Source organism: Pantherophis guttatus, chromosome 5 (assembly GCF_059756535.1).
Source record: "Pantherophis guttatus breed Tessera chromosome 5, ASM5975653v1, whole genome shotgun sequence".
NCBI classification, from domain to species: Eukaryota; Metazoa; Chordata; class Lepidosauria; order Squamata; family Colubridae; genus Pantherophis; species Pantherophis guttatus.
Window position 1 is genome coordinate 36,201,721 of NC_142067.1, and position 265,263 is coordinate 36,466,983.

At 36.9% G+C, this 265,263-nt stretch overlaps 7 protein-coding genes and 2 long non-coding RNA genes across 11 annotated transcripts; 4 read left to right on the forward strand and 5 right to left on the reverse strand.

The window, feature by feature from the left end:
- Window positions 1-222: 222 nt before the first annotated feature.
- On the forward strand, window positions 223-2,079 carry LOC117663185 (uncharacterized). Its single transcript, XR_004590642.3, has 3 exons — window positions 223-892; window positions 1,531-1,720; window positions 1,947-2,079. It is a non-coding gene; the product is annotated as an uncharacterized LOC117663185 (long non-coding RNA).
- Window positions 2,080-3,832: 1,753 nt separating this feature from the next.
- On the forward strand, window positions 3,833-12,894 carry LOC148113324 (uncharacterized). The gene is made up of 3 exons (XR_015734421.1): window positions 3,833-3,914; window positions 8,819-8,839; window positions 12,716-12,894. It is a non-coding gene; the product is annotated as an uncharacterized LOC148113324 (long non-coding RNA).
- Window positions 4,190-36,053, reverse strand: CIP2A (cellular inhibitor of PP2A). Its single transcript, XM_034413090.3, has 21 exons — window positions 35,712-36,053; window positions 32,761-32,908; window positions 30,631-30,743; window positions 27,340-27,434; window positions 25,969-26,065; window positions 24,867-24,989; window positions 24,121-24,266; window positions 22,137-22,212; window positions 19,476-19,700; window positions 18,184-18,343; window positions 15,784-15,925; window positions 14,185-14,284; window positions 13,811-13,929; window positions 13,454-13,649; window positions 12,900-12,974; window positions 12,711-12,821; window positions 12,199-12,395; window positions 9,378-9,491; window positions 8,749-8,831; window positions 6,496-6,635; window positions 4,190-5,467 (listed from the first exon to the last, which is right to left on the reverse strand). Exons 1-21 carry the CDS (start codon window positions 35,823-35,825, stop codon window positions 5,297-5,299), a joined length of 2,745 nt encoding a protein of 914 aa, XP_034268981.2. The 5' UTR covers window positions 35,826-36,053; the 3' UTR covers window positions 4,190-5,296.
- On the forward strand, window positions 35,977-110,080 carry TRAT1 (T cell receptor associated transmembrane adaptor 1). 3 transcript variants are annotated; one of them, XM_034413104.3, is made up of 6 exons: window positions 35,977-36,280; window positions 96,355-96,471; window positions 102,286-102,322; window positions 105,547-105,617; window positions 108,155-108,213; window positions 109,009-110,080. In XM_034413104.3, exons 1-6 carry the CDS (start codon window positions 36,271-36,273, stop codon window positions 109,264-109,266), a joined length of 552 nt encoding a protein of 183 aa, XP_034268995.2. In that variant the 5' UTR covers window positions 35,977-36,270; the 3' UTR covers window positions 109,267-110,080. The 3 variants fall into 3 exon arrangements, with proteins under 3 accessions (XP_034268995.2, XP_087751033.1, XP_060542291.1); XM_087894907.1 differs by having other exon boundaries at window positions 35,981-36,280; window positions 109,012-109,410; XM_060686308.2 differs by lacking the exon at window positions 96,355-96,471 and having other exon boundaries at window positions 36,158-36,280.
- Window positions 41,961-48,595, reverse strand: LOC117663176 (SH2 domain-containing protein 1B-like). Its single transcript, XM_034413117.3, has 4 exons — window positions 48,420-48,595; window positions 47,423-47,486; window positions 46,877-47,051; window positions 41,961-42,930 (listed from the first exon to the last, which is right to left on the reverse strand). Exons 1-4 carry the CDS (start codon window positions 48,551-48,553, stop codon window positions 42,893-42,895), a joined length of 411 nt encoding a protein of 136 aa, XP_034269008.1. The 5' UTR covers window positions 48,554-48,595; the 3' UTR covers window positions 41,961-42,892.
- Window positions 110,081-111,185: 1,105 nt separating the features above from the next.
- On the reverse strand, window positions 111,186-132,039 carry HJURP (Holliday junction recognition protein). The gene is made up of 13 exons (XM_034413154.2): window positions 130,740-132,039; window positions 129,920-129,986; window positions 127,952-128,007; window positions 126,994-127,021; window positions 125,899-125,945; window positions 124,141-124,195; window positions 123,292-123,353; window positions 121,505-121,615; window positions 120,319-120,394; window positions 115,948-117,419; window positions 115,379-115,442; window positions 114,582-114,669; window positions 111,186-111,838 (listed from the first exon to the last, which is right to left on the reverse strand). Exons 1-13 carry the CDS (start codon window positions 130,803-130,805, stop codon window positions 111,730-111,732), a joined length of 2,301 nt encoding a protein of 766 aa, XP_034269045.2. The 5' UTR covers window positions 130,806-132,039; the 3' UTR covers window positions 111,186-111,729.
- Window positions 132,040-138,987: 6,948 nt separating this feature from the next.
- Window positions 138,988-155,909, reverse strand: GUCA1C (guanylate cyclase activator 1C). The gene is made up of 4 exons (XM_034415287.2): window positions 155,659-155,909; window positions 145,492-145,641; window positions 142,383-142,470; window positions 138,988-139,362 (listed from the first exon to the last, which is right to left on the reverse strand). Exons 1-4 carry the CDS (start codon window positions 155,848-155,850, stop codon window positions 139,232-139,234), a joined length of 561 nt encoding a protein of 186 aa, XP_034271178.1. The 5' UTR covers window positions 155,851-155,909; the 3' UTR covers window positions 138,988-139,231.
- A 9,292-nt stretch (window positions 155,910-165,201) lies between these two features.
- MORC1 (MORC family CW-type zinc finger 1) lies at window positions 165,202-229,124 on the reverse strand. Its single transcript, XM_087871537.1, has 29 exons — window positions 228,987-229,124; window positions 227,684-227,737; window positions 226,137-226,171; window positions 224,110-224,178; window positions 217,495-217,582; window positions 216,367-216,475; window positions 209,859-210,018; window positions 208,332-208,437; window positions 207,707-207,832; window positions 204,665-204,744; window positions 203,898-203,962; window positions 197,852-197,925; window positions 196,793-196,936; window positions 196,364-196,518; window positions 192,302-192,427; window positions 188,088-188,193; window positions 187,114-187,240; window positions 184,817-184,885; window positions 182,965-183,174; window positions 181,111-181,197; window positions 176,780-176,855; window positions 175,855-175,954; window positions 172,896-173,036; window positions 171,751-171,841; window positions 169,095-169,227; window positions 168,102-168,112; window positions 167,794-167,844; window positions 167,070-167,333; window positions 165,202-165,646 (listed from the first exon to the last, which is right to left on the reverse strand). The coding sequence occupies exons 1-29, from the start codon at window positions 229,055-229,057 to the stop codon at window positions 165,536-165,538; spliced, it is 3,039 nt and encodes a 1,012-aa protein (XP_087727663.1). The 5' UTR covers window positions 229,058-229,124; the 3' UTR covers window positions 165,202-165,535.
- A 3,040-nt stretch (window positions 229,125-232,164) lies between these two features.
- Window positions 232,165-243,029, forward strand: LOC117663219 (uncharacterized). The gene is made up of 4 exons (XM_087894908.1): window positions 232,165-232,249; window positions 233,241-233,347; window positions 235,326-235,384; window positions 236,246-243,029. Exons 1-4 carry the CDS (start codon window positions 232,201-232,203, stop codon window positions 236,301-236,303), a joined length of 273 nt encoding a protein of 90 aa, XP_087751034.1. The 5' UTR covers window positions 232,165-232,200; the 3' UTR covers window positions 236,304-243,029.
- The last annotated feature ends 22,234 nt before the right edge of the window (window positions 243,030-265,263 follow it).

Consider the following 265,263-nt stretch of genomic DNA (forward strand, 5'->3'; position numbering starts at 1 on the left):
GCATTGTTCAGTTAACCTTCACAGACAAACAACAACCTTCTTCCCAAGTTTTCATTCCAAACTGCCCTGACCTCAATTTTTTCAAGAAAATATGGGAGACTAATCTTTTTCCAGTTTATATCTAGGACATTTGTGATACTCTAGAACTACTGTGATTACATGTCCAGCCAGAATTCTGGAATTTTGGTAGCTCTCAAGATATGATCATAATGGAGCGTGCCCATTATGGTTGCAAGTGATGATGGCTGTTAAGTGAGATGGTGCCACTTAATAATCCCCAGCCCCTGCTCTTCTTGAGGCAGCCGTTAAATGAAAATGTGGGTTGTTAAGTGGAGTTCACAGGCAGTCTCACTGGCGGGTGAGGTCTTTAGAAATCTAACACAGGCATAGGCCTGCCTCCCCCAGACCTCCCAAATTATCCTCTACCCATAAGATATCCCATGTTTTTTTTCCAGCCCTTCGGTCCCCACAGGTTTTTCCTTCTTCCACTGAATCTCCACAGGCCTTAGGCTTGATTCCCACCCCACTAGGCTCTACCCATTCCTTCTTATTTACCTGACCTCATGTTGGAGTACAGGACAGATGGCACTGGGCTACATGGCTGCTTCCTGGAAGTGGCATCATTATTAGCACACCTGCAATTCTGCAGTCCTATGCAGAATTGCATGCAAGCAGCAAAACAAAGCAATTCATTCCTAGCTAATGCAGTATCCTTGTGAAAGCGGTCATTTTGATATGCTTATCGTGGCTTTGCAGAAGCAACTGACATTTGGAAATGCCTGCAAGGAATTGTGGGTGCACTGAAAATGATGGCCACTTCTGGGAGGCAGTCACGTGGTCCAGCAACGTGTGCCCTGACCTTCCCAATATGAGGTCGAGAGATCTTCAAGAAGTAAGTATGCAATGGATGCCAGGAGTGTGGGGAATAGGCCCAAGGCCCGCAGGGTCTTGGTGAGCAGGATATGAGGTAGAGGGAGAGAGGCAGGGAGTGCTGTGACACACCTGCAAAAAGTCATAGGGGTGAATGATTGTGAGGGCACTGCAGCAGCTGTAACTTTGAAACAGAATCATAAGTAATTGCTACTGGTTTTAAAGGAAGTGTCATGAATTTGCTTTATATTTCTGTTATATTACCATTAGTGAAAAAAATGGGTCTTAAATAAGGAAGCCTTGTCTGGTTATATCCTGTGCCTATTGATTCTCATAAATAATGTCCATCTCATTAATTAGTATTAATTAGTCAGGAAGAAACAATAGTTTAATTATCTAGTTACTGGCTTTCAGACTGAGAAAACAGCTTTGAAAACTTCAGTCAGGAGCTCTTTATAAGTTTTTGAACAAATCAGTAACATTTATTACATGATTTTGAGGAAATCAGGTTAAAAACTTGCCATTTCCTTATGTGTTTATTCTTATTCTTGCCATTTCCTTGTTGTTTTTATTATTAAACATTTCCAAAGACATTTTCCTTAAGCCTTTATTATTTAGATAGCTAGTTTCTATCAATTACTGTTTTTTGTGATCAACCAGGCACAAGTGAAGATTCCAAGAGTTTCATATTAAACTTGTTCAGAGATCCAGATTCAAAGGGCATAATGTGATTCAGAGCGTTCAGGAAAACCTTCAAACAGTTGCTTCTTCTCAGTTCTCACAGCTGCCTCCACAGCTAATACAATCTCCTGCAAGAGATGCATTTGGTTTAAGGTGTTCCCAACAGATGGTATGTGAAACTGTATGTATATGCTGAATCATTTGCTCTCTGAATGCAGATGGCAGCACCACACAATTAAATATCTGTTCTCAAAATATGAAAAAGGGCTCATTGAAAACTAATATTTTCATAGAGAACATTGGAAACTTTGACATTTAAATTGCCATATGCAAGATCTGCCAGAGCCATTTATAAAGTTTTATTGTGGAAACAATTATGCTTATTCCTTTTACAGGCCACACCAAACAGAACTACTATCTTGTTGGCTATTAGTGAAACTAATTCTTGATGACGTTTGGGAAGAGCAGTTTTTGTCATTCTTTAATGGAAACTTATGTTACCATCTCCACTTGACAAATGGAGCTTAGGTGTGTAAATTTTTTTCATCATCCTAGCATGCACTGTTGTACGGTATTTATACATTATATATACAATAGATTGTCTCCTAAGGAGGTCCATCTAGTGGGGCCAAGGCTTTTGTCTGTAGTGGCTCCCTGTGGAACATCCTTCCTAGAGATAAATTTGGTCCTCACTTTGACAATCTTTCACAAGGCCTGGATATCTGGTTTTGCCAACAGGCCTGGGGACACAAAGTGGGATGGAGTCTATCAAATGGCTTTTTTGATTGTTGTAGTTGGAGTGGTGGTGTTATTGCTTTTATTGTTTTTATATTGGGTTTTTATCCTTGCAAGCCATCTGGAGTCACTGAGAGTGAGTTGGGTGGCCATATAAATGTTCTTAAATAAATTTGCTGAACATGCTTGACATACTACTGAAGAAAAGCTGAGGATTTATCAGAGTACTAAAGGTGTTTATGACACGGTGAGATTAACGCAGGGGTGAAATCCAGCAGGTTCTGACAGGTTCTGAGAACTGGTAGGAGAAATTTTGAGCAGTTCGGAGAACCGGCAGCGGAAATTTTGAGTAGTTCGGAGAATCAGCAAATACCACCTCTGGCTGGCCCCAGAGTGGGGTGGGAATGGAGACTTTGCAATATCTTTCCCCCAGGAGTGGGTTGGGAATGGAGATTTTGCAGTATCCTTCCCCTGCCACGCCCACCAAGCCACACACCACACCACGCCTACCAAGCCACACCCACAGAACCGGTAGTAAAAGAATTTAAATTTCACCACTGGATTAAAGCCTCTGGAACATCTAGTTGCCCATATTGCAGTATAATAAAATCTGAAACTGCACAGGCAGAAATACAGTAGAAACATGGAATGTAAAAATCAGGAACATGAGAAAAATCAGCACAGAAATGTATAAATTGGGCATACATTAACATCTTAGGCATTAGCTAATTAGATAGGCTGGAACTGGACACTTTCAGCCAAAAGATCATACTTCTTACTATATAAGACACACAGGAATGGCATTGCTTTCATAATCAGGAATGATATTGTAAGGGCAATGATATTGTAGGTAAAATGAGGACCCGGTTTGTGAGGGCAATAAGCTGACTTTGTATAAAATATACAAAAGTATGAAGGCTATTGCTTAACTCATTATAAGCCGCCCTGAGTCTCTGGAGAAGGGCGGCATATAAATCAAAAAATTTTTAAAAGGGCAATATATCTTCGCACTTTCCGACGTGCCCTGAAGACCTTTCTGTTTCAACAAGCAGGGCTAGCATAAACATCTAAATTCTATGCCAAGATCTTAGCAGATACACCAAGTTGACTCAATTTATTATTTACTGTTTTTTTTTTTAAAAAAAATTAAATGTATATGAAATCTTAATCTGTTCACCGCCCCGAGTCCTTCGGGAGAAGGGCGGTATAGAAATTCAATAAATAAATAAATAAATAAATAAATAAATAAATAAATAAATAAATAAATAAATAAATAAATAAATAAATAAATAAATAAATAAATAAATAAATAAATAAATAAATAAATAAATAAATAAATAAATAAATAAATAAATATGGGTACAAAGCAAACAGTGAATAAATAATATCAATTAGACTTTGCAGACAAATCTTAGTTAATGATGATTAACTAATTTTATGCCTCAACCATTGTTACAGAGGAGAGGATTGACAGGTTATCTGCTCAAGTTGAATCTGAAATTGACAATATATGCAAGCACTCTGTGCTGCTTGTGGTTGCAGTTTGGAATGCCAAAGTTGGAAATATTCAGGAGAACAACCTAGCTGGAAAAGCATGATGTAACAAATCGAAATGGAGTAAGAGAATGGTATACCAATTTTCCCCAATCCAGTGTTTTTCATTACTAACAGGCTTCCAACAAACAAAATGAACAATACAGTACATCATACATGGCATCATTAGATTGAATACACAAACAGTTTTTTTGATGGAAAAGAAAAATATGGAAGACCTCAGTTATTATAGGAAAGAATGGCAAGGGGCTGACTGTGGAACTAATTATGAACTGCTCATGCAAGTTCCAAGTCAAGATAAATTGGAAGAAAAAAGTAAACCAGTTTTCATCAATCAAAGATCCATGCATAACTTCAATGTTATTTATTTCATTTTCCAGAGACAAATTATGGCAATTACAACAAAAATATAAAAAGACCACTAGAGTCCGTAATAAATACTTCATTTAAATGTCAAATACCACTTCCAAGTTGGAGAGAATAGCTTTCAAAAATATAATTGACAGCATCAATTGCACATAGTTAAAGAGGAAGACTGACACATAGAATTTAAAATGTAAAGGTATTTGTTGAAATGTTGGCATATGATCACTACCCTCTTAAGTGGAATTAATACTAATTGTTTTGGAGTTTCAGTGTCTCCAAACATAATCAGGTTTCATTATATCATTAAAGAGGACAGATATATAAAGTACAATAGGAAAATATGTCCTTGCCCTATATGTTGTAAGTTGATTTTTAAACTACACATAGTTGTTGAAAGTTCATTATTTTAAAACATATTCATGCAATAGTTTAAAAATATACACTATCTTTGTCTACCTTCAGCAAAAAATAGGTTTGTAATAAATACTAGAAAACTTGTAGATTTTTAAAAGGAACAAAAACAACCTGTGACTATTAACTTCAGAAATCTCTAAATCTGAAAAACTATGAATAGAATTATTTGATATTTACACCAGATATGAAAACTGAGCTTCTATTCTGTTTTTTTGGGGAAATTCAGACCTCTTTTAAATGTACAATTCATTAACGTATATCTGTATTGCAATATAAGACTTAAAATGTTTTTCTACATAAAAGATATATATATATTTGCATACTTTCATTTTGAATATATAGATTAACCAGCAAGATTTCAGCTACAACATTTTGTATACAAGGAAATGAAAGCTTTTGTAAAATCAGTTTAAGAGTAGAATTACTAACTTAAGTAAACCTATCAGTTGATAGTTTGGGCATCAAATGTTTTTTTACTTATCTTTTCTAAAATTATATCTAGTCCTTGTTAAATTCATAAACAAGGCAACCAATAGTGATATAGATATTAGTGTCAAAATGAATAGAATGTAGCCTACTATTTATAAAAGCCACAATATCTTCAAGGAAAGTTACCTAAAATGTTTTTCATAACAAAACATAAAATAACATTAATTGCATATTTGGAAAATCTGCTCTACAAACTGAGATTCACTGTTTCTGCATTTAGTTTACCACCACTTAAGCTATGAATCATTGCAATCATATGAGAATGTTTGTTTAATTCTTCTTGCTGAAGCTTGATTAAAGCCTCCTTTTCTTCTAATCGTCCTTCCAACTGTGACTTCTGAACTTCCAAAGAAGATGCCTGAAAATACATATTATACACTATTTAATATAGCTAACAAACATGCAAATATGCATTCTCTGTTCACATTGGGTGAAATCAAATTCCAATAAGTTCCACACTATAGGTAACAGCAATTACTTAGAACATCTAAACTGACAAACCAGTTGGCAATTAGACAATAACCCATAAAGCATATTTTGAAGTGGTTGGGTTATTAATTATTGATTGTGCTAAGTATATTTTGGATGACATTTCAATTAATAAATTATAATCATCCGAATTTCAGAAAATCAATTTAATATACATAAAGAGACAGAAGAAGAAAAAAAGCTTTGACCCAGGTTGTGCTTTCTGTAAATTCAAATAACAGTGAAGTCATACTACAGATTACTTTATCACCAGTGCACACTATTACCATACCAAAGTTGTTTAAACAGTGATGTATCTGGTGTAGTTTGGATCAGAATAAAATCAAACCAGTTGTAATTTAAAATCAGAAAAAGCTTAACTGATTCCCTACCTTATATACAAAGGTTTGAAATGAAAGTCTAAATGTTATTTATTTATTTAAAAAAATTATATGGCTACCTACCTTAAGCAACTCTGGGCAACGTACAACCACAAAACCAATAAATCATAAATCAACAATCACAAATAAAACCTTTAGTCTTTTAAATATAAACATTTAAGAAAATTCATGTTTCCCTGATTATTAGAAATAATCAACTTAAAAAGAAATATACCCACATACATATATATCTCAGATTAGGTTTCTAAGGCACTATATATGGATGTAAATTGTTTAATGTCTATTATTTTTATGACTCTTAAAATGACTCGAAATTGTATCTCGAAATTGTATCCTAATTTACTCAAGTGTATCTCATTTAATTCAATATATCTCTAGATATATTTGCAACCTCTATTCATTTTTAATTTTATACATATTTGCTCAATATGTATACATACCAACAATGAATTTTTTCTATGTTCCCTAGAATCACAAGAAATGGCAGCACACAAATAATCCTAAATAAATAACTTACCTTAATACTCAGTTCTTTTCTTGCCTGTTCAGTTTTACTTAGCTCTTTTCTAAGAATGTCCATTTTGTCCTCCATATCTATTTTTTCCTTCTGTTTGGCTTTTAGTTTTTCTTCTTGAACTTTTATCTTCTGTTGTAAATCTTTTGAAAAATATGTAAGAAAAAAGTGTTTTTTCCCCAAAGTGGTTTACTCCAAAACTTTTGGACTCTAATACTTTCCCACAACCATCATTGCATGAATTGTGCAGCACTGCCATCTGCTGAACATTGACCACTCACATTTTACAGTCCTCAGCATTTGTCTTAATAAAGATGCATTTTTCAGCTTACTGCATACTTGAAATGGGGATTTTAAGAAACAAAGTGTAATACCTAAATTTAATATTGCATTTAGCCACAACTCACTTAACCATGGCTTCTTTAATAAACCAAAATGACAGGTGACACTAAACCAAATCCAAAGAAATCACATTCCAGCTCAGTGGAACATATGAACTCACATATTTTTTTTTTGCCTAATTTGCCTTACATATAAATAATTTATTCTGAACAACAGAAACTGCTTGTATTAGTTAATTCAGCAACTTACTTTAATTAGCACAGCCATGTTTTCTCAATATATCTGGCTATAACAATTACTGTTTCTAACGCATGATGAGAGATCTGTTATTTGGCCAAATGAAGAAAGTATTGTCATGTATTGTTAAAAATCTGTGCTGTGATTTGTGTACTGATATTTCTGTTTATATTCATCACCAATGAAAATATCTTGCACTTTCGGCATTACAGTTACTGTTTGACAAAGGTTTTTCTTAGCCTTTAATTGTGAGTCCACGTACAGGTAGTCCTCGACTTACGATCACAATTTAGCTCAAAATTTCTGTTGCTAAGGGAGTTTTGCCCCATTTTATGACTTTTCTTTCCACAGTTGTTAAGTGAATTACTGCACTTGTTAAATTAGTAACACAGTTGTTAAGTGAATCTGGCTTCCCTGTTGACTTTGCTTGTCAGAAGGTCATATATGACTCAGTTGCCAAGAGTCTGAATTTGGATCACATGACAATGTGACCAAACACTATTATAGTCGTAAGTGTGAAAAACTGTCATAAATCACTTTGTTCAGTGCTGTTGAATAGTCACTAAATGAATTGTTGTAACTCAAGGACTAGCTGTCATGGAATATGTTGTTTGTCAAACATAAGCAGGTGGCCTATAAACAGTTTAAATTAAATTAGGCAAAACCCAGATCCTAAACATCTCAGGGGTGGTGAAATCTAGTAGTAGGAGGTAGGAATGGCAGGATCCTGCCCTGGTGGTGGGCACTCAGGTATGGAGGGCAGAATGCCCTATCTTATGTGGCGGTGGCATTAGCAGTTTCCTTTGGCAGGCCTCTGCTCTACCTTGAGTCATTTTAAGTGTACCAGCTGCCACATCTAACTAAAAGGTCAACAGAGAGAAGCTCCATATACAGAGAGATTAATCTGAATATTAGCAACCCTTTTCATGGGTTATGGAAGTTAAAGATCATTCACTCCTCTACTTAGTTCTTAGCCAAATTGGCAAGATAGCCCAGGCAACCAGGAATCTTGGATTTGATCCAGAGTATAGGTACAATTTCAAAAGCAAAACAATTCAAGGGTCCCATTAATTAAGTTAGCATTTAAATATATCCTGAACCAGGGTGCAACGTGTGTAATACTGACCATTGACAAATACAGTAAAGAAAAGGAGCAGAACGGAGCAAATTAAAAGTAGAAGAATTTTCTTCTCCTAGGCTCTAAGGGATTATGGTCTTCTGTTGTCAGGGCAGAAGATAAGGAATAGCATTTTATTTTTAAAAACATTTGCTTTTCTAGGTTTTTTCACTAGCATTAATAATGCTTGAAATAAAATAGTTTCCTGCCTGTTTGGGGAGCAGACTAGGATTCAGCTTGTCTAATTTTTTTGCTTGGCTTTTTAAAATGAAGGAGCAGGACTTGTATGCTTTATACCAGAGGCATTAGAGGCAGATTCTTCTGCACAACTTAGAAAACAGGGTTTTGAAATACTGCTTGTCTTTGGGATGTCTTAAAAGGGAACATAGAATTGCAGCTTTACAGCTTTGTAATGATATAAACAGCCAGGCAATGAAATGCCTCCAAAAAAATAGCCAAGCTAAGGGAGCATGAAGAACCCAACAAATATGCAATATTTTTTTTACCCTTTCTTTATGAACAGTATATATGAAAAAGCCGATACATTTATAAGTACTAACTTGATATTTGTCCATCTTTTTCTTGGATCTGTTTGTTCAATTCTTTTCTATGTTCTTCTGTTTCAAGAAGCTGAACAACGGTTCTGAAATTGTAAGCATAAATATTAGATTTCACATATTAATTTTTCATAAATATGAAAAATAGTGATATGCTGTATCATATTGTATCATACTGTAGCTATGTATACCAACAACATCCTTACGGGTTATCAAAGTTTATTTTCATATGATGTACCTTCAACAGGGAGAAGCACCCCAGGCCCAAATGAAACTTTTCATGTCATTTAACAATGTTGAAAACAGGAGTTAAGAAAAAAAAATGAATAAGATAAAAAGTTGAAGTTGGGTGGGTGACAAGTGAGAAAAAAAGTAGATAGTACAATTGGAATAGACATATAATGTCAAAGTCATACAACAATATAAACGGGAATCTTAGCAACAGGAAATAAATTCAAAAATATTTTTATTTAAAAATAATTTTAATTTGACTAATAATCATTTTCCCCCAATTATTGAATAATCTTTATCATGGCTGTTTGATAAAAAAAATACTACACAACTTTTCTTTCAACAAAACCATTTAATTTAAATGTAGCTTTCTTTAAACTTTACAAAAAAACTTAACTTACTTTTCATTCTGTTGCTTCAACGATTCATTCAGTCTTTTAAGGGTCTCAAGTTGTTTATTCAGTGAATTACACATTCCCTGCAGATTGTTATACTGCTTTTCAATAGTTTCATGCCTAAAATGTTCAAATTATTACTATTAAAAGGAATGAATGCTATGCAATTTTCATAATGTAATATTTGATAACATATATTAGAGTGTGCGGTCCTTGTGCTCTCTGAGTTTGGTTGTTTTCTTGCAAATGTTTCATCACCCAACTAGGTAATATCATCAGTGCAACAAAATCTTAGTTTAACCCTGAGCTACAAATAGTTTTATATTGGTATATATTAGAACCTCCTATCAAATTCAAAACATTTATCCTCTTTCTCTGTGTTTGGAATTGTGTGTTTACCACTTTCAATTCAATTTTCCGCACTGAAACATATTCCATAAGGAATTCTGATTAGAGAATACACATTTTTTTTAAAAAAATCTTGTCACCAATTAATTGCATGACAAATCTTTAAGATCTATGCAGCTTGCATGAAATATAAATATGATTTTTGAATAAGCAATAGACTTATTTTCTAGTAATAAGAGACAACAGAATCTGATCTATCAAAAAGAAACATGTAACATCTGCAGTTAATTTTTACTTATACTTATACAAATTGTATTTTGAGATCTACAGATAAACAAGCTATTCATCAAGATACTTCTCAATTTCCAACAACCTTGTAAACTCTTAAGATGTTCTTTACATTGCTTCAATCAGGCATTTTCTGTCTTAGAGTTTTGTTCATTCTTCGTTTTGTTTTTTTTATTTTGGGGAAAAGATTTTTGCAAAATTTGTGGTTTCAATTGCTTCTATTTCTATCACTTTGCTTTACCTATTTGAGGGTATGATAAAAAAGTTCCCACAACTAAGAAACATTAAGACCTAACTTTGCAGTTTGCTAGCCAAAAGTTATTGTTGTTTTCACAAATGAGTAATATGATCTTATGAAATAACTTTCTTTCTCATACCTATGTAGAAAAAGATTAGCAAAGGGTTCAATTTAGCTGTTGGCTTCTAAAAACTTCAAATTTGTCCAAATTTTGTATTAATGCTTTATTTAAAAGCTCAGCAACAGCTAGGTATTGCATTTACATTTAAAATATTTGAGAAAATCTATATGCCTTTACTATCTAACTTTTGCAATATCTGATAAATTTCAACCAACACTGTTTGAAGAGTAGAAACCTCTTTCCTAGACAGCCTTTTTTCAGCCCATGCAGTGAGCTGAATTTATCCCACTGAGGAATTGTTGGCATTTACAGGTAGTCCTAGATGTATTAGGGCAATTGGAATCAGGATTGCCATCACTAAGAAGAGTGCAAACTACTTTGCACAGCAATGACAATAAAGGTAATCCTGGCTGCCATCATTAAGTGAATGTCCCAGTTCTTAGGTGAGGCAACTTCCTGCCAGCTTCACACAATCAATGTAGGGGGGAGAGCCAGAAGGAAGCTGCAAGCCCCAGGCCTTGCTGCAAGAGACTGCATGGAAGTGTTAGGGAGTCTTCAAGGGCTTCAGAACCACTTGGATGTTTAGTCCCAGAATCAAGAGGCTTCTGAAGCATTTACATTCTGTGGCTGAAAATTCTGCTCAGGTTTTAGCATGAAGCTTTTTGAGGCAGCCTGAAGAGACAAGATCTGGATCTGGATCTGGATCTAGAGGCTGGTTGAAAATGCCCCATGCCATAATCCTGCTTGGATTTTGGAATGGAGCTTTTCCAGTCAGCCCCCAAGAGATCAGTGTCCAAACTGCAAACATGTAAGGTGGAGGCTCTCCACAGGTACAACTTCAGGGATCAGTTGTAATGCCTTCATTTAACACCATGGTAATTTTGAATAGTCACTGAACGAATGATTGTAAGCCAAGGGCTACCTATAAGTATCAAATTAAGTTCACATGGGTTCCATGGCAAAATACTTTTTCAATCCTATGTGGGGGTCTTATGTGGATGCTTCTGAAATTTATATATATATATATATATATATATATATATATATATATATATATATATATATATATATATATATATATATATATATATATATATATATATATATATATATAAAATTTATATTTTGCTGATAAAGAAAAAAGGGAGACTAGTATAGATCTATTTCAACCTTTTTAGCTTTCATCAGCTAGCCATACCCTTACTCGGATTCGAACTTGGGCTTCCTGCATGTTAGGCAGTTGAATTAACCTTCTGAGCCACAAGTTCTCCTCCCTTCATCAGCTTGAGCCAGGGGAAATATTAAGTGTTTTTCTATCGAGACACCTGGTCTACCCCAACACGTGGGAGGGGGCATTCTGCTCCCTTTCGCCTTTCATCTCCAATCCAGGAGCCCTCAAGCAGTCAAGCAGGGTATGGCTAGCTGATGAAAGCTAAAACGCTTGAAATAGATCTATACTAGTCTCCCTTTATTTTTTTATCAGCAAAATATAAATTTGGTATAAAATGGTTTGTCGTGAATGCGACAGTTTTATATATATATAACTACACTAGTTACTTTATCTAAGATAAAATAATTTTATTGAAATTGGTCATATACCAGAAGGATCCAATATTGTTCTTTAAGCAAAATATTTATAATGCTAGATATAACTGGATTGGTTGGACACATAGCAATGTTCCTTTAATTATAGAGCCTACAAATTCTATTTGTCAATAAAAATAAAATCTCTATATTTATCCTTTTTGATGATATAAACAATTATATATATAGTCTGAGTGCAATCTCTCTTTTTTTCCTATGGAAAAATGCTTAGCAGGCTTATATCTTACTTTTGAAGCAGATCAATGGAAGATCTTTTCAGTATCTCATATTCTTCTGCTATTGTTTGCAGTTTCCGATTATGCTGAAATAGTTGTTCAATATCACTTTGTGCACGTTCAGATTCTGTCTGCTGGGCTTTCAATAGTGACTCCAGATCTTCATTTTTTCTTTCTGTATCCTTCAGTATTGAAGCAAGCGTCCTAGCCTTTTGGAATTTGTGCAAAATGACAGTTCCATTGTGTGAATGAAATGTTAGGACACTAGACCAATGAACCATGCTAATACTAAACCAGCACTTAAGGCTTTTAAATTTCAAGAACCCAGACAGCAAATTACCCTTTAAAGCATAATTTGCAGATGTACAAACATCTACAATCATAAAAGGATAGTGCCAAGTAAGTGAAATATATAATCTATGGTTTATTTTCAAATACAAAGCAAGGCAGATTACATGAGCAATTTTGTATTGACAGATGTAAGTAATAAATGAATCCTTATATGATAATTCTGCTTTACCCACCTCAGATTCAGCTTGAGCTCTCTGGCAACGATACTGGGCAATAAGTCTATCAGCTTGAGAAAGAGCTAATGCCTTTGCTTCCAAAAGGTCCTGCAACCTAGTTTCCTTGGACTAAAAAGAAAATTATTGCAAAATGAACTGCACATTCAGAGCATACACATGAATAAAAGTCTTACTAAATATACTCACTGCCAATGCAGACAGTTTCTGTTCATATACTTCTATTATTTCAGATACCCTGATGTCTGTGACTGATTCCTTCATCTGTTGGAAATGTTCATAATATAAGCTAAAGCAATATGCAAATCTTAATTCAAAATTGTACCTATATGGACAAATAAAAAACTTGATATGAGGAATGACTACACAAGTTCTGTTCACAAAGTGACATTATACATGACCTAGGTATTAATGGTATTAATATAATTATTTAAATATTACAAAAATTTTTCTGTGCTCCTATAACTAATGTGTATCAAAACAGAACAAATGAAAATCCACTTATTTCCATATTAATTGATTCTATAGTATACCGATTTTAAGGCACCATAATTATGAACAAGGCTTCATATTTATTGTCTTACAAAATCAATTTACTTCATTTCCTTTGCTCAGATATTTAGTGGAATTTGTCCAAATTTCTGAGTACTGTAGATTCAAGTTCCACACTGAATTACACTGTATTGCAGTTTAATTTTATATCAAGACAAAAATGTTTTCATGTTTGTGTTAAAAGCACTAACCTCCAAGCCAGTTTGGAGTTTGTGAATCAGGTCCTGAATGTTGAAAGTTGCAGCATCACCATCATTGGGATGGCAAACATTAGAGGACTTTACTGAATTTACAGAAGTCATGGATGCCTGCAGGTGACCTCTTTTAGAGACATGCTCAGATTCCTGTTGTCTGTAAGCATTATTGGCTGCAATACTTTCACCAAGCCTAAAAAAAGCATCACACACAAAAGGCGATATCAGTGGGAAACTGTGTGTCTTATAAAATAAGATCAGAATGTGAAATAATGGCAGGGTCTCAAGGTAGATTTTCAAAAACATTTTTATGAAAGACAGAATTTTTTTTAAAAGAAACAATAGGAAACTTACACTATGGCAGGAAAATCTGGCAATGGGGCTGCTTCAAATAATATTCTAAGTCCTGCTTGAACTTGTTCCCTGTGGTCTGATGTTAAAGCAAAAGCCAAAGGGGTAACCAAGCGTTGGTCCTAGATATAGAGCACTTGTTAGTTTAAAAAAACCTTTCTTTTTCAAAACAGCCAGCAGTGGTTTGCACAGGGTTTTGCACAAACAGTACAAGTGATAAATTTTTGGCATCACCTTCCTTCCAGCCCTTTTTCATCTCCCCAGGTGATACTTATGTTTTTAAAGGCTATGGAGGTTTGTTTGATAAGTCTAATAGTCACTGAAAATGATCAGTATCATTTTTAGAGTGATTAATATAAATATTTAAAACTTTGTACCTGAAGAACTTTGTAAAAACTGACTTCCATGTTAGGAACCAGCTGCTTAAGCTTACTCATCAGATCCAGTGTTTTTAAGATTAGATCAGCAGCAAGTTTGCTAAAAATGTTAAGAGAACATTTTATAATGAATAAGCATTCAAAATTAAAATAATTACTTTTACAAGGCAGCAAGTAATGGCATAAGGATATATGCTTTCCATCTGTAGTTATCAGGAAGGTTAAAAAAAATAAAGACATGGTTTGGGGCAAAATAAGGTAGAATTTGAACTGCTGGCCCGGGCGGGCGGGTTGGGGCTTTCCTCCCTCCCTGCCCAAGCGGGCTTCTTGCGCAGCCCCAGCCCTACAGCCTATGTCACTGATCCACGTCCGCAGTCCAGAGCACCTGGCTGGCTCAGGTCCAAGGGGCAGCGTTTGTTGGCTGGGTAGCCGGCCACCCCGCCTGCTGCTCCTGCGAGGGGGTGGCAGCGGTTCTCGCACTGCCACTTCCAGCCAGGATGCTGGAGCAGCCAGGAGGAAAAGGAGGAGCGCCTGTCGGGGAGGCGAGCTGCCCCAGGAGGGCCAGAGGAGAAAGCAAAATGGAGATACTGCCAAGAGGTAAGAGCTGGGCCTGCCAGGAAGTGGGAAGACGCTGCTGAGGGATAAGGGGGGGCTGCATTGGCTCTCCAATCCTGCTGGCCCCCCAAGCCGAGCCCCGGGAATGCCAATGCCCCTTACCTCTGAGGCCAGGAAGGGGCTCCGGCTTTCTAGCGGAGGAAGGCAGTATTCCCTGCCTAACTTTCCCTGTCCGGGGCTGTGGAACCCGGTCATCAGTGGGGATGTCCTGCCACCCTAATGGGGACCAGGGTGTGGGCAGGGAGACGTGAAGACCCCTGAAAGACAGGGCGGAGCTGGCGCATGCACACTTGATAGCTGGTCTCCGTGCGCGCGTGCGCGCCAGAAACCAGAAGACCAGGTCATTTGCTTTTCTGGTTTCTGGTGCGTGCACACTCCCATTTTGGCACTTGGTGCCGGAAAGGTTTGTCAACACTGTTCTAAAATCTGGAGTGTAAAATGTTATGCTTATAATAAGAGCCATTTATGATTCAATAGTACTCTGAAAAACTTTGTTTTTAACTTAATGAAAAAAGAATGGCAAAGTTAAAAAACAGTAATTGTTGAATTATTGCAATCACATATTTATACATTAAAGTCCAGCTAAAATAGAACCACAGGCTATGCATTTTAGGGAAAGTTTGTTAGCTGTAAATGCTTCACAAAAATATAATAGCAATAGCACTTATATATCGCTTCACAGCCCTATCTAAGCGATTGACAGAATCAGCATATTGCCCCCAACAATCTGGGTCCTCATTTTACCGACCTCAGAAGGATGGAAGGCTGAGTCAATCTTGAGTCTGGTGAGATTCAAACTGCCAAATTGCAGTCAGCCAGCAGTCAGCATAAGAGGACTGCAGTACTGCATTCTAACTACTGAGCCACCACGGCTCATAATAATAGGGATTAGTCCCCACAAAATTTCAATTTATTCTTTTGAAATAAAAAGTTATGGGTTGGAAAAAATAAAAAAGAATGATAAAAACAATAGGTTGTGCTTACCTCAATTCACAGTCCATAAATTTTGTCCCAAAACTAAAATCAATTCCACTAGAAGTAAATTGGTGTTCTATTAAAGTAGCACACTTGCTAGCTGTTAAAACTTTAATGACATGCATTTTCAGCATATCATCTGCACAAAGAGGTACATTCTGTTAAGGATTTTGTTTTTCTGAAATATTCAGTTTATGGTCAAATTCACTAACGAATAGTGTTAATATTCCTCACTTACTGATTGCTTTGTTTAACAACCTCTCAAAGTTTTGATGGTTGGAGAAAAAGAAAGGAGGAATTAACATCAGACAAACCATCCAAAGAAAATACCCAAGAAACTACAAAGGAGAAAAATCACATATCCACTAATACTGGAAGGCAATACTAGAAGCTTTTATATTAACAGGGAAAAAATAGGAAGCAAACTCCATACATCATCTGCAAGCAAACAACCAAACTCAGAAACATCAATGGCTTCACAGTTCAACATTGAGCTACATATATTCTCTTCTGGTTAGGGGAAAAAATAGTTTTGCAATCAACCTTTACATTGTAGCATCTACAGTCACATGAGTGTTATTTACATGCTTCACAACCCGCTTCTAACAAGCAGAATTCATGGAGAACATGGAAGGGAAATTGCAAGTTGCTATTCCACGATATCTTGCTTGATGACTGCAGAAATTTGCTTAATGTCAAAAGCAGATGCAAAGTTGTAAGTCCCCTGATTTTTTTAGTTAGCCATCATGGCATTTAGTGACAGAACTGCTGGTCTCAGTTGTGATCAGTAAGCGAGGATGCCTGTAAGTAAAACTCTCTAGTGATGCAAAATGAAAGTCTAAACAGGAAAATAAAGCTAATTCAAAGTAACTTGTTAAAAACTTGTGGAATCTTCAAGTAATGCCCACAATAACTGGCAAATGAAGAATGCTCTTCTGTATTTTACCACAATTTCCCAAATAAGTCAAATAATAACTTTTTTTTTTTATATTGGATTTCTATACCGCCCTTCTCCCTGAGGACTCAGGGCGGTGTACAGCCAGATTAAAAAACATGCAGAACAAATATTAAAAACAATTAAAAGATATATAAATTTGGCCCAATTAAAACTCATTTACCAATTAAAAACGTTTAAAACATTTAAAAACAGTTAAAAATTTCATCTTAAGCCAGCCCAGCTTGTTTAAATAAATGGGTTTTAAGGGCGCGACGGAAGGCACTGAGGTCTTGGATTCTCCTTATCTCTAGGGGGAGCTGATTCCAGAGGGTGGGAGCCGCCACAGAGAAGGCTCTCCCCCTGGGGGTCACCAGCCTACATTGTCTGGCTGATGGCACCCCGAGGAGGCCCTCTCTGTGGGAGCGCACGGGTCGATGGGAGGTCGTTGGTAGCAGCAGGCGGTCTCGAAGATAGCTAGGCCCTATGCCATGGAGCGCTTTAAAGGTGATAACCAACACCTTGAAGCGCACCCGGAAGACAACTGGGAGCCAGTGCAGCTCGCGCAGGAGCGGTGTTACATGGGAGCGCCATGCTGCTCCCGTCACTACCCGCGCTGCTGCGTTCTGGACCAGCTGGAGCCTCCGGGTGCTCCTCAAGGGGAGCCCCATGTAGAGAGCGTTGCAGTAGTCAAGGCGAGAGGTGACGAGGGCGTGAGTGACTGTGCACAGGGAATCCCGATCAAGAAAGGGCCGCAACTGGCGAATCAGGCGAACCTGACAAAAGGTCCCCCTGGTTACAGCCGTCAGATGTTCCTCCAAGGACAGCTGCATATCCAGGAGGACTCCCAGATTGCGAGCCCTCTCTGTGGGGGCCAATGACTCGCCCCCAATAGTCAGTGATGGAGTCAACTGACTATATCGGGATGCCGGGAGCCACAGCCACTCAGTCTTGGAAGGGTTGAGCTTGAGCCTGTTCCTCCCCATCCAGATCCGTACAGCCTCCAGGCACTGGGACATCACTTCAAGGGCATCGTTGGGGTGGCCAACGATATAATAATTTTATTATAGTCTAATTTTTCTTAATTTCTGTTGAATATTATAAATTTATAGTGGCAAATATTTCTGCTGATATATAAGGTGTCATGCAACAAAAATCCACACTAAAAGGAAAGTAAGTATCAAGAAATCTGCTGTTAGTTATTGTCAATTATTGATGCATTATTATATATGCATCTCCTATATAAAACACTAAGAAAAATGTTTAAACATTTTTTTAAAAGGTTTAACTGTCCTAATCTGTTTTAAAATTATCTAGGTGAGTGTCTCTATTTTGTCTTAATTTTTTTTCTTTTTTGCATTGTTATCCAATAGAGAATTTGTTTTTAAGCTTTATGTAATTAAAATGAATGTATCTTATTTCAAATGCATGATTTTCTCACAATCTTCAATAACAAAAATTTGCAAGAAGGATATTTATCAAGATATCAATAGTCTTGATCATTCGTTCACATTTTTTCTTTGCCAACAGATCTTCTAGTATGTGGTCAGGAAAATGAAGATGGTCGAGAAGAATGGGCAAAAGAAGCTCCACAAAGCGTTCAGCAGTTGCACTATTGCCTGCATCAATAACATCCTATAACAGAAATATTATCAATTTAATGACATTAAAACAATTAAAAAATACACCAAACTTTGTGGAGTCCAATTTATTTTTAAAAATGCAATCCAACCACAAAATTTTATATCAATTTGATTTGACCTTAATTTTATTCTTGTTTGTAGTTTTAAAAGGGTTATAGTTTAGACATATTAGCTTAAATAGCCTAATTTTTAACCAGTTTTACAAAAATATCACTGTTAATTGTTGATCTGATTTCCATAAACACAAACTTGAGAATCTTTCCCTTTTTAAAATATGAAATAATAATTAATGAGTTATTTTATTACAAGAACTTACAAAATTGTAGGAGGTAGGCACTTCCTCAGGGGTAAAAAATAAAAGATTTTTTAAAATAAGAAAATTTGTAAGAACTTTAGTTTTTGCCTAAATATTTTTAAATGTTCATTTATATAAATGTTTTATTACTTTGTAGGCCTAACAAGTACACACACGGGTTAAAAAGTGCCCTTCATATATTCTTCCTCTTATGTGATCAAATGCCAACAATGTCCTTCTGATTCTATGTAGAATAAACAAGACAAACTTCATACAAATAAACATAATTTGGACATCAGAACTCAAAATCAGGACAAAATAATAGAGTGTTTTAATCTCCCAGGACACTCTGTTACAGTGACTATCTTAAAAAAATGATACTAAGAGAGATTGGTGAACTCATATTTCAAAAGGTGTCAGGCAATCTTAAAAAGGTTTTAATAAATACATTTTTAATACATTATAATTGCTACTCGCAATGATCATCATTATTATCTAGGTAGCTCCTGCACCACTCAAGAAGACTCTGGGAAGCTATAATCTGTAATCTGTCTCACATGCATCTATATAACAAAATTGTCTTCCCCATCCTTCCCTGCCATTTTAATTTAAATCTGGTATCAGACTAGCTTCTCCTTGCATCTGATGAAGTGAGTTGAAGTTCACAAAAGCTTTTGCTTTTAAAGCTTAAAAGCTTTACTAAAAATTTATTAGTAAAAATAACTATTACCAGATTCCTTGATAATTTTTTTTTGCTACCATAAACATTCCTCCTACAAAAAACTAGAAGTAACCCAACACGACAGCCAAAACACATTGAATCCATTACCTCAAATAGCTCCCTGAATAGCTCCAAAGCAAGATTTGAACACTTTTCAGATACTTCCAGTGGCTGGTTTGACCAATGTACTAAAACAATAGATGAGTCAGAATTCTTAGCACGAGTTGCAAGTCTTGTACTTGCAGAGACTGCTACATTTGGTTCCAGTACTGCTTGTCGTACAATATGACGGAGTTGTGTCACTGAACAAAATGCAAGTAGCAATTCTAATATCTAAGAGAAACACAAGAATTATTAGAATAACGTTTACACTAATATTTACAATTTCAGATTTATGACACAAAGCTTTATTGCTGAAGCACACTATTGCTTTAAGATACTACTTTAAAAAATAAAAAAATAATCAAATTGTTCATTTCATTCAGTATTTTAAGCAGTTTTACAGCATTGAAAATGTACGTTTAATATTTTTTTTTTAAAAAAAATAGCAAACAATCTCTTCAAGAAGGTGTAGTTTATCTCAAGACATAACATAGCATTAATCATTTTGGATTGCATCTGACTATTCCAGGAGTTCATGTTTGGGGATTTATCGAGAAGATGCTGTGTGAGCAAATGAATCTGTGAAAGTGTGACAAATAACCAACAGGCTCTTAGGGTATTGTGGCCTGTAAGAAAAAGTTGATAGTTTTTTTACTATCTACATTTTCAGTTGCTTTTTTAAAATCAGAAAGAAGAGCAAAGTGATAGACATGAACAGTCTAGAACAGTTACACAGAACACAAAACGGCTGTTATAGATCACGGGCACAGAAAATGAAACAGATAGGAAAGGGCACAAAAAGACACACAGACACATACTGATTCACACAGAGGGGGGTCAGACACAAATAAAAAGCAATCAGAAGGATGGAAAGTCTACACAAGCATACAAAGGGGAAGAATTACAAAGGGACATAGAAAAATAAACCACTCTTCTGATATTCAATTACTGAAAATAATTCCTTTCCCTTATCAATACAAGGATGCTATTATTCGAAGAATCATTGATGCCTGACCCTTCCATAATTTCCATCCAACCAATTTTGTCAAGCAGAGGAGATTTTGGTTGATGCTGTCAGTTTCTGTGAAATGGAACTGCTACTTGTATTGTAAAGGAACAATATGACCGAAGCAGTTGAAGAAGAAAAGGGGGAATTACTAGAGGAAGAAGAAATATGCAATGAAGGATTCACCTGGAACAAGTAAAACCAGAAAGGAAAATCTGCAGAGAGGATAACCGACGATAGCACTGATGACATAGAAAAGGAGCTAATTTAGAGGGACAGTGAGTAGAAAAATGTGACTTAGGCATCCAAAAGACAGCTATCTAGAAAAGCTATCATATTAAATTTAATAACTGGGTGGACAAAGAACTGAAATAGTTAAGGAACTGAAAGGCAGCTATGTAAATAAATGTATACCCAAATCTTGGAAAATCAGTGGTTTCAAGTTTTAAGAAATATAAAATATGATTGATGAATGAAGTTAATTCATCAGAAAATATTGTTTGATTAAAGAATATTTTTTTAAAAATTGAATGTTAATTCTTTCTTTGTGTGTGTGTGTGTCTAAACAACAGAGCTCTTTTTATGCAGTTCTTTTTTTATTTCACGTTAGCATAGGCAGGGAGATAGTAAAATTATACTATAGTTGAACTTGGGGGGCGGGGGGTAGACACTCCTGGCAACCGTCTGGACAGGTCCCAGCATGTTGTTGCCTGTTTCCTAGGGCTGAGACCATGAATGGTCCAAGGCCACCCCAGCTTGGCTTCATACCTAAAGCAGGACTAAAACTCATGATCATCTTGTTTTTAGTTTAATGTCTTAACCACCACACTAAGCTGGCTCTTTCATTGTTTTGTTTTGTTTTGTTTATTTTATTTAATTATTTTAGTCTGTCTATCTGTCTGTCTGTCTATCAAAATTAGGAACTGCCCATCTCCATCACAGAGCAACTCTGGGCAATGTACAATTAAAATATAAAAGTGTAAAGTTTGTATACATTTATATTAGGAGAAAAAACAGGATTAAAATAATTAAAATTAAAAAGATGAAGGGAGGCCTAACTAGTTCCATGGCTGCATGCTTGTCTGTGAGCTCCAAGAAAGTCAGCAGAGCCAGGTCTTCAGATATTTCTGAAAAGCCAGGAGAGTAAGGTCCAAGAGAACGTTCCAAAAAGTGGAGAAATAGTTTGAACTATTTTCTAAAATATGAAATTGGGAACTTTAAGGAGAGATTTAATTTTATCAAGGCTTTATAAATGTATGTAAATGGAAAACTTGTTTTCCTGATGTTAAGGAATGGATGCAAGTTATATTGTATATTTGTTATTAACTTTTGAAACATTTTGTATTCTAAAAATGAGAAATGGCGTAATATGTTTCTACATGGTCTAGGCGTTAAGATTAATAATTTAAGATTAATCTTAATAGAGTTAAGATTATTGATTTAAGATTAATCATAAATTGATATTACATGTTTGTTTTTATTAGTTTATTTTTCTTCATTAATATTAAACTTACTTTAAACATTTGAATTATGTAGATTTTGTAGATGTTATATAGATTCACTGATGTAACTTTTATTATTGTGGTTTACTGCATTTCGCCAATATAAAAAATTACTTCTCTTCACACACACTAACATATTATTGTGCATCTAGAAAGTACCTTTGCTGAAGAATCAGAATCTCTTCCATGAAGGAGGCCTATCACCTGATTAAGACAAGATGTAAAATGTTCATACCTATAGTTTTGAAGGAAAAAAGGAGTTTAAAAAATGTTGAAATTATGAAAATTTTGATAAGCAAAAATAAAAATTATTTGGTAAGGGATTTATCAAACACACACTTTACTATGTCTGTTTCTTGAACTTCTGCCCATGATACCAGCAGTTTTCTGATCCTGATCTGGATGCTTGACAACTGACTCACACTTATAACAGTTGCAGAATCCTGTGGTCACATAATCACCATTTGCAACTTCATTGCTATTTTCCACGAAGTTAATGGGGAAGCTGGAAGGCAAGGTTGGGTGTTGCTCTTGCTCTTCCCCCCCCCGAAGACACCCACTATGAAATACAAGATTGCATTGAATAGCGTGCTTGCGCCAAAGTGGCCTCTTTCCAGCTTACATGCACTTATGCAGTGCAACAGCCTCTCTCCCAGCATGTACACAGTAGCATGCTGGATACATGCTTGTGGCTGTGTGGCATGATCCCTGAAGCAGCTGTTCCAGAACTGATAGCCCCTTAGGGGACTGCAGTGTGATCCCAGTAATAGAGTGCCTTGCTTTGCTTCGTTCACATTAGCAAAGCAAAAGAAAGATTTTCGTTCCTGACTGTGCTTGCTGCAATCCCACAAGTGGCTGTCATTTTCAGAGTGGCTGCATTCAGGATTAGCTTGTGCGGTTATATGGTTAGATCCCAGAAGAGTCCACTTGGAAAATGACAGCCGCTTGTGGGATTGCCCTGTGGAGCCCAACAATCGAGAGGCTTGCTTTGCTTTGCTAACGTGAGCTCTGAAACATTCTGTAGCACTAGAACATTAGTAAAATAAATCAAACTGCTTTGTTGCTGCCATTTTCCAGCCAATCATAAATTGAAAACTATCGTGTTTGCCCCCCAAAAAGACCTAGACCAAAAATAAGCCCTAAATTGATTTTTACATATGCATCCTATGTAAGCCCTACACCAAAAATAAGCCCTAATTAAGACCATCCCACTCCGGGATGCATGGGGCGGGGTGAGGCGGGTAAAAATTAAGCTAGGGTGGGGATGGGGGATGAAGCTGACCTACTTACCTTCGGACAATTGCAGCCAGGCCTCGCACACCCCGACACCTGCCTTGCCAGCCCACTTCTTCTGCGACTGCAGAAGTAGTTCCTGAAGGGCTGATAGCGAAAATGAGGCCGGGGGCGACACACGCAAGTGAGGTGAATCAGTGAATGACACCCCCCCCTCCCCCAAAAAAAGACCTGGTGCCTTTTTTGGTAGCAAAAAAAATTATAAGATCGGGTCTTATTTTCGGGGAAACACAGGTATGTATACATATAGCCAGAGACTTCCTCTTATTCTGTTAATTCCACAATTCTCAGAATAGTAGAATTAGGCTGGCTGTTCATTAGTGCCTTGAGCAAAAATCAAGCATGTTCACATTTGGTAAATGAAAACCAAAGCTGTACATTAATCTGTTAATGGAGTAGAATAAAAAATATTTGAGACACTTATCAGCAAGATAAAAAGTCTGAAAGGAGGATGACCGTAACAGCTCATTCTGTTACAGCTTTTTCTTTAATTAAAACAAAGGACCCACATCTAAAATGGTGTATTTCACAATACACAATATTTTTTTATTAAAATTTTAGAAGAGACTAGCTGGATCTAACCCGATCTAGCCCGATTATTGACAAATCCTGACGGAGAATGATTCCTTATTACCTTACATTAAATAGAAATTAAAGCTATAGGACAGTATTATAGAATTCAAATCATATCTTAAGATCCAAAGAATCAAAGAAAAGATTGGAAAAATATAACAAATGAAATCATTCAGTAAGAATCAACTAGGAAAAATATTCACAGGAAATATAAAATGTATTTATATATAATTAGAGGGATGTAAAAAAAAAATATTATTTATTATGTAAAGCCTACTTGGTAAGATAATCTGCAATCTTGGGATTCTTCAGGAGATCCATAAGCAGATCCACAGAATATTTTCTTGTTAGTGTTCCATCACCATTCACAAGGATATTAAATATTAACTGGAAAGTCTGGTGAATATTTCTGGAATGAAACAGCTAAACAAACAAAACTGATTTACAATCATATGAATTTTACACTATAGCTTAAGTCAGTTGCATTCAATGGAAGGAAGGGGCTATCAGACTTTTGGTCTTGTGGAACTTCAAGTTGTCTTATTTAGGAGTCTATTTATCAAGCCTAATTTAGGACTCCAAATACTACACCTGTTTTTTTTTCTTACAATATATGAGATATGTACTGTTTGTGGGTATTTGTATCAATACTTTGTCACAGGCAAATCCTTATCTTGTATCTTTAGAACTTCCCACATCAAGACTCTCTTTAGGGAAGAAGGACTTATTTAGTCAACCAACCAGAACACACAATTTAGATCTCCAAGATTTCCAAAGGGTATTCCAAAGAATTTTCCAAAGCTCTGCCAGGCAATGCTCTGGGTTGTCCGATCAACGGCATCACTTAATAGGATTGTTGTTAAGGGATATTGTTATTATATTGTAACTTTTTTTAAAAAAAATGTTTCTTAAGGTAAGCTACTTAGAGCCATTGGAAATTAAGTGATGTAGAAACTATAGCAAATAAAGGGATAGATATATAAATACTATGCATAAGTTTCTTTTAAACTGAGTCAGGCTTACCTTTTCTCCAACTTCTTCATTTAATGTAAGACTTGATAATATTGAAAGTGCAAAAACAACCATTGTTAGACTACTGTGGGCCAAGAAACTGATCAGAGTGCGATAAAAACCTTTCACATTCGTCTAGTACAAAGAGAAAAAAAATCCTTTAAAAATGCAAAGAGATTAAAGGTGCAGCCTAATTCAATGCATTATATGCATTACAATAATTTTCCGTTAGTTGAAAAATGTACTCCTTAAAATCTTACAATTGAAATATCTAGTCAAAATGATTAAACATGCAACTATTTTAATTGCCCATCAAAGCACAAAAGTTGCACATAATCAGAGTGACAAATAATACTATACAATCCTAAATATATATATACCTAAATAATGTATAGGATATGACTGCCATATTTGTAAAACACTATGCTACCTACAATATACTGCACTGCTACATACATATCAGTATTACAGTTATATTTACAGTATAATTATAAAAAAATAACTTAATTAAGCAAATTATGTGGATAATCTTATTTAGGAACAAAACCTACAGACTTTGTAGTCATAAGATATAACATTCAACATTCATAACAATAAACATGCTCATTCTTTTAGCATTAATACTGGTCAACATTCTGAGATCTCTTAACTATGAAAAACTCAGTTTAAACTTTGATCAATTTCAATCACAGATCTTCACAGACTTCAAAGAGGTATTTTAGTTTACACAATCATTTAAGTAAGTAAGTAAACACAATTGGAAATGTATTAGGAAACGTTAACTGTATGTAAATATGTGGTCACAGATGTCTACATTCCATTTAATTATAATGAAGATGGATCTGATCCTTTCATAGTGGAACTACAGAATAGTAGAATAAAAGTTGATTGAACAAAGGAGAATCACTTTAGATAAAATATCTCTATTTTTGCACAATGAAATTGAATGAGAAAAAACAAAAAAAATTACACAAAAATAAAAGTTCACAAATTGAGCAAGCAATTGTTATGACCAATTCTTGTTTTACTGGACCAAAAGTACTTTGATTTCCAATTATTAAATTATGGAAGTAATATATTTTTAAAAAAGACTTCAATAAAGCAAAGTTCTTACCAATGACTTGATATATGTTTGAACAGTGAGATTATGTCGACAAAGATTTGCCAAAAGTCCTAGGCATGGTATAGTTAACTCATCTTCTGTAGACTGACTGAAGATTTTTTAAAAAGTCATTAAATATTTTCACATAATTCAATATTTGCTAATAAACTGATTTTACAAGTTAATCTTTATTCACTTTGCTATACAATATAGAAGACATTAATTTTAGTGTATACATAGATTTGTATCTATTAAGGCTTATATAGCTGAATGTAAATGTTAGTGATTTAAGGTAACATTAAAGAAAAATACCAAATTCAGCATTTAAACTATTCAAATTACTTTATTAATCAATAAAAAGAGAAAAATAAGGCGACTGACAGCTGGTTGAGAAGAGATTGCCTATAATTATGTGGTCAACAGTAAAGTGCTAAAACTACTTGTGAATGCTGGCTACATTCTCATAAATACCACTTCACTATGAAAGATACTTGGATGCATTGAATACTAGCAGATCTATTCTACTAAATGTTCAGGACAAACCACTTCTACAATAACTATAGGTTGCTTATATACTACCATCAAGGACAACTGTCTCCTATTGTATATTCTACAGGATAACTGTTTGGGTTATCCTATTATGTTATGCAGTAACAGCTGACCAAACAAAAATGCATTTCTGTGGCACAGTCTCATAACCTGTAGAGATTCAAAACCTTCTTGGAATTTGTCTATGGAGAATCTCAATCATCCAAGTCATGGTTGTCACAAAGGTGTTTTTTCAGGAGACCACTGGACTTTCTTGTTTTTCTTTGAAGATGTTTCGCTTCTCATCCAAGAAGCTTCTTCAACTTCTGCTTCTTCAGGAAATTTTAAATCCAGTAACATGTTTCCAATAGGCAATCCCTACAATCAAATATCTAGGGGACATATGGTGAAGTTCCTAGTTTAAGATTACCCACCAAGGTGAGCATAAAATAATGCTTGAAACTCTCATGGCAGGAATGGCAAGAATTTTAGCAATCAAGTATTATTCTAAAGCTTTAGGTAAGCTTTGTATGTTCAAAATCTTCATATGTGATAGACCACACTGATAGTAACCGTGAGAATGCTCAAAGGAAAGCAGGGATTAATATACAAGGATAAAGTATCTTCTCTTTTTTGCACTAGTGTGGCAGGAACATTTCCAACTAGAAAGCCTAGTTTAAACTTCTAGAAAACAGTCCAATATGTCTCCAAATTTAAACTCAGTTGTCACATATTTCCATGCATCTCAAGACTGCATAGGGTTAAAGTACACAGAATAACTGAATTGAAACATTCAGGGATATAAATATACCTACAACTGCCGATTTAATTAACTATTGCATTTAAGAAACTTACATGCGAAGCATTAAGAAAGAAATTAAGTCTTCAATATTAGCACTGGCTTGCAATATTCTTGCATTGTACGTCAATTTCTGTAGCAGTTGAATACTCTGTTAAAAAAAAGAAAATCAATGAAAGTATAACTGTTTGCATTAATTTATCTGCGTTTATTTTTCAGATCCATAATCAGATAATATATTATACTATTTTGGTTTTAAATTTTAAATATTTTGTTTTTACCATGGATATTTTATTTAAATGTTTGTAATTGTTGTAAATGGCCAAGTTTCTTAAAATTGTGGTGGATATAATAAAATAATTCAATTGAAGTGGTATTAAAATTGTAACTACTGATTGCTTTTTTTAAAAAAAAATCAGTTTATTTAAACAAAACCAAAATAACTATGAAATTCAATTCTCAGAGGGCAATGTCAAGCAAATATTCTTGCTTGATAAATCCATCTGTTTTCTCTCAACAGGTTTGGTCAATAGAATGTTGATCTGAGTAATGTTTAAGGAGAGATTTATTATTATTACTGTTGTCCATTATTTCACATATCAGTTAATGTAAAACTTTATGATATAGCTGATGGAGCATACATTTCTTTTATTGGACAAGTGTAGCCCAACATCTGACGGCTGTAGCCAGGGGGACCTTTTATCAGGTTCGCCCGATTCGCCAGTTGCGGCCCTTCCTAGATCGGGATTCCTTGTGCATAGTCACTCATGCCCTCATCACCTCTCGCCTGGACTACGACAATGCTCTCTACATGGGGCTCCCCTTGAAGAGCACCCGGAGACTCCAGCTGGTCCAGAATGCAGCCGCGCAGGTAGTTACAGGAGCTGCATGGCGCTCCCACATAACACCTCTCCTGCGTGAGCTGCACTGGCTCCCAGTGGTTTTCCGGGTGCGCTTCAAGGTGTTGGTTATCACCTTTAAAGCACTCCATGGCATTGGACCTGTATATCTTCGAGACCGCCTGCTGCCACCAATGGCCTCCCACCGACCTGTGCACTCCCACAGAGAGGGCCTCCTCAGGGTGCCATCGGCCAAACAATGTAGACTGGTGGCCCCCAGGGGGAGGGCCTTCTCTGTGGGGGCACCTACCCTCTGGAATCAACTGCCCCCAGAGATACGAAGAATTCAAGACCTCGGTGCCTTCCACCGTGCCCTGAAGACCTTTCTTTTTCAGCAAGCCAGGCTGGCTTAACACTTTTTTAAAAATGTTTTTAATAGCTTTGTTATTGTTCTTTTAATTTTGGGGCCAAACATATATATATCTTTTTAAAATAGTTTTAATGTTTGTATTTATGTTTTTACTTTGGCTGTACACCGCCCTGAGTCCTTCGGGAGAAGGACGGTATATAAATTTGAAAAATAAATAAATAAATAAATAAATAAATAAAACATAGGTCCAGAGTTGTCATAAAATTCTTCTATTTAAATAGGAGAACATTTTATTCTTCCAGCTTTCAATGTTTTTCTTGGTTCAGGTCATCTCTAGGCTTCTTTATTAAGTTTATATTTTTACAATGTAATATTTTATAAACTGTCTAGCCAAATTTATAAGAGGAATACTTGCAGTTCCAACTATAAGCAGATATGGTTATTGTGATGCCAGAAACTGTCTATTTCCTTAATTGCTGATTAAAATTGATTTCTTTTCTTCTATGGGTCTGGCTTGATTAGTTCTCAGAGTTTGTTTTAAATCAACCTGGCTAACAAAAGCTATTAGCAAACTCCAGTCCTTTTTTGACTCTTTTAAAAGCCTATGTCCATTAGGGTTGAAAATGTCCGGAGTTATCTTAAACAATGTATCTGAGATAGTGATTTTTCATCCCAGTTTAAGCCTAGCATCTAATCCTACAGTTAAACCCTCAATTCTTCTCAAATGGGCATGTGCCATCATCTTATCTCTCTTCAACCTGGTCTGAATTCTGAAATTCTATCGCGCTTACATCTTGACCAGGTTGAGGTCAGTTCTGCAGTTCTGTATATAAACATGCCTTTTTAGCAACATTATGCCTGTGTGAATATGACTCTATGAAAAGCCTAAGCCATTTGCTCCTTTGCTATACTGGTAATCTCAAAAGATATATATTTATCCCTTTTTTTAAAAAAATGAGTCTGGTAGACAGTATGTTTATCTGTCATTGCTTCTATCTGATCAGAACTCTGTCATATTTTCCAGGTTGGCCAATTTTGTGCTATTATTTGTTGTCCTAATTATATACTGTCCTATTTATAGTTAAAGTTTAGCAGATTTTTTTGTGATTGCCACTGCTAAATGTACCACAGTTCTATAATAATGTATTTTATATCATTTCATTTCATTTATATCTTTTTAAAGTTTTGTTAATAATAATTACAAATCATCTGTGAGAAATAGAATTATTCCTGTAAAGAACATAGCCTAAGTAACTCCATATTTACGCTTCTCATGACCTAAATTAACCCTAAGATAATTAGCTGTGTAAGGAATTAAGAAAGGGAAAGTATGTATGACACCTTTTCTGAGAAAACAAAAGCCATAAATGTGGTTAGTACATTCTGAGTTGGGTCAGGCTGACCGAAGCTTATTTTAATAGTAAGAAGGAAGCTACCACGTTTCAATTAATTGTTTTGTTAAGGACATGTGGGAAGGGTATTTCCATTGGTGATTACTAATCTGGGAATATGATGCTGAAGCCAAAACTTTATGTAACGTCCTATAAACAATGATAGGAGGGGGCTTTGGGGGCATTTTAATTGTTTTGCTGATTGTTCGAAAATGCATTTAAACCATGTATTCGGACCTGTAAGATGTTCTCTCTCTTTCATGGGAGAACCCTTTTGCAAAAGCTTATGATATAGATATAGATAGATAGATAGATAGATAGATAGATAGATAGATAGATAGATAGATAGATAACTCTAATAAATCTGCTTTTTAATTGTTCATGGTCTCCTCATTACTTTCTACGAGGTTTGTTTTTTTTAAATCTCACAAGGCCATAAGGGTTTGATTGGATTGGATGTAGTAGTTTTTAGATAAAAATATAAGAAGCAATCAAATTGTGCTTCTAAACTATATAAATTAAAATTTATATTTCTGATAGAAATTGTGTAAATACTAATATACATTGTTCTGAGCTTTCTAGTATTTGTATTTCAGCATAGTTTGACTGCTAAGCAGACAGGTTCTGGCAACAACTTACATAAAAGACCATTGGCTGCCAATAATTTAAATGCCACTAAAATAATAATAATAACAATAAATAAATGTTATAATAATTTCTTACATATAAAGCATTACATTCTCTTACTTGCAATATTACTGGCTCAATAGGATTTGTAGAACTTCGAAGAATTACACTTGCAAGGGCACCACACAGACTGTAAGCATTCTGAAGGGCTTCTCTAGTCTCATTATCTAGAACTATAAGTAACATATATGCAATAAATGTATCATTAACACTGTAAGAAATATATTCAGAAAAACTGAAAAAATTGGAACATCTTTCAGAAATGATAAACCTCCACAAAACCATTTTTTTTAAACTTTTCCATACCCAGTTCCATCTTAATCCTAACTATTGTACATATAAATATAGGTAGTCCTTGACATATGACCATTTGTTCAATCACCATTTAAAATTATGGTAGTATAGAAAAGGTGTCTACAATCAGTACTCGCACTTACAACTGACACAGTATCTCCATGATTATATGATCAAAATTCAAGCACTTAGCAACTGGCATGTATTTATATGATAATTGCACCTTCCCAGGGCACTTCCAACAAGCAAAGTCAATGGGGGAAACTGGATTAGCTGAACAACTGAGCAAAAAAGTTAATAAAATCAGACACAACTCACTTAATCGCATCACTTAGTAACAGAACTTCCAGTACCAATTGTGGTTGTATGCAGGGATAAAATGCTCCCGGTTCGGACCGGATCACCCAATCCGGTAGCGATGGAGGCGGGTGGTTCGGAGAACTGGTAGCAAAAATCCCTGCCCCTCCATACCCAGCTGAGCCGCACAATCATCAGAGGCTTTTTTTTTTACTTTTAAAAGCATTTTTTCTACAACCTCTTTGGCCGAAAAAATGCTTTTAAAAGTAAAAAAAAAAGCTTCTGATGATCGCGTGGCTCAGCTGGGATCCTCAAAGGCTTTTAAATGCATTTTTTCTACAACTTCTGAAGAGGTTGTAGAAAAAATACTTTTAAAAGCCTCTGAGGATCCCAGCTGAGTTGCCTGATCGGCAGAGGCTTTTTTCCTTTTAAAGGCCTCTGAGGATCCAAGCTCAGTTGCCTGATCGGCAGAGGCTTTTTTCCTTTTAAATGCCTCTGAGGATCCAAGCTCAGTTGCCTGATCGGCAGAGGCTTTTTTCCTTTTAAATGCCTCTGAGGATCCAAGCTCAGTTGCCTGATCGGCAGAGGCTTTTTTCCTTTTAAAAGCCTCTGAGGATCCCAGCTGAGTTGCCTGATCGGCAGAGGCTTTTTTCCTTTTAAATGCCTCTGAGGATCCAAGCTCAGTTGCCTGATCGGCAGAGGCTTTTTTCCTTTTAAATGCCTCTGAGGATCCAAGCTCAGTTGCCTGATCGGCAGAGGCTTTTTTCCTTTTAAATGCCTCTGAGGATCCAAGCTCAGTTGCCTGATCGGCAGAGGCTTTTTTCCTTTTAAATGCCTCTGACGATCCAAGCTGAGTTGCCTGATCATCAGAGGCATTTAAAAGAAAAAAAGCCTCTGCCGATCAGGCAACTCAGCTGGGATCGTCAGAGCCTTTTGAAAGCATTTTTTATAACCTCTGCACCGAAGAGGTTGTAGAAAAAATGGTTTTAAAAGTAAAAAAAATTAAAAAAAAATGGCCAGCCACCCAGTCACATTACACCCCCGCCCCCAACCAAGCCATGCCTACAGAACCGGTAGTAACAAATTTTAGATTTCACCACTGGTTGTATGTCAAAGACAACCTGTATACATATATTCAAAATACAAACTAACTAAATTTAGCAAACTGAAAACATTTCAACTGTTTTTCTATCTCAGATTTTATATTTTGGAGATAATTCATTTCTGATGGAAGTATCATAATCACTTGTTTACATATTCCACAATTTGTCATATCTGCAAAGAAATAAATGAGGTTGTACAGAATATGATACAAATAGTATAGTATATTTCATGCTAATTATCACTTTTTACTTTGTTATTATTTTACAAATATTAAACTGTTCTGCTCCAGACCCTTGCAATAAATTATTTTTTAAAAATCCTCAGTCAAGGAAGTATGATTCTAATAACAAGTGAACTCCTCTTTAATTAAAAATTTAATAGGACATCAGCCTATTTAAAAAAGAAAGAAATCAGAGCTATCAATAAGATTATATCACATATATTCCCAGCTATAAAATAACTTGTATGTGCAACTCAAATACATTTAAAACTTACCTAACTTAGAAAGCAAGCCTACAACATTCAAGGTTAATGGAGGGCTTAGATTTGGGTCCTCAATAAGTTCTACTAAGCAATTGAGGCATTCACTTGGTAAAATATGGTTTGATGCAAAAAATTTTGTCAATTTCAATCCTGAGATAACCTGAAAAGAAAAATTGTAAGGGTATGTCTATGAAGTCTCCACAAGTCAAGTTAACTTGAGACAGTCTACTTTTTCTTTGATTTTCCAATTACTGGTATATTAACTTGTTGAAATTTTTTTCTTCTGTAGCAACATCGTTGAAGCAACGTGTGCTTTAAAACTACAATAGGAGGTTTATTGGATGCAAATCACAATATGCAGAAATAAATCAATTAATCCCTATATCACAGATTTTTTTTTGTCCTTGTCACCTTGAAAATAGGGGCCCAATTGCCTTAAATGCTGCCCATTTATCTTGAGGTAGGATGGGCAGTCTATACATTTTATAAATAAATAAAGACAATATTATCCTCATCATTACATATTTTAAGAAATTTTCAAACAACTATAGAAGACAGAACTTGCAAAACATCTCTGTAATAAACATACCTGTATTTCCTGTATACCTGTATTTCACTGGACTAGTATCAGTTTATTAACAAGTCAGGTTATGTATAACTGTGACCTTGTAGCTCTTCTGCACAGAGCATTAAAGTACAAATATGCAGTTTGGAAACCAGCATAAAAATAACTCAACTCAACTCAAAGACTGATCAAACTTTAGACTCATATTTTGCATTGACAGTGAAGTGCTAGAAGCCTGGGGTAGAAGAAAGCTACGTGGGAAAACAACTCCCTTGATGCCAGCTGCTGGAAGTAACATAGTTGTGATTCAACAAGTGGTACCAAGACACTATTCTCTCCTTCTTGTTTTCCCCCCCTTTCTCACCCAACTCATAGTATGAGAATCAAAACAGAAAGGTTCTTATTTCTTTTGCCATGGTAGAAAGCATAAGCAAAGTGGATAAGAGAAGGACGGGAAGTGGGTCTTGTCACCTTCCCCGCAGAAGTACAGACCAGTTTCAGCAGGGTTATTTCTTATTAGAGGGAGAGAAGAAAGTAACACTCCCTCCACCCCACCTCTACCACAGGTGCAGATTGCAGAGTCCGAGCACTACTGCAGCCAGTTAGTGGTTGATCTGTTTCTCCTCCCCCACTTGCGGTATGACTTATACCCCAACAAAAACATCTATCAAGAGACATTTGTTTAAACACTTATGTGCTTTGATATAATTTATCCCCATCCATTTTTGTTCTTTCAGGCAGAATAGGGAAATTCTAAGGGAATTTTCACTCAAAGGTTTACAAGCAGTGGTGGGTTGTCCCCGGTTCGTACTGGTTCTATAGAACCGGTAGTAAAACTGGCGGGAGGCTCCGCCCACTGACCCTGATGTCATTAAAACGCTTCTGCGCATGCCCCATTGCAAACTGGTAGTAAAGGTAAGTAGAACCCACCCGTTTACAGATGGACTTATCAGTCTTATCTCATAGGTGAGACAACAAACCTTCGGCTTGGAATCTTTGAGAAAGAATATTAAACAGATTATAAAGAACTGTTTCCTGTATTCTATAATAAGTATTGTAAGGACTAAATATCTAGTTTCAGAGATTTCATAACCCATCTTCATTTCTTTGGCTTAAATCCAAGCATTATTACCTTGCCTTTGTATTTATTTTTATAAATAAATCAAGGTCAGTCAAGGTGGAAAACATACCTAATATTCCTAACTCTCCTATTTTCAATCCTGTGAGTTGGGTTGGTCTGTTACTGATCTGAATTATGTAAGGGGCTTGAGAAAGCCTGCACTTGGTGTGCGTGTAGCTGGCATATCTGCAGGGAGGATCCCATAACATAATAGTAGAGATACAGAGATGAAAGAGCCACTTCTATTCCATTCATCTTCAGCAGGGAAAAGAAACTGATCAGCCACTAGGTCGACTGGCGGCCCCTAGGGGGAGAGCCTTCTCTGTGGGGGCACCTACTATCTGGAATGAGCTCCCCCCAGAGATACGGAGGATCCCGGATCTGCGCACCTTCCGCCGCGCTGTGAAGACCTTTTTATTCCATCAGGCGGGCTTGGCCTAATCTCTTCCCTTTTTAAATATCTAAATTTTAATCTATTTTTAAATTATTGGGGTGTTTTAATTTGTCTGGGCCAAAATGATTTAATTTGATTTTATCTGGTTTTTAAATTTTGTGTATCTATGTATTTTATTGTTGGCTGTTCACCGCCCTGAGTCCTTCGGGAGTAGGGTGGTATACAAATCAAATAAACTAAACTAGGGAGGGAGGGGTCTTTTTTAATGGCAGAACACTAGTCCTAGCTCCCACTTTCTCTCCATGGGTTGGCAAGAAAAGCGAGAGCAATGGCTTTCTGGCACAAGGGGAAATACCACCACCTATGGTCCAAAGATAAATATCAGTGGCTGTGGCCCCGGATGCATGAACCACAGTAGCTCTCACCGACCAACAGCCGCAAGATCAGGGCCATGTCCCCAAACGGATTTGGGGGTGGCTTCTTTGCCTGTTCCGATAGGGGCTGACATGTGCCACTGCCAAAACAAAATAATGGCAGGGGCTGCCTACATAAAGAGCCAGTTAAGGATCAGTTGAGGACGGCGTCCTACATTCAGTTCTTCAACGATTACTGGAGGTTTTTTGCGCTAGGAGCGATCAGGACCCAACATATTCGCCCTTAACCACTTCGTTTATATATGGATCTTCTGCATATCTTTCGCAAAAACGGGGCAGTAGTGGGGGAATTGTGACTGAAAAGCTTCGATAGCGCTGAGGCAGCAGCGGGCCAGTTATTTGAACGCGCCTTCTTTCTCTACCTATTTCTACTACAAAATATCTGAAAGGGAAAGTGGGGGGAGGGGGGGGAAGCTTTGAACCTGGTGGTCTACCGAGACTGTCTCTCACCTCTAAACTCCGCTGAAGCAGCGCTGCGTTGGGCTGGGTGCGGGCAGCTCGGTATTGAGAAGCCGCCAAGAGCAGAGACTTCATACAGGCCGAGGCGTCCATGGCCTCAACCATCCGTAAAGTCGGCCAGAGACAGTGTCAGCCCTCACCTCGCGAAATTCAAAAGTTTGTATTTGGCGCCTTGGCCGCCATTTTGCCCCTGTTGCTCCAGTGAAGGAAAGCCTCCGGAGTTGGGCGGAAGCCTCCGCCGCTCTAGGAAGCTCGCTTGCATGCTGGGAACCAGCGACAAGGATCTCAGCGGGGAGGTTCTGTTCGCTCCGGGCTCGGAGCTCGACCGCTTTCATCCACTCCAGCCCGTGTGAAATGTGGCCAGGCGTAGTTGAGGCCAGTGTGTGGGATGGCTATTTTTTGCTTTCAACCAACGGCTTTCGTAAAGTTCCGGCCGCGAAAAACCCACAGAAGTCAGAGGGAAACCGCGTCCGTTTCTCAAAGCGTGTTCGAGAGAAGGAGCTTTGGGCAAAGCTCTGCAGGGAGGGGTGATTAGACAAGGCGTTGTAGAATGCAAGCAGGTAAGAATAGGAGGAGGGGAAAGCCAGGCTGAATTGTCATTCAATTCAAACCTTTATTGTCAGAGTGCAACATGTGTACAATGAGATGGGCTGAGCCTCGCTTCGTGCACCCCCCCCCATACAACTTACAGTGAAAGACAGTCAAAAAAAAAAATCCCTAACCCAGTGAATCCTACTAACAAGCACACAATCCTACTGCACCATGTGAACTTATTGCACATCGCGCCCGCCCCGCAAGTCAATGGTACTATGTTGTTGTAAAGTTATTTTCCATTCAGAAGCCTGACAGCTCATGGATAAAAACTGTTCTTCAGCCTATTTGTGCGGCTGCCTATGCTTCTATATCTCCTTTCCGACAGCAGGAGAATAAAGAAGTGCTGACCAGGATGTGAGTCGTCCCTGAGTCCCTTGGAAGTTGGGCGGCATAGAAATGCGACTAAATAAATAAATTTTCCTTGCTCTTCTAAGGCAGCGAGCCTTAGCGATGTCATCTATGGATATCGGGACAGCCCACAATGTTTTGTGCTGTGCACCCTTTGTAATGTCTTTCAATCCACAGCTGTCAGGCCGGCATACCACACTAATGGAATGAGTGAGGATGCTTTTTATTGTGGATGGGTAAAAGGGAGGTCGTCAGTTGTTGTTCCACTTTGTTTTTTTGCAAGACCCTGAGGAAGTGGAGTCTCTGTTGGGCCTTTTTGGTCATCTGGGTCGTGTTGATCTTCCAGGTAAGATCTTCGTCAAGGTAGACTCCCAGGAATTTAAAGGAAGAAACTCTCTCCACACAGCCCGTTACCTCAAACCCGTGATGGTGAACCTATGGCACGCATGGCAGAGGTGGCATGCAGAGCCCTCTCTGCTAACACATGTGCTGTTTGCCCCGGTCAGATCTCCATGGCGTTTCTTTCATGAGCTTTTGTTTCCCTGCAAACGACGAAACAGAAGCTCACGAAAGAAAAAGATCTTACCTATTGCTGCGCTGCCGGTGTTGGGATGCCTTGCTTCCCGCTGTCCAGCTGGTCTTCGGGTCTCTGCTGCACATGTGCGCATGTCTGCACATTTGCGCATGCATGTCCGTGTGTTTGCATGCACGCACGCACCTTTCAGTTCGGGCATGCATGCGCAGTTTGGGCACTTGGTGTCTTAAAGGATTGCTATCACTGCTCCAAACAGTAATGAGTTTACTCTCGTTTTCAGAAGGAAAGGGTTGCGGTGACTTTGATCTCATTTTGTTCTGAGTTCCCCTCAAGTTTAATCTTCCCTAAGGCAAAGTGATCTGAGTTTTCATCGAGGATTGAATAGGGAGAGGGAGGGATTTAGTCCTCAATTCTATTCTCATCCAGAAGTCCAGCTATGCTTGTGTCTAAAAATGCTTTGACAATCCATAAAAAATGCAAGGCATCAAACATCAATCCACCAAAAGATCCATGACCTATAAACAGCAGAAATTCGGCATTTCTAAGCTGCACTGGTTGCCTGGTTTTGCTGATGCACTTTTCTGTGACCACCAGAAACAGTACTGTATGATAATTTACCAGATTATAATGGTAATTTGTCAAAGAGAGATTTAAAATTAAGAGAATAACAGTGTTGCAAGGAACCTTGGATGTCTTCTAGTCCAATCCCTTGCTCAGGCAGCTAACATTATTATTCTAATTGGCTCTTGTGTTTGTATTTTCCACACAAATGATATATGGATGCTGAGTCCATGGTATTCAATAGTTTATTAGTTGACAGATGGTCATTTCTGCATGGTGTTGATATGTTATTGTTTCTGAAGTTTCTTAATTTAGAACACTTAAGCTCCTTAGGATCCATACTCTGGAACTATCCATCCAATTTTTTTTTTTTATTTTGCCAGGGTTTAGAATCAGTTTACATCATCCACTATAGAAGGGCTGTCAAAGTCAGGTCACTGTGGTGTCACATGGCGCATTGGAATTTTTTACCCTTCACTAAACCGGCCGTGGGCGTGGCCAGTGTGTGACGCATCTGGCCCGTGGGCTGGGAGTTTGATAGCCCTGCACTATAGAATTGCTATTGTTCATTTAAGATCACACCATCTTGTAAAAATGTATCCACAATTTTCTGATTCCATCCAGTTGCACCACAGGCTAGTTAGAATAAGACAACATGGGCAGGGATTATTTGTTTGTTTGTTTGTTTGTTTGTTTGTTTGTTTTTAAATTTGTATACTGCCCTTCTCCCTGAGGACTCAGGGTGGTGAACAGCCAAGTAAAAACATAAACTACAAACATTAAAATACAATTAAAAAGATATATATAAATTTGGCCCCATGATTAAAACCAATAACAGACAATTAAAAACATTTTAAAAAGTGTTAGGCCAACCTGGCTTGCTGGATAAAGAAGGTTTTAAGGGCACGGCGGAAGGCACCGAGGTCTTGGATTCTCCTTATCTCTGGGAGATAAGGAGAATCCAATGACTAACCCTAACTCTTAAACTGAAAGTGATCCCTTATTTTTAGCAAAATTATGTACCAGATATGCTCAGTGCCTCTGTATGTAATGTGTCAAAATCAGTGTTCCAGTTGAATGAACACAGGTGATTCATCTTCAAAAAATCTCACAAATCTGTTGTGACACATAATTTTTCAGTTCTATAAATGTTTCCAGACAACTTAATAAGACAGGCTATTGAGGATAGGGAAAAGAACAATTACTGTACCGCGTGTGTCTTAATATCATAAAATAAGTCAACAAAAATTTTTGTGTGTTTGTGTGTACATGTCTTTATAATGATGAAATAATACTCATAGTTGGGAAATGGAACACACTGGCTAACAACTCTTTAGCAGTTGTCACATGCTGAACTAAGTTTCAGACAGCTATTGTTTACTGACGACATTGGAAACCACTCCAGCAGTCTTGCTGTCCCCTCACTTTTTCCTTTCCATTCTTTTCTAGTTGCTTGTCAGATCTGTAGTATAAGGAGGTACTTTTGGTCCCACTTTGAGCAGTCTCTTTCAGCCTAGCAATTTTTGAATGCTGAGATTTTTCATTTTGCCATTCAGACTGTTTGCAGAGTTTGAAAGATCTAACTATCCCCTCACTGCATCAATTGACACAACTTTTTGTTCTAGCAAGATAATGAAAAAATGGCTGGATCTGTCATGTGGTTGTAATTTATTTTTTATCCTCTCAGACTTCAACTCCATGTCTGCCTTTTTCATTTTTTTCTCTAGATGAAAGGGAAATATTAGAAATCCATGATAACAGGATCATTGTTACCATTATTTAGACAGATTTGGAAGTGGGGCTTGCTATTTCTAATCCACTTTATATCCCTTCTTCCCATTTGTGCCATGAATTAACAGTGGTCACTTTTTCATATGAATTCACTGCCTCATCTAAGAGAGTTAGTAATTCCTGGACAGATTACATGATGAGTTAATTGAAGCCCACCTCACAATTTAATTAAATAAGTGGTAAATTGAAGATGATATCTGCTCACGGCAGTTGTAGATGTGTGGCATATCTTACTGATGGTTACAAAATATTTGTTATTTTAGAAGAACCTTAGGTTTACTTGCATAGTAAACCTAGTATGCACATAGTAACTATTTGACAAATTCCATGTATATATTTTATTATATGCATTAGGACCATTTTCTTCATATATTAATGACAACTTTTTATAGAATAAAGCAAATAACAGCAAATGTTTCTGCTGTTATTTCCTGTGACACAGATGATTTACGAAAACCTTACATACCGGCTGATACTATCAACCAATGTGAAAGTGTTAAATCCTGTGTAATGGAAATAATTAATTTTCGAAAAGCTTCTGTCTTTTTATATACATAAAACTTAAATTGAAAAACAATCAAAATAAATTAAAAACAATCAAAAATATACCCAGCTAAATGTTATCATCAACATAGATCACTAGCTATTTGAAATGGAAGTGATATAACAATAGCATAGTATGTTCTATTACATATTAGGTGAAGGAGGGTAAAGAGGCTTAGGGATCAAGTCCCATGAGAAAAGATTCAAACATTTATTGCACACAAGAAAACAAGATAGGATTTTATGAGATATGCTAAAATGCATTATTTTGTTTTATATTGTTCCAAAGTTTAAGATTTGAAGCAATGGATTGTACTTCTAAGAAAAATAATTCAAAATTAACAGTTGGAAGAATTTCTCGATAGTATAAACTGATAAGAGAGTTCTTAAAGCCAAAGTAGTATGACTACAGTACCTGTTAAACATAATGCAGTACTGGATATTCTGGAATTGGACTTAGTGACTTTTGAGGTCCTTTCCAGATTCTTGATCCTTGAAATGGCTTCACCCCCAATCCCCAAAACTGTAAAATGATTAGCATTTCTTCATGAAAGAATTTGGAAACCGACATTCTCATTGATTTTCTGTCATTCATGTTAATGTTCCTGAATATACAGCACTATTTAATTTCTCTAAAGAAAAATCATTGCGCAAACAAAAGTGTTATCTGGAAAAATACTTCATTTATTTTTTTATAGAGATGTATTCTTCACAGTTCATCAAGACATTTCAATTAACAGCATGGATTATAGCACATTAACATTATGGTTAAAATGAATTGAAAAGAACACTTGAGTACATTATAATTTAAAAATGTAAAAGCCATTAGCAGAAAAAAAGAAGATGGTAACTAAAAAAACCTTGCACTGAAATTATATTAAAAATGTAGACATCTATAAGGCTCAGCTAGAGGTGATTTTACTTCAATTTTTTAAAATGTAAGGATACACTTAGTTATTTTATTTATGCTTCGGTAACTTTTTTTAAAAATGTGTCTAGTTTAACAATGTAATTTAAGTTAAACGAATGTATATATATTTTTTACAATTTAAACTCATTTCTCTGGCATACTGTCCCTTTTTTGCCTTCTAGTACATTTTTAAAATATTAGTAACATGCCAATGTTTTTACTAAAGAATTACAGACCAAATTCTGTAATAGCGTTACTTTAACAAGAAAATGAATTGGTGGAACTAATCAAACATTTTAATGATGTTTTTCTTTTCTAAACTGCAGCTCATTTAAAGTGGTAGATGTTATGCATTTTATTTTTATATATAAACTAAAAAGAAAACATAAGAGTTCCTTAAATTCATCCTGCATGCTACCTGCAACAATTGATCAAAATGTAAAATTCCATTGTAAAATACCATCAAGAAAAACTATATGTACTAGTATCTTTTCTTGTATAGTGACCAACACACTTCACCCAAATAAAATTATGTAATTCAGATAATTGTTGGCTTCTTGGTGTCCTCTGAGCTTCCCTTTTTTCTTGCAGACATTTCATTTACAGGCTAGGTGACATCATCATCGCATTGAGGAACAGAGTTTGCAGGTTTCTTTTATGCAGAAATATATATGCAGAAAGAGAAAATCAAAGAAGAATAAAAACCAGTGGTGAAATGTAAAATTTGTTACTACTGGTTCTGTGGGCGTGGCTTGGTTGTGGTGGGGTTAATATGACTGAGTGGGCGTGGCCAACTTTTTTTTTTTTTTACTTTTAAAACCATTTTTTCTACAACCTCTTTGGCGGAAGAGGTTGTAGAAAAAATGCTTTTAAAAGCCTCTGATCCAGTTGAGCCGCGTGATCATCAGAGGCTTTTTTTTTTTACTTTTAAAAGCATTTTTTGGCCAAAGAGGTTGTAGAAAAAATGCTTTTAAAAATTGAAAAAAAGCCTCTGATGATTGCGCGGCTCAGCTGGGCAATGAGGGGGCAGGGATTTTTGTTACCGGTTCTCCGAACCACACGTCTCCATCGCTACCGGATCGGGCAATCCGGTCTGAACCGGGAGCATTTCACCCCTGATAAAGACCCAATAATTTAATCAGAAATTACATATCGTCTTCTTTAAAAATACAATTTTAGTAAATACAAAGTCTTCTGAGAGGGCATAAACTATTAAGGTGATTGATCTTTCCAAACTTTGCCTCTTGAATGGACATGATGTAGCATGATGATGAGTTAAGCATTTGGCTTGCTTAACATATTAAATAATAATTGGTGGTTACTAGAGGTGCTTATGCTACTTCTTAACCAAATCTTGCATAGCTACTTGATCAGCTATATAAACATTCTTAGGTTTCTTATATTCATTACTGTGATCTTAAAACATGAGATTTAAATATATCTGTGTTTTTGTAAGTGTTACTTATAGCAATGATATTGAATAATACTAAAATAAACAATTTAGAATATTATAAAGATCAAAGATCCTTGCATTTATGACTCTCAGATATAGTAAGTTAAATAGTGCAAATAAAGGAAAACTGTTAAAGTGAAAATATAATGAGGTATTGCAAAATGGAAAAAGCTATCACCTTTTTGTGGTATAAGCTTTTCATATGTCCACTTCATCAGGGCGTGTATGTACTCAGTACATGGAAAGAAGATTATACAAGTATGTATGCATTTTACAAAATGTGCCTTTTTACACAGGCAAGCAAACCAGCAAGTAAAAATTGGTATTTGTCACCTAATTATCGAAAGTACAAATGAACACAGAATCCAGTGAAGTGAATAGAAGAGTTTGCATGGGTGTGATCCATAGAACACCCCTGCTGAAATGGAGTGAACAGATTAATCGGGCAAGACGTTAATGTAATCTTCACCAACATCTGGAGAGAGGATGAGAAAAAGATTATCATATTTCTCTAAATTTCAGTGCAAAAAGTTATTCACATTCACAATGTGCTGCTTAAGTAATCAATGTTGATTTAAACACACAGTAGTAAGAGATAATTTACTATATAAGACTCAATAGAATGAGGATTCTATCTATTACATAACTATCTTACAATATACAATTCAAGGGGCCAGAAACCTGAATGAAGAACAGAAATCTGTAGCAAAGACATAAAATGATTTCTTTTTTAACCTCACATCCATTCCTACTTTTGCTCCTTTAAATTCTGGTTGAATTGTGTTTTCAGTGTTAAATGTAACTTAGAAGGCTTGTATTTATGGTATGTTTTACCACCCTTCCACAGCAAATAACTTATATCCCAATATCTCCATAGCTCCTTTCATTCCCCCCCCCCAGTCCTATAGAGATATGTTTAACTATTTCACTTTGTAGGATGGTGTCTCCTTCAGTTGTAGTGCCTCAATATAGAAAAGCAATCCACTTCCAATCAAAAGTGTCAGAGGGTCAGTTCACTTTGGCAGGAATATACTTTACTTTGTTCAGCAGTAAATACCAACGTATCACTCCAATGTGACACTTAGATGTAGACTCCTTTTCACACTCTCATACTCTCACACTATCAAAAGCATTGATGTTTTAGTAAAAAGCCAAAGCAAAGCTGTTTTTTAAAGAATTTGCATACGCCCACATGCATATTGTATTTTGCTTCTCTTTTTTTTTATTTCGAGACAGACATAAAAGGAACTTTTTTTTCCACTGTAAAGATGAATGAGATTATTTATAACAATGTGAATTTAAATTTAACCTGTTTAGGTACTGCCTAACTCCAGAATTACCCTGATGGCTCGCAATATGGCAGAGAATAAGATACAAATACAACTCGAAAACACAAAACCACCACCAATAAAATAGAATAAGTACAATATAAATAAAAAGATGGTTAATCTAGTTAATATAATGTATCAACAAACTTGTAATCACTCTAGTCTAAGGTCTGGCAGTGGTTGTGTCTAAGGCCCTCCAGAACACTAACGGGGGAACCATCCAGTTTTCAGGGGGATGATTTTTCCAGGGGCAGACAGATAAGGCCATGCATATCAGTTTACAATACTATATTATATTCTGCTAACTGCCTTTTAGTTGTTTGCTGCTAATACTTCCATTTTTGACATAAATAAAGTTTTAAAGGACTTGGCTTCTTTCAGATGTTCAGTGCCTTAAAAAATACAGAGTAGACTTCTGTCAGACTGTTACATTATCTAGCCTAATGTTCTCTTCCTGATGTATGTTATAACATCTCAGTCTACCAGCAGTTTGATCTTGCCTGGCTCAAGGGTGACTCAGCCTTCCAAGGTTGGTAAAATGAGGGCCTAGTTTATGGGAAATATGCTGGCTCTCTAAATCACTTAAAGAGGGTTGTAAAGCACTGTGAAGCAGTAAATAAGTCAAAGTGCTATTGCTGCTATGCTTTTATGCAGGTGGACCCTGACTTACCAGATTAGGTCAGCTAGGTGAGCCACTGCAGAAAATGCATATGCTTGATTTTATGACAATTTTGCCTTGATTGTTAAGTGAAATCATTGCAGTCATTAAGTGAATCATATGGTCGGTTAGCAAATCTGACTTAACCCATTGACTTTGCTTGTTGGCTGGAAAAGTTAGCAAGACCAATTTATTTATTTATTAAATGTATTTGCTACCATCTCGTTTCAAGCCTATGGAAGTGTCATAAATAATGCCAGTTGCATTTGATCATGTGACTGGAGGGTGCTGCAACTGTCATAAGTCACTTTTTTCACTGCCATTGTACCTTGATGCTTGCTTAATGGTTTTAAGTCTCAAAGACCACCCGTATATTTTATCTAGGGTTTGACCTTGAGAATGCAAAGTATGTATATGACCACTGACCAACAGGGCACAGCCAGATGTTAAAGTACTTTCCATCAGTCCTTCAGCAGGGAAAAAAGTATGCGGGCCAAAATCTGCTGCCTTAATTGCCAAGCAATTAGTAATGAGGCTAACAGCTGGTCCTGTCCTTATTGTTTTAATGTGGAGCAAGTTAAGAAGAGGGATTGATGAATGTCCATAATTTTATTGCCTCCCCACTCCACTAAGCATGTCCAACTAGCTGGATAACAATAATCACAACTATTCAAGAACCTAACATAGGGTGGCCTTGGGTGGTACTTGAAATGGTGTGTTTAACAATTTAGCATGTTGCCCATTTAATAGGAGACAGGAGACAGTTGTATACATGCTTGAAATGTTGCCATTGTTACTTCCTGCAAACTGAAGAATTTTTCCATCCACACAAGATATGGTAGCTGTGGCTAGGAGAGCTTTTGCACACCTTTGGGTAGTGTGTCAGTTGCGCCCATTCCTGGATGAAGAGTCGTGCTCACCGTCACCCATCTCTTTGTAACCTCTTGCTTAGATTACTGTAACATGTTTTACATGGGGCTATCTTTGAAGAGCATTCGGAAAGTTCAACAGGTGCAAAATGTAGCTGCATGGATAATAAATGGTGCCGGCTATGTGGCACATGTAAAATCTCTTCTCTGTGAACTGCACAGGCTGCTGGTGTGTTTCTAGGTGCAATTCAAGTTTCTGGTTGTCATTTTAAAAGCCCTGCATGGCTTGTATAGGTTACCTGAAGGAATGTCCTTTTCCAAGAGTTTCTACCCATCCAATTCAATTAAATATATTGAGAATGCTGCAGATCCTATCAGTCAAGGAGTGTTAACTGGCAGGAACTATAAGACAGGGCTTTTTCTGCTGTAGCTCCTGTGTTTACAGAATATTCTCCTCTCAGAGAAGAGAATAGAGATTAGAACAGGCTCAGCCCTTTTGGCCTTTGCAAAGCTTTAAAACCTTGGCTATGTATCTGGAGTGTGTTAAGGGTCCTGGTTATTTGGCTTTACTATTAGTAGATTAATTATCTCATACGGTTGTACTTATCTTGTGGGTGTTCTTATTGTTTTGATGGTTTTTTTTATTATTTTAATTGTTTTGTACTTTTAGAATTCAGAGTCACTTAATTGAATTGAGTGATTATAGAAATTGAAAAATTAAATAAGTATCCAGCTTATGAATTGATTTTACTGGCAAATCTGAAAGCAGTTAATATTTACTAATTTGCCAATTTGCCTAAATTTCATAGGCTCCCTCTAAACAAATTCCATTTTGTCGTGGGAACAGTATGCAGGCTTTTGCACTGCAGGGGGAACGAAGTATTGATAGTTATTCAATGAGGGTTATTCAGTGAGAGACTATTCCATTCAGGGAATGCTGTTGTTACAAGAAGAAGCAAGCTCTGGATCCACTATTGGTTTTGGCCAATACTGCTAATTTAAATGCTGAAATTCTATTGATAACAGAATAGGCATTTCTGCTGTGGCTGTGAGGAGACTCTGATCTGCTCTGAAAGCTAGATCTGGGCAAAAAGTAACATATCTCATTGGTTCATGCAAAGGAAGAGCCATGCATTCTATCACACCAGATCTGGTATGTAACTGATATGACAGTAATCTGAACACCAAATCCACAGCCAATGCTTTCCTAAAACTATGTTAGTTTTGGACAATAATAGTTACAGCCACTTCCAATCCCACAATGCTATAAAAATACTGTATATGCCTGACCACTTCAGCTAAGAAAATAATTGCCCATATTTTTATAACAATCCTCTAAATAATTCCTCTAGGCAGATTAGAATTCCTTCCTTCCTTCCTTCCTTCCTTCCTTCCTTCCTTCCTTCCTTCCTTCCTTCCTTCCTTCCTTCCTTCTCCTTCCCTCCCTCCCTTCCTCTCCCTCTCCCTCATTCATAAAAGCAAACTTTAGTAGTCTATGCTGATATATCATTTTTTAATTTGAAATATATAAATATTTTACCACCTTTATAATTATTTGTCTCTTACCTGGATCCTCATATGCTTCTTCTTTAGTGACATACACAGTTTGAGTTTCTTGATAGTAAGGACAACGATTTACAGGGTAGCACAAATTGATTACTAGGCCTTGATTTGGCTTTTTGTAGTTTTCAATTAAACTGTTAAATGTTCTGAAGACATGTCTTGGAGTACCTTCAGATGTCTAAAATATAAGCACATTAAAGCTAAATTTACACTTAATATTTTATTAATAATTTATTTCATATCTAAAAGATAAGTAATGAAATAGATTCATTTCAGATATGATTATAGCTAATGTAGCATGTCTTTAAAACATCCCCAAACTATAACCTTCAGCATCTTTTTATATTAATACAGAATCAGAATTAAACAACATAATTTATTACAATTTAAAATTCATGAAGTTGGAAAAAAGATAATCTAAGCACATTCTAGTTTAACATGCGTCTCCCCCTTCCAACTAGTAAAATTGCATGCAAGTTTTGTAGGAGTCTATTAAAATTATATTTCTTTACATTTAAGGAATAAGGAATAGATTATACATTTTCTTACCTGCATCATAAAATGTCCATCACTTTTCCTGAAGATTCGGTAAGTGTAGATAAGATGTTCATAACTAATTTTTAGAATAGAAAGTGTATTAGGGAAGGGTATGTTCGGGAACTGGGAAAGTAAAATACACTGAAGAATCATACGCCTAAAACTGATAACCATAAAGAGAAATATGCACAAAATGTATAAATTTGTCACTGGTAAACAAAACTGTAACTAATTAAGTTTTAGTTTTCTAGAAATAGATATCAGCTAAATAAATAGGAACTTTGTTGTGATGTGAAAATTCTGAACAAATATATGAATTAACATCTCCAGAGCAACAGAAAAATCTGTTCTACCATTCTGGAGGAGAAAAAAAATTAAAAGAAGTATTTATATTGACAAAGAGTATTTTATATTAAAAGAGTAGACATCCCAAGTCAGTATGGAATAATTACATATACTTGCCTCTAAATAATTTTTATAAATACGAATTGCCTTTAAGCTCAGTAGCAATGACAATTGCCATCATACAACTGGTTGAATTCGTATATGAGAACTGGCTTCCATATATGCTACGTATATTATCCTACATATCTCTTTCTACACCATACATCATTTGAAGAAGAAATGGAGAGAGCTGGTGGATAAAAAATATCCTTGAAATGTATCACCTCCAAAAACAGCATATAATTTTATTGTATATTTATTTCTATATTTAAATTTGGGCTAGATATACACTGCAGTTTATAATAAAGCAGAATCAGTATTATGTATACTCCCACTAAGTATATGTGCCTGGAACAATTTCCTTACTTTCTGAAAACAGATGGTAGTTGGTTCCCAAAAATGCAAGCATCTAAAAATAAAACTATGTCCATAAAACATCAGTCATGTTTAAGCTGTCCTTATACAATACCAGATTCAACTGAACATTTGCATTTCTTCTAATTGAATCCTTTTCTTTAACAATAAAAAGAAGTTATTTTAGTTACATAAAAGTGGAAGTACTTACAAAACGCACAGGCAAAGAGCGCCAGGTATGCTCTCACTATCTCGTACTAAGAAACTTCCATTTATTCCTACTTTGCTCAGTATTTCTTCACACTTTTCTTTAGTTATATTTCCATGAAAAAATTGAAATTCCATTTATGTATAAAACTGTTTGCAGAATAATTCTTAAGAGTCAGCTAAAAATATGACCTGTTCTCTACTGAACTGTGGAACAAAGAATATTTAAACTGTTAAGTGTGCAGTCTTTATTGTATGATTTGTTGTTTCCCTTATGCAAAAACTAGGAGGTAACACAGGAAGTACTAACTGATAAATAGGTTAGTCATCACCATAGCTGTTAAAACAAAGATCTTCATTTCTTTGGATTTCAGTTGGTTAGAACAGGAAGATATGCAAAGCCTAATCAATTTAATATAATCCATCTAATATCTGTTTGAACTTGTAAGGAAATATGACACAATCATGTTGAGTATAATAACTTAGTCATAAAAACTATAAAATAGTCTGCTGAAATCTGTTTCCAAGAAATATTTGTTCCATCGTCATAAAGAAGCAAGGCTATCTGGTCTTAAAGCAGCAGGCCAATAGAACTGAGATATTTTGCAAAGAATTCAAAAAGAAAGAAGAAAAGATATAAAGAAGGAAAACATGAAATCCATAATTTCAAATTGCTATAAAAAATTAATGATATAGTTTGGAAATATCTAAAAAAGAGAACAATGGATAAATCCTATGACACAAGAATCAAAAAAATTATAGTTGAAGAATTATAGAATTTTTGGTTCCATATAAAAATAGAATGAGCTTTTTTTATTTAGAATAAATCAATCAATCCTTAGAAAATGCATTATGTGTTCAATAAGAATAAAATAATTTATGTATTTAATAAACTGAGTTAGAAAGTTTGATTTTGAACAAATAGCTGTTAGACTTAGCTAACAGAAGAATAACTATTAATAAGGTACACTGTGTGGGTAACACTACTCTAATAGATGAAGATGCAAATGATCTGCATGCTCCAATAGAATAGCCTATCACTCTAATAGCTGAAGAGGCAAATGATCTCCATGTTCCAGTCCTGAAGCACAATTACAAAAATGAGATTACAACTAAATATAAAGAAGGTAAAGTAACCAGCCTTAGAATCAACAAGGAGATTCTGAAATAGTGAACAGCTTCTGCCTTTTACAATTAACTATCAATCAACAATCAAGATTTTCTGAGCTCAGTTAGTAATGCGCTAGTCATCTTTCACTTGGATTATTGCAACATAAAGAGAAAAAAAACAGAAAAGAAAAATATTGCAAAGAAAAAATAACAATATAGGGAAAAAACTCAAATATATAGAGAAATGCCCTCCTTCATCACAAGTATTAAAAAAAATTAGTAACTTATGACCTCTTAAAATACAACAAATGCTGTCTTCCCAAATTTCAATGTCTTACTTATAAACAAAACTTCAGCATTTCAGGCCCAGTCAGCAAAAACCCATTAAAAATTATTGCAGACAACAGCAAAACTATTTTAACTTTGATCAAATAAACCAACTTTATATCCCTTCCTTTTTACTTTTACTTTAGACCCTTGAAATAATGTGGAACTTGAGTTCTTTTCATTTTTTTCCCTTGTCACAAACTTTTTTCAAAGCTCTAACAAGCCCCTTTTATAAATCCAGAAAAAAATAATCCAGGTCATTTTCTTGGCTTGTTATTTGTATATCCCTTTTAATTATTAAGACATAAGTCAGTTTCTTTTGTGTAGCATCTTTTTCTATATCATTCTTGTAGCATGTCGTTTTTAAATCCAGTTTCAAATCAGTGTCGGTGTTTGTCTGGTAAAAGTTGTTCTTACATAACATCTTTAAACATTCTTTTTTGTTGTTTTAACATTTTATTGAGGTTTCTTACAGCATGAAGATAACAAAAGGAAGGGACATACTTTTTTTCTTTTCTACCTTTTTTTCTTTTCCATCCTGCATTCCCCTCCCCCCTTTTCTAGAGGCAGACATTTTTAAAATTAATTTCTGAGTTCATTGTTCAAAAATATCTTGAATTAAGTCCAATGTTAAAATATTTTGTTCCACTCTGTCAGATTTAAGTTTTCTTCTCCTTTAATCATAATCTTTAGTTCCTTCTAGTTCCCTCTAGCGTCCAAAGTTCAAAGTCCCATCCTATCATTTTTTAAAAAAGAATTCAAACGAAAAATATTTTCCTGAGGTTCCTAATAACTGAAAAGCAGTTTACAATTAGTTTCTGAAATAGATTAGAAAAGAAAGAATGCAAACCCAGTGTCTTTTTGAAGATGGCAATCGTGATTTCAGCAAAATAACTAATCCCTCATCTCCCAGAGCTCTAAACCCTCTGGAGACTGGAAAATTGCAGGCAAGAGGAATTATGAAGAGCCAGACTACCTGCTTTTATCCAAGCCATATTCAGTTTACTGGAATTCCAGCATTGGAGTTAGGTCTTCACATAATATATCCAATGGAGGATAATATTGTCATTTGAGCCTTGAGAGAGGACTGGGCTGATTTGTTCAATGATCTATCAGTTTGTTTCCTTGGCTGTCTGAGGTATACTTGGGAGTCTTCTCCAACACCATAGTTCAAAACTGTCAATATCCTGTTCCTTCAGAGGTGCAACTTTTACTTTCTTAGATAATCACAGAGAACACCAATGTTTGCACTATTTTGATCTTTGTATTACAAAAATTTGAATATCTTTTCCAAGGCCTTCATTGCTGCTCCATCAAGTAGTAACCTGTGGCATATATCTTGACTGCTTGTTCCTTACTGTTGATGGTTGCTCCTAAACAACTTTGATAGGCTGAAAGTTTAATAAGGCATTCTACTTATTCATGTCAATCTTGTAGATATTGTCATCTTCCCATATATGGAACAGATGCTGCAATATTATATAGTAACAACTCCAGAAGCAGTAGAAAATCAATCAAAACTGAGACGGATTTTGAAAAGCTAGAAAGTGCTTTCAAACTACCTGATTCAATTTGCTATTTTAAAATAGGCCCCCACACTGGTTCACACATCTACTTCAGTGCACTGATTTTATCAAAGCATGACATCAAAGCCTTGCACTGCATTGCACAAATAGTTCTGTTAATATGTATGTGGTTGTCAGTCTTGTGAAGCAAACCAAATAGGAAATACAACCTGATGAGCTAATTTATTTTATTGTAAAGCTATATTGACAGAATCTATCATATCTGAATGTACATTCCTCCCCGCATTTTCTTTTCTTCTCAAGAAACTAGGGAGGGATTCTTCTGAACCATTGCACTGCCCATTATCTAGCTTTGGGCTATGTTGCCTGTTACCTGATGGTTCTCTTGGAACCAACCATTTGCTCAGTCTTCCAAGTTCATTCCCACTTACCTTTACATGGTTGATTAATAAAATCAATAGAAGTTTGGGGGCATTTTAAAGGTTTAACAAATTTATCATGGATTAAGCTTTTTGATTTGCTTCCTAAAAGATAATAGATACTGTTTATGCACATGATGATGGTATGTGGGTTTTTTGTATGTGGGGAAATATCTGTAAGCAGTAAAATCAAAGGAAGTGAAATACAAAATGTACCAACAGATATTCAATATTTGTTAAATTATTCATCACAATCTACAAAGAATTTCTAATCAGAACAAAAATAATGAATCTGTAAATTAATTAAGATTAGTCTGATAAAACTCCTATTTTGATTCATTACAAATCCATCAGTTGTTCAGTTGCTTCATACTAACATTTACTTTTGAAATTCTTCATTTATTGTATGTATGATTGTTTAATAAACATATTGAATATTGAAATATTGAATATAAACATATTGAATATTGAAATTCTCTCCTGCTAGTTTCTAAATATTATTTCAGAGCTCTCATTTATGTCCTTTTTCAAGCTGGTCATTGTATCCTATTCAAAATTCATATTGCTTCTTAATCATAGCCGATAATATAGTGAAAGTTGTGCACATGAAGTATTCATTTGGTGGCTGATTTTATTAGGAAATATAGTCATTTTGCTTGAGAAAACTAGGAAAACATCATTCATATCTGATTTTATTTCTATGTCTAATCCTTTATTGTTTGATATGCAGCCTGTTGCAAGTAATTAGCTCCTTTATTTCAGATGGGACCTGTGACCCGTAGGTATTATTGTGAAAAAAAGGACTATAGATCTCTAAGAGATCTTTATAGGATTTGTGGGCTTTTTCTATAAAATAATACTCTTTGTCATTGGTGCACTTCACAGCTGAGCCCAAGAAGAAGCCCTAACTGAATCTTAGGTAATGTGAATAGAGGGAACAGTGGGGTAATGATCCATTGAAGTGAAAAGGCTTCACCATGGAGAGTAGGGTGATAGAGTTCATCCATTAGATTAGATTTATTTGTGATAAGTCCTGGTATTTTCTGTCAAGTTTGTTCTGTAGTAGATTATTACTAGATACTAGCTATGTAATAAAACTAGATTTTCAGACATACAGTGCAATTCAATCTATTAAAATGTTATCTCCTTGTAAGCATTTTTCTTTGCTTATTTTGATAAGGTATAAGCAAGGATTCTTACAGCTTCTGCCAACCTAGCAGTTCGAAAGCAGGTAAAAAATGCAAGTAGAAAAATAGGGACCACCTTTGCTGGGAAGGTAACAGCATTCTGTGTGCCTTTGGTGTTTAGTCATGCCGGCCACATGACCACAGAAACGTCTTTGGACAGCGCTGGCTCTTCGACTTTGAAATGGAGATGAGCACCGCCCCCTAGAGTCAGGAACGACTAGCACATATGTGCGAGGGGAACCTTTACTTTTTTAAATAAGGATAAAACTACACCTTATATGCAAATTACGTAACTCTATTTTTTCTGGCCCCTCAATTTTACTGAGTAACTTGGTCACTAACTTGTCACCTTAAATTAGCGATTACAATTACTGTGAAACAATTCTATTAAAACATCTAGAATGGTTATTTTTAGCTATTGCAATAGATCATATAAGATGTGGTGATGACCTACAATTAGGTTTCTTATAATTATGTTACCCAATTGTTTTGATTTTTCTTCTTTTATTAATCTCTGTACACAGGCTTGTTTGTGATAATTTTTGCTAGATATTGCTGGGCTTGATTCACATACAACATATCTGAGCTGTGATATGTATGCTGTTCATAAAGCTTAGTTGTTTACTTGTGCAATATAATTATGCCAACATTTCAGCTGTCCTTTTATTTTTTTGAGTCTATGACTACAATAACAAATAAATGGAGAAATAAATAAGATTTATTTACAAGATTAATTGAGTTTACTAAGATGTCCTTTCAGCATCTCGGCATCCAAAATGCTGAATCTGCTTCTTACAATTGACTTTCCTTGCTGCTGGCAGGCTACAGTTCAATGACACCAAGTGACAGAAATACTCTTTGCTTACCATGGATTTGAGAAAACAAATGTGAACTGGATTCTTAACTTTTCATCTACTTCTCTACTTCCTGTTTGGATTAAACGGTCTTACTTTCTGGCACTGTTGTGTCTTTCCCCCTCTTCTACTCTTCATTTTGGTAGAAACTACAAAGAATGAAATAGGTGAGGCTGCTATGTTTATAATGTAGCAGATGCTTCATCATCATAAACTACACTGGCATATTAGGTTTAGTATGTCTTAATTGCATCTTTATTGGTACCTTAGGGTATCTTTATTGGGATCTCATCTTACGTTTTCGTTGTTTCCTCAGGCTCTTGAATTATTTCATGGATAATTAGGAGGCAGGCACTTTAAAACTTTTCAGGTGCTTCAAACAACCTACACTGTTTGTGAGAAGGAGTATCCTACTTCCTTAATAACAGCAGTACATTTGGAAGACCATTTTTAGATTAGAAGAAAAATAAGCAATATTCTTAGAAATATAGCATTGAACTTTTGAAAAGAAACAGGAAGTGCATGGAGTTCTTCTCAGGAAAGAACTGAAGTGATGTGACAGAGGTGGAGCATATGGATTCCTTTAAAAATTACAAGAATCTTTAATCATCTAATTTTATCTAAATTCAGTATAAAGATTGCTGAGGAGGAGCTAAATGTACTTTATTGGCTTAGGGAAGTGCAATTTATTTACTGCATCTGTCCTGTAGCGTCACATGCTGCATGTACAAGCATAAATCTACCTATGAATTGCTACGGGAATATTAATACATCAGGGATTTTATTTAATTTGATTTTATTTATTTTGGTCATAAGAATCTGAAAGCATTGAAAGCAATAGTGCCAATTACTTGCTCTCTTAATGTCAGATCAATTTTCTTATATAATATTCATACATATTAAATTGCTCTAGGAAAGCATTCACCAATATACACCCTCCTCTGTGTGTGTGTGTGTGTGTGTGTGTGTGTGTGTGTGTGCATGTAATATGTAAGCACAAAATAAACTTTAAATTTTTTTAAAAAAATCTTTTTTCTATCTTGTTCCACAGATTCTATAGTTCCCTATAGAACAGGGGTGTCAAACTCGCAGTGTCACAGCGGTGGCACATGATGTATCAGGACTTTTTCCCCCTTCGCTAAACCGGGTGGGGGCGGGGCCAGCACGTGACACATCCAGCCAATGGGCCGCGAGTTTGACACCCCTGCTGTAGAACTATAGTTTTTTAGGGGTTTTTTTACAAGCATAGCTGAAAGAGTAGATATTGTCTTGGATTAACATAGGGGGGGAAATGGCAGTTCAAATGGGCTGCCTGGGAACTGGGTTTGAAATCTTGCATGCCTGCAAAAGTAGTAAACAGCGAATACCTGGACATTTTTTTTCAAAAAAGCCTAGGAAAAAGAGGTGCTCTAGAAGGTAAAATCGTATTTTTTAAAAATGAAAGGTTTAAATTGATAAACCTCACTGTTCTAAGCAAAGATCAAAGCCACAGTGCTATTCTAATTCTGCTATTGGGGAAGAATGGAATTTATTATGGTTCATGGTGAGCATCTGCTGTGTTGAAAGTACAATTCTTTCTTTGCAAAGTAGCCAATGAATGTTTAGCTTAGCCTGCAAAAAATAGAAGCACTCTCTCACAAATGGGGTTAAGCACTTAAGGCAATATAAACATGGAAATGTATACTTTGGAAGTAGACTAGAAAAGCTTACCCTGGCATTATTTTGAAGGTAAGGGGTTAACAATGTCATTTAATTCTACCTTTCAGAAATGATTCTCTGTGGATTCTGCAACAGAGCAAGCGGGCAAGGATTTATGCTCAAATTATGATGTAGTTAAAATCATGCTATTATTCCTAGGTGCAGGAAGGATTTTGGAAAGCTAGAGAAATAGTTCTGATCAGTATTTTCTCATTTCAAATAACAAACGTAACATGAGAGCATTTCTTTTAAAAAAAGAAGCGGACAAATAGTTTATTAATCTGTCCCCATCAGTGGTAATTTGAAGTAGGAGAAGGAGAAATACTCATTCATTTTCATCTTTTCATTCCAATTGTTCCATTATAAACATTTTTATTTCTTCCGAGGCAGATGGGTGGTTAAGCAATAGAAAAACAAACAAACAAACAAATTAAAATAAATTAAAATAAAAATAGAATTAAATTATCATCACCAGAATATTACCATCTGCTTCAGAGGATTCAGATAGCCCAATTTTACCAATGAGCACCTTGTAGCATTTATTCTGTGGCAATGACCATGACAAAGAGCTCTTAGCATATTGTTTAACCCTAGAATAAGAAGCAAGAAGCAAAAGGCAATTAGTATATTTCCAGTAATTTATTGGTTTGGTTGTAAATTACAGAGGAATTATTGAGTCTGTCATCTGCACCTCTATGACTGTCTGGTTTGGCACTGCAACCAATCAAGACAAACACAGACTTCAACGGATAATTAGAGCTGCAGAAAAAACAATTGCTACCAATGTGCCTGCCATTGAGGACCTATATACTGCATGAGCCAGAAAGAGGGCTGTGAAAGTATCTACAGACCCCTCACATCCTGGACATAAACTGTTTCAATGTCTATCCTCAAAGCAACGCTATAGGACACTGCACATCAGAACAACTAGACACAAGGACAAGTTCCCCCCATGCCATAACTCTGCTAAACAACTGATTTCCACAACACTGTCAAATAATCTAGCAAGGCAGTGTTTCCATCATTATTCTCACCTTCCCTATTACTTATCTCCTTATCTTCTTATGACTATAATTTTGTTGCTTGTATTTTACGATTTATTTATTTGTTTACTTAGAATCCTAGTATGATTTATGTTGATTGCTTATTTAGTATCCATGACTATCACTAAGTGTTGTATCTAATGTTTTATGATGAATATATTATTACAATGACTATGATAATGATCTATTACTATTGTTGTATGTACTCTGAGAGCTTATGCACCGGACAAAAATTCCTTGTGGGTCTAATCACAATTGGCCAATAAAAAATTCTATAATAAATCAGTTAATTGATAACACTAGAGCCGTGGGCTATGAATAACTGTATTTTTTGGACTATAAGATGCTCTGGACTACAAGACTCACCTACCTTTTTTGGGGAGGAAAACAAGAAAAAAAAATCTGCCTCTGCCTCCCAGCATCCATCAGGTGTGCATCTGGCCCATTCCCTGCAGCCTATTCACCGTGGCCCATTTGCCACTGCCCTGGCCTGTTCACTGCTGCTGCAGCCCATTTACCACCACCTATTCACCGCCGCCACGGCCCATTTGCTGCCACCACAGCCCCATTCACCGCTACCTGTTCTCTGCCACTCATTTGCCACTGCCACGGCCCATTCACCGCCGCCACAGCCCATTTGACACAGCATATTCATCACTGCCACAGCCTGTTCACCACCATCGAAGCCCGTTCATTGCCACCCATTCGCCGCCGCCGCCACGCCCCATTCACCGCTGCCACAGTCCGTTCACCACCGCCTGTTTGCCACCAGCGCGGCCATTCGGCGCGGCCCGTTCACCACCACTGTGGCTCGTTTGCTGCGGCTTGTTCGCTGCCGCTGTGGCCCATTCTATAACAGCTAATCAGTGCCACACCAACTCCCCTTTTCCCCCCACCGCAACATTAGCTGTATAAGACGTATCAAAATTTTCACCCACTTTTGAGGGGGGAGAAGTGCATCTTATATACTGAAAAATACGGTAAGCAGAGAAAGATTCTACAGACAAAGCATCTCTTTTGTTTGGGGATAGTTTCATAGGCTTTCTTTTTTTACATCTGATTCTAGTGTTCTGGGTAGAGGATCCACAAACATTAACACACAGAAGTCAGATCAACCAGTGCCCAGGATGTACTCCTCTCCCCAATGTGCATTTGAGATTTGGGAGTTATTTGCATAACCTCTGCAACCCCCACTTATCCATAAATCCTGTCACAACATAAGTATGCAACAACGTCTATGGGCAATTGCAGGCAACTTTCAATCAGCTTTAATTTATAGCTGTGACTTAAATTAACAAAGAAGTGAAGGTCTGTTGCATACAGTACTGTAATCTGAAGTGGAAATCATCTATGAAAGTCCAGGAATTATAAGCCGAAGATCCTTTTACAGGACAAGGCATCAAGAAGGAACAAGAATGTAAAGTTAAAGGTATCCAGATCCAGGATTGGAGATTTGTATCCAACAAGAAAAAGGAATCTAGGACATACTCTTCAGCAGTGGGAATTCGAGGATTCTTCTATTTCAAGGAGTGGATGTCATTTTCTCTCAATGACTCATGGCAATCTCTGCACATGGAGTTTTAAGACTTATCACAATCTCAAATTTCAGGATTCAGGATGCCCTCTAGAGCAGCTGTCCAAAACCTTTTTGGCACCATGGACCAGTTTCGTGGAAGACAATTTTTCCATGAACCAGGTGGGGGAAAGGAGGAGTGTGCAACCTAGATTCCTTGCATGTGCAATTTACAATAGGGTTCATGTTCCTATGAAAATCTAATCCATGGTGATTTGAGGTGAAGCTGAGGTAGTGATGTTAGTGCTGGGGTGTGGCTACAAATACAGATGAAGCTTCGTTCTCTTGCCTGATGCTCATGTCGAGCTGTGCGGCCCAGTTCCTAACAGGTCACGGACTGGTACCAGTCTGTAGCCTTTGGGTGAGATATCCTTGCTCTAGAATATCATCCCTTCAGAGATTAGAATGACACTGACTCTACTGGCCTTTTTGTCAAGTCTTGATTATGTGCCCGAGTCTGAGATGCCAAGTATGTTAGGGACCCCATTTCTTAGCTATATTAACATGTGTGGCAATGGTTTTACTTTATGACCATATCTATTTATTTTAATTGTTTTATGTTTTTATGATAGAGGCCACCCAGAGGAACTTGTTGAGACACATGATTATAGAAATCAAATAAATAAACAAACTTTGTTTAAAGCAGTAACCTGTTGTGACCTGAGTCATTATTCTCAGGTGGGTACAGCTTGTGACTCAACAGCTTCAGGCTGCGAGTGTGCAAATGTCACTGGCACTGTCTTCACAATTAGCTGTCCAATTGAGCTTTTGGGAGTAATGATTGGGTTGTTAAAAACATATATTACTAAAGAAATTGCAGACTCTCGGAGGCATGCTGTGACAGTTTCAGTACTAATTAAAATTGACGCCAAGAGTATCATCTAGTTTGCTTTTATGAGATCAGTTTTTACATATGCAACCTGAGGACCTGGAGATTGTATTTAGAGAAAACTTTGAATTACTGATTCTCTCTCATCTTGGCTTTTAAGAACAGTCTGGAGCCAAGTGACCTTCGAAGGAAACCTGTCTGAAGACATTTCAGCCAAGGCTCAAGCTCAATCTCCAGTACATATAAGTGTCAAGCTATAAAGTCCAAGGATCATGGATTTAGAGCCACAGTGGACCAGTGGTTAGAATACAGAACTGCAGGCTACTTCTGCTGACTGCCAGCTGCCTGCAATTTGGTAGTTCAAATCTCACCAGGCTCAAAGTTGACTCAGCCTCCCATTCTTCCGAGGTGGGTAAAATGAGGACCCAAATTATTGGAGGCAATATGCTGACTCTGTAAACAGCTAAGAGAGGGCTGTAAAGCAGTGTAAAGTAGTATATAAGTCTAAGTGCTATTGCTATTGCTATTTAGACTACAGGTGGCAAACTTGTGGCGTCACATTCCTGTCACGTGATGTTTCATGATGTTTTTCTCCCTTCGCGGAGCTGGGATTGGTATGGCCTGTGCATGATGCATCTAGGCTTGCCAGGTGTCCACTATTTGAGTGGACAGTCCGCTTTTTTCACATTATGTTCACTATTTTTTTTCACAAAATAGTGGACATTTTTTTTATTCAAAAGCTTTATGATGAAATCGTACGTAATCTAAAGCTGTACAGTCTAAGAGAATAAGGATAGGAGAATCGCGTTTTGTCTTTTTTTTCATAAGTTAGAATGAGACAAAAAATACGATGAGCAGTTTTTTGGAATGAAAGTTTTATTTGCCTTACGTAAAAAACATTTGCCTGAGAATGCCGTGCAAAAGTTCAAGAAAAAAGCCATCAACGTGTATCAAAGAGCCACTGCGTACCTAGAAAAGTGGTATAATTTCACCAATTCAGTATATGAGACGCTAAATTGTTTCAATCTAATTGATCGCAATAATCCTCCAACTTTAGAAGAAATGACGAACATCTGGTTATTATCACCATGGCAAGAAGAACTTCCACCCAACACTCTTTTCGATGAAATTTCTGCCTTAGAAGAAGTTTATGTTCATCTACAGGGCGATTCATCCCTTGATAAGTGGACGTACTTTTTCAAGAAAGAGCCAGCTCCGAGTTTACTGAAACTGTTCCAGTATTGTGCATCAATTCCGGTATCAAATGCAAACGTTGAACGAATTTTCAGCTTCATGGAAATTTGTGGACTGACGAACGTAACCGACTGCTTGTACCATTAGTTTGAAGTGAACTTTGTATATTTTTTAATATTTCTCAACATTGTACTGAAATTAAAGAATTATTCCTTAAACACAAAGAATTGATCAAAGCTGCGCAGTCAAATAAAAAATACACACGACAGCAAAGTAAAATGTAATTTAATATTTTACATTTTATTATAATATATTTGATGTTTTGAATTTTAAGTAAAGTTTTGAAGTGATTATTTTAATACATGTTAAAATGTTTGTAAGAAAATATATAATTTAATTGTAAATTTTTTTTTATTTTTTTACTACTTAACCCCCCCGCCTCCCCCGCTTGTCCGCTATTTTTTGGAAGCAGACCTGGCAACCCTAGATGCATCTGGTCCGTGGGCCACCAGTTTGACACCTCTGATTTAGACATACTAAGATTCAGGAAGGGGGTTACTAAGGCTAATTTGATTGAGGACCAAATTGTGGTTATAAAGGGTTCTGTCTGCATGAGCAAAATAGCCAAGCAAATATGGTAAAATCCGTGTTGAAGTCAAAGGTGATCAGCAGGATACAGGTGATCAGTAGGATACTTGGAAACTATAGATTAAGTTCTGTAGCCTTGATTTTCTTTTTTTCTGGCAGGGAACATACCAATTTATATTTTTCATGCGGGATTAAACAAGTCCTCGTGCTTACTTTAACAGCAAGCAGTGTCTTAAAATATTTAAAGACATCTTTAACTATAGGCTTTATTCTTTGGGCTGCATTTCAGATTGATTTCATTGTAGTTTTATTATAACTACTACTGCATATTGATTACTACTTTTTGCTCATATGTTTATTTGTACTCTAACACAGCAGGTATTTAGAGAATGAAGAGAAATTGCTTGCTAAATAAACAAGATGTTGTTTGAAGATTGATGGTGTTTTCCTTTGTACAGGTTGTCCCCTACAAACTTACTTTAAAATAGCATAATTACTAGCTAGTGGCTTTGGATTCAAATACAAAAAAGGTCACTTGTCTGATCTCATGTCTTGAGATCATTAAAGAATATTCTTCCTTCAGTTCACTTGTCAGAAAAAGCTCCTTATCTGAAAACTCAAAAGTAAGCCATTTTTCTTGTTCTGGCAGTTCCTTATTTGAGAAAGTACTTCTCTGAAAGATTGAGTGGTATTGAGATTGCCATCATTTTAGCACCCTGGGATAAAACGTACTTATTTGCATGTGTATTTTGAAATATTACGTGGGTTTATTTAGTTTCCCTTTTTTTTAGTTTTTTAATGTGATGCTTTGTAAGTTTAGCATTGGTGTAAGCTTTTGTAAGCTGCCCTGATTTCCTCAGGTGAAGGAGGGTTCACTATATTTCTAGCAAAATTGGTTTGAGGTGAATAATAATAGAGGCAAACCATTTTCTAAAGGCTTACCTGGTGCCCATGCTAATGTCTTTTAGATGCCAGACAAAAGATTTTTCTTTCTAAAGCTTTTAACCTTAGAATTTATTTTTTCTCCTGCTATGGTTAATTTTTAGATTCTTTGTGTGCCTGTTATTGTTATGGTAAATTCTACTAAAATGTTAATGTATATTTCAAATGAAGGTTTGCTTATCTTTCAGTGAACAAGGTTTCAACTATCCTTGATACATAATGTTCTGGACATTAAGGAATGAACACACACCTTAGGAGTGGACCTAGGATCAAAATGGAATGTATTGATTATACATTAAAATTAATATTGGTATTATTAATGTATGGCTCTTAATAAGGTAAATCATGAAGCAGCTTAACAAAGTAACAAGAGAAAACAAAGTAAGCAGTGCAGTGAGATAATATGCTTTATCAGAAGAGACTTTTCATTCTGATTTGCTAAAATCCCTGAGCATTTTGTATTTCTGTTCGGCTCACTTTAGTAATGCCATTTTTAAAATGTCCAAACAGCCAGAGTGAAATGAAAGAAAACCTTACAATAATTTACAATAAAAGCACTAGCTACTTGCTCTGTGATATAGAGAAGTACATTTGAGCACAATGTTTATATATGTTCCAACATTTTTCCAGGAGCGACTGAAAGCAGTCTAACATCTATGTTTTTGAAGCTTTGCGAATTCTGCTGACATTTTTAAAAAAATGATAAGTGGTTTTGCCTTGGGGGGAAAAAGCCCCTCTCATCTGTTAAAGTAATTATTAGGTCATTTCGACACATGATCTATCAACATCTTTGTTGTATGATTTCCTGAACCCCTCTGGGAGCCTGATTAACTTCTCAGAGTTCATCCATGTCTGTTTTACTCCATACTGGGCACCTGCATGAAGCTGAAGCAATGAGTTATTTTTCTGCCTGGTGAAAAAGCAGGGCCTGTCACATCAATTTTTTATGCTGAAATGATTCAACAAATTGCCTTGCTTGGCTCAGGAAGTGCTGCTAGAGGCTTGTTTATGATCTTTTGTCAGACAAAGTGCAACTCAAAGAGCCACTTGCCTTTCCCTGCTCCTCTCCCAAATATCAAGCACTTTCTGTAAAAGGAAACAGAAAATAAAAATGTTTATGATGTATAGAGTTAGATAGCTTGGAAGTCCTTTTGTCAGAAGGCATGGGTGGAGTATCTTAGTTCTTATGATATAAACCCTGCTATTAATCTCAGTTTTTGCCTTTTTGAGAGAATGGTGACCTTTTAAGATAGTTTGTGGCATCTCAGATCCCACAAAGAAAAACCTAAGACATGGACAATATTGACAAAATGAATAAATTTTTGGGCTGGAGAGCTATATTCTTTAGTTCAAAAATTTATAAGATTTTCATGTGATAATCAGGTTTTGTATAATGAAGCCTGAGCTTCTCTGAAGCTCCTCCTTGCTCTCAGTACTCTTGATATTAGGATAGGAGAACAGCTGCAAGAGGAAAATAGGGAATGCTCAAGATAGTCTATGGCTGATTCTTTTTCAGCACTGGGGATTTTGAAGTGATAGTGCTGAGCTGTCACCTGCTATACTGTCATGCAGAAACTACTACATACTTGTTTTCTATTTCTGAAACTTAGGTATAACAAGCAGAACTGGCTTGCTTGCCTCTTTCCTACACAAAAACTATAAATGTAGTAGAATGTGAGAATATAAGAACTGGCTAATCTTTCATCCTTGAAATTCAGTAACTGCCTTATACTGGATCTGATCAATGGCCTTATACTGTTAACAGGCAAATAGAAGGCTATTTCATCCTCTGACAGCTGCTGCTGCTGCTTCTTTTAACAGAAAATAGCAAGGATTATACTTAGTACTTCTAAGCAGAAACCATTATCCTGCAGTAGTCAGCCATATGCTTCTAGAAACTATATATTCAAAGCAATGGATTAATGTCGATTTTTAGGTTATTTTAGAATACTGTATTTCTTTTGCAAGGTTAGAATTTTATCAAATATGCCATCTTACAACATATGATAAGGCAAGAATTTTACTCTGATCACATGCTCAGATAGCGTGTGTGGGCTGAGTTACTGTGTGCTTGAATAAATACATTTCTAGTCAGATGGGAAAATTCTTTCATCTTCTTCCATACTTAGTGTGACAGGAAGAACAAAAACAGCTAAACTGAATAAAAACTAAATTTTTGAGTCTAAATCTGTAAATGCTTTCAAAGATGTTGAATTTATCAAAATCTGTATGCAGACAAGAGGACAATTAAATATACAATTATGCATTTAAAAAAGCATGCTCAACTAGATTCCTTTTGTCACTATTTGCCTTCTTAAGGGCAAAAAGTAGTCCAAAACATTACATATGTGAATCTCAATCAATTAGATGGCATCCTTAGAATGTCAGTACTGGTACCTGTGAATTAGATACTTGTACCTCAATCACTCAAGCTCTTCTGGGAGGGTTCAAGCAATGGTTATTTTTTTCTCAAGTGACAAAATTATCCTGCCAGCCCTAGAGAAAACATTGTTCTACCCCTCAATAAACCATCAATGGACCCAGGAATTTTGGGTAATTTTCAACCTGTTTCAAATCTCTTTTCCTTTTAGAGATTGAAGGTGCAACAAAATTCAAAGGTCTGGAGAAGATAATTATTTGCATTCTTTTAATTTGGTTTATGGCCTGGATACAGCACTAAGACAGTATTGATTATGCTTGTAGATATGACTTTCTTTGTTTTACTGGATCTCTCAGCAGTATTCATTACCAGTTATCATGGTATCCATTTGGACAATCTTCAGAAGGTGAGGTGGAGAAAAGTGCATTGATTTACAATCCCCTGGAGTTGGTTCCACTTAGAAGGTAGGGTAAGATCCAGCTCAAGATCCTTGCTTTGTATGGTCCCACAGGGCTCGATGTTTTCCCCATCTTTACTATTTAGCATTTAAATGAAACTAATGAGTGTGGCCATCCATCAACACAGGATCATCAGTACTCTGATAATATCCTGTTCTGATAGCTGGAGTCTGAAAAGCTATGGGTAGATACAGTAGCTTAAGGTAAAAGGTATGGGGGTTAGAGAAACTAACAACAGGACATGTAAGGTTGAACTAGAGCAAGACCAAATGACTTTGTTTTTAAGTTAGGGACCATGTTTTACCATTTATAGTTCTCAAAGAGTGACATTGCTTCAGGCAAAAGACATACACAATCTCCTAGATCAGTGATAGCGAACCTATGGCACGCGTGCCACAGGTGGCAAATGGAGCCATATTGGTGGGCATGCGACCTCAGCTTCTTCGGGCCTTCTGGGCCCACCAGAAGTAGGGAAACAGGCTGCTTCCTGCCTCCAGAGGGCCTGGATGGGGTGAGGAAGACCCGTTTTTTGCTCTCGCCAGGCTCCAGAGCCTTTCTAGGAGCCTGGGGAGGGCGAAAACAGCCTTCCCCACCCCCCAGAGACCTTCTGGAGGCCGGAAACGGCCTGTTTGCCAACTTCTGGTGGGACCAGAAGTTGGCAAACAGGCCGTTTCTGGCCTCCGAGGGGATGGAGAAGGCTGTTTTCGCCCTTCCCAGGCTCCTAGAAAGGCTCTGGAGCCTGGGGAGAGCAAAAAGTGAGCCTTCGGGCTCCACCGGAAGTTGGCAAATGGGCCATTTCCAGCTGTTTTTGCCCTCCCCAGGCTCCTAGAAAGGCTCTGGAGCCTGGGGAGAGCAAAAAAAGAGGCCTACCAGGCCCACAGTGTGCCAAAAGCGGGGGGAGCGCAAGAGTGTGTAGGAACACGTGGGCAAGACACCACCACCATCCACACTCCCGCCACTTTTGGCACGTGATGGCAAAAAGGTTAGTCATCACTGTCCTAGATTGTTGACTTCTGATCAATGAGGGTTTTATCCAAATCCAACCTATGGACTAGTTAAATTCCTTTATGTATTGTGAGACCTTTCTCACAGTCAATCATTTCCTACTGACCTTCTTTTTTATGCTTGGTCTTCACTGCACATGGGAGGGCAGACTTTAAAACAACAAATGTGCAGAGTTTTGCTTTAAGTTTTTGGGAAGGAAAAAAATGTCACTATTGTTTTTGGGTACTAAAGGAAGCCTGTTATCTGAAGTGATGGCAGTGGTACCCATGATGAAAAACCTGCCCTGCTTCTATAGAAATTTCACATTTCAAGCCACTTTACTATAGACTTAAAGATTTCAATCTTATAGGAAAAAAAATGCAAAAAAGAAGTAGTTTATTAATTTAAAAACTTATTAATTCACTTATTTATTTGGTGATAGCCAGGAACAATGGCTTCCTGTTTCACTACAGGTGTTACATAAGGTATCTATACTCAAATTCACTGCTGAATTTTATATAAATATTAATGCTAATTAAATAGTAATAACCTATATTTTGGATTATATAACATTCCCATTACATTTCAATATACATTACATTTGATTTTTCTACCCAAATTTGCAATTTACCTAGTTATGTGATATCAGCTTTTCTAAATATATATTATATTCCTCTAGATGGCACTATAATGCTATCTCATGCAATATTCTGAGTAAGGTTAGTTTACATTGTTTTTCTGCAGCTAAATAAAGAAATCAAAGCTGCTCTGTGATATGCCTCCAGTTCCTTATCAGCTGTTACATATTGGGCAAATTCTGTGATACATTTATTTCTATACTATTAATAAGATATTAAGCTACAATCTTTATATATGCTTGATGGATCATGTGGAAGTAATGCTTCAGTAACACATAATGGAAGAATTTTTGGTGCATTAGTAAACAACTAAATGAAGAATTCCATCCTAAAATGTATAAAAAAGTACAAAAAGTTTAGTGCTCTGAATTTTATTTAAGTAAGGAGGAAATATAATTGGAGAAGGGGAAAAAATCTAAATGTGCCGGGGGTGGGTTTTAAATTGAAGCTGATGTTGTCTGGCATTCTCATAGCATTCTTCAAATTAGCCAGGGTGATGGAGCAATAAAGTCTTATCCAGCTCCAGGGATATCTGCAGGGTTTGGTGAAAATGTCAAGATGGTGCAAACAAAGCTTGTTTTTTTCTGTCCATTGCAGACATAACACTCTTTTTAAAAGGCAGAGTTTGAGTCCACCATCATCGTCTCCATCTGGACATTTTTTAATTATACTACTCACACAATCCTTTTTCTCCCTCCCTCTATCTATTCCATTGTCCCCCCTCCCTTTCTGTTTTCCTTCTGTCCTTGCTTTCCTATTTTTATCAGGATTTCCCAATATATGGATATATGGAGTGAATTCATTCCCATATAATATATTGCTATGAGTGGAAAAATAATCATGCCAAGTTCTGATTGTACAGAGTTGTCAATTTTAACATACTTTCAAAAATCTAATTTCTTTGTCTTTTTAATATAAGGAACGTGACAAACTTACTACCATTTTTTAATCTCTGATCTGTTGTTTATCAAAGCAAGTAGGTGATACTAATGAAAAAATGTTCCTGCTGAGATACCATCCGGAGTGTTTCTGTAATAGTTCCATAAGGAAGTACCTAATTAAGGCTTATTTCTGAGCTATCAAACAGACTTATTTGTTTCTAACTGCAGCTAGCTGCTCCTGAATCTGAATCTGAAAGCATATCAGCTTTAACTGAATTATATGCTAGAAGCAGTTGAGCAGATAATGGAAGGTCCAGTCCCATTTTACAGTTTAGCAAATTTAAGTCTTAGTCCTAGATCCCTATTCCATAAAAGGCATTTGGGTTTAACTGCTGCTGAAATGAAAAAAGTGTAGCAAACGAGATTAGCAAATTTATTGCATGTTACACTGAAATGTATTAGTAGTTTTAGTTCTAAAGTAGCCAAAAGACCTATTTTTGATGATCATATCACAGGGCTTATTTTTGTTTTGTGAAGAGTATGCATTATTCCAATAAACTATTATCATATAAAAGTATATGCAAGTGCACCTATCCACAATGCTCCCATGCACATATTCTGTACACACCATGTTATTTGTTGATACATTTTTCTATTCTGAATTATAGGACCTAGGAAGTTTCCTTAATGGTCCAGTTTACGCAATATTTTTTATTTGTTAGTTTATTTCAGTGATTAGTCTCTGCCAAAAGTCAGGGCAGAGTCTCCCTTATGTAGAATCAAGTGGCACCATAAATTCTGTTGATGTAGGAAATATACTTCTATTTATGCAGACTTTTTCAAATCCTGTTACCAAACAAAATATCCTATCTTAAAACTGTGTACCTAAACTCTGTTCTATAGTGAAGTACTCTGAAATTGTCTTTGTTACATTTCATTCTGCTTTTCAACCTGTTTCTATAACTTATTGAGGTAATTTTATTTCTGTTTTCCAAGAAATCTGTTGCTTCATTCAATTTTGGTAAACATGATCTGCTCTTCTTCATCTGAATTATTAATAAAAATACTGAAGAGTTCAGGTATGAATATTGTCTTTTGTGGCCCTCCACTTAACACTTTATTCCAGTTGGATGAGGAACTGTTAATGAACAAGCTTGCAGTGTGATTTTGAGTCAGTTATGTTTTTACTTAATTATTATGCCACATTTCCTAACTGTTCTTGACTGATCTTAGAAAAGCTAAGTAGGGTCAATATTAGTGTGATGGCTCCCTTGGTCATTGGCTTGCATGATGAGGAAGCTCCAGGGACATCTGAGAGGAGCTATGGGGAGCACCAGGGGAACATACAAGGTTCTGTGGCAAAATCAAATGATTGAGGAGAAGCCAGGAATGTTGGGGGAATCCAAGAGAGAGGGGCCATATGAACAGCCAGCTGTGCAGGCCAGAGAAGTGCAGCTGCAGCCAGTCATGCAGAAGAGTAGGAATTGTCATCCCTGCCCAATTTCAGGTTGCACAGAGCTGAATGGAGGGAAGCACAAATGAGATTGGTGAGGCTATGTGTGAAAAGGCAACTTTGCCTCTCCTAATAAGGTGCACCAGTTAGCGCCTATTTACCTCAGGGCTCGGAACCCAGTGGTTATTGGAAACAACCATCATAATCGGTCGATTCATGAATGTTCTTGATTTGTTGCTTTGAATTCATTGAGACTGTGTTGCCATTGTCATGCCTTGTACCCATTGAAGTCAAGTTCTCTTTGTCATGCCTTGAACCTACAGGAGCTTTGCTTTTGTCGGCCTTGAACCCATTGAAGCCAAATTGCCTTCACTGTGCCTGGATCCAGAGAGTTGTGGTTGCTTTTATTGGGCCTTGCAATCAGCAGCTACTGTCATCCTACTGGGAGTCATTAGTTCGCCTTGCTGTCATCATGCCTGAAGTCCTTCGATTTACCCTTGCTGTCATCTTGCTTGGAGTTCTTAGTTCACCTTGCTATGGTAGCATTGTCCCCATGCCTTAGGCATGGGAGAGACTGCCGCTTGTCTTGCTCCTGTTGTTTTCACTAAGTCCATTCAGCATTTTTCAGCAACATCACTTGGAACTGACTCTAAGGACTGCACATGCAGAGCTGGGACCTGGGGAATGACTATGGTGTGGATTGTGTGAAATAAAAACAATTAATACTGCTCATGCTGTGTGTGTATGGAAAGGGACAATTTGGATGCAAAGCCATCAGGAAATCTCAGTTATATAGACTAAATTGGAAAGTTTAAAAAATTCTGAAAGAAGGTAATGGCAAACTTCCTTCTATACTGTTGCCAAGAAAACAACATCGACATTCTATGTAATTATCAGAAGTGATTTGAAGAAATTATTGGCTCAGCCTTTACTATCCTGCACTTAATGAGCTTTCTGGTTATACAATAGTATCATACAATATTGCATCAAATGTTATAGGGAAATCAAGATTTACTATGGCTGTATGATTTAACAATCTGCTAAGTGTGTTGTTCAATCAAAATCTGAGGAAGGGAAAAATCTGGAAAGACTTGTACCAGACAAATCTATATTGACTTCCAGTAAACACTGTTTTCAAGCATTGTTCTTAAGATGTTTAAAGATCAGCCGTCTCATAGCATAGAATACTTCTATGTGTCATTGTCAAACTAACTGATTTATTACAGCTCAGAATCTCCTTTTAGCCTTTTCAGAAAACAAAAACAACTGTTGTCCTCTAATCATTTGATATTTTATCTATTTTTTAGTTTTTCTAGTGTAATAAATTAAGTATTGATTAGATTAATTCCTTTGGTACTCTAGGAAGCAATTTATCTGGCCCTGACATTTAAACACATTCAAAATAATATTTGAATGCTCGTGATTATGTTTTTATTGGCTTCAGTCTTCAATCCTGTCCCTTCAGTCTGTTCCTCACAATTGCCCAGTGGAACTATATCTTCTTCAAGAAGACTGAGCCAAAATATTTCAGTCATTCTGACGTTTCTTCATTAGCAAGAGCTCTTTCTTTGTCTTCACTAAACAACTGGTATACTTTTTTCTTCTTCCTTTTATTCTAGTGTTTGTTTTTCTTCAGTAATCTGGAAATTCCCCTATTCATCTCAAAAATAATATATAAAGGCTCAAGTGGATAGTCAGCAAGTTCCTTTAATATTCTGAGATGTAATTTATTGTGTTGGTCACTGAGAATTTAAGCTCAGTTTATAAATTCTCATCTTATGTTTCTATCAAACTCAAACTTTAATCCTGAGCCTTTAATTTTCTTCTTAGGCCCAGTACTCTTCAATATTTTCATAAATGATTTAGATGAGGGATTAGGGAACTCATCAAATCTGCAAATGACACTAAGCTGGCAGGAATAGCCAATATCCCAGAAGACAAGCATAGAATCCAAAAGGATCTTGACAGACTTGAACAATGGGCCCTATCCAACAATATGAAATTTAATGTGGAGAAAAGCAAGGTTTTACACCTAGGCAGGAACAACCAAAAGTACAAGTACAGATTAGATGAAACTTGGCTCAAAAATAGTAACTATGAGAGGGACCTTTGAGTCCTGCTGGGCGAACACTTAAACATGAGCCAGCAATGCTGTATTAGCCAAAACCGCTAATACAAGCTTGGTTGTATAAACAGAGGCATAGAATCAAAATCACATGAAATATTAGTACCACTTTATAAATCCTTAGTAAGTCCATACCTTGAATATTGCATCTAGTTTTGCTCACCATATTATAAAAAAAGAGACTTTGGAAAAAGTGCAAAGAAGAGCAACTAAGATGATAGCAGTATTCCGGTATTTGAGGGGCTGTTACAAAGAAGAGGGTGTCAACTTATTTTCCAAAGCACCAGAAGGCAAGACAAGAAACAATGGGTGGAAACCTGGAATTAAGGAGCAGCTTCCTAGCAGTGAAGACAATTAACCAGTGGATCAGCTTGCCTTCAGAAGTTGTAGGTGTTTCATTACTGGAGGTTTTTAAAAAAACACTGCACAGCCATCTATCTGAAATGTTATAGAGTGTCCTGCTGGAGCAAGAGATTGGACTAGAACAGAGTTCCTCAATGTTTCTAGTTTTGCAGACCAGGCGGGAGGACAGGGGATGGTTCTGCTTGAGCAGCCAGCAAGTGCATGCATGCTGCTCACGGAAATGGAAAATGGCACATGCACTCACCCGCTGCTCATGCAAGTGAGGATGCATGTGTGCGTGCTTGCTGGCCATTTCCATGGCCTAGTTACAATCCCCTCACAGTCCACTAGTGGGGCACAGCCAGTGGTGGGATTCAGATGGTTCACACCGGTTAAGTAGAACTGGTGGTTAATTTTTTCTGGAGTTCAGCAAACCAGCTGAAGTGAGGGGCAGGAAGCCCAGCCATGCCTAGTGATGGGTGGAGAAGAGACAGCAAAAGGAGCCCCATCTCACTCCATGTGCCCCAATGAAAGGCAGCGGCAGCCCGACCGCTTCCCTTCCCCACCCTCTCCGGCGTTAGAAGCCAACTGTCAGCCACTCACCCAGTCACCCATTCATTCCTCTCTCTGTGTGTCTCTGGGCTCACCCAGTGCCACAGTCCACCATGCAGGCTGGGAATCGCCTGCCATCTTCCACAGGTTTGAGATGCCGCTGAGGAAAGCTACCAATGACGGGAAGGGCACTGCAGAAAGAGGCAGAGTGGGCAGGCACATCAAACCAGAGGCCTTTAGGAAAAGTGCACTGTTTGGGAGCAGAAAAGAGATGTAGCCAGGTGCTGCTTTTGCATTTCTTCTTTCATTTTGTTGAAGCTGGAAGTGCTCGCTGCCTTAAGTCGCCCGCCTCGCTTTATCCAGTGACAGAGATGGCATCTTAGGAAGCCATGGTTTAATTAGGGCATTCAGCACATGATGGAATCCTCTTTCTTTGACCAACTTTCTTGGGGGAAGTGAGGGCATCTGGGTGGTGGTGGGTGGGGCAAGCTCCTCAGTGTAGTGCTGCAATGGAGAAATGGGCAACGGAGCGGCCAGTGTGAGGGAAGGAGGCCACTTTCCCTCTTTCTTCTCCCTGCTCCTCCTCCTTCCCTCATGCCAGCTGCTCCATTTCCCATTTCTCCATTGCAGCGCAGCGGCCAGGGTCCACTTTGATAGGGGGGGGAGTAATTTAACAACTAGTTGCGGGAGGCTCATCCCTCATGTGCGGCAGAGCTGGAGAATGGACAGGGACCATGCCTCCCACGATGGCCAACCTAATCCTGGGCGAACCGATTGTTACAATAATTGAATTTCACCACTGGGCGCAATCCACAGGTTGGGGATCCTTCTAACTCTATTCTGATTAAATTAAATTTTGAGCATATATAAATATTAGTTTCTTACAATCCTTCACTAATGTTAAATCATTCTGAGATTTAACAGTGCCAAATTCCAGATGCTAAAATCTCAGGCTACCTGTCTATATTCTTCCTTGGTCACCTATCCAAAGACTGAAGATTGTGTATAGTGTATAGTATAGTATACTCTACTGATTTTTCTGACAGTTTACTGGTGTAGGATTGATTGAAATTGTTTTTCATAGTATCTGATTACAGATGAGATTCCACAATATCTGACTAAACTTAGGTTTCTTGAACTTGAGAACTCTAGGATTATACAATCATTGTCCCTTTATGTTCCTACTTCATTAATTACAGTATGTTTCATCTTATTTACTGTACAGTCAAGTTAGCTGAGCCTCTTGTTTTTTCTTGTACACTTTTAAGGAATAAGTTGTCGTCCACCATATTGATTCCAAGGAATCATTACTCCCTTCAAGACAGATATAGGGATTGGTTACCCAGGAGACAGATTCAGGAGACAGTTTTGCAAACAGATACCTCCATGCTCATCAATGGTCAATGTAAAAACTGTCTTTACACAAAGTTCACAGTAAAGTCATTTGAAATATTTAAGTATTAGGAGTTAAAGTAATTCTACATTTTAGATAGTTTATTTGGTGAAATTCTTGCAACCCATAACTCAATCTTTTTTACTTTAATAAATCTTGCTAAACAAGATTCTGTGATTTGATCTGAAACAATTAATTACTTTTAGCTTGAGACAATTATCCAAGAGTTTGACACAGCACAAAGTTCAAAAATATGTTGACATAACACTATTGACAAATGTACAACTATACAGTCACATTTTGGCTATGTTCACACAATATAGTGGAGGACAAATCAACTTATTTTAGCCTTTCATATGCATGACTGAAGGCCAGAGAGACTTTAAACTGACAAAGTCAAAATCACCGTGTGAGTTTCTATGGCTCAGAATGGACTTGAACACCAATCCTAGTTGAATCCCTTAACCACTGCATCACAGTGGTTACTTTCATTAGGTTCACATGTATATTAGGTGGGAAATACTATTATTCTCTCCTACACTATTCAGTCATTATTCAGATAAAACACATTAACTTCTGTAGCCATATGCTTAGTTGGGTTTTTTTAAAAAATAAAATCAGTCTGGTATTGATGTTTTCCTGATCTTACGCCATGTCTCCTTTCAGTCACATAAATCAATTTCTGCAAATTTCAGGTTCTAAATCTCCAGTGAGATGGAAGCACATGAAACTTCATTATTGTTTAGAGCTCCACCTGATGGAGGATGTATTTGATGAATGGAGTCCCATGTTCTGTTCAAAATATTATTACAAAGAATATTAGCCTCATCAGAAGTTTTAAGAAGTGCTGAAGTTTTTACTGTGTTTCTATTTCAGACAACTGTTCCCTTTTATAATTGTGTTACAATCTGAACAGAGGGCAATGATAAAATGTTGTATACAAATTGCAGCATGACTCAGAGTAAATATGTAAATCAGAAATATTTTATTGAACTGAAAGGGGCTCCCATTGTTGTATTTTATAAACATGAATGGCATAGGTTACGGAGAAATAATTTAAATACATGAACCCACACTTACTTTCACGAAATACTATTATGTTAATGAAGACTATTATCAATTCATAATCCTACCTAATTAAATTTGAGCAATGGTTCTTCACATGAAACTTCATGTAGCTCAATTTCCTGAATGAGTCAGGAAATTTTAATTCAAGGAAAAACAAAACAAAAAAATCCCCCTGAACTAATTGATGTCAGCAAGTCAGTTTACCCACGAAACAGCTGAAGAAAGAGTTTATCTTTTTCTCTTTCCAACTGTTTTTTGAAACTGTTGATACTGATTATATAAATTTTTAAACCTGTATGTGGAGAGAAAATTCGGCAAGAATGCCTCAAGAGTAAAATGTTGTTGTGGATAGACTTTTTCAGCATTTAAGCCAAGAGTGGGAAGACTTTTGAAGAGTGGGAAGCTGCATTTAATTTGGGAAGGCAAAGGATGTAGTGGGCAGAGTGATAATCTTTTTCTTTCTTTTCTTTTTCTTTTTTGTGGTAATTGTATTTTGGAGCCTATAACATAGTTGTGTACTTGTGTTTCCTGTCTCAACATGATAGCAAACCATAGACTGATTTTCAGTACTCATCCTCTTAAATTTCTGAATGAGCCCTGGGACCTAAAAAAGACACTTGGGGCCAGGATCATATGAATATTTTAGGAAGCTGGTACACCACAAAACTGCCACATTAAGATGAATCCAAGTCCTGCATTAATTATCCTTTTTAAGACTGAAGGGGAATCTCAGAGTCCAAAGGATAAAAAGCAGGAGGTCTAGAACCTCCTCTTCCAGAAGCCCTCTGTTAGCCCTCCAAGATAGATCAGACTATGAATGCTAATTCTACTTGTGTTATAATGTTATCAAAAGAGAATCCTGCAAGTTTGAATTTGCTTCCCCATTCATTTCCCTTATCTTCAAGAGAATTAGGGAAAGTCCTGTCTGAGATCCCTTTTCAGATTTCATTTCTACCTTGGATTCATGTGCCTTTTAGTGGATCTTGACTTGGTTACTCAGTTCTTCAATATTATTCCTTTATTCCATTATATTCTCTTGAACTTTACACTCTAGTCCTTCTTTCCTTCCTTCCTTCCTTCCTTCCTTCCTTCCTTCCTTCCTTCCTTCCTTCCTTCCTTCCTTCCTTCCTTCCTTCCTTTACTTGTACCTTTCATTTTCCTATCCAGTTTCATTTTTCCATTTTCCCTATTAAATACCGTCTTATTTGTTTCAGCCTGCTGCTCAAGTCTCTAAATTGTTTTTTTTTAAAGCTCTCTTAAAAAATTAGCCTCCTCTTCCAGTTTACAATATGATTCTACAGAAATACCATAACTTTATGTACATAACCTAAAAGGATGGATACTAATGTTTAAACATTCAGTTCTTTAATATATACAGAAAAATAGCAGTAATTAGTTTAAAAATAAACCAATATTCTAGCACAAAATCCAGACTCAATGTTTTTATTTATTCCTACAGAAGAAAGCATTAGTATTCAGTTAACCTAAAACGGATTAGATGGTTTTACACTGCTCAAATGTCAGTCTTCAACTTCTCCCCCCCTTCTCTCCCCCGCCCCCCCTCCGGGGGGGGGCAAGTGAAAGACATCTGAAGCAGAGGAGGACACTTTCTGGAGAAGAATACCAATTTCAAAGAGGAGAATGTGTCATAGGATTTTTACTACTTAATGCAAAGGATTCCTCAAGGATTGAAAATGATGGAAAATACCACCCACACAGAAAGATTAAGAGTATATTAGAGGCATACTTTAAGGCAGGGTTTGGAACATCATTCCTTTTCAGTCAAAATTAATTGTGCCTTCCCCTTTCTATATTGAATTTACATTTTGCTTTCTTCATTCATATTCAGGTGTAATTTGTGAATTGTTTTTCGTAGCTAATATTTAGAGAACAAAATCAAACCATTCCATGTTTAGCTTATGAGAATGTCAGTAGTTGGCTCTATTGCCATGGTTTCATATGATATAAATATTGTAAACCTATATCATTAGGACAAATTTTATCCATCAACACCCTGTATATTTCCTTTCCTTTTCAGTATGGCCCAGGTTGGACAAGATTGTCCTAGGATGTTGTCAGGAGCAAGTCCATGATTAGGAACTGAGGAGATTTTGCTCTTCAGATGTTCCCATGGCTTTCAATAAATGTGCAAAGCAAGAACATCAGAGGGTTGCTTTTTTCAGAATATTATGTATCCAACTTCACAATGCATTCCATAGACAGGGACAAGCAATCACAAATATGACTACTATCATGGATGCCCACATTTTAAAGACTTTTTAATTAAGTGGACCATAAGAACAAATTAATTATAGATGACAGTCATACTTGCTGGCAAGAAACTCAGAGACAGTTTATAAAACTGAGGGGCTAAGTTAAGATTACAATATATGTGATTTGGAGATGTTACCTTAAAATCATGTCAATTAAGAAAGGCTTAAATTGGCTTAGTATCAAGTCAGACAATTAAGGTTAGGAAAATAGGTCACCAGCTTGTGTTTTGCTGTCATTAGCAAAAGAAAAGTGTCAATGAAAATGCCAACTTTTATTCATACCACTTACATTTCTCCCTCTAATTATTTCACCTAATCCTCCACACATTTTCACCATGTTTAATACAGAGCAGAAAAATTAGTGAATATTTTTTTCTTCTTTCTTTTTAAAATAAAAAAAAAATTGTTGAATATTTTGTTGTGAGGCAACTGTTAAATACAGGGACTGATGTGTGAACAGAATGAGCTCTTTGCTGAATATCTATGTAGTCATTACATGTTTCTTTGGCTGATTCAACAATAGATACTTGATTAGATAGAATAAGGGCCAAACATGTATCACTTCAGATGTAGCTGATGGTTAAATGTATTTCTTTTTTATACTCTGTGCATGTGTGTGTTGCAAGTTGTTGAGAGCAGCAAAGTGAAAGGCTATTAGACCCAAACTACTTTTCCCAAAGCCTTGCCCACCACACACTGTTTTTCATACAGTTGTTTTGTCATCTGATGCAGTTTGACTTGACTTGATATCTTTTTCTTTTAAAAATGTTTTGCCAATTCTAAGGTCAGCCATTTGTGGTAGGGTAAGCTTTCATGTACAGGTAGTTCTAGCTTACACTGTTTAGTGACCATTCAAAGTTATGACAACACTGAAAAAGTAATGACCAGTCATCACACTTACAACCGTAATAGCATCTCTGTTGCTTTATTATTGCATTTGGGTGTTTTGTAATCATCTGGTGGTCGCAGGATTGCCATTTTCACACTTAACAGTTAATTTCCAACTAACAGAGTCAGTGGAGAAGTCATAAATGAAAGTATAAGTCACTGTCCTACGATGCTTTGCTTAACAACAATGGGTGATTCACTTAAAGACCATAACAGAAGTGACATATGTCTGGTGCAGTTGTGTATTTCTTAGCAATGGAATTGCCTGTCCCAATTATGGGTATTAAATGAGGATTGCTTGTGTATATTGGATGTGTCTAAGAAACCTTTAGTGTGAACAATAATTAATCTGGATGAATAATTGCAAGATAGCACTATATAATCTTTAGAAACTAAGAAAGAACTTCCGCATAGCCTGTCCAGGAAACTGCTGTGTAGTAGCCAGAGTAATCTGAGGAAAATTTACTGCTACATCTGGTTAGAAAAAGTCTCCAACAGTGGAAAGAATTTGAGTTTTGTTCTTTACTCACATTCCTGTACCAAATGTTGTCATTTTTTATTTGGTTGCCTTGGCCTGTGTATACTTCTTGTCAGTAATCTACATTTAAAGTTATTCTTGTCTGATTCAGTAAATTAAGTTAGGTTCTACTTCATTTATGTACTCGCTGTCTTAGAGACCCTGAACTTTTACCTACAATTTACCATGCAACATAAGCATGAATTCTTGTCAGGGAATCCGATTGTACGAAAGGGAACATGGGAAGAGTCTTCTCATTCAAATTTGTTTTTTGTTTTTTTTAGCCTGACAACACCAATTCTTCTCTTTAAATATTTTTTTTCTTTTTGTCTACAATATAGTAATTTTTAAACCTAGTAGATCAGTGTTCTAAAGTACAGTATTTTTGGGAGTATAAGACACACTCCCCCCTAAAAGACGGTGAAAATTTGGGTGCGTTTTATGCACTGAATGTAGCCCCACCTACCCACTGGCCCCCACCCTTTGGCCTCCCTCCAAAAGGTCCGTTTGAGAGGCTGCCTTTGCAAAGAGAAGCTCCTCTGCAAATGGAGCTTTTGAAGGCTGCAAATGCCAAAATCCCAAACAGTTAGCCTCTCAAGCAGCCTCCAAAAGCTCCGTTTGCAAAGGAGCTTCTTTTTGCAAAGGCAGCCTCTCAAACAGACCTTTTGGAAAACGTTTGGGAGGCTCTCTGTTTGGAGGCTGCATTTTCAGCCTGCAAAAGCTCCAAAAGCTCCATTTGCAAAGGAGCTTCTCTTTGCAAAGGCAGCCTCTCAAATGGAGCTTTTGGAGGGTGAAAAAGTAAGGCACAGAGGCCAAAATGGCAATCCAGAACAGCTGCTGCCTTGCTGGACCAGTTCCGCACTTCCCCTGCTGTACTCACTAGAGTGTCCTGCGATGATTAACTGCATTTTTGAAGCTGCATACTTGTCCCAACAGGTTCTGACCAGTTCTAGAGAACCGGTAGCGGAAATTTTGAGTAGTTCGAAGAACTGGTAAATACCACCTCTGACTGGCCCCACTCCCATCTATTCTCTGCCTCCCAGCCGATTGGAAGGAAATGGGGATTTTGCAGTAACTTTCCTCTAGAGTGGAGTGGGAATGGAGATTTTACAGTATCCTTCCCCTGCCATGCCCACCAAGCCACGCCCACCAAGCCATGCCATGCCCATGAAGCCATGCCCACAGAACCGGTAGTAAAAATTTTTGAAACCCACCACTGGCGTGCGCACTCACAACCAATGGACCTGTTGCTAAAGTTCACCTCTGGGAACAGCTGATTGAGGGTATACCGGAGGCGATCCATCAGCCAATCAGCTACTCATGCTGAATCAGGCTAATGTGCTGAAGCTGACCAGGCTGTTTGCTGCAAGGATGCTAGCCAGATGAATGCTGATAGATACTGGTAGGCAGACACAGATTTTTTTTTTCTTATTCCCCACCCCCACCCCTAAAAATAAGGTGCATCTTATACTCCGGAGAGTCTTATACTCTGAAAAGTATGGTAAGTCATTGCTTTGACAATGAACATGAATGGGAAAACTAAGGCTCTTTGGATATTGCTGAGCTGACTCAGCATCGACAACAAGAGTGCTGGGAATCAAGATGAGAAATTTCTGGAGGCCTACAATTCTCAGACCCATAACAATATGTCTCCAAGTAGTTGTTGACAGAATGTAACACTTTCACTGCTTTTCCTTTTTCAATGTTCCTCTCAGCATGGAGTCCTGACAATGGGAGGATATAGGAAAATCAGAAGAAGTTGGCATTTTCAAATCTTTCCCTCTGAATACATTCTAAGGACTAATGTAGCTATACAAAGTATAGTAGCAGATGGGACAGACTGAAAAAAAAATCTGGAATGATATAGGTGAAAAAGCAGAACATAATTCTTTCCTGTTTGCCATTAACTTGAAGAATAGCCAATCTCTGAAGATGGTCTTTGCACAGGAAAGAAATTTTACTTCCATTGGCACCAATAAATTCCCAGTATAAATTATAGTGTCACAGAAAAAAAATTTCAGATCCAAAGGCAGGAAAGTTTAAATTCTCCTTTTTACCTGCCTACCATCGGTCAGTTGATACTTTTTTCTTATTTTGAGAAACCTGTAATCCTAAAGTACATTTAATATTAGAGAACTTTGGGCCTTATTTTCCAAAGCACACATTCGGTCTTATTTATTGCCATATAATACTATCTGATTTTTTTTAAAAATCATGTAATATAAATTTACCAAATAATTTAAAGCTTATTAGCATATCTAGATAAGAATAAGAATATGAAAAATATAATTGAAATAAACGTTTCATTTTTTAAATATTTTATTGACGTTTTTAAAAGACATAGTAAAAACAAAAACAAATTAAACTGAAAAAATTAAAGAAAAATAAGAAGTGTAAAAAGTGCAAGAGAAATAAATAAACAGAAAAGACAGAAAATAAAAGGAAAAAGAAACAAAGGCAATTGAGCACAAGCTAACAACATTGAGCACAAACTAACAAAATAACTCTTCATCCTCTTTTAAAATTACTGGACAAACAAAATTCTTCTTCCCATAACTCGCATACTTGTATTTCGGATCTCACAGCACAACACATAACAAATGTTCCAAATTCTGTGTGTGTGTTTGTGTGTGTGTGTGTAAGCTTTTTGCCAATTATAAATTGTTTTTAAACTCCTAAGTGTCTATTAAAGTAGGTAAAAGTCACCAGATGTCAAATTAAACTGACATTTGACATCTGACATTCAATTGAAGGTCTCTAATATCTATATGATAATTAAATAATAATTTCTGAAAGAAGAATTTTTTTTTTCAAAGTTGCAAAAGAAAAAAAATTCCACTGATATTTTGAGAATTTCTTAATATTGGAATCATTTTCAGGAAACCTATATTGTCAGTACAAAAAGAAACTTGGAAATTTTTGGAAAACTGATAGAAGCTTGTGAGTTTTATTAATATTTAACATTATAGTTTTTCCCAATTTAGCCAAATTTCAACAATACCAATTTTCTGCTGCCTATATCATGGTTGTATTTTCAAACATTGTTCATTGTATTTAACATGCCACCATACAGTACACTCAGAAAACCCTTGTTTAGATTTCAATTTCACAGTGATTTTGCTGTTATCTACTCCAGTTGCCCTTTCAAGATATTATCCTACATAACTTCCAAACCATGAAACGTATATCTGTGGAAAAGAAGGTTATTTATTAAAACCAAACAATGGTGGGCATGTCTGCATTAAAACAATGTGGACCTGCCCACGTTATTATGTTGTCAATAACAAAAAAGTGGTTTGCCATTATTATCTTCTGGGGCCTTTTCTTTTTCCAATTCAGTCTATAGTATTGGGGATTTCCTTATATCTTCTATACAAGTAAGGTCCTGTCCCCCCGCCCCATGGTTTTTCTTTCTATTGTCTACTAGTGGTAATTTTAATTTTTGCAACCCAGATATTATATGTCTAGCCTACAAAAGCACTGTTTAGCCCCCAGCTGCCAAAAGATTACCCACCTGCCTAAACATCCAACTCTTGAAACTACAATCAAACAAGCTGTATTTTGTCTTAGCTTCAGGAACATTTGCATAAAATCCATTTCTGTCTTTTGCTCCTCAAGATCTCCAGTATATGACTTCCATAAAAAAACGGGTGCAGAGTGATGTCGTTAGTACAATCCTGTTGCCTTTTCAAATATTTACAACATGAAAGATACTGTCAGAGTGACAATTACTGGGAAAACCATTTTTTATTCTCTAAATATGGGATTGCATTTCCTAAAAGCACTATCCAGGCAAATGTTTCTCTTCTATCACTTTAAAAGAATCAGGAATGTAGATTGGTGGTTCAGAATTTAAAAGTATTGTGTCCATTACAGGTCATCCCTGATTTATGACCACAATTGACACCTGAATTTTCACCGCAAATAAATAAATAAATAAATAAATAAATAAATAAATAAATAAATAAATAAATTTATTTCTATACCGCCCTTCTCCCGAAGGACTTAGGGCGGTGTACAGCCCATTAAAAAACACAAAGACAAACATCAGTTAAAAATAATAATTAAAATTATTACATAATTTGGCTGAAATTTAAAACCCCAAAAATTTAAAACCCAATTTAAAAATCATTAAATTGATAGCCCGGCTTGGCGGAACAGCAGGGTCTTGAGGGCACAGTGAAATACACGGAGGTTGGAGATGTTGCGCATTTCCGGGGGCAGTTCATTCCACAGGCCAGGGGTTCCCACAGAGAAGGCCCTCCCCCTGGGTGTCGCCAGGCGACATAACTTGGCAGATGGCACCCTGAGGAGATTCTTTCTGTGGGAGCGAACTGGCCGGTGGGAGGCTGTTTGTGGCAGAAGTCGGTCTCGAAGGTACCTGGGTCCTATGCCAAGGTCCTATAATCAAGGTGGAAGCGAATCATGTCTAATTTTATTATCTCTTTTGCTATGGTTGTTAAGTGAATCACTGCAGTTGTGAATTAAGTAAATCCAGCTTCCCCCATTGGTTTTGCTTGTTGGATGCTGGCTGAGAAGGTTGCAGATGGTGATCACATGACCTTGGAATGCTGAAACCTTCATAAATATATGCTGATTGGCAAGCAATCGAATTTTGATCTCATGGTCATAAGTGTGAGAACCCATCATAAGTCCATTTTTTTCAGTGCTGTTGTCACTTCAGACAATTATTAAACAAATGGTTATAAGTCTAGGTTTACCTGCATATGTCACGTGTCAATGGAAAATGTGCGTGTACAAAATTATCTAGGCACTTTGATTCTGAAAGCATTCTTCAAAGTCCTGGAAAAAATTGAGTGGTTTCTCCAACGGAAGTCTGCAGTGCTGTTTATAAGAACAAATGTTTTTAGCTATATATGATACTGTAGTAGTAATTTTTTTCAGACTTACAGTACTTAACAGTTATATGCTGTTTAAACCAAGATTGTGGGTTAGTTTTGGGGGTAAACTTAATCTAAGAAGTGATTCAATGTTCATATTGGTAAGAATGAAAGTATAATTTTTCAGATACAATATGAAGAACCACATGTTCTTTGGAATTCTCATATGTATATTTTATTTGACATTATCTTGCAAGATACCACCTTTTAACAAGACATTTGTTTTTTAAAACATCAGTTTTTATCAACTACTATTATCTAAAAATCTACGGCAATAAAAATATTCTGTTACCCTTTTTATTAAAGATAACATTTTATTCGGTGAAAATTGTATTAAATACTGTACTTCCAGTACAGTCATATAAATGTCAGTTGACAAGTAAATCATATTGAGTTCACTGGCTCTTATTATAGGGAGTAGATACAACATGACAGTTTTACATAATCAAAATCTGAAATACTATTATTAGAACTAACCAAAAGTTCATAAAATATATTAACTTTATAATATTTTGCTTGATTCTAACAAATTTCAGGCTCACATGAATTTTGATATTCTTTTAATGGTTTCCCTTCCTTTAGAGTTACACAGTTGATTGACTGATATTGCATTTATCTTTAAATTTTAATGCAGATATATATATACCAGTTAGAAAAACTTAGCGGGATTTATTTGTGAGAAACGTGGATGCTATTGCATAGGAAATACTCTAATTGTTGTTGTTGTTTCTTCGTGTATTTAAATATTACTTTTGTGGAATAAGTCTATAATTTTTCTTTGCCGGCTTAGTCATTAATATTGTTTGTTTGATACATCACACAAGTACATTAAAGTTTTCTTTTGTTGCCCAAGTTATTTTGGTACATGAGCATCTGAGGAAGACCATCTCTGACTCTGATCATATAAACGATGACAGCTACATTTTGGTCTAATAGCTGTGTTTTTAAACATTCTCCATATCGGGGTGTATAGCACTTTACTTTATTTGCTTAGTAATTATTTGCTAATTTTATTCAATCTGGATACCATCTGACTCCAACTGCCTCAGGGTGACTTATAAAATAAAAACAAACAACAAATATACAAAAGTATAGAACAAAAGCAATAACTAGTTGGCAAAATGGATTAATGAGGCAAAAATGATATACACATAAGGTGCTCCAACCACTCTAGCTTCACATCTGAAAGTAGAATCAAGTCTGGAGTCAAGACCTTCTGTATGTCATCAGGTGGGGCCTACCTGGATCTCAGGGATAACTTCATTCCTGAGGACAGGCATTGAAACAGAGAAGACATGCTTCTAGGATTCTGAGAAATGGCATTAGTTTATCAAAGGAACCTGGAGTGCATCAAACCTGTTGGATCAAACCAGTCTCAGTAATATAATGGGAGAAAAGTGGTCTTTCAAGACACCAGGTCCTATGCTATGCAGCGCTTTTTAGGGCACAACCAGCATCTTGAATTGCTCTTAGAAGCAAACTGGCAGCCAGTACAGTTCATGAAGCAGGGACATCACATAGTCATACCAAAGCATGCCCGTCATTGCACATGCCACTGGACTAATTGAATCTTTTGGGTGGTCTTCAAGTGCAGTCTCATGTAGAGGTGTCCCAGTAGTCAAGGTGTGAGGTGGCAAGACTGTGACTATTTGAAGAGGCTTCCAGTCTTGTTAGAAGTGAACCATTTGTGCATATGTATGAATGTTCCTGAGAATGGGGATCTAACTTGAGCCAGGATTAGTGAGTAATGTTATAACTTGAATATAAAGCTGATTTATTTTTATAAATAAGGAAACATTAACATTAAATAAGGAAACATCCTATAAATAGGAAACATATGGAAGGAATAAGCAGAATCTATAGATTATCTAACTACATTCAGTTAGACCGAGAAGAACATCATGTATGCATATACACAGTACCTGTGAACAATGGCAGAAAACCCTGAAATACCAAGCTCATAAGCAAAAAGTGAAAGACAAGGAAATGGGAAGAGGGAAAAAAACCCTCTCTATCAAATACCATAGTGCCAGTGGTGGGTTGCCACCGGTTCGGACCAGTTCTATAGAACCAGTAGTAAAACCAACAGGAGGCTCCACCCACCGACCCCAACATCATCAGGAAGCTTCTGTGCATGCGCAGAAGTGTGCAAGACAGCAAAGCAAGCGTGCACGCATGGCCCCATTGCGATCCGATAGTAAAAGTAAGTAGAATCCACCCCTGCATAGTGCCACAAACTGGCCAGCTGGTTGTAAGGGCTGAAAAATTACATTTCTAGTATTTTAAGGGGCATTTTATTTTGATGAAGCTTCAAATGAAGCACTTCCTTAATGCAAAATGGTGAAGCACAGCGTTACCACAATAACAGCGTAGCCATGATGTTTTCCTTCATTTGAAGAATGTGGTGTCTATGCTTGCACCAGCAACTACTTCCTTTGAGACAAAGCCCCTGATTGAAATCAATCAGCCTTGCTGTCATGCTTCCTGAAGTAGAATCATACAAAGTATAGCATCAGATAGAGCATGATCAGGATATCACATCTTTCTGTGCAAAATGCAACCTGAATTTGAATACTATTAAAACTGCAAATATCTCTGTAGTTTAAAGATACAGAAGTCACTCATTTAAAACTGAACAGTCTGGCAAAATGAATGTAAATTGCATGTGTATTCAGCTATGCATATCTTCAAAAGTGAATTTGTTTTCATGAAAGATTTGACTGCTCTTTCAAAGGGGATCCAGGAAGCTCAAGTTTTGATTGGAAGCTGGTCTAGCCATGCCACTTGATTTGTATCCACAATAGCAGTTTCTAGGCATATGCTACACATGCTCAGAAGTTCTTTTCTGTTAGGTAGATCTGCCAGTTGAGTCTGACGACACCCAGGCTTGATACGATAAATCTCTTTGACGCAAATTCCCTCGAGCTGACATACCTCTAAGCTAAGGAAAATACATGTGCCAGATAGTTCTCAATTTTTTTGGTTACCCTTTCATTTACGGGTTTTTTTGGTCTTGTTTTATGGTAGAATTTTATTCAAAAGTATATTATGTTGGTATATTATTCCAGAATCCTTTGGGAGAAAATATATAAAAATGATAATAATAAAAAATATACTTCTGATTGATTATATTCACATGAGTAATCAAAAAAAGCTGTAGTTTTCTAGGTTTAGGATTAGCATGTTGTATAAATCTGTCCATTGAGAATCAATAAATTCTGGGTAAAATCCTCATAAGTCAGTGTAATGAGCTGATGGAAATTGTCATTCTGTAAAGCCCAAGCATTACAGCTGTGAATTCCACAGTCTCAGTTAAACTTTTATTGAGTCACACATTCATTAAGATCTGATTCAAATATTGTTTAGCAACACTTAATTTAACTGTGCTTTGCAAAATAAGTCACTTTTGGCTCATTTCTTAGAAAATGGACATGGTACAGATAGAAGTCAATGGCCAGGACGGATCCTGGACTCTTGCAGTGGGAGACTTCTAGTCACACCACATCTACACACCACATCTAGCCATCAATACATACAGATAAGGGTTAGAGGCTATCACTTCTGTCTTTGGCCAAATTAGAAAACTCCTCTCAGGATGGAAGCAAGAATTCACACTTGGTGTTGTGAAAAGAATGCCTATGAAGCAATTATGGTAGACAATTGGTTCATGAAAGTCTCATCTGTAGCCACAGCAGGAAAAACAAAAGTAGCAGATGTCTCTACATAAGCATAAGCAAAACATTACAAAGTATTCTATGGAATTTTATCTTCCCAGATCTAATTGGTCTGGGAACCCAGCCAAGAAAAGAAAAAGTAGTGAGGTAGGACTGAAAAGGATCCCCTTTGTAACAAAAATGGAAGTAAGCCCAGGGCAGTAACTGACAATGAAAATTCATGGGTAGAGAATTCTGGGGTATTTTGTCTACTTAAAAAGAGGAAATCCTGTACAGGTTAAAGCAAAAAATGATGCTACTCGTGGTTCTACAGAATGTCAGGACTGGCTTACCGAAACATATCCATGAAAATCATTGCATGGGACAAGAAAAAAAAGAATGCGGTGGAAAAAGATTATTTTGACTAGGAATGACCAAGATGTGGAATTTTATTAGCTATCTTAATCAGATTATTGGAATAAGAAAGTCAAGAGGAAATAAGACAAGGCTACCATAATTCTAATGGTCCTTGTACCAACTAGAGAGAACTAACATATCTGTGAGTGAACTAGAAGATACTATGAGGGAATGTTCTTGCACTCAATCCATCATTGAATATGAACTGCTAACTAGAGTAGGGTATATTTAGTGAAAGTCTAACAAATGAGGCCAAAATTTTCATCTGACTTGCTGAAGCCTTTGTAAGCAGTCTTGAAAATAACTATGATTGAAATTCTTCCTTATCTCCCTCAGAAAATGGACTATAATATAATATAAATATAAACTTTGCATGCATAGGAAAATCCAAAGCATCTGAATACTCTTTGGATAAAGGGAAGTGCCACAGGTTACTTGAGTTGAAAAGAAAATTTAGGAAAGTAATGGGTATTGTCCAACCTCAAATCAAAACAGGGACAGATTCTTTACTGATGTGTTTATCCCCTGAATGCTGAAAATATTAAATCCTTCCTATAATAACAGAATGTGCTTGTTACTATAAAATAGTAGCCACTAGAACAGTAATGGCAAATCCTTTGGGGTCACGATGTCAAACATTTGGAAAATGTCTAACTTGAGTCTGCTGGCATATCGCCATCTCCCTCCTGAACAAAAGAGAAACAATTTTTTACTTATTTATCTATTTCTTTTTTAAAAAATACAGTCCCATCATGTGTTATATAAAGAAACACCAAGTAATTATAAAAATGAAATACAGGTAAATCAAACTTATTTTTTGAGGGTCCGGAGGCCACCTGAGAGCATAGTCCTCTCACCTGACTTCTGGATGGTCTGCAAGCTACTCCTTTTTTGCACAATCTCCATAGCCTCCCAAAATTGTGCAAGAATAATTGTGGTCAGATGTTCATGAATGCTACCATCATATGTTTTCCAGCACTGCACTTGACTGTTGCAGGTGCTAACAATTTTGAGGGTTGTTGATAATGTTTAAACATTTTTGTTTTATACAATTTCTTATACATAGTAGCCATGTTTCCCTTGAAAGAGGCGGTGGTGAGGCCTCTCCTCAAGAAGCCTTCCCTAGACCTGGCAGTGTTGTCTAATTATCGTCCGGTCTCCAACCTTTGCTTTATGGCAAAGGTTGTTGAGAGTGTGGTTGCGCAACAGCTCCCCCAGCACCTGGATGAAACAGTGTATCTGGATCCGTTCCAGTCGGGCTTCAGGCCTACTTACAGCACGGAAACGGCACTGGTCGTGTTGGTAGATGATCTCTGGAGGGCTCGGGACAGAGGTTGCTCCTCTGTCCTAGTCTTATTAGATCTCTCAGCAGCTTTTGATACCATCGACCATGGTATCATGCTGCACCAGTTGAAAGAGTTAGGGGTGGGGGCCACTGTATTGCAGTGGTTTCCTCCTTTCTCTACGACTGGTTGCAGTCTGTGTTGGCAGGGGGGCAGAGGTCGACCTCGAGGCGCCTCATATGTGGGGTGCCACAAGGGTCGGTCCTCTCGCCCCTTCTGTTCAACATTTATGTAAAGCCGCTGGGCGATATCATCTGTGTTTCGGGGTGAAGTACCATCAGTACGCTGACGATACTCAGCTGTACATCTCCACCCTGGACCACCCCAACGATGCCCTTGAAGTGATGTCCCGGTGCCTGGAGGCCGTGCGGATCTGGATGGGGAGAAACAGGCTCAGGCTCAACCCATCCAAAATCGAGTGGCTGTGGTTTCCGACATCCCGATATAGTCAGTTGGTGCCATCACTGACTATTGGGGGCGAATCGCTGGCCCCCACAGAGAGGGCTCGCAACTTGGGCGTCCTCCTGGATTCACAACTGTCTTTAGAAGAGCATTTGACGGCCGTGACTGGAAGGATTTTTCATCAGGTTCACCTGATTTGCCAGTTGCATCCCTTTCTGGATTGGGACTTGTTACGCACGGTCACTCATGCCCTCATCACTTCCTGCCTGGACTACTGCAATGCTCTCTACATGGGGCTCCCCTTGAAGAGCACCCGGAGCTCCAACTGGCGCAGAGTGTGGCCGCGCAGGTGGTTATGGGAGTGACATGGCGTTCCCATGTAACACCTCTCCTGCATGAGCTGCACTGGCTCCCGGTGGTCTTCCGTGTGAGCTTCAAGGTCTTGGTTACCACCTTTAGAGCGCTCCATGGCTTAGGACCTGGTTATCTACGGGACCGCCTGCTGCCACCAGTAGCCTCCTACCGGCCGGTACGCTGTCATAGAGAGGGGCTCCTCCGGGTGCCGTTGGCCAAACAATGTCGACTGGCAGCCCCTGGGGGAGAGCCTTCTCTATGGGGACACCTACTATCTGGAATGAGCTCCCCCTGGAGATACGGAGGATTCCGGATCTACGCACTTTCCGCCACGCTCTTAAAATCTTTTTATTCCATCAGGCTGGCCTGGCCTAATTTTTCCCTTTTAAAACACAAATTTTAATTTGTTTTTAATTTATTGGGGTGTTTTTAAATCTGTCTTCGGCCAAATTGTTTAATTCGATTTTATTCTGTTTTTAAATTTTTTATTTATATGTTTTTATCTTGTGGCTGTTCACCGCCCTGAGTCCTTCGGGAGTAGGGCGGTATACAAATCAAATAAACTAAATTAAACTAATTAAATAAACTAAAAATAAAACTCAGTCTTATATTTTTTGGAGATCCAAAATAAGCACTAGGGCTTATTTTTGGAGAATGTCTTCCCCCCTCCCCATGCATGGGATTCCCACTTCTGCTTGCTCATGGCCACAGTGGGGCAGGAGGCCACGCAGTGCACTAGTGCCATCACCACAAAGCAGGGAGAGTGGAGCCACACCATGCACCCACACCGGCTTACCTCAGGGCCCTGCAACCAGCCTTCCAATTCATCTGTGTTGTACAGGCTGCTGCTGCTGGACACCATTGACCCCGGCACTCTTGCCACCTCTGGTGCTGGTTATGTCCCCCCCCCCCACTGATGACTACCTTAATCAGGGCTTATTTTGGGGATAGGGCCTATATTAGGAGCAGCTAAAATCAGGCTAGGGTTTATTTTCAGGGTAGGTCTTATTTTCGGGGAAACAAAAATAAATGCTCTCTTTGTTATATATTCCATTGTTTCTACTATTGTCATTATTAAAACAACTTATTTATCTAATAGCCAATTACATTCTTTGTAATTAGTAGTAATGTGTTCCAGTAGATTAATACTGTTATCTAGAACAGGCCTTGAATGTGCAGCTAAGTGACTTAAAAAAAAACTTTTCTATTTCTTCATTATCCTTGCTTTCTGCCTTCGTTCCTCATGGAAAGTTCTGGCAAATTTGAAAGGCTACAAATTTGCTTATGGCATTTTTGTCTGTTCACCTATAGCAGATAGATTGGTCTACCTACCTACCTATCTACCTACCTACCTACCTACCTACCTGAGTTATATCTGAGTTAGAGATAATGTAAAAGAAACCACATAGGAAATTGAGCATAACTGTGAAGAAAGCAAATCTTGATTTTTTTCCCCTTTGTGTTGTTTTGTTGTTTTCCGGCTGAAAAAGTGAAAGAAGTATTTATACTTTATATATCTACAGTCTACTGACTTGACTCCAAAATGTCACACAATCTATACAATTATCTATCCAATATTTTCTTTGTATGATTTATTAGCGCAGTAAACAATTGCAGTTTTTTTTTCTCACTTGGGATTATGGGAGCTAAAGTCTAACAACTCTGGAGGTCAGCCTTTTGGGGAAAACTGAAATCAGGGTAAATCTTCAAACCTCTGAGCACTTGTCTTGCAGTATTTCTGCCCAAAGAAAGGTTTGTTAATACATAATGTACTTTAATGATTAAAACTAAATTTTAAAACTCTACAGATTCCAGATTTAGTAAGTTCTATTTGTATGTCAACATGCAATATGTTATATATATTTGGAGTTTCAATGAAAAAATTTAATAATCTTCAGAATAAAGATATTTACTTTCATACTTGCAACACGAAATTAAATAAAAGAATTTAATTCAATGAAGAAAAACAATTGAGCTTTTATTCATGGCTGCTATAGAATGGCCTACCACATTTCCTGTTTGTAGGATTTAAACTTGAATTTTAAATGCCCAGATTAACTCAGTGTTGAACAAACAAAAGTCAGTTCTTAAGTCTCTGACTGAGACCTATTTTTGTTTCCGTTTGTTTCTATAACCAGCAGGAAACTGAAAGGTAAGTATCTTTCCTTTATACCATCAAATTCAAATATATTTTAAAAAAACTTATTCAAAACGTTTTTAAATCCAAAGGCAGGCTGCCAAAAGAACTCAATGTCTATTCATTTTAATAATCTTTGTAAATCTTAATTTATCTTTAGATAAGTGGAAAGAAACATTATTATTAAATATTTGTTGGGAAGAACTAATGTTAGTGCTCAGTAATTATTACTTTATACAAAATATAGTTGTTTCCTGTATCTTTTGCTTCTGAGGCATGTGTTTTGAAAACTAAAAACCCACCTAAGTTTTGATTAATTCTCTTTTAGATAATCCTTTAAAATTTATTCTAACAAGGCATATCTGTGTTTATGCTGGTTCAGGGTTGTTCTATCATATAATAGATTAGCCTTTACCGAGGGGATGGGGGCTCCAGAACTTTATTTATGTCACAAATATATACAGAAGAATGTTTGCTTGTTCCAAGACAAAGGCAGAATGATAATTCTGAAATATAAATTGCATTGCCTTTGAGTGATATTGTATGGAATGAGAAAACAATGGACCATAGGTGATCCCTTAATTAAAACAGTTGATACTCCTGGAGATATGAATCCCCAACATGATTCTTCTCATAAATATATTTACCTTAAGGTGTAAAGTCTACCTCGACTGAAGTCTTAATAAATTCAATTAGATTTATTCCCAGATAAGTGGATATAAGGCAGCAATCATTATTCTAGTTGTTTTCATACATCAACTGTTTAAAGCATGCAGAATTTTTACTCCATTTAGTTAGTACTGGTGCTCATTTGAATGTCATAATTTGAATTATTTTAGTTCCTTTGTGATTTGCTTTGTAAAGTGGTATAGACAGTAAAAGTAGTAAAAATGTATCCAGTATTTCCTTAATATGCCAGGAAGTACTTCCTTCTGTTAAGCTTCTATATATTTGTCAATTCAGTGTGATGGCTTGTATGATATAGAGATTTTAATCCTAGTTGTTGATCTCCCTTTAGCCAGTACTTCATTTTTATAATTTCTCAATACAAAAGTAGTTATGCAACGGAATTACCCATATAGAATTATGTTGTAATCTGGATACTTTTTGACAAAATAGTTTCACATATAATGACAAGTGAGTGTATGATTAAGTCTGACTGAGGTAGTTGCTTTAAAAAAGGTCCATACAGCATTGCAAAAACAGGGTTATAAGTTAAGAACATTACTTCTTGTAGTACTTCTTCAATTACTGATAGGAAAGATTGTGCTCTTGCATATTTTTTTTCCTGAAAGGTGTGTCATTATTGCTCTAAGATCACATATCCCAATGACAGTAAGAAAGGGACAATTATATACATGCAATTAAAAAGAATATTTCAGCAATTTTACAAGATTTGTTAACCTCAGCACATCCAAAAAGTAACAGTTGGAGAAGTCTGATTAAATTGAATCAAGAGTTCATATAAAGGAAAACATGAATGCATGTATATTCATACTGTAGTCTTAATAAAGTTTTTGTACAGCGATAACATCCATGGAGATTTACTAATTGGTGTTAATTATTATGATTATATTCTGGGCAGAATTTGAAGATGATGAGATAGTTGTTACCAAAAATTTTAATAGTATTATGTGTTCTATATTCTATAAAAATAGAATAGCTACACTTAAAAACAAAATGATAGATACGAGTGCTATCGTAGAGTGATTCTGTTTTAGTATTTTTTCTACAAAGATAATTACATTTCATTTTGATCAATTCTATTGATTTCTGCCAGAGATATCTAAATATTATCTAAAACATAGCTACACATATCAAAGCTCCAAGCAATGTAATTCCAGAGCCCCTCTAAAAGTTTGCCTCTCGATCATAATTTCAATGCAATAGAAGGGAAATAATTAAATAATAGGGAATAATCATACAAATGGCATTAATTTTATTTTAATTATATAAATCAAATTTAATTCTCATATATCTTAGTTATTTATCATGGCCTACCTACTTTTTAAAGTCTAGTGCTGCTGACGTATTATCCAAGAGCTAAAGCCATACCTCCACCTGAAACAAGGTGTGCACTGCTGACTAACTGCAAATTTAACCAGCATTATTCAATGGAATAATGCTCGTAAAACAATATTTCTTGCTGTAAATTCTTGCGCTCATTCTGTAATATTGTTTGTGGGAATCATAAGATCTTAATGTTGTAATTTGTATATATTTGTGTGTGAGAGAGAAAGAGATAGAATAGAGAGTAAAAAAACGGGTCTTTTGCATAAGCAAAGGCAAGGTGGATCCAAGCCACTGGTTATCATATTTTATTTCTATGATAACTTATTTATATTACAAACTAGTGCTGGTGTACCACTAAGGTTTACTTTCAAATAATTAAAATTCATCAAATAGAAGAACAGTTGTAATAAATGAAATACAACAAAGTAAGCATAATTAAATCAAGATCAGGCAAACGCAACAATTTCAATGAAGCTTTAAATACATTTATTTAAGAAAATAAGATAAATGAGCCTATTAATAGAGTCTCGACCTAGTCTATTCATGCTGAGGGATCCAGAGTTTATGTGCAATCACTGGAAAATCCTCTGACAACTAAGAATAATTGAACTCTGTTAGTTAAAAATAGTCTTTCCATTGAATTCTACGGCCCAAACATTTTGTTATTAGATATAATGACGGCGAAGATGTCCTAGGCTAAAATCCTTCAAAATTGAAGAAGCTTCTTGGTTGAGAAGTGAAATGTCTTCAAGGAAAAACCAAAAAAAAGTCCAGTTGCTTCTTGAAAAAACACCTTTGGGATAGGGGTGTATCTGATCCTGTACTGCATTCTTTAACATTGTTCCAATTCGAGAAATATAGCAACTCAAAAGCTGGTATAGTTTGCGTTGTCTTGTCATTGAAGTGTTAACCTGATCTGATGATGAAGCAGCAAGCGTCCAAATCATTGGTGAATATCCTGCAAATGGGACAAAATATCTACTACTCACTCTCCATGCTATGGGATAGGGCTGAGACAAGAAGGGGGCTTTGACATTTGGCAACCTATTGGTTTGGTTATCTTTCAGAACCTGATTTGTGGGGTTACAGTTTTCCCGCTCTGCTGGAAGCCCACACTCATCCTGCGGATCAGACACTACAGCCCCACTAAAGAGTCCCCACTAAAGTCCTGCTAATCTTTGCCTCTCTTATTACAATAATCTTATGCTTGTTATTTTTCATGCTGTCTCTCTCATTTGGTGTTTCTTGCTTCTTGGAGGCTTTTCGCTTATAAGATTTCTCATTCTGTTGTTTGCTTTCTTCTCTTTGCCTCTTGATTGCTTCTCATCTCTCTCTCTCTTATTTGCTCAGCTTTCTTACTTACGTTTGCTCATTTAAGAGTTTTATTCGCTCGCTTATCTTTCTTGTTCTCTCTTGCTCACCTGCCTCAGCTTCTTTTAAAACATCTGATAGACAGCCTGTGCCACTATCCCAGAGTCCTTTCTTGCTTGAATCACTGCCAATATGCCTGTTGGCAAAGGTAAAAGGTTTTTACTTTTTCACATGTGTAGATAAGCAGTCAGTGGAATGTCTGGTCCGTGCATTGCGATGTGCGAGGCAGGCATTACACAGGCAAATACTGGATTCTTGACCTTTCCTGCTGCCCACCTAAAGTGGCATTGGAGAGAAGTTGGCAGCAACTGAAAAGTAGCAGCATAGCCAAAGCAGTTAAAAGTGACTGTCAGCAGTTGGGAAAATCATGGCCTTCATTGCATTATTATCATAACTGTGACAGCAATGTCACAAAATGTACGTTTAGTACATTTGCTTGGGATAGGATAACATTGAATGCAAAAGATGCTGGAATGGAAAAAAAGTACTCCAATCAATCAGGGATATGCATAATGGTAGGCACAACTAAGTGATTGAAGCCTTGTTCCCTTTTGCAAGCCTGCAATGCTGTTCCACATATTAAAAAGGGGTGGAACTTTGATCTCCCTGCTATGCTTGCCACTTTGAAATCCAGTGACCATCATTACAGATACCCCTGACCACAGTATGTACTTTCCTCATTGCATTAGTTTTTGCGGTAAAGAAAAAGACTGGTGATTGTGTGGCAAATGATGGTGGTTGAGTTACTAAGACACTTTGGCTTCAGGAGAGAGAGGAGGCAGGACAAGGCAGAAATCCCTACCTGTAGGACACTGTTTACAGCGACGCGGTTGCTCAGTGGCTAAGACGCTGAGCTTGTCGATCAAAAGGTCAGCAGTTCAGTGGTTCGAATCCCTAGTGCCGCGTAATGGGGTGAGCTCCCATTACTTATCCCAGCTTCTGCCAACCTAGCAGTTTGAAAGTACATAAAAAATGCAAGTAGAAAAATAGGGCCCACCTTTGACGGGAAGGTAACAGCATTCCGTGCGCCTTTGGCATTTAGTCATGCTGGCCACGTGACCATGGAGACGTCTTCGGACAGCGCTGGCTCTTCGGCTTTGAAACTGAGATGAGCACCGCCCCCTAGAGTCGGGAACAACTAGCACATATGTGCGAGGGGAACCTTAATCTTTTAGGACACTGTTTGCCCATAGCTCCAAAATAATTGTTGCAAAGGTGTCTTTGCACAGTTTTCTCTGGCTAGAAGTTAATCAGCATAGCTGTTGAAGTTTGAATTTACAGCACTGTGGCAGCCCAGGTAGGTGGTACAAATCCTAGAATACATTTCATTAAACTCCCTGTTTTTTTTAAATGTTGACCTGCTCTATATTCTTTTATGTTTTCCTATATTTCTCATATGTTTGCAAATGTTACCTGCTCTGTTTGATTTCTGCTCAGATTTTTCGAGAAAACAAAAGTTGTAATTATTTGACATTTTTGGATAGTTTCATTAAGATGTTTTCACTGATATTCAGTACATAAACTATCTATTTTTAAAAGATGTAAATTTGTCAGCAAATAAAGCACATCCCGACTTTACAAAGTGTGGAGAATATCTTACGTGTTTTGTTATTCTTGCAATGGTTTCAAAATTTCTGGAAAAAAGAATCACAACCTTTCTGATACATTCTTCATAAAGTTTGCAGAATTAGCACAAAAATTGAGAATACAGGTTTGTAATTTCCTACGTTCCTATGCAGTCATTTTTTAAAACATTCCTGAAGTAGAATTTACATTTTCTCCTTTCTTTAACAATTCTATAGTAATTGTTAACTGGTTATGCCTTAATATTAGAAAAATGGATATAAATTTTTTCAATATATGAGCAAATAAAATTATACATTTCAAATGGGAACACACAGATACAATTAGTTATTCAGAATTTGAAAATATCTCATATAATGTATTTACCCATATCCAAAGATCCTTTCAAAAAAAAAAAGTAGTATTTGTTTGTGTTTGTAAAATTCATACATGAATATTCCAGCATGTCAGATGAATGCTGAATTGAAAAATTTAAATGAACCAAAATTCTTATTTTTGTTTACATTTGTTATCTTTTTACAGGAATGGAAGCTAATCAGTGTACCATTTGCTGGATACCTCTTTCTTTTGTAACTGTTATTATGATAATTTCTTTACTAAAAAATGTTTTATACTTCTTAAAAAACAAGAAAGAAAAAGGTAAGGCAAACTGAAGGAACAGATGTAGAAGAGAGGAGTATGACTGTTAATAATGTTTTTTCTTATGATAGAATCATAGTCATAGGAACTATATAAATTTAAAAAACTCAGCTTTTTTGTAGATCAAAGGAAAACAGATACAATTTCAATTAAAATTACCATATATTTTGGAGTATAAGGCGCACATTAGTTTTTGGGGAGGAAAACAAAAAAAAAATTTCTGCCTCTGCCTACCAGCACCCATCGGTATTCATCTGGCTAGCGTCCTTGCAAAAAACAGCCTGGTCAGCTTCTGCACATTATCACAACCTGATTCAGCATGAGCAGCTGATTGGCAGGTGGATCAGCCTCCCCGAATACCCCCAATCAGCTGTTCCAGGCTGCAGGGATTGCCACAGACCATCGCCGCCTCCGTGCCTCGTGTTTTTAGCCTCTGTGCCTCGAGATTTTTGGCCTCCGCATGCTCTGTTTTAGACCTGTTCCAGTCTGCGGGGATCACCACAGCACATTGCCTCCGATCTCCACCTCCATGCATCACGTTTTCTGCCTCCGCATTGCATTTTTTGCTTCTACATGTCCCGTTTTTGGCCTCTCTGCATCACATTTTCAGATGGTTACAAGTAGCAGGGATTGCCACCGCCGCCAATCCCCACCAGCCGGAATCCACCCAAAAACACGATGCGTGGGGGCCAAAAACGGGGCATGCGGAGGCCGAAAATGTGACACATGTAGGCTGAAAATGCAATGCATGGAGGTGGTGATCGGAAGTGATGTGCTGTGGCGATCCCTGCGGCCTGGAACTGGTCTAAAATAGAGCATTCGGAGGCCAAAAATGCGAGGCACAGAGGCCAAAAACATGAGGCACGGAGACGGTGATGGTCTGTGGCTATCCCCGCAGCCTGGAACAAGTCTAAAACAGCGTGTGGAGGCCAAAAATGTGATGCACGGAGGCTAAAAATGGCTGAAGGGTGGGGGCCAGTGGTGGGCGGGGCTACATTTGGTGTATAAGACGCACCCAAATTTTCACCCTCTTTTATGGGGGGGGGGGGAAGTGTGTCTTATACTCCGAAAAGTATGGTAAATAAAATTGAATAATTTAGCTGCAATTCTGATATACAACTAAGCTAAGAGAGTTGATAGATGAATACTAGAGAATACACAACAGGTTTACTTAAATACTCAACAGATTTATCTCTGGGATAGAAATAAACTACCTATATAGTAAAATGGATTTTGACCAATAGCTCTGCAGATTGTTGCTGATGTCAGCTAGAGTCGGATAATATCTGTAGCACTGAAGCTTCTTCATATTAACATTAGTCTAAACACTACTGTACCAATATTCTGATCTAGTGTAAATAAATGTGATAACATAATTGATGGTAGTAAGATAGTGTCTCAAAATATATATTTGATATTAATAAATATGGACGTATAAATTTTAAATTAAACTAAGCTTTAATTAATGCTTTCATATGAAGTGAACTAATGAAAATAAGCCGAGTTTGATTTGGAGGCAAATCAAACTCAACCGCAAAAAAATACAACACTTTTGACTAGAATAATGTAAGTTGTAAATTACAGAAATAGCAGGAAGTGAGATTTCCGTTTCATCTGCAATGGAATAAAAAGAGTAATCCTTTATCTGATCTCAGTAAAGGTAGTGCTAATTTTTACTAAGGCCACATTAAAAATAATCTCAGATATATTTATACTTATGAGATACTTTAAGTTGTGGTTTAACAAGAAGCATCACACATCTGTTCACTGTGCCAGATGTAGTTAGAAGAAACTGTAGGCATTTGTCAAATTTAAACCTCCCTTAGTAAATGACTATTATAGCATGATGGCTGTTGAAGCTTCTTTATAGCTGTTTCTAGTAATTATATAAGCTGCTGAATTCCTATTACTGTGTGCAGATGCCTTTAGTTGTCATAGAAAAGCCAAATGCCTTCAGGTACCATATGAGCCAAAAATGAAATTCTATAGCCACTGCCAGCACCATCACTCTCAGCCAGAAAACAGAAATAGCCCAGATTTTAATGTCTCCAACCTAGAGCTATTTTTTTAAAAAAAGGATCCAACAAAAGTTCAGAAAATTTTTGGAATACTGCAGAGCAAAGTTACAATACTACATACAGACATACATATATTTAACTCTATTTGGTTTTTTTGTTACAGCCTGTTATAGAAAGCACAGAATGAGAATAACAAATCAATAAGCAAAGACGTGAAAGGCAGGACATAAGAAAAAAGGTCAATGAATTCTAACTCAGTACCAGTGGTGGGTTCCTCCTGGTTCCGCCGAGCCGGTAGCAGTGACGATATGACGTCACCAAACCGGTTCTGCCCCCTGGCCCCCCACCCTCCCCCGCATTATTCTTACCTTTTATTTGGACCCCAATCTATTGCTGCCTCCTGAGTCCCAGCTGATGGCTAGAAGGAAAAAAACTGTTTAAACTCTTGCCGCGGGGCTTCAGCAGGCCGCCCTACAGCTGATCAGTGTTAAAAGGCAGTGTGGTGGTAGACCAGTGCCTGCAGAAACAAATGAGTAGACCGATGCCTGCAAAAATAAATGGGTAGACCAATGCCTGCAAAAACAAATGGCAAAAACAAATGAGTAGACCAGTACAGCTCTGCAAGCAGTTAAAAGCCTGGTAGACCAGTACCTCTGCTAAATCTTAAAGAATTGTCACATGACCACCAGGCCACGCCCACAAAATAAGCCACGCCCACAGAACCGGTAGTAAAAAATTTTAGAACCCACCCCTGCTCAGTACTATTCACTACATTTTCCCATGGCATTTCTATCTTTGCTCACCGTTCTTATGTCCTGCTTGGTATATAATGTGTCATACATTGGCATTTTGCACTTTAATAGTTCTTTCTCTCCTTCCCTCCCTCCCTCTCTGAATTGCATGAACTCCATCCAGCCCCATCTTCCTTAGTCTTTTCCTTCCTCTTGACCTATTCAGTTAATCCGGCACCCATTCATTTTTGCCCCCATTGCTTCTTTTTTTACCCGACAATCCTTTTAGGTATACCATTCTCTGGCATTAAACTTTTGTGTTTTTCATGACATACCAAACACCAGTAGTGGGTTCCACTTACCTTCGCTGCCGGTTCAGAATCAGGAGCACGCGCTTGCTTCACTCGCACACGATGCTTCTGCGCATGCTCAGAACCTTCTGCACATGCGCAGAGCATCCATAATGATGTCTGGGCGGGTGGGCGGAGCCTCCTGCCGCCGCCACTACCGGTTCACCCTAACCGGGGTGAACCGGTAGAAATCCACCACTGCCAAACACCCATTTTGACAAAAACAAATTGAGTACAAACAGACTCTTATGCACAGACATTGTTACTTTTTTCAACAAGTAAATGTGCCTCAGATCAGCTCACCTTACCTACTCTCTTTCTACTAGCATTTCTATTTATTAAAATTTCTCCATGCATCTATCATTTTTTGTAAAACTTCTACCTTGGTATACCCATATCATTCTAATTACATTTAATTTTTGCCATTCACTTTCAATCATTTATTCCATTATAAAACATAATTACCTTAGTCTTTGGTATACAAATGCTCAGATCCCTATTATTTGTTACATCAAACCATCTAACTTTTGTTGTAGATAGTATAGATCAGTGATGGCTAACCTTTTCCAGATGGAGTGCCCAAGATGTCCAAAATACAATGCGCCCCGCCTCACTGTGCATGTGCATGCGCCACGCACATGCCCCACCCTCCTGCGCATGCACACATGACCCCCGCACGCCCACACCCCCGTGCATGTGCAACAGACCTGATGCGCCCCACCCCCGCATGCATGTGCATGACCCCACCACATGTGCCCCACCCCATGTATACAAGAACGACCCCCCCTTGCCCCCCCCCCACATGTGCAGCAGAGACCTGACAACCAGATGGCTGGCGGGAGATATACGCACATGCGCTGCAGAGCTGAACTGGGGTGACAGCTCACGTGCCCACAGAGAGGGCGCTGTGTGCCATAGGTTCGCCATTATCAGTATAGATTCTCAGCAAACACATTTTCTTTTGCATCAGAACTTCGCTTATATACCCATTCCCAGCAATACATGTCTGCAAGCAGTCTTATATATTTTTCTATAGATACATTAAATTCTAAAGGAGATATGACTTATCCTGTCTTCCCTTTGCTCAGTAGCATTCCATTTATTTTTACACACATGCATACTCTTACCAACATTAGCAGCTAACCTTCAACTCCATATCTGCAGTGAAGGTTGCATGATTCAAGTCTATTTTTTTTTTATTTCTATGTCCTAAATCAACACATACAATCAGCATTCTTGCCACATTCGTACATTTCTCAAAGACTTGCTGAAAAAGGGGGGAAAATACAATCTGCATATAGTATGGCTAGTACTTTTATTTCTTGAAAAGCACTCTAGGCTATATGAGTATATAGAAACATTTTGAACCTGGAACACTACTCTACCCAAATTTATAAAGCAGTCTATATGCAGTATAGAATATACAATAAATGCAGAATAAATACTGGCTATAACTGTTTTTTTGCTATTGATTGCATGTAGACTGCTTTGTAGGTTTAGCAAAGAAGAAAGAGGAAGAAAAAGTGGAGATGGGAACAAAGAGCATGGGGAAGTTCTGGCAGAAGAAAGACCAGTAAGAGAATAGGCTTTAGAAGATATAGATAGAACTGAATTTTTTTATTTTATTTTATTTTATTTTATTTTATTTTTTATTTTATTTTATTTTATTTTATTTTATTTTATTTTATTTTATTTTATTTTATTTTATTTTATTTTATTTTATTTTATTTCTATACCACCCTACTCCCGAAGGACTCAGGGCAGTGTACAGCCTGATTAAAAGCACAAAGGCAGACAAAATTTAAAAATAATTAAAATTATTAAATAATTGGCTCAATTATAAAACCCCCAAATCTAAAATCCCACATTTAAAACCAATTAAAATCTTTAGATTGATAGCCCGGCCTGGCGGAACAACAAGGTTTTGAGGGCACAGCGAAATACACAGAGATCGGACATCTTACGCATTTCTGGGGGCAGTTCATTCCAAAGGGCAGGCGCTCCCACAGAGAAGGCTCTTCCCCTGGGTGTCACCAGATGACATAATTTGGCCGATGGCACCCTGAGGAGACCCTCTCTGTGGGAGCGGACTGGCCGGTGGGAGGCTGCTGGTGGCAGAAGACGGTCTCGAAGGTACCCAGGTCCAATGCCCTGGAGCGCTTTAAAGGTGGTAACCAACACCTTGAATCGCACCCGGAAGACCACTGGGAGCCAGTGCAGCTTGCGCAGGAGGGGTGTCACATGGGCACAACGAGTTACGCCCATAACCATCCGCGCAGCCGCATTCTGGACCAGTTGGAGCCTCCGGGTGCTTTTCAAGGGGAGCCCATGTAGAGAGCATTACAGTAGTCCAGTCCGAGGTGACAAGGGCGTGAGTGACTGTGTGCAAGCCGTCATGATCCAGAAAGGGCTGCAACTGGCAAATCAGGTGAACCTGATAAAAAGCCCCCCTGGCCACGGCCGTCATATGTTCTTCAAAAGACAGCCGTGCGTCCAGGAGGACACCCAGAATTATATCAGGGAGGGAGCAAAACCAAGAGGACATAGCAGTTAGAAGTGTATGGTAGGAAAGGAAAATGCAGAGAGCATTCCATCTTATCTTTGCAGTATCTTTATAAAGAAATAAAGAAGTATCACATCTTAAAAAATAAGTTACATTGAAATACCAAACACTTGTTTATTAAATTTTGCTGATTTCTTCAAAATGTTTTCCAGGCAAAATTTGTGAAGATTATAATGAATATTATTCAAGGTATGGCAAAAGTCTTCCTTTTTTGAAACGGTGTGCTTACATGGAAAGACCTTTATCCAATGTATCCTAGATCCCAATTTAATATATGTGGCTGATACATTTTTGGAACACTTCAGGCTCCCACTAAAATTATTTTTACATTGTTTAAAATTGGAACTTAATTTGCTGGAATCAATAATAATATTCACAGACTGATTAGATAGGTTGTTGGTTTGAGCTCCAAGCTTGGTGATCTGTTTGCAAACGTTTCATCCCCATTCGAGAAGACATCTTCAGTGTGATTTGGATTGTGCTTGTCTGGGGGAACACTGGCCTTTAAATACCTTTCTGAGTCCTGGTCTGATTTCAGGATGTGTGATTGGCTGTAGTTGCTGAGTCATAGTCCTTGGTTTTAAGTACCGTCTGTGTGATGTAAATCAGTGCTGGTGTTGTTGTTCAGATATCTTATGATGATGTCATGGTCTGGCTTCAGGTTGATTTGATTGGCTGCATGTGATGTGGTCCGATTTCTTGTAATCTGTCAGGTTATAACTGTTCGCAGCGCGGCTATTCATTGGTCTTTAAATGCTGCCTTCAGAATCATGGTTCTTTCATTCTGAGTAGTTGGTAGATTGGATCGATGTCAGTGTGTCTGTTTATTGATTTATTGGTAGAAAATCAGGCTTCCAAGAATTGCCTTTCTCTCCTTGACTTTGCCTGGGTTACAATTGTGGTCCCAGTTAGATTGAATATGTGTTCCTTTGAGTCTTCATGGACGGACATGAGGAATGGAGGGTCATGTCTCTAGATGGCCAGGAAGTGTTCATGCAGTCTGGTTGATAGTTTTCTTCCTATTGGACCGACATAGTTTTCGCAGTTGCTGCATTGATCCAATATATGACACCTGCTCATTGGTTTGTTTCTGTCTGCCCTTTCAGTTTTGACAGGGTCCATCTGAGGATTGCGGTTGGTTTGTCGGCTACTGTGTTGGCTCAGCAATCTTGCCATCATTTCTGAAACATTTTGCACATAGGGGATCGTGATACATCTGGTCATTGTTGCTTTTGTGGTAGTTGTTGGGTTGCTTGATTTGTTTGTGTTGTGTGTGTGTAGACATCTCTGGATGAAGTTTCATGGGTATCCGTTTCTCTCTATTTGTATAAGTGCTTTTCATCTGCTGATCTGGCTTCCGTGGGGTTGCAATGGGATTTGGCTCTCCCGAACAGTGTTCTTATACAGCTTTGTTTATGGCATTTTGGGTGGTTGCTGTGGAAGTTGAGGATTTGATCTGTGTGCATTGCCTTCCTGTACACCAATGTTAGGAATTGGCCATTGGTGTTACAAGGATGTCCAGAAATGGCAGTTTGTTGTCATTCTCGGTTTCTATTGTAAATCGGATATCCGCGAAGATGTTGTTGATCATTTGGTAGGTTTGATCGACCTGGTTGTGCTTGACTATCACAAAGGTGTCGTCAATGTAATGTACCCATAGCTTGGGGCTTGTTTGTGGGAGTACAGTCTCTTTGATCTTTTGCATAACTTCTGAAACCAGGCCAGATATAGGAGATCCCATGGGTGATCTTTTCTGTTGTTCATAGATCTCTCAGTCAAATTTGAAGTGGGTGGTTAGACACAGTTGGAAGAATTTGCATGGGCTTTCTGTTGTGAGTGGTCCTCTTGGTGGCTGTGTGTTGTCCAGTAGTTCTTTGATTAGGTCAACTGCCAGTTTGAGGTATACAGATGTGAATAATGCGGTGACATTGAATGATATCATTGTTTCATCTTTGTTGATACATATGTGTTTGAGCCTGTCGAGGAATTGTGTGGCGTTGTTTATGGAGTATTGAGAGTCATCAATTAGGTGCAAAGGACATCAGAGACCACCAAATTCATAATTTTAAATCTCGCGGACCACTAATATGAATTTTTTAAAAAGATAAATAGTATTTAGTGCAATATAAAAAATGCAAATAATTTTTCTGCGGACCACCAAAATTTTCTCGTGGACCACCTGTGGTCCATGGACCACCAGTTGGTGACCGCTGCTTTAGGTGTTTCCACATTTCTTTGGCAAGGTTGTAGGTGGGTGTGCCAGAGAGGAAGACAATCAGCTGGAGTGGGGTGTTTTCTTTGTGTACTTTCAGGAATCCGTAGAACTGTGCTATGTTGAGCCGAACAACAACAGCAGCACTAATTACATCAGACAGATGGTACTTAAAACCAAGGACTATGACTCAGCAACTACAGGCAGTCAATCACACATCCTGAAATCAGACTAAGACTCAGAAAGGTATTTAAAGGCCAGTGCTCCCCCAGACAAGCACAATCCAAGCATACTGAAGATGTCTCCTCGAATGGGGATGAAACATTTTCAACCAGATCGCCGAGCTCAAAGCTCAAGCCAACAACATAACTATCAACCTGAGCTACTAATATTCAAAGATATTTTACACTGATTAGATTTTTCAGGGGACTGCTGGAAATAGAAGAGGAGAAAACAGAAGAAACATGTTTGGATATTATTATTATTATTATTATTATTATTATTATTATTATTATTATTATTATTATTATTCATATTTCTATGCCGCCCACTCTCTGAGGACTCTGGGCAGCTTACACCAAAGACAGTATACTAAATAGCATATTGCCCCCAACAATCTGGGTCCTCATTTTACCCATCTCGGAAGGATGGAAGACTGAATCAACCTTGAGTCGGTGAGATTTGATCCGCTGATCTGCTGAACTAGCAGTCAGCTGAAGTAGCTGCAGTACTGCACTCTAACCACTGTGCCACCTCGGCTCATCTTCTATGGTGAACATCAGGAATCTGTTTTTATAAATGAAAATCTGGATATTTATTTTATTTATGTTTCTTTGTTAGCTAAATTTAATTGCTCCATTTACTCTGAGCAGCTTACATCAGTAAAATCAGAAAAAATGATGAAAAATGTAAACTTAACATTAATAAAGCAATGAAACAATAAAAACAACAATAACAATAAACAATTAAAGTAATATGAATTAAAAGATGGGCGGGTGAGCAGGAAGTGCAGAGGGGAGGTGAGATATATTCGAATCCAATCTATTATTTTCAAATAATTGTTTATTCAAAAACAAACAGTGAAAACTAAAATACATCACCTAGTCATATAAATCATATTTTTCTAAACTAATTTTGCAATACAATTTAATACAATATGTCCACATTTTTTGTTTTAAAACTGTCTTGCATTCTTTTACAGCAACGAGGAATTTCAAGAAGAAGCTTGTCCGGTTTATGACAATCTTAATCACTACCAACAGGAGATGCTAAGTAAGTTATAGATAAAATTGTCCATTCATTGCATTTAGATTCATACAGTATGACTAACTTGAACTAATCATTGTAGGCTTTACCTCTTTTTCTTTCCTTCTTTTCTGGAAGACTATGTTGCAGTTTATAGGAAGAATATAATAGTTCCGTGATGGTGAACCTATGGCATGCGTGCCACAGGTGGCACGCGGAGCCAAATTAGTGGGCACGCCAGCTCAGCTCTGGGGCACATGCACGCGCCGGCCAGTTGATTTTCGGGCCTTCTGGGCCCACCAGAAGTAGGGAAACAGGTTGTTTCCTGCCTCTGGAGGGCCTGGGGGGGGTGGGGAAGGCCCGTTTTTCTTTCTTACCTGGCTCCAGATCCTCTCTGTATCTGGGAACGGTGAAAACAGCCTTTCCCACTCCCTTGGAAGCCCTACGGAGGCTGAAAGGGCCCATTTCCCCACTCTCGGTGGGACAGGAAGTGATGTTTTTTCCTGAACCGAGACTCCTAGAGAGGCTCCTAGAGACTCCTAGAGAGGTTCTGGAGTCTGGGGACAGCAAAAAATGTCACTTCCTGTCCCACCAAGAGTTGGGAAATGGGCCCTTTCAGCCTCCGTAGGGCCTCTAAGAGAGTGGGAAAGGCTGTTTTCGCCATTCCCAGATACACAGAGAGGATTTGGAACCAGGTAAGAAAGAAAAACGGGCCTACCAGGCCATCATGTGCCAGGAGCGGGGGGGAGGGGGAGGGGGTTGCACACACATGCGCGTGGGCACGTGCGCGCGTGACCCTCCCCCGCTCCCCCTCTCCTGGCACGCGATGGCAAAAAGCTTAGCCATTACTGTAATAGTTCATGCTTAATTGTTTATTTAATTTATATCCTGCCGTTATTATTTTTACAATTAACTCAAGGTGGAGAACATATCCAACACAACTTCCTTCTCCTATTTTCTTCAGAATAGCCCTGTGAGGTGGGGTGGGCTGAGAAAGTGAATGACTGGCCCAAAGTTATCCAGCTGGCTTTCATTGCTAAGGTGGAACTTGAACTCATGGTCTCCTGCTTTCTAGCCTGGTTCCCTAACCACTAGACCAAACTGGTTCTCTATATCTATATCTATCTACCATATATAGTTTTTATACTTTTATATTCTACATGTGTGTGTCTAATATGTGTGTGTATGTGTATTTACATTACATTACATTTATTATATAAAATATACTAAGGTTTGGAGGAGATTTGGAAATTCCCTATCTTTAATACAGCAAAAAGTTGGTAACAAATGTTCCTATCTTTTTAAAATGTTTTAATATTTTTTAATATTGCTAGTACATCTTATATATAGATACATACAGTGGCTATAAAAAGTGCACACTCCTGTTAAACATACTTATTGGAATTATAGCCAAAAAGTTCAACCTTGGTCTCATCAGACCATAACATATTTTTCCCCATGCTTTTGTCAGACTTAATGTAGCCAGATTTGGATGTTTTTCTTTGTAAGAAAAAGCTGCCATCTTGCCATCCTACCTCAATTCTGAACACAACCACATCCGTACTTATAAGAGAGTGGGCACACTTATGTAACCACATTAATGTAATTTTTTTATTGTTATTCCCTCCCCCCCAAAAAAATTCAGCTTGTTTTTCAATTGAATTATATAGCTTATATGTTATATTAAAGGTGCAAAAAATTCTGAAGTGATTTATTTCAGTCTGATTTTTTTTTACATCTCTAATAACTGGCATTTTAATAGGGGTGTAAAGACTTTTTATATTCCCTTTTATTGGGATTAATGGTCCATATAAATGAATATAAAAACAATTAAATATATGGTAATCATTGTTGATTATTTGAATTATTTGTGTTAACTGTTGGAATTGAAAATTAGGCCACCATATTAGTGATGTTGTCATTACTAATCAGAAGGTAAAAAACTTTATATACTAAAGAGCTGTATATCTGGAATATCATTGCAGGGAATTAGAATAAGTAAAATCTTCTAATTACAATATAATCATGCTTGAGTGATGATCTCTGTGGACAAGCCCATAACTTTTTTACATTTCTATGTCTATGGAGATTCTCAGTAATTCATATCATGGTGCAAAGGTGCTTTTTCAAAAGGCAACTGGACTTTCTTGTTTTTTTCCGTGAAAATGTTTCACTTCTCATCTTAGGAGCTACTTCAGTTCAGTTTAAATATCTACCCAGCAAGAAAGTGGATGCAGAGTACTATACTGCACTCCTCTTCCTTAGTCTAGAGCAGGGGTGTCAAACTCGCGGCCTGTGGGCTAGATGCATGCGTTGGCCACGCCCACCCATTTTAGTGAATGATGAAAAAGTTGTGATACGTCACATGACAACAATGTGTCATTGCAAGTTTGACACCCCGATCTAGAGGAAGTGAGATATGTCAGGTATTTACCAGCACAGTATAGTTAAAACTGCTGTACCGCATGGTATTGAAATATAACAGGTCAGTGCAGAACTTTATATGATTGATAATAATATAGAGTAACTATTTTAAAACATTCTACATCAAAACTTATTTTCAGATGAAAGTTGTTATGAGCAAATGAATGTCCCTTCTCCTAGATCCACCACTGATGTACAGGTTTGTACATGCTTGTTTATATAAATGTTCTTTAATTTCTAACAGGTTGTTCCACTGATTAATTATTCTGTCAGGAAATTTCTCCTTAGTTCTAAGTTGCTTCTCTCCTTGATTAGTTTCCATCCGTTGCTTCTTGTCATGCCTTCAGATGTTTTGGAGAATAGTTTGACTCCCTCTTCTTTGTGGCAACCCCTGAGATATTGGAAGACTTCTATCACATCATCCCTAGTCAGTCTTTTCTTTAAACTAGACATACCCAATTCCAGCAATCGTTCTTTATGTTTTAGAGTCTAGTCTCATAATCATCTTTGATGCTCTTCTCTGCGCACTTTCTAGATTCTAGAGTCTCAACATCTTTTTTACATTGTGACCAAAACTGGATGTAGTGCATGGTCTTACCAAGGCATTACAAAGTGGTATTAACACTTCACATCAACTTGATTCTATCCGTTAATGCAGCCTAGAACTGTGTTGGCTTTTTTGGCAGCTGCAGCACACTGTTGGTTCATTTTAGAGTGATTGTCCACTAGGACTCCAAGATTCCTCTCAGAGTTACTGCTATTGAGCCAGGTTCCAACTATACTGTACCTGTGCATTTGGTTTTTCTTGCCTAAGTGTAGAACCTTACTTTTTTCACCACTGAATTTCATTTTGTTAGATAGCGTCCAATGTTCAAACACAAAATTTATATTTCATTTAGGTGTATCATACAACTGAATTGTTACTTTTACCATTAACTGTTTGACACCATATTAAATGACATGACTAATAATATGAATTGCTTCTTTTTTGTAGCAGACAGCTGAACGTCAAATGTGTTATGCTTCCCTTGATCATAGTGTCCGAAGAAAGCACAAAATTCAGCCCAAAAAGAAATATCCTACATTAGAAATGGGTGAAAATCAACTTACCAAAAACAACTCCACACTGTCTTGCATTTATCTCAACAGTGAACAACTCAGTGCTGAAAATAAGTTGTCTGAAAATACTTCTCAGGTTGATTCGTTCAGAGAGTTTGGTTTAAAACACAATGCAAATGATGTCATGTTTTAGTAACCAAATCATTTTCTCAATTTAAACATTCACTGAGACAGTCAATTGCCAAGTTAGATAAATGATTGTGTGAACAAAATAATTTGTGCCATTGAGTTCTGTAGAGGAACGATTCATAACTTTTTGAGACTTTTAATTACATGTTAACATGGTGCTTAGAAGTCTGGATCATGCCAGAAATTGTCTGGGCACAGGGGAAACTTGCTTGGTCCTTTAACAGGCCAGCATGGAACTGGTTATACCCTCCACCTGGTTCATATGAGTAGGAGCCAAATTACTGTCTTTATTATAAAGCAGTTATATTCCATTAGATTAGAACCATTAACAAAAATTTTGCTAACTTCCTGAGAAAAACTTACTCATTCAGCTCTGCTCAGTATAATTATAACTTGCCATACTGCCCATGTAATAACATCAGGAAATATTTAAGGTTAATTGGGGAATAATGTATCAGCTTTGATTCATCTAATTAACAGTTGTACAGCTAGCAAATGTAATGTCGGCATGTATTTAGTTTCCTGCTAGTTAAGAACTGTTAAGAGTCAATCCCAATTACTCAATGAGTATGTAATGTCTTGAGCATCTGAATTAAATGGTCTGTAAAGGAAGTAGTAAATGAGGTATAAAAATAAATCTCCAAGGAAGAATTTGACATTTTTCATTGTATTTAAGTGATTGCTATTGACTTTTACACCACTGTTTTATAATGTATTCTGTAAGAAGTGATATTCTTAATTGCTCTCCAGATATACCTGTTCCATTCAGTCCAAAATATTGACTTGCAATAAAAACTACATGAATGCATTGGAAATCTCATAATATAGCAATGAAGTTTGAATTAAGCACATTTTATTTTCTTGAAATTAGTCGGTGACCTTTAAATCTGACATACTTTTTTGGATTACTAGTAACGGTTGCTTTTTGTTCATACTTAACAAATTCAAGAGAAAATTTGTAGAGCTGGTATAGTTCCAGGAAGTAAATCGCCCACCCACTGGCCCCACCCTTTGGCCTGCCTTGCAGCAGTTACCTCCTTGCAAGTAAACAGCAAGAAAAAACAGCTCCTTTCAGTTTCAGCACAGCCTAATTAACACAAGTTGTTTGGATCGTCTCCCGACTGTCAGCTGATTTGGTCTCAGCTGTTTTGCGCAGGCCTCTGCTGCTTGCTCCAAAGAGGTAGATTGCTGGAGCAGATTTTCTTTTCCTTATGCTAATCAAGCTATGCTGAAAACGAAAATGAAAGTAAAGCAGGCTGTTTGCTGTAATGAGGCAAAATTGCTGAGGCAGAGGGAGATTTCTTTTTCTTCTTTTCCTCACCAAAAAAGGTAGGTGTCTTATACTCCGAAAAATACAGTAATTTGACATGAAAATAAACAACCAGTTCCAAAATATGTATTATGTAATGCTTTCTCTAATAATTATTAAATAAATGTATTTTAACTTATCAATAAAAGAGAATATTTGTAGCTGACGGTTGAAATGAGAGTTCCTTGGTGCTCTCTGAACTTGCTTATTTTTGCAGCTGTTTCATTACTCTAACTAGGTAACATCATCAGCCTTAGATTTACTTTGTCCTGGTAGTTTCCTCATTTCACCTGACCCGTTCAAGCAAAAAAATTAGATTGAAATGACTTTCCTTCACAAGATAGCCTTATAGAATTGAGCCTTTCTTGTTGGCCTCATTTCTGCTGACTGAGAACACCAAATGGTGGGGAACAACTTTTTTGCTGTTCCCCCCCAGATATCACTATCTACTGTATTTTATTTTTAATTTATAGTTTTTTTTTCCATAAGCCAAACCTTCTATGCTCCGTCTTGGGTGGCCTAGAAAATAGATAAACAAATAAGGAGACTTATCCTAGGTGAAATTAAGAGTCTTACACATTCCAGTAGCAGATTTATAACAAACTCAGTCAAAATACAAACATATTGAAATGTTTATTAGATGAAGATATATGTGTCAAATCTTAGGTATATTTAAAATAAAATTTAAAAAATTATATATTCAATGAAATAGATTTTTCCTAAAGCATGAGCTTATTGAATAGTAAGTTAAAAGCACTTTATAAAAACACATTTATATCCAAGTCCCAATAACCTCTTTCCAGAGGTGCAGATCAAACAAATTAAGAACCGCAAAAGATGTTTCTTATAGCCACTTAAGCTAAATAAACCAAGAAGGGGAAGAAAAAAAGCCCAATTAGCTGAACTATTGAATTCTAGAAACATAGTCTCCATTATCTCCATAATTTTCCAATGACAGAGAATAATTGCATAGATTTGGATGCTGAACTATATCAATAGTTTTTACCTCTCCATTTTCACTGCAGTCTTTTAAGTGTACTGCCCTGTGCTAGAGCTAATGAGTTAAAGAACTGGTAAAAAATATTTTCCCCTTTAGTTCAGGAATATTCCACTGAATCTGTATTCTGTCAGGAAATTACTGGATTAAAATATATTTTGTTAAAAAACATTTTCCTCTCCAAATCCTTCCAGAAATGTTTCCTCATAATCCTTCTGTATGAGTTCTCTTCTTCTGATTCTTCCATCATTATAGCTAATGCTGGAAACTCTAGCAAAGAAACAAAACTTGATCAGTCTGATACAAATACCAGGAAAAAAGCAGCAAAAGAGCTCCCAGCACAGGTATATTGACCATATCTTTTTAACTTAAAAAAAACCCCACCTCTATACACAAACAATAAACTAATGACTCTGATGCATTTCAAAGAAATTGATACATGACATATCACATAAGAAGTATAAAGCCCATCAAAGCATAATATTATGCTACTGAACTTGATGCTGTATTTCAGAAGATAATAATTTTAACACCAGAATATTTTCACATATTCAACATAGCAAAATAATCTTAGGATTTTAATAATTGTCATTTGTGATATCAACAATGACAAAACTGTCACTTGTGGTGTGAACAATGCATAATGTACAAGAAACTCATAATTGATTTCTGTTAGTCAAATATAGTGATCAACCAATATGAGTTCTACCTTAACACTGACAGCAGAACATATGATATCTGCTAGTATCCATCGCTCTTATGTGATTCAAATTTTCATATGAAAGTGTTTTTTGGGGAGATTGCGAATATTAAAGAAGTATATGTTATGAAGTTTTGTACATCAACATATGCAGGTTGTTTAAAAAAAACAAAAACAACCCTGGACATCTCACTAAACAGAACATTAATTTAATATAATTGATGTTGATTATATTATTTTTAGACAAGTCTACCTGTTATCTGGTCTAACCAGTTCATCCAACAATACTTGATATAACAGTTTTTTTTCTTTTTTTATGAATTAGTTAATTTAAACTGGAGTTAAATAAATCCCTTAATTAGCTTTTTCCCATGCATATTTGTTTCTTCCCCACATTGAAAATATACTGGGGAAGAGCAAAACTCCATAACAACGCATATGCTTTTCGTTCAGAAGATTCCATCCTGTATAAACAGGAAAAACTATTGTTTAACCTCTTCTGAATGACTGTCAATCAATTGGGAGAACTATAACTGAGAAAATGATTTGATCATTTTGGGAAAACATATTGTTTCAAATGATATCTATTATTTTATATAAAGAAACAACTGTTTTGCAGTAAGCTAAAATATAGTGTCCTTTCATCTATTCACTTCTCTTTATTTGGTTCTAAAAGAAATTAATGACCAACTCTAATGGTAGATAATCTCTGGCTATTAATGCCTGTTTTTCTTCTCACTTCTCACTATGCCCATCATTTTTCCATAGGTGATATACCAATACTAATCATCTCAATATATTGATAAAGGAATAATTAATCATCTCAGTGGACAGTGATTAAATAAATCCAGTGACATAGAGCAACACAGAGAAAAATAATGTTGCTTTGACTGGACCTTATTTTTATTTATCTGTGACCATTCATGACAATTCCCCCTCCCCCGAGCTTCCTGCCATCAGAGTATTATATAGAAAGGAATGTACTATAGAAGAGAACACAGTTGATCATCTATGGTATATCTTATGTTTTAGTGAAAGAAACTGTTCTGTAATCCTACAAAACATTTATTTATTTATTTATTATTGCGATTTATATGCCGCCTTTCTCCTGGGGTTTCAAGGCGGCTTACAAAATGACAAATTCCAATACAAATCACAATGAAATAAAATTAAAATCAGCAACCCTATTAAAACAGTTTAAAATTATGACAGTGTACCCCCAAACGGATCAGTTGAGTTGACAGAACAGCCACGTCTTCAGCTCGCGACGGAAGGAAAGAAGATCGGGAGCTGTCCTGAGCTCGGTGGGCAATCCATTCCAGAGGGTCGGGGTTCCCACAGAGAACGCTCTCCTCCTGGGGGCCGTCAGCCGACATTGTTTGGCCGACGGCACCCTGAGGAGGCCGACTCTGTGAGAGTGCACAGGACAATGGGAGAGCAGCTGGAGATAGTTCTGCAAGTACCCCGGGCCGAAGCCATGAAGGGCTTTATAGGTAAGCATCAGCACCTTGAAAACATGTCTTAGATTAAAAAGGTAAAGGTTCCCCTCGCACATATGTGCTAGTCGTTCCCGACTCTAGGGGTGGTGCTCATCTCCGTTTCAAAGCCAAAGAGCCAGCGCTGTCTGAAGACGTCTCCATGGTCATGTGGCTGGCATGACTAAATACCAAAGGTGCACGGGGTGTTACCTTCCCACCAAAGGTGGTCCCAATTTTTCTACTTGCATTTTTTATGTGCTTTCGAACTGCTAGATTGGCAGAAGCTGGGACAAGTAACGGGAGCTCACCCCGTTACGCGGCACTAGGGATTCGAACCACTGAACTGCTGACCTTTTGATCGACAAGCTCAGCGTCTTAGCTACTGAGTCCCTGTATGTCTTAAGATTACCCATGAGCAAATTTTAGATTACCCATGAGCAAATTCAAAACCACATGCAACTCCTTTGGGAATTTTGGGACCCCTTTTAACCACTCCACTTTTCCAGTGTTGTGAGGTAGATACAAAATGATAATGCAATTGTACAGTAAAGCTCTTCGTAGTTTAAAAAAAAGAAAAACACTCACATCTACCAATTTTATATGGATAACTCTCCTGCTCACTAGGGCTTTTTTTGATGTGATTCATGGAAATAGAAAGATTATTGAACTTGCCTTAATTGTAGCTAATAGAGATACCTGAGCATTTTGTCTCCTCCTTTCTACCCATTCACAAAGAAATATAAGGAATTGTTATCACTTTATGTGGGATGGACAGCAATATACATTTGATAAATAAGTAAATGAAATACTGAAAAGGAAGTCAAATATTGCTTACTTTGGTATATAATTTTGTGACTTTCTTGAAAACCCATGTCCACGCAAACACCTGGGAATATTTTCATTCATATCTGTAATACCGGATTCTTTGAACAAGTTAAATAAGGATTAAAAAGTGTCTATTTAAATATGTTGGTTGCAAATTATTTCAAAAAGAAAAAATATGAGGACAAAGATGAAAAATAAAATACTGTTTAGCAGGTTGAATAAATATTATTCTTACTGTAAATTTCTTATAAACCAAATTAAAACTAACTTCAAATGTGCTTTGAGATGGGCAATTCAGAAATGGGAAAAATAGTAAAAAAAAATTAGTTCCATTCATATTTTTAAACAAATCATCCTAAATCATATTTTCCAGATTATGTAATACACATACTGTTGCATTTACTTTCTGACACCATTTTCCAACTATAACATGGTAATTCAAAACTCAAAAATTGTATACATCAGTATTCATATTATTGAAAGCGGGAAAAACAAAAGCAAATGCAGACTGATTTGTGTCAACACACAAAGAAGTTAAAAATAGATTCAAAAACTTCAACCCAATGATCTAATATTAGGAAAAAATATCCCTAATTCATGAGAGATATTTTTTCCTCATGAGGGAAATTATGAGTTTGTGCTATTCTGACAGCATCTGTTGACCCTGTCTATTTTTATAGAGCATAAAGGATTAAACATCTAGTTGATCTAATATTTGAATGTTTCTTGGAATAAACAATTAACTGCCTAACTTGACCAAAGAATAATACATTGCTATATAGTTTGCATTTAATCTTTTAAACCAACCTTCTATATCAGCAATTGAAGTGGCCAGAAAACTATGACCTGAAGAAACGGAACCTCCGTAATTCTGAAAATTAAAAAGTTTAAGATTTTTAACTAACATCATCAATCTGGATTGCTGATGTCCCAGAGTAAAATGTTATTTAGCAACAAGCTTCTACCATACTTTTTTCCCCCCATTCTGCATCATTTTAGTTTCCAAGTATCAAGTTATTTTTGCAGATTTGGATCAAACATTTGCTTGGATGCAAAGTTTTAAAAGAAAAAAAATACTAGCATCCAAATATTAATATTCTTCCATAATCTAATTTCATTTATTAGAAAAGAACAGCGGTAGGGAGAATCACACAGTGCCATAACAACTAGTAAGACTCTTAGTCTAAGAGATTAGCTAAAAATAGATGTGCTAAATTCAATGAGATTTATACCTAGGTACATGTAGGACTTTGCCCTGAAAGATAAGTTCATGTATTTTAGAAATGTTGTCCATAAATAAAACACTTTTAAAGGATTTGGTACTTTAAAACAGTTTTTAGGTTTGAAGGCATTATAGATGATTATATTTCACTTACCGTATTTGATGCCGAACTGTTTTTAACAGGTGAATACAATGTGAAAGTTGTATCACTTATGTTTTTCCAGCAAGGTAATTTCTGATATATTCTGTAAGAATGATCAGATTTATTTTTTAACCTTTTTAAAGGTGAATACTGAGACTCTTCACTGCAAAAATGTGCCGCTCTCTTCATTCTGTCAACAGCAGGCAGAGTTCTTACTGGAGAATTAACAAGGGCATTTACAGTTTCAGACATCTGCACGCCTTCGTATTTTTTTAAGTTTGCTGCTCTTAGAAACGTTGGAAATTTGGGAAAGCCTTCAGAACATAATTTCTGGTACATATCTTCAATTGTACTCTTTGTTTTTTTACGGAAATTTGAGGACAGATTATTTAAACCAGAAGTGTGTACATCTGCAGAGTTTCTAGGGTTTGTATATATATTTGAAAACTTAAATGGCTTCTGCAATTGTGGAGAACATAATTCCTTATATATTTTTTCAAATGCATCTTCATATTTCTGTTTATAAGAGACGGGACTTTGAACATGAAACGATGAAAAAGAATGATTTCGTGGTAGTGAAACAGTGGCAGCAAAAGTTTTAATTTCATGATTTTTGAGTCTATTAGAGGTTTTCACTGGAGACTTGCTTCTTTGTAAAATGGAATTCGTACTGCCATTTAAGGACAAACTTAAACTTGAGGTAGTTTTGAATGCCATCGTACTCAGTTCGTCAGTTTTACTTTCTGCTTTTGGATTAAATGTTGTGTCTAAATCTACAGTGCAAAATGTACGGGAACAATCTTCAAAATTTTGATTCTTTTTTACACTGTCTGAAGTTAAAGGGGAACAAGTTGTATTTTTGACCAAAAATGTTTCATCTGCACAAAGAGTTCTAGGAACCCTTTTCCCAGTTCTTTCCCTGTATGAATAATCTTCTATAATACCAGAACAATCTATTACCATTCTGTTTGAGTTTTGAGATACATTAGGTTCTATTCTGTAAATACTTTGTTCAGAGCATTGTATCTGACGCTTTGAATTGTAAAAAGGACTTTTGTCACCATTACTTCCTATAGATAATTTCTTCTTTTCCGCATTTTTGGTAATGAAGCCAGGTGTCAGTTTTAGTATTCTGGATTTTCTTGTTTTCTCTGTGTTGGAATTAAATTTTGCTTTTTTAGAATGACAGTATCCATATTTGTATTGCTTGATTAATGAATTGGAAAAAGATTTATCCAATAGTCTACTAAGAGTTTTTACCATTCCTGGATACAAGTCTGCAATTGTGACATTATTCCATGAACAGTTTTCATCTGCAGATTCATACATTTCTAAAAAGCTACTATGGCCAGTTCCATTATTAAGAAGGGATTGGTTTTTAGACACAATTGTCCCATTCACTGAATGTGAAGCAGCAGAAATGGACAGTTCTGGAGATCTCAGCGATAGAGGTGACAGCTGCTTCCTCTGGATTGTATCACATCCTATTTAGATCCAATAAAATGAAAGTACAAATAAGTAGCACTTATTATCGAATTGTTTACATTACTTAATGAAGATACTTAATATTTTCTAAAATGTTTACAATCTGTTACAACCTCACTCTATAGCTTGATTTGTTAAAACAATTCGTGCTACACCCTAATTCTTAATTCACTATAGTGCTAGTTATTTATTTATTTTACTTGTATACTGTGGTAATCAAGCATGGTCCTGTTTCACTTTATAATAAATAAAACTACAAAATATATCATTGTTATATAATTATAAAACACAACTCTTCAAAACTAGTGATTTGAATTATACCCAGGAACCTATCAGCAGCCAATATAACATCCATAATACCCTACAGATATTACAATATATGGGTGTAATGGTATTTGCTCTCCAATGTGCAAGCTGCACTTTATAAGCATAGCAGTTTCCAAGTAGTCTTCAAAAAAGTTTCATGAAAAAGTGTATCATAGCCCTTTAGTCTAAAGCTAATAAACTATAAATTACTGGTGCCAAGGCTCATGATTCAATTAGATCTAGCCAGGAATATTCCTATATAATGGTCCCACTCATTCAGGGGTAATTCACAATTTAAGGAAGAATCAGACAGCTGGATGCTTTTTATAGAAACAGTAACTCACTTTCCTTAAGGATATGACACCTTCAGAATAATTGTTTCCCATCCTAGCTTATCTCATTCATACACCCCCTCAGCCAACTGAAGGAACTAGGTAGGACATGGATCTAAACCACAAGCACAAAACATAAATTACAACAAAATAATAAAAGACAATAATAAAAATCAATAAGATTCAAAATTAGTGATTTCAGTTGTACCCCAAACCCTGCTTACAGCCCATATAGCATCCATTATAGCCAGTAGATACTATATGGCTGTATCCACAAAGTGGATAGCACTTTGAACATTTAACAGTACCATAGGCTAATACATGCTTAATGAAAACACAGATATAAACTGTCTTGAATGATGTTGAAACATAAGAATGCTTCATAAATTCATGGATCTTAAATCAGACTGTTTTTACTGAATCTTTTTGCTTTAGATAAGTGCATTAATTATGTAACTATCTAATGATATTCAGAAAGCAACGATATGTTAAACATTATTCTTAATCTCAGAAGTAAATTCACTTAAACTATGACATCTCCAAAGCTATTTAATAAATTACATAGTCAAACAGAGATATGAAAATGTAGACTTATATATCTAAACTAGACTCAAATATGGCACAGGCTGTCAAACTGTGAAATATAATCGTATCATTCTACAGGGAGAATAGAGCAGATTACTTTATGATGGAGGACTCGAAAATATTCCTGTGAGATAAAGTAGTATTTAATTGTTTGAAAACACTTAACCCTATTTATCTGTCCTCAGAAATTTTTGAGTGTTTGTCAATTACAGATTTATTAATAGGCACCTCCTAGCACAATCATTTTAAATTATCTTGAAGGCTATCGCTATAACAATTGTCTGCAGCTAACAATAATGTTATGTCTTAAAGTAAATTCTAAAGGCCAGTTATTCAAAGTCTAATACAGAATAAATATTACAGAATAATATTTGTGGGATTGTGACCCAGCTATGTAAAAAAGGCAGGATATGGATACTGGGTAAATGCATGCAGGAGCACGTGTGCCCTCTCAGTTTCCCAATCCAATTATATAATTCATTTAAGTGCCAATCTCTCTAGTAGTATTAAATTAATACATGTAGATTCCACTGCAGAAGATTCCAAGTTTAATGGCACTCTCATTATAAGAATTATAAGGAAAGATTTCTAGCTGAGACCCTGGATGTCTTCACTACTTCCAGTAAAGAAAGATTAAACTAGATGGACTAAAACATTAACTCAACACGGGAAAGAATTATTGTATTTTTTGGAATATAAGATGCACCGGAGTATAAGACACACCTTAGTTTTTGGAGAGGAAAATAAGAAAAAAGCTGATTGGAGGTGGATTGGTCTCCCGGAATACCCCCAATCAGCTGTTCCCAGAGGTGAATTTTAGCAACAGATTCCTTGGTTGTGAGCTCTGTGCCTTGCTTTTTTTTTCTGCCTCTGAAAGCCTCCAAAACAGAGCTTCAGAAAAAAAGCCTCTGAAGCTCTGTTTGGGGGCTTCTTTTCTGAAGCTTCGTTTCTAATGCTTTTTTCAGCCTCTGAAACCTCCTTTTGAGAAGCTGGGAGGGGCTATATTCGGAGTATAAGATGCACCCAGATTTTCACTCTCTTTTTTGCAGGAAAAAGGTGTGTCTTATACTCTGAAAAATACGGTATAAAGTACAAAGCAAGGCAGCTAGACCAACTTTATTTCAGCTCTTGCCTGACTGCTCATTTCCTTCTATTCAGATGGTAGAGAGAGATGAGCTGAAGAAAACTGAAATAAGAGAGGGGAAAAGAGGGTGTATGGCAGTTTCTGTAGCAGGAATTTGTATTTACAAAGATTTTTAAAAAATAGGGCACAAAATAAATAGACTCCTGCATTCCTTATTGGATCCAAATCACGCAACTACATTTGAGTTTTCTTTTCTAAATAAATGTTCTAGAATTGTCATATAACACGAAATCAGTCAGTGCTTTAAAAATAATCTTACCTGGATAGCATATCTAACAAGCATCATTCCAAGAATTTTATTAATGAGCCAAATTAATACAATTCTTGGCTAATCAATTAGAAAGCATAAGCTTTGAACACCAAGAACATGAAAATCTTTTGAGACATCTGATATTGTCCTTCAATAAAAAAAAAAAAAAAAAAAAAAATCCTAAAAATAATGACAATTTTCTAAGAAATTTAAAAAAGGAAAAAGAGAAATTTTCTTATTTTCAGTACTGTAAAGCATCTTGAAGCTGTTGCAAAGCTCACCGATTAAGGATTTATTTTCCAATTTCCTTCTTTGCCGCAAAGGAGACGACTGACAAATACTTCTTGGTTTTGTAACCTAAACCAAGGTACATAAAGAATGTAGTTAATAAAAACATTAAACCAACCGAGAATCATTAGGTAAACAATTGTATAGTGTGATAACACATGGAATAGTATTTACATACTATATTTAAAAAATATATGAACATGGAATTGTAAAATAAATGAACCAGAAAAGAGTCGTAAAGTTATTTCCTCAGAGGCAATAGGAAGATGCTATTATACCTATGTCCTTTTTGTGAAGTTGCATCTGGTTGTTCACTATGGTAAAAGAATTCCGGTGGATTGGATTAAGTAGGAATATTTTTGTATTGCTTTAAGTATTCCAGTTAATTTAATTTCTTACGGAAACAGGAATATGAGTACTATATTTTAAACAATTACAATTAATTTTAAAAGTCCTAATCTACATATCATACAGAGCCTTGGTGTCGCAGCTGACTAAAGCACGGTTAAATAACACCAGCTGCCTGCAATTACTGCAAGTTCAAATCTCACCAGGCTCAAGGTTGACTCAGCCTTCCATCCTTTCGAGGTAGGTAAAATGAGGACCCATTTGTGGAGGCAATAAGCTGACTTTGTATAAAAAAGAACACCGCTTTGGGGGGAGGGAGGCGAAAGCCCTACTAAGCAGGTATATTCAAAAGTATGAAGGCTATTGCTTAACGCATTGTAAGCTGCCCTGAATCTCCGGAAAAGAGCGGCATATAAATTGAACCAATAAATAAACAATAAATAAATCTGATAGGAATGATTGTTCAGATTGTGTCCCTTTAATAGTAATAGCACTTACATTTATATACTGCTGCATAATGCTTTACAGCCCTCTCTAAGCAGTTTCCCATATTGCCCCCAACAATCTGGGTCCTCATTTTACCAATCTCGGAAGGTTGAGTCAACCTTGAGCTGGTCAGAATCGAATTCTTGGCAGTGAGCAGTGAGTTAGCCTGCAATACTGCATTCTAACCACTGTGCCACCTCGGCTCTTACTGTAAAGAAAATATATGAAGGTTTTATAATATGTTGAAATTCTATGGACATAAATCAGACCAAGGAAAGAAAAATATGAACTATACAGTTATAATGGTGAAGAAATTTCAGTAGACTGAATTAAAAGCTGCACTACCGTAAACATTGCTGGAACAGAATTGGCATAATCTTTCAATAGAACATCCATTTCTACTTTGCATTTATTCTTCGCAGGTATTCCAGAAGTGCATTCAAATGGGATGTTCTCCTTTCAATAAAAAATAGGACATAGAGCAAAATGAAATCCTGCGATTTATATGAACAAGATAGTTGGATATGGACTATTTCTTCTGAATTTACTAATGAGTTAATAACCAATTTTCATCTGGATTTAACAGGATTCATTAACGTTATACCAAGTTGAATGGCAGAAAACTAGATCAGAGGTCTTCAAACTTGGCAGCTTTAAAATTTGCGGACTTCAACTCCCAGAATTCTCCAGCCAGCTATGCTATGCTATGCTGGCTGGAGAATTCTTGGAATTGAAGTCCACAAATCTTAAAGCTGCCAAGTTTGAAGACCTCTGATCTAGATAAATGTTTCAGTTGAGGATTATTAACCATTATTTCATACATTATTTTTTTCCTATGGCAGTATACTACCAAAGAACAGGGTACTGTCAGATAATGATTAAGATTACATGTCATGCACGGAAACAAACAAAATGTTAAAAAACTATACTATTTATGTAATTAGTTACCAAGCACATCTAAATTATATCAAAGTAACCAAACTATTTTTACAATTCCCAAGGAATGTCACAACTTTTGAACTTCTCTATTTGGAAATTGAAAGGTGAAACATTTTACATGCCCTCATTCATGTGTAAACAAACTTATTGGAAAAATTACCCAGTAAGAATAACCTCTAAAAAGGAACCACAAAGCTATTAAAATGTAATGCATATATACTTTTTGTCATACATTTTTTGTGTTATATAATATGTTACATCACTATATTTAGGATTATATGTTCAGTATGTTGTCTGTGGGCAATAACATACCCAGCTGCTCTGCCCTGTCCCCGATACTCATCAAGCATCCTATTTTATCTTACTGCTTATACAAAATACTTTAATAAAAAGAAAATTGTCATGCTGCAAATCAAAATAGTTTTCAGCACAATCTTAATTTGAACTGGTCCACATAAGCTTTCTTGGAGAATGAGTAGTCAGAAATTAATGTTTAGTATCATATCTGTTTGCATAAAGCAGGAAGGCAAGAAGTAACTCCTTTTGAATGACTCTGTAATCCCTTAATTCGGGGTAGAGTCATTAAGTAGTATCTCATAGTAAAGGGACAGAATGGGTTGTACTCTAAAAAAATCGTTGATTTGTGATTCTATTTTTTAATAGTAGTAATTTTGTTAATGGAAAGCTCTCCCCACTTCTCCATGGTGATTTTGAAGCAGCTTCCATGAGAAAAATCCACAATTCCAAATGTGCACACCAGTTAGAATAGAAGGCACAATTGTCTGTGTAGATAAAATGCCATAAATATTTGCTGACTATATGGAAAGATTTTGACAGGGTTTTTTTTTTTTTTGCAAGTTAGGGAAGTTGTAGTTCAGATTATATCATATCCCTTGTCATGATACTTCTTTAGTGAACGCCTTGTTTAGTGACTGTTCAGTTACAATGCAATAAAAAGTAATTTACAACTAATTTTCGCTTTTATGACCTCTGAAGGTTTGTACAGCAGAGAAAAACTGAAGTAGGATTATAAGCAAATTGCATTCATTTAGCAATTGCTACACTTCATGATCAAGTTGCCATTCCCAATTGTCATTTCTAAATGAGGATTACCTATATGTCAATGTATTAAGATACCTAAAACAAATACCCTAATATTGTGAGCAAAATTTTATTTTTGTCTATGCTATTACCTTGATATGTATATTGGCCAACTGAGATTTAATAGACGTCAACTCAGCCTTCCCTTTGCTATCTGCAATTCAAAAATTTTTAAAAAATATAGTTTAGTCAGCATAACTAATACCAAATTTTAATTTTTCATATAGGATTTTTTCACTTAAAAAACACACACATACACACATTTTTCTTTGGGAAAATAAAAGAAAAATTTACTCTTCTTTTGGTAGCTATTAAAAAAAGAAACATTATATTGCTGCCAAAAAATGTATAGCCAGCATTGTGATTACCATGGCCTTTAAAAGCATTTCATTGACAAGTTATTGAATGACTAGAATAAGACAGATTTCATTTAAATTGCCTGGTTGTACTGTCGTTCTTCGAGAAATGTATGTGGGAGGCCATGAGTGAATATCATGCAGAAAGCTTCCAAATCAAGGTTTTAAAAAATGACACAAATACAATCATCTGAGTTATTTGAAGAATGGATAATAATTAGCAACACATGTTAATGATTTAAAAGGGTAAAAGGAGCTATAATTCCACATGCATGTCGTATGAGTCTTAATTATAGATTAAATACATTTCAATCCAGATATTACAACCTGAATATTCATTTGTACAAAAAGATACCAAAAATGTTGCTTGAAACAAAAATAAAAATTACATTTTGGACTAAAATTCTGTAATTCATTAATTCACAGGATGAGGTTTATGATTCACTGGCATTGTTAAATACAAATACAGTGGGACATATAGGAATTGTCTTTGCAGATCAAGTATCAGTTAAATGCATTTTAAAATGCATAGATATGTGTAGATAAACTGAAAGTAATTTTCAGGGTTACATGGTTTGTGCTTACCTGGACTGAGTTGACTCTCTTCATGTAAGCTGGTGAAGTGACCTTCCTCAAATGTCTTTTTCAAAACCCAAAATTACAAACATTGCATTAACTTCAATTTGTGTACAAAATCAATTTTACTATTGACAAAGAAGTTAGTACAAAACCCCCGGAAATGCGTAAGATCTCTGACCTTCGTGTATTTCGCTGTGCCCTCAAGACCCTGCTGTTCCGCCAGGCCGGGCTATAAATGTAATGATTTTAAATTGGGTGTTTTAAATTTTGGGGCTTTTAAATCTGAGCCGAAATTATTTAATAATTTTAATTATTTTTAACTGATGTCTGAAGGGCGGTATAGAAATAAAATTATTTATTTATTTATGACAAAAAAATAGTTTCTCAGAATGTGTATGCATTCACACAAATGCACACACTTACAGTGTTCTATTATGCACTACCTTACAAACTTTGGAGCATTTTTTTGCCCCAAAATGGTTCCAATTTCTTTTTATATTTTCCAGACATATAAAACAACTACTGTATCGGCTGCCATCAATCAATATGCATTTGTAATTTTGCTGCCAATTATATGATGGGATGGGGGAAGAGGAGAAATCAAACAAAACTATAATATGCTGACTTAATATTTATTTATCAAATTTATTTACCACCCATCTTGTGGTTCAGGCAAATCTGAGTGGCTGAGATTTAATTTCTATTTTTATATAGGACAATGCCACAATGAAAAACATAGACAAAATGATCTAGTTTTTCAGGCCTTAAATATAAATATACTGAAGAAATATACCATAATAGCATTGGGCAGATCCTTCAATAAGATACTAACTTACAAATTAAATGCTTCTATGGTTTATTTGTTTTGCCTATCAGTAATGATAGGCAATGTTATTTGTGCTATTTTATTTTGCAATTTATCAGAAATATCATGTTTTAAGGGTACTTGGGAGTAAGAGCCAATGTGGTAACAGTTAAGAATTAAAAATATGGAATACATATAACAATGAGATGACAAATTTTCCAAAGTGGCTTCCCATAAGCTATGTTGTAATATTTCAATAAAACAGTGATAAGCATTATTCTCCTATATATTTTATATATTATATTATTCTTTATTCACAATAAAAAGAAATAGGTTTGTCCAATAATCGGTATAGTTAAAATATAAAATAATCCTGTAACCTAGTGTATTATAAAGGTAAAGCGCATATGTGCTAGTCATTACCGACTCTAGGGGGCGATGCTCATCTCTGTTTCAAAGCTAGAGCCAGGGCTGTCTGAAGATATCTCTGTGGTCATGTGGCCGGCATGACTAAACGCCAAAGGCACATGGAGCAGTGTTACCTTCCCACCAAAGGTGGTCCCTATTTTTCTACTTGCATTTTTTACGTGCTTTTGAACTGCTAGGTTGGCAGAAGCTGGGACAAGTAACAGGAGCTCACCCCGTTACGCGGCACTAGGGATTCGAACTGCTGAACTGCTGACCTTTCGATCGACAAACTCAACGTCTTAGCCACTGAGCCACCGCATCCCCTTAGTGTATTATATTGGCTATCAAAATCACAATAAAAATAAAATTATCAGTGTGAAGAAAAGGAGGTGGGGCGGGGGAGAAGTGGAAAGCAACAAATAAGTGTTTAAACTTTTTTTAAAAAAAACAATATGGTGCATAAGAGTAGAACTGGAGAATGAAAAGATGCATATACTTGCAGCTGAAGAAAAGTTTCATATTACTGTTCCTAAGTTACTGGCATATTATACCTGATCATCTGTAGAGTCTTCTTCAAAATCAGAATCCTGCATTTGCACTTAATTAGAAAGACAAATTTTAATTAGATATGCACATCTGAAAATAAAATTTCATGTTCAATGGCATATAAAGCCAATTCATGCATACAAACCAGACACTTTATTGATGAACATCTTTCTTATATTTAGAGATAAGTTCAAAATATTCAGTTCACCCAAGCGTCTTGTACAAACGTTTTGTATAACGGTATGATTGTATGATTTAAATGGGAAATTTAATGATATTACTGCATTATATTATTACATCTGGGCAAAGAATCAAGATTGGGCAGCATATACAACTATTTTAAAAAGACTAAATAAATAAACTGTCCATTTAACGCGATTTAGTGTTTGAGTTCAATTCAAAAGCATTGACTTTTACTTACCAATATAACCAAAAGCTACCAATCTTTTGATTTATCTTTTTATTATTATCTTTGTAACTGAATGAAATCCCAGAATTGACAACACAGAGTGCAGTTTTGCTATACTGTATATAGAACGATGGTAATTATTTTATTACAGTACTTAATTTACTGGTACTTTATCTTTGGATAAGGAATTCTAGATTACATCATAGTTTAAATGGTTCTGTAAATTCTTAGGGGCAATTAAATAAACCAAGAATCCTGGTTCAAGAGGATCACATGGCAATGAAGTCTATTTTTAAAAAAAGTCTCAAGCTCTTATGCAATTTATCATTTTTTATCATTAACCAACTCTTAAGAATTCTCAAGACTATTAAAAGCAAATATTAATATCTTATGATAGAATTTGCATGGTTAACTTTCAAAGTAACTACTATTAAATCTATACATAACTATTCTTAATTTATACATATTGAGCATAAGTATCATAAGCATAAAATAATTATTTTCTCACGTAGTTGTTCAAATTCATTGTTCTATTTCTTTGTTTTCTTTCTTTTCATCACATTTTTTTTCTGTATTTGCTAACCAATTATTATCCAAATCTTGAACTTTTCTTTTATGTATTACAGTTAAAGGCTAAATTCTTTCACACTGTAAAACAGAGATATTATGAAATTTCAAAACTTTTTCTTACCTATGTTTTCTTGGCCTTCTATACTGTTCTGTGGTTTTAAACAAAGACTTCAGTTAATGAATTCTTTTATAACAGTAATAAAAGGACAATTATTTGCTTGAAAATTTTGTTGTTCAATAACAAATTATGTTACCAGCATCTACGGGTCCAGAGAAGGAAGGAAGAGAATCTAGGCAAATGTTTATCTACAATCTTGAAACTACTACTTTCATATAATTTAAACAAACTTCAGAATTACTATAGTAAAGATATTTCTGTTGCTATAACCTGCTTGCAGTAATAATGAATATCTTAAAAAGAAATTCATAGAAAGTATAATTAAATTGCAGGTAGATCTCAAGCTTACCTTCTATTGCTTCTGAAACATCCATTTGTTGGAATTACATATTTAAACTGGGAACATTACAATTAGAATAAAAAAGTTTGTGTCCAAAACAAAACTGGAAATTCTGTTTGAACTATAGATTCCAATTTGACTTTGACAGCAAACTGGTATTTGTAGGAATTTTTTTTTCTTTCTTCCTCTGTCAATTAAAGTTCAAACAAGTTTTAGGATTCTATTATTAAAATACCATAACAAGAAGACCTGATTCTCTGAAATTTTACAAATAGTTCAACCTACTGGCTTTGGATATCTTGTAGAACGTATCTTTCTGAACTAAGAAACTCTACCAATAAAAACACACAATGAACAGGAGGACTCCAGACTTAGAAGGCATTCAGCGATCTGTCTATTGATGAATAAATATTTAGTCTTGATTGTAACTCATAGTAAACTAACATTAAGACAATATGTTTGGAAAATTATCAGTATAATTCCACTGCTATAAACATACCTTAATTAATCTATATTAGTTTTAGTCATCTGCTAATGCTCAAACGTTAGAAAATAAATTTCATATTAGTAATAACAAGGTTAAGAATTAGTAATAACAAGGTTAAGCATAAATTTTAATACCTCATTAGATACATCTAAAATTTCATCATTTGACTCCTCTCCCCAAACTCTTGGTCCTATAAATTGCAAAAGAATAAATAAATTAGTTAGAATATATATTTCTGATTATGATTATAATCTTATATAAATTTCAGTTAGGACAAAGTAATAAATTAGAGACCTCATCTGGGCTAGGGGCTACACTTCCTCCAAATAAGGAATGACTACTCCAGACTATGACAGAAAATTGAAAATTAGTTTTTATTATGGTAGCAAGGAGAAAGAGCTTTATAATAATAGGATCAATTAGCAGAACATATTTTCCATCTCTATTCACTTTTTGTATGCTATGTCCAAAAATGGAAACTACATTGCTTGTCTCCTTGATTAGTTTCCATCCATTAGTCCTTGTTTTTCCTGCTGGTGCTTTGGAAATATCCGTCTTTATGACAGCCACTCAAAAACTGGAACACTTCTATCATATCTTCCCTAGTCCTTTTTTCTTTTAACTAAACATACCCTATTCCTGCAAGTGTTATTCATGTTTTAACCTTCAGCCCCCTAATTTTCTTTGTTTGTCTTCTCTATACTCTTTCCCTTCTTTCTCTTCTCCCCTCCCCTGCTGTAAGTTTGCATTGGAACTGAGACCAAGATAGGTTAAGAACAACTTCAATTTATTAATTGAAATTTAGATTCCTTGCAGATAAACTTGTCATCGAGAAGTATGATATTGGATCCCAGGTTTCTGGGTTAAGTTCAGATTTAAAGTAGCAAAGTTATGAACATTTTCTATTACCATCTGCACTTGATCCAACATTAGCCATGACCCTAGATTACTTCTCCATGTATATTTAACTCTAGCTGTCATTTATTTAAGTATTTCAAACAAAAAAACTAAAAAGCCCATCCAATTCCATAAAAAAGTATTTATGAAATTTAGCTTGATTGCCTAAGCTGGACCCAGGTGACATACCACTGCATTTTGGACCAGGTTTCAATCATGTTCTATAATATGAGATATGTTAAGCACATATATGTGTGTTCATCCTGTTCTACTAAAAACAATAGCTGGTGTATCAGTCCGAGCTATGCAGAAGCCCTCCTGGGTACAGTATTCACCTGCTCTTCAAGCAAGAACCCCAAGACCAGGAGGACTCCCAGATGAGAATCTATGCATTCCAGAAAGCACAACCCCTTCAAGAACTAAATATGGTAATCAACAGCCATTTTCTCATGTTTGGGTTAAGTATGACTGTTTTCCCCCAAATTCTGATACTCTTCAGATATTGATACTGTCCAGACATCCACATTTTCCAATGGGCCTGAGGTGGAGATGTATACCTGAGTATCATCAACATTCTGATACTTCAAACAAGATGACAGATGACCTCTCCCAGTCCTTTCAGGTGTGTTGGAACAGAATAGGCAAAAAAATTAAATAATGAGGCTGTGTGTAACAAAGTGCCCAGAGATCTAACCTGTTTCTTGAACACCTTCGGTATATGCTTAGTGAGGAAGCATTGGAACAAATGGCCATTGTGCCTCCATCTCCCAACCCATTACCACTAAATTATTAGGATGATTGCACCACCTTTGTCCAGTTTAGTGTAGCAATCTATTGTATGTTTGTGTAGATTATGCAATATAAACACTTCATAATGTACGATTATATTTTGATTTTCTATTCATGTTAATGTATTTGATTTTCTGACTGTCCTGTATGTACATGTACAGGAGGACAATTTCTTACCTAGATATTTTTATGTAATAGAAGCAGCTCTATTCTTAGTAATTTCAAGATGTATGTGTGCGTGTATATACATTCTCATGTATACACATACAGAGACAGACAGATGGATATGTCTTGTTGGATTACAAAACTGATCACTAATAAATACAATAAACTTTGCTCATTTTTCATTTTATTCTTAAATAAGATTCAATGTATTTCTGTATAAAATATTAGTAATAAGGTAAAAATAATCTTACCATCCTGTGTCTGATAAATCAATGATTTGATAGAGACAACTGCATCATCTTCAAAGGCAAAGTTGTACTAAATTAAGAAAATATCACATCAGTTTTGCATGTTTTCTAACTATTGTAACTATTAAGTAGATCTGTTAGATAAAATAAGACATTTTTCAAAACAGCATAGCCCAATAGGATTAGGATTTACCAGAGAAAAACTACACCTGATTTGTTACTTATATTTATGTGATGTGGATCACATGAAGACTTTCAAACTCAGAATGCAGAAATTCATATCATCACCGTTTCTGTCACCATCTAGGAATCAACTCCCTTTTTTTTCTGTATTCCAAAAACCGTCCCCTTAGTTTGCATTATGTGCACTCTAACAATACAAACCCAATATTATGTTTTGCGGCTAAACAATATTCTATATTCCTGAATTTGATGAAGCAATTATACCAAGGCACTAAATGCGTACGGCTGTATTTTCCACAAACCGCAGTAAAAGCATATCTACTTCTGCTCAGTTTTGGCCCATTGGCTTCAAATACCTAGACAGACTTCTAAACGCTCTTCCATTCCTCCATTCTCATGCAGGCAGAAAGAACGATATGTAGCAATGTTAAAGTACAACCGCTTCCGCCGCCACCACCACTACTACTAATCGAAGGGAGGGAAGACATCACTGTTACTTGTCATTATGAAATCGGTTTAGAAAAAAGACCCGCAGGGTAGCCATCGTCAAGCCCTTGGACCCTAACAGGACACCGCCAACCTTCCCACGCAAGTTCCGATCCTCTACATCAAAGCCACGCTCAATCCTCATTGTGCTTACCTTGTTCATAATGCTGCTCATGGCAGAAGCGAAGCGGTAGCGGCTATCCCGGAAACGCCAATCCATGGTGCTTGTTGTTGTTGCTTCTTCTACTTCTAGGGGATATAATAAAGATACTTCCCCCCCCTCCCCCTCTCCTCAGTGCCTCACTCTATCCATGTCAATTGCCCCTAAATGTGCAGGACCCACCACCACCATTAGGAGTGGGGATCGGTTGCTGCCGATGCACCAAGGCTGGGACTTTGAAACAGAAACAGAAAAACCCGCCCACTTCCAATTCAAATATAGCGCCATTCCAACCCCCGCAAAGAGTTTTCCGATTCTTGACTCCGATAGGCGGCCGCTCGCGTCGCTTTCTGCAGGCCGCCCAATCAGAAGGATAGAAAGTCAGTCTCGCTTAGAATCTTTCTATTTGAACGTTCGGACGTTCGTTTTTGCCTTCCATCTTCTCTCGTGGGCGGAGACGGAAATGAAAAAAGAACGCTTGAAACCGCCCTGGTTTTTTTTTCTTACTCGGGAATTCTGTTGGTTCTAAGACGGTTTAATTTTGACGAGTTTAAAGTGATGCCGAAAGACTGCATATATATATCTATATATTTGCCGGAAGTGGGTTGTGATTTTTCTTAGGTCCGCGTGCGTTATATGAGAAGCATTAGAAATAATGCGATTAGTGTGTTGAGAATAATAACTGTCTATGGAGATTCTCAGTCATTCAGGTCATGGTTGTCCCAAAGGTGCTTTTTCAGGAGGCAACTGGACCTTCTGGTTAGTTACTGCTTCCTGAAAAAGCACCTTTGGGATAAGAAGAATAAGAGAGTTGGAAGGGATCTTGTAGGTCATCTAGTCCAACCCCGTGCTCAAGCTGGAGACCCTATACCATAACAGGCAGCTGCAGAGCCCTGCAATTTAAATTTAGCTGTACTTTGGGGTAAATAAACTAAAGCAACATGGCGTTTTAAAGATTAAGTTCCTTCTGCCTCTGCTCCAACAGAAGCAGCTACTTTGGGATTTGATTCTGGTTTTCGGGTAAAAAGAAATGAGAAACTGTAAGAACTTCCAACTAGGGAGAATCTTCATTTTAAAAGTATCTAGGTGAAGCATGCATAATAATAATAATAACAACAACAACAACAACAGTCACTCATGCCCTCGTCACCTCGTCTGGACTATTGTAACGCTCTCTACATGGGGCTCCCCTTGAGGTGCACCCGGAGGCTCCAACTGGCGCAGAGTGCGGCCGCGCGGGTGGTTATGGCAGCAGCGTGGAGCTCCCATGTAACACCTCTCCTGCGCGAGCTGCACTGGCTCCCGGTGGTCTTCCAGGTGCGCTTCAAGGTTCTGGTTACCACCTTTAAAGCGCTCCATGGCTTAGGACCTGGTTACTTACGGGACTGCCTACTACCATCAATACCCTCCCACCGACCAGTACGCTCCCACAGAGAGGGGCTCCTCCAGGTGCTGTCGGCCAAACAATGTCGGCTGTCGGCCCCTAGGGGGAGAGCCTTCTCTGTGGGGGCACCGACGATCTGGAATGAGCTCCCCCCAGAGATACGGAGGATTCCGGATCTGCGCACCTTCCGCCGCGAGTTGAAGACTCTTATTTTATCAAGCCGGCCTTGCCTAAATCTTCTCCCTTTTAAGTGTAAATTTTAAATTTTTACTGTATTTTAAAATATGGGTATCAATTCAGCCAAATTTATTTAATTTATTTTATTCGATTTTAAATTTTGTATATGTATGTGTTTTATTTCATGGCTGTTCACCGCCCTGAGTCCTTCGGGAGTAGGGCGGTATAGAAATTCAATAAAATAAATAAATAAATAACAATAATAACTAATTTTATTTATATACCGCCCATTCTCCCGAAGGACTCAAGGCGGTGTACAGCCAGAATTAAAATACAAATATACAATATCTAGTTAAAATTAATTAAAATCATTAAATAGTTTTGGCTGAATTATAAAACCCAAAATTAAAACCCAATTTAAAATCAATTTGACAGCCCCGCCTGTTGGAACAGTAGGGTCTTGAGGGCACAGCGAAAAACCGGAGGTCAGAAAAGTTACAAATATCCGGGGGCAATTCATTCCAGAGTGCAGGAGCTCCCACAGAGAAGGCTCTCCTCCTGGGTGTCGCCAGCCGACATAACTTGGCTGACGGCACCCTGATTAGTCCCTCTCTGGGAGCGAACTGGTCGGTGGGAGGCTGTTGGTGGCAGAAGGCGGTCCCGTAGATATCCTGGTCCTATGCCATGGAGCGCTTTAAAGGTGGTAACCAACACCTTGAATTGCACTCGGAAGATCATTGGGAGCCAGTGCAGCTCGCACACGAGAGGTGTTACATGGGTGTAACGAGGTGCGCCCATAACCACCCGCGCGGCCGCATTCTGGACCAGTTGGAGCCTCCGAGTGCTCTTCAAGGGGAGCCCCATGTAGAGAGCGTTACAATAGTCCAGACGGGAGGTGACAAGGGCGTGAGTGACCCAGGCGTCCCAGTCCAGAAAGGGATGCAACTGGCAGATCAGGCGAACCTGATAAAAAGCCCCCCTGGCTACGGCCGTTATATGCTCTTCTAAAGACAGCCGTGAGTCCAGGAGGACACCCAGATTGCGAGCCCTCTCTGTGGGGGGCAGAGATTCACCCCCAATAGTCAGCGATGGCACCAGCTGACTATACTGGGACGCCGGGAGCCACAGCCACTCAGTCTTGGAAGGGTTGAGCTTGAGCCTATTTTTCCCCATCCAGACCCGCACGGCCTCCAGGCAGTGGGACATCACATCAAGGGCATCATTGGGATGGTTTGGGATGGAGATGTACAGCTAGGTGTCATCAGCGTACTGGTGGACTCTCACCCCAAAACCACGGATGATCTCACCCAGGGCTTCACATAAATGTTGAACAGAAGGGGCGAGAGGACCGACCCCTGCAGCACTCCCCAAGCGAGGCGCCTTGAGGTCGACCTCTGCCCCCCTGCCAACACAAACTGCGAGCGGTCAGAGAAGTAGGAGGAGAACCACTGTAACACGGTGCCTCCAATTCCTAACCCCCTCAACCGCTGCAGCAGGATACCATAGTATCAAAAGCCGCTGAGAGATCTAATAGGACCAGGACAGAGGAGCAACCCCTGTCCCGAGCTCTCCAGAGATCATCCACGAACGCGACCAATGCCGATTCTGTGCTGTACCCCTGCCTGAAGCCCGACTGGTACGGGTCCAGATAGACAGCTTCCTCCAGGTACTGGGGTAGATGTCGTGCCACCACACTCTCGACAACCTTCACCACAAAACGAAGGTTGGAAACCGGACGGTAATTTGCTAATAGAGCCGGGTCCAGGGATGGCTTCTTGAGGAGGGGCCTCACCACCGCCTCTTTCAAGACGGCGGAAAAGGCACCCTCACTCAAAGAAGCATTTATAATCCCCTGGAGCCAGCCTTGTGTAACCTCCCAGGAGGCCAGTACCAACCAGGAGGGACACGGGTCCAATAAACATGTGGCAGCACTAAGCCTACCCAGAATCCTGTCCATGTCCTCGGGAGCCACAGGGTCAAACTCTTCCCAGATAGAATTCTCCAGACTCATCTCCACCTCCCTCCCCGGACTCACCCAGTTGGAGTCCAAGCCTTCCCGAATCTGAGCGACTTTATCATGCAGGAATTGCACAAAATCCTCAGCTCGACCCTGCAAGGGATCTTCCCGCACTTCCACCCGAAGGAGGGAGTAGGTCACCCTGAACAGGGTGGGCGGTTCTCTGCAGATGCGATAAGAGCGGAAAAATAGTTAGATTTTGCCGCTTTTATCGCCACTAGGTAGGTCTTGATATAAGATCTCACCTGTGTCCGGTCAGATTCGGATTGACTAGCCCTCCAAACACTCTCTAGGCGTCTTTTCTGATGCTTCATCTCTCTCAGCTCCTCGGAGAACCAAGGAGCCAATTGAGATCAGCATCGGGTCAGAGGCTGCAAAGGCACGACACGGTCCAAAGCCCCTGCGGCCACACTATCCCAGGCGGCCACCAGGTCTTCAGTCGAGTCGTGTGCCAGAATCTCCGGAAATGGCTCAAGCCCCATCTGGAACCTTTCGGGATCCATCAGGCACCTGGGACGGAACCATCTAGTCGGTTCCATCTCCCTGCGGCAGGGGAAAGCGGCTTGAAAGTCTTAAGTGAAGGAGCGAATGATCTGTCCATGACAAGGGTTTAATGTCTAGGTCCCCTCTACCAAGATCATTCAGCCACTGACCAGAGATGAAAATCAAGTCCAGAGTGTGTCCCCCTCTGTGAGTGGGGCCTTGCACTAACTGGGTCATGTCCATGGCCGTCATGGAAGCCATGAACTCCCGAGCCACCTCTGATGTCTCACCGATGGATGGCAGGTTGAAATCCCCCATAACAAGTCTGGGGGTATCAACCGCCACCCCAGCAATCACGTCGAGTAGCTCAGGCAGGGTCGCCGCCACGTGGCAGGGAGCCAGGTATGTAGTCAGCAAACCCATCTGCACCCCACGACCCCACTTCACAAAAAGGGACTCACATCCGGCTATCTGAGGAACAGTGGCCTCCCTCGGACAAAGACTTTCTCTAATAATTGCCACTACTCCCCCACCCCTCCCCTGAGCCCTCAGCTGATGAAATGCACGGAAACCTGGAGGGCACATTTCAACGAGGGGGACACCCCCTCCTGGCCCAACCAGGTATCCGTAATCCCAGCCAGGTCTTCACCCCCCTCCACAATAAGATCACAAATGAGGGCGGCTTTATTAATTACCGAACTGGCATTACATAACATCAGTCAAGGACCCAGGGCCTGAGACTCTGTGCAATCCAGGACACGAGCCACGCTATGGGGGCCGGAGTGTGCAATCGCTCGGAGACAGCGCGTGCCCACCCCCAGAACCTGATATGGCCCCCTGCACCCGTCATACCTGCCCCTCCCACTTACCACTTTGATGGAACTGCCCTTCGTTTCGCCCCCTGGAGCCCCGGTCAGATTACCCTTCTCCTCTCCTCTGCTGCGCCCATCTAACCCACCACCCCGCAGTGTGGCTATATGGACCCCCCCAGTCCATCTCTACAGCTCCCTCCCCCCCCTCCCGGGTCCCCTTGAAAACGTCCCTGCTACCCTTAGAAGGGTAGAACTAGAAATAGAAGGAAAAAACTCCACCAAAAGCACTGACACATATGACTGGGTGGGAGTGAGTGAGGTTGAGTTGGCCACACCCACCCAGGTTTTGTGACTCTGTGTTTTCTTTTCTGTGGGAAATGGGTCCAAATGGCTCTGAGTGTTTAAGGTTGCAGACCTGATATAGAGTGTTGATTTTCTTAGGCCACACTCTCCCTCATTACACATCACATGATCTGTTCACTATCCACTAAGCATTTAAGTTTATACAGTTTGGAGGTGGAAAATATGCATACAAAGCAGGGGTGGGTTCTACTTACCTTTACTATTGGTTCACAATGGGATAGCGCGCCCTTGCTTCGCTTGTGCATGCGCCTTGCTTCTGCACATGCGCAGAAGCTCTGCGCATGTGCAGATTGCCGATGATGACATCCGGGGTAGTGGGAGGACCTCCCGCCGGTTATACTACCAGTTCTTGCGAATCGGTTTGAAATGGCGGCAACCCACCACTGATACAAAGGATGATATGGTCAAAAAACTCACTTGCCTAATAATTGTGTACATGGTGTATAATCCTGGCTATTTTTTTTTCTTCTGTTCAACCACATCTGCTTCTTGGAGACTTCCTGGATAAGTCCCTGTGGTTTTCTTGGCAAGGTTTCTCAGAAATGCTTTAACATTGTCTCCTTCCTAGGCTGAGAGAAAGTGACTGGCCCAAGGCCATCCAGTTGACTTTATGCCTAAGGCAGAACTAGAACTCACAGTCTCCCAATTTCTAGCCTTCTACACCATACTGGATAGGACATATTCTGTGTATATCTTATTAGTATTTTCAGTTACATTGACAAGCAGGAGACACCACATGGGATTTCTCCCATGAGTCTAGTTAGATGTTATTTTATGGGCTGAAACTTTTTGGGAACTGAACTCCTATTTCTGCATAGTTTAGATAACTATATACAGTGCATATCAATAGTACTAGATATTATGTACTGTATAAAAATAGAAAATCCTATTCTGCAGAAGTCATGTGCAGAAGGCATGTAGAACTTGTTATGTGAGATCCTTAACAAGTCATGGATTGTACAGATCATTTAGATTTTATCACTTCAACAGATACTGTTGAAAACCAGCATTTCATAAGTTTAATTCCCAGTAGAGGGCACATGAACTATATATAAAGATCCTTTATGTAATGTTAATAATGTAAATATATGTAAATGATATAAAATCAGAATTCCCTACTTTTGCAAAGTAATAGGAATGCAAGAACATAGGGCTTCTAACACAGAGAAAATGTACAATACAACATCTAACTAGACTAGTTAGCCTATTCCCTAGTAATACCCTAAAACCCGAGGAATTTATGATTCTTTGTTTCTGCTTCTTCAAGAATTCCAGCCATTTATCTGAACATTTTTCTTGTTTTCCCAGCTCAGGCACAGAAAGTTCTTGTTTCATCTCCCCAGATTTCTGCCTTTTGCCTAAAAAAGAAATCTGGAAGAGGAGAGTTGGCAAAATGTGCTAAAGTTTATTCCAGAGAAATGTGTAGTCTCTCCCTTTCTGGCATTACTCTATCATGGAGGCTGTAGTTTAGTGAATGTTGGCTGACTACTGATGGCAATTACAATGATCAGTTACATAAAACTTTAAACAGCTAATAATCTGAGAAGAACTTGATCTATTTAATTTAGTTAGAAACAGAGAGGGGTTTTTTTCTATATTTATTTATTAACAAATAATAAAAACAATACAATAGAAAACAACACAATACAAAGAATAATTATGAGAAAGTTCAGGGAAATGAGATTTCAAAAAGAGGTTCACTTTAATAAAATGTACAGAGTGTATTTGTAATGAATGCAGAAAAAAAATCCAAATGATATAATTTTTAAAGCTTCCTGTGATAGCAAAAAAACCAAGAGATTTTTAAAATGTAGCATTCATATAAATAAACATGTGCTAAGGAGGTTGAGGGCTAGTAACCATAGCCTAGTTCAAGAACAGAAATTTAAATTTCTGGGTAGGAACGAAAAATATTTATGTTTTAGGAGAGAGAGAGAAACAAGCCTTTTGGGTATCGTTAAGCTACTTTCAATAGCTTAGTGCGATGAACATTTATTTTGGACTTTCTCATTTCCGGATTTGGGAAACTATCAATAATATGTCAGACGGAATAAAGAATTGTGCCCAGTTTTTTCCCTCTTCCTCGGCTGAGAGGGAAAAGGAGAGAATTTTTAGCATGATTAGTTTATAAAGTTAGGGGAATTACTTAGGTGGCAAATCTGAACATAGGAATTACAAATTGTTCTAGTGTCTGAAGATTTCGTCTTTTTTTCATATTCAGAAAACTTTAAGAGTGATAAGAGTGCATGCGTGGCTGTATGTATTCCTGCACCATTACTGTAAAGGATGTTGCCATAAGCCAATAGCCAGAAAAAGGAAAGTTTTACTTGATGTGCAAATATGTAATTTTGGAATGGCTGAAAATGATGCTTCTTCAAAAGCAAGAAAAAGAAAAAGATACGCAAGCAGGAAAGAACATTGGCCTTTGCTCTAGAATTTCAGAAGTGGTAATTTTAAATTCTTTTGTTGCTATATGTTTCATGTAATATATTTGAATAAATCTTTGATAGCTGAAGACAAAGTTTTGAAATGCATCTTCTTAATTATTTCATCAAATTTGTCTGATTTCATGATGAATTAAAGTTTTTTTTTAAAAAAGCGATTTATTTTTTTTAACTGTAACCCTTAAAAAACCCTTTAAAAACTAAACCATTACAACATGTTAATTTACTTTTGAAATAATTCCCATAACATCAAAGTAACTAACTGCTTTTCCAAATAGTTATTTCTATTTAGCCGGTTAAACTAACTGAGGTGTTAATTAGAAGAATTACTCCTATTTTTAAATGGATCGGTATAGATATTAAGTTACTGCAAAAACATATTTCACCCTAAACTGATCTAAATAGGCCAGTCCTATATAATACTTTATCACCATGTTCCAAATTTCAAGTTAAATGAATAATATTTAAGTAATTTATCTATTCTCTATCTTCTAGAGAGATATCTTCCCAATTCCAATTGTATTGATCTACTTATTTGAATATATTGTCCCAATACCAAGTGTTATGTGCTGTGTTTATTTCATTCTGCACTAAAAAGATTTTTGTTATATATGTAGACAAAGCTATTGTACGTTGTGAGAAAGAAAAGGAAGGGACAATAAATGAAGAATGCTTCTGAAGTAATCATCTGTCTAGACCGTCTTATGCTTTGAATAGTAGATGGGAAATGTAACAGTCAGTCTTGGTATTTGATATTCTATTCCTTGAATTGTTCTTTTTGTCACAAGTGCCATTTATAATATGTGTCAGACGCTGTGTCTTCTCTCACTTTGTAAAATTTTCAGTACACTGGAGAGCTCAAAGCTCTTTGAAATAATTTCCCGGAAATGTTCATCCTTTTCCACTCCATTCATGAGTTCTTCTAAGGTCAGTTCCCCTATTATAAAAACAATATGCACTTCTTTAGAGTCAAAGTTTTCTAGACGTTTTCTGTCTTGAATTAGGGAAAACACTATCATAACCACTACTATATTTATTACAGATAATCTCGAGTTACGAATGTAATGGATCCTGCCCATTATGATCATAACGTTAGCTGAATTGCGTTAAATGAATGAGCCCCGTCCCTCCTTTCACCAATGCATTTGTTAATCAAATGTGTGGGTCATTAAGAGCACATGAAGTACCTCAAGAGTGGGGAAGGTCATGGGAGACCTAGTCAGGGACAAGACCATTGTCTCCAGCTACCAAAGGCTTCTCCCCACCCATTGAGATATCCCACGCTTTTCTTCCCACCCTTTGGAGTCCCCACAGCTTGGGCCTTCTCCCCACCAATCACCAATCACTCACTTTGGGAAGATCTCCAGAGCTCAAGTTGTTGTTACAAAGCTGTTTTCCTTAGATCTCACATTCTTACACACACCTCTGTCTTCTTTGGAAAAGTGTTTTTGCACGGAGGACAGAAGAGGACAGAAGAGTGTGTAAGAACATGAAATCTATCATGTCTGTAGGCTTTGTTTTGTTGTAGCCTGAATGGTGCTATGTGTATCCACTGCATATTTTCTGCAACAGTTCCCTAACAGCTCTCGCAGAGGCATAGGTTGGTGCAGCCTGCACTTGCCTTGGGTGCCAGGCCCTTGTCCAGCCAGGCAGAGAAGACTTGGGTGGGCCCCTCCCCTTCCCCACTGAGCCCCAGCCTCTCTCACAAGTGGACGTGACCCTGCCCCACCACTTGTTGGAGTGCCAAACTCGCCCAGATTTTGCCAATTGTGCCACCGCAGAGCTAGATAAAGAAATTGAGAGATTGGTGTACCAGCTGTGATGGATCCCCTCTGGTGGAGATCTGGCAGCACGGAGACGTCTGTGGGCTGTAGGGGTCTCCCCAAAAAAGGAGACCCTCTTGGGGTGGGAGCAGTCTGATCTCTGGAGTGTGTCCATTAAGCGAAGGGTACAGGGAGCCAGTGCGCCAAGCTCTCCACTTCTTTATCCATCTCCATGTTGATGCAATTAGCAAGATCCAGGTGGGTTCAGAACTCCAGCAATTGACTTGAACTCTGGAGACCTTCCCAAGGTAAGTGACTGGTTGGTGCAGGTACGGAGGGACATGTGGAATGTGGGCTAACCAAAGCAGTCCCAGTGTCTGTAGAGACCGGCAGGGCAGGATGGCGGCAGGAATTGGCAGGGAGCATGTTGAACCTTCCCTAAGTGAACTGACATAACTTGAGGACTACCTGTACTTGGTAAAACTAATATAGTTCCCCAATAATATGCTCTAATTTGTGTGGAACCAAATATTCCATTCATTTGAAATTGCATTTGATGCATTTCTGAATCCTGCAGTTCCATCTGTAGAATAGATCTACATAAGAACTAGTTTGTTAGATAAATAGAGCAGATCTCTTCAATCTGTTGCCTTCCACTCCAGATCTGTTAAATGACATTCTAATAATTAAAGGTCATCAGTATGGAGAGCCTAGAACCGTGATGGCGAACCTATGGCACGCGTACCACAGGTGGCACCCACCGGAAGTCAGAAAACAGGCTGTTTTAGCCTCTGGAGGGCCTCGTGGGGGGGGGAGGCTATTTTCGCCCTCCCCAGGCTCGAAGAAAGTTTCTGGAGCCTGGGGAGGGTGAAAAACGGGCCTACCGGGTCCACCATGCCATCACTGCCAAAAGTGGGGGAAGCGTGGGGGGGTGTCATACACGCATGTGGGGGTGGGGTGCATTGAATTATAGGTGTGGGCACGTGCGTGCCTGACCCTCCCACGCTCCCCCCACTTTTGGCACACGACAGCAAAAAGGTTAGTCATCACTGGCCTAGATTGAGGAAGGCTGGAGAGATACTGCTTAGATATGCACAGCTACAGTATATGACTATGCTTCAGGGTGGGGGATGGGGATAATGAAAACTGGGAAAAGAAACTCTTAAACTCTAAGGAAATATTCAGATAGTTCAAACTCCTTGCTTCCTCAAGCTGCTTTTACTGAAACAATAAAAATGCAGAAGAAAAATATATTTGTCTTTGTGGACTTATCTAATTTGAATTTCAGTTATTAGTTTTATTTTAATGTGTCAAAAGAATGAGTCTCTCATCTTCCTTTAGCTCTGCATATTTATTCCGTTCTGATCAGTTTTATATTGGAAGGAAAAAGCTCTCAGAGACTCAGTCTCTGCATATATGAAACTTTTTCTTAAACTTTTCTTTTTGGAATTGATTGTTGCTGCTTAGGGGGTTAATGAATATGATGCTGAACTGACAATAAACTGAGATTTATAATTACAATAGAATTTAACTGAAATAAAAATCAGATTTCTCTAACATACAACCAAAGCAAGAATATCTTAAGTAACAATGCAACTGAAGAATGCTTGGTAAAATTATCCTGTTCCATCTGGATAAAAATACAGCTTGCAACATTTCAAACATTCAAGTTTCTCACTTTGATTCTCATGGCAAGATTCAGCCCTTTGCTTCTAAAAAACACTATATATATATAACTAGCTGCCAATAATCACTTCTGATAGGATACCTTGGATTAAATGCAAAAAAAAAAAAGTTTTGCAAGGCAATTAATTAAAATACAATTAACTTGTTAGAATCTCTATAAAGCAATTTAATAAAATTTGCTGAACAAAGAATTAAAAAATAAAGACTGAAATGAATGAACCATACTTTCCTCCATTCCTTTCTTTGCTGTCTTCAATTTCATCTTGCTGCAAACACACAGTGAGATTAAGCCATACAGTCTGAATGACTCTTTGAATTAAAAAAAAATCAATTTTTGCTTTGTACAATGTCTGTCATAGAGTAATCATCTAATTAGATCGATTTCAACCAGTTATAATATTTCTGAAGTATGTATATGTGGCTAACTCTTTATAGCTTTATCAACAGAATGCTTTTACAAAATTGCAAAACAATGAAAATAAAGATTTCAAGATTTATTTATTCTTACCATCATTGTTTACATCTATCTTCTGAAAAATCAGGTTTGTCAATTCTTCAGGACTCATCTCTTGGTTGTTACTGAGGGTTTGAATAGCCTAAATAAATAATAATATAAGAACAATCATGTTATATTACAAATGTAAGAGGTAGCTTTTGTATACCATCCATTTGAGGCAAACTTGAAAAGCATTCCAGTTAAATCAACACTGAAAACTACTCACATTATTTAAAAGAGTTTAAAATTTTAGAGACTTATTAACATTTCAAGTTTATGTTGAAATGCATATCACAGTGTTTCAATATTTTAAAAAAACTATTAGTACCATTCCTACTGCTTTCAATTTTTCATTGCAGATGAAGAAATGAAGATGGTGACAATGTCTTAGTATTTATCCATGTAGAAACACCATAGTTTTACTAAAATACTATATGTGGAGGAGCCTGTGGAGATGACCCAGAAGCTATACCTGGCAGGTCAAAAGTATACTGGCAGGGTAACATCTCTTCTGCAATCTTTACACTGATTATTAGTAAGCTTAATGGACCAGTTCAGAATACTGTCCAATACCTATGAAGCAGGGGTGGGTTCTACTTATCTTTACTACCGGTTTGTAGTGGGCCGCGTGCGCGAGCAAAGCGAGCACACAAGCACAGAAGTGTTTTGATGATGTCGGGTTCGGTGGGCAGAGCCGCCCACCAGTTTTACTACTGGTTCTATAAAACTGGTGTGAACCGGGGGCAACCCACCACTGCTATGAAGTCTTCCATGGTTATAGATATTGCATCCCAGCACTGAATCTTGAAAGTACCTTCTAAGAGCTAACCCAACTTCAGAGGTAGGCAGATACTGTATACAGAAGTCTTTGAAACTCTTATCATGTTTACGTTTGCTCAGCTCCATCTCTCTTTTTACAATTCATATATTGGTCTACACTGTTTTATATTTTTACATTTTATTTTATTGTTGTAATCTGCTATATAGAGTCTTCCTGTTGGGGCACACTATAAAAACATTAATAAATACAGTAAGAAGAAAAGTAGAAGCATAAAGTTGGAAAGGGACCATTTAAGTCGAAGCAGGAATCCAAATCAAAACATACATAAACACATAGAAGCCTAAATTATGAGCACTCCACTGCAGAAATCTGAATGCTTGACTTTTCTAAAGGGCCAAATTAGATATAATAAAAATGATGCCCAGAAATAATTTAACTTGAACATAATCTGTTTAATCTACATTTCAGCTCCCTTCTTAAAAGTTAAGCTACAACATAGCATATCCAATCAGGATACAATGACTCAGCATTACAATGACTCAGCAGTACTTCTTAAAGTCACATAATACATATTCATGTTAAAGTCATAGAACACATATATTGCCCATATATTTGCCTGGACAACCTGTTAGGCTTACACCATATCCTAACATAATCTAGGTAGCCTTAGTTCTTGCTGTGATGGCCTTTATGCTGGATATTTTTTTGTCTCTGGTCTATAATTACATTCTTTAATAAACAAATAATTGAATGATAGATGGCTAAAAAATACCAGATATGATGTAATGCTGCTGTTTCTTTGTTCCCATTTATGATAATAAATGTACTGCATGAATAAAAAAATTAACCACAGGGGAGAGTTTAGGATATAAAAAACTAAATTAAGTAATTGTAAGTAGTTTTCCTGTCCTGCTATTATAGACAGTCATACAAACATCAGGTGGTTCACTAAATCTTGGTTTTTCCTTCTTAAATGTTCACTCATTGTTTATGATTATTCGAACAAGAAACTATCTGCATATTAATGAACTGAGAGATCACACATAATTCGTCCCAGGAACTCTCATATTGTGGGGGTTTTGTTCTAATATAAGTCTTAAATTGAATATTCTAGAAAAGAAATTAGATTAGGTGTTGCCCTAAGTCAATGATGGCTAATCTTTTTGCCATTGTGTGCCAAAAGTGGGGGGAGCGCGGGAGGGATTGCGCGTATAGGTGCCCACACCCATAATTCTATGCACCCTGCCCCCGCGCATGTGTGTGTGACTCCCCCGCGCTTCCCTTGCTTTTGGCATGTGATGGTATGGCAGGCCCAGTAGGCCCATTTTTCACCCTCCCCAGGCTCCAGAGCTTTTCTAGGAGCCTGGGGAGGGCAAAAATGGCCTTCCCCACCCTCCCTGGAGGCCCTCCAGAGGCTGGAAATGGCCTGTTTGCTGACTTCCAGTGGGCCCAGAAGGCCCGAAAATCAGCTGGCTGATGCGTGCATGTGTGCCAGAGCTGAGCTCGTGTGCCCAACGATATGGCTCTGTGTGCCACCTGTGGCACGCGTGCTATAGGTTCGCCATCACGGCCCTAAGTGATATAACAATTTTTTTAGGAGAGATCTAAGACAGCCTAGATTGGACAGGCGTTGTGTCTTATATATAGCAATAGCACTTAGAATTATATACTGTTTCACAGTGCTTTACAGAGTCAACTCTTTGATATATACTGGTAGGAAGGCTTTTTCTTCTGTAAAAAGGCTTAGGAATTATGATCCCTATATTACTTTTTATGGGTGAACAGTTATTCTGTTTGCAAATATATGATTAAGAATTCTCTGCCTTGCTCTTTCATATCTGTTTAAAGCACAAAGAATAATAGTAATGGAAATACTGGGTACCTGGTATAAGAATGAACACATAAAAGTTGCATTTCCCCCAGTTTCTTTAAATATGTAAAACAGCTGTTACTCAGTTTCTTCCATGAACAATGAAACTCTTGCCCCACCTACAGTTCAGTCCTTTCCATCACTGTGGTTCATCTCTCTAAATGTGCTAAAATGTTTAGTTGTGATCACTCAGCAGCACTATCTTAGTTAAAGCAGCTTCTTTGAGTGCTCTTGAGCTAAATTACTCCTCCAAAATACCAACAGCCGATAGTAGCTTTGGATAGTTTAGTCTCCTCTAACGGAAGTGGGAAAAGCTTAGTGTAGATATATATTGCCTTTATCTGGGACAGCAAAGAAATCATAAGTGACAATTTGGCCATACATTTATTACAATAGTCAAAACACCATTATATTCACAGTATTAAACTCCCATAGAATGACTTTACTTGCTAATTTGTGCATTTACTCACCATTAACATGCTTATTACTTCTTTTTTATCAATTGTTCCACTCCCGTCAATATCATAAAGCTTAAAATACCATTTCAATTTTTGGTCAATTTTCCCTCGTATCACCAGATTTATAGCAGCTAAAAGCTCCAAATAATCAATAAATCCATCCTTTAAAAGAAACAAAAGGGGAGTTGAGTGCATTTGCAAAGTATATGAAATTGCATTTATTTTGACAATAATATTAATAAGAGGATAACTGGCTGCAAAAATAATTTAAGGTTATTTTGATGACTTCCTCATCCTGTAACTTTCTTGCTATAGAAGAGTCTGTCCCTTTCAGAAATAAGGAAAAAGATCAGTAAAAGGCCAGAAACAGAAAACAACTCACTGTATAAACTATAGATCATGAGAATAATAATAATGTGGTATGGAGACTTCCTCTCTGTATCACCACTTCAGACTGCCCACCAGATTTTAAAAAGTAGAAGTGGTAAACTTCGGAAATGTCACTGCTGTTACAGCAAACCAGAACTGTTCATTATGGAAACGGCAGTTCCACATCAAGAACTATTTCTGGCCACTGAGAAGAACAGCCTCACTGCCTCGTTCTACTGCACCTCAAATTTCTGCTAAGGCAATTTTACAAAAAGCACATTGTCAGTAATCTAAGGCATGCTAGCAGAGCGTGAGGTTGATAGCAGTTGTTTGCTCCATGTGAAAAATAGCAACGTGTAAGTTGTTCATCTCTTTTCTTGAAAAGGCTAGTCATATCAGGATGCCATGGAATTTTCACAAAAAAAAAGAGCAGAGGGAAAATGACCAATCTTTATTCAGTGACTATGGGTGCCTGCTCTGCAAGAAAGAGGAACCCCGAACAATAGAAATTGTTGGGTTGAAGGCGGGACATGTGAAGGCGCTGATTTATGGGCACATTTTGAGCAAGTGGGATTGGTGTTTAAACAAAGTAAAATGTATTGACAAAGCAAAGCTGCTGAGAATTCCATTGTTAAGAGGATGGATAACTCTGATCTCTGAACTATTTCCTAGATCAGGGTGTCAAACTCAATTTCATTGAGGGCCGCATGAGGGTTGTGTTTGACCTCAGAGGGTCGAGAGGGGCGTGATGGGGTGGGCGTGGCCATGGGCATGACACGTGACCCTCCCTCATTATAATCTTCCTTTCTTCCTCCCTCCCTCCCTCCCTCCTTTTCTTTTTCCTTCACTCTTTATTTTCCTTTCTTCTTCCCTTTCCTTATTTTTCTTTCTTTGCTCTCTTCCCATCTTCCCATCTTTTTCATTGTCTTTCCCTTTCTCTTTTCCTGTCCCTTGCAAGCTCAAATGCAAACGGGGAAACATTTCTTGAGAACCTCCTGCGCCCCATTTTTGCTGACAGAGGCACCACGGGGCGGTCGTTTGCAGTTTCCGGGCCAGTCCTGGGGGCCAGATCTAAGCACCCCGCAGGCCGGATGTGGCCCACTGGCCTTGAGTTTGACACCCCTGTCCTTGATGAACTTATTTTAGGTGAGGAATGTTCATTATTTTCTTTCTGTCAGGATTACAAGAGTTTTTTGGCAGCAGAAACAGCCATGTTTGAGTTATGCATTAGGCAGGGATTGGGAAGAGTTTGAAGACGACTTTGTAGCTACTATCCATCACAATTGATTCAGTACTTTTGATTTATTTTCTTTTCAAGCATTTGATCCTATATGTGCTTATTCTAAAAAAAGATTCTAAGCTGTTCCATTAAAATGTACTCACATATAAAGATATATAAAACTGTGCCACGATGGCTAATCAAAACTTCACTGCAATACGTTGAGAAAGATGCAGAGTAGGGCAACAATAGGTAAGTTGCAAAAACTAAGGCTTGAATATACAGCCAAGCACCGGGTCATAAATCTCAGAAACAAAAGAAGAAAGCATGAGGCCCTGGTGGAAAATCAGAGTTTAACAGGCAAGTACAACAAAGAGGCCAATGGATGGTTCTGCTCAAAATCTGAGATATTTCTAATCCAACAGACAGCATGAAAAATAAACAGGATCTCTATAAAAGTAGAGATCCTAACTCAGAAATAGAAATATGTGATTATTATTGCTGAAATGTTATGGGATGATATTCATGATTGGCACACGACACTGGAAAACTATTACAGATAGTCTTCGACTTATGACCACAATTGAGCCCAAAATTGTTGCCAAATGAAACATTTGTTAAATGAGTTTTGCCCCATTTTATGACTTCACAGTTGATAAATGAATCACTGCAGTTCCTAAGTTAGTAACATGGTTGTTAAATGTATGTGGCTTCCCCCTTGACTTTGTTTGTTCGAAGGTCACAAAAGGAGATCACATGAACCCTGCACACTGCAACCATCATAAATATGAGTCAGTTGCCAAGCATCTGAATTTTGATCACATGACCATGGGGAGGCTGCAAGTGAAAAACGCTCATAAGTCACTTTTTTCAGTTGTAACTGAACGGTCACTAAATGAACTGTTGTAAATTGAGGACTACCCATACTTGTGCAAAAGGAGCAGATCCAACAGGAGGAGGAGTGGGGGGGCTGCATTATAGGCAAGGAAAAATATATTTGCATATATCTAGTTGAAACAATATTGGGATAAAAGTGAAACAAAAATAATACTGTTGTAGGAGTTTATTATATGCTCCTGCAGCAAGCATGTAATATACAGGTAAGACTTTTCTGCGTCAGATGACACTTCTCAAAAAGGGATGTGATAGTAATAGTGGGAATTTCAGTTGCTCAAATGTTTGCAGGAAATAATTCTACCAAAATTCTTTTTTCCTATTGTTGAAACTAGATTTATCAAAATGTTGAAAAAGCAGCTCTATGCATACCTTCTCAAAAAAATACATTACAATGAATTTTAAAGCACTTACTTCTGTGGAAGCAAGTGTTTTATTTTGTACTCACCTACTCTAGTGACCTAGAATTGGTCAAGCAACAGTCCAGGATTAATTGTACTGGGATCTTTTGTTTCAGGTCTTTTAAAGTCTACTGTTTGCTGATCCAAATTGCCTTGGGCAATGCTAATTTACAAACTGCCACATAAGTGTTTGTTTCTTTGATTTGTATCCTCTTTCATCTGGAGTATCCTTCTACTTTTATTTTAGAATGTCAGGTATGTAGCGCAATGTGGTCATTTTCTTTTTCAGATATAATTCGTGGTGTCTCTTTTCTTCAATGGTGTCTCCGGTACTTTTGGAAAAATATTTGTTTAAATCATAATAAGCAATCCCATTGGATTTAGTGGGCAAATACACTTTCAGGATTAAATCCTTAACAATAAAATGTACAGCAAAAATAGCTTTTATCTAATACTTATTAATTGGATGACATCTTGGATATAAAAAAGAAATGATTGATTCCATAGAAACACCATTGTGTCACAGTTGAAATTGTTCAACTCTGAATAATGATAAGTCCAAATCAAATTTATCAACAATTTGCAAAGAAGTATGTAAGTATGGCTGCAAAAACAGCTGCATTCATGCAAGTTCTGTGTATGAGACAAAAAAGGAGAATACTCAAAAAGTGGATAAGATGTATAGTTTCATCAGAATAAAACTATCATGTTTTAATAGTACATAAGCACATAAACTATTCTGACAGGCATGAGAAAGGATACAATTTGTGCCTCCCCTCATGGAATTTAAATATTTACAATTAAACATTTTGTGTTGATTTCCTTTATCAAATCATTTTTCTGAAAGAGGATTTCTACCATTTTTGTGAACTTCTTTGAACTCTAAGAGATTATAAGAATAATAGTGCAGAATAGTTGAATTCATTAATACCATTGACCTGCTACATAGAGCTGCTGGGAGCTGAGATCCAGCAACTTCTGAAAAATTGTAAATATTCTATTTGTAGATTAGAAGAACAAGTGCAGTCAAAGCTGGTCCAGCGTTACTATTGCTGAATATTAGTAACTGCAAAGAGTATCATTTTGCAATTTGTAAATTGAGAACAATAGATGTATTAAATATGTGCAAATTAACTCAATTCTTGCTAAACTCTGGTGGTTGCCTTGAGTACAGATATGGCAGAAAAGTGAGCACAATTATGATATTAAATGGATAGATAGATAGATAGATAGATAGATAGATAGATAGATAGATAGACAGACAGACAGACAGACAGATGATAGATAGCTAATTTTTATTCCAACTTTATTATTTTTATACGTGACTTCAAGCAATGAACATATATAATACTCCTTCCTCCTATTTTTTTCACAACAACAATCCTGTGAATGGGTTAGGCCACGGGTGTCAAACTTGGGGCGTCACGTTGCCAGCACATGACTTTTGTGACATTTTTTCCTTTCACGGAGCTGGGCTGAGTGTGGTCTACATATGACGCATCCAGCCTGTAGGCCGCCAGTTTGACACCCCTGGGTTAGGCTGACAGAGAGTGACTGTATGCATGGCTAGCTTTTCTGCTATATGCAAGCCAGAGCCACAAATTGCCTATCTCTGTGGTAAAGTATAAACTCAGAATCAAATCCTTAGACTGCTTGTTTACTATTTCCCACCTCACCCAAAGATTTCTTTCTGGTGCAGGAAAGGATCATTTTCCCATTACAGCATGCATGAAGTCAATTGGAATGTTGAATGCACAGCTCTTAAAGCTACCTTTCCGAAACAGATTGACAATCAGCAGCATCTTCAGCAAACTGCACTGACACTAAAATGATGATTTGAGTGTGCTGGTACAAATGTCGCATTTATATATTTGTCTCAATGTCTGACACAAAATATATGACATTTCCATGATAACATTATACACATTTGCCTCCCTCAGCCTCTCTGTTAGATTCTCAAAACTTCATTCAGAGGTGGTGAGCTTTTGCAGGACTCCCTGGGACTTTGAGCCCAGAGTTTTATTATTAAAATTCCGTAATAAATAGATTATTACTTAAACTTAATTTTGTGAATGTTTGACTTTATTTGTTCACAGGTTTCATGAGTACTCTGCGTTTTCATACAAGCACACCTTCAATGGAACAGAAGCCTCAACAGATGGCACTTTTTAATAGAAATAGTCTTCACTTAACAACTGCTCTATTTAGTGACTATTCAAAATTGCACTAAAACCTTAGGCGCGGTCTAACCTTAGGGTCTTAGTGTCCCTCAGTGATGTGATCATCATTTGCGAACACGACAGTCGGATTTCAACAAGTAGAGTAAATAGAGAAGCTAGTAGTGAAATTGCAAGTCATGGACAAGTATTGTCTTGCATAACAATCATATCATTTAGCGACATTATTGCCAACCCCAATTATGGTTGTTTAGTGGGTAGTACTGTGTTTCCCCAAAAACATATCCGGATAATAAGCCCAATCGGGTTTTTCAGCACATGCAATAATATAAGCCACACCCACAAAATAAGCCCCCCACCAACTACTTACCCGCATGTGCAGCCAGTCCCACCATTTTCCCTGGTTGCTTGCTGCACAACCAAAATGAGTTGAGGCAAGGCCGGAGGGGGAAAAGGGAGGAGATGCCCTCCCCTCCCTGTTCTTCACGCCGGTCTAGCGACCCAACACATCCCACCCCACCCCACCCCAATGGCAACAGCAGCCTGGCTGCTTCACTTCTCCGCCATCTCTTTATCGAGAGGGGTGGCAGGTGGGGTAGGGAAGAAGCAAGGCGCATGGAGAGAGATGTGGCTCCCCTTGCCGTCTCTTCTTCCCACCCCTTGCAGGGCATGGCAGGTCTCCTGCCCCTTGCTTGGCCACCCGCCTCCTTTAGGGATGCAATTTGGGAGTGGCAGGTAGGGCAGGTGAGAAGCGGGACACAGGTCTTACCTTTCAAGTTCCATCGCTTTCCTCGCCATTGTGTCCAGGGAAACATGCTGTAAAAGAAAACTTCGCAAGTTCAAGAAGTTTGATTGAACTCGTGAGTAGGTTTTCTTTTACAGGATGTTTCCCTGGACACAACGGTGAGGAACGTGACAGAGCAGGAAAGGTAAGGCACACATTCTGCTTCTCACCCCCCTACCTGCCACCCCCAAATTACATCCCTAAAGGGGGCGGGTAGCTAAGCGAGGGACAGGAGCCCTGTCATGCCTGGCAAGGAGGGGAGAAGAGACGGCAAGGGGAGCCATGTATCACTCCAGGTGTCTTGCTTCTCCCCCGCCCCATCTGCCACTCCTCTCGATAAAGAGACAGCGGAGAAGGGAAGCAGCTGTTGCCATTAAGGTGGGGTGGGATGGGTTGGGCTGTTCGGCCGGCGCAAAGAACAGGGAGGGGAGGCGACAGCAGCGACGGGACATCCAGTCCCACTCTCACCGCCTCCTGCACTACCAAAATAATAAGACCCCCCCCGATAATGAAGCCAAGCCCTTATTTCGAGGGGGTAAAAAAAAATAAGAACTTGTCATTTCGGGGAAACATAGTACCTATAGATGTGGACTATTAAATATTTATTTATTATTGCTTTTTAATTAATATCAAAAATAGAAATAAAGATGAAAACAAAAATAATGACAAATATCATTATGTCAATGTCAAAGAACACATAAATAGTGCTTTAATTAAATAGTTTAAAAAACTACAACAAAGAAAAATATAGTATGGTATAACCTAACAATAAACAGTTATAGTCTATATATACTCATCTAATGCAAATATTAATCTAGTAAATATATACAGTGTTTCTAACACATTTATACAACTATCTTTTTTCAATTTATACTCTGCAATATGAGGCCCATATTTCATTTTCTATTTCTAGTCCATTTCTAAAAGCAATCCACTCATAAGTAGCAAGTGCAATCAGGTCTTCAATAACACAATTAATTTTTATTGTTAATAATTGTATGCATGAACCTTTTTCACTTTATGTATTAGAAATTATAATCAGCTTAAAACATACTTCATCCAAAAAAGCCGAAATTAGAAATCACTAATGTCCTAGCCAAGTGAATGGTAATGAAAATTAATCAATTTATCTTAAGACAAATATCAAGTGTAGTTCATTGTCTATGTAAGCTGCAGGAAGAGTCTGAGAAATTTTCACATTAAATTCAATGTTACCCTGTTTTCCCCAAAATAAGACATCCCCTGATAATAAGCCCAATCGGGCTTTTGAGCGCATGGCAATAAGGCCAAGCGCTTATTTCAGGGTTCAAAAAATATAAGACAGGGTCTTATTTTCGGGGAAACATGGTAGTCTCCTGCTCAAATGTAACAGTGCAATGTAATAGGCTAGTGTATGCCAAATAAAACTGAGGCTACTGTCTTATAATAGCGTTACCTGGGTGGTAATGGAACACTAGGAGCTAGGACTGTAACTCCCAGACTTGTACTGTCAGTTTGTCAGAATTACACCTAGAATTCTAGAACCGCCAGTTCTGGCATTGGAGCCCACTACTTGCAAGAGATTGTAGCTTAAAGAATGTTACTGTTGTGGCCTGTCAGCGGCCTGTGCAGATTGTAGCCGATTCCGACAACGAGGAGACTGGTGTGGTGCTGCGCCAGCAGCCTGTGCAGCTGGCGCTCGAGTCGGACAGTGAGGAGGCTGGAGAAGATGTGGTGCCAGAGGCAGGGATTCAGCCAGGGCCTTCAGAACCTCCAGAAGCTCCTTTAAGTGAAGAGGCTGAAGAGGAAGAGCTTCTTCTCAATCCACGGGTGCGCAGAGCTGCCAAAAAGCAGGAGTGGCTCCTCAGGAGGAGTTCTCCTCAACAGTAAGACTTGGGGCTAATTGGCCACTCCCTTAGCCTATTTAAGAAGGAACGCCGCTTGCAACAAGCTGTAGAGAATAACTTTAGTTCACTCTCCTCCGTGTCTGCAAAACTGCTTCTGGGCTTTCTGCCAACTCTAGTAAGACTGTGATTACCTTATCTTAGAATTCTGGTAGGCTGTTAAGACAGTTCATTAACAGCCTTTGAACGATAAAGACTAAGTTATTTTGAGTAAATAAGCTTTGTATAGAGTCTGTGTGTGCTGTGTTCTTTGGGGTCCATAGCTGGGGCAGAACAGTTACAATAAAAACGTGTGTTGTGTGTGTGTGTATGCATCTTTTGTGAATATGCATATGAATAAGCAATAAAGTCATGTGAGTTCAGGGGTTAGACAACCTACCGTATTTTTTGGACTGTAAGATACACGGGTGTATAAGACGCACCAAGATTTCAAAGAGGTAAGTAAGAAAAAAAGGGTTTTGCCTTCCCTTGCCCCCAGGAGCACTCTGCAGGCCTCCCAAACCCTCTGTGCATCCTGTTTTTTGCAAAAACAGGCCCGTTTTTGCAAAAAACAGGGCATGCAGAGGGTTTGGGAGGCCTGCAAAGTGCTCCTGGGAGCTGGGGGAGGGCAAAAACACCCTTGTTTTTGCAAAAAGTGGGTGAAAAACGGGCACGTTTTTCACAAAAATGGGGGCGTTTTTGCCCTCCCCAGCCCCCAGAAGCACTCTGCAGGCCTCCCAAACCCTCTGCGCACTGTTTTTGTGAAAAATAGGCCCATTTTTTTGCAAAAATGGGATGAGCGGGGCGGGGCTTTGGGAGGCAAAAAATGGCTTATTCAGTGTATAAGACGCACCAACATTTCCACCCTCTTTTTTTGGGGGGGGGGGAAGTGTGTCTTATACTCTGAAAAATACAGTACTTCTCATTGGTGCCAGCCAGTGAGTGGGTAGACAATCCTTGGAAATATTTTTAAAAATGACAGTGATTTAAAGGCAGAGTTGCCTTATAGGGAGATGGGTTGCATAAAAAATTAATAAAAATAAATGAATAAAATAAATAAAAGAACTAAATTTGAAATCACGTGCTGCATAAGAAGTAGTCCTAAATATATACTGATTTTGCTTCTGTTTTTTTATCACATCCCAGGAGATGATATAGCTTGGGTATATGGTTAGATGAGTAGAACCCTCATATCAAGAAAAGAAGACCCAACCATACAGTTGAAGAGTAAACAGTATAAACTGTTTTTTCCAGTTTTATAACTCTGTGCCTTTCCAGGATTTCTGCAACTGTTTCAGTGCTAAGAAAAAGTGAGAGCTAACAGTGGTTCATATGAGTCACATTATTTTGACTTAATAAAGGATTAGTGATATTAATTTTTCTGCTGAAGTTCTGCTTTTCTTTAAGCTTCTAATATTCTATTGTCACATTTCCAAAGGAAAATAATTTAGTAAGTAAATCAAGTATACTATAAGTTTCAATGAAAGCAGTATAGTTGCTGGAGCCTGTGAAAACACTGCTCACAAGTCTAGCTTATATTCTTAAAAGTTATTTGACTGATTGTATCTTCAAAGAATAATGGTTGACATTACTGTTTTGTAATTTGCTTGAGTTAAGATTACACTTGACTTTAGCCAAAAGGCTGACATTAAGTCAGTAATCCCCCAAAATACAAGCCAATCACTAATTCCTACAAACTTAATATGACTAGTTCTTTTTTTTCAGGAAGACAATTAAAAAAAAGTTTTATGAATACATTAAGTATGATGAAAGAAACTCACAAATAAATTGTAAATAAACAAATTTGTTTTTTAAAGTGTGTATCATTAGGAGAGAAAACAAATACAAAGAAGTGAGTAAATATGATGCAAGTACATTTGGAATACTATACACAACTCTTATTTTATTTCAGAAAGAATATTGTACAGTAGTAATTTGATAGAACTAGAAAAAGATAAATAAAATTCTAGTAATGAAATATAACAAGAACTGGGCATGCACTTTTACAAAAATGACGAAAGGACCTACTATAGAAGTATGATATGATATGTATGGTGGTTCCAAAATTTCAAAGAATGTGACGAAGATTAATAATATTGATGCATATTGATTTTAATAGTTAATAGTTCCATACGGCCTCGAAAATTGAAGGCACAGAGCTGGCAACCATATTAAAGACGGCAATCTCTGCTATATACATCTTAATTCTGTGCATCTCACAGATACCAATGTATAAAGAACACAAAAGTATGAGATATCAAGATAACTATCAGAGCTATATTTTAATCACTGATCAATTAAAATCCTGTTAAACAGGCATATATTCTTCTAGCTGCTTTTATATCTTGCAGAATCAATTTGGAAGGAATTTTAAAACAAATGTTAGATTTAAGATGCTAAAATGTTCTGTATACAATAAATGAAAAACAGCACACTATTACCTAAAACTATGCACTATAGAAATAACTCTTACCTTATTTGTATCAAAAATATTGAATACTTTCTCAACATAATTATTTGCCTGCGTAGTTGCATTTTCAAGGCCAAGGATCTTCTTGCATTCATACATGGTGAGTTGTCCAGATGGACATTCTTTCATGAATTTTGCATACCACTGGTAATTTTCCATAGCAACAATTTCCTCCAATGATTCATTGGCACCCATTTGGAGGCAATTAATCTATCCTTATTTCTTAAATTTGTTTCCGCGAATACTTTCCTTCACTGCAGTGGCTCAAGTTTAACTGGAGTAGAAGGAATTCCAACACATGTAACAACTGTAAGCATCTTAAGATCACTATAGATTTAGTTTAGCTAAAAATAGAAGTGGGATTACCTTCAGCTCTACCAGTTAATATAGGTAGTTCTTTTATAGTATTAACACTCCTAAATGAAGAAGAAAGATGTTGCTCTTAAAAATAATTCATGCAGAAATAGGTATTATGATTATTCAATATTATATTTTGTATGTCCAGAAAATAAAATCTGCCCATTAGTTTTTTTTATTTACTAATTAAAAAGAGTTCTATATAGGAAGGTGGTTATGTATAGGGCAGAAATATTAACAATATTTGCTGAAAATGATTTCTTTAAATATTTCTTTTTTCTTCTTATTTTTGGAATTACATAACGGAATTGGCAGGAACCTTGGAAGTCTTCTAGTCCAACCCCCTGCTCAGGCAGGAAATTGTATATAATTTCAGACAAATCTCTTTATCATTTCAGTTCAATCTCTTCTTAAAAACTTCTAGTGTTGGAAATTCACAACTTCTGGAGGCAAGTTCACGTGATCTTGATTTTTTTCTCTATTAATATCTAAACGTCTTAATTTATTTTTTCTTCTCTCGTGTATATTTTTATATCATTTCCCCTTTCTGTATTCTTTTTTATTTTTCTGCATCTTTTAATTTAGCAACAACAACAACAACCCTTCAATAAAAGTCAGAGGGACAGAGTCCATTGTCTGAGGATTAGGGTAGATTAGAGACAAAGTTTCATTTGCTGCCCTGATTTATTTATTTATTAGTTCGATTTATATGCCACCCTTCTCCGGAGACTCAGGGTGGCTTACAATGCATTAAACAATAGCCTTCATACTTTTGTATATACCTGCTTAGTAGGGTTTTCGGCCCCCCCCAAGCGGTGTTCTTTTTTATACAAAGTCAGCTTATTGCCCCCACAATCTGGGTCCTCATTTTACTTACCTCGAAGGATGGAAGGCTGAGTCAACCTTGAGCCTGGTGAGATTTGAACTTGCAGTAATTGTAGGCAGCTGGCAACTAAGTGCTACTTTAACAGCACTTAGTCCACTGCGCCACCAAGGCTGATGATAAATAAGTAAAAGTATTGTTATATGAAACGTATCTGCTGTGCCACTCTATCTTCTATTGAAGAACAATAAATGCTCATACAAAAAGCTTATTAAAATCAAGCTAATTTAAGCGAATAAAAAGTTCAAATTCTAAACCATATGACTAAATGACACACAATATTTACAAATTCTAAGCCCAATCTTAACTCTTGTACACATTAGCTGCCACATTCCTAAACATCACAGATATACTTTCCTGATTTCATGAGAAATTTGTATAGGATGACTTCTGGTTCTTATTTTTATATATATTTAAATCCTATTTCTTTGAAAAGTGATTTCATTTTTGTCAATCTCTACATCCAAGCCACTGATGACTTTTAACTTTGAGTTAATTCATCCATTGTGTCCCTACCCCACAAGATGTGATGGATAAATTCAGTCAAGTATAGGCTTGAAATGCTATGCAGATTTTGATCTGGTATGGAAATTGTGAGGACTGCAGGAGGCCAAACAAGTTAAAATTAAACCCTAGCAGGTTAGAAGTACTGTTTTTCTGCAAACATCTGGGCTCTGCAAAAAAACATGTTCCTGTTCTATTCCTTCTGTGGTTTAAAAGTTTTGCCCCTTGCAGCTCCTGGTTGGACTTGTCTAGGCTAATGTTGAGTCACATTAATGACCATCCCTTCTACTGAAGCCCATCCTGAGTCGGCATCTTCTACCCATCAGCTGGGATGTCAAAGAGAGCTAGCACCATGTGCAGAACTAATGCAACTGACAGGTCATGGACCCAGAGAGAAAACAGCACGTTAGGAGAGATCTTCCTTGTTTCAACTATGTTTTCCTGAGCACCTGCTTGCTATTAAATGAGGACAGGCATGGTCTGTGCTATATTGTGCTACTGATTTTGTTTTTGTTTTTAATGCTGTGAGTCATACAGAGTCTTATGGAGTTACCTGGCCTCTAAATTAAACAAACAAACATGACACGTACCACCATTTCCACCCATTGGCAGGTAATATTTCATGGGAGAGAAAGCAAAGTCAAAGGAATTCTCATATCCTTTAACTTGGACCATAATATATAAGGGCGCCGCTGTGAAAGAATGGGAAAGGAATGAGCAAGCAAGCTATTAAAGGGAAGTTTCAGAAAATATTACTGAATCCTGAGAAAGAGGACAGCATCAGAAAGAAACTCAAAATATCCTCACTTTAATTTTTTTGTTTTGGTAGAAGATGGAGTAAGATTGTTAGTTTACAATCTTGCAACAATAAACATCATTCTTAGAAACCCTGCTGTGTCTGTTTTTTGACCTTGCCTCAAAGATCTGATACATATCATTTATTACTTTCATTACTGTGGCAAGATAGGGATTAGCAATAGGGCCAATGTACAGTTGTATCAGCATACCTTTATGTAACTCCCGAAAGGTATGGATAGCATTTTAACTTAAATGTATGTAGGAGAAAATCCATCTGAAGAACTGCAACCCAGTTCTAGTGTATCATATATGAAAATGTAGTTTTCAGATGATATGATCTGAAATCATATAACCTTTTTCAAGTCTTAATCATATGTAATCAAGGGATTATACTACACAATAACACATTAACTCCAGCAATACTTCTCACCTGTTAATTATTCAAGGTAGACCAGACTATGAAACCAAAGCCATACATCAGTGCTACATTTATTATAAGGTTATAGTAACAGAATCTTAGAAGTCTGAATGAGCTTTCCCTGCCTGCCTTTTATCTTTCTGAGGACTACAGATTTTTTTTAAAAATATTTTTGTTACTAGTTTTAGCCAAACAAAATCAGATAATTACATTTACATAATATAAAGATATAGAGAGAGAGAAAAGAAAAAAAAAGAAACATATACCAAGTACCAAGGAGATGTATTGCAGTGTAAATAAAGAGACAAGTATTATACATATGAAAGTTTGATATATATATTATAAATAATTGCTACTGTTATTGAGATAAACCATAAAGTCCATTAAGTTTAGTAAAATTGTGGTTCCTGCCTCTGATTCCACTTTTTCATTGTGCAGTTTCTTTTAAGTTGGTACATAATTATTTCTAAACATTTTAATATTTTGTTTATAGTAATACCTAAGTATTTGAAAGATGTATATGCTATTGGGATTCCTAAAACTCCATATTCCATTTGAATATTTTGGGATATATTGGGAAAACTTTAAATGTGATTCATGAAAATTAACTACTCCTGACACTTCTGCAAATTCCTCTAATTCTGTAATATAACTATCTGACTAAGAAGCATTTGATAGTTAGTATATATAGTCTATAAATAGATTTAAAAGATATGCTTTATCTCTTATTTTATACCATTGATCTGATTATTGGATTTAAGACCTATTGCCACTGCTTCTATAGTTAAGCTGAATAATAAGTGATAAGAAACTGCTTAGTACTGCTTGAAATTATAATGGATTTGAATCATAACAGTTAATTAAGTCTATAAATATCTTCAATTATCTTATAGATCCTAGAGCTAAATTTAAATTTAATTAATACTTGTTTTAAAAACTATACTTTAAGAGAATCAAAGGCTTTTAATATATCTAAAAACATATGCTTAATGAAGACTTATTAATTTTAGTAATTTGTATAATAGTTTTCTGTTTTGAGTAAATTTATTACAGTGTGAAATAAAACCAGATTGATTTATATGGTTAATTTTACTAGTAATAACTTTTAATTGGTTAGCTAAAAAATTAGTGTAGTTTATAATCTGTATTGAGAAACAATAAGTGCTTATAAAATGCCAAATCCTGGGAGTCTTTATTCAATTTAAGGATCAAAATTATCTTAGACTATTTCCAGATTCTGGTATTCTTGGTGCAATGCATTGTATAAAAGTAAAAATTCAGGAATTGAAATAAATTTTGAAATCCTTTATGCATTCCAATCTGAGATTTTAATACATCAATATTGAGGTTCCCCCCCCTTTACAGGGTTAATCCTGTAAGGAATTACAGCTTTCTGGTGTTGTTTCCTAACCTAATTTTTATTGCCCTGCTTACAGAAACTGCCACTCAGTTAACCCTTATTACATTCTTGGCAGTACGCCTAGACTTACTGCTGATTCCGGTTCCAGAGCTTCTCGGAGTTGTTGTTGTTTTTTTTTACTTTCTTAAAGGGGAAGGGTTGTTTTAAGCTTTTTACATCGCTGTTGGGAGGAAATGCTCCCCTGTTGGAGTTCTTCCAGCTAGGATGCAATGATCAGCACTTTGAAGAAATAATTGAATAACGAAGCAGAAGCTTTTAATGACAAGGAACCAACATGAGTGACATTCAGCTGGCTAGCTAGAAAGATTGACATTCAAACATGAGTTTACATACCTTTTCTGACTTTTGGTCTAAAACTGGTTTTTGGTGAAGTTTAATTCTGTGCTTGGTGATGTTTAATCCTGTGTTTAGTGATGAGATAATTTTCCCTATTCAGCTTTGTTTAGAAGGAAAAAAGTTAATCTCTGTTCCTGAAAAGAAGCAACTTCGGAAATCTGACTAGTTCCTGTGTCTATTTGTTCTGGTAATTGGTTTAACAAGCAACAGATACTCTGTTTGCTCCTTGGCTTCATTCTGGAGAGCTTAAATGACCTCTCTGCTAAATGGTTTCACTTGGCTGCTGATAGTTATCATTGCATTTTAACCATTTTAATTCCTCAAGGTGCTCTGGCACCCTCCCTGATTTGTAACTCCACTTTGCAAGTATTTCTAATGTAATGGTTGGTATTTAGGGCAGCTTTTTGCAAGCAAAGAAGCTTTTTGTATTTTTGTACAGGTAATCCTTGACTTACAAGTTACAATGGCACTGAAAAAAGTGACTTATGACTGTTTTTCACACTTACAACCGTTGCAGCAAACTGTCATTAGGGCAAATAAGCAATGTCACATGACACCTGGCCACACCCACCCAGTCACATGAAGCACCGCAGTTGTGAAATGAGTAACACGGTTGTTAAGAATGCTGCAACGGGCATAAATGATGACCGGTCATAAGTGCGAAGATCAATCAAAAGTGTGAGGACCTTTTTCTATAGCCCTCTATAGAGGGCTTCAGTCCTCTATAGCAGTGGTCCCCAACCCCCGGTCCGCGGACCGGTGCCGGGCCGTGAAGTACCTGGCACCGGGCCGCGCAGCGGCCGGGGGACATGAACGCTGCAGCGCAAAGGCTCCTGGGCCGTGCGCAATGGGCCGTGCGCAAAAGCTCCTGGGCTGTGCCCCCACCCTTGCGCGCGCTCAGCGGGCCGCGGCGATAAAAAGGTTGGGGACCACTGCTCTATAGGGCTGAAAAAATGTGCATAGGGACTGCTCAGAGGGCTGAAAAAGTTAATTTTGACCGGTCCTCGCACTTTTGACCGGTCCTCACACTTACAACTGTCCTCACATTTTACATTTTGCGCCCTATCTTGTAACTGTGGTGAAGAGAAGTAGTTGTGAAATGAGTGATATGTTGTTAAGAATGCTGCAACCGGCATAAATGTGAGGGTGGTCATAAGTGCGAGGACTGGTCAGAAATGACTTTTTTCAGCCCTCTGAGTAGTCCCTATCCACATAGCCACACCCACCCAGTCACATGACCACCAAGCCACGCCCCAAAATAAGTTACACCCACAGAACCGGTTGTTAAAAAATTTGAATCCCACCACTGGATTTAACACAAGTAACCATCCTTTTTATTTTGATAATCTCCAGACTTCTGATATTTAAAGAAATAATTTTATATTGCTCTAACATTACCTACATTTTTAGAATATCTCTACTTTCCCTAGCAGTTTTCATCCTGCAACTAAAAAAGTTATTAAAATCTTATTGATCACAGCCTGATTCTATGGAAAGCCAGTATATAGCATTAATATTCCCCCCTTCCCTGCATTAATACCAGTGGTGGGTTGCTACTGGTTTGCCCCGGATTGGGCGAACAGGTAACAGTAGCGGTGGGAGGTTCCACCCACCCATCCAGACATCTCTGTACATGCACAGAAGCATTGCGTGTGCGCGCCCCCACAAGCGAACCGGTAACGATGGGATTTGAATTCCACTACTGATTAATACCGTTTCCCTGTTTCCTTAGAAAATCTCTTTCCACCGTTGTTCCTCTCTCCATGCCATCCGCTGTCCTATATCATGCCTCTATTCCCAACCTCCCTCCCCACCAATTCCACTTTTTACAGAGGATCCTTAATGGATCATCTTCAGTCTAAGGATTTGTAAGACCTAGTGGGCTTCTTTCTCCCTGTCACTAGCCAATAAACTCTCAGATTTAATTACAATAGCTCCTTAGCCATATTTTTACCTATGTTATTTTTAAATTTTATTCACTCGTATTTAACTCCCTTCTTTCCCCCCTTCTTCTAGGCCTCCAAATTCAAACAGGATGATACAGTTAATATAATTTCTTTTATTCCACAGTTCAGTGCAGCATGCTTATCTAATCTGCAGCTTGTGATTAAATCTGCTTTCCACAGTTCCAAGGATAAATCCTAATTTGTTTGCTCTTTCCCTTGTTAGAAAACTCTGCCACAAGTTGTGCATATAAATTTAATAAATACATAAATAAAAATAAATCTCTGTCAAACCTGAATAAAATTTTGTCCTTATGGCATAAAAATCATTAACTTAAAAGGGAATCCCCACTTACATCAAATTTCTGTCAGTGGTTTAAATTCCTTTTTTTTTGCTGCAATGTAGCTATACTGATTATCTTAGAAAAAGAATATTAATTATCTCATTTATTCTCATCCAGCTCATGTGATTTTCTTATAATTTTATCTTTTTAGATCTCTGTTTACAAATTAAGCAAAATGTCTCTAGGTTTCTGTGTGCTCCTAGAAGAGTAAAACCAATAAGCAGGTTCAATACCATTATTTGTTAAGTTCAAATCATTGCTTGGGTCATTAATTTTAGAGATGAGACATGTAGTCAGATTAGTTTTCCCAGTTTTCTCTGACTCCTTTAAGTTATTTTTCCAGCTGTGATTCCACAAACCTGTCAAGTCAATTTTTAGTTCGGAGATAGTCTTTTGAGACTTGCCTATCTGAAGTATTACTTATAGCCATATCGCAGACTTTGTGTTTCCTTAAATTGTTCATCCAAATCTGCCAAACTTTTAGTCCCACAGCATGTTCATCCCGTTCTGTCTTCAACTCTCTTTTGTTTTATTAACTAATTAACCTCCATATTGAATGTCTGCCCATGACTGTGTCTTTGGGCAGTGCTTTCTTCCTTAATATCCTATTTAAATCATTTTTAAATGGTTCATGTCAGTGGTGAAATCCAATTTTTTTTACTACCAGTTCTGTGGGCGTGGCTTGGTGGGTGTGGCTTGTGGGCTTGGCAGGGGAAGGATACTGCAAAATCTCCATTCCCACTCCACTCCAGGGAAATGTTCCTGCAAAATCTCCATTCCCACTTTTGAACTACTCAAAATTTCCGCTGCCGGTTCTCCGGACTGCTCAAAATTTCCGCTACCGGTTCTCCGAACTGCTCAAAAGTTCTGCTACCAGTTCTCCAGAACCTGTCAGAACCTGCTGGATTTCACCCCTGGTTCATGTTGTAGAAGAAGCCAGGGGGGCCTAGGCAAGATAGGAATCAGCCTAGAATCTATATGATTTATTTTTATTTATTTTATTTTATTAGTCATATTTCTATGCCGCCCACTCTCCGAGGACTCTGGGCGGTTTACACCAAAGACAGTATACTAAATAGCATATTGCCCCCTAACAATCTGGGTCCTCATTTTACCCACCTTGGAAGGATGGAAGGCTGAGTCAACCTTGAGCAGGTGAGATTTGATCTGCTGATCTAGCAGTCAGCTGAAGTAGCTGCAGTACTGCACCCTAACCACTGCACCACCTCGACTCTATGATGCCACAAGCAGACTAAGTTCAATTCCTCTTGAATTCCGTTAACCCATATCTAATGCTAAAATAGCGCTAATCATTAGTTGACTAGTTTCTTCTGCAAAGCACAGAGCACATGCGGAATAAATCAGTTTAATTGAAACTTAACACGTGGCTCTAGTTTTTCAAGCCTGACAGTTTGATATTATAAGGCTTTGTGATGTTACTTGTACTAGTTTCAGATGCAGTTATAATTTAGATCAATGTATTTAGCAGTATCCTGTTGTTTTCAAGATATTAAAACATTAACTTCTTGAAGGTATTTTTTTAATTTGTCAAAAAATAATAAGAAAAACAGCAGGATTTCTAATCTTTAAACATTATGTTATTAGTTTTATCACATTAAGTTGATTAATTTTGAACTGAATTTTCACAACAAAAATTCTTCAGTCTCATGCTAAACCATTAATTCATAAGCTAATGATTCATTATCATTGGATTGTCTAATTTATGAGCCATAAATTTACATAGAAATGTTTTCATTGCAGCTGACCAATAGTTAAGGCTCATAAACCAACCTGGATATTTGAGGTCTAAAAGCCACATAGAGAAACTAATTGGTGATTTCAGAGAGTAGGATTATGGCAAAGAGAAAAATATGCCATAATAGATGGAACAATTGAAACAGAATAAAAAAAGTCAGTTACAGGTGATTATTTCAGGCTTCTAGAAAGAAAGCAGGAAGAAACTATAGATTGGATACTTGAAATGATTGGAAGGAAGAGAAATATCCTGCAAGGTATACTTAAACTCTATTGAGCTCTATCAACTCAAGGAAGAAACAGCAGGGGTGAATAGAGCAATAGCAGGAGATTGGAAATCTTTGTGCCATTTAAAGCTCTGATTAGCTATCTCTCTTCTGGTAACCCTGAGCACTTTGTCATCTTTGTGTCAGTATAATATATATGCTATATCATTTTCTTCACCAAAAATGATATATACTTTGCAATTCCAAAACACGATTGTGATAAAGCTGGTATAAAAGTAGAGTGATTGGATAAAGCATTCAATAGGTCTTATGCTAAAGATTTGTTTGCTTTAAAATAATTTTAAGATATGATATTCATTACAGTCTAGATATGCTTTTCAATAATTGCCTTGGATTAAATATTTCCCTTAATAAGTACATGTCAATGACTTCAGTCAATCAAGCTTTAAATTAGCTTTATTTATGAGGTGTAGTAAATTTTAATAACTTGTCATAACAAACTTCAATTTTCATGCAAAAAAGTTATATAATGTTCATGAAGTTATTTCAAAACAATAAAAGTAAACAAAATTATTTTAATAATTTTTACAATAATTCCAACAGAATATTCAAAAGAGTATAGACTATAGAATACAAATCATTTAGCAAATATTTTCTTGCTAAACTTCACCCATATACTTTAAAGTAAACGGTCTTCATGGACTGGTTCCAATAATTTCAAAATATAACATAAAAGGCAACTTAGAACTTTAATTGTTATCACTATTAACATGGAAGACTTCTGCAGAATAACTGTAGATTATTAACCTTTTGTTATCTGCATATATATCTGCATCTTATTATACATTATAAAGCGTTACATACTCTCCCATTTTCTTTATCCAACAACGTAGATTCACTTATGTCGGAAGTTAGTAGTTATAGGAACCAATGGATGAGTGATTTCTTGGTTTAAACATTCTTCCAGGATGGTATCGACATGTTCCAGATTATTTATAACAAGATTCTGAAACAACAGACGGCAAACATGCATTGCTGTTATAGTAACAGCTCCAGAGAGAATTAAGCTAAATAGCCCCTTTGACTAAAACAGTGTATCACAGGCAACTGTGGTATGCAATGATTTTCTTAGAATGGAAAATTTAAAAACAAAAAGTCACTGGAAAAAATAATTTTTGTTCAGACATTTGGTTATGCATAATGTATGCTTGCCCTATCCCCAACCTCTGATACTTCTGTGTTCTATCCTAATCTTGTAATGCTAGATATGAACATTTATTTGGATCTGAATTTTCATTATTAATAGGGCTTAGGGGATAGCTTCATCCGTTGTTCCAACTATGTAGCCAGAACTTACAGAGTGGGACAGCACATTCATTGTTATAACGGATTGCATATTTTATTCAGCCTTAAAGCCTAAATAAGGCTAATCTCCATCAGAAAAATAACAGCCAGGGAAAATATTTTCATCCTCAGTCTCCCTCCTGTTTTGCAAATCATTATTTCCTTTTCTGAGTGGCTTTTTAGTGTTTTGGAGTATATTTGGAGATCTATATATTAAGACCTGTATATATAGATCTGTTGCATATAATTTATATTGGAAATTATATAATTTTATACCTTATCTTATTATTTTATCTTTTAAAATAATATATTAAAACAATTTATTGTATAATGTCTGTTATTTCTGTGAAATAATGGTGCAGCTTTAGAGCAAAGTTATCTAAGACTGAATCACTTGTATTAAAAATTCTAATAGAATCAACAGTAATATTCAAATTAAAAGAATTGAATAATCTAGGATTCCATTTTATTTTGTTACACTGTTATATAAAAATAACCTGTTTCCCCCAAAATAAGACATCCCCTGGTACTAAGCCTAATCGGGATTTTGAGCACATGGCAATAAGGCCAAACACTTATTCAGGGTTCAAAAAAATATAAGACAGAGTCTTATTTTCAGGGAAACACGGTAAGTAAGAATTTTAAGGATCAGCTTGTCTAGTGTTTTAAAAATCACTCTATGTATCAACTAATACATAAAGATGGACATCAGAAGTATCTGCCAATAATTTGGTTAATCATTTAAGTTTTAATGTTTATCTCATTGGTTAAATTAAAGTATGCTGCTGATCAGGGAAAAGACATTCCTTCTTACTTAATATTTCAGTGGAAACAGCATTTGCCAAATAAATGGCATCTTTAATATTTTCTATTGCTTATAATTCTAAAACATAAATAGTCCATAAACCTTTAAAAAAATATTTCCTTGGGTTCCTATAAGCCTCATTTGGATTGCAGTCCTGTTGGAAATACTGAAACAAACCATATTTTCTGTGACATAGAATGATAATACTGAAATAAAACTTTTGCAGAAATAGAATTTAGTTTAATTGCATATAATATTGCAATTGAATAATAGCACTTACGGGATTCATTCTTGATAGCAATATGGCTATATTTCTCCGAAGATGTTCAAGCTTTTTTTGGGTTGCTTTTACTTGTTCTTTGCGTAGATGAATTTGTTTTTCAATGGCATAGACTTTTTGAAAGCAGTGTTCTTCTTGACGCTGGAGTTTTTTGGAAAGTTGTCTTTCATACTGTGAGAAATACTGAAATATATGCTTAAATGTTTGCAATTTACTACAAATTTTAAGCAAAATTTTACATTCTACTGTGCAACATTCTTCCATCTACATGAGCCGGATGCGTCACACGCTGGCCACGCCCGGTTTAGCAAAGGGGAAAACAAGTCCCGATATGTCATGTGATGACGCCGTGACAACGCAAATTTGACACTCCTGCATTAAGGAAACTATCCTTCTCCTTTTAAACAATTGCTCAACTTCTCTATGGAAGGAGTTCTCCATAGCATAACATCCAAGACACTGCAATCGCCCCCAAAGCAACCATAAACATATTTCAACTATGCAACTGGCCATTCGAGGGAACTACAGATTCCAACAGAATTTGTAACAATGCTAGCAGCTGAATGTCTTACATATGTAATGAGGAACATTCTTTTTGTATTAAGCATACTATGAAGCAACACAATCTTATGAATTGCATTTCACTATTATTTTTTTCAAGAATATATCTATTAGCAATGATGAAAATCAGTTCAGAAAATATTTGTCATATTTTATATTTTACCTGATCAATGGATAAAACGACAGTCTTACTGTGATCCCAATGTCTTTTTAACTATTTTTACAAAAAATGAACAAAAAGAAAAATAAGTATAAGAAATTGTTATCACATAGCTTAATCATACAAAGAATCAAACTACAGTGACTTTAATCGTATAGTTTTGCCTTTCAGAAGTAGAAATATTTCAGAAAGAATCAAATTCATATTAGACCCTAATATAGAACGTTTGGTCTAGTGATTAAGGTATTAGACTAGGAGCTGGGAAACCCACGTTCTTATCTTGCAATATCCACAAAAGCCAGATGATTAACTTTTGGCATCCCTAGAAAGATATAATGGTAAATCACTTCTAAAAATATTTTCAAGAAAATTGCATGTAGAAAATTGCAATATGTAGTTACCAGGAATCAAAACTACCTCAAAGTCACCAAAACATATACAAACAAAAGGAGAATCTAAAAATGTCTTGGACAAACATGGAATGGAAATAATAAAAGTAACAAATGAAATAAAAGTGGGCTTCAAATACTAAGGTTACACATATCACAGTTCCAATCTGAGATCATATCACCAACCCTGCAATTTGCATTGTCAAGAAGATCCTAGGTATGGTGGGTTCCTTAAGATAAGCAGAAATACAGCTGGGGAATAATATTGCATTGGCTATTACAGTAATATAAAATAAAAGTTAGTATGAGAATCTGAATTTAGTTAAGAGGCCTTGTCTGCATTTTTTAAAATATAAAATCAACATTTGGTTATTGTATCAAAAAGAGAGATTGTTATTTCTGTTAAAAGCAAGCAACATGGATTTTCAAGGGCCATGCAACTAAGATTTGCCTTTATTTACTGATTTCAATGTAGTAAATACACAAAGAGACTTAGAAAAAAATTGAAAATTACAATAACATTAATTATCCTTTTTAAATTACTTTTTAGGTCTTTATACTTTTTAATAGTTTTATATTGTAACCCATGCCAAGTATAGTGAATTTGTGGCATATACATTTTTACAAACAAAACAGTTTAGCATGGTTAATTGCTCAATTTCATCCCCAATTTTGAAGAAACAAACAAATTATGGAAAATAAATTCTATATGCAACTGTTTATGCTCACTAAGCTGCCAGATGTTTGCCAGTGGAAATTTGCAAGGCAGTCTAAGGAGGAATCCGTAACTAATTTTCCTTCTAAGGTAAGAGTCTATATTGGAGGGCCTAAGAAGGAAAGAACTAGAAGCCTTCCTGATGTGCCTTTAGAAACAAAAATGAAGATAAAGAAATCTGCAGTTGTGACATGCAATACCTGTAGCAGGTTTGTTCTCTTGCCGAAGAATCTGGCATATATTTGCAGAATCTACAAACTTTGTAGCAGTCCTTGAAGAATATGTGAAAGGATGGAGTAGTGATGGGCTATGCTTTGAGTGTATGTAACCAACCTAATGAGAGAATGATTGGTTCAGACAAAGAAGGTATTAGAACATAAACTCATAGTTAAAAAAAGGAGCCAAGTAAATCAGGAAGCCCAGAGGATAACGGTAACAATTGGAAGCAAGAGATACAGATGATCTTCTGCAGTACTAGAATTCAGAAACAATTTTCAGTTTCTCTTAGGCTCCGAGTTTTCAGAAGAAAAATAGAAGCAAAACAGGACAGTGAATATCTCAATAAAGGAGTTGTGATAGTGAATTTGAAACTGAAACAAGCAAGTTTGAAGCATAAGTCAATTTGGTTAGGGTTAGGAGGACTTTAAATGAATGATTAGCTATACACATGATACCAATCGAAGAGTCTGTTTCTGAGATAAATGTCTGAGTTTCCTGGTAAGTGCTAGCAGGAGATAGATTTAATTCCCTCAGAAAAAAAGGAAGAAAAGGCAAAAATGTATTTGGGGAAAGCATAATGACTTTGATTATGGTTAGAAGTGCTTTAAATTTAATATGCATGGATTGGAGATGAAAACCCTGAATTAAGAACTTTAGATAAAGGCTTAAGTGCTAGAGAAAAAAGTGGAATTGGAAATAGTGACTATTTAAACATTGAATTAAAAATAAGAAAGAAAATTGGAGCATAAGGTTCGGGGCATTTGTTGGCTATGCATTAACTCTCGGAATACAGAACAAGATGAGTTTGAACCAGGGGTGCTATTCACCAGGTTCTGACAGGTGCTGGAGAACTGGTAGTGGAAATTTTGAGTAGTTCAGAGAACAGGTAGCAGAAATTTTGGTTTGAACTCTTAAGATAAGAAAGCGAATATGATTTTCTAGGTATAATAGAAACTTGGTGCAGTATCAGCTGCTGAAATACAGCTGCTGAAGGACATTTGCTTGAAAGAAGTAGAAGCAATAGAAGGGGAGGTCTTGAATTATATATTCTAAAAGTACTTACTATGTTAAAAAAAACTCAGAATGAATGAACAAAGCAGTGTTGTAAACATCATCAAGATAAAAACGAGGACAAATAAAACTGTTGCTGATGTCTACTTTTAGCTGCCTAGTGAAAGTAAAGGTACATATGATGTGTCTTCCAATAACAAATTATAAATCTTCAAAGAAAAATGGGAAGTTATAGCTACAATCCAGTCTGTATCAGGTCTCTGAACCTTCAGTTTGCACTGTCCAGAACAGTCTTATTCATTTCAGCACTGAACTATGTATAACTATATTCAAAACTGAAGTATACTGGTGTTTCCCTCACTGACAACTTTCTCCTTTGGAAAGTTGAGGAAGGTCCAAATAAGACCCCATCTTTTACATGATGCTCATTAGAATGGAAGACTTAACTGAAGAAGTGAAAGTAGCAGGAATACTGGTGGAAATGACCGTGTAAAGCTAACAAAAGCAACTAATAAGAAAATAAACTTGATAGATGTAAATGACTACAAAAGGAGAAATTAAAAGCATAATTACAAATAATTCCAATGAGAAAAAAATGAAGGCTAGAAAAAGTCTACATAAAAACCTAACTGAAGTTACAAAAATTATGGGTCATGCTAGCGAGTTCTTCACTTGTACCTCATCAAATTAGACAGAGTATCAAATGGAGTCCAATACTTAGTGACATGTTCTTCAATATTTCTATTAAGGACTTGGATGAAAAGATAGCACGCTGCTTACCCACTGAGGAGTTGGTTCCAAACTTGGTGGGATATCTTAATACAGATAGTCCTTGCGTTACAATGGCAATTGGGACCAGAATTGTTATCAGTAAGCAATGTTGTTATAAAGTGTGGCATCATATGACCACATGACTTAGTGAAGACAATACTGGCAATCCCAGTTTCCACTGCAACCCCATGATGTGTGGGTCATTAAGCCAAAGTTCCGGCAATCCCAGTTGCTGCCATTGAGTGAATCTCGTGTTGTCACCAGGTAAGAGCACACCCAGATCCAAACCATTCTTGTAAAAATGTAAGGGACCGTCTCTACTTCAACTCTCCTCATCTATCTATTTCCACATCTCTGTCCTTTTGGCCTCCTTTTGCACACCGGCCAAGGCCTCTGCATGTTGGCCAGGTCCTTCTCCTTTCATGCGGTGAACATGTCCTTCTAGATGGGAGTCTTCTTTTGTGCCAGCACAGCTAGGGTCTTCTTTTTTATACAGCCAGGTCCTCCTTTCACAAACGGAGGCCCTAGCCAACATGTGGAGGCCCTGGTCAGCTCATCACTGGCTGCACCAATGCAAAAGGCAGTGTGAATGAAGGCCCCGGCTGATACAGTAGTGGCAAGGGCAGCCAGTGGCAGCAAGTAGGTGGATGGCAAAAAGTGTTTATCAATGCCTGAATTTTGTTCTGATGTCTACAGTGGTGCTGCAATAGAACTTCAAGGTCATAAATCCCTTCATTCAGCACCATTATAACTTTGAATGAATAAATGGCGTTGAGTGAGACTACCAGTAACTATATGATATTGGCACATACGTGTTGACCCATTTATTTTAATGTAACTTAAATGTTCACTCACCTTGAACATAGATAAAACATCTTCCGGGCACATGGATGCAATATGTTCTCTTGATTTATCACATTCAGGTAAAAAATAGAGCAATATTTCTCTGAAAAGAAAACAAAGCATTGCAGCAAAATAAGCAGCCATACATGCCAGTCATTACATGGTTCTAGAAACTCCATGAAGGAGAAAGCCTTCTCTTTTTAAAGGGAAAATATGTACATACATGCTTTCTTCTTTCTAGTGGTAAGAATGGTATTCTGAGGGACTCAGAATCCAGACTTAGTACCATTTATTCTAACTTATGAGAGTCTATTTTATGCAACTGATAAAATAAAAACATTCACAAATGGTGATATCATACAAATCTGTTAGCCTTAAAGAGCCACAGGGTTCTTTATTGAAACCTGGATGATAAACATCCACTATATATTTTACTGCAGAGTTTAGGTATTCCTGTATTCAACTGAAATTATTGCCATTTTTACATTCCAATCCTTAAAACTACACTTCCACGAATTAATATATTAAAGCAAAAATGAATTGCTTTTAAAAATCCATTTAACCAATTTGTTTTCTTACTTAAAGGTGTAAGAAAAAATGAATTTCTGAGTTTCTATTCCTATCCCAAAGGAGTTCTGTGTGGTAATTAGCACCTCTGGGAGCAATTAGCAGCTCAGGAGGATTTTTCTTCTAGAGGAAAATGAATAAGCTCTTAATATTGCATTGTGACTGGCTGTATTGTAATGCAGTGATTCCTTGTTTGCATGATAGGTCCAAAATAGAGTGGGTAATGCAACAGAGTTTAACAAAAAAGTACAATTGTGCTTTTTCAAAAATGCGCTGTTCAAATTATCATGTCTGTCTGAAAACATAATTCTTTTGATTGCCTATTCAGTAAAATACAAAGGTACAATACCTCCCTCTACCCCAATTTTAATTGTCGCTCTTACTGAAATAAGTCACTAGAGAATTTTATATAAAGTATTCTTCAATACTGATTCCACAGAATGCAACTATACTTTTAAGTGGCCATTTCAACTGGTGTGAAATTCAGCCCAAAATATGACTTTGCACTGTTTACAATGACACACACTGACTAAAGTAAATTTACATTCCTTTATATATTTTATAAACTTAGAGTCTTTATGACCACTCACTTGATACGAGATGTTAATGTCTGAATCATCTTGGCTTTAGTGATGCTCTGGGAATTTTCACTTAGGTGTGAAATTTCAACTGATTTCTCTTCCACAATAAAGACTTGATCTTTGTCTTCTTTTGTAGCTTCTGTGGACCTACTGAATAGAAACACCATAGACATCATTACAAATATTACATTACAAATGTTGCATTACACCCAATGTAAGCAGATAAGAACATTAAAAACCCAACATTAAATTCTAATTAAAAGGATCAGATTGTGCACTTTTAAACCATCTCTATTTAATACTCTAGACAGCTCCTGTTATTCAATGAACACTAAGCCAAATTAACAAATAATCTGATTGGGTTTAAGTTGCTATATTTATCTCAGTAGAACACTAGGTTTTAGAACAATCCCTGCAATATTATTTACATTTCTGAGGACTCTGTGAAGATTGTTAGGTCACTTGGATTGGTATTGTATTGCCTGTTCAAAGATTTCTCAGTGAGCTTTGCAACTGCAATTTACAAATCCAGATCATTTTCTCAATCTGTTTACATTTTCAATGCACAATACTTCTTGTCTATAGGATGCCAGGTTAATCACAAAAATTTAGCTCTCTGTAAAATCAAGTGGGGCATAATAGAAGTTTTCAATCTTTTAGGTACTAACTATTACTAAAAAAAACAAAGAAATATCTATATTTTATTGTGCCTCTTTTATCAAGGATTAAATTTTTCATTACTTTTAGGCAAGCAATACAGAAGTTCAGGGGGGTCTCAACCTAAGATCTTCGGAGCTTTTCAAAACTGGCTGAAGAATTGTAAGAGTGGAAGATATTTTTTTTAAAATTGCCTATAATTATATTAACTATATTCAATAACATGCTGTGATTAAAATTCAATTTAAAATAAAAGGAAAACCGGGTTTTTGCTCTGTTTTATCCACTTTTTCTTTTCTTGACCTGACCCATTTTTTTGGGGGGGGGGGTATGGCCTCCAGCACATACACTCTATGACTTTTTAAATAAAAACAACAACAACCAAAAAGATCATGAGAGAGGCAAAATAAAATAAAATAAAATAAAAGTTGGAATTAAAATTATTGGGAGAAAAAATGACTTCATTTGAAATTACTTTGTTGCCTGGAAATGAGGAAGACTTAAGGAATCTTTTATTAAAGGTAAAAGAACATAATGCAAAACTGGTTCTCAATAAAGCCAACAAACCAAAACTCAAGATTATATCTAATGTCAGCCCAAAGCAAATATGTAGAGAAGTAGTTTTTATTATTTTATTTTATATTTTAATCTCATATTTATTCCTTTTATAAATAACTCATGACAGCAAACATACCTACCCTATCTTCCTCCTATTTTCCCCCACAACTATACAACTCTGTGAGTTGGGCTGAGAGAAAGTGACTAGTCCAAAGTAACTAATTTTATCTATATATATATCTATATATATCTATATATATCTATATATCTATATATCTATATCTATATCTATATCTATATCTATATCTATATCTATATCTATATCTATCTATATCTATATCTATATCTATATCTATATCTATATCTATATCTATATATATATATATATATATATATATATATATATAATAAGATTCACTGGAGAAGATACAGATGCTTGGCCAAAACAGATACAATAATACAAAAGAAGAAGCAATAGAAGGCAAGGTATATAAATATTAATGACAGAACTCCTAAGAATCCAAAGAAATTATTTGGAAACTAGCAAAATGATATCTACTGGGTAATAAAGAAGTAACTGAATAACAATAAGTTGTTGCCATAGGTCTCCTGAAAAAGTGGGAGTGCTTACCCTTTCTATTCTATCATCCCTTTTTCTTTTTTTCTGGAGGAAGACATGCTCATATGTATACTGCAAACTCTTGAGGACGTGTGAGTAGTCATAGCATTCATGCATGACTTCCAAAGAAATTGCTTTATGAACATGCATGGTTAGTGATGCTTTCAACAAATAAAATTGAAATCTGGCTTTAACTGCACTGAGAATTAACATGCATCAAGACAAAGCATCAACAGTTTTAAAAATAATTTAATATGAATCATGTACTAATTTATTATATCCCTATATCTATTTTTTAAAATTAATCACAATTCTAATTAATAAGTAATCATAACTTTTTGTACAATCAGAAATAACTTAATGGAAAATTCTGCTTGAGTCCTTATATTTCAAAGCATGTTTACCTCTGATCTAGCAGAATATTAATTAGATTGATGCTTTTCTAATATGCATGTATGTGATACTTTATGTATTTACCAATGTTAAGCAAATTATTATTTTAACCATGTTTATTATATGCAATTAAAATAATACCTTCACTTTGGTCTTCCTTGTCATTAAAAATATTGCACTGTTATATAGAGTATGTATTTCACTTATTCATTAATTTCATATCCTGCCTCTCCTCCAGCACCGTGATGACGAACCTATGGTACGCATGCCAGATGTGGCACACAGAGCACACTCTGTGGGCACACGCGCCATCGCCAGCTGCTCTTCCGGATTTCATCGTGTGCACGCACGCTGGCCACATGGTCTTTCTGTGAAGAGCAGCTGGCTGGTACGTGTGCGCAACGGAACCTGGAAGAGAGCAGCTGGCTGGTGCGCATGCACGCTGGACCAGCTGTCTGGTGAGCATGCGCGTGACAGAACCTGAAAGGGCAGCTGGCTGCCACGCGCATGCGCACCGACCAGCTGCTCTCTTCCGGATTCCAGTATGTTCCAGTTGCATTACATTGTCCTATTTTTTTCTACTCTGTGCAGTAGATTGGGCTGAGTAACCAGTCAAAGCCATGTAGCACAGTTCTGTGGCTGAGTTGGACTTGATTGATTCTCCTGAATCCTATGCTAATATTAAATAGTGCTAATAGCAGAAATCCAGAATTTGTCTACCAAGTGTTCCAGTACACTCACCTTTTTGAGTTTGCGGATAGCATATGCCTTTTTTTAGATTTTCCATGCTTGTGTAGACCAAGGAAACTGTCAGCTGTTTCTTCACACTGTTCCTGTTTTTCTTCATGTGGTTTAAACATTTAAGACAATAATAAAAAAAGTTATTAATCATGGGCAGGATAAGAAAACTGGAGAACTTTCTGGAAGCTGGAGTTTTGAAAATATGAGTGGAAAATATAGTTATGTGTTAATTGGTTATGTTAGCCGATAAATGGTACAAGAATTTGAACTTGGTTATGGCTTGACCAACACGAGCTCATTATGATTTCCAGTTATTTAGAACATGAAAAGTCTCATGTGAAAGTTCACAATTTGAAAGAGGTTTTCCATAGTACAATTACAGAATGTGCAAAACAAAACCCCCCACCTCCATTAAATATTACACTATGAGAATAGTGTCTAACTGTTGTTGTCTAACTGCTGCAGGGCAGAGATTACTAGAAACCTTTTAGCGATGTCTTTCATTCGTGATCAGTCAATGTTATTAGAAGGAAAAACTTTTCCTTCCCCCTTTAATACCATACAGCAATACTATTTTAAATGCAATGCATACCATATTAGAATATGCCTATTATAATTTTGGTTGCCATCTACAATACAGGCATAAAGAGTTCTCTGCAGTTCATTCAGTAAACACATTCTAATGGCCATTTTGGTGTTTTTATTATACTGTATCCTAGTACTTCAATTCTTTTTACCTTTTACTCAAAGAGCAGATATTAGCAATGAAACAAAAAAAATGAAAATTCCCAAATTCTGCAATCTTTCATCCAATAACCTCTCTCCCCCACCTTCGGTGCATTCGGAATGTAAAACAATATCTGTAGGTAAAGATTGTTAGCTTTAATCCACATGCAAGAAATTCAGAATTCAACATCAACATTACCTTTTTTCATTAAAGCACATCCTGCAAACAATTCATCCTTTGGCAGATCTTCAGTTTCACTATCAGATGATATAATCTGCAGTAAAACACTTTGGTTATAAAGAAGTAGCATTCAAGTCCTAAATAATTAACTTCAACTTAAAATGTATTATTCACACACCTTGATTTTTCTTTTTATTATTCACACGCTTTAATTTTTGCATTGGAGGAATAACTATATATTTCCTTATCTACTCTCTTGGAAACTACTACAGGTTAGAAATAACTGTTTGTTCCATTTATACAAACAGGTAAGAGGTGAGATATTTGCTATGTTACAAAAATGTGCCCCCTCCCAATGCAAGAAACTTTTTTCCTTGTAGACTATCAGTTACTAAGAAGTATTAAAAAAAAAAAAGAATTCTCCTCCTAATTTGATGCTAGCCAATAAAGAATTGTAATTCTTTCTTCAAGGTTTCCTGGGTGTACTATATGTAGAAAAGCAACAAAGATTTACTATCACATTTACATTTCAAATGGACTCTGGAAATGCAAACAACATTTATTTTAATCTCTGGTTATTATGCATTTTATGATGCAAATGATTCTTAAGTTATTCTAAAATGTTTGTTTTGCATTATTTTCTGGATGCCAGTTGTTTTCTTTTCCATAACGCTACTTAACATCAATCTCCAAAGTGACTCTAAAATAGTACTTTCAAATGCTAATATTCTTTTTCCCCCCAGTTAGACTAGTTAGCATAAGTGCAGTAACATAATTAACTGACAATGGTTAATTCTTTTGAGCATGTGCTAATTACACCACCGTAACTGTTTAGGGACTGTCTTTTTTTCATTAAAGACAGAATATACAGTATTTCTGATAAACCAAACATCAAGACAGATGAGTCATTAAGTAATAAAAATAAAGAACATTTCAAAGCAGAATTTTAGAAAGTTGGATGTACCTAATTGAGTAACATTATGCTATATTATCTGTAATGAAAACTTCTTTGTTGCAAGGATGTAATAAAGAAAGACAAGTGAATGAAATGTTTACTTCCAAGTATGTTAAATAAATCTTTTAGTAGTAACAATCACAACAAGAACATTATAGCTATTGGTAGCATCTAGCCAGTTACAACTGATCTCTTGTTTCCTTCCCCAGAAGTGAAGTGAGACCTTGTTGGACGTTGTCAGTTCTCTAGTGAGGAAAGAGGAAATTCAATATCCAGAGGAAGACAATAGTATACAATTTCTGTATACAAGAAAACTATATGGGTAGTCCATAGTTACCAAAATCAAGCTCAGTTTGAGTCTTTATTTATTTGTCAGTGAGTCAAAGTTTACTGTGGCCAAATACTAGTATAGAATAAAGCAATTAGTAACTATTTAAAAGTAAAAGAGGACGACAAAATATAGAACACAAACTAAAGGAAAAATACACAATAATATAACACCTGATTAATCATCTCAATCACCCCTAAAATCACCAGGGAATGACCTTTTAACTGTTCAAATTCTTCACAACAACACAGAGTGGTGTATTCCAGTCTTAGCTTTTCTGTTCTCTCTGCTATTTAGTTTTTTGCAACAATTCCACTGCATTCTGGTTTCATTTTATTCAAGTCTGACATAACTCCAGTGGTCTGTCAGAACACTGCTGATTTTTTTCCCACCAAAGCTAGCACACAGACATATCCCAATGGTGCTTTATGTGGATGATGAAGTCATTCTGTCCCAGACTGGTCTAGGCAAAATCATTCACCACCCACTGCACAGATTATGAAGTAACAATACATTCTCTGCTATTTGTTAAGTGCCCCAAAAATTACAGGTGACAATAAAATGGGCACAAATTCAACAGGTCAAAGTTTTCAGATGCCTTGGAATTGAATTTCAGGCTTCAGTTGGGAGAAATGCACATCTGGATTATATAACTCAGTAGACCCAAAGATCAGCCTCAGCAACTGAAACTTTTTACATAACAGAAATACCTTTTTATTAGAGCTGTCATAAGTATATGCCCAGTTCTTGTATAGAGCATAGGTTGGCCCTTATGATAATTGTTAAAATTAGAAATTGTGCAATCCAAATTCTTAAGAAATATCCTCCAAGTACCACGCTGGCTCTCTAATGTTATCCTCTGCTGTGAAACAGGATCAATTAGACTGAGTTAAAAAATCTGCCTAATCTTCGAGTATTGCTGAAGTTAATTTTTTTCCCTATAGGATTGACCCTCCAGACATAAGCAGACAATTTTAGTGCCATGTGAAAGTGATAGCTTCTTGATAAAATGTACTTTCATAGGAGGCACATCTTCTATGTTTAGCATGGTGAGATACTTAAACCACATTATACTATCCAAGCTGAGATGGGCCTTAACACAGGTTAAATGTTTGAGTTACACTCAGTTCAATGCTCTTCAGGCAGACACGAAAAAAAATATGCTACTTGACTATGAATGTGTGATAAGGGACCACAGAATCTATTGCCTACATTTTACTATATTGCGGTTTTTATACAGATGTTGAAATTTGTTTTATTTTTCCCTTTATCTGATAAAATGGCCCAAGACATTCTGATATTTTCTACATACAAACTCTGCTTTCTAATAAAAATTCAACTTTTCTAAATGGTGATAAATTCTACTATGTAACCAAGATCAAATCTTAATTTCATCTCTTAATATAATGTAACTCGCTAACTTTTGAACATTAAATAAATATATATAGCTAAATAGGTGTTACATTATTTCAATTTAGCTTTAAGTTATAATTTTAGTTTAATGTCTTAGGTTTAGATAAATAACACTCTTAACAGAAAATAATTTATATAACTCGTATGTAACATAGTTTGGAATTATAGTTAGAACTGGTGCTCTCTAAATTTGGTTGTTTGCATGAAGGTATTTTGTTATCCAATGAAGCAGAAAATACTATTCTAATCAAAGGACTACCATGGCAAAAACCATATCTCACTAAAACTGGCAGGGTAATTACTGCCTATAAAAAGGGAGAAAATCCCACACTCACTCATATTGTTGATGTTACCTAGATGGGTAATTAAATATCTACAAGCAAACAACCAAGTGTTTGTGTTCTGAGTAATGCAGCAGCTAAAATCAGAACTCCAAGGCAGGTAGATTCCTCAAAGAACATGCTTATTGGAAACATCATATCGGCACAGCTAATGAAAGTTCCCGTGGTTTTTCCATAGTTAAAAGAGCAAATATTTCCCTCTCCAGATGTCACAGGTCACATTGTCCAATAGGAGTAGCTGGCACGGTGCTTGGTCACTCTTCTCCTCCCTCAACTGCCACCTGTTGGGATGACAGGTGGCACCTTGGTTCCCACAAGAAAACTTTTTGTTTTGACTATTAGCAAGCCTCCCCGCCTCCCCTCCCCCTCTCAGAGTTTGTGGCAACTATGAGGCAGCACAAGATGGCTTCAGCCAGGTTTGCTTCAGAGTTGACACCAAACTAAGAGAAGACAAAAAACTCCACAATTAACATTGTTTTTTGGTTCTACAGACATAATTTACACTAATAATAATAGTGATGTTTCTATTATTCCTTAGCTTATGTTTTATATTAAACTTTGACTGACTGAAGATCTATTCATTTGATTATTCAATAAGTGTGATTGCAGAGTATGTAGATTTTGGTGCAAGTTACAAAAATAGTGATTGATTTGTTTCAACCTGGATCTACTCAAAGCATATATCAAGATTTAGGGGGGGGGGAACCCCCAGAAAACGAACATGACATACTCTTCCACTCAAGAAGATTCCCTCCCACTTTTGTTCGGCCAAGCTTAATTTCGCTATCAGAATCAATGTAAAGTTATCTCAGGTAGATTCCCTAAATTCTCAAATGCCCTCTTGGCTTTTGAAAACAGCTCCCATTCCTCCTTTGGAACATAAGATAAAGGTAAAGGTTCCCCTCGCACATATGTGTTAGTCGTTCCGGACTCTAGGGGGTGGTGCTCATCTCCCTTTCTAAGCCGAAGAGCCAGCACTGTCCGAAGATGTCTCTATGGTCATGTGGCTGGCATGACTAAACACCAAAGGTGCATTGAACGCTATTACCTTCCCACCAAAGGTGGTCCCTATTTTTCTACTTGCATTTTTTACATGCTTTTGAACTGCTAAGTTGGCAGAAGCTGCGACAAGTAACGGGAGTTCACCCCATTATGCGGCATTAGGGATTTGAACCGCTGCATTGCAGACCTTTCAATCGACAAGCTCAGTGTCTTAGCCACTGAGCCACCATGTCCCCTTTGGAACATATTTAAAATGTAATTGTATAGGGTCAGACCAAGGAAAAGCAAAGCAAAACAAACAGGCTCTTACATAAATGATTTCTGGCTTGTTCTCCGATTCAATTTTCAATTCAGGCTCTCCATAATATAACTTTTCAAAATGTACTGAAGGTGGCATCTGTATGAGAATTATTTAACAATAATTAATGAAAACTGAAAGTCTAAGTATTAGACTCATAAAATAAGAACAGCCTTGCTCAAATTATTCACTAATTTAAATCAATTATAAACACTAAATAAACAACCTCAACATTTAAGAAAGCTTCCTATATTAATCTTTTAGGGCATAGATGCCCTAAACTGTAATCATTTTTTTCCACCTTCTTGTTCTGTTAATGAACTGTCCTGCTTGATTTAAAATTAGTAAATTTGTGATTTATTATGCAAATAATAAGATAATACAACAAAAGTATGTTCTCAAATGAGCTTTGAATTTACCAACACCATCCCTTGCATTAGGCTTCTTATGGACATTATAGTTGTTTACCCATATTTAAAACTGTAAACAATACAATATGGTAGGACAAAAACTATTTGGAGATATGATGTTATCTAACCTGGCCCAACCTAATACTTCCCACAGATTAGGATTAGCAGGCTACCTATTACCAAAACAAGGTAGATGCATGTTTGCAACTGTACAATACAGAGTATGAACAGGCTATCCACTATAAGATCCAGTAAAGGTAGTCTGAGAGTGGGATGGAAAGCAAGGGGAGAAGGAAGGAGATATGGAGAGAGAAAGGAGGGAGGAATGAAGAAAGGAAGAAAAAGAGTACGATCTACTCAACTCAGTCTTTGTATCCCTAGAGGAAGGAAAGATATGCAACATCTGAAATGCCTGTACCTCTCCTCCATCTCTCACTTCCCATAAGCCACCTCCCTTTGAAGTTTAAAAAAGTCTGAAGTTTAAAAAAAGTTATTTTAAAATACTGTTTATTGAAATATGATCAGATAGGTTTATGTTCCATCCGAACACAGACTGGATATAGAGTGTGAATTAATTGCACTGAAAAAGCATGAGATGCATGATTATATATGTAATTTGTAGCTAACTTGCAAGTAAGTGTATAAAGAAATATACTGGTATGTATCTATATATCTGGACAAGCATCTCAAGACTTGATTTCATTCTAACATTCTTTCTTCCTATTAAGTGTCTTATGTCCTGCTCTTCTCTGTGGATAAGTCTGATTTTCCCCGAAACCTTTTAAATAGTAATTTTATTTAAAAATTACAATGAAAAAAGATAAAAGTTAGTACAAATTGAACAAATAAAGGAATAAAATGAAAAAAATAGAACATGCAAAAAAGAATCAAATAGAAATAAAAATGGAACAAAAAAGAATATAAGTAGTCCTCGACATAGGACCATATTGGAGCCTGCCCATTACGGTCATAAAATGGGTTGGTTGTATGTTTTATGTCCGTAGTCTTTTTTGTGACAGTTGTTAAGCAATGCCAAGACTGTAAGGCAAATGCTGCAGTCCATAAGAGAACATTATGGTCATTAAACAAACCACTGGTTCCCTATGAGCATGTTTTTTTTGTAAGGTAAACCATCATAAAATGTGGTCACGTGACCGTCTGATGGTGCAAATGGTCGTAAATGTCGCCATGTTCCCGAAGAATCTGGGTCATCAGTTCCTTTTTGGGGTAAGTTGTAACTGAATGCTCCCTTAGTGACTGAGTATAAGTCGAGGAGTACCTATGCAGTTTAAAAAAAAGAGGTTTCTTTCTCAAATCATTTGATTTTACACATGCAATCTATTTAACAGAATCCCATAATGAAAACAAAAACTTGCATTGTATTACAATACAAATGATTAAGCGCATGTTAACTATTGTCAGGCTTTTCTTTTCAGCATTCTGAAATATATTATACCTTTGGCATACTGTGATCCTTTCTGTCCACCACTGTGGACTTTTTTTCATCCTGATAAAAAGAACGCCTCCTTTGTGAGCAAGCTGTTTGCCTTGCCAATGCTCGCTTTCGATAATTTGATTGTGCCATATATCCTTTACTTGCATTTTTTATAGCCGGGTGCCTGTAAGCTTGAGGTGAATCTTTACAAAAAGTCTTCTGGCAGACATTCTTCCATTTTTTTTTTTTTGAAAAGAAGAAAACAACAACAATCCAATATCACCTTTAAGCCTGGGTATATTTTTGCGAGAAAAATGACCCTAAAATTACATATCTTGCTGGGTTATTTAATGCAGGAGATCCAAACCCCCGGCCCACAACCGGGCCTTGAGCCATACGGAACCAGGCTGAGGAAGTGGCAGATGAGCACGCACATGCATGCGTCCCCCACTTGTGTGAGCAGCAGACAAACACATGCAATGCATGTGTGGGCCCACTGCTTGTGCTGACCCTGTCCCCTCCCTCCCTGCAGGAAAGGTTGGGCAACTCAAATGTACTGAATAGCCTTCTAATTCTATGCTTCTACTGGTTATATTTGCATCGGATGAACATACTGTATTTTTCGGAGTATAAGACGCACTCCCCCCCTAAATGGGGGTGGAAATGTTGGTGCGTTTTATACACCGAATACCGCCATTTTTCGCCTCCCAAAGCCCTGTCCCAAAGCGTCCTGTTTTTGCAAAAAATGGACCAATTTTTCGCAAAAATGGGGCACGCAGAGGATTTGGGAGGCCTGCAGAGCGTTCCTGTGGGCTGGGGAAGGCAAAAATGCCCTCATTTTTCTGAAAAACGGGCCTGTTTTTGGCCTCCCAAACCCCCCATGCATCACGTTTTTGCCCTCCTTAGCCCCCAGGAGCACTCTGCAGGCCTCCCAAACTCTCTGCGCGTGCAGAGGGTTTGGGAGGCCTGCAGAGTGCTCCTGGGGGCCTGAGAGGGCAAAAACTTTTTTTCCCTTGCTTACCTCTTCGAAATCTTGGTGTGTCTTATACACCGGTGCGTTTTATAATCCGAAAAATACGGTAATCATTTCTTTCCTATTGGATAATTGCTTGTCTAAGTAGAAATTAAAATATGGATGTTCTATTTTTTTGCTTTATTTACAAACTAGGATTGCAAAATGGGGTCTATTCTTGGTTTCTAAATCTCAATTTAACTTTGTAGTCATGAAAAAATATGTTTTCTAACAGATGATTCCTCTCATGTACTTGTGGCTGATGCAGTTTTACTTAATTAAGGAAATACGTTTTCCTATGAAGACAAAATTCACCATTATAACATACCTGAAAATATGTAAGTCTTGCGCTTTCACATGTATATTTGCATATATAAATGAAGGTATCAGTTTGTTGACTATAGAATATTTGTTGCTCAGGATTGAACTGTGGAATTCGTAGTGTTATCTGAACTTAGTTGTTGATAGTTGACAATATTTTTGCACCCTAGTTAATTTTTTTCCCATAGCATGTTTTGTAATTATTTCAACTTTTATTAACTATATAATAGTTGACTAATAAATACTGAAATAGATTTATCAAACGGACTATAATGTGAATAATTACGTATTTTTTATATACTAATATTTATTTTTGTTTTGCTTTTTTTACTTCTGACTTTAATCTAAATAAGGTTTAGATTTTCATTCTCAGCTACAGCTGCTCTGTTAAATTTTTAAAAAGCATAGGGATGTACTTCCATACAAGATTAAACTATGCATTAGGCTCAGTCCTGAAACTCTCTGATTTCCATTGATAGTAACATAGTGACATATGTTCCCAAGAAAGTTATATATAGAATTGCAGTCCAAATTACTCACATCCTTAGCAGGAGTTTTGCTGTCATCTGTATGCTTAGAAAATTTATGTGGTTGAATCAAACGAAGTTGCTGTAAAAATGACACCAAAGCAAGATATCTCTTTTTACTTTTTATTCTTTCAAATAACAACTTTAATATGAATGGGAAACTCAGGGGGAAAAGTCCTATTATTTGCCACCTTGAACATTAACTATATACAAAGGCAGAATATCAATCAGACAATCATCCATGACATCCCTAGATAAAAACTTTCCCATTCTTCAACTCAATGTAGATAGAAACAGAATTTTGAATAATATTATAGTCAGGATGTTAGTGATTTTGTGACTGCAACTGAAGTACCTTTCAAGCTTTATAGAAAGTATCTGGAAGTTTGGAATGCAGGTTATCTAGCCCTAATATATATTTAGAAAGCCCTTTATCAATTGGAGTAGGAATCACGAAGACTGTTGGACCAATGTCCTGAGGGTAGCATAATATCTCCTATGTGCCCCTTTGGGGCAAATATTGGGGACTACAGTTCAAGGAAATTTTTTGTCTTTTCTATGCATTTAGCATGGTCATCTTATCTGTTTAATATCTTAAAAATGGGTTAAACTTCCTGTAAGTATACTGTTTCATCTAATCTAGAGAGGGGCATCATTATTGTCTGACACCGTTCCTTCCCTTTATTCAAAATATCATCTTCCTAGGATGAAAACATTTGTCACAAATCCTCATTCTATAATTTGCTTCTTTCTGAGACATTTTGAAATGTATTGAAAAAAAGTTATAGGTATTTTTAATAAAATCAGAATTTATATGACCAAATCCTTCTACTGTACTAATTTCTACCAAATTTATTAAATTTAGTTATACAACAGTCCACATAACTTCTGTCCCATTCTAATATAAGCTACAAAAATAATAGACATTTACAAAAGCATCTACATTACAGGTATGCAGCTCAACACTCTCTGCCAACTCTCTCCTCCTTTCTTTCATTTTAATGAAAATTGATCTATTTCATATACCTTTCACTTCATGAAAATTTCTATCCTCTGAGAGACATACATACATGTACTTACATTTTGTCATGCTGGCTGATAGGAAGAAAATGTGTAGTTTAGTTTTTCTGATTTATTTTTGGACCATAAACATCAGGCTGTGAAGTGGGTTAGATCAGCGACCCCCAATCTTTCCAACTTTCTGGACTGGGTGGCGGGGAGAAGGAATGGTTACGTGCGAGTGGTGGACAAGCACAAATGGGACTGCATGCATGCTTACCCACTGCTCACGCAAGTGGAGCTACGCATATACATGCGCTTATCTGCCACTTCCACAGCCCAGTTATGAACCTGCTAAGGCCTGGTAGTTGGCTACAGTCCAGGGGTTGGGGATCCTGGGTCAGATAATTCTTAGATGATCCTGCAAATAATCCTTTCTAGAAATTTGATGCATTTGGATTCAAAATCATCTACCTTCCAAAATACAAAAATTTAATTATTCAAGGTGTATGTAGGATTCTATACAGTGGGGAAATCTGAACCGGCTTACTACCAGTTTGCTGGCTGTGCATGCATGCTACATGCCAAACGTGCAATGCGCGGGCGCTGTCCCACTACACACCAAATGTGAGGTGTGTATGCACACGCGTGCAGTACATGCCAAAAGGAGGCATGGGGTAAGTAGAAGAGAGTGTGTGTGTGATCAGCTGTGGCGCGCGATCTTCGGAATCTTTTTTTTAACTTTTAAAAGCATTTTTTTACAACCTATCCCAAATAGGTTGCAAAAAAAATGCTTTTAAAAGTAAAAAAAAGGCTCAGACGACTGTGCAGCACAACTGTGATCGTCGGAGCCTTTTCAAAAAACTTTTTAAAAGCATTTTTACTACCAGTTCCGGAAAACCGGTAGTAAAAAATGCCTAAAAAGTTAAAAAAAAAAAGTTCCGACGATCAACTGAGCAACACACCATCTTCGGAACTTTTTTTCTTTTTTTTTACTTTTTAAAGCATTTTTAACTACAGTTCCAGAGAACAGGTAGTATAAAAATGGTAAAAAAGTTTTTTTTAAAAAAGTTCCAATGATCACACGTCGCTCAGCTGATTGTCGTAACTTTTTTTTTTTTTACATTTTTTACTACCGGTTCAGCGAATCAGTAGCCTTTTTTACTACTGGTTCGGGCGAACCGGACCGAACCGGGAGCATTTCACCCGATTCTATATGATTTAATAAAAAATGTTATTACTTAATTCTACCCAGATAAATTCTTGGAACAAAACATATTAATCTCTATGATAATTTATATAATAGCTCACCAGTTTTTCCACTTTCCTTTTATTTCTCTGAATGGAATCAATTAGTAGCTTTTCTTTGTCATTCAAATAATGAGTTGGGTTAAATGTGCCCAAAGGGATTCTGGGCAAATTCTCTGGTATACTGCACCTATCAAATTTCAAGAAAAATACATTATTTATAGAAATAATTATGGTCTCCTCTTTATGTTTTGTCTTGGACCTCCTGATTTTGCAAATGACTTGGACACTGATAGCTGAACAGCTTTGCACATGGTTCCATGCTATTCATAACAAAAGACTAAGCCCGCGATCATTGAACATGGGCACATGTATTTAGTTCTTTATATGTCTTTATATATAGTAACAAACAAATGAAAATACAAGTCAAATATGTACTTTATTGCGTACAGTACAGTATTGCATGTAAAATGTTTTGTACTAATATTTTGTTGTTCTGACCTAGTGTTCCATGAGCGATGTACAATATGGTGCAACATTAATATCTTAATGTTGTCTTTCCATTATTTCTAAATGCCCTTGTGTTATTACTGTTTGAATAAATATTGCTCCAAATATTTTGTTCTACCTTTTCTGGTGGTATTTAAACATTCAACCAAGAAAATTTACTCAATAAAGGTAAATATTTTGCTAATTACAAAGAATAGAAGCTTCTCTGAACACTTGCTCTTCACAACAATTCCCATTGTCAGTTTATAATAGTAATATTTTTTATCAAAATGACTTGAGGACATATTTTAAGTGGTTTGCTCGTTAAATACTGCTGTTGAACTTGCCTATTATACACTTAAATAGCTGAGTATTATAAACTATTTATAAATATAACAAACTTCAGAGACATATAGTTGGTATGAATATAAAAATAATTACAAGGCTGATGTCTTATTAGGGTCATGCATACTTAATGGAACAGTGCAGAGGAAAGGAACTTTTCTGGTAGTGAAAGAGTGCAGATTTACTGTAATATCACTACTTACTTATTTTCTAGAGAGTTGGAACTTCTTCCACAGTTCCAGATGTCATGATGAACTTCATTGTCTATATCAGTATTAAGTGACAAGAATCTCCATTTGAGGCAAACATCTAATGAATTAACAGAATTAATCCAAAATTAATTATAAAGTTGATTTTACGTGGAACATTAAACCTCTATCATTTATTTTATTAGGAACTTGATACCTATATCACAAATCAGAAAATGTAACTTAAGATATGGATTTTTCCTTCAGAATAATACTATTATTATTATTGTTATCTAAAATTAGCTTAGAAACATTTGAGTGCATAAAGTAGTTTCCTACAAGTTGAAATCAACATCTGGTAATCATCCCTGTGTAGTTTCCCTGAAGTCAATACGGAAGCAGTTTGCCATTGTCTTTTTTTTATCTAGCTTCAGCCTGGGATTTCCATCCAAATATTAATCAAAACCTAAGCTGACTAAGTACTATCAAATATGCAATACTACTCAGAGCTGAAATACATATTTAAAGAGCATGTTTTCCCAGATCTCTGAATTTCACTTAGTCTTTGAATGACATGCCATGAGTTACCCTCCAATAAAAGCCAGTGGGGAAAAGACCAAAAGAAGTTAGGACAACCAGAATAAAAACTGCATTCAATTTAAATTTAGATTTTATTAAAAAAAGATTAGAGGTAGACTAAAAGTAGATTAACTAAATACATTTAATGTAATTAATTACTTCCTTACTTAGTAGTGCTTGTTTATAGACCACAATTGGAACTGGCAATATTTCCCCAGGTCTGTGGAATGAGCCCAGAAACAAACTGGTAACCCTGAAGAGAGATACTATATAATGTGTTAGAGGCACACATAACTACCATGTTTCTCCAAAATGATGACCCACCTTGAAAAGAAGCCCTATCATGTTTTTGAGCACATGCGATCAAATTAAGTCCCACCCACAAAATGAGCCCTAATTAAGACCCTGCCCACCCTGGGGGTGGGGCGAGGCACACAGGTAAAAAATAAGCTAGGTTGGAGATGGGGGGTGGTGGAGCTGCCCTACTTACCAGGCCTCGCACACCCCGACACCTGCCTTCCCTTCTTCTGCAGCCACTTGCTGCCACTCGCACGCATCGCCCCGGCCTCCCTTTTGCTTTCAGATGTTTTCAGTGGGATTGATCCAGAGCTCTGTTACCAGCTGCAGATGCCTTCCGGCAAGCATCTGAAGGCAAAACGGAGGCCAGGGTGATGCGTGCGAGTGGCAGCAAGTGGCCGCAGAAGAAGTGGGGCAGCAGCATGCTCCTGCTGGACGAGGCTGTCAGTGCCACTGCTGCGAGGTGAGGCAATAATTAGAACCCTCCAAAAAGAAGGCCTAGCTGTTTTTTCGGGGGTCAAAAGAAAATAAGACCTGGCCTTCTTTTTGGAGAAACACAGTACTTATGCAACTGTATTTGGCATCATCTGAAGTTTCTAGAAATTCTTCAAAACAGCCCCATATAGAGAATATTAGAATAGTCTAATTGGGATGTGACTAGATAATTTTGAGCAGAGCCGTCCAATCTAGGAATGGATGCAACTGGTGCACAATGTGAAGTTGTGCAAATCCTGTTGTAACCACGACTGCCACTTGCTCTTTGAAAAGTAGACTAGAGTCCAGGAGGACCCAGGTTGTGTATAATGTCCATTTGGAGCTGCACAATCCCACCTATCACCAAGGATGGCATATTGCTAGAACTGGCAAGTCCCCAAATCCAAAGACAATCAGTCTTGCCAGGGTTTATCTGAAGCCCATTGTTCCTGATCCAGACCCTTACAGCCTCCAGGCTCTGGAATGATAGCTCTGGCATAGCATATTTTGTCAATGGAACAAATATGTAATTGGATATCATCAGTAAACTGATGATACCTTATCCCATGGTGATAGATGAGGTCACACAATGGCCTACTGTAAAAGTCAAATAGGACCAGAGATAACATATAACACTATGACACCCCACATAGCAAGGACTGAATGTGGGACTCTTTCCTCCAATTACCACTGACTGGAATTGACTTCAGAGAAAAGAAGCAAACTAGCACAATATTGTGTGCTCGCTCCCAATCCCTTGAGCTAATCCAGAAGGATACCATGGTTGATTGTATAAAGAACTGCAGAGAGGTCAAGTAGGGCAACAATGGATTTAAAACCTACATTCTTCTCTCTTCAGCAATCATTTTTAAGTATGCCAATGTTGCTTCATCCCATATTCAAGTATGAATGCTGACTGAAAGAGATTCAGATAATCCATTTCATCCAAGGTTCTCAATCACTTTCTCACTGACAGCAGTTGACAGGATCACATTCCATCATTGTTGTACAATTGGGTTCCCTCAGCTCAGAAACAGTGAATCCACCACTGCCACTGGTCACTAGCTAAGTCTGGCAGCCAATTAAGATCATTCCTCTGTCTCTCCAACACAGCCACTGGCAAATCCCACCAAACAAAAATCATTGGAAAAAATGCCAGTTGCAAAGAAAACACAATACATAGAAGGGCTGCAGGTCTAGAGTAGTATGCACATTACATCAGCACAGCCAGGTTAACACACATGGGCCATCCTATAGCCTGCTCTTCCTGGAACGTAAGAACAGAGCCCGAACAACCCTAACATCCAAATCCAAATCCAGGTCCAAACCAAACCCAGCCTTATTCCAGACCTAAACATTCATTAGAAATGCTGTAAAACCTACAAGGACAATCCCTCTGTGGCTCCTACTATCTCTGCCACCTTCCAGAAGCAAAGTCTTTTCTTCCAATTCTTCTAGCGATGGCTAACCTTTTTGCCGTTGTGTGCCAAAAGAAGGGGTCACGCGCGCAGGGGGAGGAGTGTCATGCGTGCACGTGCCCACACCTATAATTCAATGTGCCCTGCCCCCGTGCATGTGCATGCGACTCCCCTGCACTTGTCCCGCTTTTGGCACATGATGGCCTGGTAGGCCTGTTTTTCGCTCTCCCCAGGCTCCAGAAGCTTTCTAGGTGCCTGGGGAGGGCGAAAACGGCCTTCCCCACCCCCTGGAGGCTGGAAACGGCTCGTTTCTCAACTTCCAATCCGTGCCCACCGATATGGTTCCGCATGCCAGCTGTGGCACGCGTGCCATAGGTTCACCATCACAGTTCTAGGATATCTTACTGGATCATTACTTTGTCAGTGCTTTGTAACTTTGAATAGTTGCTAAATGGGACGGTTGTGAAGCAAGGTTTATGTATAATGATTTTGCCCTTCTACAACCTTACATATTATAATCTAGAAGTTTTGTTGTAATACTCTGGGAGTTGTACCCAAGATATTGAAAAGGGATACATGTAATTCTCAGTAGCAATCACATAAATCTCTGTGATATCTAGATCATGTTATGCTACTTCTGATTTCTTTACTAAAGTTTAGTGACATAGTAGCCATATCTGTATAGTACCCACCACATGCAAAACACAATTTCTTGAACTAATTCACAATCCCAGCCAATTAAAATTGTGCTTGTGCCTCCCTTCTCCACGTACATGTACTCTAGAGATGTTTTTTCCCCACTAGAGAAGGTGGGATCTAGAGATCTAGATTGCTAAAATATAGGCACATGGTTGCCCAAATAAAAGTCAGAAGTTGGACAGCAAAACATAAATCTCATGAATTACATAGACTACAGGTAGGAAAATAGATATTAAAGGAATCTTAAGCTGCACTTTGAAAAAATAAGGCTGAACAAGATCCTTTCTCAAAATAGATCAAACGTTTTTTAAAAATTCAGTTTGTTTGTATATCTCTCTTCCATCTCAACATCCCCAGGAATACCACATGTAGAGATTAAAAGGGAAAAAAAAAGGTTTTTTCATCTGAACAGTTCTCAACAAATAGTATACTTTCCTATAATCCTTTTTATTCCACTGTGAGGCCAACAAAGACATTTGTTATATGCTGCTAACTTTATAGTAAAACATGAAGGAAATATTTTACATCTGCTGCCTGATAGTTTGCTTTTAAAGGCAGCAAAAATGAAACAAAGGAAGTATTTACAAGAGGATCTTTTCAGTGAAGAAGGAAGTGAAAAAAACAGCTGTATGCAGCACCTGTGAAGAGGAGAGCTTGAACTCTCTTCTTTGAAAGGGAAAGAGAGGCTTTTTAGAAACATTCCCTGAATTCTATCTTTACTCCTTTTTTCTCTTTTCAAACTGCCTAGCTATAGAAACTCACCACATTGCACAATGTAAGGAATTTCTGCTGCTCGTCTTCTTTTATATTGTACTGTCTCAGAAGGTTTTTCATACCATTTGTCACTTAGGTATCCAAAATCATTCCAGAACTTTTCTCCTTTTTGACCTTAGAAAGTAAATAGTTTCAATATTACATTATACGTTGCAGTGAAAAAACAATCATAACCTCTATCAGATCAATTTGGTTTGGAAAACTATGAAGATTGCTGGGTTATAGTCCGGAACAAGGACAAGAACAGGTCAAAAAGCAATTTTTCCCGAACACAATAGTGTAAAGGCAACCCTGGCACTTAAATATAGAGTTCAAGTTCATAATTTTTGTTTTTCTTCTTTAGTATTATTTAGATTGAAAAAAAAAGCATCTTGAAATTGTTTGGTTTAACAAAGTTAAAGGGAATCAACATAACTTAATTTTCCAAGCATACTTGAAAAATTAGACACAACTAGACAAATTAGACACAACCAGACACAAGGACATTTTTTTCCCGAATGCCATCACTCTGCTTAACAATTAATTCCCACAACACTGTCAAATAATTTACTAAGACTGTATTATTATTATTCTTATTTTCCTTACTAGTATCTATCTCTTCCCACTAATTACTATAATCATGTTGCTTATATCTTTCAATTTATATTGTTTTTATTTGTTTCCTAGTATGATTTGATAGCTTATTAGTAACCTTGACTATCATTAAGTGTATCTTTTTATTCTTGATGAATGTATTTTATTCTCCTTATGTACACTGAGAGTATATACACCAAAGACAAATTCCTTGTGTGTCCAATCACATTTGGCCAATAAAGAATTCTATTCTATTCTATTCTATTCTATTCTATTCTATTCTATTCTATTCTATTCTATTCTATTCTATTCTATTCTATTCTATTATTCTATTCTATCCTATCCTATCCTATCCTATCCTATCCTATCCTATCCTATCCTACCCTATTTCCAGCTTGATCTCACGAATTCTAAAGTCTCTTACACAACATACAAAACGACCACAATCTACCTGCATTTTATTTATAAATTTCATAGGTATTCCTGTAGAGGCTTAAGATGAAATAAGTAAAGGTCTTCTATAATTGCGTCTTCACAACAATAATAATCTTGTCACTACAACTTGTTAAGTAAAAACCTGGATCTATCCAGCTGAATTTATAATACAAGTCATAAAAAAATGGTGGGGGAAGAAGATTGTGCCTTCAAGTCAGTTTTGATTCCTGGTGATGGCCAAGATAAGTCTGGACAGCATATCTTAGCAGCATTTTTGGAAGTGGTTTTCCAGAGCTTTTTCCCAGGGATGAGGAAAATGACTAGCCCAAAGTCAGCTAGCCAGCTTTATGTCTAAATTTATAGAAGCTTTGTGCCTTTAACCATTACATCAAATTGTTGCTCTATTTCTGTCTTTCTCTATTTCACTCTCTCTCAAAAATTCTAATTTTTACCTGTTCTTTCTCCCACAGTACCATTCATCCTATGCTGATCTTGTAAATTACTGAGAGATCGGGGATTCAAATTCTGGCAGAGTTATGTCTCACCAGGAAAGGAACAATGTTGCTTGCTTAGCATTATAGGAAACATCTACTATATGTTAGGACTCAGTGCATTAGGTGAGGACGGGGTGGGGAATGTTAAAACAGGCAAGGTGGTGTTGTGGCCCTGCCCTCTGAGCCTGTCCCATCGGAGGAAGAAAGCTCCGAGCATGAGGAAGAGGAGTCAGCCAGGTCTCCCTCTCCAGGCCCCTCCCCTCTGGCATTGTCTCAGGTGCCGGCCGAGGGAGAGGAGATTAGCAGGGAGACAGGTGGCTCGGATCAGAGTGACGAAGAAACATCATTCCTGGACGCACGCCTCCGAAGGCGTGATAAACGATTGCAGCAGTTTAGGAGGCATGCTAGGGATTAGAACTGAGTCACTGGACCACACCCCAGAGACTATATAATAGAGGGTAGTGGTCAGTGATCCTTGTGACAAACAAAACTAACCTTGGATAGTCACTAAAGCCTCGTTCGGAACTGCGGAGAGAAATAATTATTGTTGTCGGACATTTGGAAGCTGAGTATTTTATCTGTCTGTTTTTCTGTGAAAATAAAGGCACTTGGCAGACGGTGTGTCTATCGCTGCCAAGTCGGAGATAAAGAAACTGGGTGCGTTCCAAAGTGTTTCCTTAATCCTCGGCTGGCTGTGTTTGTGTGTGTGTGTGGACGGGGACAGATCAGGTGGTGACTCTGTCAGTATCATCCAATAGGATAGACACCAGATCCTTTATTTGTGACTCACTTATCTCAATACCATCTAGCAATCACCAAAAGCGTTTCCTATTTTTATCATAACCAGTTATGATATTAACAGTTCAGCCTGATAGAAATAGTGGAGCCACAGACTGCTGGCTATAAAGGAGCCAAAATAAGTGATCTTTCAGAAGAAACAAGGTAATTCTACCAGTGGTGAAATGTTCCCGGTTCGGACCGGCTCGGGCAAGTAGGTAGCAATGGTGGCGGGCAGTTCGGAGAACCGGTAGCAAAAATCCCTCCCCCCTCCCCCCCAGAGCCTCCAGCTTGCTTACCTTCGCACGCCTGCCTTGCTTCGCTTGCTGTAATCCCTGCAATCCACTGCATCAGCAAGCAACTGAATCTCCCTGCCTGCAATCAAGCTCATCGGTGAGCAGCTCTATCTGCCTGCCTGCCTGCCTGCAAGTTTTTTTTCTCCTTTGGGAGCTTTAAAAAAAATAGTTAATTGGGGTTTTTTTTAGTTGTTCCTTTTTTAGACCTAGCCATTTAAAGTTTAGGAAGTTTTAAATTTAGCTGCTTTTATATAAAAATAAAATAAAATAAAATAATATTTGTGCAGCTTTCTGAGGTTTTGCATGTTTCTGTAGTGTTTCATTCTAACTACACAAACACACAAAATCTCACAAAGCTGTATGTGAAATTTTGTGTGTGTAAAGTGTGAAAGTTGGTTTTTTGGACTTTTTGTGGCTGTGTGCGGTTCCTGCTTGTTGCAGGGGCCATTTTGGGTCTAGCACAGCTGCTTTTACATTGTGGGTGAGCCTGTTGTGTTGTGTTGTGTTTTGTAGGTTGTGGGTGAGCCAGTTGTGTTGTGTTTTGTAGGTTAAAAAAGGGCAAAGAAGTGACGTTGACTTGGCCACGCCCACCTGACCACCAAGCCACGCCTACCCAGTCACCTGACCACCAAGCCATGCCCACTAATTAAGCCACACCCACAGAACCGGTAGCGAAAATTTTTAGATTTCACCCCTGAATTCTACCCCTGCCTATTTCACATAACCGAGTAATATAAGTTCTGAATAATACTAATACTAATAATACTAACAAAATAGATATTCCATGTAGTAATTTTTTATATTACATTACTGGTATTCTGTATATCTACATTCAAGGAGACATTATATATTACTTGAATATTACAGAAATATTATTTCTGCCTTTCCTCCCCTCCATTTCCCCACACTGAGGGGGCAAAATCAGAAATGATTTCTCTTTTCTGCCTTATTAATTTCCCCATTCTATGAGGGCTCCTGCTTGCCTTCAAGTGAATTACAAGTAAAAATGTTCTTTGATAAATGTGGAAAAGGAGTAAGAAGATGGCATCAGGGCTGGTGTGCATGACTTTGAGTCTCATATAGGCCCTCAAGTGTCTCACTGAGGCAAAGTGTCTTAACAGAAATAACATGAGGCTATGGTGGTGCTTACCTCTTTCCTTTATTTACTTATTTCTTTATTTATGTTATTTGTCCCAGCTTCTGCCAACCTAGCAGTTGGAAAGCACATAAAAAATGCAAGTAGAAAAATAGGAACCACCTTTGGTGGGAAGATAACAGCGTTCTGTGCGCCTTTGGCATTTAGTCATGCAGGTCACATGACCATGGAGACGTCTTCGGACAGCAGTGGCTCTTTGGCTTTGAAACAGAGATAAGCACTGCCCCCTAGAGTAGGGAACGACTAGCACATATGTGTGAAGGGAACCTTTACCTTTACCGAATGGTGGTGCAAATCATCTTCAACTGTGACTACTTACTTATCCCCATGTCCTTCCAGTATTGAATAAGATAGTTTTCCATTGATTTCAGCAAGTGCCTGTATTCCTTAATGTTGGCAAAAGCCTGCTTGTTGTGTGTGGGTTCCATAACGTCTAATGGTACATCTATAATTCCCACAGCTCCAGCACTAAAACTGTGGAGATCAAAATGGGTGTTAAATATGAAACAATGGGTCGTGACTTTAGTCCTAAATGCTTTTATTTATAACAAAGTTCAGAAATTCTGTGCTCAGTTTTTTTTTAAAAAATAATTCTTTATAATTTTTATTTATAATCAGAATTTTGCATATAACCGATCCAATGAAATCAAATAAATGTATTTGATTTATTTAAATCAAATAAAAATAAATAAAATATTTTTCAGCGATACAGAAAAGTGATTCTTACATTTTAAAGAAGAAAACTTACAATGGTCCTACGTTTTTCTGTGATCCCAATTTCTCGAACATTCTGATCAAGCGATTATTGCTATAGATAAGCATTCCATCTTGACTTCTGTTTTGAATGTTTATTCCAAATATTATAAATAGTCTTTTTGGTCTTCTCAGATTTCTAAAGAGAAACAAAATAAAGAGGGGTGGGTGGGGAGAATCCTCTCTTTCTCTTCTTTTAATACACACCCATGCACTTGCACTGCCCCCCTCTTTCTATATACTGTATATACATAACATACATACATACAATATATATAGTGAAACATCAATGGCAGAGATTCTAGCTTGGCCCAGGAGTCTCTTGCTATCTTCAGCAGGATTGGAAGCACTGGAATTAAGAGGTGTGAAGCCATAGCCTTTTGGATTAACTGGTATACTAGTTCTGTACCAATGTATGCTGGAATACTGTACCAATGTGTTAACTGTAGGAATGGAGAAAAACCGAGCACTGGGTAATGACATTTAAGAAACTGAGGATTCTAGTCCAGCTTTAGGCATGAAAGCCGGCTGCTCACGAATGTCACTTTGCTCCACTAATCTCAGAGTTGTTGTTGTTGTTGTAGGAAAAATGGGAAGGAGTATTACATAGGTTCAATGCCTTGAGTTATTTATAAAAATAATAAAAATAATCTGAAAAAATGCTGAAGAGACCAAAAAATATGTCATTAATTATGAAGCTCAGCAGGACCCATATCTAGATGGTGTTGAACATGTAATGATTGTGCTCCCATCAAACAATTGTGTAAACTAAAAGATTCCAAACAGTTGCTACAAAGAGACATTATCCATTTGTGTAAATTGCAAAAACTGAAATAATGAAATTGAGGCTATTTTTAACACTTAATTTGAATAATTATTGGTCTCAGATGTACTGCAATATCTGCAGAATTGTGAAAATACAACAAAGCTATGTTAACTAGTTTGGCTCTAGAACTAATTTTTACAACTATTTGTGATATAAGGTAAACTATTTTGATTTTCTTCAGTTGCAATACCTTTTCAAAAAAGTAAATTATTGTATGTCTTAACTTGCCTTTTTTTCTCTTCATTTTTTTCTCTTACTGTCTTTTCTTCCTCCAGAGCTTCTCGTAACACAACTTGCAAATACTTTTCCCCCAAAATATCAGAAAGGAAAAAGAAGTTATTTCATTGTTTATGAATGAATGTGTTTGAGGATAAAGAAGGGATAGGAAAGCTACAGCCATCAGTTGTACATCGATGATACAGTTCCTGCCTTTTGTGGTTAGAGTATATATTAAATCTAAAATCCAAAACATAAAAGTAGATATATCTAGTCCCTCAAATTCTACCAGAAACCACTGTTTCCCCTTTAATTTCTCGGCTTCAAAAAGGTTATCTGCTTTAGGTTAAACTAAAGGATACATAGGTAGCATTTCATTCTACTTTAGCTTGTAAATTAAGGAGCAAATTGGGCAAATTTCATTCTTAGATGTTGCCTTGAATTTGTAGAATGCAACCCCAGGGTGAAATGCTACTGGTCCGGTCCGGTTTGGGCAAACTGGTAGTGATAAAAACTACCGGTTTGGGCAAACCGGTAGTAAAAAAATGCTTTAAAAAGTAAAAAAAAAAAAAGGTTCCTATGATCACAGCTGTGCTGCGCTATCGTCGGAATCTTTTTAAAAAACTTTTTAAAGCATTTTTTTACTACCAGTTCGGGCTAATAGATAGTAAAAAATGCTTTAAAAAAGCAAAAAAAAAAAAAAAAAAAAAGAGGTTCCAATGATTGCGCAGCACAACTGTGATCATAGGAACCTTTTTTTTTTTTTTTTTTTACTTTTTAAAAGCATCTTTTTTTACCAGAACTGGTAGTAAAAAATGGTTTAAAAAAGTAAAAAAAAAAAAAAAAGGATTCAGAGGATCATGCAGCACAGCTGTGATTGTCAGAACCTTTTAAAAACTTTTTAAAGCATTTTTTTAGGCGAATAGGTAGTAAAAAATGCTTTAAAAAGTAAAAAAAAAAGTTGGCCACACCCGCCACATGACACCCCAAGCCACGCCCACAGAACCAGCAGCAAAAAAATTTGCATTTCACCACTGATGCAACCTATAAATTATATTAGAACCTTATTCTATTTTGGAGGAAGCATGCACAATAACAATCAAAGAAGAAAAATCGCAATTTTTTAGGACTTAAGAATTCTCATGCACTTCACTCCTTTTTGGGATAAGAGTGACTGATGGTAGTTTTATGGCTGGGGATGCATAGGACTTTTTAAAAAACCCAATTGCTAGAGAGACCATGGAAGCTGTTTTCTTTTGTTTTTCAAGTGTAGAGAAATTTCTATTCAGAAATTAGGAAAAATCCAGATACAGCAATTTATCCAAAGTTTCTTCATCTGTCCTATCTCTCAAAGGACTCCCCCCCCCATTTGTCTTCTAAAGCTACTGTATTTGGTAGCAACTACTTACTATGCTGTTTACCTACCAATTTTCTGTCTCCCCTTTTCTCCCATCCTCTTCCAGCTTTTGACAATGGGTAGCCCTTGACTTACAATCACAAATGAGCCCAGAATTTTGGTCATAAAACATTGTGATTGTAATGTGACCGGACTTGATTTTATGACTGTTTTATGATAGTTGCTAAGTGACTGTTAAATGAATATGGTGGTCATAAATCAGAATCCAGCTTATCCAATGGGTACTTTTTTTGCCTAAAGTGGCAAAAATGTCACCAAATGCAATCACATGACTGTGGAATGCTGTAACCGGCCATAAGCGTGAACTGGTTACTAAGTGCCCAAATTTCAATCATGTGACTCTGTGGGGTGGGGAGGAGAGGGAGGTGAGGCAATTGAAACTTCAAAGACTGGTCATAAATAATATTTTTCAAGTCTGTAGTAACTTTAAATAATCATTGAGTAACTGGTTGCAAAGTCTTGGGCTTTAAACCTTGATCCATCCTTTTTCAATTCTCAACAGCTTGTTGCTGAACATACTTCCCTCCAGGTCTTCTTCCACGGCCATCTTTGGCTTCCTGGAGGGCTCCAGCATCTTTCTGTTCTCTTCTACCTTGGTTTTGGGGTAAAGTGCATTTCTTTGTCTGGTTCTTCATTTATCTTCTCCCTGGGAAGCCTTCAGTTAAAATATTCTCCCTCTTGGATCAGGAAACAGCAATTGCCCACTCAGTGACCCAGCATAATCACACAATGTCCCTCCAGCCACCAATTTACCTCATAGTCACTTCAAAGCACTTAACTGCCTTCATGACACAGAGTGGCACAGGTTCAAATGTAGCAACATGTATTTCCATCTTTCCCCTCTCTCTGGCTCAGTCTCATTTCCCTCAGTAATAGAGGAGGAAAAACAGCCCTCACTTTTAAATTCCAAAGCCTAATGATGCTTAGCTGTTGAGAATACTACCTGCATCTACTCCACAAAAATCTTGGCTAGCAGAGTTGTCCTCCAAGGTCATACCTGAGCTTGTTCTTCAGAATCATTTCCTCTATTAGAATTTGCCTATCCTACCCTATCTAGCTGGGAGAGGATGTTGCCAGTACCTATCCCTAAAGAGACAAGAAGAGAGGGAATTTTGAAAATTACATTCTCAGAAGCAGCCGCCTCACAAGGAACAGCTTATCCTTTGAGAATTGTCCCTTCATCTTTTTCTATTTTCCACAGAGCTTTGGAAGACTAAATTTGGAAGACCACAGAAAAGTTTTGAAAATGCTAGGATGCAATGTTTTAAGGCATTATAACTAATATTTTAAAGCGTAGAGTTGCTTGAGTAGGTTACGTATGTAATTGCTACGAATATATAAATACAAAATCAACCCATGCTGCATATGGATGTATGATGTTAGCACTAATAATCTAGCTAAAGAATCCCTTTATCCTTTTAATTGAAGATGAAAGGGACTGTATTTGGCATTTCCTCATGTAAAACTGCCAAAGAGCAATGGAACTTCCATTATATTAAAATAATATTTCTAGTAGACTGGCCATCAGAAAGGTTCATAGGACATTTTAGTTGTTAATTAACACAAGTATTTTACTTTCTTGACTTTGAGTATGTAAGATTATTTATGTATAGAACCTAGCAGATGGTGGACACTACATATATTTAGCTGGAAGCTTTGAATTATTAGAAGTCACAGGTCTTTAAGCATAAAAATTCAGCACAGTAGGGATTAATGACAGGATTATTCCCAAAGAATATAAATAATGATTTAGAGAGGTATAATTAGGCTTCAATTACCATGATGAAATCCAAAATGAAAACTGCTTTCTTAACATTGTTTAAAAATAAATGAAAATAAAGCTAAGATAGCTCAGTGAAAACTTGGCAATAGTAAACAGGCAATTAACAAGATGTGAAAAATTTTCCTATTGTTTAAAGGTCATGGCAGGCAAACTTCAATAAACTGGAATTAACAATGTTAATAGCCTTTATTTTTCAGCAACTAACCTATCTAACTATCTTAACTAACCCAATCAGGAAGCAAGGATGAATGTAGTTTATGTTGATGTTTCACAGTGTTTTAAAATTTTGGCCGTATTTCTCTTAGAATTTGTGTTACCTTATGTTTTTAAAGCAAACAGAAATTGCCTTAGATATTGTAGAGCATAGATTAAAAACTAATCTAATTCCTAATATATTTTGATATAGTTGCAACAATACTGATCAAGAATATCAATTCCTTTAATTAATGATAGATGGTTATAGTTTTAAAAATAATGCTCCCCTCGCCCCTCCTCCCCGCTTTCTATTCAAACTGCTGGCTTCACAGATTGTGTAACAAGCATAATGGAGAAACCAGTTGTGTATTACTTGTAAAGAGAAATCTGCTCCAGTGATACACATATAATTCCTCCAAAGTTGGATTACTGCAACATGGTCTTTGCGCACAGCCCTTGCACCTGACCTAAACATAGCAGACCACATGGTGAATAAAACTGCTCAAAGAGATGTCACATCTCACATGTAGAGTATTACTACATTGAATTGATTATTTCCCAAGCAAATCAAAGTATTTACTTTAGTGTAAACTTCCTTACATGATTTAATTGCCTGGACCCATATAGTCTGCTCCATGCCTCATGTCTTCAAAAGAATAACTTTTGTATACCTCAGGCACCTAATGTTGATAGTAAAATTCTCTTTTATATTTCAGGGTACAGCCTTCTCTAGTAAATATAAAATATCCTTATCACCACTTTACTTTATCTAGGCCTTTTTGAGTTTATAGAAGGTTAGAGGTTTATCCATATTTTTTTTTATGTGATCAGCTGCCCAAAACCATTTGGGAATTAGCAGCATATTTGTAAATAAAAGGTAAATATAAAATAAAAAAATATATAGAATCATTTAATTATACCTTTTTGACTGAAACTCAAAATCTTTAAATTCACAGTTCTATGAATTTAAGGGTTAATACAGAATAACAGAGTTGGAAGATACCTTGGAGGTCTTCTAGTCCAAACCCCTGCCTAGGCAGGAAACCCCACACCACTTCAGACAAATGGTTATCCAATATCTTCTTAAAAACTTCCAGTGTTGGAATATTTAAAACTTCTGGAGGCAAGTTGTTCCACTGATTAATTGTTCTGTCAGGAAATTTCTCCTTAGTTCTAGGTTGCTTCTCTCATTAATTAGTTTCCACCAGTGGTGGGTTCTAATCAGTTTTACCACCGGTTCACATCGCGCACACATTTTGCGCGCGATCGCAAAAGAGAACCGGTAGCAACCCACCACTGGTTTTCACCCATTGCTTCTTGTGCTGCCCTCAGGTGCTTTGGAGAATAGCTTGACTGCCTCTTCTTTGTGGCAGCCCCTGAGATATTGGAACACTGCTATCATGTCACCCTTGGTTCTTCTTTTCATTAAACTAGACATATCCAGTTCCTGCAACCGTTCTTCATGTTTTAGCGTCCAGTCCCCTAATTATCTTTGTTGCTCTTCTCTGCACTCTTTCTAGAGTCTTCACATCTTTTTTACATCGTGATGACCAAAACTGGATGCAGTATTCCAATTGTGGCCTTACCAAGGCATTATAAAGTGGTATTAACACTTCACATGATCTTGATTCTATCCCTGTTTATGCCTAGAACTGTGTTGGCTTTTTTGGTAGCTGCTGCACACTGCTGGCTCATATTTAATGGTTGTCCACTACGGCTCCAAGATCCCTCTCACAGTTACTACTACTGAGTGAGATACCAGATATACTGTACCTGTGCATTTTGTTTTTCTTGCCTAAATGTAGAACCTTACTTTTTTCACCATTGAATTTCATTTTGTTAGATAGCACCCAATGTTCAATTCTGTTAAGATCCTTCTGAATCTTAAGCCTATCTTCCAGAGTGTTGGCTAATCCTGCTAGCTTGGTGTCATTTGCAAATTTGATGAGTTCCCCATGTATCCCCTCTTCCAAATCTTTGATGAAGATGTTGAAGAGTACTGGGCCTACAACAGAGCCTTGGGGTACCCCAGTGCATACTTCCCTCCATGCAGATGCAGTTTCATTGAGGCCACACGTTGAGTTGGTCAGCCAGTTACGAATCCATCTGGTGGTAATGCTATCTAACCCACATTTTTCTATTTTATTTAGTAGTAGGTTATGGTCTACTTTATCAAATGCCTTACTGAAGTCCAAATAAATTATATTGACAGCATTCCTCTGGTCCACTTTGTCAAAGAATGCAATAAGATTAGTCTGGCATGATCTGTTTCTGACAAACCCATGTTGGCTTTTGGAGTTTCTATGAAGTTTGCAATAGTTTTTCAAATAAAAATTGTATACATTTATATATAACATATATGTATCCAAAGACATATCAGAATCTTGCTTGCAAAAATTGCAGGTTCCGCAAAATAGTATAAATGTGCATTTAAAGAAGCAATACATACAGGTATACTGAAAACCATAGAAAATATTTTTTGGAATATAGCTATCTACAAGCCAATGTAATACTGAGAAGTGTTCGTCTCACTTCTCCAATTCCATATTTATTACTCCAATTCATTTCAGTGAGCCTTATACTGGGGATACCAAAATGGATAATGATCTCTGAAAAGAAAACTTCAGATAAATATAATATAAATGTTATTCCTGGTTCAATACCTCACTATCTTCAGACAAGGAAAGTTGTTTTAGTCTGCCTTTTACATCTGCCACAGCATTTTCAGCTACAAGCATAAGCAAAAGAATTTGTTAAACTATTTGAGAGAAATGCTTCTTCAATCTATGTGACATACAAAGCAAAACTATTGAAACTCTAGTTGGCACCTGATTTATGATAATTTAATGAACAGGGGTATCACAAAAGATCTTCCTGCATTGGAATTTATCTCTGAACATGCCTGGATTCAATTCAAAGTTAGTTTTGTAGAGGTGAGAAGCCAAAGTAAAACAAATGAAACTTTTCCATTTTGCATATTTTGTGACATTTACTTTTCACTTGCAATTCTCTCTTATTTGCAACTTATATTTTAAAAATAACATTTTTGTATTCTATTATTCAGACATATTAGCTACTGATTTCCCAAAAGATGCAGTGATTTCTCTTTAGCCCATACTATTTTTTCCCTGAGGGTAAAAAAAAAATAGGCAAGTTTCAAACAACTAAGGGATTAAAGAAGTTCCTAAGTTTTTAAAAGCCTAAAAGCTTATCCCAGTAGTTGCAAAGGTTCTCCTCACAATGGGAAATGTCTATCAACTATTTTTCTTTATTGTTATGGAAAAAATAATGCTGTAAAAAACCCCCAACTTAAACATTCAAAATATCTATCTATCTATCTATCTATCTATCTATCTATCTATCTATCTATCTATCTATCTATCTATCTATCTATCTATCTATCTATCTATCTATCTTGGATACTGCATACCAGCCTTCAGTTCCATTTGTGCCTTCTGTAATTCACGAGTGGCAATTTGTTTGAATGAAGATGATATATATGGATACATCCTATTAAAACATAAAACATGAATTTCACAGAATTAGTATGCATACAAGGGCCGGTCTGGTGTAATGGTTAAGGCACTGGGTAGAAACCAGGACTGTGAATGCTCCTCCTACTTTAGGCACAGAGCCAGCTGGATAACTTTGAGCCAATCCCTTTCAGACCTAGGAGGCAGGAATGCCAACTACTTCCAAAATCTTGTAGGGACCAGACAATTGCCAGGAGTCAAAAGCACACACACACAAAAGCATGTATCTTATTTACAACAATGCTGTAAATTAAGCCTTGATTGTTTGCATTATACAGGTGAAGGTATTTATGGCTTTCTATGCATTTGGAGAACCATGTCTTGTTTATTCCTTTTCCCAATATTTCTATACATTTTACTTATTGCATGGGATATATGCACAATAGCAATAGCGCTTTGACTTATATACTGCCCCATAGTGGTTTACAGCAGTCTCTTGACGGTTTACAATGTCATTTTATTGCTTCCAACAATCTGGGTCCTCATTTTATCGACCTGGAAGGATGGAAGACTCAGTCAATCTGAGGCCCATCAGGATCGAAAACCAGGCTATGGGCAGAGTTTGCCTGAAATACTGCACTCTAACCACTGCGCTATCAGGGCTCCAAATACATGATAATATAAAATTCCCTTTATGCATAAATGAAGATATCTGTAGAATTGTCCACAGATTTATCATTTACATTACATAATTGTTTAGAGAAGAATGAAGACAAGTTTCCTACAGTATGCCAAATTTCTGAGGAATTTCTAGAGGCCTTCAAAAGCCAGCCTCATAGTCCATAACTGAAGCAGGATTTGAAACCAACAAATATTGTGAAGTGGGTTTCAGTTTTCTCTCTCTCTAAAATGATTATATCTGCAAAACATAGAAGTCAGCCTGGCCAGCTACCATGGAATTAGTTAAAATATTTAATTTGTTGTTCTCACATAAGATTAAATGATTATTTTTCAAACAGGCAGATCTGAGAGATCAGTGGATAGTTTATCCTCTATCCTTGAAATTCATAATATCAATAAATCATGATCTTAAAAACATGTGTACGATTATGTTTCATTGAGTCAGATCACACACAAGCTTTTTGTAGTACTGGATATATGATCGCTCTGAGACATTAATCTCCAGAAGATATGGAAAATATTATAATTTTAGTGATTATCACTACCTATATCACCTATCTTAGGAAATGTTAAACACAAGACCAGACTGACAACTAATAAAGAAATTTATACTATTACTTATCAAGACATAATACAAAAGTGCTTTTACAGTGCTATTGACCAATTGTGTCTGAATTTGGAAGTCAAGCAATGGCAAACCAGTATTATTGTCAAAAATATTATATGGAAATTCTCATGTAATCTGATATAGGTGAAGTTTCAACTGGTCAACAGATGCAGTTCTGGAATCACCAAGATTTTCCCAGATTACACTGCTGATACCCAGGCTGCCTTGTGTCTCAGCATGCTTAGTGATATCATTCAAGGTGCCGATTATATTATATGGCACATACTTCTCCTTTCACTTTATAGTTTTCAGCCTCAAGATTAATCAGAAATGGACCAGGTTTTAGCCTCACTCACCATAACCAGTTCCAGGATATTAATTACTAAAATCCATGATGTATTTGTGATGGTTAAATCAGAGGTGGGCGGCACATGAATTAACAACCGGTTTGCCCAGCACTGAAAATGTGAGTGCGTGCCCTTTGCTCACACATGCGCCTTGCACACATGAGCATGGCTTAAAAAACGTGGCTAAATAGGACAGCATAGCACCGCGGCAGGTGACCCACCTGCAGGTCGCAACTACCGATTTGCCCGAACCGGTAGCAGCCCATCACTGAGTTAAATGAGAAAGACCTTGAGACAGAAGGTGAAGAAATGCTGCCTAGGGAATAGATAGCTAAGAGTCATAGCTACTTAATGGTTAGACAAAAAGACTAAGAAAGGAGACACCATAACTTCTCAGATTTGTAAAGAGCCAGAGATATGTACTTTGAGACTTTCAAGATTCTGTTAATGTAGCCTTAAGTAAGATAAAATTAGTTAATCTGTTCATGTTTCCTATCTGGTCTACCTAAGAAAGTGACAGTATTATAATATTAGAGGTTCATTAGAAAATAAAACAAAATATGAAATTTGCATTATTTAGCAGTATTCTTTCAGAAACATTTCTAAACCACATTCAGTAAAATAGAATTCAAAGCAATAAGAGTAAACCAAATAAAACCTATCCCTGTTGCTAAAGTGATTATCTGATTTAAAGTGTTAAAGCCTATCTCTGTTGCTAAAGGGATTATCTGATTTAAAGTGTTCCAAATTCTAGGTCACAGCTGATTTACTGTTAGAATGATTTTAGTTTGTCTTAGATTATGAATCATTCTAAATCAAAATCAGTTCGTCACTGGGGCCAAAGAAGTTAATCAATCAATCAATCAATCAGAACAGACTGGAAGGAACCTTGGAGGACCCTCTACCATTTCAGATAGATGGTTGTACAGTCTCTTCTTAAAAACCTCCAGTGATGGAGCACCTACAAGCGGTTCCATTGGTTAATTGTCCTCACTGTTAGGAAGTTGTTCCTTAATTCCAGGTTGCTTGTCTCCTTGATTAGTTTCCATCCATTGTTTCTTGTCTTGCCTTCTGATGCTTTGGAAAACAAACTGACCCCTTTTTCTTTGTGGCAGCCCCTCAAATACTGGAATACTGCTATCATGTTACCCCGAGTCCTTCTTTTTTCTACACTGGCCAACCCAATTCCTACAGCCGTTCTTCATACGTTTTTGTCTCCAGGCCTTTAATCATCTTAGTTTCTCTTCTCTTTGCATTTTTTCAAGAGTCTCAACATCTTTTTTGTAATGTGATGATCTAATGCTTTCACATTGCTTTGAACATTTAAATGTGTGCCTTTATAACTGTAAGCAAAGCTGACTCACCTGGGCCTGTAAAAACAGAAAAGCAAATGCTTGGTTTGGACTTTCTCAGCTTGAATGAATATCCTCATTCGTGGGTTGAGATACAATATAGCTGTATAAGCTCTCAGTGATTTTTCTTCTGGATAGCTGGTGTAGAAATGTAGAAAACATTTAAGGTCAAATAAGTTTCAATTAGAGAATTGTACTGGATAGAGACAATTTAGTGTATTATCAATGTAAAAGAAAACATACAAAGCAGTCAGAAAAACTGTGCAATTCCTTCCCAAGAAAGGCATATAAAACATTTTTTGGATTTTGGAAAGAACATACTGGAGGCAACTAAGAACAAAAATATTCTTCATATGCTTGGCTAAACAGCAAGATGCAACACTGCCAATAATTTGAGATTATGTTTATTTTTCCAAGATAATAAAAAGTGTTTAGTGAATATATTTTCAAAAAATGTCTAGTACTATGATGAGCAGAAATTTCTATGGAAAGAATGAATTTAGGAATCTAACTTTCAAATAGATACGTAATACATATGTGATCTGTAGATATCAGATTTCATAACACATTTGTTTGCTTGCAAAAAAAATTAGCTTGCACAATATTAAGTCATACTTTCTTTTTCATAATAACTTACTTCTCTGAGATCCTATCAGTCAATATATCCTTCTCATCTGTTAGAATATCAAGTTCTGGCTCCCCATTCAATGCAAGTTTCAGATTGTATATCACAAGCAGAGTTCCTAGGTATGAATATGTAAATAACAGGTTGTATTGGTTCCCCCCCCAAAAAAAATATCTTGCAATGTCAGTGAAGATTCACTATAAGGGATAACTACAATAGCTTATCTTTTTTCCAAACTATCTATGTATGGATACTTGAGTACTCTATGTTAAGGTGCCTCTCTTTGGATGCAACTCAATTTTTAAGAATATACAATAGAAGACACTAATTTTGTTATCACCAGAAAAACAGAATTCTGTTATTCCGGTAATATGTGAAACAGAATGCTTGGAGTCCAAAGTGGCTTCTGACAGTAAAACCAATATCAGCATCATTTTTTTATACAGTCCTCCTGCTATCATTATAAAATGGGGATTTATACATCTTTCTCGTAAAATTTGTTCAGCTAGATCTTACACTATTCACTGAAAAGCATGTATATAAATTTATGAAGTAAACCACTTTGTGCACATTTATAGGGAAAACACAAAAAAGAAGTCATCACAAGGGTCTTTTAAATATAAAATACATTATTCAGAAAATACATTTTCTGTTTTAGTTGTAGTAGAAAGGCACATTAATTTGTATATATGTGTTTTATATAATCATATGTACTTAGTTTGCTAGTGTAATTATGGATTGAAAATGTAAATTTTAAGAGAGAGAAAATTTGTATATTCTTTTTTTTGTTTTTGTTTGTTAATATTTTTAAATTCAATCAAGTTTGTTTTTAAATTGAAAAAAAAAAAAAGAAAGGCACATTAATTTCTATTTAAAAGTAATTTTATTTAGAATTTGCTTTAAATGGGTAATCGAAACATGGCCTTCCAAGTCAATTATTAAATCTACATAATCTGCAAGACCATTTTTAGTTTTCCTTTAATTATTCTCTAGGCTGGAAGTTTTCTTTACATTGGTGTTAGTCAACAACAAATGAGGGCCTTCATACACGCACACAGCAACTGAAAATTGGTTTGCTGTAAAGAACATACAGACTGACTAATGTTTCCAATTTCTCAAGATACTGATGGACTCAGGATATGCAGAATGCCTTCTCTCCAATTTTAAAGTCTATATTCCATTCTAAGGAGGTGCAGGCATAATTTACAGGTAAGAGTTCCAGAGAGGTATCTGTGAAGTTCTGAAGATGCTTAAGGATCAACTTAAAATTCTTTATTGCACTTGCTAATTGCTGGAAAAATATCTATCTACTAATTGCAGCCATTGTCTGTTTCAGTGTTGAAACAATAGTGCCTCTATCTTTAGTTTATTGGGGGTTTTTTTGTTTTGTTTTGCTAATTGCTACAATCTCAATTGACCCATATTAATTCTTCTGCTGCGTGCCTTGGTCCAGTTCACAGTATTCATGCTACTGCTTAAGGCAATGATCACAGAGCAATATTGGCATATGTGGATTTAATATTTAAATGGTAAATTCACCTGTTTTTCCATAAATGGCATTAAACTGTTTCATCAATTCATCTTCATTATTAAAAGGAGAATATTTGCAAATTATGGACAATTGTGTAGGAAATTTCTCAGGATCATCTATTACTGGAGTCCTTGTGTCACTTGACCATGAAAGGATTGGCACAATGACCTATAACCAAGAACATTAGAGTACAGGTTGTCCTAGACTTACAACAGTTCATTTCGTTGCTGTTCAAATTACAACGGCACTGAAAAAATTGATTTATGACTGTTTTTCACAGTTATAACCTTTGCAGCATCCCCAGTATCAGATGCTTGGCAATTGTTTCATACTTATGACCATTGCAGTGTCCCGGGGTCATGTGATCACCTTTTGCAACCTTATGACAAGCAAAGTCAATGGGGAAGCCAGATTCACTTAACAACCAGATTACTAATTTAACAACTGTGGCAAGAAATATCGTAAAAAGAGGCAAAACTCACTTAACAAATTCTCACTTAACAACAGAAATTTTGGGTTCAATTGTGGTGATAAGTCGAGAACTACCTGTAATTGACCCTGTTCAAAGATACTAAATATAGTAAGTTTTTTTAATACTATATCATGATTAATAAAGGATAACCATATTAATTCCAATTACATATCTTATATAGATTTACAAGCTAATGATAGTTATAGAACTTGCAGATTTTCTCCAAGTTAAAACTACTATATCAACAAGGGTGCTTTAATTTTTCAGTTTTTCAACTACATGATTTGGATTTCCATGTTAATTGCTAGGATTTGGAGGAGGGATATGAAAATCAGAATAGCCAAAATTATGGGCAAAAATAGAGAGTTATTACTTGAAAACACTGAAACCTTGGAAAATAGTTGATTCTAATAAAGGAGAATATTTGTAGTTCAGGTTTGAAATAAGGGGTCCTTGGTGCTCTGATTTTGGTTGTTTTCTTGCAGACATGTCATTATCCAAACTAGGTAACATCATCAATGTTAGTAAGGAGTGGAGTTTGCTCACTTTATATTCTAGTGCAGGAGTGGCAAACTCAAGGCCAGGGGTCTGGCTCTGGCTCGCAGGGTGCTTAGATCCGCAGGGCCGCCCTGTAAGCAGTGAAGGACTGGCCTGCAGTGCATCTGCAGTGAAAACAGAGCTCAGGGAGGCTGCGCAAGGCCTGCCCGGGTTCCGTTTTTGGCTGCAACGGCCTCCTGCAGCCCTCTGCCAGCAAAAACGGAGTCCCAGGGATGCCATGCACTCCGTTTTGCCAGCAGAGGGCTGTAGGAGGCCATGATGGTAAAAAATGGAGCCTCAACGAGTGACATCGAGCTGGCCACGCCCCCCGGCCATATGGCCCCTCGGCCCAAGATCAAACACAACCCTGATGTGGCCCTCAATTAAATCAAGCTTGACACCCTTGTTCTAGTGGCTTGCCCTGTTAATGGTGGTGGGAATGGTCTTGGAGGTTCTTTGGTTGGGCATTGGGTTGTTTGGGGCATTGTTTACTTCTTGAAAGTTGGTCTGATGTTAATTTTGGAATTGATCTATGCTCATCTGGATGCTGGGTGGGGATTGTTTTCTTGGGTCTTTTTGTTCCCTTTTTGGCTTGTTTTTTGCATAGTATGTAGATATTGTTTATTGTCAGAGTACCAGGCTTTTGGAAATTGAGCAATCAGACACTTTTTGAAAAAGTTGTGTGGATATCCATTTTGTTGGATGATGTTGTATAGATGCTGTTTCCTTTTCTGTTGTTCAGGGTTGCTGCAGTGAGTTGTGGTCATCCAAATAGTTTTTACACAGCTTCTCTTGTGGGAGGTTGGGTTATTGTTTTGATAGTGGAACACTCGGTTTGGTGTGGGTGGTTTTTGTTACATTTGTATTTCTAGTTTGCCATCATGGTCTCTGCTAATCAGGATGTCCAGGAAGGTAGTGAGTTGTTTTATTTCTCTAATAAACTGAATTCCTTTGAATGTTGTTGATGGGTTTTAGGGTATTCTCTAAACAGTCTTTTTTATTATGGCGATGGTGTCATCTACATATCTGATCTGTATTTTGGTTGTATTTGTGGAAGTGCTATGGCTTCCAGACTTTGCATAATGATCTCCGCTATACGTACTGAAAGCAATGGTCCCATAGGTCTTCCATCGAATTGGAAGTATGTGGTTAGGCAGAAGTTCATGATATCTACAATCTACAATCCTGGGTGTTTCAATCTTTGAATATATGGTTTAGTCAAGTGTGCTGTGGAATAATGTGATCATAGATTCTTTGACTAATTCTGGATCTACTGAAGTGAAAAGGGCTGTAACATCAAATGAAACCATGATTTCGTCCTCATCTATAGTCACGTCTCTGATTGTTTGAAGGCACTGTAATGGGAAGTTAATGGACTGTCTGCTTCCCCTTGTGAAGTGCCCAGCTTTTTTGTTAATTCTTTAGATAGGGGTCCCCAGCAATGATACAATTGGGTGGAAAGGTATATTAGGCTTATATATTTTGGGTCATCCATAGAAGTGTGGGAGGATGGGTCCACCGCTTCTCATCTGCCACTGTTCCTGTTTGGTAATTTGGCCTTTCTTGGTGAGGTCCCTGAGATTCTCTTAATCTGGTTTCTGTATTATGTGGTGTACACTGGGATGTAAGACAAACAAACTAATATTAAACAGCCAAACCAAACAACCTCCAAGACCACTTCCACAATCACCAATAGGGCAAGCCACAGAATATAAACTGAAAGAAAACCCCAGCTTTCGGTTTAGCACTAATGATCTTATCTAGTTTGGGTAATGAAACATCTACAAGAAAATAACTAAGCTCAGAGAGTATCAAATACCCCTCATATTTGGTTCTATTTAGCAATTAAAATTCTGTGGCTATTGGTCATATAATTGTTCCATAATAGGAAGTATAAGTATTTCCCCAGAAAAATCTGGAGATCTTATTATTAGTAACGACACATTTATGATTTCTCTGACTTTAAAAAAGTCTTTAACTTGTCGTAAATGCCTTAAAGAGTTTTTGTTCAATTAAAACATTATTTTCTCAGAGAAGAACTGCTGTGTGGGTAACCTTGGAACTTCATTTTTAATTAACTTTTAATTATCCAATTAAACAGTTTAGCAAATTTATATGACTATATTTAGAGGCTAAAACTATTCAGTATATTAATCCCCTGTAGATGAGATGGATGGCATACCAGTCAAACAAATAAATAAGTAAATAAGTAGGTAAACATTAACAATGGTAAAGTTAACAAAAAAATAGGAATAGAAACAGGAGGTTTGAGTTCTAATGAATCAGTTAACGAAAAACATTTCTTAAACTCTTAAGATGAGATAACTTTTAAGATTCCCTTTTAGGTCTACTGGAGTCAATACTTTTTTAAATAAATGTGTGGTTTATCTATTTTTCTAGAAAAGAGTTAAGATTTCAACATGTTAAAATGTTACTATAGGTTTTCCTTCAAAGTTATGAAGGACTCAAAAGAAATTACTCATGACCTGTTCTCAAAGTTAGACTGCCACCCACCCACTCCCTCTTCCCCAGTCATGAGATTGCATTCTGGTTGTTTGGCAACTGGCTTATATTTATAACCAACTGCATTGTCCCACAGTCAAGTGATCCCTATTTGTGACTTTCGGGATGTTTTCTGGCAGAAAATGGCAAAAAAAAGCACCTACTGGATATGGTGAATTTGCTTAATGACCACATGGTTTGCTTAATGATCACACAGTTCACTTAACAACCATGGTGACTTGGTTTACAGCCATCCACAAAACAATTGTAAAAATTAAGCCAGGTCATGTGGTGACCCAAGTCGAAATGACCAAATGGTAATAACTGCAACAATCTGTAATCAAAAGTTTAGGCCCAGTTATGAACATTAACTGAGACCATTAACCTCTGGAATAAAGAGAGCTTCACTTCAAATAACCAAGCACACATGTGGATACTATAGATATTTCCCTTTTTTTCTCTTGAAAGTTTGCTTCAAATCTTTTGGGGCTTACTGTACAGTTTTTGTCTGTAATGCCTAAAATGTTGATCAACCATGTGTTCCATGTGCAATAATTATACTGTCCAAACACAGTAGTAGCAAGAGGGGCATGAAAAATATGCTTTGGGAACTGTTTGCAACCTGGGCCGAAGATGGCTACTTTCAATACTAAGAGCATGACCTATATTTGTGTGCTCAGCCTTCTCTTTCTCACATTTCTTCAATGGGTTAAAATTAGGTCCACAGGCAAAACATTATTTCTAAATGGGAACATGATTTTCTGCCCTAGAATCAGATGTATGTTCAAAACATCCCATCAATCACTGTCACAGCAGAGTGTCCAGGCAGAAATAAGAGACACACCATCTTCAGAGAAGCAAATATTTAGTAATTATCCACTCTTCTATTGTCATCTGTTTAATGAGAAATGAAGGGGCAAAGACTTATGACAGTAGCCGTCATTTATAATCATTACGGCAATTTGTTCTAAAACTTTCATACAAATTTTCTTATATTAAGGAACTGTTCCTTCTGGATAGGATATGAGACATAGATATTCTAGGATAATGACATTGTCTTCCCCAGCACAGAGGTATTTTTTAAAAAAAGTTACACATGTTGAGGTGAGAGTAAATGGCAGGGTTAAAGATAGGAAAAACTGACACTGTAAGGTCCCTTTCCTAAAATCTTACCATTTCAAGTAATCTGAAAATCAGATTTTTAATGGTAGATTTTAATTAAAATGTTGAAGGCAGAAAAATGACTGGAGCAAAGTATTCCCTTAATTAAGATTCAACTGCTGATTCCATGTGATAAAGTCTGTATTTTAAACTTGCCAGGGCAGAAAGATATCTAAAATAAAATGAAACAGAATCTAGAAGTGTATTTTACTATGTCTATCTATTCATTCAAAAGTACTTCTCAATTATAGGAAATGACAAGAATAGAATACAGATTTATAGAACAGTATTTGTACTTCTGTTCAGTGCTGCCTGTATTTATATTTTATAAATTTTCAATATAAGGCTAATGGTGCATGCAAATAGCATGTTTTATACAACGATCTCTGATGAGGCTGATTCTTGAATTATTGTTCTGCTATATTTAAATTATTCTGATATATCTATTTTTGCAGCTAAGACTGGAGTTACCAAAACAGCATATTTGGGGCATAAATGTGTCTGGAAAATCTTATTGCCAGATTCTCTGCTCTCTTTGTGATAGGTGAAAATACACACAACAATGCTTATAAATACAACTGGATGTTGAGGGTAAAATACCAGCATCATCTTTATATTTTAACACCTGGTGCCACATGTGGCTCTTTCACCCCTCTGCTGCGGCTCCCTGTCACTCAAAATATGCGTCACAACTGCCAATGTGCAACACCCGCCTGGCACACTATTTATTGAGCTTTTCAACCCTCAGTAGGCCAACCATGGATAAATCATTAGTAAAGAAAAGTTTCGGAAGAAAACAGGAGGTTTAATTCAACTACATATGCTAGTTTTGTGGCCGCTCAAGAAATAGTCAGGCACAGGAAGAGTTTTGTGGTTCTCGGTGTTTTCTTTTTTGTGGGAAACGGGTCCAAATGGCTCTTTGAGTATTTAAGGTTGCAGACCCCTGACCTAAGACATATATAAACCTGTAAGTATTCTTATAACATATAAATAAGTGTGGGTGATGCCTAGATTCTATCCCAAGTGGGCCAGTGGACATAACTTAATCCATTTTATCTCCTGGTAATTGCAAGTTTTAAGTCAAGCTTCCCCCACAATTACACCCAATTTATGAATGGGGAATTCCCTAATCAGGTAGTCATTTCTGTAAATATTCATGAGAGTGCTACCCACATTCCAAATTTCCCCATATGCAATAAATAATTTTTATAAGCTTATTTTAAGTATTATGTGGGATTGGAAAAAAAGAATCAGCTTACTTGCAACAATCAAAGCCCATGAATGAAACATACACAGTGGTTGCATGTTATAGAGACTCTCTTTTGGATATAAGTTAATTCATATATTTTGTTGTGGAGGATTCATTGGGATTTTAAAATATTTTTCATTTATATAAAAATGACCTGGAAAAGTAACACAAAGGCAACATGAATAGACACTGTGCATTTTTATGTAAGTAGGAAGAAATGGTAAAAATATAAATGCAATATATAATGTTTCTTTGGGTTTCTTTGCACTTCAGTGTTAGTGTTATTTCAGTCTATACACTAGTGGTTCTCAACCTTCCTAATGCCGCGACCTTTAATACAGTTCCTCATGTTGTGGTGACCCCCAGCCATAAAATTATTCCTAAAACCATTGAAAATATGTGTTTTCCGATGGTCTTAGGCAACCCCTGTGAAAGGGTCGTTCGACCCCCAAAGGGGTCGCGACCCACAGGTTGAGAACCATTGCTATACACGGTCATGTTTTAATTACATAACAATATTTGAACCACCTTGGTCTGAACCAGGACATAAAAATGGGAAATAAATACTTCAAAATGTAGTTGTGAATAAGCATACCTCACTGAGACCTTCTGTTTCACAGAATGTCTGAGAGAAAAGAAGACACGTCATTGTATTCTCTTTTTTGGTAAATAATATCAAGTCATTCCCTATACGCATTGATCCTCTGTAGTAAAAATATAGGGGAAAAAAGTCATTTTCAAAATATGAATTATTGAATCTGAACAGCTAATGAATCCGAATAGTTTTCTTCTTTTCCTTACTTTACTGATTTAAAAAACTGATAATACTAGAGATTCATATAAAACATAAATGCTTATATGCTACTGCCAGAATTTAACCTAATATTTAATTTGATATTTAGTTAAGAATTTAATATAATTTAATATTTAGTTTCCTTTACTGTCTTTTTTTCACATTCCCTTTTCTCTCAGTTTTATTTTTTTTGCTGCATCAGAATCCAGGGTGGAATATCAGAATTATCCTTCAAATTTTAGCTTTGAATTGTATCCTACTCTTTTCTATGCATTTCTCCATTTTCTAACAACTGCTTAATTAGCCATTCAGTCTCCATCTTATCACCTATCTACCCACATACGGCAGAATCTGAATATGGGTGAAGGTTGAATATGGGTGAATATGGTGATTTAAGATTGTAGCCATTTGTTACAAATATAAGCCTATCCTATCCACACACATGGCAAGCTTCTATCTCAGTACTTATGATAAACTGGCCTTGGATTTTGTTTTTTTAAAAAAACAAACAGTATATCTATTAAAGCTTTTTCTCCCCAGGTAAGCATTAATGGTACAATGAAAATTATGTTTTACTTTGTTGATATTGTCAAGGTTATCATCGTATTTTGCAGCAATATAACATAAAATCTATTTTGCTTTAACACTGACTGCAACATTCTTTTATGTCCATAAATACATTTATTACCTATTTTAAGTAATACATTTTTCCAAATACAAGAGCATTGCTTATATATTGCTTCACAAGTTTGCATATGTTTGTGAATAAAGGTATTATTAGTGATAGTACTTACTGTTAGATTTGGTGCAAACTTTTATTTTTCTAGCATTTAACCTGCAAGACTTTGGCATTTTATGTATTTCTTCCTGTACTTCAAGACAACCAGAATAAAAATGATATAATAAAATGTAGAAAGAAGTAAGTCTTACGATTTCAGTCCATTGCCATAACGTCCAATCATTTTAGGGTCTTTTCTCTTAGAAGATCTTCCAAAATATACAATATCTGTAGCTTCATCTAAAATAAATTTGTAACATAGTTTCAAATGTTGTTCAAATTTCCTGTTGTGTTAACAGTACATATTTTTAAAAAAAAATCATACTCTAACATTTAAAATTTTGTAAGGTCGTATTATATACTTCATTAATCATTGTAACTGTCTAAAGTAGAGATTATTATCTATATATATGTTATAGTCCATATTTGAAAGATTATGTCTTATCTAAAATTACTTACACAGTGGCTGTAATATGTGATATTCAAACCCAATATATGCCAATCTGAACTTAATATCTCGATCCTTCATCACTACTGTCTTTAGCAACTCATTCTGGTCCAAGAACTGATGTGTCAAAAACTAATGGTTTACAAAGTTAGATTTCTTATATTCAGTATCCCTTCACATAGTAGATTTGTCTCTATTTCTCTGTATATCTGAACTTGAAAAAAGCTTAGGACCACATCGAGATATTACCAGAATTCAAGATTTTCAAGAAATCCCAAAGCAGTAGACTTTATAGTGAAGAAGGGGAACAAATCCAAGCTATGGCAAACTGTTGAAGTACTGTATTTTTGCCATGGGAAACAACATGGAAAATAATTTTGTATTATATTAGAATATTAGAATAACAATAAATTACAAAACATTGGCACACCCCTTGAACACTGTCAGCATTATCGCCACCGGTCAATTGCAAAAGACAGCTTTACTTTGAATGGCTTACATCCTGTGTGACGATACCTTTAACACCATCAAATAATGTCTGCCTATCATAAGTACTTGGGAAGAACTTGACAGATGGATAAAAATGCCAAATCTGGCTGCATAAGTGATCAACTATAATAATAAGCTCAACTATGTGCAATGCTGTTGGCAGATGATAACATGGTACGGTCATCTGACATGATCAAATCTGCTGAAGGGTTGCAAAGACCAATTCCAGTTTCTGATGAGAAGCTGCCAACCAGGCAAGGAAGAGGACTGAAACAGGAAATTAGCCTTGAGTCAGTGCACAGCCTCAAGAGACTAAGGTTGACTCTCTCCTCCCCGCCCCTAATTCCATGGGACCTTATCTATTTGTTCCCAAGAACTCGAGAACTTCCCAGGAAGTTCCCAAGCAGTCTGGATAGATTCCTGTATTATACCTGTATTATTCCTACACCCTGTAGGTAGAATACAATAACATAGTTAACCTGAACCCTACACATGTGGACCTGGTTGCTTGCACATGACTGTTTCAAAGCCTTGGTGTAGATTACCCTAGAGCCGAGGTGGAGAACTATAGCCCCTTTATGACTTGTGGGCTTCAACTCCCAGAATTCCTGAGTTAGCCATACTGGCTCAGGAATTCTGGAAGTTGAAGTCCACAGGTCATAAAAGGGTCACAGCTCCTCACCCCAGTCCTAGAGATTTCAAAGCCATTAGAATACAAAATGAGCAGAAACATGCCTTAAGCACTGGGAAAGGAGATAACGTTAGGAAGTCATGCAGGCTAGCCCCCCCCCCGTGCCCCCCCCGGTTGAATAAGAGGGAGAGAAGGTAAAGCACAATCAAACTTGTAATATTCTGATAGCCTATTTGAATGTATATCTAGTCTGTCTGTGTAGTTAGTTTTCTCGTCTTCCTTGTGATTTGGCTCAAACTTTCCTTATGAGAAAATGTTGGTGGAACTCCAGCCGTTGCCCTGATACTAAAAATAACTGCTGGCATCAGGATATCTTTTGCTGCCTCTTTTCACTCTGCTGGTACTCTATGCTATGGAATATAACAGAATGCACATTTCATCCCTTGGGATAAGATACCATCCAAGTGATATTATAAAGAAATTCTGTCAGACTGAAAGGATAGCTGGCAGTTGAAATACACTTCATTTTTAAATGAGTGAGAATGAGTGAAGAATGGTCAACAAATAAATTTCACACAGTTTAATGTAGGCACTCACAGGCCAGTGCTTGGTTCACCCTCCTACAACCAGGGGTGGGTTCTAAATTTTTTTACTACCGGTTCTGTGGCAGTGGCTTATTTTGTGGGTGTGGCTTAGTGGTGGTAATATGACTGGGTGGGCGTGGCCAACTTTTTTTTTTTTTAACTTTTAAAAGCATTTTTTCGGCTGAAGAGGTTGTAGAAAAAATGCTTTTAAAAGTAAAAAAAAAAGTCTCTGATGAGGTGGGCGGGGTAAGTGAGCGGCAACCCGACCAGAGACCGGTTCGGGGACGTGGCCAGCCAATGTTATTACCGGTTCTCTGAACTACTACAAATTTTTACTACCGATTCTTGTGAACCGGTGCAAACTGGGAGCAACCCACCACTGCCTACAACCACTGCCAATAAAGCCTTTCTCTCCCTCTCTTTTGCAGGAACAGGGTTCAGTTTAGCATCAATATAAGTTAAGATGCACTAGACATTCTGTTTTCTGTTTTACCCTGCATAAAACATGACAGAGCCAGACGAAACTGAAAAATGGTATTCTGAATGATTGTTATTAAGTATTTTGTGCACCATGCCTTGCAAAGGTATTATAAAGGTAGAAAGACATAAGAGCTATCAGACTGATCTGGGGACTAGAAAAATATCTGTGACAAAACTAAAAATTAAAAAATGAGCTTTATCCAGGAAAAAAGAGAATTAATAGGAACATGTTTAGAAATGTGAAGGCTTCCTTTGGACCTTTCCTGACCCCCCACCATTCTTTGTTTCAAATTTGAAATTCCATGAATAGCAGAAGAAAGTTCCTATAAATATAGGTAGTCCCCAACTTAGAACAGTTTGTTTAGTGACCATTCAAAGTTACAACAGCACTAAATATGTGACTTATGACCATTTTTCACACTTATGACTGTTGTAGCATCCCCATGGTTCATGTGATTTACATTTGGATGCTAGACAACTGACTCACAGTTGTGAGCGGTTGAAGTGTCCCAGAGTCACATGATCTCCTTCTGCGACCTCCTGACAAGCAAAGTCAATGGGGAAACCAGATTCATTTAACAACCCTGTTACTAATTTAACAACTGCAGTGATTTACTTAAGAAATGTGGCAAAGAAGTCATGAAATGGGGCAAAACTCACTGAACAAATTTCTCACTTGTTTTGTTTTATTGTTTTATTTGATTTGTATACCGCCCTACTCCCGAAGGACTCAGGGCGGTGAACAGCCAAGCAATAAAATACATAAATACAAAAATTTAAAAAACCAGTTAAAATCAAATTAAATCATTTTGGCCCAGACAAATTAAAACACCCCAATAATTTAAGAACAGATTTAAAATTTATATATTAAAAGAGGGAGGAGATTAGGCCAAGCCTGCTTGATGGAATAAAAGAGTCTTCACAGCGTGGCGGAAGGTGCGCAGATCCGGGATCCTCTGTATCTCTGGGGGGAGCTCATTCCAGACGGTAGGTGCCCCCACAGAGAAGGCTCTCCCCCTAGGGGTCGCCAGCCGACATTGTTTGGCTGACGGCACCAGGAGGAGTCCCTCTCTATGAGAGCGTACTGGCCGGTGGGAGGCTATTGGTGGTAGTAGGCGGTCCCGTAGATAACCAGGTCCTAAGCCATGGAGCGCTTTAAAGGTGGTAACCAAAACCTTGAAGCGCACCCGGAAGACCACCGGGAGCCAGTGCAGCTCATGCAGGAGAGGTGTCACATGGGAGCGCCATGTCGCTCCCATAACCACCCGCGCGGCCGCACTCTGCGCCAGTTGGAGCCTCCAGGTGCTCCTCAAGGGGAGCCCCATGTAGAGAGCATTACAATAGTCCAGGTGGGAGGTGACGAGGGCATGAGTGACCGAGCGTAACGAGTCCCGATCCAGAAAGGGACGCAACTGGCGAATCAGGCGAACCTGATAGAAAATCCTCCCGGTCACGGCCGTCAAGTGCTCTTCTAAAGACAGCCGTGAATCCAGGAGGATGCCCAAGTTGCGAGCCCTCTCCGTGGGGGCCAGTGATTCGCCCCCAATAGTCAGAGATGGCGTCAACTGACTATATCGGGACGTCGGAAACCACAGCCACTCGGTCTTGGATGGGTTGAGCCTGAGCCTGTTCCTCCCCATCCAGATCCGTACGGCCTCCAGGCACCGGGACATCACTTCAAGGGCATCGTTGGGGTGATCCGGGGTGGAGATGTACAGCTGGGTGTCGTCAGCGTACTGATGGTACTCCACCCCGAAACCACGGATGATCTCGCCCAGCGGCTTCACATAAATGTTGAACAGGAGAGGCGAGAGGACCGACCCTTGCGGCACCCCACATATGAGGGGCCTCGGGGTCGACCTCTGTCCCCCTGTCAACACAGACTGCGACCGGTCAGAGAGAAAGGAGGAGAACCACCGCAACACAGTGCCTCCCACCCCTAACTCTTCCAACCGGTGCAGCATGATACCATGGTCGATGGTATCAAAAGCCGCTGAGAGATCTAACAGGACCAGGACAGAGGAGCACCCCCTGTCCCGAGCCCTCCAGAGATCATCAACCAACGCGACCAATGCCGTTTCCGTGCTGTACCCGGGCCTGAAGCCCGACTGGAACGGATCCAGATACGTTGTTTCATCCAGGTGCTGGGGGAGCTGTTTCGTGACCACACTCTCAACAACCTTCGCCACAAAACGAAGGTTGGAGACCGGACGATAATTTACCAACATTGCCGGGTCCAGGGATGGCTTCTTGAGGAGAGGCCTCACCACCGCCTCTTTCAAGGCGGCAGGAAAGACACCCTCACCCAACGAAGCATTTATAATCCCCTGGAACCAGCCTCGTGTCACCTCCCGAGAAGCCAGCACTAACCAGGAGGGACACGGGTCCAATAAACAAGTGGTCGCATTCAGTCTACCCAGAATCCTGTCCACATCCTCAGGGGTCACAGGATCAAACTCATCCCAGATAACATTCTCAAGACCTGCCCCTGTCCTTCCTCCTGAGACTACCCAGTCGGAGTCCAGATCTTCCCGAATCTGAGTGATTTTGTCATACAGATATTGAACAAAATCCTCGGCTCTACCCTCCAAGGGGTCCTCCCGCGCTTCCTGGTGGAGCAGGGAGCGGGTCACCCTAAACAGGGCGGCCGGGCGATTATCTGATGACGCAATAAGAGCAGCAAAATAGCTACATTTTGCTGCTTTTATCGCCACTAGGTAATTCCTAATATGAGATCTTACCAGTGTCCGGTCAGATTCAGAACGGCTGGCCCTCCAACTACTCTCTAGGCGTCTTTTCCGGCGCTTCAACTCCCTCAGCTCCTCGGTAAACCAAGGAGCTAAATGAGATCGGCGCCGGGTCAGAGGCCGCAAAGGCACGACCCGGTCCAGAGCTCCAGCGGCCGCCCTATCCCAGGTGGCCACTAGGTCTCCAGTCGGGGCGTGTGCCAGAGCCTCAGGGAATGGCCCAAGCTCCATCTGGAACCTATCAGGTTCCATCAGGCGCCTGGGGCGGAACCATCTTACCGGCTCCGCCTCCCTGCAGCGGGGTGTAGCGGTTCGAAGGTCGAGACGAAGGAGAGAGTGATCAGACCATGACAAGGGCTCGGTGACTATATCCCCTATCTCGAGATCACTCGACCACTGTCCAGAGACAAAAACCAGATCCAGCGTGTTTCCCCCCGTGTGAGTAGGGCCATGAATTAACTGGGTCAGGTCCATAGCTGTCATGGAAGCCATGAACTCCCGAGCCACCTCAGACGCCTCGCCCACGGACGGTAGGTTGAAATCCCCCATGACCATAAGCCTGGGGGTATCAACCGCCACCGCCACTTAACTACATAACTTTTGGATTCGACTGTGTTCGTAAATTGAGGACTACTTGTAACCCCTCTATGGAACTGAGCAGGTTGCTTTCTAAGACGTTTACTGATGATGTGTAATGTGGCTGAATAATTCTGTTTATAATAAAATTTGTGCTTTTTACTGTCAGAGCAAAGGCATCTGCGGGATTGGAACCCTTCATTAGATTGAAAGCAACATTGCTACAAATCAATTCTGCTTTCAATATTTGCTCCCTGTCCCTTCTATTTCAGTATTTTCTTCCCTTCAGATCATGTAGCTGCAGTTGTGACCATCCACAGCTCTATTCAAAAAAAAAAAAAAAAAAAAAAAAAAGGATTATTTTTACACTTGTGCTAAGATTGTAATATCTAAACAAGGTTGCACTTATTTAGAACATAAAAAATAACAATATTTTTTCTTTTAAGTTGTGTCATAGCAAAATCCAGAAATGAACCATGGGAATGCCACCTGGGATTGCAGAGGGAGTTTTCTCTTGTTCAAGTCTGTTTGTGAGTCTTTAGTCAAACTTGGAGGTTGAAAAGAACTACTTTTCATGTGCAAATTCTATCTTTCATTCCACAACTTAAGGTAATGTACCTGTCTTTTTATTCACAATGTTATTGAGGAAGGCTATGGTTAAAAACCATGTCTAGGCCAACATGTCCAATCAGAATTATGGCTGAATTGAGAGCAGAAGTTGGATCTTTCTTTCCCATTCCCCATGGGTCCACAAACCAAATATGACTCTGAAACCATGACACCACACTCATGTTCAAGGAAATAGTACTTACAAGGGGACATGCCGCATCCATCATCTAGAAAGCACAGGATAAATCCTCCTCGCAGGTTATCATTATTCACTGAAAGAGAAAGCATGGGAAAGAGAAGTTTTGTTCTTAGTTCCCTCCTCAATAGTATCTATAGCGGTATTTTTCAACTTTGGCAACTTTAAGGCCGTCATATTCTGACTGAGGAATTCTGGAAATTGAAATCCATATCTTATAGTCACCAAGGTTGAGAAATCCTATTTTACAGAAAGCCAACCAAGCACAGAAAAGGCAGGTGATACTTCCTCTTGCCTGCACACTTCTCTGCCCCCTTCAGAAGAGGCAGGGCTTACATGAAAGAAAAAAAAAAAACCCATAGGAGGGGGGAATCAGAGGGAAGGAAAGTCCAAGGAACTTATTGACTGATTGATCTAAGGAACTTATTGATCCCTTCCCTATTTTTTATAACTTTATGCTGAAACTTTATGCCGAGTCCTTCGGGAGAAGGGCGGTATAGAAATTCAATAAAATAAAATAAATAAATAAATGAATGAATAAGGTTGCAATAAAATTATTTCCATTTCTTCAGCAATGGCTTATTTAATTTTAAATAAATTAAGCTTTGTTCTGCCCAGTATTGCATATCAACTTAATCTCAAATAAGATGCAGCAAACTCTATGCTTCCCTACAAAGCCTAGGCTATACCACCCTTCAACCCCGCGCCCCAAACCATCTAAAAGTAGATACTGAATTATAAATTGGCAGAGGAGAAAAACATATGAGGAATAAGTCTAACGAATAAGTTTAGTTAGTTTAATTATAATGAAGCTCAACTTAAATGTTAAATGTTATCTAATTTTAGGTTCTATTTAATTGGGCCAAACTATGTTATAATAATAATTTTAATTAGCAATTTTATGATGTTTGTGTATCTATATTTTTCTTGACTGTACACCGCCTTGAGTCCTACGGGAGAAAGGCGGTATAGAAATATAATAAATGAATAAATAAATAAACGAAATGGAGCTATTTCTGGTAATGCTCACTTTATGGAATTAACCCAATATTCAAAAGGCAACTGAAGCCCTCAGAGAATAAAAGGCTGCACATTCCTCTATCATATCCAGCCTAAACATGCTTATTAATAAACAAAACATTTGCTATCAAATTCAGTATGATTTTTTTCTTTCCCTCATCCCCATATATGTAAGATCTTTACCTTCTCTTTCTTCCAGTTGATAAACAAACTAACAAGTGTCAGATTAGTTTTATTATGTTTAAATTTGTATGTGTATTACTGTTTAATAAACAATTATATATTTATAAGCCAAACTATCTCTCTCTGGCTGTATGTGTGTGTGTATACAGTGCATTCAGAAAGCATTCAGACCCCCTTCACTTTTGCCAATTTTGTTATGCTGCAGCCTGATTCTACAGTTGAAATTCATTTTTTTCTCATTAATTTATACTCAGTGAATGCACTCTGTGTGTGCATGCACACGTGTGTGTATGTGTACCAGAGGTGGGTTTCAGCAGGTTCTGACCGGTTCTGGAGAACCGGTAGCGGAAATTTTGAGTAGTTCGGAGAACCAGTAAATACCATCTCTGACTGGCCCTGCCAGAGGTCTATTCTCTGCCTCCCGAGTCCCAGCTGATTGGGAGGAAATGGGGATTTTGCAGTAACCTTCCCCTGGAGTGGGGTGGGAATGGAGATTTTACAGTATCCTTCCTCTGCCATAGCCACCAAGCCACAGCCTCAGAACCGGTAGTAAAAAAAATTGAAACCCACCACTGATGTGTACGTGTATGTATACGTATATAAAAACATATATGCCACTAGATCTTTAGGTTAAAGACAAGAACATTGTCGTAACTTCTACCCAGGTATAGGATAGAACTTTGCCTTGTTAAATAAAGGAAGAAAGAAAACTCCCAAATCACAGTTAATAAGTAAATTTAATGCAATGTTCAATAAAACAATGCAATCAAGGAAAGAAGTCATTGAAAAGTACATATTTAATATCTGAATGAGTATTTATATAGAACTCACCAGTATAAATGTCAAGCCTTGTGGCACCAGCATCTCTGAAAATATTGTTTAGATATTGAAAGTATTAAAAAAAAACACCAGAGTAATAATAAGTATTACCTTTTTACTCAGAATTTATGTCCTGGAAATGCAGAACACTCTAGTTTAAATTATATCAACTCATATTAATGTAAGTTGCCACTGAATAGCAAAATAAAAACACAATAAAATTTAATTGAAAAGCTACAATAAAGTGTAAGTTATAAAGCCCACCAAACCAGTGGATTAAACATATGGAAAGCCAAAAGAATTTGCAGTATTGGGACTGCGCAGTAGGCTGAATTCTTCCCTCTGCATCTGGATTTCCAGTCCAAACCTCAGAAAAAGAGGCCAAAATACTTTTTTTCCTCTCAACCCTCCATTTTCCCAATCTGGAGAAAGAAATTAAATGATTGTTTTTTTAAAAAAAACTATGCTAAGACTGTGAGCAAGCAAACCAAAAAGAGAACTATCTTCCTCTTCTTCTATTTATCCTGCCCAACTGTATCATAAGATCTTGACTATGTTGAGATAGACTGAAAGGGGTATTGGGTTGCTCTGCCAAACTCAAAAGGTAGCTTTTAAAGAAATGTCAGTGCACATGGCACATAATGTGAGCAGTTCTATGGTGAAAAAAAACCACCAAAAAAAGCACTGGGGAAGTGAATTTGCAGTTGATTTGACATGATCTCCCATTCCTACAACTTATAATGGTATCGAAAAATAAGAATGATGTTTTTGTTTACTATCATCCTCATAGCTGCCTGATTATTTTATACTGTGCACCTTTCTGGGTTAGTTTTTATGCTTCATGTTCAAGAGTAGTTATTAACTAGTTTGTACATCACCCAGAAGCTGCAGTTAGAAGGGTAGTAAATAAGCCTTAAGAAGGTTCACTAAGCTAAAGGCTAAGCTTCAATAGAGCACCAAAACAGCCCAATCAATGGGTGACATTAATTCTTTTCCCGTCATTCTCCGAGAGATGTAGAAAACTAAAGCTGATTTCTTAAATAACAGCATTTAATTAAATGAAGCAAAAGAAACAACTAATTAGATTTTTTTGTCAGTCCCTACCACCTTGGCCAGAAGCTCCATTATCAGGGTTGGAAGGATCCAGTCCCTGAACTTCTGACTCAGGGAGAAGGTTCAGCCTACAGGTGTAAGAAGCTAATATGGCAGTAGAGCAAGATTCCCACTACACGCATAGTGGAATGTCAATTGCTAGAACTTCCAACCAACCAATATCATGTTGGATATAAAAAAACACCCTAACCCATCTGAATGCAAAGTCTTGGAGGTTATAGAAGAGATTGGTTTTATTCAAGTTTCCAGCCATAGCCATTCTGTTGATGCAAAATCTGAATGAAGCTGGTCTAAGTACCATAATATTATTGTCTAAATTGGGTGGATGGGGGGTGGGGATAAAATAGGAACAAACAGGATAAAAGGCCACTGGGAAAGGCACTCAGATACCAGAATGAAAAGCTTAGCTTATTATAAAACATGGACCTTAAAAGCAACATATTTACCGTGAATTGTCAATCAATTCAGCTATTGCTCCAAAAACGAAGTCGTGTGTTGTGCTAGAAAGAAGCATTAAGGCAATTTTAACACAAAAGAAGCCAGGAAACATAGGGATGAATTACACATGCAGAAAATGGCAATACAAAAAAAGATTTGGAGTGCGTTAGAACCCTGTAGTTTTTGAAATATGAAAAAGTGAAAGGGGAAGGTGGGGGAGATAAATACTGCTTTGAGAAATATTGGTGCATACGCGGGAAAGTAGTAGCAATTAATTTTCCATATGTCATAGCAAAATAGAATTCCTTATTGGCCAAGTGTGATTGGATGCTGTCTCCTGTGCATAAGCTCTCAGCGTACCTAAAAGCAACAAGTGATAAATCATGTTCATAATGATAAAATACAACCATCATAAATCGTAAGATACACCCCTAACTAGCAGACAAGAACAGGGACAACATGCTTAGTTCAAACACTAAGTTTGGGACAGGTAAAAAGGCATACCTTTTTAATTGAACCTTATGATCTTCAACATTTCTTTTAGTTAATGTTTCTGGTTTATTCTTAGCCCTTGTTTGATTTATCTTACTTCTTTCATTTTCAGGCTTACTGTTAGATTTGTTTCTAACAAATCTGATTAATGACTGCAATACAGATTGACTTGGGTTCCCTAGGATATCTTATTGCCTAAAATTAAAAACACCTGTTCATACTTACCTGAGAACTGCCACCACTAAACGCAAGAGGACTACCGTTGATCCGAGTTAGTAGTATATTGACTACAACTATCTAATGTATAAAATATGCAACTCTGTTCGGTATTAAGAGTCTTAATTTAAGACGCAACTTCTTAAAAACATTTATTATCATGAAATAACAGATGTCATCCACAAAAGTTTGTGTGCTGGGCTGGCAAATCTATAGGATGCCACAATCTCAGGGATTTTTATTCCATCGAAACCAGTAGGTCTCATTCCCGTTGTGCAGAAAGGCACAAAAACAACTCCCCATCCTCTGTTTGTCTAGTTAAGTGTTTTCCATATTTGGACATTTTTAAGATGTGTGGACTTCAACTCCCTGGATTTCCCAGTTTGACAAACACTTGGTCAACCGTTTGATCCGCGTTTTGGTAATTTCATTACTCTTCGGGTTTAAGAATGAAACAGTCTTTATGGAAAAGGGAGCCGTCCTGCAAACAATTATCGGTATTATTCAAGAAAACGGACTTTTTCACCCCACTATTGGCCATTGAAGGTAGAGCCTAATCAAGGTAGCGACACCCAACAAGTGGCCGCCTCTTGTCTCACTCACGAGTTTGCATGCAAAAACTCCAGCGTTAACTCCGCCCTACAAAGACCTCCGTAAACACCCGATTCGGCCATCGGCGCTGCCGAGGAGAAGCAGCTCCCCGAAGGGCGCCGTCGCCGAGAGTCAACAGCACAAAGTCAACCCTCCGTTCGCCGCCCACGTGCAACGCAGCGCGACTAGGGCGTGGCTGCGAAAAGGCTACGGAATAGGGCAGGGCAAGAAAGAGAGACGGACCGCAGGCGCCCTCTTGTGGAGAAAGCGATGCGAACAACGTTGCAGCAACGTGCGGACGCGAAACTTTAGGACAAGAGGTCTTGAAACTTGGCCTTTGAGACTTGTGGACTTCAACTCCCAGAATTCTCTAGGAGCATAGCTGGCTGGAGAATTCTGGGAGTTGAAGTCCACAAGACTTAAAGCTGCCAAGTTTCAAGACTTCTGCTTTAGGAGTCCAAACTACTGTACGGAATATCTATTCATTACTCTGTACAGTAGGTCTCATCAACCACAGTGTAAATAATCATTATACTCTTATCTCAGTGAGCTGGTTTAGTGTAGTTAAGGCTACTATCTGGGAGTCCTGATTTAGGCACAAAGCCAGCTTGGTGACTATCAACCTTAAGGAGGCAAGTAGTAAAGGGCTTCCAAGATTGTTGCCAAGAAAACTGCAGGGATTTATCCACACAGGCGGCCAGGGGTCAAGTGACTCAAAGCTCACATTCACTGTAACCTGCCTCTGCCCCGCTATCTGTAGTAAGGTGCATTGGAACCTGGGTGGTTTGTAAATAGGACTGAATGACATTGTATCCAAGCCCATCATTTGAAATGAGGGCTTCGGAGATGGTGGCTTGCAGGTAAGTGAATTGCAGCTCCTCTGAAAAAGCACACATATTGGAAGATTGAAAAGTTATGAGTTGTAATTGCCTTTGCAAAAGATCCACCGGGATAACTCATAAGCACCAGATTAGTGGCCAAGATCTGTTTCCTTAGTTCCATTCTCTAGATTCAATTATCTAGAGACAGTCAGCTTCTCTTTCAAACAGCGAATGAAAAGCCAGCCGTCAATCATTCTTTGATTCTCATTCCTGTGGTAAGCAACATGTTGTATTTGATGGCTGAAAGAATTCCGTTCAACACCACTTTTATGTAATAAAGAAAACAATTATTATTTGCTTGCAAACGAATGAATTTGCAGTGCAAAGGAAATGCTTGAGGTTTGCTTGTTTACTTTTTTGGTATGATGAAAGAAGACGTCAGTTTGTATCTTGTCAATGCAAAAGGCTAATGGATTCCCATACCAGTACTGTAACAAATATTTCCTAAGAATTTAGTAGTTTTAGGACTAATCCAAACATCAGATTCATGTAGCAGGATGTGAGATCCTCACATATTTTCCATAACCTGTGTGGAATTTCTTTCCAAATATTCAGTAAGAGAAAAAAAGACGCATGGTATGAATACATAGATACTTTGAAAATGATTCAAAAGAGGATTTTTGAAAAGAGCAGAGATATGCCTGAAGCATCCTTTCAAAGCAGATTAAAAAACCATGGCTGCTTTTAAGAGGTCCGGAAGCCTCACACTGGAATACAGTTTTCTGTATTCTTTTCAAAGCATTCACAGTTGTAATATCTATAACAGTTGCTATATTCTGACCTATTTTAATAGGTTTTTTTCTATATATGACCTATATTACTCAGGATAATTTGCTGAGTACTCCATGGTAAATGGACTTAATCAAAGGTGGGGTCAGACCAGTGGTGGGTTTCAAAAATTTTTACTACCGGTTCTGTGGGTGTGGCTTGGTGGGCATGGCAGGGGAAGGATACTGTAAAATCTCCATTCCCTCCCCACTCCAGGGGAAGGTTACTGCAAAATTCCCATTTCCTCCTGATCAGCTGGGACTTAGGAGGCAGACAATAGATGGGGGGGGGGGGACAGGGCCAATCAGAATTTTTACTACTGGTTATCTGAGCTACTCAAAATTTCCACTACCGGTTCTCCAGAACTGGTCAGAACCTGCTGAAACCCACCTCTGGGTCAGACACCAAAATGCATCCTTTTTCCTCTGACTTTGGTCTTGTCTGAGGTAAGGTCTAGATTAGTGTTCCTCAATTGTAGCATGTGTGGACTTCAACGCCCAGAATTCCCTAGCCAGTATAGCTGGTTGTTGAATGGTCTAGATCTGAGCTCAGGAATTCTGGGAGTCAGTCCACAAATCATAAAAGGGCCATAGTTCTGATACCACTAGTCTAGATATTAAAGATCATGGAAGGGTTGCTTTCTTTTGATAAAGGCTTGAATTCGAAGCACCCATTTGGTAAAGAGCCATAATATTAAGCTTCTAAGTAGGACAGTGGAAGTGCAGAAACCAGTTGTAATAATGCAAACTGGTTCAGAGAAGTGGAGTGATTAGTTTTGGCAAAATCCTTTCATGAATCTTGGTGAGGAAGCTAAAATTATCCCAAGGATCACAAGATGTCTTAAAGTTGCCCTCCCCGATTTACCACATGAAAAAAACCCAAAATATTCAAGCCATTGTTTTAAAAGAAATTTTATTTAAAATGGCAGGCTCTTAATAGCTTGATTGTAAACTTCTCCACTCCAAGCTTGCTTACATATCTCATCCATATTGGCTTAGTATGTAGTTGCACAATAATAAATGTGGAAGGCAGATGATAAGTAGAGATGCCGATAGGAATCTGCAACAAGTTGGCCTGCACATCCTCAGGTGGTGGAATGATGAGCAGGTAGGTAGGAGGATATGGAAAGGAGAGTTATGCCGGATTCCTTAAGTTATCCTAACCTAGGTAGCTGTAGAATAGAATCACCAACACTAAAGGGTGCTGTCTATGGTTTCCTTACATTGGGGAACAGCAAAAGGGGACCATATTGGCCTTCATTTCAAGAAGGAATGTAGTTTCACCCAGCTCTGCTCACAAGGCAAAAATACTGGAAACGTGTTTGCAATAAAGTTTAAAGTTTAATGGGTCCAGTGTCCATTCAAAGAAGGGAAAAACATGTCTGAAGTGAATCAAAACTTCCATGTAAGAAAGTCTAAAGGGCACAGAGAGGTCGATGGAACATGAAAATGCAACAATGGACTCTGCCCTCTTTCTGCACAACTGTTCAGACACAGAGTAAATGATTGATAAAGCAAAGGGAATCAAATGGTCAAAAAGGATACAATTTTTACTATTCCAACGCCAGAGAAGGCACCATGAGTGTTATAATGCTTCATGCGGTAACCTGTGTTGCTCTGCTTACAGGTAAGCTTTTAAAACACATCATGCTTGTTCTTGAAATATGCATATTAATTTTGGTCGAATGAATTGTTGAGATTCACAAAGAACTGCAAGGAAGTGCTCTTAAATCTATCAAATTCAGTTTCAATGGATATAATTGATTGCAACTGGAAAATTATGGTGACTCAGACTAGATGTATTTTTTTTCTTTCAGAATGTTTGGTTTTGAGGTTTGAATGCTAATAGGATTATAAAAGGCAGCCTAATCTATTGATATCATGCTTAGTAATATTAAAAACTTAGAAAATCTTTCCCTAGTATAGATCTCTGGAATATGACTAACATGGAGTTTAACTACATTTTTCATAGCTGGTGTGACCAAAAGATATGGGTAGAATCTAGTATCCAAGAAAAGGCCCAATGAGGTGATATGTATTATGGCATTATCTATGATTGATGGAACATTCATAATTCATGTCACTTGTGTGATGGCCCCCCACATGACACACATGTCAATTGCCCCCATGCAGATGCTCGTGAGTAAAGCATATCTCAGAGGGATGCGGTGGCTCAGTGGCTAAGATGCTGAGCATGTCAATCAAAAGGTCAGAAGTTCAGCGGTTCGAATCCCTAGTGCCACATAACGGGGTGAGCTCCTGTTACTTGTCCCAGCTTCTGCCAACCTAGCAGTTCGAAAGTGCGTAAGAAATGCAAGTAGAAAAATAGGGACCACCTTTGGTGGGAAGGTAACAGCGTTCCGTGCACCTTTGGCGTTTAGTCATGCCGGCCACATGACCATGGAGACATCTTTGGATAGCGCTGGCTCTTCGGCTTTGAAACGGAGATGAGCACTGCCCCCTAGAGTCGGGAACAACTAGCACATATGTGCAAGGGGAACCTTTAGAGCATATCTGGAGATCATCAGATTAGAGAAATCTGGCATACAGCTGTATATTTTAGATTTTGTATATGCTCCGAACCCATGACTGTCAAGCGTGTGGCTTTGTCATTTCAGTGGCTTGGGGACTACCATTTGCCTCTGAAGAAGAAGATAATGAATTTTTAGGACTTAAAAGGATACCCTACCCAGCCAATTGGCATGCAGCTACAGTGTCTGAACAGGTACTGACCTTTTCTAACATCTTTAAAATCTATATTTATTACTCAATTTCTAATTCACCTTTTCCCTTAAGGCTGTATGCTGGCCTAAAACCTTGTGATGAAGACTTGACCAGAGGAAAAATGACTCATCTAAAATACTGCAGGCAGTTCAAGGGCTGAATGAGATTTGAAACACAACACCATACTCCCATTTGCAACCAAAGATTTTGCTGAGAGACTAGCATGATTTAAAAAATAGAGCTCATCAGAGATTCATTATAGGACTTTGGATCTACTTGATTTTTCTCTTTAATTTACTTATTTATTTATTTTTTTAAATTTGATTTATATGCCGCCCTTCTCCGGAGACTCAGGGCGGCTTACAGTGCGTTAAGCAATAGCCTTCATACTTTTGTATATTTATACAAAGTCAGCTTATTGCCCCCACAAACTGGGTCCTCATTTAACCTACCTTAGAAAGGATGGAAGGCTGAGTCAACCTTGAGCCTTGGAGAGATTCGAACCAGCAGTAAATTGCAGGCAGCTGTGTTAATAACAGGGTGCTTTAAACCACTGTAGTACCAAGGCTCGTTAATGATATTCAGAAGTATCAAAATAATAATCATTTTAGGCAGAATTGGAAGAACATTTCAAAACTCTCAGTCTGAGGATCGTGGTTTATAACCATAACTCATCTAGGATGGACCTGGCATCAAGGGATTTAAATGCTGATATTTATGTTTAAATAGTTAATGCTTTTTTTGTGTATAAGAGCGGTTTCTCCAGTCTTACGCTGGGCAAAAAACAAAATGATCACATATTCACTTTCAGCAATTAAGTAGGAAATGAGGACACAAAGGGGTTTCTAAGAAATTAGAAATCAGAAAGAAATCAGAATATAGTGCAATCTAATTTTGTGAATGTGAAGTCTTTAATTTTTTTTAAAAAATATAATGAAGAGTAATTTGTTATCCTTCTCACCCCTGTAATTTTTTATTTGTTTGTCAATGGCATCTTACATTAAGAAATATTTTTTCCTAATATGAATTATAGAAATATCTTTCTGGGGATGAAATGTTAAGAAGCATATTCACCCAGAAAGAAAAGTGGACTTAGTCTCCCTTGCCCCAGGGCACAGGAGTGGAACAAATGAATGGAAGTTCATTTCTACATTGAAGTAGAATCAGAGTAGAAATCAGGAGAAAGTTCCTGATTGTATTAGTTGTCAGCCAGAAGAAAAGATTGTCACATTGTGTGGTGCATTTGCTTTCCATGGAAAACAGACATGCAATGGCCATTGATCAGAAATGCTACATTTATTCATTCAGTTCAATTTTGCAGGGAATCTTCTTGAGCACGGAGGTCAGAGTAGCAATCTTTAAGTTCCTTTTCTACTCTGATTCTATGAAAATGTTGTATTTTATTTAATTGTTTAAGCTTAATTGTATGTGCTCTCAGTTTGTATTTTTTCTCCTATACTTCCATGCAAAATCAGTATTAGCTTTGCAATGCTATGCTCTGAGATATTGTGTCTTCCCTAAACTTCCATATTGGGTTGATGCTAATTCTGTTTTATAATTAAAAAATAACTAAACTAAACTAAGACATGATAACCAAGTTCATCGTCAGGAAGGAGGGAAGGGAAGGGAAGGGAAGGGAAGGGAAGGGAAGGAAAGGAAAGGAAAGGAAAAATGGAAAAAAGGAAAAGAAAAAATACTGCAAAATTGCAGAAAGGTAAATGCAGGACTGCCAGTCACACTGGTTGGGAATTATAGTTACCATACTAGGATGGCATTAATTGCAGAAGACAATGTGCTTCTTTGGGAGTGCTGGGAGTTGTCCAAATTGTTATTACTATTTCAGTTTATATTCTGCCTTTCTGTTCAGAGCTACATGTATGAATTATAATCTTTAGCCTCTCTGATTGTCAATATTCATGAATATCCATGGAACATTTTTTTTATCTTGTTAAACTAAATCATATTTCTATTCTAATCAGATGAGTGAATACTGGTCATTACTGAAGACATCATCACAGTATTCCATGGACACGGTCAGGTAATTCATGGAACTGGAAATTTTTGAAAGTGTTTCTGTATTTACAGCATTTAATGGGATGGATATTAATGGAATGGATTATATGAAATGGGATTAATGGGATGGATTAAATAGAAAAAAGCATGATATTTATTAATATTTTCGAAATGTATAATTTAGAAATGCTTGCTAGCTGAACCAACCATTGCTAAGTAGCCTAATAAATAGCTGTAGTACATGGAGAATTTTAAAATGCTTGTTTACCCTGATGAATCCTTATATGAAGAACTGTGGGTATTACATGATGCCATGTAAAATGAGAATTTGGCACTGGGGATAAGAATTGGCAGGGCATTCCTGAAGAAGGAGAAATTCCCAATAATTTTTTCTATGGCAAGACTTCTTTACTGTTGGCATGAAATCTTGGAAAGAGTTTCATTATGATGTAAAAGGCTATGGATCCACTGACTTCCTTTAAGCCAAATAATTGTGAAAACACCTTTTTTAGAGCACTGAATTTGTTTTTGCATTTTTTTGTTAGCTTTAAAATGATTTAAAATGATAAAAAAAGCAAATTCTTTTTTTAATAGATTGAATAATAATAAATACTACACAATTATTCTGTATGGCATTATTTTGTATGGCAGAGTTAAGCTTTTTCCATTTGTTATGATTTCCACCATGAACTAAAGCAAATTGGACATAAAGATAGTCTTTATGTTAGTGGAAAAAGCTTGTTCAAAATTCCCAGTTGTCAAAGGCTGGATAATGGTCACAATTAGCTTTTCACCTATTCTTAGGACCAATGGATGCAAACACCATTTTGAAAAATATTCCATCGCTTAATATGATTTTTGACAAAGCAATTTTGTTTTTTTACAGGGACTACATTAGTTTTTACAAGAATATGTTATGGCAACCAGAAGAGCATCAAGCTTGATCAGTTTGTAGACAAATGCTGTTATGTTTAATTGACAAGGATCCAACATAAATGTCTTCATCCTGTCCTGGAATTGATAAGGGTATATCCTGTGAAAAAAGTGCCCAGGCCTTCACCTACAATCCTGTATGAAAGAAATTACTTTTAAATTGTCATGCATAGGATTCATTGTCTAACAGGTCCTGCATGGGAAATATACTCATTGTCATACGTAAATCAAAAGTAGTTGTTATCGTTTTTGAATGTGAGGAATGTCCTAGTGAATGTAATATTGATTTTGGAATCTTGTTCATGAACTGGATTATTCTTTAGGAATTGTTCACCACAAATTAGATTTTTAACTTGAAATTGTCCATATGCCAGAAGTAATATGGGAGTGTAATATTAACAAAGCACTGCTGCTTGCTTCTGCATTGTTTAATTGAGAAATTGTGGGATGTACACAACACAAACTTTACTATCATTTCATTTATAATTCCTTCACTTTTGTGAACATATAAAAACCCAGTAACATATATATTGTACCACTTGGCCTGTCCAGATGCCTGTAATTCAAAGCAAGAAGGAAACTGTATATTCAAAACATATTAATTCATCATTGGATCTTCTTGACCTTATCTTTCCATGGTTTACCTTATAACTTTTTAAAGTACCCTACGTGAATTTCATTCACCTTATATTTATGCCTTTCCTGACATACCAAATTTTCCACTTCTGTATAACAAAGTGAGCAAAAATACCCTCTTACATACAGCCATTTTTGCTTCTTTCAAGGACCATTAATTCCATACTACAGACCTCGATATTACCTTAGCTCCTAGGAAGGGAACTGTATTAAACTATGGAAGAAGAAAAAAAGGATATGGTACGTACATGTTTTTAAAGACATAAACCTTTCTGATTTGCAGTTCACAACAAATTTAAAAGAACTTTTAAAAAATATATGTTGAAAAATATGCAACTATATTCCTGTTTTATTCCCCTTTTCTCCAAGATGTCCCTTGTCTTAATATTTCTTCATCTATTTTCCTCATCTTTAGTGAATATTTTGTCAAGGTATATATACGTTTATCTACTTTTTCTAATTTTAACATGCATGTATAACTTTTAATTGATCACATGTATTTTCTCTGCCAAACATGTTATTTGTCATTAACAAATTCATTTTTAGATCCTTGTTTGTATAACTCAATGTAGTGTATATAATGCTTCTGCCTTCTGTGTCCAACAACAATACATTGTGAGGTGGGTTGGGCTGAGACAGAGTGATTGACCCAAAGTACTGAGCTGGCTGCTTTCTACTCACAATTGCTGCTAATCACATGAATCAACAATTTGGCAACATTTGCATACAAAGTACATGTACATTCATGTCCTCAATCAATCAAATTCTAACACCTCCAGAATAATTTTTGTACGTTTATAAGTTTCTTAAATAGTCAATGAGATATACACCACCTTATCGTATTCCCTAGTTAATGTTGAATCATTCATTAAGCATTTTTCCCCCTTAGGTACGCTATTGTTCCATTATATATAACTCTTAATACATTCAGCAACTAACCTTTGTGCAAATATTGCCTATTCATTCCGTCATATGGTTTCTCTAAATTAATCAGTGTGCAACCTTTATTTATCTAGCTGGGAATATTAATCTTTCATGAAAATAGATGTCACAAAGCAGAATCTATAAAGTTTGAAATAACACTGAAACAGCAGAGAAATCAAACAATTTCTTTGAAAATTCAGATACACACAGTAGGTACTCCACTAAGCAGGTGTTCAGTTTAAAAAAACGAATGACAGAATCCTCCTAATTTTCATCAGTGTGTGATGTTTGCATAATCCTCTTGAACAGTTCTGGTAAACTATTTCAAGAGCAAGTTACCTCATTAAACAGAGAGGAAGAATAGGAACAGGTAGATTCCTTCCCTACCCTTCTGTCACTGTTCCCATCACTCTCCAAGAACTGAGTAGTGTCCTATATCATTTTCCATGCAAGTCACAATTCTAGATAATAATTCCTTAAGACACCTGATGGCCTAGTTAGTATCTTCAAATGTATTTGTGTTTGCTAATTCATTAGCACAATGTCAAGGAAAACTTGTTTTGCTGTGGACTAAGTGTGCAGTTTTAGATCTCCTTTTAGCTGAGAACAAGATAATTTAGTAAGACTTCATTTGAGCAGTTATGAATAGATAATTCTGACAGTTCATGGCACATCTTTCCCTTTATCTGCAAATAAGCCAACCTACCCTCTTTATCCTATTATTTTTCTATTATTCCATTAATATCCTTTTGTTTTTGTTTCAAAAATGACACTATTTTTGTGAACCATAATTTTCTATTAACAATATTGTTAATATTAACAATAAAAAGATTTTAAGTGTCATGAAAATAATTGCTTAAGTTTTTATCAACATACCTTAATGGCAAATCGAATTTTTATTCCAAGCATTATGGGGGCATACACCGATATAGTGTACCCAGAAATAAAAAAAGTATAGCAGCTTCCCAATGAGGATAGTAGAGGGAAATGCCATGAATTTTACTAAGATGCATATATGAATAGTTGGATCTAAGGAACAGCACTACATTCTGTATATTCTTACACATTATCCTTTGCTAGACACTTATACGACATGTGCATTCTTCCTATTTTTAGTTATGTAAATAGTACTTTGATTCCCTGGGCTCTATTCATAAGAAAATATCTGCCTATCTAACACAATTTCTGACTACTAGGAAGTATAAGTAAGAAATACAAATACTGATAGTTTAGAACAGCTAGTCTCAACCTTATGATACTTCCTCCTTCCTCTGAGGTATGTTGGAGTTCAGTTCCAACATATCTAAAGGGCAGAAGGGTGGCCCAATAGGTTTTTAATCAGTCCATTGCAATCAGTCAATTAAAATATTATTTAAAATACATCTAAATGAAAATGGCAGCCCACATTTTTTTCATATATATCTTTTCTTCCTGAAGCCCTCTAGACAAAGCAAAAGATACTATCTTCTTAAAAGATATGCCACCTCCTGCTGCTCAGTCCAACAGGCACATGAATAATCTAAAAACAAATAAAAAGCTGCTGCCTTCTTTAAAATGATTGATAGTCTAAAGCTCACCTGGAACTTGGCCTAAACAGATGCAGTTGGAAGAAAGATATGCTATTCCTGCTTAATGCCAGCCTCTCCTCCCCTTCTAATGATCTCTTTCGGTGGAATTGTAAATTAATAGGAGGCTGGGATCTGATCTGTCAAGCACCAGGCACTTTGAGGACATGTACAAATGTATGTCTAATCCGTCAAATAAGATTTCTCTAACAGGACGACACGTATTAAAAAATAAGTTGTGCTGTTGAACATAACTTGCCATCTAAATTTGGAGCAAGCAATTTGAAACCTAGAGCTGCTGCTGGACACCTTCTGTTCACAACTGCCAAAAAGATGGGACAGGAAACACAAAACTATTAATAAAGGCCATGCTATAGATTTATTGTGGCACAAAAACAAAAGACAAAAGTCTTGTTCCCTATACCCATGTAAACTTGGTGTCAGATAAATAATGCCAGATAAATGGCACATGTAACACCACTCCAGTGTGACATGTACTAGTTACCACTGCGTTTCCAGGTGTAATTCTGGGTGCAATTGAAGGTGCTGGTGGTTATCAATAAAGCCTACATGGCTTGGGACCAGGATGACTGAAGGATCACCATTTTTCAAAGAGTCTCTAGCTGTCCCACTAGGTCAAACAGAATGGGCATACTGAAGATCTCATTAACCAAAGAATGTCAGCTGGTGGAGACTAGAAAGTGAGGGTTTTTTTGCAGTGGCAGAGTTTTGTCCCTTTTCAGTAATTAAATATAAATTATTGCTATACACTTTGTAAAAAGATATAAGGGGAATGTTTGATTCTACTTGCAAACTGAAAGTAATATTCAAAATCGCCTGATCACATGTACAGACACATTCATTCTAATAGATAGTGATTTCTAAGTAAGCAAAGGCAGTAGCAAAATCTCAAGTTTATTAAATGCCCTATATCTTGGGCAAAATAAGTAATATAATAATCTCATTTCCTTTCAATCTTTGCAACCCAAAATGAGGTTTTGAAATTATGAATAACTGTCTATCTTCACTAGCATTCTGGTCAAAGGGCAGCTCTTTAAAACAAGATGAGATTTATACACCATAATAACTCCGTAATGAGATTTATTCAGGTTTCTGTAAAGTGTAACTATCTTTTTGCTAAAACTAGACAGCACTAATAAACCAGTGAGTTGAAATAGTCTGCATGGCAGCTGCTTGTCAGTTTCCCCAACATAATTTCCAGATGTTTAGGATTACAATTTCTATAATCACAGCTATACAGGTAGTCCTCAGCCACAACTGAGCGCAAAATTTCTGAAAAATTTGTTAAGTAACTTTTGCTCCATTTTACGGCTTTTCTTGCCACAGTTGTTAAGTGAATCATTGCAGTTGATAAGTTAGCAATTTGGTTGTTAAGTGAATCTGGCTTCCTCATTGACTTTGCTTGTCAAGGTTGTAGGAAGTTAGCACCCACCCCTTTCCTAGAAGAATGAAATATTTTAGGAAATATTAAAAAAGGCAGATAATTATGTTTCCCTGGTTGAGAAATGGAGAAACATGTTTTAAAGACAAAGCAACTCCCACCTTCCTGCCTTCCCCCCTTTGTTAATGGGCCAGAGGCAGAAACTCAATCTTTGACAATAGGACCCATCTGCAACACAATAGCAACAGAAACTCACCACATGGCACCTGGGAAGATTAAATCAGCCAGCAAGGCTAGCTAAGACCCCCACCCCCTGGGAGTCTGACAACCAATCAGGATACTCTTTCGGGGCCCCAGGAAGTTCAAAGCCAGAGAGAGCATAAAACCCCGGGGACTCGCTGTATCTCGCCCCTTTTTCTGTTCAGGAACTCAAACCCGGGGGGATGACATCATCATGGCCAGCCGGAAATAACAAGTGGATTAACTGTTTAGATGCTGGTTGTAAATACTCAAGTGAATTAACTATTTAGATACTGGTTGTAAATGCTCAAGTGAAGTAACTGTTTAGATGCTGGTTGTAAATACTCAAGAATTAAACATAAGCCAACTTCCGGGTCACATGGGAGGGAGTGCGCCTGATTGGGTGGGTGGTGATAACTAATGGTGGGAAGCACAGGGCAGTAGCCCTAACAGGATTTTAATCTGCGATTGTCAGTGAGTGCCAAAAAGTGATTAAACTAAGGTAGTAGCCATTCAGGTTTGTCTCCTTTTATTTCCTTCTGTTTGGAACCTGACAACTGACTATTTCTGATTTGTAATAGTATTATTCTGTTTTGATTAACTTACCATCCCACTTTTAAAAAGAGGAGCCAAACTCAGAGAACAAAATAGTGCAAGATTTGACAACTGGGCAACTTCCAGTTGTGTGAGCCTCAGTTCCCAGAATATCAGCAATGGCTTTGTTGACTGAGGAATTCTGAGTCCACACATCTGGAAATTGGCAAGATTGGGATAGATAGAATGTTGTATTTCCCTTTATATTGAAAAACTTACTTGTCTTTTCTTTATAGATTCTTGAACAAATGGAATGTTAACATTATCAGAGCATATAGATTTGTAAGTGGAAAGAAATAATTATTTTAGAGCAATTTTGTTAAGGCTACCATATGTGAACTGCAAAAAGCCAAAGAGCCACGCACGAAGGGCTCGTTTCTGTAGCTCTTTGCTGCCATCTAGCAGTATTCATCCTCATGTTGGCAAATTTATCTTACTTCTTTACTGCTAATCATAAATAGAAACTACAACAAAATAAATGATATTAATAATATACCTTTAATATGCCTTTCTCTATTCAATACTTAGCTATAATCCTTTGCATTTAAGATGAAATTTTCAGAATAGGTACAAAAGCTAATTTGTGCTATTCCCCAAATGGAATGCAGGGCAGTTTGGATATGAATGTAACAGGGAATGGACTCTTCCAGGTTTAAGTTTTTTCTTGACATTAACTGATGTGTTTTGATATGTTCCTAATTGCTTGCAGTCACATGGAACCGACACAGCTGTTTTCCGCAACATCAAAGAGGGGAAAAAGAGGAATATTTTGCTATATTTTAGATTTAAAAAAGAGCAGAAGTTAACATTATGCTAAACATAATTAAACAATTAATTAATGGCAAGTCATGTGTGTCATGCAATGAAGCAAAACATCTGGGCTGAATGTCAATAAGTCTTCAATTGCATATTAATCTTTAAAATCCTCTGAAACAGTGTATGCATTTGAATCCAGAATTTTCTAGCCTTTTTACATAGCCACCAAACATAATAAAATGTTCCTTGTTGTTTTTCACATTTCCAACATAAATTTCAAGAGTAATTAAGAATGCTTTAATACTAGTTGTTATTTTGGTTAGTATCATGAAGAAGAAAGTACAAGTGGAAATGGAATTCTTGATAGGATATCTGCCCCCTATCATTGTTACACATCATTTATTTTATTAATATATTCAGTTTTGTATCAATATTTTTGTCTGGAGAATTAGGATTAAAAGGACAACTGTTAAAATTACTATGGTATTAGAAAAGTATCTCATATTTTCAGAAATTATTCTTATAATTATTGATTCTCTAATACAGAAATTATACACCTACTATTCTCTGGTGGGGAGCTAAAAAAAACAACCAATAAAAGATATTGTGTGTTGATGGCAGACCTTCATGATTTTTTGGATGAACTGCATAATAATTAATCTAGAAATTAGTCTCAGAGTTAAACAATCTCTGTTTATTCTCTTTTTCTGATGCAGTATGGTTTAGACCAGGGGTCACCAACCTTTTGGACCTCAGGGACCACTAAATTCATAATTTTAAATCCCGCGGACACTAATATGATCTGCCTAATGACTGGCTAGGTGGGCATGGCTAGGTAGTCATGTGACTGGATGGGCGTGGCCAACTCAATGTCACTCACTTCAAGGGGCATCTATCGGCTCTACTTGCCCCTCCCTCCCAGCCATTCATCACTTGCCTACCCGAGGAAGCAGTTGTTGGAGCTAAGCAGCCACCATGGGAAAGAGTTGGCAAAACAGCTGGCTCAGTTCAAATTGGATCTGACCAAGAAGGAGGCTCAGCAGAAGCACCTCACTGAGGACTACGAGCATAGGCTTTCCAAGCAGAGGGAAGACCTGTGGGAGTTCAAGACCAGGTACCGGTGTCTGGAGGCTCAGCAGGCTGAGGTGGTCAGCCAGTTTCAGGCCATGATGCAATCCTACTGGAACAAAGCCCTCCTGCTCTTCGCCACCAGCAGCACTTCCCTCCAGCCTTCACCCAAAGCCCTGCACCAGGAGGCTGAAGCAGACCCCAAGTCGGAATTTCTTCCCCCCTTCGACTCTCACAAAAAGACCCTGAGGGAGGAGGCTCTCTGCAGCAACACAAACATTCATTGCACATATCTGGCCCAGGCACTGTAGTTTGAGGATCCCTGATTTAGTGCAATATAAAAAGTACAAATAATTTTTCTACGGACCACCAAAATTTTCTTGTGGACCATCAGTGGTCCACAGACCACCAGTTGGTGACCACTGGTTTAGACTCTATTCAAAACTTCAGGAGCTTTACATTGTACATTCTTTCAAAACTTCATATGACTAAGTGAACAGTTGTAAAAGGCTAGCGTTACTACATTGTCTGAATTCCCCAATAAATTTAAATGAACAGTAAAAAATAGAACACAACTCCTACTATTCTTGGCTAAATCTAAAATCCATATGATCAACAATTTGAAGTCTGTACTTACTTTCTGCACCTACAGCCTCTTTCTCACTGCTGCCCTCATTAAAATGGAGCACAGCTGGAGAAAAGGAGCTTTTATTGAAAAGCTAATTGCTTTCACCTCTAATATAAGTAAATGCATGCAAAGCAATTGTGTTTTTTCACCCAGTAAATCCTGGTTGGGGTGAGGGGAAGATCTTGGCTTCTTTATTTTTCCATGTTTGTTTTGATTTTCAGTAAAGCCCTTTTGTGTTAAAACATGCCTGCTCTTCATGCTGACTCACTTGAACTGTAATCAACTCTTCCATTAGCATAATCACTGTCTGCACTTAAAAAAACTGCTCTAGGAACAAGGAATGTAAACGGTGTTGGTCACTGCCAAGCACCTCCGATCTATACACTTTACAGCATTCATAAGTAATTTACAAATTCAAGTCCTGTGTAGTTTTAGAAACATTCTCAAGAACATAAGGTGAAGTGAATCCTCCCACTTCACCTTGCAACCACTTCCTAGTGTCAACTGGTTTGACAACTATTTAAACATTTGTTTAGGTTCTCAGCCTGTGGGTCCATGGACCGTTGGAGGGCCACAATGTCATCACGGGGGTCTGTGAAGGCTTGAAGAAATGTTATGATTTAAATCTTGAGGTAAAGATGGTCTGTGGCCATGGTCCGAGGTCACAAAAGGTATTTAAAGGGCGTCCGTGGTGAAAAAAAAGCTTGAAAACCAATGGTTTAGAGCAGAGGTGTCAAACTCGCAGTGTCACGTGATATATCGCAACTCTTTTCCCCTTTGCTAAACCAGGCATGGATGTGGCCAGTGCATGACACATCCGGCCTGCGGGCTGCGAGTTTGACAGCCCTGGGTTAGAGCTTTTCTGAAGAAATGTTAAATGGGCTCCCAAACATCTCACAGGTTCTGCAAGATGATGTGGCAAACAGAACCTCTCTCATGTCATTTCACTTCCACAGTGATGCCTATCGGCTCCTTTTTCAGCTGGCAAGACATGCCAACCAAGGAGATATAACTTTTTATGTGCCAGGACTTTGCTCTGAACAATCCAAAAACTAAAAGCAAAAAAATCTCCTCCCCTTGATTTCCTCCCCATTCCTTGCCCAGCCTTCCTGCTAGCCTTGAGGTCAGCTGAGATACACAGCAATTTCCCAAACTGCCAGAACCTGGAGAGGTAGCAAAAAAAGTGAGGTATGGGATCTTTGGTGCTCTCTGAGCTTGGTTGTTTTCTTGCAGATCTTTCATTATCTAACTAAGTAACATCATAAATGCTAGCTTGGTGGAAGTAGAGAGCACTAATCCTTGATATGGAGAAGAATCTTGAAAGAACCAGACTTTAGTACTGCCAACAGTAGGCTGTCTCTTAAAAAATAATCTTTAGGAACTGGAAACAAGTCTCCGGTCTCACTCACTTTAACCTGCTTGTCACTGTTGTCTTGTTGACAAAGAGAAAATATGAACTTTAACACTGGAGTGTAACTAAAGAGAGTCTTCTCCATAGTGGGCTGGGGAGGAGACAAAGATGGTATTACAAAGTTATTTCTTTAAGGATGATTAATGGGGCGCCTTCATTCAGTGCTTATCAAGATTTGTTGATGAGACTCATGTATTTTAAGAGTAAAGAGAAAACAAACTTCAGAGTGCCAGAAATACGATTACTATAATGAGAAAGATTCAAATTTAGGTAATACTGTTTCTATTGAAAGGTTTAGGCTGCATTTGACTCCTCTGGTTGAATGAATTCAAACAGAGAAGTAAAAATGGAAAGAAATGTTTCATTAATACTGTAGATATAATATATTAGCACACGACTCCTGAGAATTTGAGGGTTGTTCATTAATATGCTGGAGTGATACTGTTGGAAAGATAAATTGAGATGAATATGAAATGACGGAAATACAAAAGGGAAGACAACCTTTAAGCTGAATGGGTAGAATCAAAGAAATACATGACTATCTCTGGAAGAACTGTAAGTTATTACTTTACAAGACGGCAAGGATTTATCTACATATAGATGTCTTCAAATTGAGTTTGACTCCCAGGGACTTTATGATCACACTTTTACAGTTTTATTAGCAAATAATGGAAGTAGTTTTATATTTATTTCTTCAGGAGGCTTTTTAACTCCCCTCTCTAACTAACATCCTGGAATATCATGGTGACCTGTCTTAAACGAATCTGGATTTCACCATTGACTTGTTGGAAGGTCACAAATGGCAATCACATGACCCTAGGACATTGCAACCAGTAAAAATTCATGCTGTTGCCAAGAAACCAAATTTAGATCACATGGCTGTGGGGATCCTACGATGGATGCAAGTGCGAGGACTGATTCTAAGTCACTTGTTTCATTATTGTAACTTTGAATTGTTGCTGAACAAATGGTTGTAAGTTGAATACTATCTGCATGAAATTCGACATGTGTGAAAAAAAGAAGGAATGCAGTTTTTACATGAGAATGTCTCAAAGAATGAAACAGTAAGCACTAAACTTCAGGGTCAAAACCATTATTTTTACCTTTTTTCCCATAAATATTCCATATCCATCTTTTCAGCAATAAAATTGGCTGTAAATTGGAAGGACATTGTCAAGAATACATATTTTGGCTTGATCTTTGAATGCAGAATTTAAAAGCATTATAAAAACATATTTATAATTTGTTTAGACCACAATGAGCTGCTCGTCTAATATGAATAAGGTTTTTAAAATATTGAGATTTTTTTTAAAAAATATGCATATCCTAAAATTAACAGGAAGATTAAGCCACTTCCACCTCTTAAATTCAGCTACTCTTTATTTATGGATTTCTGAATTTAGTACAGGAATCGAGCAAATGAAATTGTAGGAGGAGGATGTTCAGGGTTGATTTCCAAAAAAGACCTTCAGAAATATCAGGAAATTCTTAATATATCTAAAAATCTTGTGAGATATACATGGATAGTTTACACCTGTTTGTGATCAGTGGGTACATTGTTGTGAACAAAAATATGACTGAATAGGTGGCATATTTAGATGGCACTTAACTGACCTTTATTAATTTTAACAAATTAAACAGAATTGAAAGAACACGATAAAAAATTACTTGCTACCAATAAAAATATATAGTTATGCCCACAAAATCACAATTAGATATTTTACCTTTACCTCACATTTATACACCTTATATCTTGAAAAGGCTGGACTCAATAAGTGCTAGCATAAGAGACCATCTTTAAATGTAAAGGTTAAAGTTGAAAAAAGCCTTTCCAGAAGTGACAATGACAAATCAATTCTATTTTTTGCCATAAAAATTATGTAGACATATTTGACGAAGTTGAACATGAACTAAGAGAATCTTTACATTTTTGTATTGAAGCATAACTTTGAGATGTTAAGAAGTTTGCCATCCCTCACTTAAACCATTTGATGGCTTGAATAATTTGCCTTTAGTCTTGGAAGTGTTATATATAACTTTTTGCAAATCATAATTTTCTGCCCTTGAGGAGTTATTTACGCACTGCAAATATTAAGTCGTATATTTAGTTAACATTTATTTCTTTATAAATTTATTATAAATTAATGCATATAAATTATAAATTTACTATGTTATTTATGAAGTTATAAAATATTTATAAATATATTTAATATGTTTAATTATTCTTGCATCCTATTTGAAGAATCACATTTAATGCATAGCAGTTATATCTTGTCCTTCATTTGAGCATTCAAGGGAGCCTTTTAAGATAAAGTGGGTTCTCAGTTGGCAAAATGTAGTTGCTTTTTTGTGGCTTAATATGTTGTGTGAACCCATTTATTGTGACTTGTTAACGATGGCATATGATGCTGTAGAAAGGTAGATAATCATAGTTTACTCAATAAATCTAGTAATGCAGTCTCTGATTGATGTATGGTGTGAGCAGAGCTGGAAACTGACAAAATAAGCACTACACCAGATAATGGAATTTATTATCTGCATTTTAGATTATTGAGTAAACTCTGATTACCCGCCTCTCTACAACATCATAAAGAGGAATTCATATATGAAAGCTCAGCAAAGTGAAAGATTAAATAAACCAACCAGAGATTGATATCTTAGTCATCTATACATTGAAATGGATTGGAATTGGATATTTTCAATAAAAAAATCATACTGTTTATACTTAGGAGTCTGATAGCATTTCATGGCTTGTTTGAGTGGTGGTGAGTCTTCCTGGCTGATGTTTTATGTTATTTTTGACATTGTTGATATTTTTAACTCTTTACTGTTATTTTTAACATCTTTACTGTTTTTATTATGAGCTACCTAGAGCCTTGAATACAAGATGGGCAGCCTAGACATTTATTAAATAAACAAGACTCATTTCTTTGATATTGCCATTTATTTAGTAGGGTGTGCTAAATATCACAAAGAATCTATAATTGCATGTCAGTAAAATAAAGCTTGAGGATCATCCAATGCAGATTATAGCCCTATATGGAAAGGAAGATGTCAGATATTGAAGAAATCGTTATATATTCTGTCTTTGTTTATTCATCCTATACACAGAATATATGAATTAGAAGATTAATGCATTCAAAATTAGACAAAAAATTAAAAATTTGTGTTGTTGATAGCACTACTCTGTTATCTGCAAGCTCTAATAACGTGAAGGAGATGAGTGGAAAATATGGGATTATGATTAAATATGAATAACACCAAATAAGAATAGATCAAACAACCAGAATTGACAGTGAAAACATCAAACTGGATGAACACAACATAGAGAACGCACTGATAAGAGACCAAGCTGAGTTCAGATCACCTTGGACAAAATCTATGTGATTTCCATAAACCATCCCTGATTTGATGGCAATCAATCAATCAATCAATCAATCAACCAACCAACCAACCAATCTAGGATTTTTTAATATAATAATAATAATAATAATAATAATAATAATAATAATAATAATAATAATAAATTATATTTATAAAAATATAATTATAAAAATATAATAATAAAAATAAAATAATAAAAATAAAATAAAATTATAATAATATAATAAAGTCTCCTTGTTGGGTATTATTTATTCTTTTTAACTTCCAGACTTTGTAGCTTGGAATTTAAGAGATTGGAAACTTGACTTTCTTTTTAATGTATGTTATTGGGAAAAAAAGGTTGTATGCTGACTTGCATAGCAATTTCTTTTACAATGTAGCAGTAGCTTTTTTCTTCTATTCATTTTGCTTGGAAAAGAGGCTGAAAGATTTATCAAAATGGATTTTTGTCAATTTACATTTTAACTGTTGAGTTTGAAGCTGATCTATAAAAGAATGAAGCCAGAAATCTTTGTCAGAAGTAGAGAAGCAGATCCTGGATTTTAAAAGGCAGAGTAAATCCTGTTAAGCATTGTGGAAAAGCTGATTACTTAATAATTCTTTCTTTTATGAAAAAAAAACCTGTTTTTATTTCCATAAAGTGAATTCAGTTTCTATTAATGCCACATATATTCAGATAGCACTATATTCTGTTAAATTTCAGTTATTAAAAGTATTTGTAATAGCTGTTCCCAGCTATAAGTTCTTTATCTGTAATTCTACTTTCTTATATTCTTTTTTCCATTAGATTTTTGAACTCCGAAATATCTTTAATTTCATCCTGATATGCAGATCCCAGTTTACATGGATTCCATTTTGTTCAGATTTTCTTTATATCCTTTCTTGGAATTAATCCATGATTCGACCAGTCATTTGTTTCTATTATCAAATACAAAAGAAAATCAGATGATATAATTATAATTAAAATCTATCTTAATATCAGGCATAGGGTCATGCATATTTTTTTCTAAATAGTTAAAAGGAACTTTTCTCTGACAGCTCCATTTATCAGGCTCTCTCCTCTGTTGCTTTGAAAATGGGGTTTGAAGTTGAACGTGTCTGCTTGATTTTAATTCCTGCTGGTTCAGGTTTGATATTGTTTGTTTTGTTTTGGGTTTGTTACAATATTTTGAGGATCAGACTCAATAATAAATTCAGAAGTATTTTTCTTCAGTTAAAGAAGAGTTTATTCATAACAGGCATTCTACTTGTTCTGTCAGATTTTACAGTGAGAAGCAAGCATGAGGTAAAAGCACTCTCTATTTATATCAAAGGGGAGGAGTCAAGGATGGGGGTGATTACATATGAATACATTAAAGGAGGAGGAATAAATTAACTCTTAATATCCTGTACATATATACATATCTCTTGTTATAGAATAAGGCATTTACTTATGACAAATCCCCCTCTAAATGCCGATTCGATATATAACAATGATTGCATTCGGATTCAGAGCTATATAGTACTTGTAATTTTGATGTCAAGTATTTGTGTTGTTTAGAAGGTAAAGGTTTAGTTAATATATCAGCTATTTGTTCTGAGGTTTCGCAGTGGATTGCTTTAATGAATCCATCCTGAGATAAATGTCTGACGTGTTTAAATTTGATATCTATATGTCTGGATCTTTGACCAATGGCGTCAGATCTTGATATTTCTATAGCTGCCTTATTATCTTCATGTATGACAAATGGTAGTATTGGATTTTTCCAAATATCAGATAATAAATCATTAAACCATACTAAATTATTTGAGGCTTTAGATAAACAGACGTATTCTGCCTCTGTAGTGGAAGTCGCTACTAAATCTTGTTTCCTAGTGTACCAGAATATTGGGCAACCATTTAAAAATAATACATAACCTGAGGTGCTCTTTCTACATTTGATGTCACCTGCCCAGTCTGCATCAGCGTAACTGGTGATAATAGGTTCTTTAATATTATTGGGTTCTAAGAGTAGGCAGAAATCTATGCTGTGCTTTAGATATCTTAGTATTCGTTTGACTGCTTCCCAATGATACATAAGTGGCTTACTTACATGTCTAGATAATAAATTAAGTGGCAGAGCTATATCAGGCCTGGTCCAATTAGATATATACAAGAGAGAACCAATAATTGATCTATACAATGTATTGTTCTCGAATTCAGGCGAAGATTCATCCATATTCCTTAAAAAATCAGTCTGCATAGGAGTATCGCAAGGTTTGGCATCTCTTAAATTGCATTTTTCCAGAAGTTCTATAATTTTATCTCTCTGAGATAATTTGAATCCCTTTCTTGTCTTATTGATTTGAACTCCAAGGTATTTGTTTACCCTTCCTAGCGACTTTAAAGAGAAATGTTCACTTAGTCTGGATACAAATAAGTCTTTCTTTTCTTTATGTTTGCCTATATACAAAATATCATCCACATAGATTAACACAAATTCTAATGATTCACCTTCCTTTCTAACAAAAAAGCAATTGTCTGCAGTTGTGGCTTTGAAATCCATATTTTTAAGCACGCTGACAAGACATTCATACCAACGCTTGCCGGATTGTTTTAATCCGTACAAGCTTTTGTTAAGTAACCAGATCTCATCTCTGTTTGTACATTGGCTATGAGGTGCCCTTACATATATCTCTTTGTCGAGTTTTGCATGTAAGTATGCAGTCTGCACATCATATTGAAAGACATCAAGATTGAGTATAGCCGCTATGACTAAAGCTGTCTTAACACTTTCAGTTCTTACAGTGGGAGAGTATGTGTCAGTGTAATCCTCAGGATATTTTTGAGCGTAACCTTGTGCGACTAATCTAGCTTTATATAATTTATTACCCTCTTCTAAATCTTTGATTTTGAATATCCATCTGGTGCCTATAATTGTCTTGTTCTTAGGTGCAGGGACTGGTGTAAATACACCTAATTCACGCAAGCTGTTCATTTCTTTTGTTATGGCTAATTCCCATTTTTCTTTTTCTTCCATGGGAAGTTTTAACACTTCCTCATATGTGTTAGGTGTTGGTATCTCGTCATTCACACACATTATATAATCCTTATACTTATTAGGTAATTGTCTTCTGTTACACCTGATTGTTCTTATTGGAGTGCTCTCATTATCGTGTAGATATCTTGCTTCCTTTTTGGTTAATGAATCTGTTTTTATCCTGGTGTGGTTACCTGTCCATGTTTTGTTTTTGTCATCATGTGTGTTATGTTCATGTTTCTCTCTTTCTATTCTGTCTTGTTGTTTAATGTTTGGTTTAGTATTTTGGATTATCTCGTTAAGATGTATCTTAGACCAGTTGGCCTGTTCATGAAACACTGCTGTTCTTGAGACTATGAATTTGTTATTACTGTCAATGAATCTATATCCTTTTGTGCCTGTTTCGTATCCCATGAATCTAAGCCTTCTGGATACGTTATCTCCCTTACGTCTTAATTGTTTTGGTATGTGTACGTCTGCTGTAACCCCAAATATGTGCATGTGTGAAATTTTAGGTTTCCTATTGTACATCACTTCGTATGGTGTTTTATTTAGTATGCTAGACCAGGTCCTATTTTGGGTATAGTTTGAATATAGTAATGCTTCTGACCAGAATTGTTTTCCTAAACCAGCATCTTCTAATGTACATCTAATCATGGTTTGCAGTGTCGAGTTTTTTCGTTCTGCTGTACCATTTTGAAACGCAGAAAATGGGCTAGTCGTGAAGTGTAGCATTCCTTTGTCTTTTATCCATTGTGAGAATTCTTTAGACATGAATTCGGATCCCCTATCTGTCATGATTCGTTTTATTTTGATATTGTGTTGTGTTTCTACACGTTTGTAAAATTCTTTGAATTTTTGGAAAGTTTCATCTTTGTGTTTTAAAGTATAAACAAATCCATAACGGCTATAGTCGTCTACAATAGTTAGGAAATATCTTTTTTTGTATGTGATGGATGGTGTTAATGGACCAACCAGATCCATATGTACCAGATCAAAAATTTGGTTAGAGGTTCTTGTTGCCCTTTTTGGTTTTGGGTTAGTTCTGAGTTTTGATGATTTACATACTGAGCATTCTAAATAGTTTTTACAATCCTTTATTTTAACGCCATCAGCATGTTCAATCATTTTTTGTATTACAGGGAAACTTGCATGTCCCAATTTTCTATGCAACATGTGTGCACATTCATCATGAATTGGTTTGCCTATATTGGGCCTTTTGTTATTGTGTGTATCACTAGTGGGTGTGTCTTTGTGATTATAGTGTGTTTTGGGTTCTTCATTGTCATTGTTGTTACTATGTTCACTGTCTATGTTAATGTCGTCATCAGTGTTTGCATTAATGTTATGCAACCATTTATCTTCTGTTACAAGAAAGGGTAGACCCCCTTCGATAATTACACTATTCAATTTAGTCCCATTCTTTTCTAGTATTGCTTTTCCTCCAGAGAAGATTATATTTATGTTGAAATCTTGGCTTAATTTCACTGCACTAAGTATGTTATGTGATATTTCTGGTATCAACAATACCCCCTCTATTTTACCCAAACCAGGTATATTTACATTTCCTTTCCCTATGACTTGAACATTTTCTTGATTGGCTACTCTTATCATAAATTTATCATTTGTGAATGAAGACAGTATTTTCTTGTTATTTGTTGTATGATTAGTCGCCCCTGAATCTATGAGCCAAGCATTATTTTTTGATTTTTGTGTGATGACATCGTTATGTTTATCTAATCCATTTAATGATCCTGATTTCCTATCCCTTGAATTATCTCTATCCTTTCTGCGTTCTCTGTAGTTTGGGGAGTCCCTATATCTGTATCTATCAATAGATGATTGCCTGTCTTGATATCTACCCCTATAGTCACGGTTTTGTCTTTCCCTATGAAACATGGGGCAATCTCCCTTAGAGTGTTTTCTGGATCCACAATTGTAACATTCAATTGTTTTTTGGTGATTCTCTTGGAAGGCTACTCTTTTTGCCTGTCTGTGTTCTGTGTATGCATTGTATCTACTTTTCCTCAAATTATCTTCAGCTATTAACTTGTTTGACAGACTTTCTATGGATAAGTATCCTAGATTGATTGAGTCTAAGTGTGATATGTAGTTATCCCATGATGAATCTAATGAGTTAAGGATAACGCTTTTCATTGTCTGTTCTGATATTATTTCTCCTCTTAGATGTAATTCTGCTCTGATTTTGTTTAAGGATATTAAATGTTCACTTATGGTGGTTCCAGATCTTAATTTGGCTGAAAAGAAATCTTTAGACATCCTAGTGGTTGTTGCTACACTTTCACTGTGAAACAATTTAAACATGCATTGAATTATTTCTGAAACAGTAAGATTATGCTTAATACTGTAGTACATGGCAGGTGATATGCTAGAAATTATTAAATAGAATGCTCTGTGATGCAGGCAGTCCATTTTTAGAGTCCAAGGTCTTTTGGGAGGATTGGTTATAAAAAATAATAAATTTTCTTTCATAAAGACAACCTGAATTTGTTGACACCATTCCTGTAAGTTGATGCCATCAATTCTAAGTTTTGGGAAATCACTGGGTAGATTCCCAATATTATTATTCCCACTACTTACAACTGTGGGTAGTCCATGGTCCTGTAGATGTTGAAAATTGCAGAATGGTGTGGGTATTCTGCTGATGAGCTTGAGAGGTTCTCCTTCTTCATAAAGTTCATTGTAGTTCTCTGTGTTCATCTGCGCATGCGCGTTGGTCATTTCTCTGCTGAAGCCGCTGGGAGAGGTTCTCTTTGCTGTAGCTCCCTCGTAGTGCTCTCCTTCTGATGATTCGGTCTCCGGCTCGATCTTGGGTGTTCTGCTGGCAGCTGTGGTTCGTCTCTTCTCTTTGGAGCTTTCTTGCTTGGGGTATTTTGTTCTTTGGATCGTTTGCGGTGTGGGGGAAAGTTCGCAGGGCCCTCTGGGTTCAGGCGTCGTCATCATCGTTGTCCGGATCGAGTCGTGCAGGCTTTGAGGTGTCTGTTTATTTCTTCGTCTCTTTTGTATTTTTGCATTATCGGCTTTTATCGATTCTTTTGAAATTGTTAGACTTGTGCCAAATGTTTTAAATAGTTTTCTCATGGGTGTTTCGATTTCTTGTTCGGTGGATGATTCTTCTGTATCTGTTTCTGACTCTTCAGAAGAATAAATATATTTTTTGTTATTTTTTGTGTTTTTTCGCGCCAGAGTTTTTGAATGTTGCATTCTGATTGGTTCAGCCGTGTTCATTTCTGTGGCCGGTTGAAGAAAAGATGGCTGCCTTTCAAAATTTTGAGCGGGACCTCTGGTCTTGCTTCTGGTCATTTTTTCTTTCGTTGTAGGTTCGCTCACCATTTTTGTATTTTCGGGTTTGGCTTTTTCAATGTCTTTTTCTCTCGCTGCTCCGTTTTCTTCCAAGAAGCCTCGGAGTTCCGCGATGAGTTTGTGGTCATCTTTTTGACTTTTTATTAGCCTCAGTATCTCCGATCTGAGGTCTTTGTCTTTTATTTCGTTCTCTTCTTGGTTGTCGGTTTCATCTGCTGTTTCTTCGATGTCTGTGGTGTTATCTTCAGATTCTTTGATTGTTATATTTATTGGTTCGTCAATCATTTCGTGATCTGTTTTTGTTTCTTTATCATTTGCCCTGGTGTTGGGTCTTTCTTTTTTGTTCTTGAGGTTTTCTTTCTTAGGCATGTTGGATTTTATTGAGTCAGTTCAACCATCCTCTGCTACCAGTTTGTTACAATATTTTGAGGATCAGACTCAATAATAAATTCAGAAGTATTTTTCTTCAGTTAAAGAAGAGTTTATTCATAACAGGCATTCTACTTGTTCTGTCAGATTTTACAGTGAGAAGCAAGCATGAGGTAAAAGCACTCTCTATTTATATCAAAGGGGAGGAGTCAAGGATGGGGGTGATTACATATGAATACATTAAAGGAGGAGGAATAAATTAACTCTTAATATCCTGTACATATATACATATCTCTTGTTATAGAATAAGGCATTTACTTATGACAGGGTTAGCATTTAGATCCTGATAATTTAGCTATTTCCTATTACTATGTTTATGATTTATAAAGTGTTTAGGTAAAAGATTTTAGCCAATTAAACAGAGTTAATCATAATACCTTAATTTGTTAGATGACAGATGAGAAAAATAGAGGCAAACAAATCAGGAATGACATCAAACGCCCAAATTTGTTTTCAATAAAGCTCTTCAGAAAATTACCATTCTAAGTAGCTGAATTCCTTCCTTCCTTCCTTCCTTCCTTCCTTCCTTCCTTCCTTCCTTCCTTCCTTCCTTCCTTCCTCCCTCCCTCCCTCCCTTCCTCCCTCCCTCCCTCCTTTCTTCTTCCTTTCTTTTTCTTTCTTTCTTTCTTTCTTTCTTTCTTTCTTTCTTTCTTTCTTTCTTTCTTTCTCGTTTCTATTAAAAATCCACTCAAGAACTAAAAATTGCAAGTATGCAACAGTTTTTAAAGTTCGACTTGTAACTGGGTATACAAATTTAGACATCCCACTTAAAAAAACCTTCCTTATTAGTATAACAATTCCACATTTTTGTAACAATAAAAAGTTATTTGGAAAAAGTGATTATTATTGATTACCTAATTAATATAATGAAACAAACTAATACAGAGTACCAAACCATTGGAAGCTCATGAAATGAGTGGTTATATGTAATAAACAAACAAATAAATAAATAAAATAAGTAAGTTGGGAATTGCTTGTAAATCGAACAGGTTGTAGCATGGATGTTAAAACTGTTTTAAAAAGCTAAATAAGTCTTTCCCAGATGTATTGGGACTGCAACTCCCAGAATTCCCCAGCCAATGAAGCATTCATGGTCCTGTTGAAGACTGGAACAAGGTATAGATAATCTTTGACTTACAACCATTTCTTTAGTGACTGTTCAAAGTTACAAAAAAAGTGACATATGACCTGCCTTTCATTACTGATCATTGCAGCTTCCCTGCAGTCATGTGATCCTGATTCAGGCATTTGGCATCCAGCCTTATTTATGATGACTGCAGTACCCAGGGTCTGCTCACAAATTGTGATTTCTAGCTTGTTTCTGATAAACAAAATCAATGGTGAAAACTGGATTCATTTAACAACTGCCAAAAAACATGACAAAAAAGGTAGTAAAATCAGACACGGTCACATGATGACTCATTTAACGATAACATCACTTAACAATGGCAGTTGTGGTCCCAATTGTCATTGTAAGTCAAGGACTATGTCTATAAGGGCAGTTGTATCACATAAACAGAAAGACATTGGCAGCAGTTTGCATATTGTTTTATATGTTTACTACCTAAAACATACTTTGTGAGTGTGTCTGGCCCCAAATTAGAATTATCCAAGCTGAGTTCTTTATTGTTTTCACATTTATAGACAATATCTCACCAGACTGAGAACTCTACTATCTGCATTTACAATATAGGTAGTGGTTTTCTTTGTGTCACACATAATATTTTTGCCTCTTACTGGAATCCACCCTCTCCTTCCTTCCTCCTCCTCACTACATTCCATTATAAACTGCCTGCTCAAAAAAAACCAAATACCTGTGTATAGTTGCTGATCTTTGGAATTTTAGCCTGAAGTGAGCAAATATCCAATCCAATATTGAATACATCTTTAACAAATTGAAATCTCTGCTTGCATCCTTACTTTCTCTTCAAAATATCAGAACTAACTTAATAGTCCCAAAAGAAGTTGGAGACTGTTAATTTGATTTTATAAACCTGCCTGAAACCAGGAATAATTACAAAGATCTTATATTTTTATAATCCACTACTTCAGCAAAAGTAGATATGCAACGATAATTCATAGCTTGATGTATCAGCATAGTGACTGATAACAAATGAAAAATGCCACAAGAATATAGATTTTTTAAATTCTGTAAAAACTTTTTGATTTCTCTTTTATATCTATGCTGGTAGAAATATCATATTAACTTTATGATAATGAAGCTAATTTTTATTTAAATTTAATTAAGGATTTATGGAACATGGGGAAAGGATGCAGCATAACTCCCAAACTTTTCGTTTGCTTGTTTACAAAAACTTATATATTATGCTTGTGAATATTTCACACAAATATTCTGAACCAGTTTGAAAGGTGTTCCAGATCTTCATTCCCCTAATGCTAGTAGTATTGAAAAGCTAAGTTGAATAAATTCCAGATCAATGAAGTATAATCACTGTAAAGCTAGTTTGTTCCTCTCCTCCTCATTTGGAGACCATGTGGTTTCATTTTCCCATTGAAGGGAATTCTTGTCTTCTGACCTAAAGATCTGATAAGAAAAATCCGATCTTGACAACTTGTAACAGCCCTTCCATAAGAATTTTATCAGTAATGCCAGGCACCAGACTACATATTGCTTCCTTTCTTTTCCTTGTCTCTCTTTTATGTGGAGCTTTGAATGGAGTTTTTGTATGGACTTTAAATTTTCAAATTACGTATTGTATTTGAGATAGAGATTCTGCTTTTATCTTTCGATATCTGTACCAAAGCATCAGCTTTAGATGAGGATCGGGGTTTAAAATCCATACTCTTTGCAAATAATGAGATAACTAATTAGCACAAATGATTTAGATAAAAGTCTGGAGAATACTACATAATGCATAAAATAAATGAAAGACAGCAAGAAAGAATTGCAGCTCTGTAGCCTTTATCAGGACTTATTTTACTTATAAACTTCTCTGAAACAAGAATTAGAAACTAAAAAGCAATCACTGATAGATTCAGAAAAGGGATCAGTGAAAAATATTCTTTCCTAGCATAGTTAAAAGGAGTAACATATTAAGAGAAGCTTCAAAGGAAATGAAGATGAGAAAGAAAAAAAAAGTCTACAAGAGTTAGAAGAGGCAGAAAATGGAAGAGCAGTTGAATTAGAAAATAAGAGTTGGTTGGATAGAACAGGATAGAACTTTTTTGTGATAATACCTTCTTGAAAGAATTTGTTGAGGATCGTATGACCAATCCTGTGAAATGGGTTAAGCTAAAAAGTAGGTTAAAGTTACTGACTATCTAATCACCAGTGGATTTAATTAATGTGAGTCCTGCTTACTAAAACAATACCACCTTAACCTTTAAGAATAATTGCTATATCACCAGTTTTTCCCAAGCATTCCCATTTATTTAGATATGTATTTATTTATATTATTTATCACCTGATTTTTCAATGACGGGGTGGTTCACAATGCAAAGACCCAGAAAAATAAAATATAAAATATAACAATAGAAATAAAGGAGCAAAAAGATGGAAAAGCAAGGCAACAATGAAAAATATGCCTACACTATTCATAACCACCTTAGCCAAAAGCCCAGGCAAAGAGCTAGGTCTTAAAAGGCTCTCTGAAATCTTGAAAGTTTGGGAAACTAAAATATCTCTTTTTTTGATATGTTTTAATAGAATTAAAATATGTGTGGGTGCTTGTAAAAAATATTCTTTTGCTTTTGCAAAAGAAATGCTACATGTAAGAATGTACACCCAACAGCCATGTAATGGGAGACAAATCTTCTAAATAACTGTTTAGAAGTAAGCCAATATTTGCTTTCTTGCTCTGCTAACTAGTGAGCTCTACTAGTGAGCTCTTGTTTTCATGCGGGCGTCTTTTGAATCTAAAATATCTCAAAATGTTTGGGATTCATTTTTTTTAAAAAAGTTCAATTGGCTGAAGCAAGCTCTGAGAGTACACCAGCAGTGAAATAAAATAAAGCTTTTATCAGTTAGCTTTTGCTCATTTTTGAATGTACTACTAAGCTCAGGGGGCTGCTCCCACACTTGAACCTTCACGCCTTATTAACTTATTGAATTATATGTAGGGCTTGACAGAGATTGTGTGTAACTGTGGGTGGATGGGTAAGGGCATAAAGAAATATTGTGTGTGATGTGCCAAGGCTTTTTTATTTAAAAAGCCTTAACACAATAACTCTATCTCCAAAGAGGTCTAGTCACCTGGCTACAGTTAATCTCTGCCTGGTAGTGGGCTTCTTGCCCAAAATGCAGTCACAAGAAGATACTCAAGCTTGCCAGGCACTGTAGCGGATGAAGCTGTAAATTGGAAGAACATTATGTCTTAACCAGGAAAACAAAAAACCCTACCTAACAAAACCCAGCAGGAATGAGACTCAGGTTTTCTACTTAACAGGGTTCAGTCCTTTCATCTTCAAAGCTTACTCCCTCCCCCTTTACAAGCATTACCTAATTAATCCTCACTACACCCTGGGGGAAAGGGAAAGAGTTATGTTCAATGCTATTATTTCACTGCTAGTCCAATTAGGCATAATTGTGTCTCATTTAGGCTGACCATTTAAAGGGCAAAGCAAACAGAGGCGGCAACAGATTAGAGAGCATTTCACATAATATTAAGGAGGGAAAAATCAGTATGATTGGCATCATAATTTGTATACTTCCCAGAGACGTGATTCTCATTGCTTCATACATAGTGAAAGGACTGAATCTGTAAACTGTATAAGACTCATTTGTATACATATTTTCTGATAAAACATATTTTAACAACCTGTACAGCAGGAATGCAGTAGATGTTTCCTCATGAAAGTAAGGACAGTAAAAATGTGGATGTAGATTTAGTTGATAATCCTGGTACTTAAATTCAGACAAACAATTCTGGTGTCCAGATATATAACCAAAGCATTAATAAGTGTGATGCGGGGAGTGCTTTTGAGTCAGCATTGATTGCTGGTGACTTCAGAAAGTCCCTGCCATTTTATTGGCAAGATTTCAGAAGTGGTTTGGTATTGCTTGCTTTTGAGAGCTGAAAGACAATGATTGGTCCAAACGGCCATATAGCTTGTATCCGAACCTCCACACTAAACTTTTATCAAGAGTATTTAGGGAAACCAAATTTTGAAAAGTGTATTAGAACCATCATTTAAGTATAACTTTAAGTCTGATTCCAGCTTCTGATTTACCATCATAGAATCATAATACTATTACCTTTACATAAAAATGTTATATATTTTCAGATTTCATATAACCTTTATAAAGCGCAGCATACATTATGAAATACTTATTTTCTTTAAGAAAAGAGCACTCTAGATTAAAATAACATTTAAGAAGAAGCATGTGTAAACCAAGGTATTCTTGAGCAATCACTGAAATCCGTAAATTTGAGGCTTTACCAATAATCCCTATTCAGAGAAATAGGAATAAACAAGAAAGCAGACTAGTACTAATTTATTTTTTGTATATGACTTCTTTCTGGAAGAGAATAAATGTATTCCAGACTGTATTTAAAATAATTTGATTTATTAACTGACCACATTTTTCAAAAATCTGCAGCTGTTGCACCTGAATTTGGAACGAACATTTCATTGGAGGACAAAATCTTCAAAAATGTATTGTACTATACAATCACCAGGATCAACATCACAGATTGTCCCAAAGGTGCTTTTTCAAGAGGCAGCTGGACTTTCTTGTTTTTCTTTTCTTTTCCATTTATCTCCAGTCTACAATACAGTCCTTTCAGCAGTCCCAAAAAGGCGCCACATCCATTTGCACTATTCAGGTTTTTTTGTTTTTTGTTTGTTTTTTATTGGATTTATATACCACCCTACTCCCGAAGGACTCAGGGGGGAGTGAACAGCCACAGAATAAAACACATAAACACAAAAATTTAAAATAGAATAAAAATGAATTAAATAATTTGGCTGAGACAAATTTAAAATACCCAATAATTTAAAAACAAATTAAAATGTACATTTAAAAGGGGAAAAGATTTAGGCCAGGCCAGCTTGATGAAATAAGAAAGCCTTGAGCGCGCGATGGAAGGTGCGCAGATCCGGGATCCTCCATATCTCTGGGGGGAGCTTGTTACAGATCATAGGTGCCCCCACAGAGAAGGCTCTCCCCCTAGGGGCTGCCAGTCGACATTGTTTGGCCGACGGCACCCGGAGAGCCCCTCTCTAGGGGAGCGTACTGGCCGGTGGGAGGCTATTGGTGGTAGCAGGCGGCCCCGTAGATAACCAGGTCCTAAGCCAACCTAAAGGTGATAACCAAAACCCGAGGACACAGATAAACCTCTCCAAGTGGCCTCAATAACTCTCTAAAAGAATGCAAATGGCCAGCTACCTGCAAGGAATATAAATCCTTCCATTCCCAACTATCCAGTCAGAGCTGAAGAAGCTTCTTGGATAAGAAGCAAAATGTCTTCAAAAAAAAAACAAAAAACAAGGAAGTCCAGTTGCGTCTTGAAAAAAAGCATCTTTGGAACAACCATGACCTGGATGACTGAGAATCTCCATAGATATTTAACATCACAGATTCTTTTTTCATTTCAGTAATCATATTGGCCACTGTTTTGAAACTTTCACAATAATCCAGATGGAGCATGGTTCCAATGATACAGGTGGGACAAATAGCAGCTATATTGCCAAATAAATTGAACAAAATTGTAGAATGTCTATAAAATATAAAAGATGAATTCAAATCTGTAGAAAGTTATCATATTTAACTTAGTATCTAAATCAGTTTGTGCTGACTTAGGGATTCACTGAAACATACAATTTGTATGTTTACCATAATTTTCTATGTGGTAACCTTTTGTGTAAAACTTTATATCTGAATCAAATAATTAAACACCCAGCCTTCCAAAACTCTTTTCGATTGTTTTGGGATATATCCTAATGGCATTTTTAGACAACTATAAAAATTTTGATTGCTTAAAGAAGAAAGACATTATGTATAGTGAAAAGTCATTCTGAACTTTAAAAAAATGTTTGAACAGATCTTTATGTCTTGAATATTTTCTTTTGAAAATTCATAGGAATTCCCATTTGATTTAAAATTTGATTTAAGAGCAAGAATGGTGATTAATAGGTCTTTTGGAAGTGTACACAAATACCTTGAATACCACTACTAACAGATCTGTCATAAATTTAAGAATCTAAGGAATTATTCTGGGAAATATTTATTTTCCAGGAGTAAATCCATGCTGCAGATTTATATGCTATACAAAGACTGAATGCTATGCAAATTAATTTACTACTAAGTTACTAAGCAGGCCCAGACCTGGTTCAGTGTTGGATGGATGCCTACCAGGGAATATCATGGTTTTATGCTAGAGCTAGACTAAAGGTAAAAACAACTTCTCCGAAAAGCCAAACCCTAAATCATTTCTGTACTGTTACCAGAAAAACTTCAGGAACTGTTCAGGAAGTCAGAACACCAAAAAAGGTGTTACTTTCTTTTTTTTTTTACTACACAGAAATAGTATACCTGTGAGTATATACCTGTGGTATACATGTGGGCCACTAGTAGTAAGAATCCAGGTGTCAGGGGAAAAGGATTGTAGAGATTGTGTTCTCTTGTTTCAGCAATCCCTAAACCAAAGAATAATTGTTCTAGTGCTGTTGACACTTATAGTGATCAGCTAATAACATTTGGGAAAGGAGGATGGGCAAAACAGAGATTCATGGGACAGTTAAATGGGGGATGTAATCCCTGCATTGTGCAACAGGATTTTCACAAAAGCTCATCTGGACAGTCTGGATTGTTTTTGTACTTTGTAGATGCAGTTGTACTTTGTAGATCACTCCTTCATTTCATATGTTTCCAGCGCCCTCATGTTCACTAATTTATTATTGTTAAGATAAGAACATATATAGAATTCTGCTTATTCTATTTCAGAACTCTGTGTTATGCAAGTGACCTGCTGGATCGCTCTAGGAAGCTTAGATGTGTGACAGGAAGATGATCTCTTGCTTTCATTACTGCTCTATAGAAACGAATGTTTAAATTACAGCTATGATATCTCATAGTCATGGCTAGTCCTTTTCTCCATGATAAAATAATGGAATCCACTTTCAATCTGCCTAAAGTGATAGTCATTACCATATTTAATAGATGAGAATACCAAAGTTTGTCAGACATGACTCCGGCATTTAATTCTAATAATTGAACCTAAACTCTAGCATGAAGGTGAATAAATTGCTTACGTAGTTATAGCATACTGTCCATTTCATCTGCCTTTAGATTGATATATTATGGTTATTTCAAACATATGTGAAGAAGATACAACAAAGACCATATGTACAAACATAATGGGGTTGAGCATTATGAAATTAGGAAACAATGGCAACATGTATATATGATCATAAAGAACTGTGCATTACTATTTGTAATAATATCCAAATCATATACAAGCAAAGATGCAATACTATGTAAATAATATGTAAATAATATGTAGTTATATTTAACACCACGGACCGAAAAATGTTGAATTGTATTTCTATATTTCACAATAAAAACCAATTTTAAAAAAAGGAAACAATGGCAGACCTTTATATTTGCTCTAAAGAAGCAAATTGGATTGGATAGAGGAGTGAATTAATGTATCTGACAGGTTTCCATGTTGTTCAGTTGAGCCCACTTTGGGCAGAGTTTGGGATGAATCATCTTTTGTTCTCAAATTCTTTCTCTAGTAACTCTCCTAGCCTAAGTGAATTCCAGAGAGTAGGTCCTTCATATTACCTTTGGTAATGAAAATATTTGGTACTTAAATGATATATGTGAACTTGGCAAACTTGTTCTGAGTAGCTTGAAAATATGTCTTTGCATTTTTGCACAGGAATATGTTCACAATACTAGAAAACTCTAGTATTATATTAAATTTTTTAATTTAATCTTTGTATCTTTAACAGCAGGATGATGGACTACTTTCCAGAGACGCAGTTCACCAGAGGGAGCCTAATGCTATTTCCTTTGCAAAAGGATCATTTAAAAAAAACACGTTTGAAATACGTTTGTACTATAGGTTGATACATTTTTCATTTCTAAAATCCAAATGACAATCATAAATAGGCTGAAGATAATCATATTAAAATCTAAGTTGTGTGGGGTTTTTTTTTTTTTTTGAAGAAAGTATAAGCTATCTAATAAAAGCATATCCATTAATTATAACTGTAATATTTTCCGGATGACCAATTTTTACTAAGGTGATTGGTTGATATTTGCTGTCGTGGTTAATTAGGGACAAGGTCAGAGAATGCTAATGTTCTTTGATGGAAGTTTAGTTCAAATACAAATCAACTCAGAGAGTTTTCTCATCTTTCCATCAATCCCTGATAAGTGTGGCGCTATTAAATCAGTTTGATTCTTATTCCAGCTTTATAATACAATGCCCTTCCATCATTAATTTAGATCATATATAATATCCTAAGGCCAATGGCAAATTCGGTATAAACAGAACCAGAATCTGTTAAACCACATTTAATAGGTTCTGACTCTTGTAACATGAATAAAAGTTTGCTGTAACAAAACCTTTGAATTTATGCATTTAGAGATATCCTTCATACCAGTAAATGTACCTTTTCAATATTCAGCAAAAGCAACC

Bases quoted from the DNA above. Each gene is read 5' to 3' on its own strand.
- LOC117663219 (XM_087894908.1), top strand. From the start codon at position 232,201: ATGAGTGTTATAATGCTTCATGCGGTAACCTGTGTTGCTCTGCTTACA. The intron at 233,348-235,325 runs GTACTGACCTTT...TATTCTAATCAG, and splicing joins CAGCTACAGTGTCTGAACAG to ATGAGTGAATACTGGTCATT. The intron at 235,385-236,245 runs GTAATTCATGGA...GTTTTTTTACAG, and splicing joins TATTCCATGGACACGGTCAG to GGACTACATTAGTTTTTACA.
- GUCA1C (XM_034415287.2), bottom strand. From the start codon at position 155,850: ATGGGTGCCAATGAATCATTGGAGGAAATTGTTGCTATGGAAAATTAC. The intron at 142,471-145,491 runs GTGAGTAAATGC...TTATTTATTTAG, and splicing joins AAGTAATAAGCATGTTAATG to GCTATTCAAACCCTCAGTAA. The intron at 139,363-142,382 runs GTAAGAATAAAT...TTTTTATAATAG, and splicing joins GATAGATGTAAACAATGATG to GGGAACTGACCTTAGAAGAA.
- TRAT1 (XM_034413104.3), top strand. The intron at 102,323-105,546 runs GTATGGCAAAAG...ATTCTTTTACAG, and splicing joins TATAATGAATATTATTCAAG to CAACGAGGAATTTCAAGAAG. The intron at 105,618-108,154 runs GTAAGTTATAGA...ACTTATTTTCAG, and splicing joins CTACCAACAGGAGATGCTAA to ATGAAAGTTGTTATGAGCAA.
- LOC117663176 (XM_034413117.3), bottom strand. From the start codon at position 48,553: ATGGAATTTCAATTTTTTCATGGAAATATAACTAAAGAAAAGTGTGAA. The intron at 47,487-48,419 runs GTAAGTACTTCC...TCTAAAAATTAG, and splicing joins GCTCTTTGCCTGTGCGTTTT to TTATGAACATCTTATCTACA. The intron at 42,931-46,876 runs GTAAGAGACAAA...TCCTCTCTCCAG, and splicing joins AGAAGCATATGAGGATCCAG to ATGTTGGTGAAGATTACATT.
- MORC1 (XM_087871537.1), bottom strand. From the start codon at position 229,057: ATGGCCGAATCGGGTGTTTACGGAGGTCTTTGTAGGGCGGAGTTAACG. The intron at 227,738-228,986 runs GTGAGTGAGACA...GCTTCTTTCTAG, and splicing joins GAGTTTTTGCATGCAAACTC to CACAACACACGACTTCGTTT. The intron at 224,179-226,136 runs GTGAGTTCTATA...TTTCTCTTTCAG, and splicing joins AAGGCTTGACATTTATACTG to TGAATAATGATAACCTGCGA.
- HJURP (XM_034413154.2), bottom strand. From the start codon at position 130,805: ATGGATTGGCGTTTCCGGGATAGCCGCTACCGCTTCGCTTCTGCCATG. The intron at 129,987-130,739 runs GTAAGCACAATG...TTCTTAATTTAG, and splicing joins TGAGCAGCATTATGAACAAG to TACAACTTTGCCTTTGAAGA. The intron at 127,022-127,951 runs GTATTAAAATTT...TTAAAACCACAG, and splicing joins TTTTAGATGTATCTAATGAG to AACAGTATAGAAGGCCAAGA.
- CIP2A (XM_034413090.3), bottom strand. From the start codon at position 35,825: ATGGTTGAGGCCATGGACGCCTCGGCCTGTATGAAGTCTCTGCTCTTG. The intron at 13,650-13,810 runs GTAAGTTTCCTA...TGCTTTTTTTAG, and splicing joins CCAGATTTTCCTGCCATAGT to GCTTGGTGAAAGTATTGCAG. The intron at 9,492-12,198 runs GTAAGATATAAG...TGAACATTTTAG, and splicing joins TCCATTGATCTGCTTCAAAA to GCATGAAACTATTGAAAAGC.